We start from the raw sequence: 279464 nt of genomic DNA on the forward strand, positions 1-279464 counted from the left end.
CTTAGTAGTAAGTTAGAGGTTTGAAGTTATATTACTATATTAATATCAGTAGCTAATTCATATTCTAAAGCAATAACTTACTAACCAATACCAGGCTAATACTATGAAGCAAAGAGGAAGAACATGTTGAGTTTTACACAAAAATATGGAAATGTATCCCCATCATCCTGTATCCACATCCGCAGCCGGTTAGCCACAGAATAAGCAAAAATAAGCAAAAACAATCACAGCAACAATAATAAATCTGTATGTTCCTTGATTCACGATGAGGTTCTACCCTGATAAACCCATCATAAGTTGAAAATATTGAATGTCAAAATACATTTAATACACCTAATCTACCAAACATCATAGCTTAGCCCAACTTAACTTAAACATGCTCTGAGCACTTGCGTTGGTCTACAGTTAGGCAACAGCATCTAACACAAAGCCCATTTTACCATAAAGGGTTGAATACCTTCTGTAATTTATTGGATACTGGACTGAAAATGACAAATAAACGGTTTTATGGTGCAGGATGGTTGTAAGTGTATTGGTTGTCTGCCCTTGTGTTTGGGTAGCTGTCTGGGAGCCTTGGTTCACTGCTGCTGCCCAGCATCGTGAGGGAATACCGTTGGCATATCGCTAGCCCAGGAAAAGATCAAAACTCAAAATCTCAAGTATGGTTTCTATTAAATGTGTATGGTTCTCGCCCCATCGTACAGGCGAAAACCTGTGAGTCAAGCCATTGCTTCGTTGAAGGCCATCTGTACAGGTGCTGAGTCCTTAGAGTCTTTTTAAGTTGTTAATATAAGTGTATGAACTAAATAAACCTCCGTGTTGTAGATGAAGAGTGTGAAATGTAGAGAGTAAGCAGCCTTGGTAGTTGGTGGACATGAGAATCAAAGCCAAACCTAGGTGATTCCAAAGCCTGAACCATTAACCTCTACAGCTATGTCACCTCTCACGGGGAACTCTTTGAGACAGCCTGCGGCTGTGGTGGTAATAATCCTTGTCATTTACAAACTGCCTCACGGTTCACAAAGTGCTTTCAGATCTGTTGGTTTAGTTGTCTTATTCTTTATATGAAGGCTAGAAGGTCAGATAAAATCATGTCCCCACTTTCCAGTGAGTTCATGAAAGACCAGAAAAGTCATCTGACTTTTCTGGAATTTTTTTTTTTTTAAGATTGTATTTATTTATTTGACGGGCAGAGATCACAAGAAGGCAGAGAGAGAGGAGGAAGCAGGCTCCCCGCCGAGCAGAGAGCCCAATGGGGGGCTCCATTCCAGGACCCTGAGATCATGACCTGAGCCAAAGGCAGAGGCTTAACCCACTGAGCCACCCAGGTGCCCCTTACTTTCCCAGAATTATTCATGGGAACTGCACAATTAAGGAAGTCCCCCAAGACCACTTCCTTTTTATTTTTTAGATTTTATATATTTATTTTTCAGAGAGAGAGCAGCAGGCAGAGGGAGCAGTCTCTCCACTGAGCAAGGAGACCAATGTGGGACTCGATCCCAGGACCCTGGGATCATGACCTGAGCTGAAGGTAGATGCTTAACCCCCTGAGCCACCCACGTGTCCCCCCAAAACCACTTCTGATGGCAACTGCAAGATCAGTGGTCTCAGGTTTGACAGTTCCCTGGAAGGACTCATGGAATTCACCAGAGGCTGTTTTATTTCTGGTTATGGTTTGTTCCAACAAAAGGATACACAGTAGAGTCAGCTAAGACAAGAGGTGCCTGGGACAGAGTCCAGGAGAAGTCCACGAATGAACTGGAGTTGAGTGCCAGAGTGGCTGACCTTTTAAGTTTTATCTTAAGAGCTGAGTGCCTTTGATCTAAAGAGGAAAAAGAACCCCCAGAAATCTGCTAAAGACTCAGTGGATTTTTCATGTAGGTTTGGAGCTGCTTTATGGAAAACATAAATGGTTTCCTCACTTTCAGTCAAGACCAGAGAGAGGAAAGATGAAGAAGTTAGGAATTGAGTCTGTGAAGGTCCCAGGCAGCGGTGCTCTCAAAACCTGACAGCACGCCCTCAGCCCAGATGCTAGTACCGAGGGGTCAGGTGCTAGTGGCTTTGCCTTTTCAATCTTCCGTTTCTCTTGACAATGACTTCTCAGAGAGGTCTTTCTGCAGGAGTGTCAGCAGTTGCAAACAAAGAACAGAGATGAGAGAGAAGACTTTATTTTCTTCCTTGCTCGCCACGAGACACGGAGGGTGGACATAGGAGAGGACTGAATTAAACGACCATGGCACACAGATGAACAGCATCTGTTTCAATAGTTGCCCTTGGGATTCTGTAAACACAATGAATCCTGGGTCAAGCAGAGTGCGGCTTTTTTGGAACCCGATGAATGGATCCTTATCGGCAGCCTAGGAACGGAATGGGAATGGTGATGAGTGTGAAAAAGGCGACACAGTTGGATGGAGGGAGAAACTAACTTTGCTGTCCTCTGGAACAATCCAGAAAATGTCTGGAATTCGTACAGAACGATGGGGTTGGGCGGGGGAGCACAAAGGGCCAGAGAGCTCTTCTTGCTCGACTTGGCTTTTAGCAGAGTCTGTGGAATGCGTTTGGGGTATTGGAGAGATTCTTGAGGTACTTCTGATAAAGTCAGGCAGGGTTTTTCATAGCTCTGCATGCCTTCCAGATGCTAATGACCGCTGGATGCCACGTGCATACAGGCCATTTTAAATGGGGTTTCCTTTCCCCTTGGTCTCTGGGGGTGTTTGGAAGCGGGTACCCTGTCAAGGAGTATGCTCCGGGGGCGCCTGGGTGGCTCAGTGGGTTAAAGCCTCTGCCTTCAGCTCAGGTCATGATCCCAGGGTTCTGGGATCGAGCCCCGCATCGGGCTCTCTGCTCAGCAGTGAGCCTGCTTCCTCCTCTCTCTCTGCCTGTTTCTCTGCCTACTTGTGATCTCTGTCTGTCAAATAAATAAATAAAATCTTTAAAAAAAAAAAAAAGTATGCTCCGGGGGTAAGGGGAAGCACTAAATCTGCAACCTCTTTTCTACTCTGGGGGCACCGAGGTTAATCCCCAGGCTCCATTTACGTCCCTGACACCAGCCAGACCCGGAGAGAGGTTCCAGTCTTCTGTGGCATGACTACGGGCTTTCAGCTGGAGGCTGAGCTAGGTCCAAGAAGCCTTTGTCGTTCCAATGACCTCTGCCTCTTTTATCCTTCCCATTCCTCGGGGGTCTGCCCACAATCTGCTCAGTCTCTCAACAGCCTCAGAAGCAGCCAGCAGAGAAAACCGGCAAAGTTTCAGTCGTGCGTGGAGGAACTCAGCCAAGTACACAGCCTGGAGAGTACTAAGCATGCCTATGTGTGTTCTAGAACTCACCCCCCACCCCGGCCTGCCCTCATCTGGCTTCCCCGAGCACCCCTCTTCCTGAGTTTTCCTCAGTGTCAGCTTTCACTGCAGAGGGGAGGTGAACCCCGGAAAACAGAGCCTTCTGACCCCAGTAGCATATATTGTCTGGGATAGTGAGAAATGGGAACATGGGGAGGTGTTTTAAATGCCATGATAGCAACAACCACTCTGACCAGGAGGGGTGGTTCTCAGTCCTGGAAGCATGTTACTATCAGCAGCTTAAACACCAAACAAAAAACTATGCCAGGATCTAATCCCCAAGACTCAGATTTAATCAGTCTGGGGTGGGGTGTTGGCAGGGGTAAGTTACTGAACCACATTAAATTGCCACGGGGGATTCTAATCCGTAGCCAAGGCCAACAGCCTCTGATGTAGACCTAGACCACTATCAGATCAGATTTTACAGTCATAGAAAGCAGTGCACTGAAGTGATAGCCATTCCTGTTTTCCCACTTGTGCTTGGGGAAAGAATGAGGGAGACGTGTTTGGGAAGACTGTACCTGCTGGGGAGGTAGAAGGGGCTTATGCCACTGTCTGCCCAAAGCTCTACAGGAAGGAGTTGACTCATGTATTTAAATGATTCAACATGTAACAATTCTTTTCTTTTTTTAAAGATTGTATTTATTTATTGACAGAGAGAGAGAGATCACAAGTGGGCAGAGAGACAGGCAGGAAGCAGGCTCCCTGTTGAGCAGAGAGCCCGATGCGGGGCTCGATCCCAGGACCCTGGGATCAGGACCTGAGCCTAAGGCAGAGGCTTTAACCCACTGAGCCACCCAGGTGCCCCACAATTCTTTTTTTTTTTTAATTGAAAGTTTCACTGAGATCATTATGGGTTCCCATGCAGTTGTAAGAAATGAAGCAGGGCGATTCCATGAAACCTTTACCTAGTTTTCCTCCAAGAGAACATCTTGCAACACTATAGTACCTAAAACCACCATCAGGATATCAGTGTAGATACACCGATCTATAATCTGTACACCAATCTGTAATCTGCCACTCTTATTCACATCTCCCCAGGTTTCCTTGTACTGTGTGTGTCAGCTGTATCCAACTGTATCACATGTAAATTCATGTGTCTGACCACAGTCAACGAGCAAAACCCTTCTACTCCCAGAAGGATCCCCATGTAGCCCCCTTTGACGATCCCATCCACACCCCCGCAGCCCTTTCTACTCCTCACTCCTGGTAACCGCTAGTCTGTTCTCCATTTCTAAAACTTTGTCATTTCAAGATCATCTATAAATGGAGTCATCCATTATGTAACCTCTTGGCATTGACTCTTCTCATCAGTGTAATTCCCTGGAGTCATCCAAGTTGTCACATGTGTCAATAGTCAGTGTTCCATGGTACACGCACGCCACAGTGCATTTGATGAGGGAGCAGGAGGCTGGCTGAGGACAAAGCAAAAGCTGGCACCTTGCACCCCCTCTCCACCCACTGCCCTTGGTAATATGTGTGACATTCCTCAGGCACCCCTGACTGCCCTAAAAGAAAAACAAATAGTTATCTTGCAGAGATCACAATCCTGCAAGGCAGGAGTCTCCCTTGGTTTTACAAATGTCCTTGAGATTTATAGCAAAGAAGTTACCTTATCAATAGCCCAATTTCCAGAGGCCCACAACTCAGTTCCTCAAGCCCTAATGTCACCCTCCCCTCCATAAACAAAACTGAAGGAGGCTGAGGTAGAAGGAAAAGTAAATAAAGTTAAATTTCTTCTAAACCTAAATCTCACTAACAAGGACGCTTGATAGCAGGAATGTAACATTCCACCAGGAGACTCCCAATTGTCTTTATGTTAGTGCCTCATTAGAGGGAAAGCGGCCTTGGCTTGATAGTAACCAGGCCTTCAACATCCTGACAGTCTTCTTTACCCCAATAGCCCTTCTGAACACCCCTTTGTCCTCACCTACCCAACTCCTGTGTATATAACCAGCCACTCCTCACATCCCCCGGGCAGCAGCTCTTTCTGCCCATGGGTCCTGTCCCCGTGCTTTAATAAACCACCATTTTGCACCAAAGATGTCTCAAGAATTCTTTCTTGGTCATTGGCTCCAGACCTCAGTCCACCGAACCTCACCTAGGTTCAAGAACTTCATCACATTGAGCTCTTCACCCACTGAGGAATCTCTGGACTCCTTCCACATCTTAGTTCTTACGAACAGGGCTGCTAGGAGCATTCGGTTTTTTGCGAGCATTAAGTTTTCATGTATTTGGAATAAATACTCGAGAGTACAAGTGCTGCAGGGGTGCCTGGGTGGCTCAGGTTAAGCTGCTGTTAAGTAGGTTAAGCTGCTGCCTTCGGCTCAGGTCATGATCCCAGGGTTCTGGGATTGAGTCCTGCATCAGGCTCCTTACCCAGCAGGGAGCCTGCTTCTCTCTCCGCCTCTGCCTGCCACTCTGCCCGCTTGTGTGATATATCTCTCTCTCTCACACACACACACACACAAATAAATAAATGAATAAAATCTTAAAAAAAAGTACAATTCCTGGATCATAAGTTTCAGTGTCATAAGACATCACTAAATTATTTTCCAGTGTAGCTGTTTTATATTCCCACCAGCAAAGGAGCCCAATTATACCACATCCTTGTCGAAATTTTCATTCTTCTTTATTTTAGCCACTCTGAGAGTTGTCTAAGGACATTGAGCTGCAGTTTTAATTTTTATTTTTCTTATGTCTAATGACATTGGATACTTTTTTTTTTTTTTAAGATTTCATTTATTTATTTGACAGAGATCACAAGTAGGCAGAGAGGCGGGCAGAGAGAGAGAGAGGAGGAAGCAGGCTCCCCACGGAGCAGAGAGCCCAATGCGGGGCTCGATCCCAGGACCCTGAGATCATGACCTGAGCCAAAGGCAGAGGTTTAAGCCACTGAGCCACCCAGGCGCCCCCACTGGATACCTTTTCATGTGTTACTGTCATCTGAAATGGCAGCAAAAGATCTGTCATGCCTTTTGTGTATTTTCTAACTGGACTGGTTATTGCTTTTACTGTTGACTTTTCAGAGTGCTTTATGTATTCTAGATACTAGTCCTTTGTTGAGTTCAAGTAACTTCTAGCATGTTACTCATGAAATACATGATAACTTTTTCACTGCAAAAGTAATACAACAGAACAGCAGCTATCAGAAAAATAGGGAACTCCTTTTCAAGCCCCACTATCTGATCTCATTTATGCTCCCCAAAGTAACCATTTTTAACAATTTTAGCTCAGATTTCTTTTTAAACTCCACGTGTGCAAAATGGCCTTGATTGCTATCTATTTTTCTGCAACTTGCTGTTTTGACCTAATGTCTTGCCATGGCTGTAAACACATAGTTATGTTACTGTTTCTCCAATCATTCAGCTTTTCCACTCTCTTGTAATCCAGAAGAAACAACAACTCCACCCACAACTCCAGAAATCTGAAAGTTTAGAACACTGATTCCACCAGCGTTTGAAACCTTAGATTGGAACAGAAATTGGAGAGCATTCACATGAGGACTGCTGAGACAGGAAATGGGAAGGAAGAGCCTTGCACCACCTATTTTGGGACAAGGGACTCAATTTCCATCAATGGGCCTGTCATGGCTAACTGGGAAATTCCTCATCTCTCGCAACTGCTTGTTTCTTCCTCATTAAAACCACAAGCCTGGACACAAAGCTTTCTCAGTGCCTTGCCAGCTTTAACATGTCATCATTCAGTTCTCCATCAGGGGAACTGGGGTCTAGAATCCAACACACAATACTGATGCCTATTTTTTTCCCCTACCTATCCACAAGAGAAAACAACTCCAGGATGCCCCAAAACTGAGCCATTTCTTCTCACTGCCTGGGAAACATGTATTTCCAAGTGAAAAGAGAAGACCTACACAGTCTGTAATACAAGTGAAACTTAAGGAGAAAGACTTTTTGTTCTCTGAGTTGTTCCACTATTGTAGGGAATAGAGCAACATGATCATGACCATCTTTACTATTTGTCTTTCTAAAAGAGGTTAAAAAAAATCTTAAAGAAGTGGAATAAAGAATATGTGTATTGGGGGGAAAGCTTTACTTTCTTTTTCTTTTTCTTTTTTTTTAATTTATTTTTAATTTATTTTCAGCATAACAGTATTCATTATTTTTGCACCACACCCAGTGCTCCATGCAATCCGTGCCCTCTCTAATACCCACCACCTGCCACCCCAACCTCCCACCTCCCACCCCTTCAAAACCCTCAGATTGTTTTTCAGAGTCCATAGTCTCTCATGGTTCACCTCCCCTTCCAATTTCCCCCAACTCCCTTCTCCTCTCTATCTCCCCATGTCCTCCATGCTATTTGTTATGCTCCACAAATAAGTGAAACCATATGATAATTGACTCTGCTTAACTTATTTCACTCAGCATGGATGGGATTGGAAAACCTTTACTTTCTAAAAGCTGTATCAGCAGCCTGGATTAAATACACACACACACCCTTGTGTGTTATATTTATTAACTTAACAAATACTACTAAGTGTTTGTGATGTGTCAGGAACTCCACCAGGCATTTGGATATAATGGTGACCATATATAGAGGGTCCTAAAATCTTCAGCATTGGGAAATGGTCCGAACACTGGGCACTCTTTTTTTTTTTTTTAAGATATTATTTATTTACTTATCAGAGAGAGAGAGAGCACACAAGCAGGGGAAACGGCAGGCTAAAGGAGGGCTCCCCACTAAACAAGGAGCCCAATGCAGGACTCAATCCCAACACCCCAGGATCATGACCTGAGCTGAAGATAGATGCTTAATTGACTGAGCAACCCAGGTGTCTCATACTGGGCATTCTTGCTCTTGGAGCTAAATAATGCCTTCAGAAAACTTCTACCAAACAGGACAAGATGGACTCATAAGAAAAAAGTAGAGTGTTCACAAAAGAAGGTACGAGCAAACAGGTGTGATATTTCAAAGCTGTCCTCCTGAGCTAACAGCATGGAGGCGAGAGGGATAAGCCAGGGCAGCAGAGGCAAAAACATCAAAGCAGTCTGCAGCTGAGAGCTGGACACTCTGGCACTCATCTCAGTAATGTCCTTTTTTTGTCCAACAGTTTGTCGTTTGGTGAGCTGACCATCACAGCGTCCATGATGGGTTGATCTGACCTTGGCTGACAACGTCTGGTTTCAGTGATGTAATGAGGACAACTGCAAATGCCTGTCACCCACAAAAATAGTTTTAAAGACAAGCTGACAGGGCGCCTGGGTGGCTCAGTTGATTAAATGACTGCCTTTGGCTCAGGTCATGATCCCAGGTGCTGGGATCCAGTCCCACATCAGGCTCCTTGCTCCCACAGGAAGCCTGCTTCTCCTTCTGCCTCTGCCTGCTGCTCTCCCTGCTTGTTCTCTCTTTCTCTCTCTGTGTCAAATAAATAAAACCTTAAAAAAAAAAAAAAAAGGAAAGAAAAGACAACTTGAGGCAAGAGTTGCTGATGTCCTACGAAAATGTGAAAAAAAAAAGCTCTCCTTTTTAATGTTGTTCCAAAATACTAGATACCACGCTTATACAGTCTTATACAATGAACATATACATGTTGAGATGGCTTGGTATTTCCTCCTTCCATGTGAAGCATGCCACTTTCATCCCTCAGGGAGAGTTACTGGCAAACATCACATCTATTTTTAACTAAAGGCAAACTGTGGCAGAACTCAAACCAGATGCTTGGCTGCATACTGACCGTCAGTGTTCTAGTTGCTTAATGTACAACTTTTTGCCATACTAAAGTCCTCAGAACCTACTTGCTCTGCCTGCCTGCCCTCCGGCTATCGGGCCTGGGTTTGGCTGTGCTGGATGTTTTTTTTAATTACATAATTCCCAACCCAAGCCCTGAAGAAGTCAATGGTTAGTCAGTAACCAGCCACTCTGAGAAGCTGATAGAGAAAAAGTGTTGCTCAAGGCAGTGAGAGAACTTTTGTGCAGAAACAACTGGATCAGAACATTTATTTGTTAAAAGGGTTTGGGAACTGGGTGCATGGACACAGCAAACACAGTGTGTCTTTAAGAAGGGGGATACGAGGGACGCCTGGGTGGCTCAGTTGGTTGGACAACTGCCTTCGGCTCAGGTCATGATCCCGGAGTCCCGGGATCGAGTCCCGCATCAGGCTCCCAGCTCCATGGGGAGTCTGCTTCGCTCTCTGACCTTCTCCTCGCTCATGCTCTCTCTCACTGTTTCTCTCTCAAATAAATAAATAAAATCTTTAAGAAAAAAAAAAAGAAGAAGGGGGATACGAGGGCTCTAAAACATCCATGGGCTAACTTTTTAACTGAGGTACCAGCTCATTTGGAAAATTCTGGATACAGAAAAAGCACTCTTATTCATGATTTCCATTTCCATGGAAATCCGTTTCCATTTCCTATTCATCCATTTCCTATTCATGATTTCCATTTCCATTTGGATGGAAATTTCCATTTCCAACCAAGTCAATCCACCATGATTTCCATGTCCAGCATGTGGAATAATCTCATATTTTTAATTTAGGGTTTACCAACAGTGGCTCCTCCACTGGCTCAGAATAAAAAGGGAAATGATCACATAGGATGATTCTGAAGAATTTTTGTTGCTGTTGTTTCCTAGAAAGTAATTCAACAGCATTCATTCAGTATCCAATTTATACTTCCCACACCTCTTCTCCATTCTCATTTGTTAAAAGCATATCTGTTCTTCAAAGCCTGGCCCAGATGCCACCCTTTTGTTTTTTCCTTTCCCATGGCACATAGATGATTTTGTGTTATATAGGTAGATTTTTTTCTTTTTTTAATTTTACCTGCTGCAAAATAAATTCTGTAAGGTATCATCTGTCTCATTCACGACTACAGTCTCAGGGCCTAGAGGAGGGGTTCAGAAAATCATTATTTCCCCACTTGCTGGTCATTCTCACTAAACTCACACAGGCACACCTTGTTTAGAGTTGACCCACAGATTGCTGAATCATTAAAGCCCTGCTCAAGCAATCCAGAAAATTCTCCAAACTGAAGTGGATATACCCCAGGTGGAATCAGGTTGGTTTCCTAGGGTAAGGAAATAGGATGGTTAATTTTATGTGTTGGCATCGCTAGACTACGGTGCCCAAGTGTTTGGTCAAATGCTGGTCTAGATGTTGCTCGGAGGGCATTTTTGAGATGTGATTAACATTTAAATCAGTGAACTATGAATAAAGCAGATTATCCTCCATTCCATGGTAAAGGTGGGCCTCATCCAATCAGTTGAAGGCCTTATAAAAAAAAAAAAAAGAACTGAGAAAGAATTCTGCCTCCACACTGCCTTTAGTTCAAGACTGCAACATCACCTCTTCCCTGGGTCTCCAGCCTAACAGCCTCCTGCCCTATGAAATTCAGGCCTCCTCAACTGCATGGCCTGAAGCTATGTCAGGATTCAAAAGTATTAAATCTGGCTACATGATGATATTTTGTTAAAATGAGGACATTTTTATTTTTCAGCTAGAAACGTGACAGTGTAGGAACTCCTCAAGATTTATATGCAATGTTGTACCTCAGAAGAGGCTCCTGGAGATAGTAGGAGAGACGTTTCTCTAGGCTACGTCATATTTATGATCTTAGTTATGCATCAATCAGGTCAAAGAACATACTCTTTTTGAGACTATTTCCCACTGAGACTATTTCTTAAGGAAAATGAGCTCCAAACATTAACTGTCAGTTTTGTCCCAAATGTATTATGCTTCCATTTTAAGGAATAAGTTCTTCCTCTAGAAAACACTTAGGAAAATGTGGTAGAGTGAGAAAAGCTTGAGTTGTGATGTCAGAGCAATCTGGATTGAAGTTCCAGCTCACCCTTTACCTGCCCTGTAATCTTGGGCACAAAGTCTAACCTCTGTGAATCTAGGTACCCTCAAGATGATCAAACTCTCAGTCTCATTCTTTTAGACTGAGATAATACTATGTGTAGTTCAGCTTATACACAGAATGGTCCTCTCACTTCAACAAGACCCAGTCATGGTCTAGCCTTCCATGTCTCTTCATTTTTTTCTCCATTGCATTTATTATTGACTTACATTATTGTCTGTTTCTTTGACTACATCAGATGAAAAATGGTGCAGCCACTTTGGAAACAATTTGGCACGTCCACAAATAGTTAAACATAGAATCACCTCATGACACAGAAATTCTCCTCCTAGGTATATGCCAAAGAGAAATCAAAACACGTGTCCATATAAACACTTATACATGAATGTCCACTGTAGCATTACTCATGATCTCAGGATCTTGGGATCGAGCCCCGCATCAGGCTCTCTGCTCGGCCTGACTTTCTGCCTACTTGTGATCTCCTTCTCTGTCAAATAAATAAATACAATCTTTTAAAAAAATGAACAAAATATGGGTACATTCTATAATATGAATTAACCTTGAAAACATTATGCCACATTTACTAGAAAAAGTAAAATCGAAGACACTGACAACACCAAATGAGGGTGAGAATGTGGAGAAATAGGAAGTTTCATTCATTTGCTGGCGGGAATGCAAAATGTTACAGCCTTTTTGGAAGACAGTCAGGTAGTTTCCTACAAAACTAAATATCCTCTTATCATATGATCCAGCAATCATGCTCCTTGGTGTTTACCCAAAGGAGTCACAGACATGTCCATACAGACACCTGCACATGATTGTGTCTAGCAGTTTTACTCAGAATTTCCAGGACTTGGACGCAACCTAGATGCTCTTCAATGGTGAATGGATAAATAAACTGTGGTACACCCAGACAATGAAATATCATTCAGCCATTAAAAGAAATGAGCTATCAAGTCACAAGGAGACATGAGGGAAAATTAAATGTATATCACTGGGACATGTGGGTAGCTCAGTGGGTTAAACATCGGACTCTTAATTTTGCCTCAGGCCATGATCTCAGGGTCGTGAGACTGAACCCCGCATTGGGCTCAATGCTCAGTACTGAGTCTGCTTGGAATTCTTCCTCCCTCTCCTTTTGCCTCTCCCCCTGATGGAGCTCTCTTTTTAAATAAATAAGTAAAATCTTTAAAAAAATGTATATTACTACATGGAAAAAAAATCAATCTGAAAAACCTATAGGCTATAGGATTCCAATTATCTGACACTCTTGAAAAAGCAAAACTACAAAGAAAATAAAAAGATAAATGGTTGTCAGTAGTTAGGTTGGAGAGAGGGATGAATGGGAGAACACAAAGGATTTCTAGGGGACTGATGCTTCGTATGATACTGTACTGATGGATATATGTCATCATCCATTTGTCCAAACCCATAGAATGTACATCAAGAGAAAACCCTAATTGTAAACTATGAAATTTGGCATGAAAATAAGGTGTCGATGTAGGTTCATCAGTTATGACAAATGTTCCACTCTGGTGGCAGATGTTGGTGGCAGTGAAGGCTATGTAGGTAGGTACAGGGCATATATGGGAAATCTCTGTAATTCCCTTTCAATTTTTCCATGAACTAAATCGTCTCTAAAAAATAAAGATTTGGGGGCACCAGGGTGGCTCAGTGGGTTAAAGCCTTTGCCTTCAGCTCAGGTCATGATCCCAGGATCCTGGGATCGAGCACCACATCGGGCTCTCCACTCCACGGGGAGCCAGCTTCCCCTCGTCTCTCCCTGCCTGCCTCTCTGCCTACTTATGATCTCTGTCTGTCAAATAAATAAATAAAATCTTAAAAAAAATAAAGATTTTCAAAAAACTTCGGCTAAGAGAAATAAACCAACCACAAAAGACCACATATTTTATAATTCTAATTATCCAAAAAGTCCAGAATGGGAAAATCCATAGAGACATGAAGTAGATTAGTGGTTGCTTAGATCTTGGGAGGAATGAGTGATGGCAGCAGGCAGGGAGGTAACTAAAGGGTTTGGGGTTTAGGGGTTCCTGGGTGGCTCAGTTGGTTAAGTATACAACTCTTGATTTTGATCTCAGGGTCGAAGGACTGAGCCCTATGTCAGGCTCTGCGCTGGGCATGGAGCCTGCTTAAGATTCTCTCTCTCTCCCTCCCTCTGCCCCTCTCCAACACTGCTCACTCTCTCTCTCATAAATAAATGAATGAGTGAATGAATGAATGAATAAAGGGTTGGGGTTTCATTTTAAAATAATGAACATATTCTAAAATTGGCTATGATGATGGTTACGCATATCTGTGAATATATTACAAACCACTGAATGATAAGCTTTCAACTAGAGAACTATATGTTACATGAATTGAATCTGAATAAAGCTGTTAAAGAAAACTGAATATCCTCTTGCTGATTTAATTGCAATAAAATGTGAAACAAGGTTAAAATGTACATTCTCCTTTCTGTAGGACTTAGGATTTGGTTACTTTTAAAGAAGACTGATTAAACTTTCTAAAATTTCTTATGATTTAATGGATCAGATAAGTTGTTTCTTCCATAAAATAGTTAAGGTCACAAAGATATAAATGTAAGTGTTTGACTAAATTAAATCGTAATAATTATTATATTTTAAAAGGATTGTGTCTTATATATGTGCTGCCGAAGCGAGCACATAAAAGGATTGTGTCTTATAAACATCAGACAATAGTGCAGATAATTTTGACTTAAATGTTTCACTTACTGAAAACTTTTAAATACCATCCATCTAAATGTTAAGACCAACTGCAATTCTATTACTCTACATCGTCCCAACTCAAATATGTTACCAAGATCCTTAGAGCTTGGACTAATACGAAATTAACTTACAGATAAACTTTAGTTATCTGAAATCTTTGGTTACTTCTTTTTTTTTTTTTTTTAAAGATTTTATTTATTTATTTGACAGAGAGAAATCACAAGCAGTCGGAGAGGCAGGCAGAGAGAGAGAGAGGAGGAAGCAGGCTCCCTGCTGAGCAGAGAGCCCCATGCGGGACTCGATCCCAGGACCCTGAGATCATGACCTGAGCCGAAGGCAGCGGCTTAACCCACTGAGCCACCCAGGCGCCCTCTTTGGTTACTTCTAAAGAGATTAAAAGTTATAAACCTAAAAAGTACAAAAGCAGTACACAAAAGTAATTTATATTTGGTCTTGGTAAAGGTGTGATTAAGATGACGAACCAAAGGATATAAAAATATAGATTCAAAGGGGTACATGCACCCTGATGTTTATAGCAGCATTATCAACAATAACCAAATTATGGAAAAGATACCAAATGTCCATCAACTGATGAATGCATAAAGAAGATGTGGTATAGATTTATAGTGGAATATAATAGCCATCAAAAAAGAGAATATATATATATATATATATATCTCAGAATATAATAGCCATCAAAAAAGAGAAATCTTGCCATTTGCAATGATGTGGATGGAGCTAGAGTGTATTATGTAAGTTAAATAAGTCAGAGAAAGACAAATAACTTATGATCTCAGTCATACATAGAATTTAAGAAAGAAAACGGATGAACACATGGGAAGAGGGAAAAGAAGAAAAGGAGAGAGGGAAACAAACCATAAGAGACTCTTGATGGTAGAAAACAAACTGAGGGTTGCTGGAGGGAGGTGGGTGGGGGATGGGCTAGATGGGGGATGGGCAGTAAGGAGGGCACTTGTGATGAGCACCGGGTGTTAACATGTAAGTGATGAATCACTGACTCCTAGTCCAGAAACCAATAGCGCACTGTATGTTCACTATCTAAAATTAAAATAAAAAATAAATAAAAACATGGTATTGTGCATTCCCAATCTCATATAAGTCAAAGACACAGTTAATATATCTGGACACCAAAATTAAAGCTTTAAAATATTCATCTTGTTTATATGTATTTGTGTATGTTTAAACCCGCATGGAGAGTTATATTAGAAATGTGAAAACAGAATCTTATGAATAATAAAGAGGAAAAAAACAACAGCTGAAGGGGAAATGCTTCCTGAATATTTAGTCTGTTCTTTAAGAAAAAAAAAAAAATACGTCTTCTTTTGTGGCTTTTATGAAGAACAAAACTTTCTTTATCTCATAGAGAGAGAACTTCTGGAGAGGCTTCTAAATCTTTGTGGTTTCCTGCTGATTTCTTGATTCACTTTTTTTTTAAAGATTTTATTTATTTGTTTGAGAGAGAAAGAGAGAGAGAGAGAGAGAGAGACTGCGCGCGTGCACGCGCAGGAGTGGGGGGAGGGACGGAGGGAGAGGGAGAAGTAGGCTCCCCGCCGAGCAAGGAGCCTGATGCAGGCCTGGATCCCAAGACCCTGGAATCATGACCTGAGCTAAAGGCAGATGCTTAACCAACTGAGCCACCCAGGCACCCTTTGATTCACTTTTTGACTACAAAATCTCATTTCTGAAAAAAGGTTAAAAGTCTATCAATTGGGGGAGCCTGGGTGGCTCAGACAGTTAAGTGTCTGCCTTCAGTTCAGGTCATGACCCCAGGGTCCTGGGATCCACACCAGAGTCTGGCTCCCTGCTCAGTGGGGAAGGCTGCTTCTCCCCCTCCCTCTGCCCCTCCTCCCTACCACCCCTACTCCACTTCTGTGCACTCTCTCTTTCTCTTACTCTCTCTCTCCCTCAAATAAAAAAATAAGATCTTTTTTTTTTTTTTAAAATCTATCAATTGTTACTTTACTTCTGTGACTCAACTGTTCTTTCTGATTATTTGTATGGGTAAAACTAATGATTATTTTCTTTAGAAACCAATAACTTACCTGCTATGAAATGTTCTGATAATTATTTTTGATACTGATTTTCCCAAATCTTGGCTCCAAATATTGCATAATGAAAATGCTAAGATATTATTTTGTCTAAGGATGTCTTTTGGGGTAAAGAGAACTCCACTGTGCTAACTCATGGCGTTCCTAGTTCTCATATTCTGACCTTGGAACAGATATACGTCATTTATTTAAGGGGAAAAATGCTTCATAAAAAAAAAAAAGGTCTTGGGACGCCTGGGTGGCTCAGTTGGTTAAGTGGCTGCCTTCGGCTCAGGTCATGATCCCAGCGTCCTGGGATCGAGTCCCACATCGGGCTCCTTGCTTGGCGGGGAGCCTGCTTCTCCCTCTGCCTCTGCCTGCCACTCTGTCTGCCTGTGCTTGCTCTCGCTTCTGTCTCTATGACAAATAAATAAATAAAATCTTAAAAAAAAAAATTAAAAAAAAAAAATTTTAAAAAAAAGGTCTTGGTCTGGGTTCATCACTCTGGATCTTGAATAAAAATGTTATTTTGTCTACTTTGGGGGTTTCCCAGGAGGCTTCTAGGACATGCCAAAAATTTGTTCCCAGAATTTATAAAAATGAATACTACTACAAATGATTAAGAATATGTGTTGTATGTGAATTGTGGATCATGCAGAGCTATATTTAAAATTATCTCTATATGATAGTGATAGCCATCCTGTTGTCAATCTCATATTATGGGAAAAAAAACCTCTCAAATAAAAAACACGTGACCTTTGTAGGTTAATTATATGCAGGTAAATTATTATGAATGTAATATTTCCATAGAGAAAGCTGCCTGGATCATAGGAAACAAACTGAGGGTTGCTGGAGGGGAGGGAGGTGGAAGGATGGGGTAACTGGGTGATGGGCATTAAGGAGGGCATGTGATGTTATGAGCTCTGGGTGTTACGTACAACTGATGAATCACTGAACTCTACCTCTGAAACTAATCATATACTATGTGTTCATTGAAAAAAAGAAGAGAGAAAGCTGACTGAAGCCATTTAAAAAATCGGATCTATGAACTTGATCCCCGTAAGACCACCATGTTGAACAATATGGATCCGAAGTGATGAGCCTAGACCAAGACCCTTTTTATAAAGTTTTTAAAATTTCATTTTAATTTTTAAATATTTTATTTATTTATTTATTATTGGACAGCGAGAGAAAGCACATGTGGGGTGGTGGGAGGGGCTGAGGGAGAGGGACAAGCGGACTCCATTATTTTTATTTATTTATTTATTTCAGCCTAACAGTATTCATTGTTTTTGCATCACACCCAGTGCTCCATGCAATCCGTGCCCTCTCCAATACCCACCACCTGGTTCCCCCAACCTCCCACCCCCCACTTTAAAATCCTCAGATTGTTTTTTAGAGTCCATAGTCTCTCATGGTTCACCTCCCCTTCCAATTTCCCTCAACTCCCTTCTCTTCTCCATCTCCCCTTGTCCTCCATGCTATTTGTTATGCTCCACAAATAAGTGAAACCATATGATAATTGACTCTCTCTGCTTGACTTATTTCACTCAGCATAATCTCTACCAGTCCCGTCCATGTTGCTACAAAAGTTGGGTATTCGTCCTTTCTGATGGAGGCATAATATTCCATAGTGTATATGGACCACATCTTCCTTATCCATTCGTCCGTTGAAGGGCATCTTGGTTCTTTCCACAGTTTGGCGACCATGGTCATTGCTGCTATAAACATTGGGGTACAGATGGCCCTTCTTTTCACTACATCTGTATTTTGGGGGTAAATACCCAGGAGTGCAATTTCAGGGTCATAGGGAAGCTCTATTTTTAATTTCTTGAGGAATCTCCACACTGTTCTCCAAAGTGGCTGCACCAACTTGCATTCCCACCAACAGTGTAAGAGGATTCCCCTTTCTCCACATCCTCTCCAACACATGTTGTTTCCTGTCTTGCTAATTTTGGCCATTCTAACTGGTGTAAGGTGGTATCTCAATGTGGTTTTAATTTGAATCTCCCTGATGGCTAGTGATGATGAACATTTTTTCATGTGTCTGATAGCCATTTGTATGTCTTCATTGGAGAAGTGTCTGTTCATGTCTTAAGTACAGACCCCGATGCAGGACTCAATCCCAGGACCCCGGGAACATGACCTGAGCCAAAGTCAGATACTTAACCGACTAAGCCACTCAGATGCCCCAAGACACCGCCCCCTTTTAAAATAAAGCTTTCTGTTCTTTAAATAAATTATATGTATATATTTGTTTCAAGGTCTGAATATGAGAATACAGAATACCATGAGTTAGCCCAGAGGAACTCTCTTTGCCCCAAATGTTCGGCTTCATTGCTGACCAGACAACTTTTCCAGTGACAGGTGAGGCTGTTCGATGTATCACCCACCAGGAGTGGACCTTATTTTATGTTATCAGATCTCTCTCCAAATACCAAAAGCTCCAGACAAACAAGCATTCCAACGTCAGCGAGACAGAATTGGAAAATATTCATTTGTTTTAAAATCATAAGCATACATGACCACAAGGCAGTTTTACCTTCTTTTGGAGACCACATCTATTTCTGCTTCCACCATCAACACACGCTAAAACGCTACTTCCTCTGTTTTCAGCAGATGAAGATTTTTCAAGTTCATATTCATGTGTATTCAAAGCCTTTGCATAAAAAAAGATGTGGGAACCTTTTCTCACAACAGTGTTGTGCGGTTAGTGAATTCCACTAAACACAAGAAAGAAAGGGAGCAAGTTTGAATAACTTGCCAGAAACAGTTTCAAAGACAAACAAAGGATTTCTATCTCTCAGTTCCTCTCAGCACCCAGAGCAATAAGACTTCATTTCTAGCCTGTTGTTTTCTTTCTCTTGTTGTTTGCATTTAAAATACATGTTCGGACAGTAAAGTTCAGAAGACTATTACCATTTCCATTTGCTATGTACCTCCCTTCTATTCATTTCCAGGTTTGTAGAAGCATTATGAAACAAAATCAGGAGAATGTCTTCTCTGCCTTACCATGCCCCAGGATTTTGGTTTGTTGATTTGAACATCAACTACAGAAGGTTTTCTGTTTAGAATACACTTTATCAGGGCACCTGGGTGGCTCAGTGGGTTAAAGCCGCTGCCTTCGGCTCAGGTCATGATCCCAGGGTCCTGGGATTGAGCCCCGCATCCTGTTCTCTGCTCAGCAGGGAGCCTGCTTCCTTCTCTCTCTGCCTACTTGTAATCTCTGCCTGTCAAATAAATAAATAAAATCTTAAAAAAAAAAAAACACACTTTATCTTTCCCAAGTTATATAAATGCTAAATTAGATGGTCTACATTCTATCATTTAAAAAATCGCCCTATCAAATTGTTGCATGACTAAAAGCAAGGTACTCAACAATATTTATATTGTTATATAATGTATGTGTTGGTATGTGCATGTTTTTAACTAGGAAAAAACCTGGAAGGATAGAGAAGAGTTATGAGTAGTTATCTCAAAGGAGGGTACTAAAATTTGAGGCTAAGTGTAAAAGAAAATTTCTTTTTCAATTCCATAGTAAAGGGTGCCTGGGTTAAGTGTCTGCCTTTGGCTCAGGTCCCGATTCCAGAGTCTTGGGGATCCAGCCCTGCATCAGGCTCCCTGCTCAGCGGGGAGTCTGGTTCTCCCTCTGCTGTTCCCCCAGCTGGTGCTCTCTCACTCTCTCAAGTAAATAAATAATATCTTTTAAAAAAAAAAATATTTTGTTTATTTATTTGACAGACAGAGATCACAAGTAGGCAGAGAGGCAGGCAGAGAGAGAGAGAGAGAGAGAGAGAGGAGGAGGAATCAGGCTCCCCACTGAGCAGAGAACCGGATGGGGGGCTCAATCCCCGCACACTGGGATCATGGCCTGAGCCGAAGGTAGAGGCTTTAACCCACTGAGGCACCCAGGTGCCCCAATAAATAAAATCTTTTAAAAAAATGTAAAATCCAAATACAGTCTGTAGTTTATTTAATTGCATTAATGCTAACTTCTTAGTTTTGATTAAGTATACCATATATAAGATGTTTGAAGCCAGAGGCAGGATAGAGGGGAATTCTCTGCCACTCTTATGTAAACATAAACTTATTTCAGGGGGACCCTGGCTGGCTCAGTTTGAAGAGCAAGCAACTTTCGATCTTCAGGTTGTGAGTTCAAGTCCCACGCTGGGTATAGTGAGGACTTAAATAAGTAAGTAAATAAATAAATGAACAAACTTATTTCAAATTAAAGACTTTTAAGAAAGAGAGAAAATGAGAAGCTTGTAAAAAATACACATTTATGGATCCTACCTCATACTTAATGAATCTGATCAAGGATGGAAATGAGCCTGTTGTCTATGCTCCCAGGTAATTCTGCTGCACATCAGAGTTTAAGAACCCTTTCTCCATGGACTTTGAAAATTGTTTTAAATACTAAGAACCATGTTTGGAAAAAAAAAAAAAAAAGAAAAAGAATGTATTTCTGCATTACTTGCATACATAAAAAGACTTGCAGAACAGCCTAGTTCAGTGGTTCTCAACTTTGTCTAGATATAAGAATCGCCTAAAGAGTTTTAAAAAAAAATGCAATGACCAGTCACACCCAAAATCAATTGCACCAGAATCTCTAGGAGGGAACCCAGGCATGAGTAGTTTTAGGAATTCCCCAGGTGATTCTAATAGGTAATCAAGGGTAATTACCACTGACTTAGACATTTAAACCCAAAGGGCCAAAGGACAAAGGCAAGAAGAAAAGCTAGCCCCCATAGTTGGCGGGGCTTATCGTAAAAAGATGGGAGACATTTTACTGCATTTGCACTTACAAAAATTCCCCCAATTCTGTTTCTTGTGCATTTCTTGTTATTCAGAAAAAAATATATTGAAGAAAAAGAATGAATCCTTGTTCATCATACAAAGAAAGTGCTCTCATTTCCTGTACGACTCTCCACTCTGTTTTAGGCTGAGGACAAACACTACCAGCCTTCTAAAGGTTGGCTAGTGGAGGCACCTGCTCAGTTCTTCTTGAAAAAGAAAATTGCTCAACCCACATATGTACGTGGTTGTGGCAGAAGCGCCCGTGAATTAGCTGGATCCAACATGACACCCATCCCAGCCAGCTGACCGTACCAGGAATGTATCTGACCCAGGGGAGTTCTGAGAAAGCTTCCCTAGGATTTGGAGCATGTGAGAGAAAACAGAATTATTCTTTTTTGGGGGGCCTGAACCATCAAATATTAAACTTGCTCAAGTAAACTGAATACTTTCTTTTTTCTCAGTAATAACTAGAGAAGTATAATAATGCACCCAGGCTCCCATTGACGTATGAAGATCAGAGAACTATAAAGCATATATCACATAAATTCATTGTAAACAGAGATTCCCCTCTGGGCAAGAGAGTGGAAGGTGGGGGCAGGGAGAATAAATTTCTTTTTTTTTTTTTCACATTTAGTATATATATTTCAATGTTGTTTAGAAAATTTTCAAAGACATTGGATCAATTTGTTGTCTGAATAATTAAAACTGCATGAGGGAGTTTTGATTCTTGTACTTTGATCCTTATACTTTCTGGAATTGCATTGGAAGCTTTGGAATGTTCCCCACAAGAAGGCATCATGTGATATGATCCATTATACTTTCACTTCTCCCAGGCTGGCTGATTCACAGAAATCTTTTTCTTGAATTCATTGAAATTGAGAGTTGATGAAAGGAAGCTCAGAGGGAAAGGAGACATTAAAGTTGAGGTGCTTTACACCTGGCTGGCCCAGTTGGAAGAGCACACGACCTTGATCTTAGGGTTGTGAGTTTCAGCCCCAAGCTGAGTATAGAGATTAGTAAGTAAATAAGTAAATAAACTTCAGTAAAATAAAATAAAATAAAGCCAGTGGTGTTTTAGGCAGATTTTCTCAACCCATGATCCAATGATCTCCAAGAATGGTTATGGATTCATGGAGACCATACACCTGGAAGGGAATAAGTGTCTCTTTATTTTAGAACTTTAGAGCGAAACAAAAGTAATCACTTAACAAATAAAAGCAATCATGGTCTTTTACTCATTAAAAGAAAAAAGATTTATAGATGTGGAAAAGTTCACACACCAAACAAGTCTTTTTTTCATTTTGCAGATACCTGCCAGAAAGGAAATAATTTCACCATAGTCATCAAGATACACCATCTTCCTCAAGCTCTAGAAGGATCTTTCGTTTAGAAAGAGGACCTCAGCAAAAACCATTTTTGACAACAAGGATGATATTTTTCCTTTTAATCAAGCAAGCAGTACTTGACAAAGTTTTGATTTATGACACTATAGAAAAATAGTGTCAAAATATAAATAGTCTTTCAAATGATGGAGAGGATACTTTGGAACTCCAATTGGATTTCTCCAAACAGTGGACCCCAACTCCCTTTTATCTTCCTGAATCTTAAAAAAGAGGACCTGGGATCCATAATGCCAATCAAAGGGATGTGACAGGTGCATGTACTCAATGGAGGGGTTTAAGATTATCATCTGAAATTGCCATGTGGAGGCTTATGGCCATGTCATGGCTCGCATCAAAGATCTGTCAAAGGACCATGCCAGAGGACCAAGCAGTGGGTGTCAGCACATCCCGGTGTGCCTTTTGGCTTTAAAGAGTTCACAGAAGGATAGCAGTGAGGGAAAAAAAAGGACAACAGCATTGGGTGAGTGGATATTAGAAGATGGGGAAGGGAGAGGCGGCCATATCACGTGATGCCTCCTGTGAACACAGAGCACACTGTGCAATCACAGTGCTTACCCCTCAGTGGGACACTCACTCTGTTCTTAGGCCAAATTGCCCAATCAGAGATTTCAACATTTTATTTTGTTTTGACCTCATCAGTGAGGATAGGATGCTGGCTATGATGGCAAGGGTACCAGGTCCCTGGCGTCTGGAAACACCACTCATTCTCCCTTCCTCTCCCTTCCTTCTGAGTTTTTGGCAAGCTACAGGGCATCCCAGACTACCACAGGAGGGCAAAGAAGTTCTGTCTGGGGACAAAAACAGAAGGTACCAGGATGGAGGACTGTCAGGGTGCAGGTATTCCAAAGTATGGGGCCAATATGCGACATGGTTTTGAGTTTGTCTGCTTCTGCCCCTCCTAGCTCCATGAGCCATATTTCTCAATAAATAAGGAGGGATACACCAAAGAGTCTCAGAGCATGCATAGTGGACAGGCAGCCCAATCTGGGCAATTAATTATTAGATATTCAGATGCTCAGGCCCAACCCAAAGCTACTGAACTGGATTCTCTGGGGTTGGGGCCCAGGACTCTGTGTTTTAATATGCCCCAGATGATTTTTAGGCATGCCAGGGTTTGGGGAAGCCCTGTTCTAGGCAACCCTCTGCAGGTAGGTCTTCTGAGCAGGGAAGATGCCACTGTGTCAGTGGGCAGCGGGAGTGTGATGTGGGTGTTGCTCAAACGGTCACAGCCCTACAACTAAGGGCACCAAAGGCATGATCTCATTGGACCTAGACCAACGGGGAAAAATCCATTAGCTTTTCTTGAACTTGCCTATACTACATTCATGCCAACGAGTTTGCAAAACATAACACACCCCCACTGTGACTAATTGTTTTGAAAATTGTAGGCAAGAGGAGAGGTTGAGTAGTTCAGAGAATTAAGGCACAGCAAGTAGTTTAGGAAGTCTGAAACATTTTTCTAGTCTTCCCACCGACTTTCTGAATATGCTGACAGTCGGGACTGGGTATTACTCGTGCTTTTATTACCAGCAATGGGTTCAGTGCTCTCGTTCACTAGAGCTGCTCACGATTGCTTAAAAAAATAATGTAATAAATGAGCAAATAAATGCATAAATGGAATTAAATGAAACTTTCATCTTTACCTTCATGTGTTAGTTTCATATTGCTACAAAAACACCACCCAGGTGCTCCTCATGTCACCATTTTTAAAACACTGCCTCCTACACCCCCTCCCTCCATTAGTGTCAGACAGCACCTGAGTTCCTAACCTTTCCTCCTCTTTCCTTGTCCTGACTCCCAATCAAAACACCACAGGAAGGGGCTCCTGGGTGGCTCAGTAGGTTAAAGCCTCTGCCTTCAGCTCAGGTCATTATCTCAGGGTCCTGGGATTGAGCCCCACATCGGACTCTCTGCTCAGCGGGGAGCCTGCTTCCTCCTCTCTCTGCATGCCTCTCTGCCTACTGGTGATCTCTGTCTGTCAAATAAATAAAATATTAAAAAAAAAAACAAACACAGGAAGAGTTAGTAATTACTGATTGCTTTACTTCTATGCTATTTTCACATAAACCATCTCATCGAATTGGAGGATCTCAATGAAGTAGTTGTATTCTCATTTTAGAGGAAGAAGAGACTTAGAAAGTTTACCCCATTCAAGAGCATAAACAGTAGAGCTTAGACTCCATCACAAGGCCCTCTTTTTAATCATTCCAAACCCTACCTCCATGTGGCACTTCATTTTCATGTTACCTCCACTCCAAGAAATAAACCGCAAAGCTAATTCAAGTTCAGATCTTCATACAGCAAAGCTATGTGTACACTTGCTGATCTGTGAAGAAGTGTGTATGAGTCAGGGTTCTCCAGAGAAACAGAACCAATAGGAGATAGATAGTTACAGATACACAAGAGAAGACTCATTATAGGGACTGGCTCAAGCTGTCTTGGAGATACACAATATGCATGAAAAAAAAAATCAGCAAACCAGGGAATCAGGAATGCCAGTGGTGTCATTCAGTCCAAATCCAAAGACCTGAGATTCGTGGGGGCTGATGACATAAATCACAGACAGAGTCTAAATGCCCACACTCTGGGAGAACCAGGAGCACCAATGTCTGAGGGCAGAAGGTGAATGTCCCAGCTCAAGCAAAATGAGCAAAATCTTTCCTCCACCATTTTGTTCTATTCAGGCCCTCACTTGGACGGGGCCTGACCACACTGGTGAAGGTTCTCTTGGCTCAGTCTACCCATTCAAATGCTAAACTCTTCCAGAAACAGCCTCTCAGACACACCCAGATACAACGCTTCGCCACTTGGGCCTCAACACAGTCCCCTCAGCATAGGAGACTGTGACAGGAACTTTTATAACAAGATTTCAAGCTCTCAAGAACCCCAATGGTGACGATCCTGTCCTCTTGTGACAGACCAGGGGAGGAAATCAAAACACCTAGTTTCGCTCGGTACACAAATACTTATAAAACCTGGCAGAGTTGCAGTTTAGGAGAAAAGCACTGGAGAATTCTTTTTCATCCTTTCTGAGCCAGAAAAACAAAGCACTAGTTGGATGAAGTAGTTAGGGAAAAGTCTCGGGAAGGTCTCAAGAAACGGGTTATTGCTGGAGACGCAATATTTGAAAATGGCCTCTCACTTCTAGATTGAAAGTATGTCCCTAGCAGGATCATATCTAAATTGGCCAAAATGTACCCTCGGTGTGGGAGCCCACAAATGGAAAGGAGAACTATAGAACTATTGCATAATGAGTTGTTTTGCCCCTCTTCTGCATGTTTAACTGTTCCTGTCTAGTTCTATTAATCCAGTGACTCATTATTTGTAAATATAGATAGACTATCTGGCTATTTACAGACAGCATGCTAGGAACAGAGGTAAAAAGAAGCAATACAAGGGTCAAGCACAGGCTGAGACACACTCACCAGCAGCCAATTACGACATGACACGATCTCGTAAGGATACAGTCTCCTTTTTATTCTCATCCTGGATGAGACCTTGATCAAGAAACCCCAAGGAAAACACGGATTAACCTCTGAATATCTTCTTTGTTTGGAGGCCAAGTCTTGGCCCCAAGGGATTCATTTTTCACAACTGTCCCATGGAGGGCAGGGCAGCTCATGTCCCCTAGGGTTCCTCATGTTCCATTCGTGAAAAGGAACAACTACGCTCCCAGAGAACAGGAACAGACTGTGGCACCAGCACTCTGCTCCTGCCTACCAGCAAAGACTGCTGACCCTGAGACTCTCCACGAGCTTTCTGGAAACAAGAGCCAGCAACTCTAACTTTCCTGATACTTAACCTGTAATTGAATAAATAATAATTATATTTGTATATTACATATTATTTATTGTTAATATTATCATTACACTTACTCTAATATTTTTATATATAATATTTAATATTATACCATATAATTAATTAATATAACAATATATAATATTTATATATAAATATATCTAATATTTATTCATATAACCACATATACAATTTGCTATGAGTTATAATCCCACGGCTATGGTTTTTGCGAGTTAATTCTTTTTGTATTTTTAAATTTTTAAATTTCTTTTCTTTTTGCATTAGCCACACTGACCCTGTGAAAATGATAACATGGATGACATTCTATCATCAATCTCTTCTCTTTCAGCATTGACTGACTTCTAAGAAACCAAGAGTACATAGGATGCTACTGGATGCATTTTTTGTTAACTCCCACTTCTAGGCTCCAGCCCTCCTAGAATGTGTTTACTCAGGATGCCTTATGTGGTTCTGGAATTTGGTTTTCGGTTTTTTTGTTTGTTTTCGATTTTTTTAAAAAAAGATTTTATTTATTTATTTGACAGAGAGGCAGGCGGTGGGGGCAACGGGGGCGGGGAGCAGGCTCCCCACTGAGCAAGGAGCCTGATATGGGGCTCCATCCCAGGATCTTGAGATCATGACCTGAGCCGAAGGCAGAGGCTTAACCTACTGAGCTTCCCAGGTGCCCCTGTTTTTCATTTTTTTTTTTTAGAAAAGATTTGATGTATTTATTTGACAGAAACAGACACGGCAGGAGAGGAAACATAAGCAAGGGGAGTGGGAGAGAGTGAAGCAGGCTTCCCACTGAGCAGGGAGCCCGACACAAGGCTCAATCCCAGGACCCCAGGATCATGACCTGAGCTGAAGGCAGACACTTAACTGACTGAGCTACCCAAGTGCCCCTGGTTTTGGAATTTATATTGCTAATTTCAAGCCCCTATTTCATAAACTTCCTGTCCTGTTCACCTCTCTTTTCAGAACTTAGCTCACTAACATGTAAGGAACCTGCTACAGAGTAGAGTCATGTCTTATTCTTATCTACATTCCTTGTGTCTACATCCCCGCCTGGCAATAATAATAAACGACACCATGAACGACATCAATAATAATAACATTATCATAATAATGTCCATTTAGATAGTATTTACAATGTGTTAAGCAATTATTATACAATTTATATAAATTAATTCATTTCCTCTCACAACTAGACGAAGCAAGCACTATTATGACATTTTACAAATGAGGAAATGAAATCTGTTGAGCTTCATGAATGAAAGAATGGAATTCTTGTAATGTAATTAAATGGACTACCCTGAGACAAGTCTTACAACAGTGGGAATATGGGTTCTGAAAAGGTACTTGGGAGTGGGGGGCAAATGGGAGAGGATACGTCTTAAACCCCTTCCGTGATGCAGCGCTCAATCTATATAGTTTTTCAGCGCTCAACCCTATCCCTCTTTATGGTCTTGCTTCAAACAACTCTGATCCATCATTTCTCTGATTTTGAAGAGTAAACACATTTGCCCAGCTCAGAGAGGTTATGTGGAAGGGTTACAGCTCTGCATACCAAGGATCCTAAGGGAGATAGGAGAGATGAATAGAGGAAGCCAACCTAACCAGCTCTTGGAGTCTGTGGGGTCATGCTGGGCCAGGTGACTCTTTTTGTCCTAGGAGTTTGCTACTTAGCAAATGACCACAAACCTAGCAGCTTAAAACAACATTTATATATTATCTCACAGTTTCTGTGAGTCAGGAGCCTAGGAATGGCTTATCTGGATCTCATAAGGCTAGAGTTAGAGTGTGGGGCAGCCTGCATTCCCATCTGGAGGCCTGACCGGGGAAGGCTCCACCTCCTGGCTCACATCAGGTGGCCGGCAGAATTCAGCGCCCGACAGCTGCAGGCCCAAGGACCCCGGCTGCTTGACGGCTGTTGGCAGACAGCTGCCCTCAGCTGCCCACACATGGGCCACCCCCTTACCTCTTCAAAGTCAGTTAGGAGGTTTCTAGAGTGAGGATGCCAGCAAGACGGAATCTTGTATATCCTACCCTAATCCCCACAGGGACATTCCATTACCTTTGCTAGAGGTTATAGGCCCAACCACATGCGAGCTGAGGACATGAGCTCCAGAAGATGGGTTTGCTGGGGACCACGTCAGCCCATCTGCCACAGGAGCCTCTTGGAGGGAACCCCATGTTAAGTGCACCCAGTGTGTAAGCGGGTGAGATAACAGGCCCCAGCCTACCTGCTCTAGAGACATCTTGAGCCTAAAAGTGTCCCCTCCTTGACTAATGTCTCCCCATGAATGAATGACTGAATGGCTCTGGTTTCACGCCTGTTGTAAAAAAAAGGGAAAAAAACTTGACAGGCGGGCATGAGGCTAGGAGACAGGCTTGCCTTTATTGTGATGGGTAAAGCCTGGCTCTTCACTACTACTCACTCCTAGTTAACTCATCTGTTTTCTATGACAGAAGGTCATGGCGAGGAATTGTTTAGAAAATTGAGCCAGTAGATAAGGGAGGAGGGAAAAAAAACCTTGCGTGAGGACATCTTTTTCGGTGGACAGAAACCCAATCTGCTCTCAGATGGGCCTGATGCCCAGGTGCCCGGGTTGCTGTGGCTGGCTCTGCTCTTCAGAAATTTTAGAAATGTGGGGTACCTGAGTGGCTCAGTGGGTTAAACATCTGCCTTTGGCTCAGGTCATGATCTCAGGGTCCTGGGATTGAGACCAGTGTGGGGATCACTGTTCAGCAGACAGTCTGTTTCTCCCTCTCCTCCCTGCTCGTGCTCTCTCTTGCTGTCTCCTTCTCTCCCCCCTCTCTCAAATAAATAAAATCTTAAAGACAAAAACAAAAACAACTTTGGAGGTGTTACAAAAATGTTAACAAGGGTGATCTCCTTTCTTTCCAAAGTACTTTTTATATCATAAAGTCTCAAGAATAATTTTCTTTGAATCTCCATCTCCAGGTAGCAACACCCGGCATAAAGAGAAAAGAAGGGTGCCTGGGTGGCTCAGTGGGTTAAGCCTCTGCCTTTGGCTCAGGTCATGATCTCAGGGTCCTGCTCAGCAGGGAGTCTGCTTCCAGCACCCCCCCGTCTCTCTGCCTGCCTCTCTGCCTACTTGTGATCTCTCTCTGTGTCAAATAATAACATTAATTAATTAATTAAATTAAATCTTTGGGATGCCTGGGTGTCTCAGTCGGTTAAGCTTCTGCCTTCAGCTCAGGTAATGCAGGGTCCTGGGACTGAGTCCTACACTGGGTTCCCCCTGCTTGGGTGTGCTCTCTCTCTCCCTCTCTGACAAATAAATAAACAAAATATTTTTTAAAAAAGAGAGAGAGAGAGAAAAGAAGAGGAAAGACAGATTGAAATGACAAGGGAATTTTTTCTCTCTGCCTGCCTCTCTGTCTACTTGTGATCTCTCTCCAATAAACAAATAAAAAAAAAAAGCACGCAAACACGAGACACAGCTCGGTTGACAAACTAGACACAGTCTGATGTTCAAAAGCCCTGGCTGTCAGCGTGTCCGTGTGCAAGTGTGTGTGCATGGGAGAAGATATGGCAATCAGGAAAGGCATGTCCAGCAACACTTTCCATAAATTGCAGAATTATGAAGGAGAGGGATGAGGAGCTCATTAAGAAGGAAAACACTGGATTGTTCCCGCACAGCAACCCAAGGTGCTTGAGGCCAAACACAGAGAACAGAGCTCCGCAGATTTTCTACACTCCAAGTGCACAGCAACTTGCAAACTGGATAAAGGATCTCTTCAAAGGCGGAGCCTTCACAAAAACCTATGAATCAGAACACATTGTATAATAAGAGATAGGCTCCTCCATCAGGCCAGGAAACACTCTCAGAGGGAGGGACTGATTCCCAAAGAGAAACAGTGGCCACAGAAAACAAAAAACAGTGAGTAACCCCTGTGGCCTTCCCACCCATGATGCGAAGCTGCTGTTTAGCACCCGGGGTGGGGTGGGGTTGGGAGTTCTAACGTGCAATCCCTACCCTCTGAGTCCCTGGCACACTAAATTAGGAAGAGGCTCCTGGGATTGACTGATGCACTGTTTATCTGCAGCTCTGAGGGTATTTTTTTTTTTTAATCTTGTTCCTTTTCCTTAATCTTCTTCCTTTTTCTCCTGTCCCTACCGGGTGACTGAGGATGAGCTAAACTGCTTATTTCTTTTATATATATATATATGTGTATATATATATATTTTTTCTTTTTTCTTTCTTTCTTTTCAGTGTAACAGTATTCATTGTTTATTTCTAACATGCTCCCATATACTCCTGGATGAACTGGTTGGACGGAAGGCCTCAAAACACCTGCCTGGGTCAAACACTCAAACATCTTCCTCTCCCAGCTAACCGAGTAGGGAGCCCAGAAGCATTGAGAACCTCCTCGAGGGCTGGGCTTCTTTGGCCAACGTTCGGGATTACAGATGATATTCAAAGAAGTCGTGTTTGAAATTTATTTGAATGCACGGGGCTAGGAGAACTTTTCTCAAGAAATGGAATGTACCACGGCCAAGATGTCACAGACCTAACTGGGGACAGTCCGAATTCCAGAGGCGAGCTGCAAAGGTTACACGGTCCCCAAGAGAATGTCCCCTTAACTCTAGATTTTGAGTCTGAGATTTCCCAAAGCCTTTGAGATTTCTGGCTGTGCCGCATTCTTTGGGTACACCATGAGCAGAAAGAATATATAATGAGCTCAATGGGCTTAAATATTAACTGGTCCTTGACCAGAGCTTCGTGCATGCTCTAGATGCTCGGAAAGGCACAAAAGTGAGGAGGGGAGACGAGGGTCAGCTTCAGCTGACACAAAGGAGGGGGAGGAAAAAGCAGGGAAGAGGGAAGAACACAGAGATGGTATACGGCTGTCACCTTGGGACTTAGGCACAGGACAGACCTATAGCAAAGTGGAAATGCTCTTTTCGTGCTTAAGAAATGCAAGGGAGGGAAAGGTCAACGCAGGGAAAAACATGCTTATTTGGGACTCGAGTGGGGTAGGAGACAGATTTCTGTCGTGGCATGTAAGATAATCCAATTTACCAATCTCTTGCCAGGATTACATAAAACGTCCCGAAAATCTGTGCTCCCAGCGGAAAGAATGACCAAGTCTTTCTGGACACCCACCCACCCACCTTTTATTTTCTTGGCACAGAAGAATTTGGATGGGCAGATTTAGGAGATGGTAAATGAAAGAACATATGTATGAAGGTGGACAGTCCTAACTCTCACACACACCAGCCTGTGGGTGACACACCGGTCACTGCCGGGGGACAATGCACTATTTAGCACGTATCCCCTTTATTCAGATGGGACGCACGCATTCTATACAACAGTTCACTGTGGCTGCTGTCACTAAGTGCCCCAGACTGGGGGTGGGGGCAGGGCTTCCATGACAGAAATTTCTGGAAGCTCAAAGTCCAAAGTCAGATGTCTGCAAGCTCGGTTTCTTGCCTCTCTCCTTGGCCTGCTGGTGAACCCCTTCCCTGTCCTAATCCTTTCTTAGAAGACACAACTTCTATTAGAGTAGGACCCACCCTGATGACCTCACTTTACCTAAATGAACTTTGCAAAGACCTATCTCCACGTACAGTCACGACATGAGGTACTGGGTGGGGGTGTTCAGCCCAAGATGGCCTGTAGGGAGATGGAGACCAGGATGGATTTTGAGTTTTGAAAACCTGAAAGGTGCTTCTACCCCTTCAGATTCCTTCCATTATCTGCAGAAAACCCCCACAGCCGAGAATTCTGTAAATGCCTGAAGGTTCCCAGTCTCCCCTGAGGCCAGGAGTGACTTCCAAGGTTGAGAACCTACTGTCAGGTTAGGAACTGCCCTCTAGGTCCAGTGTGGCAGCTCAGGGATCATCGGAGGGGTTCCAGACCGGTGTCTCCTTCCCTCTGTTCTATGTCAAACTGCCCTTTCTCAGCGGAATTTTTCCGACATAGGATCTTTGCTAAGAAACACAAAGTCTTCATAAATTTTGTCCCAGTTTTCTAAAATGTGATGCCCAAGTCATTGGTGATACGTGAGACAGTATTACCTGCCACACAAAAGCACAGTATTAAGTTACTTCTAATCAAATAGTGAAAAAGTTCCTTTTGATCACTTTACAGTTCTTTGGGTTAAATACAAAAGAAAGTATCAGGTCAGGGCTGATAGAGCTTTAACACTTGACAATAGTCTTTCTTTCAGACAAAGAGAGCCGACTGGCAAAAATAACCAGGCCAAACTTAATACTACTGTTTAGTCTCCATTATGTTTATATTTACACTTAAATTCTATCACCAGGGAGGTGATAAGTGTCCATTTACCTTTTGAAATTGAGCTGTATTAAAAAAAATTGAGTTAGTTTAAAGAAAACATTAGGGAATAATGATAGGTGATATTTGAACACAGAAAAAAACGCACAGGCAAATTGCAAGTGACTGAAATTTGGACAAACCTGCTCTATCTCATTTAATCCTTCCAACAAATCTATAAGGTAGGTTTTATTGAACACATGGGATTTTTTTCCATTAAGTGTTTCTTTTATTCCAATCAGCATCATATCAGTTTCAGGTGTACAATATAGTGATTCAACACTTCCCTACATCCCCCCCTCCGGGCTCATCACCAGCACATGCCATCCCCATCACCTGTTTCCCCCATTCCCCACCCACCTCCGTTCTGGTAACTATCGGTTTGTTCTCCACAGTTAAGAATCTGTTTCTTGCTTGGTCTCACTCTCTCTCTCATTTCTTTCTCTTTGCTAGTTTGTTTTATTTCTTAAATTCCATGGGTGAAATCATATGGTATTTGTCTTTCTCTGACTGAATTATTTTGCTTAGTGTTATACGCGCTAGCTCTATCCCTGTCATTGCAAACGGCAAGATTTCATTCTTCTTGATGGCTGAGTTGTATTCCATTATATATATACATATATATATATATATATATATATATATAGAGAGAGAGAGAGAGAGAGAGAGAGATCACATCTTCATTATCCATTCATCTGCTGATGGACCCTTAGCTGCTCCCATATCTTGGCTACTGTAAATAATATTGCTATAAACATAGAGGTGCACTTTATTTCTTTGAATTCATGTTCTTATATTCTTTGGGCATATACCTCGTAGTATATTGCTGGATCATGAGGTAGTTTTACTTTTTTTTTTAAACTCTTTTTTATTTATTTTTTTAACTTTTTTTTTTAAAAGATCTTATTTTTAAGTATTCTCTATACCCAGTGTGGGGCTTGAACATACAGCCCTGAGATCAAGATGTATATTACGCTGACTGAGCCAGCCAGACAGCCCTGTATTTTTAACTTTTTGAGGAAGCACCATACTATTTTCCACAGTAGCTTTGTCAGTTTTCCTTCCTACCAACAGTGCATGAGTGTTCCTTTTTCTCCACATCCTTGCTAACACCCATTGTTTCTTATTTTGTTGACTTTAGTCATTCTGACAAGTGTGAGGTGATATTTCATTGTAGTTTTGATTTGCATTTCCCTGATGGTCACATGGAGCATCTTTTCATGTGTCCATTGGCCATCTGGATGTCTTCTCTAGAGAAATGTCTCTTCATGTTTTCTGTCCAATTTTTAATTGGATTATTTGTTTTGGGGGATGTTGAGTTGTAGAAGTTCTTTATATACTTTGGATACTAACCCTCTATCACATATGTCATTTGCAAATATCCTCTCCCATTTGGTAAGCTGCCTGTTAGTTTTGTTGATGAACCCATGCTAACAAAGAAGAAACTGAGGCTCCAGAGTTGTTTGTTCAAGATCACCCATCTTGATATTTGCAGAACCAGAATTCACAGGTTGGTATATTTGGCTGCAAAGCTTATGCTCATAACTACAAAACAATACCACTTGTTCATCAGGCCTGTAGCAGCTTTTTGAATGAAAGAAGGTAAGTGCTTGAAGGGAAACACCTCACATATGGGAATGTGATTAAGGAGGACTAACACAGATTGGGGGAAAAAGTCCTTTCTTTAGTCAATCAGTAGACTTATAGTGAGTGTCTGCTCTCTGCCAGCCAATATGCTTGGTACCTCATTACAATTTTTCTGGGAGTAACCAAAGACATTAGTTCCCAGACAAGAAAAACAAAAATCAAACAAAGCAAAACAGAACACAAAACCAGGGAGGTTTCTTTTTCCATAGAGATCACCAAGTGCCTTGAGAATGAAGTAACTATCCAGGGGTCACCAAGACCTGCCTGCATAAAAGCATACTGACCTTTTCCTCTGGATCAGGGTGGAAATATTAACGATCTTCTTTACACAACAAAGTAGCACCATGACTATTTTTCAGGCATGGGACTTTAAAGAAAAAGGGAGGAGGTTTGCTCATATCCAATCTCTGAGTTTCTGACTGTGGGTTTCTTAGTCTTGGCAGCGGTTCCCAGTAATTTTGCCAGAAAAGTCATTGCGGTCTTTTAAAGACTTTACCTAGGAGGACTGCCAACACAGAAAATTCAAACTGCAAAGGGGACCAGAATCCAACTCTCTTCTGCTTCTCCCACCCCCACCACATAGTGTCATCTATTATAAAAAGAGGTGATCTAAGAACTTAAACCTGCTTATTAGCAACTGACCCCATGGGGATGTACAATTCCTAAGTTCCCAGAGGACCAGAACAGCAGCAGGAGGAAGGGATTCAAATGCTTCTCTGCAAACTTAGGCTCTTAAGGGGGGACCCTCCATCAGTAGCCATGGCCATGAGGCACCCACAGAAGCTCTGCATTAGCAACCCCGAATGGCTCCCTCTGATGCCAGGAATCTGAGAGACCTTCTCCCTTGTCAGCTGGATTGAAGAAAGAGTTTGCTCTTGAACAGAAGCCCACTGTGTGTGGCCATTTGGAGAGATTCCCTCTACTTCTTTCTTCTATGTGAAGGGTTCCCAACTTTTTTGGGAAGCACCTGAAGACTTGTGGTGAAATAGTCTTTGAAAGTCGGTCTCTATCCTGCATTATATGGGTCCTGACTGCCACTCTTCAGGGGCAGAATTTCCTCTGCCTAAGCTGACATGATTTTTCGGGTTTCTACCACACCACACTGTCCACTCAGTTGATAGATCCACACAGTTTAGCCATAAAAAGCTATTTTAATTTTTTTATATTTTTATTTATTTATTTTTAAGATTTTGTTTATTTATTGACCGAGAGAGACACAGCAAGAGAGGGAACACAAGCAGGGGGAGTGGGAGAGGGGGAAGCAGACTCCCCGGTGAGCAGGAAGCCCAATGTGGGGCCTGATCCCAGGACTCTGAGATCATGACCTAAGCCGAAGGCTTAATGCTTAAAATGATTGAGCCACGCAGGTGTCCCAGTAGCTATTTTTAGTATCCTCCAAAAAATGTTGGGAACTGGGTGCCTGGGTGGTTCAGTTGGTTAGGTAACTGCCTTCAGTTCAGGTCATGATCCTGGAGTCCCAGGATGGAGTCCCAGGATTGAGTCCGCATTGGGCTCCCCACTCAGCAGGGAGTCTGGTTCTCCTGCTGACTCTCCCCCCTCTCATGTTCTCTCTCTCTCTCTCTCATTCTCTCTCAAAAAAAGTGTTGGGAACCACCATATGATCACATTTATGATTGAGGTAACACAGAATGACAAAACATGAAATAAGGCATTCTTCTAAATGATTTTGACATGTATTAATCCCAAAGTCACTGCATATGTCTTTAAAAAATAAAACATATAGGTCTGGGCCAGATGATTTATTCAGTCTGATGAACAAATAGATTCTCAGAAAAATGTCTCCCCAAGGAATCTCTAGTCTACAGATTGAAAACCATTCCATTTACGTTATGAACTCCTTCCTATGTTTTGTTCAGCTTCATATAACCTGATGGCTAAGCTGGGGCTAGCTCACAGCAGGTGCTTAGATAGGAAGCAGGTATTTGGGGGTGTTTTGTTTTAGCTAGTGCTGGTGACCTTCACTGAGCACTTACCACATGCCAGGCTCTGTTCTAGGCTCTGTACATGTACTAATTCATGTAACCCACAAACCCCTGGGGGGTAGATGTTATCACAGACGACAGAATGGAGGCTCAGAGGTCTTCAGTAATTTACTCAAGGTCACACTCTAAATAATTATAAAAACCAGGATGCAAAAAAAAAACCAGGATGCAAAGTAAGATTTTTTCATTTTTCATGCCTTTAAACAAACTTCATGGAGTCCACACAGATAGGGATTTAAGGGGACCTTGGGCACTTGCTGACCAACCATGGTAGCAGAACGGTCTTCAGGCATGTCCCCCTCATGAGAAGAGGAATGAGTACCCTTCAGGAAGAAGTCTCCAGGCTACTAAGAATCAGTTTCACAAACTCGGATCAAGGTGTGATCCGACCTGATGTATTTCATACAGTAAGTGCTCACTTTATTTCTAAGGGGTTATAAGAATGGGTGATTTAGTAAAGGAATATCCATTCCTGGAGGAAGGCTTTAAGTAACATCAATTACTTTTCTGGCTGAGAGGTTTGTGGCTAAACTGTAAGCCCTTCCATGAAAGAAAGGTTATATCAGGGCTTTAGTTCTAGTGGTGGGAGAAAAGAGACAGAGACAGAGGCAGAAAGAGGCAGGGAGGCAGGGGCTGACTCCATACAACTATCCTGACTCCTATGTCTGCTCAGTTCTGTGCATAGAGAGTGCAGGTCGGGGAGGGGGGTGCATAGTGGGGAGCTGCAAAGAGAAACAGGGCTGTGTCCTGCCATCTAGGAGCTTGGGATGGATTGGAGCAGATGAAATGAGCACATCAGTCAACACAGTACAAGCCAAAATGTGACCTGTCCTTAAAAAAACAAAAACAAAACAAAACAGAACAGAACACAGACAAAGATTCGAACCCAGTGTTCTGGGAGCCCAAACAAGGACCAGATGACTTCCAGCAAGGGGAAGCAGGAAATGCCAACTTCTGAACTAGCTGTGTTTTGATTAACAGAGATTAGAGGGAAGAAATTTGTGCAGAAGGGAAACTCTCTGGAGATGCGGCAGGGGAGGGCAGAGGGAAGAGAACTGGCAGTTCATTCTGGTTGATTAAGCAGTAGTTACACACTGGCCAACTCCAGGCTGGCTAATCTTTATTTGGCGAGTACATTACTGTATAAAGAAAGAAAGAAAGAAAAGAAAGAGAGAAAGAAAGAAAGAAAGAAAGAAAGAAAGGGAAAGAAAAGTTTTATGAGAATGCCCTGAGCAAAGACACAGGCTTTGTGTATCAGTCTTTACGGTCCTGTCCTCCACTGCCTGGCTTTCCCACCTGTTAACATACTCATGTTACCTGCTGTCTCTGCGTCTTTAGGATGGGGACCTCTGCACTCAAGCAAGGGGTGTCTTGGGGCCTGTCAGGGAGCTCGGGAATAGGCAGGCATTTTTAACCTGGAAAGAAGGCAGGGAAGGAGTCAGGGTGGGGATGGTGTGTATGGAGGGAGGCTGAATGTGATAGGGGAAAAAAATGCACCTTTATTTTCATTGATCTTTCACTGAAATTTAGCATTTCCTTCCATCATGAATGTGGGGAAAACAACAAGAACAACAACAAAAACCCATAAGATTATTAGCAGTATATGTTACTCCTTCACCATTAACACTCACAGATTATTTCTTTTCACCTGAATGTTGCAGACATCTTAAACTATGATTTATGCTCACTGGTGGCTCATCGATACTTTGAAATTATGGTAGTTAGGGGGCGCCTGGGTGGCTCAGTGGGTTAAAGCCGCTGCCTTCAGCTCAGGTCATGATCCCAGGGTTCTGGGATCGAGCCCCGCATCGGGCTCTCTGCTCAGTGGGGTGCCTGCTTCCTCCTCTCTCTCTCTGCCTGCCTCTCTGCCTACTTGTGATCTCTGTCTGTCAAATAAATAAATAAAATCTAAAAAAAAAAAAAGAAATTATGGTAGTTAGGAGATTTATGCTAGATCTTGTTAGGTCATAAGAAAGAACATATACTACTCTATCACAAACTGCACAGGTATTTTGCTACCATTTCCACAGAATCAGTTTCCTTTGTTCTCCTATGTGTTTTGTTTTATGTGTTTAAGAACGTTACTCTGTGAAGGAGTCCATAGTTTTTACCAGACCACCAAAAGACCCGTTACACAAAACAGGTTAAATACCTTTGCTGAAGGTAGCTTGAGACCATACAGAAGAGAGATTTAAATATCTACTGTAGCACTGTGAATTTAATCTTATAGATAAATGGGAGCCACTGAAGGGTTTTTTTTGTTTTTGCTTTTGTTTTAAGATTTTATTTATATGATAGAGAGAGACACAGAGAGAGAGGAAACACAAGCAGGGGAGAGGGAGAAGCAGGCTTGCCACCAAGCAGGGAGCCCAATGTGGGACTCTATCCCAGGAGCCCAGGATCATGACCTGAGCTGAAGGCAGACGCTCAATGACTGAGCCACTGAGGCACTCAAAGGGTTTTGTTTTTAATGTCAATGATTACTTTATGGAGAAGTGAATAATAATCTGATTATAGCATAACTATTTTATTCTACAGTTTTTTAATCAGTTGTGTTGAGATATAATTAAGTGCATCCCTTTAAAGTACACAGTTCAGTGAGTTTTGAAGTGTGTGTGTGTGTGAGATACACACATGTAAGTACTACTGCAATCAAGATGCAATTTGGGTAGTAGAGGGGCACCTGGGTCGTTCAGTGGGTTAAAGCCTCTGCATTCAGCTCAGGTCATGATCCCAGGGTCCTGGGATCAAGCCCCGCATCAGGCTCTGTGCACAGTGGGGAGCCTGCTTCCCTTCCTCTCTCTCTCTGCCTGCCTCTCTGCCTATTTGTGATCTCTCTGTCAAATAAATAAATAAAATCTTTTAAAAAAAATTTGGGTAGTAGAAAATTCCAAAATCGCACATCCTATTTTCCCATCCGCAAAAGAGCCCTACTCTGGGCTAACAGGTGCACCAGCATTTCACTGAGGGTCCCAGGACCTGAGCTCAGATGAGGGAGAATGGTTCCCAACAAAGTTTAGGTAGACAAAGGGATGGCATATCGAAAATCAGGGACTTGGGCACAGATGTGAGCCATACATGAACAGTCTAATAGGAGTCTTCAAATATCTGCCTGTGCAATCATTTATGTCACCAGCCTCAAGGTCACAACTTCTTACTCGTCAAGAAAGGGCCAGAATCTCATCATCCATTCTTATTGGCCGATGGCAAGCACACTGCTAACCATATTGGCATGGGGAGGAACGATATTTGTTCTATGAGCCACAACTTAAGCTGTACGTTGTTGAAACTTCTAAAAACTACAGACAAAAACTTTTAACAGTTTTACCCTGAGACTCTGGGAACTCATCTCAGTTTGGTTGGTCAGGTCCTACAAATATTTACCAATATGGCTTAAGAAAAAAAAAAAAACATGAAACTATTTGCATAAAGAGTCGTCACTTTAGCTGTAATAGTGTAACTAATAGTGTGAATAATTCAGTCTTTTCCCTCTAAAAAACTCACTGTGGAACAGCCCTTCTAATCTTCCTAAAGCATTTGGAAGTTATTGTTGAAACCCTCCAAACATATCTTTAGGGTGTGAAATAAAAGTGACCATTTTCTAGGAGGATACATGTGGAAGCTTTTCTCTGGCCATTATACAAGTCTTTGGTCACGTGCTTCCTTGTAGTCTAAGGAAGGCAAGCAGATTACACTCAATACATACATTTCTTCCTATATAAAATTTCCATGAGAATGTTCATAAAACTTCCATTGCACAATAATGATGACCCGAGAGATAAGTAATGTAATGCTGTAAGTGACTTTCTTCTCAATGTAGGTGGCTCATCTTCTACTTTAATAATGATAGCTCTCATTTATTGAATGTTGGCTGCAGTCCAACAATGTGCAAGACACTCTATTTCTATTTATGTTCTCATTTCATACCCTGGCAATCCTAAAAGCAGTCTTAATGTCCCTATTTTTTTACAGGGGAGAAAACGGAGACGCATAGAGCCTTAAGCAGGAGATCTGCCTTCTGAGATTGCCCTCCTTCCACTTGCTTATGTGACTCGACAATAAAATCGCTAGCTCTCTCATTACTAGAGCTTGTTCATTGTGATTCAAAATCTCCTTTTACAACATCTGGATTGAAAAGTCTGGATGAAAAAAAAAAAGAAAAGTCTGGATGAAGAACATGGATTCTATTTTGCAAGGGAGAATCTCGTCTTTTGGAATCTTGTCTTTTGGTGAGGGGTTAAATCTTTAATGAGGGGATAAAACCCCACCACCAAGATCCCCAGGACTGCAGGGGTCCCCTTTCTTCCTTCCAAGACCTTTACTGAGAGCTCCTTCACTTCTTACTCTAGACTGAATGTTTGTGCCCTCCCCACCGACCCCAGAACTCCTGGGTTGAAACCCTAATCCTCAATCTGATTTGGAGACGGGGTCTTTGTGAGGGTGGAACCCTTTGTTGGGATCAGGGACCTTTTAAGGACAGACATGAGAAAACTAGCTTCCTCTCTGCTGTCCCTGCTATGTGAAGATACAAAGAGGAGATGGTCATCTACAAACCAGAAAGAACGTCCGCACCAGAACTCCAGATCTACCAGTGCCTTGATCTTGGACTTCTCAGTCTCCACAACTGTGAAAAATAACTATTTGTTCTTCGAACCACTCTTTGAATGGTTATAGCAGCCTGAGCTAAGAAACTTCTTTAACTCCCAGGGACTGCCATACAAATGCATTTACAGCCGCACCTGATCCCCGCCGCGGCCCAACTCTTATTAAGCTATGCTCATTAGTTTTCCTTCTTAAGAGCAAGTTTTCTAGGTAATTTAACAAGAATGGCCGATATTTGGTCATAGGATCACTGCAGGGTCTGCTTTAGCTCTGGTTGATTAGGGCACCAAACAAGCACTTTCGTGAGATGTGATTTTTTTTTAAACAAAAAAGCAAGGTTTGTCTCCCACTGTCTCTTTAAATGTATTTTGTTTCCCCTCCTCCTTAACAAAATCCAGCCTGTTCTATGACTTTCCTGCTCCCTCTTAGGAAATAGGCTGTCCTGGGTCCCTTTAGGTCACAAAGCAATTTTCGTTTGATAATGAGCTGGCTGAGTCCCATGCAATATGCAGAACTTTCTGTGATTCATTGGTTCTTTTCACAGTCTGAGCAAGGGTAAGCTGTCAAGGAGTGGAAGTGGGCATTTCTTCGTCTCTCCACCTGCTAAACAAGACTCCTAGACCCCTGGGGTTGGAGGGAAGAAGGCAAAGGAGTACAGAGAGTTCTTTCTTGACTGAAGTCATCCTGAAAGGCTTTGCACGGTCTGGCAAGATGGACGCCTACAAATGATCCTTCTATGAAGACTATCGTGAGTGCTTTCAAAGTGCCCTTGATGGGTTCCTCCCCCCCACCCCCCCACCCCTGCCCCACACTCTGCTGGACAAACCAGTTCTCCAGTGGTTCCTTGAGCAGTCTGCATTTTGATTGGCCTCATTAGCCCCGTGGCTACCTGGTAGCTATCCTATCTCAGCACCTCAGTCCAAATCTCCCATTTTTTTTTTTTTTTAAAGATTTTATTTATTTATTTGACAGAGAGAGATCACAAGCAGACAGAGAGGCAGGCAGAGAGGGAGAGAGAGGGAAGCAGGCTCCCTGCTGAGCAGAGAGCCCAATGTGGGACTCGATCCCAGGACCCCGAGATCATGACCTGAGCCGAAGGCAGCGGCTTAATCCACTGAGCTACTCAGGCGCCCCAAATCTCCCATTTAACAACACACAACAGGGCGCCTGGGTCTCTCAGTTGGTTGAGCGACTGCCTTGGGCTCAGGTCATGATCCTGGAGTCCCGGGATCAAGTCCCACATCAGGCTCCCTGCTCGGCGGGGAGTCTGCATCTCCTGCTGACTTCTCTACTCTCATGCTCTCTCTCTCTAAAATAAATAAATAAAATCTTTAAAAAAAAAAAAAAAAAACCCAGCCCACAACATTAATCCTATAGTATGGCCCTCTGGTGGGTCTGAGGGCAGAATGACATCCCTTTCAGCCAGCAGAGCTATACGTAAAAAATGCTGATTGGACCCTGTGGCAGTATCTGAAAATTTTCTTATGATTACTACTTCTCATTCAAAGCTTTGCCTTGACTTCAGTTTGAAACGGATTATATGGGTTATTTGAAATTGGTCATACTATTCTCGGCCACAGACATTCCTTCTCTTTTCTATTTGTTCCACAGTTCTGTGCTTTTCAATACATAGGCACTCTCAACTCTCATCATCCTGGGCCTAGCCTTGAAATCAATTCTGTCTCTCCTCGCGGATGGAAATTTTCACATGAGCTCCTCAGATTTTATGTTTTTTCTATGTAAAAATACAGAAGAGAGCATAAACTCCAATTCCCAATCCCCAGAAGAAATGCATTCCCACTGGAGATCATGCACTGTTCCTAGCCAGTACCACCTGTGCACTTTCGAGATTTATTGGGGCTATTATGTTTTTAACAAGAGCAGCATATGAATTCCTAAATGCTCCAATCCATTCTCCTGTTTCTTACCCTACCCTCAAAATCATGTCAGGGACCACTGTGGCCAGTGCATCAGCAGGGCAATGGCTGAGGGGAGGAGGGGGTGACAGCTGTGACACAAAATTTAGGGAGGTGCTCCCTTTGCTGTTCTGCAAGCTCCCTGCACCCTAGGGGCCTCACTCACCTTCCTCTAGTCCTGTTTCTGTGTTCTTGACCTGTATTTATTCAATAATACTCCCGAGTACCTACTGTAGGCCAAACACAGTTGCTGATGAGACAGAAAGAGAACAAGGACATGCAGAGCAAGGCAAGGAGTGTCATTTAAAATAGTGTCCTCAGGGGGCACCTGGGTGGCTCAGTCAGTTGAGTCTCTCACTCGTGCTTTTGGCTCAGGTCATGATCTCATGAGTCGTTGTATTAATTTAAGAAAAAAAATGAGTAATCAGGGAGATCCTTACTGACAAGGTGGCATTTGAGCGAGGACTTGAAGGAGGCAACATGTTTTTGAACCTTTGATGAATATTTTATGACTCTGGTGCCAACAGTTTATGATGAATTGATTTTCCATAAATATCTGGCCTCTCTTGACAAATGTGAAGAGCTTGCAACATGGAGTCACATTCCCAGGAGACAGAAACTACATGGAGCAAAGAGGCGCTGGCCACTTTAAACCAAGCCAAGGTCTTCCTATTGGGCAAGAGCTCTGCGGTTCTCTGCGTCTCCACGCACCTGCCTTGCTCAATTTGTATCACCTATCTGTCCCTGTAAACAGTTGAGATTGCAAACTTTGGCTGGAATCCTGCAGGGAGACCTCAAAGGCTGCCACCCTCCCTCTACTCAGTAACTCAGAGGCTGGGTGACTGTTGCAATAAGTCAGCTCACCAGATGACAGTGAAGTCATTTCCACTAGGGAGGCAAGGAAGGCCTTGAAGCTGGACTCCAGAGACGAATGCTGTTTACCTAGCTGCTAAAAGGGGTAGGGGGGTAGGGGAGGGGGCAGGACACAGATACCCTGGGGCTGCTCTCTTGCACAATGACAGATATTCCCAGAACTGTGTTAAAACCCTGCAATTCTGGGACGCCTGGGTGGCTCAGTTGGTTAAGCAGCTGCTTTCTGCTCAGGTCATGATCCCAGGGTCCTGGGATCGAGTCCCACATCGGGCTCCTTGCTCGGCAGAGAGCCTGCTTCTCCCTCTGCCTCTGCCTCCCTCTCTGTCTGCCTGTGCTCACTCGCTCTCTCTCCCTCTGTCTCTGACAAATAAATAAAATCTTAAAAAAAAAACCAAACCTGCAATTCTTATCCAGACATGTTCTAACTTTCCACTAGTCCCTTTTTTTTTTTTTGAGCAAAAGAAAAAAAATAATAAATAAATAAAATCTGGGGTATGCCAGGCATCATTTTCTGCACCAGTAGAGTTTCAAGACAACAAGCAGTCACAGGTCTTAGGGACCTCACCTACCTGCTGGCTTATGTCAACAACAGGAATTTTCCACCTTGGGGAGAGGCCCAAACCATTCACTGAAACTACCTGAGGAAGAAATCCAAGGTGGAAGATAGCGGCAGCAGAAGTGAGGTGATGAGAGAGCGCCATTCCCAATATGCCAGGGGAGGCAAAGGCACATTGTCATGGCAACAAGCTCTCCTGATTTCTACAGTTTAGATGTATTTTGGTTTCTGCAACCCTCTGCCTAAATCATAAAAAGATTTTATTATTATTTTTATTTTTCAATTGTTTATTTATTTATTTGACAGACAGATCACAAGTAGGCAGAGAGGCAGGCAGAGAGAGGAGGAAGCAGGCTCCCTGCTGAGCAGAGAGCCCGATGTGGAGCTCGATCCCAGGACCCTGGGATCATGACCTGAGCTGAAGGCAGAGGCTTTAACCCACTGAGCCACCCAGGCGCCCCCATAACAAGATTTTAAACTGAAGCCAAGTAGGTGAGAATGAATTAAGATTTCTCAACGTCAGGGTGCCTGAGTGGCTTCGTTGGTTGAATGTCCAGCTCGTGGTTTCGGCTTAGGTCATGAGACCAAGCCCTGGTATGGGCTCAGCACTCAAAGACCAAGTCTGCTTGAGATTCTCTCTCTCTGTGTCCCCACTCATGCTCTTTCTCTCAAACAAATAAATCTTCAAAAAAGGAAAAGAATTCTCAACTTCACCTTATGTAAAAATCCCAACTTTGAAATTGCGTGAAACCAGTTTTGCTATAAAATGAACCGAGCTGGAGCACGATGACTTTGAAGCAGATATGCCATGAATGTTTGACAAAGAATATAGGAATCTGGATATATTTCCACCCACTGACTCTTTGCACTGGATTTAAAACCCTCAAACCCTTCCTAGTGTATGGAGTACATTGTGTCTCTGCATTATTTCATAATCAGCTGAAAAAAAAAGAAAAAGAGTAGAGCATATTTTCAATCTTAACTCTGAGTGATGTATAGGAAAGTTGAACTTTGATGTTAGTAGAAATGAATACCGTGGATTAAAATATGAGAACTATTTTTAAAACACGTTTGGAAACAAGTACTGGGCTATTCCTATAACTTGAATGCTAACCCCACATGAATTGGAGGGAAATTTATTTTAGGGAGACTCCGAGAACATTTGTGAACTGGGGGAAATTTCTCTTTGGTATGCAATATCTCTTTATTTTCCTTCACCTTTGGCACGTTCTCTTCCCTGCTCACCACATACTTCCTGTGATCACAGTCTCCCACACTTCCAACTCCCTGTATCAAAATATGGGCCAATAGGAAGACACAGGAAACTTCTTGATCTTTTTTAAAAAGTTCTGGTTCTAGGGGCACCTGGGTGGCTCAGTGGGTTAAAGCCTCTGTCTTCGGCTCAGGTCATGATCCCAGGGTCCTGGGATCAAGCCCCACATCGGGCTCTCTGCTCAGCGGGGAGCCTGCTTCCCCCTCTCCCTCTGCCTGCCTCTCTGCCTGCTTGTGACCTCTCTGTCAAATAAATAAATAACACTTTTTTAAAAATAAATAAAAAATAAAATATCGCTTAAGATGCAGTAAAGCCATTTAACAACAACAACAAAAAATTAAGATTGAGGAAATAACTCTGGGGAAGGGTCTCCTTCCGATGCCCTCGGAATCGCAACGATGACAATGGGGAATTCTGCTTCTGTCGCGGTTCGCCCTGCACACCGGTTTTCCTTCCATGAATCATGACTAAGGGACAGCAATGTCTTAGGATGGTCCAAAGACAGACGACCCAGGCCAGCCCCTGGCCCAAGGCTGTGCATTACATGAGAAATGATGACCTTTTCTCCACCTTCCATGTCCCTTCCATCCTCCTTCCTTCCTGCAAGAGAAGCTTCTCTCCTCCTGCTCCTGGATCCATCCATCTCCTTTCTTTAAGTCTCTCCTTTGACTACCTTCCCCACCTCCCATCCCTTCCTTTCTGACCCCAAACCTGCGCATCTCTCCCCTATTCTGAAAAATGCTTCTTTACAATACGCCGTCACCTCCAGATACTACTATCAATGTTCGGTCCCTACCCATCACCTTGAACCAACACCCTGCAGCTTCTCAAAAACCATTGTGCATGTGGATCACCTGGGCAATGATGTTAGTACACAGATTCTGAGTCATTAAGGCCCGAGAATCTGCATTTCTACTGAGGCCCCAGGGGACACAGCCATGCTAGAAGACTCCCCAGTACCTTCACTCAATGGTTCCCTCATTCCCTATCGGGGGATGTCCATTGTTTCTACCTCACTAAAATGGTTCTTAAACATGGCCACTGATCTTCTTATCCCCAAATCCAATCTTTGTCCTCAACTTCTTATCACCATTGGTCACCTACTGCATGTCTCTTGACATTTTCTTCTCTTGGGTTGGCTGACACCACATTTCTGGGGCTCTTCTTCCCCAGACAACCCCAGTTTCCTTTGACTGTGCCTTTTCCTCCTCTTGCCACCTGAAGGAACCACCGAGGTGATGACCCTCAAATTCAGTATTAATTCTTTAACTTATCTTCCTCTCTGTCCTTTCCCTCAGGAATTATCCAATTTCATGGCTTCTTCCCAATGGGACCTTTTCTCCAGTGTACATTCCACTAGTTATTTCCATCTGGACAAGCTGCTCACACCTGGAACTCAAGTGTGAAAGCAACCTAAGACCTAACTAATTTCTTTGCCCACCTCTTATTACTATGAATGGTGTCATCATGACTATCTTGAGCTATCCTTAGCTTCTTCTGTCCCTTCCCATCCCATCACTAAATTCTGAGAAGGACAGGAAAGGGGCCTTGTAGGATTCAGTGGCCAGGGAGTTGGTTCTACTGTGAGATTTGCTGAACAAGTATCCAGCTACAGTCTAGTGACGCTTGTACTACACTTTTACTACAATCTAGTGCTGATATTCTCAATATCCCTCAGCTAACCCACTGGCTTAACCTCCTGCCTATTCTTCACCTCCCCCTTCTCTTCTTCCTCTCTCAATTTTCATATGCATCTACACATCCCAGTTCTTTTGATTCCTTTCTTATCTCCTTTCTTCATGTTTTTCTCATTCTCTCCCTCTCTCTCTCTCTCTCTCTCTCTTTTTTTTAGATTTTTATTTATTTATGACAGAGAGAGATAGTGATAGAGGGAACACAAGCATGGGGGAGTTGGAGAGGGAGAAGCAGGCTCTCAGCTGAGCAAGGAGCCCGACATGGGGCTCAATCCAGGACGCTGAGACCATGAGCTGAGCTGAAGGCAGATGCTTAACCACTGAGCCACCCAGGCACCCCTCCCTCTCTTTTTTTAAAAGATTTTATTTATTCATTTGAGAGCAAGAGAGCATGTGCACAAGCAGGCAGAGGGTTAGAGGCAGAGGGAGAAACGGACTCTCATGCTAAGCAGGGGGCCTGATGTGGGGCTTGATTCCAGGACACTGAGATCATGACCTGAGCCAAAGACAGATAGCTAACCAACTGAGCCACCCAAACGCCCCTCTCCTTCTCTTTCAAGGGTGACCAAGCATGCTTTTTAAGAAGAATCTCATTTCCTTTCTCTATTAGCATTCATTTATGGAGCAACGCCGAGCCCCTCCTATCCATCTCTCATTTATCTATCTCATATTATATTCCGTTGCCATGCCATTCTTGTCACCCTGCCTAATCTTAAAGAAGTCCCAAGAGAATGAAGTCCATTCCTATGCTATTCATTATTTTATCTTGTATCTTGCCCCAGAAAGAGACAAATATATACAAAACAAGGAATCTACCCTCAAGTTCTCCATAATTCAGTAAGGGAGAAACATATACAAATCATTATAATATAAAGTAGGGTGTAGTCACGAGTTCCCATTTTCTAAAAAGATTTGATCAGTACCTAGCTCCTGGGTAAATAAAGAGTGTGTGATAGAATAAAATAAGTTAGTAAACAGTGTTCAGACAGAAGGCTCTCCTTTTCCCTGGGGACTTGTGGTTGACATGATTGACAACAAGAGTCTTGAAATCCAAGCAAAAAAGATTCTCCAAACATATCCTTCCCAGAGGCCCAAGTGAAAGGAGATTCTAGTACAGTCCCCAGGCTAAAACCAGATCTGAGATGCTTAGAAACGAAATATTTTTTTTTGAAAAATTTTATTTGTCAGAGAGAGAGGAAGAGAGCAGAAGCAGGGAGAGCAACAGAGGCAGAGGGAGAAGCAGACTCCATGCGGAGCAGGGAGCCCGACATGGGACTCAATCCCAGGACCCCAAGATCACGAACAGAGCTGAAGGCAGATGCTTTACCGACTGAGCCTTGGAGCTCAGCCCCTGGCAGCAAGTCTTAAGGGCTCTCTGACAAGAGCAGAAACAGTATCCCCAGAAGGTTTGTCTTTTACAAGCTGGTTCAGAGAAGGAAACTTCTCTATGGCTTAGAAGAAAGGGAAGTGAATTTTTTTTTCCTTTGGCCTCAAGAAAACAAACAATGTAGGTCTTACAATTTTTCATGTTCGAAGTCCTTATCACAAAACAGAAGAAAAACTGGGCATGATCTTCTGGCTGCTAAGGGAATAGAGTATATGGCTGGCATCCTCAAAAGTTTTGCAAGGCTGCTCTAGGGTATAATAAAAATAGCAAGCAAGTGTTCTAGAGGGGTTAGTGTGGAATGCAGCTCCTGGAATGCAAAACGTGAATAGGATAAGGGTAGCATTACCCATGGACAGGCAGCTTCCAAATGTGTTTGTTATACTTGTCTGTTACCACCAATATGGGAGCCAAATTAAGATTGTCATCAGTTAGATATTGGAAGTCAGACGAAATAAAAGTGCTATGGCAACTGGCTAGCTATTTGCAAAATATGAAAAATAAAGTTAAATCATTCCTTAAAGGTCTAAGAAAAAATATATCAGGTCTATTTAAATATTTGTGTAAAATATAACATAAAAGTCCTAGAAAAATCATGAAATAGGTGGATAATTTTATACTCGTAGGGGAAATAAAGATCTTTGCAGCATAATAGCAGACAGAACCATGAAACATTAGATCAGGGCACCTGGGTGGCTCAGTGGGTTAAGCCTCTGCCTTCAGCTCGGGTCATGATCCCAGGGTCCTGGGATCGAGCCCTGCATCGGGCTCTCTGCTCCGTGGGGAGCCTGCTTCCTCCTCTCTCTCTGCCTGCCTCTCTGCCTACTTGTGATCTGTCTGTCAAATAAATAAATAAATAATCTTTAAAAAATAAATAAATAAAAATAGATTTAAAAAAAAACTCTAAAATTTCTTAGCCAACAGATTGCTAAAAATATTTAAGAATCAGTAGGAGAAGAATAAATGAAACAAGTGGGATTGGGAGGGAAACAAACCATAAGTGACTCTTAATCTCACAAAACAAACTGAAGGTTGCTGGGGGAGGGGAGTTGGGAGAAGGGGGGTGGGATTATGGACATTGGGGAGGGTATGTGCTTTGGTGAGTGCCGTGAAGTGTGTAAACCTGGCGATTCACAGATCTGTACCCCTGGGGATAAAAATATATGTTTATAAAAAATAAAAAATTAAAAAAAAAAAAAAGAATCACCTTATCCACTGATAAGCATACATCTAGGAAAATGAGCCCACATACAGAATTAGTTGGCAACACAGTTACTACCATGTTTGGGAGAGGCCTTTGGTAATCTGTACCACAAAGCCTTCAAAAGGGACATACTCCATGACCCAACAATCCTACTTCTAGGAATGTATCCTAAAAAATTATTAGACAAAATATGCATCAATATATATGCCAAACATTTATTGCAAAAAACTGAAATAATCTAATAAGCTAGATAATCTTCTGTTCAATCACAGAAGAGTTCATATTTTGATCCAATCATATAGTAGAATATCATTTTGCCATGAAAAAGTCAGCAACTGGAGATTTCTCGTTTCTGTAGAAAGTTATTTAAGATAGGCTAAGTGAAAAAAATCCCATGATACAACTTGCATGATAATTTAAAAAAAAAGGCACATATGGTGAGTGCTATGAAATGTGTAAGCATGATGATTCACAGACCTGTGCCCCTGGGGCAAACAATACATTATATGTTAATAAAAATAATTTTTTTAAAAAGTACATCACTCTACATAATAGATTGTATGATAACTCCTTTTAAAGTTTTACATAGACATCTGTATCTATATATGTTTGTGGACACATACATATGTATGTACTGATACATATTCATACACAGGTATTAATATATACATATGCATGGGAAGAGAGAGAGAATGCCACATAGTAGCTAAGTGCCCCACTGGGGTTGAACTGGCTTTGGACCTGGTGACAGTGGATTAGATTAACACCAAGGCCAAGGCCTTTGAGAGTTTGGCTCCTTCCTGGTGGTTTACTTCACCCTTTCACCTGCCACTGCACCTCTGTACCCACGTGCAGGGGTCTTACTTCACCTCGAACTCCAATGTGAAACTTAGTCCTTCACCGTAACTCCAGTCCCCGTAAGCCTTTACTGAGTTTTTGCTGGCTTTATTCAAGGCTTCAGAGGTACTGTGGTGAGCCCCTAGATTCCCTCAGCCTTTTTCCTGCCTGATTCCCAGGAAGGCTTGGTGTGAGCCCACATCCAGCCCTGAGAGGAAGGGAACAGAATAAGACGTTTTCATCGTGAAATATGTGTATGCTTATGTATGTGTATGCATGTATACATATATGTGTGTATACAATATACAGTGTATTACATATTACATACTATATATGTTATAATGCAGATGTGATATATCCTGGCTCCCTGAATAATGAAAAATCTAGGGAGATATTCTTCAGAACTTAACAGTGGGTATCTCTACATAGTGGAAACTCCAATGACTTTTACATGATTCTTCATACTTTTCTAAATGTTTTGAAATTTTTACAAGTGTGTACTATTGTTATAATAAAAGAAGAAAGTGAAATTGTGTGGGTTTTTTTTTTTTAAATTTTCAAGGATAGAGGCATAAAACTGATAACAAAGCAATATTCCTCTGGGCCTGTTCACACATGATCTGCAGAATCCAGCCCCTTCAAGTTCATCCCACACTGAGGAGTCTGCAGGGGGTGTCCTGCGTGTACCCTGAAACCACCGTCTCAGCCACCATGGGGTCTCCCATTTGCCACCTCCCCTGTGGCAATATCCCCTGCCAGTACGCCAGCAGGAAGCCGTCCTCACGTGGTCCTCAGAGATCTCTGCCCTATTGCTGGTGGGTTCCTGACAGCATCTCAGCCAAGGGACTGAAGGTCTCACGAGGCCACCATCCCCTATCTTTGCCCAAACTGACCTTCCTCTATTGACTTTCCCTTTGCACGGAGGACTCTGCTACCTTCCAGAGCTGGGAGTGACCTCTTTTCCCCTCTTTCTACCTCTGATAGAAAGGAAATAAAAAATAAATAAACAGGGCTTCATGTTCAACCCAGTCCTGCAATGTTCCCTCCTCCTCATGTCAAAGAGAACAAAAGATCCCTGTATTCGGCCTTCCTGGAAATCTCAATGCTGGCCTTTAGGAGGCCACCTGCCGGAGCTAAGGAACTGGCAGGTCACCCACACAGAAAGGAAAGAGGCATGTCTGACTCCCAGGCTGCTTTTTGGGTGGAATGGTGAGGGGACAGACAGAGGTACCCCAAGTAAGTACCCCAAACAGACTTATGACAACTGTCCTGATGGGTCCTGTCCCTAGAACCCTGTGGAAGGATCAACTCCTTACAGCTGGCCCCGTGGAGGCTTCCCAGGCAGAGGAGCACTGCCAAGGTCATAAATGATGGCCTCCTCTCATGGCATCCTCATGACCTAACCTCTGGATGGTGAATGCGGACATCTAGGCTACAGTCTCAAGCCAGTGTAATTAAAAAACCACAGGATATATGTGTCACCAAAACAAAGCATAGAGGTGCCTGAGTGGCTCAGTCAGTTAAGCGTTTGCCTTGGGCTCAGATCATGATCCCAGGGTCCTGGGATGGAGTCCCACATCAGGCTCCCTGCTCAATGGAGAGTTTGCTTCTCCTTCTGCCCCTCCCCTTGCTTGTGCTCTCTTACTCTCTCTCAAATAAATTAATAAAATCTTAAAAAAAAAAGAAAAGAAAAGCATACAACACTAGTACCTACTGCAAATCAGCCAGCCACAGGCTGGATCTGGCTGGCAGCTGTGTTTTGTTTGAACCACTCATTATTGACCTGCTTGGGTTCAAAAAAAATTTTTTTACACTAGTGACCAATATTTAAAAATCAGGAGAATTACAGAGAAATGAAAACACAGTTCCCCTCTAACATTTGTGCATGAATATTCACAGCAGCTTTGTCATTGCCCAAACCGAAACAACCCGGAAGTCCATCACCAAGTGAACAGATACGCAAATTGTGGCATATTCATCCCAGAAAGCACTATTTGACAATTAAAAAAAAAGAATTATATACACATTATGATTAACTTTCTAGGTCATTATGCTAAGTGCAAGAGGCCAGAAAACAAAAGCATACACTGCATGATTCCATCTGTATAATGTTCAAGGATATGCAAACCAGTATGCATTGACAGAAAGCAGATCAGTGGCTCAGGGATGGAGAGGTGGCAGGAAAGGACCACAGAGCTGCGCAAGAAAACATTTGGGGCCATGGAAATATTCTGTTTCTTACTTGTGACGATGGTTGCATACACACACAGCCAAACTCATGGAGGGGTGGAGTGTGCAAATCTTGATCTGGGGAATATAAGTTTGAGTCCCACGTTGGTGTAGAGATTACTTAGAAATAAAATCTTTGGACACCTAGGTGGCTTAGTGAGTTAAGCATCTGCCTTCGGCTCAGGTCAGGATCCCAGGGTTCTGAGACTGAGTCCCACATTGGACTCCCTGCTCAGTGGAGAACCTGCTTCCCCCTCTCCATCTGCCGCTCCCCATGCATTATGCACACTCTCTCTCTGACAGATAAATACATAAAATCTTTTAAAAAAATCTTTTAAAAACCCTCATCAATTGAACACTTAAATAAATGCACTTTATTATACATAAAGAATACCCCAATAAAATAGAAAAATTGAAAATTAGGAACATTTATATATGACTTGAGACATTTAGCTTTTCCTGAAAATCCAAATGTCTGGCATCATTTGATCTGGATTTTCATGTGCCCTCAAATCACAGGAAATGGGACACACACCCTCCTTCTGCTTTGCTGCAGGCTTCCCACTCACTATTCTTTACCCAACACTCACAACGTGCTCCGTGTCATTCACTTAACACTTGTCCATCTACTGAGAACCTAGTGTAGGCAGACCTAGTACAGTACCTCATTCTAGGTACTGGAGATAAAGCAGGGACTCAACAGGCAAAAATGCCTAACCATCACGAGGTTTTGTGCGGTTTCTGTTTAGTGGGGTTGGAAAGAGACAGATATCACACAATGTAATAAGTAAAATATATAGTTTATTGGATGAGATAAGTACCAAGTAAAAAAGTCCAGGAAGAAGTAGAGAGCAATCCAGGGCTAATATGTTACCTATGGAGCCAGGGAAGCCCTCAGTCAGAGGAGACTTTTGGGAAGAAACCTGAACGGGGGGCGGGGGGAGGGAGGTGAGCCGTGTGCACATCCTGGGGAACAGTGCTCTAGCCAGAGGCAACAGCTCCACCCGGAAAAAAGGTAGGGGAGAAAGATTCGGATTCCCTGCCCAGGGGAGCTTACCCCATGTCTTCAACAAAAAGCAACTCTGGTTCGGAGCAGAAAACATAAAATAAGAGATCAGAGAGATACTATGGAAGAGGTAGGATAGGGTCTCCCAGATTACTGACAGAAAAATCTGTCATTTATTGGGTGAGACGGGACGCCTTTGTAGAGTTTTGTCAGTGATAAAAAGGCTGCAGTTACTGCAGTTATTATGGGAGAGCTAAGAAGGAAGGGAAATATTCTTTATAACCGTGTCATCACCACGGTGCCTGTGGCCATCTGAATTTGCAATTCCTGGCATGCGGTTTTTCTTATTATCATAATACATAACAAAATAACCTGGCTTCCTCCATCTGGATAGGCAAAATCAGTCACGTTGACTAATTTAGGAATATGCCACCTTGGGTGGGCTACTCTCTGTAACCTTTGGGGTTTCTCCCACATTACTGGTTCTCCCATTGAGACTTATGCTACGCCCTTCCCTCCCTTTGCCGTCCCTCAAGGCTCTTCTGCGATCCCCTTTGCCTCTGGAGATGCCCTCCAGGCATGTCATCTATGTCCTCGGTCTGGACAGGGCTTACTCCAGAATGCTTATTGCTGTATCAAGACTTACGATCCCTTGACAAGGAATTTACAACATTCTGCAATTTACTCGACAACCATACCTCACAGGTAAACTCTGTAAATGGAGACCATATTCGAAATGAACTTTGAGATTCCAGAAAGCAGATCTGTTGCAGGGACACAAGAACCCTTGGCTCGGTGGTCCCAAACAGACCAGGTTTAGCTACCGGCCAGTGACAAAAGCCAACAGCAGAGAGACAAAGTGGTAGAGAAACGAGAAACAGATTTATTTCAGTGAGGCCAGCCCCAGAAAGACAGTGGACTAACATCTCAAAGACTATCTCCCAAGTGCTGGAAATACTACCAGATTTTTGCTCACGCTGCTTCAAAGAATTAAGAGGTGGACCAGACAGAGTGGTGGGCAGTAAAGCGAGATTTATTGAGCAATACCAACGTGAGAGTACAAAGCCCTAAAGAGATAGGGGACCAAAGAGGGTTGCCCAGGGAGTGTCTAAGTATAGGGGTTTTTATGCGCTTGTTGGCTGCAGTTTTAATCTGATTAACCTTCCCTGCGCCTGTCATCCAATCAGGTTTTTGTTACATGCAAAAGGCTGGAGGGCTCCTTCCAGGGTGGTGTAAAATCCTTTTAAGGGTGGTTTTTTCTTGGGGTGGGGTCAGGATGGGGGTGGGGGCTTGTCCCTGCTTGCCTGCCTTCTAATTATCCTTCATAAGATCATGCAGGTCGGCAGAGAAGGTGAAGCTGATCACTGTCTTTTTTTTTTTTTTCTGGCTTAACAGAATTGTTTATGCACCACACCCAGTGCTCCATGCCATACTGTCCCCTCCCTAATACCCACCACCTGGCTCCACCAACTTCCTACCCCCCCACCCCTTCAAAACCCTCAGATTGTTTTTCAGAGTCCATAGTCTCTCATGGTTCATCTCCCCTTCCAATTTCCCTCCACTCCCTTCTCCTCTCCATCTCCCTATGTCCTCAGTGTTATTTGTTATGCTCCACAAATAAGTGAAACCATATGATAATTGACTTTCTCTGCTTGACTTATTTCACTCAGCATAATCGCTTCCAGTCCCGTCCCTGTTGCTACAAAAGTTGGGTATTCACCCTTTCTGATGGAGGCATAATACTCCACAGTGTATATGGACCACATCTTCCTTATCCATTCGTCCGTTGAAGGGCATCTTGGTTCTTTCCACAGTGTGGCGACCGTGGCCATTGCTGCTATGAACATTGGGGTACAGACGGCCCTTCTTTTCACTACATCTGTATCTTTGGGGTAAATACCCAGTAGTGCAGTTGATCACTGTCTTGGTGTCAGTCACATGGGGTCTTGCTGGCTCAAGGCAGTACTTACTCCTTCAAGGGTTAGTTTGCCTTCCCAGCAGCAGATGCTTTGCCCTCACATCTTCTACCTGAGCCAAGAGACAAGCTGGAAAAAGAACCCAACTAGAAAGCTTGAGATCAAAATGGAGGCAGCTAGAGACCTTTTCAGTTTCACTTCTAAACCCAAACAAACTTTCCTGAAATTGTTTCACCAATCAGGAAAAAAGTCAATATTCACTCAGGAGGTAAGACTTTGCCCTATGATTTGGGGGGGGGGAATATGGCCAAAAGTAATCTGGCAGAATGCAATTTGAAAAGGCAAATTAGACCCAGTTAAGTCAGCCAATATAAGTTGTCCCCTAAATTAATATCTCCAGTCATAACGACATCTCCAATATATATGAATATTTGGTGGGACCAGCTGACAGGGATCTATAGATCCACCTTGGTAATAGAACTTGGCAGAGCTCACAGTTGCTTCAAAATATCTGGACCCTGGGGGTGTGTGAAACCGAGTTAAAAGATTATGGCTAGAAGACAGCAGACACACTTCTTCCTACTCCTTCTTCTAGGTATACAGCTAGATCCCTGTGAAGAAGGACAGTTGGAAGAAAGACAGGCAGGGACATGGGTCTCCCACCCTAAGAGCAAGCCACCCTTAAAAGGATTTTACACCATCCTGGAATGATGCTTCCACCCTTTCCCACATAATAGGTAGGTGTAGGAGGGCTAATCATATTAAAACAACGTGTCAGCAAGCCCATAAAGGTCTCTAGACTTAGAAACTACCATAGCAAACCTTTTGGGTCCCCTCCCTCTTCCTGAGCTTTCTACTCTCACTCAAAAAGTTTTACTGTCACTCAATAAACTTTGCTTTGCTGCCCACCATTCTTCATCCGGTCTACTTCTTTATTCTTCAAAGGAGTGTGACCAAGAAAGGCACCGAAAGAAAAGGAATCCTATATCTATACATTGCATATAAAACAAACAGAAGAATACTTGGAAGGAGGGGCGCATGGGCGGCTCAGTTGCTTAAGTGTCTGCCTTCAGCTCAGGTGATGAGCCGAGGGTCCTGGGATGGAGCCCCACATTGCCAGGCTCCCCACTCAGTAGGGAGTTTGCTTCTCCCTCTCCCTCTGCCTCACCCCCTACTCATGCTCTCCTTCACCCTCTCTCAAATAAATAAAATCTCAAGAAAAAAGAAGAGCTGAAAAGATTGAGAGAAGAAGACAGATCCACTAGAGACCTAGAAACCTTAGAAACAACACGGAAGTCAACTCTCTAGATTTTCTTTTTGGCCTTTCATATTCTGGACTGGGTACTGGAGAAGCCTGGAAACAGAAACAGGCACAAATGCCCCCCCAAAAAAAGAAAAGAAAAGAAAGCCTAGAAAAATCTTCTTTACCCCAGCCAAAGAATCAAGAAAGCGCCAGGCCAGCAAGACGGAAATATTTTTTTTAATATTTATTTATTTGACAGAGAGAGAGATATCACAAGTAGGCAGACACAGGCAGAGACAGAGAAAGAAGCAGGTTCTCTGCTGAGCAGAGAGCCCGATTCGGGGCTCGATCCCAGGGCCCCGAGATCATGACCTGAGCTGAAGGCAGAGGCTTTAACCCACTGAGCCACCCAGGTGCCCCAAGATGGAAAATTTTTGACAGCCACCCAACTCCAGCCAAATACCATGAAAAAAAACTAAAGTTCCACCCTACTCTTGTCAGCAAAGACCAGGTGGGGAGTCTAACACTTCCATCCTCACCCAGCTGTAATAAGGTGCCCTCTACTTCTGAGGATTTCACAAGAGACTGAATTGAGAACCTAGATCTCCAACCCTATCCAGAACTTCCTCCCTTTGCCCAACTGGTGTGATGTCAGGGGAGGCTTGCCAAAGCAGAAGACTTAAGATCCAGATTCTCATAATATCCAAAATGTCCAAAACACCCAGTAAAAAAATGACTCTTCCTACCCAAATAAGGAAAATCTCAACTTTAATGGGAAAGAGCAGTAAACACATGCCAAGACTGACACGACACCAATGTTGTTTGAATTATATGACAAGAATTTTAAAACAGCTTTCATAACGTTGTATTGATGAGATTTACAAACATAGTTGAAACAAATAGAAAAAAGAGAAAGTCTTGTGGGGGGGGAGATATAAAAAAGAATCAAAGAGGGGTGCCTGTGTGGCTCACTGGGTTAAAGCCTCTGCCTTTGGTTCAGGTCATGGTCTCAGGGTCCTGGGATGGAGCCCCGCATCGATCCAGCTTTCTGCGCAGCAGGGAGCCTGCTTCCTCCTCTCTCTCTGCCTGACTCTGCCTACTTGTGATCTCTGTCTGTCAAATAAATAAATAAAATCTTTAAAAAAAAGAAACAAAGAGATTTTTAAAATTTCTTTTCAGTATAACAGAATTCATTGTTTATGCACCACACCTAGTGCTCCATGCAATACTGTCCCCTCCCTAATACTCACCACCTGGCTCCCCCAACCTCCCACTCCTCCCCCCCTTCAAAACCCTCAGATTGTTTTTCAGAGTCCATAGTCTCTCATGGTTCATCTCCCCTTCCAATTTCCCTCCACCCCCTTCTCCTCTCCATCTCCCTATGTCCTCCATGTTATTTGTTATGCTCCACAAATAAGTGAAACCATATGATAATTGACTCTCTCTACTTGACTTATTTCACTCAGCATAATCTCTACCAGTCCAGTCCATGTTGATACAAAAGTTGGGTATTCATCCTTTCTGATGGAGGCATAATACTCCATAGTGTATATGGATCACATCTTCCTTATCCATTCATCCCTTAAAGAGCATCTTGGTTCTTTCCACAGTTTGGCAACCGTGACTATTGCTGCTATAAACATTGGGGTACAAATGGCCCTTCTTTTCACTACATCTGTATCTTTGGGGTAAATACCCAGGAGTGCAATTGCAGGGTCATAGGGAAGCTCTATTTTTAATTTCTTGAGAAATCTCCACACTGTTCTCCAAAGTGGTTGCACCAACTTGCATTCCCACCAACAGTGTAAGAGGGTTTCCCTTTCTCCACATCCTCTCCAACACACGTTGTTTCCTGTCTTGCTAATTTTGGCTATTCTAACTGGTGTAAGGTGGTATCTCAATGTGGTTTTAATTTGAATCTCCCCTATGGCTAGTGATGATGAACATTTTTTCATGTGTCTGTTAGCCATTTGCATGTCTTCATTGGAGAAGTGTCTGTTCATATCTTCTGCCCGTTTTTTGACATGATTATCTGTTTTGTGTGTGTTGAGTTTGAGAAGTTCTCGATAGATCCTGGATATCAACCTTTTGTCTGTACTGGCATTTGCAAATATCTTCTCCCATTCTGTGGGTTGCCTCTTTGTTTTGCTGACTGTTTCCTTTGCTATGCAGAAGCTTTTGATCTTAATGAAGTCCCAAAAGTTCATATTCGCTTTTGTTTCCTTTGCCTTTGGAGACATATCTTGAAAGAAGTTGCTGTGGCTGATATCAAAGAGGTTACTGCCTATGTTCTCCTCTAGGATTCTGATGGATTCCTGTCTCAAATTGAAGTTCTTTTATCCATTTTGAGTTTATCTTTGTGTACGATGTAAGAGATTGGTTGAGTTTCATTCTTCTACATATAGCTGTCCAATTTTCCCAGCACCATTTATTGAAGAGACTGTCTTTTTTCCACTGTATATTTTTTCCTGCTTTGTCGAAGATTACTTGACCATAGAGTTGAGGGTCCATATCTGGGCTCTCTACTCTGTTCCACTGGTCTGTGTGTCTGTTTTTATGCCAGTACCATGCTGTCTTGGTGATCACAGCTTTGTAGTAAAGCTTGAAATCAAGTAACATGATGCCCCCAGTTTCATTTTTCTTTTTCAACATTTCCTTAGCAATTCGGAGTCTCTTCAGATTCCATACAAATTTTAGGATTATTTGTTCCAGCTAGAACCAAAGAGATATTTAAAATATAATCACTAGAATTAAATACTCAATATATGGGCTCAATGGCACAATGAAGAGGAAAGAGGAAAGAATTAGTAAACTTAAAGATAGAACAATGGAATTACTCAGTGCTATGCAGAGAGAAAACAAAAAGAAAAAGGGAAAAGAAAAGAATAGAGCCTCAGGGACCCATGTGACCACAACAAAATTGCTAACATTTGTGTCACTGGAGTCCTAGAAGGTGAGGAAAGAAAGGATGGGAACAAAAAAGTATTTGAAGAAATAATGGCTGAAAATTTTCCCAAATTTGGCAAGAGAGGTTGGCATCCACATGGACCATTCAAGAAGCTACATGAATTCCAAATAGGATAAACCTAAAGAAAACCCCAACAAGACATCATATTCAAACTTCTAAAACCCAAGGACAAGGCGAAATCTTGAAATCAACCAGAAAGAAACAAGGGCTCACCAAAAAAAGAAACACAATTTGACTGATAGGAGATTTTGCAACAGAACCAAGGAGGCCCGAAGGAAGTGGCTAATGTTTCTCAAGTGCTAAAAGACTGTCAACCCAGAATCTTCTACTCAGAAAAATATCCTTCAGCAATGATAGGGAAATCAAGAGATTCTCAAATGAAGGAAAACGAGGAGGATTTGTTACCAACAAAACTACCCTTAACAAATGTCTACAGGAGGTTCTTGATACAGAAAGGAAAAGGGGAGAAGAAGGAATCTCGGAATATCAGGAAGGAAGAGCAATACAAAGGGTACAAATATGGGTACATACAATAGACACTCCTTCTCTTGAGCTCCCTAATTATGTTCAACCACTGAAGCAAAAATTATGACAGTGCGTGATATGGTTTTCACTGTTTATAGAGGAAATACTTATGGCGATTATATTATAAATGGAAGAAACTAGAACTACACTTCACTAGAACCAGTAAAATGCTGATACCAGTAGACTCTGATCATTTATGCACCTATAATGTCAACCGTGAAAAAAGCTATAATATAAATATGCACCAAAAAATGCCAGATAAATCAAAATGGAATTCCAAAAATGTTCAAATAATCTGCAGAAAGGCAGAAAAAAGAAGACAGGGAAATGGGAAAAAAAATACAAAAAACACAACGGCTTGTGACCTAGCATACCAATACATTTTGCAGAATGTTTATGTATTGACTGGGTACTAGCCCATATTCCTTAGAATCCTATTATTTTGTGCCCTAAACTTTCATTTGTTCAAATGAATGCTTACATTCTCTGATACACCCAGAATGGGTAAAGTCCCATTTCCCCCCCCAAAATTTTCCATTCCTTTGCCTCATTACATGCTTGAAAAAGTTCTTCAAAGACACATGGCTTAGAAACTAGAGCAGTAATTAGACTGGGAGGGCTTACAGTTAACTAAAGCTATAATATTCAGCACCTCCTCAAATCAAGGCTTTCCAAACATTTCAGAATGAAATGAAGCCTGTTCCCCCCACCCTACCTCTGCCCTTTAACCAAATGTGAAGATGTTACAATGTTACCAGGAAGAGGTTCTTTGTGGTTGGGAAGGAATGAAAGAATCTGACCTAAATCCATCCGCAGCACAAAATTTTTCTTTCCTTTTCTTCTGTCATCCCTGAGGTTTATGAGCTAAATCTTGAAGACTCGTTTCCCACAAAAGGGAATTATATCTATCTTGAGAATTAAACAAGTTTGGTAAATGTGAATGTGTTTAACATAGATCTGAGTCAACAGTGGGCATTAATATTAGTTTGCATTTTGAGGCATCTGGGTGGCTTGGTCAGTTAAGCCTCTCACTCTGGTTTTGACTCAGGTCATGACCTCGGGGTTGTGAGATCGAAACTCACTTCAGGCTCACACTCAGCACAGTGCCTACTTAAGATTCTCTCTCTCCCTCTCCCTCTGCCCCTCCTCCCTACTCTCTCACACTCTCTGAAAATAAGTAAATAAATCTTTCAAAAAATATATTAGTTTGGGAACCTGGGTGGCTCAGTGGGTCAAGCAGCTGCCTTTGGCTCTGGTCATGAATGATCCCTGGGTCCTGGGATCAAGATCTGCTTCAGGCTCCCTGCTCGGCAGGGAGTCTGCTTCTCCCTCCACCCCTCCCCCAACTCATGTCTGTCTCTCTCTCACTCAAATAAAAAAATAAAATCTTTAAACAAATATATAAAAATATATTTATTTAAATATGTTTAAATAAATATAATTATCAGTTATTTATATTTACCAAATAATGATTAATAATTTAAATAATTTGGGGCGCCTGGGTGGCTCAGTGGGTTAAAGCCTCTGCCTTCAGCTCAGGTCATGATCCCAGGGTTCTGGGATTGAGCCCCACATCGGGCTCTCTGCTCAGCAGGGAGCCTGCTTCCTCTTCTCTCTGCCTGTCTCTCTGCCTAGTTGTGATCTCTGTCTGTTAAGTAAATAAATAAAATCTTTAAAAAAATTTTTAAATAATTTAACAATATTAAATATATTTAATTATTATTAAATTATTAATCAATAATGTCATTGAATAAATATTATTAGTATAATATTATTAATAATATTAATTTAATGGTTAATAACATCAATGATATTATAATTATATTAATATTATTTATTTAATAATATTATTATTGGGTATTATTAATTATTGATGGTACATGTTTAATAATTTAATATTTTAGTGATATTAAATATAGTTAATAATTAAATGTATTTAAATAAATATATTTATATAGATATATATTTATTTATATGTGAATATATTTATGATGAATTCATAATAAATAAATTATTTATAATATATTTACTACATTACATTATTATTTATATATAAATATATATTTCTATTAGGCAGACAAATCTAGGAATATTTAAAGTGAACATGATTATATTTTTATATTTTCTTTTTAATTTTTTTATGAACCTTAGTATAATCCTGATACATAGATCTCTCGGAAAAGAAACTAGCATACACTGTTTAGTCATGCGGATATGGTCACTCATCTGTAAGGTGACCATTTAATCTATGATCCTATCTGGAACAATTCTGAGAATGAAAGAGGACACTATTAATATATTTCTTCAGAACATCAGGACTGTCATGGAAAAATCAGACCCAAAGGAAATTGAACTGTCACCCAAGAGCTAAATCACAAAGGCATCAGAGTAGCTGAGACAAAGAGCCCAAAATGAAGACTCTCCAGATTCACTCAAGGTCATGCATTTATGGGAAAACCCCATTGTTTTTCAGCAGAGCCCGTTTACTCTTTGGAATGTGATCAGTTAGTTTTGAATAATTAAGAGATAATTTTAAATAAAATGTATTTACCATGAAAAACAGTAATGTACAATACTGGGATTTGGAGAACAGCCCTAAAATGCCAGTCTTCTCCTTGAGTTTTGAAATAAGATTACAAACAACAATCACCAGATAGGAGATCCCCAAATCCCTTTCATCACTGATAAAAGTGAAGCTGGAAAAGGGAGCATGTATCTGTGCAGGAGCAAGCTTCCTGATCTTAGAAGTGGATCAGGCTGTCCTCTGCACAGGAAAGAGGAAGACACGTGTTCTCTTTTGGCAATTCACCCTCAGGAGGAAGGGAAAAAGGACACTGCGCTATCATGCCCATTTTCTCCTTCCAAACTCATGGGTCTGATAAATGAAGGAGTGGAGAGGTACCTAATAAATATCCTTCACATGGAAGGAAACATCAGGGGCATTTTCCAAACATACTCTCTCTTTTGGGGTTTTATTACCATGAATCCTAGGGTACAGCCACCCCCTCAGGGGAAAATACCAACAGTCTGCCCATGGAGTCCCACAAGTGGTAAATGAGCACCTCAATCCCAAAGGGATTGATATGATATTTGTGAAGAGCATGCTGGGACCACCTACGGGCAGTTTTGATTTTGCCTCCAGAAGGCTCATAAATGCGTCAGAACAATACATTTGGTATATTGGGGCTGAGACCACTTTCCACCCAATTACACCAGTTAACTCCCTGTTCTGTTTCTCATCACAAATTCTGAGCAGCCTTACTGTCCAGCACAGCTTGTTAGCAGTTCACAACAACAGCAGATGACATTAGTACGGTCCAACAGAAAATGGTCACCACAGTCACATGAATATAAACTCCCTTCCATGACTTTCAGTGTTAAAGTTCAAAGACAGTAGGGATGCCTGGGGGACTTCGTTGGTTGAGCTCTGCCTTTGGCTCAGGTCATGATCCCAGGGTCCTGGAATCGAGCCATGTGTCAGGAGTCCGCTTCTCCCTCTACCCCCCCAACTCAGGATCTTTCCCTCACTCTCTCTCAAATAAATAAATCTTTTTTTTTAAGATTTTTTAAAAAAATTTATTCATTTGAGAGAAAAAGAGCACAAGCAGGGGGAAAGGCAGAAGCAGACTCCCCACTGAACTGGGAGCCCAATATGGGGCTCTCTCCCAGGACCCTGAGATCATGACCTGAGCCAAAGGCAGACATGTAGCAGACTGAACCACCCAGGCGCCCCCTAAAATCTTCCAAAGAAAAAGTTCAAAGACATTAATGTTCACAGTGCACACTCCCAATTTCTTATTTTGTTCAGTTTAGATAGATTTCCCTTCTTCCGTAAAGTGAGGGCTCTTCCAGCAGCTAATCTTAGACTGTTTCCTACCAAATAATGTAGATCATAAGACTTGGTACCACTTAATGCTAAATCTTTCACAAACCACCCACAAAAAGAGTCCAGTTAATTATTAGCAGGACACACAAGATTACCATAGCACTGGCCCCACATCTACCAAATTTAGAAAATGACTCAATCTCTAGTCCCTAGGGCAGTTAGCCCAGAGCCAAATTATGTTCCCTGAACTCTCAATATTTTGCTTAAACCAAAAAGAGCTGGCAAGGATCACCACAGAAATTCAGGGGCCTTGAAAGGAGGAGTAGATCTCCTTGGGTTGAGCTGTACCAGAATTTATGCCCCTTGTCTAAAAGATGTGCCCTGTGATCTTCAAATCAATTGGGAAATATCTCTTGGCAAGAGATTAATTTTGCAACTACGAATTTTCTAGATGGGGAGAAAAAATCTGCTGATGCAAACCATCTTCTGACAAAGACGAGCACTTAAGATATTGCTGCTTTGAGGAAAGCCTAGAAATTTGACCCAGTGGTGTCCCCAGTCTTATTTAAGGTACCTTTCTTTCCCATCAAGTATGTTAAAAACTTTGTTTGTCATTTCTCCTGTGAACTTCATGTTTCGGAGTGTTAAAGGTTATTTTGAAAAGAAGCAACATCTTGACTGAAGTACAGATATAAAATTAACAGGTCTTAAAGATCTTATTTAACTCCTGGATTAAATTGAAGGACCAGGCATCTGGTTCAAATGAGAAGTCAAAGGAGCTCGAATGTTTATGGAGTCGGGAATGTTGACACGAACGCACAGATGCAAAACTGGGTTCGGCACAGGATAAGGGGTAAGGGTAATTATTTCCATGAGGAGAGACAAGAACTGTGGCATGGTTTGCATAGTTTGGACTGTCCATTTTTCCTCAGTAGCATGTCAACATTGAATTGAATGTTGGCCCCAGCCAGTTATTGGGCATTCACATTTACAGATGAGCAGAATTTTTCTGTCTTTGGCCTTTAAGAAGCTATTTGTCCTACCTCCTGCTGCCTGATCAGATCATTAGTCCTAAGAACTCTGCTTTCTAATCTGAGGTGTATTAGGATCCCATGGTGAGGAGTGGGTCTAGAATCTGAAGCACGAGGCCTGTTAATCTGAGGGTGGCTCCTTCATGGATACTTCCTTGGTCCAGGAGGCGGGACGGAGTTGAGGCAACTCCGCTAGAACTCCCTGCAAAGGTCTGGGATACTTGGGACTCTCCACGGCATACATGCACACCCCCGCGCAACTCCGCGGCAGTGCACTTCAAATCAGCAGCAGAACGCCGCTTTCAAAGTATGGCCAAAGAATCTCTTTTCCTCAAACTGGACCACTGCCTCAGCAACTCCAGCTCTGAATCCCTCTGCAACCTACTGAAATCGCAAGAAAGCGCAGGAGGCAGAACACGGATGCCTGTGTAATCACAGGACCAGCTGCAGCCTGCAGAGTGAAGCCACCATGTGGAGATAGGACCCTCCCTGAGGATCGCAGGGCCAGGGTCTTCTTGCCCACCAGCACCCTCATGGCTGTCTGCTGAGGTCGTGCTGAGCTCTCCTCTGCACCAGACAACCACTGGCCTGTGTCTAGAGCCTCCTGGACGGACAGCAGGAACCTGCAAGTTCAAAATACACCAGGGAAAAGAAGGCTGACCCGAGTCTAGCATTAAAAGTTAGTTGTACAGTTGTTCAAATACACTGTGGCAAACCCCCATGGTGAAAAATGTCCGTGATCTGCCTTCACCTAAAGTGTCCATCTAAGACAGCCACTTGGCTCCCCAGATTAGTTCTACTTCTTAGCTCCTCTTCCAGGTCTGCAAACACTTGACTGCATGGGGCTTGCCCTCTCCAAACTGCAGTCCCATGAGGACCAGGCAAGAAAGAGGTGAGTCTCTGCAGGCCTGCTCGAACCACACCGCTTCATGGGGGCCAGATGCAAGACCAGAAGCATCGGGGCTGAAAGCTAGGTCTTCATATCCTTCATGGGATGTATAAGAACGGGCAAGAATTATGACCAAACACAGAGTAATCAGCTGATGATGCATTTCTGTTTTATGTATCACCAAGATTAAAAAAAAAAAATGCAGTCCAGTAAGCCATTCATGTCATCAAGTGTAAGATCCATCCTAATTAGAAGAAGTTGTAAATTAGAAAGAGGAAAAAAGCAAGTCTTAGAATCAATGAAAGGTAATAGTAATAATGGCTATAAGATTTGGGGTGGCTACTATGTGCCAGGCACTGTTTATACTCTTATATTTTCTTGTTTAATCCCCGTAAGAGCCTTGTGGAGGCAGACAGTCTTACTGCTGTTAGCCCCTTTTTACAGAAGGAAATGCAACAGAGTGGGATTAGTAACTTGCCCCAGGCTCTGTGGGCTTTGGAGAGTGGGGTGGGGCCAACTGTTTGAGTCTATGCTTTTGGCATCATTACAGCTCATCTGGAAAGTACAGAAAATATACAGAAGCAGGAAACAAAAATTACTTGTTATCCTACCACTGAAAAACAACATCACAGGGCTCCTGGGTGGCTCAGTCGGTCAAGCGTCTGCCTTCGGCTCAGGTCATGAACTCAGGGTCCTGGGACTGAGCCCCACATTGGCCTCTTTGCTCAGCGGGGAGCCTCCTTGTCCCTCTCCCTTTGCCACTCACCCCAGCTCACGCTCATGCGCACTCTCTCTCCCTCTCTCTCAAATAAGTAAATAAAATATTTTTTAAAAAGTGAAAAACAACATCACAGATTTAATACTGTTCCTTCTGGTAATAAGAATGACAATACATTTTCAATGAGATTTTTTTTTAATCATTGGTATTTTTTGAAGCAATAGTTTTTATAGGAACCAAATAGAACTGTTAATACATATAAATGAAATTTCTGTCCAACATTTTTGAACAGTCCTATGATGAGTCTTCTCAACCACCCACTTGCAGTTGGGAATCCCAGCCAGTTTTTCCCTTGCTTTTGCCCCATAATGGGTGATTCCATGCCTTCCTCCACACGGATTGCCCCATTTCCACATGGTGCTTCCGAAGGTCACGCATTCATGTGTTTCTCACATCAGTACCAAGGTCATGGACACTGTAATGCAATTCTGCTGAATTCTTGAAGGAAAAGATCCCAGACCCATTGTGACCCCATATGGCAGGCAACTGTATGTCATCACAAAAGCAGATTTCTGGGCAGCCAGTCTGCAGAGGACAAGGCTCTCCCATGGCCTTGGAGCTCTTGTACCACTGGTAATTGCTGGAATGAGCATCTCCACATAACAGAGTCTACCCTAGAGGGTGTCTGACACTTGAAAATGCAAGTGTGGCTTGAAATCTCATGCAAAAGAGAGATGAAGACCTTGCCTGTTGCTATGACATCAGCCACCCACACACCCAGCAAAGCTGGAAAATGGAATGCAGACTACCTGTATTTTACAGGAATAAATCGAGAGCATTGTGCTGGGATTTTTTTCCCTTTAAGTCCACATAGAAGAAAATGGGTGTAGTGCCTTACCCTGTCACGGCCTCCAAAGACCCATGTGTGATTGGAAATGGTTTTGTATAGAAATAATCTTGCTGTTGGTATAGGTTTTCTCAAACTGGGAGGTGGGGGGGAGGGACTTAGCAGCAGTCCTAAGGGCTTGAGTGCTTTGTGAAGAAGTCTAAATGGTGAGTTTCCATTTTAAAGATGGTATAAAAAATCCTTTATTGGCTATAAAGAGATCATCCATTTGCAGTGATAATTCATATCTGAAAAACTTCTTTTGGAGAAGACTTTTGTTCCTTTTTTTTCAGACTTCTTTTTTTTTCTTTGTTCATGTGTTTGTTTCTTAAATTCCATACGTGAGTCAAATCATATGGTATTAGTCTTTCTCTGGCTGGCTTATTTTACTTAGTATTATATCCTTTAATTCCATCTATGTTATTGCAAACAGCAAGATGTCATTCTTTTTATGGCTGAATAATATTTCCCTGTGTATATATATAGTTAGTACGTCTTCTTTATCCATTCATCAGTTGATGGAGCCTTGGGCTGCTTCCATAATTTGGCTATTGTCAATAATGCTGCAATAACTACAGCAGTGCATATAGCTTTTCAAATTAGTGTTTCTGTATTCTTTGGTTAAAGACTCAATAGTGTGATTATTGGATTGTAGGGTAGCTCTATTTTTAACTTCTTTTTTAAAAATATTTTATTTATTTATTTATTTATTTGACAGATCACAAGTAGGCAGAGAGGCAGGCAGAGAGAGGGGAAGGAAAGCAGGCTCCCTGCTGAGCAGAGAGCCTGATGCAGGGCTCGATCCCAGGACCCTGAGATCATGACCCAGGCCGAAGGCAGAGGCTTTAACCCACTGAGCTACCCAGGCCCCCTCTATTTTTAACTTCTTGAGGTACCTCCATACTGTTTCCCAGAGTGGCTGTGCCAGTCTGCACTCCCACCCACAGTGCATGAGGGTTCCTTGTCCTCCACATCCTTGCCAACACTTGTTTCTTAAGCTTTGGAGGTGATATCTCTCTGTAGTTTTGATTTGCATTTTCTGGATGATGAATGATGGTTGACCATTTTGTTGTGTCTGTTGGCCATCGATACGTCTTCTTTGGAGAAACATCTGTTTGTGTCTTCTGCACATTTTTAAAGGATTATTTGTAGATTTGGAATATGGAGTTGTATAAGTTCTTCATATATTTTGCATACTAAGAGCTTCTCTTCCTTCCTTCCTTTCCTTCTTTCTTCTGATTTTATTTATTTACTTGAGAGAGAGAGAGAGAGAGAGAGACAGAGCACAAGAAGGGGGAGCTGCAAGCAGAGGGAGAAGCAGGCTCCCCACTGAACAAGGAGCCGGATATGGGACTTGATCCCAAGACCATGACCTGAGCCGAAGGCAGATGCTTAACCGACTGAGCCACCCAGGCGTCCCAGGACTTGTTTTGTAAGATAGTGTTTTTCCCACTGAAATAAGTAGGCATATTCTTGGGATTTTATGAGAATTCTTTCCCCTTAAAAAGATTAATATAATTCTTAAATTTGAGAAATATCAATTTAGTACATTAAAACATTTTTTTAATTACAAGATCTAAGTATAATTTGGGATTAGTCTCCCTTTATCTCAGTTTCTCCACAAAATGAGTGGGAAATCATTCTCTTTAAATGATATGTAAAATCAGGGGAAATGAATAGGTTACTGCTCTTTTCTGTGGAAAGGTATGGATTTAACATAGGGTATCAATTGTTTTAGGCTTAAAAGTAGTTCTTGAGCAGCAATTAACAGTACCACAGAGAAGCAAACAATTTGTTCTTACCCAGAAGGTTTGTGGGGAAAGGGAGACAGGGAACTCAGAGCCCATGGGTCAGCTCCTCTACAGAGGTAGAACATTCTGGGCTCCATCAGCACTGGAGGTCTTGCCGGCGAGCAGCAGTGGGGCTTCTGTTTCTGCTGGCTGAGCAGAGTAAAGCTCTAAGGTGAGGACTGGTGCAAGGAACAGGTAAACGTGTACATAAAAGTACGGAACACGGTGTCGGGCACAAAGCAGAGGCTCCCTATGTGTTCACACTGAATCCTCAATTCAAATTGGGGAGATTTACACAGAGCACTTGTCTTGACAAGATGGTTGCTTTGAATTATATTCTGGATAAGCTTTTCTATTACTAAGAACCTACCTTGGGTAGAGTCAAACAAACGTGGGTTCACATATGACAAGCCTACAGTGGATCTCTACCATATGCCAGATACAGGTGCTAGGTGATTTTCCAGATAAAACCCCAGTCCCTCCCCAATCCTTCAGTGTTCTAGGGTCAACTTGTCCAATAACTCCCAAATGAATAACTACAGTCCCACCTCATGCTACTCTAGAAACACAAAGCCCAAAGTTTTTGGAAGGAAACTCCCATTCTCCTAGCACTTTCCGTCCAGTTGCCTTTATGCTGAAATGAAGACCCAGCCTCTTCTACATCATTCCTCAAAGCATTCCGCCAATCGGGCTGTTGTCCCCATAAATTGAATTCAGCTGCTTCTCTAGAAAACTGCCTCTGCATTAGGACTTTTATCTCAAAGTCCAAGAGCATTTTTCCATTTTTTAAAAAAAGATTTTATTTATTTATTTGACAGAGATCACAAGTAGGCAGAGAGGCAGGCAGAGAGGGGAAGGGAAGCAGGCTCCCTGCTGAGCAGAGAGCCCGACTCGGGGCTCCATCCCAGGACCCAGGACTCTGGGATCATGACCTGAGCTGGAGGCAGAGGCTTTAACTCACTGAGCCACCCAGGTGCCCTGCATTTTTCCTTTTAACTTGACCTTTAATTTCTGTCCCCAAGGAAGCCACCCTGCTTAGAAAGAGAGAAACCCTTGCTCAGGCCAAACTCTGTACTGTTGACTCCACCTAGATCCAGAATACCAGTCTCACAGACTTATTCTGATGCTTATCAATGCCTAAGTAGAAGTTAAGGATCATCAGAAAAGAGGAAGTTGCCTCACATTTCAGATTTCACAAAGTCTTTCTACTCTAAGGTCTTATCGCAGGTGTTTCAATTTGGAAAATGAAGTATTATCTGGGTAAGTGCTGCATCAATACTAATATTGGCAGCCTACAGAGGGTCCCTGATGCACTCAAACACAAAGGAGGAAAATAAATTAACAAAGATTTAGTCATTATTCCTGGGAATATGACCACAGAATTATAATTAAACCTTCTTGTAAGCAAGTCTTTTAATATTATTTGTCAAAACCATACAGTAAGTGGTTAAATTTTGACAGTCAAGTAAGTACACCCATACTGAAGGAATGCAAAACAATGCAGGCCTGCTGTCATGTGAATATGTGCTTTTGGCTTGCTTTTGGATTGGGTTTAGCCTCTTGTGAGGTGGGTCCTTTGGTTGATGCTGGCTTTTCATGGGAGATCTCAGTTCCTCTTCACAGGGCTGCTCAAGTGTCTTCACGGCATGGTTTCATCCAGACTAATTCAAAAGATCAAGCTTGAAGCTATAATTGTTAGCTAGGATGCAGCGGGAAGTTACTCAAATAAGAGGGCTGAAAGCTATCTGCAGAAAGGAGGGCAAGGGACAAAAGCAGGGAAGGAATGTGTTTTGGTTTGGAGAACCAGCAGTTCCGGCCAAGGAGATACCCAGCTAGCTAGCTAGGTGTTTCACCTGATAACCCCTCATGGGAGCCAGTTTGAGCTGGACTGGAGCTGAGGATCCAGGCAGAAGCCCCCCTGAATTGTTCTGAAGTTAACTTTATCTCATTATAATACTAAGATCGCCTCCTCTGGGCAGAGTTTTTCCCATTTTTTGAACATACGATATGTACTTATCTGTGGGCAGGCTAATCGTGCACAATTGAACCAAAGAGCCTATGCGAGCTTCCTGCCCCAGCCCAATGCACTGAATAAATCTTCCTGTCCTAACCTCATGAGGAGACAAGTGTTCTGAGAGTTGGCTGCCTGTCTCCTTACCTGTAACAAGCTAATACAAAATTCTCTGCTTTCAACACTTCTTGGATTTTGTTCAATATGATGGGGACAAACCCCTTGAGTTCAGTTAGCCTCTGAAGTCATACACTTTCACTTATATCATGTTCTGTTGATTTTATTCAGATCAGGTCTGATTTTAAGATGGGAGTAAACTACAGAAGGGTGGGAATGCCTGGGGTTAGATCACTGAGAGCCTTTATAGACACACTGGCCAGCCATCATAGTTCCCCACTGACTTTGAGAAGGTCCCATAGTTCCCAGAGACTAAAGGTGTCAGTCTTTGCACTGACACCCTTATCTATACAATGGGAATTCATAATAGTCTCCCAACTCCTGAAGGTGCTTGAAAATTATATAATATATGTCAAGTGCTTTTCACTTAGTAAGAACCCAGTATGCATGAGCCATAATCACAACAACAATGTTATCAACATTGTTAGATGATGGCTGTGATACTGTGATTGTTAATAAGAAATATAAATTTGGTCTTCCACTCCTACACACAACTTCTAAAACTTTTGTCATTTCCTAAATAATCAGAGAAATTAGAGCACCTTTGTTCTTTGGTACTACTTCCCAAAACAGCTCCAGAGCATAAAGGTAAAAGGAGTGTCTTTTGTTATTTACAAGTATCCCCTATCAACCCCTCTGAGTTTAGAGTTCCTGGAGTGGATTTTGGAAAGCCCTCAGATAACAAGAATGGGGGCTGGTTTCCAGGGAAACCAACTTTGTGACTAGAGAGTTTGAACTTTCAACCTGCCCTCTAATCACGGAGTGGGAGGGTCTGGAGGTTGACTTAGTCACCAAAGGACAATGATTTAATCAATCATGCTTAAATAAAGAAACCTTCATAAAAAAAAAACCCCTGAAGTATGAAACCTGGAGTTCAGAGAGCTTCTGGGTTGGTGAAGACGTGGAGGTGTTGGGAGGGTGGTATGACTGAGGGGATATGGGGCTCTGCCTCCTTCCCCCATAGCTGGCCCTTGCATGCATCTCTCCTACATTCATCTGTTCCTGAGTTGTATTCTTTGATAGTAAACCAGTAACTCACTAAGTAAAACTGTTTTTTTGTTTTGTTTTGTTTTGTTTTGTTTTTCTGAATTCTGTGAGCCATTCTAGCAAATTATCGAACCTGAGGAGGAGGCTGTGGGAACTTCCAATTTATAGCTCGTCCATCCAAAGCAAGGTGACAAAGCAGCCTTGCAGCTGGGGTCTGAAGGGGGGGGGCAGTCTTGTGGGGTGGATCTCTAACTTGCAGGATCTGACCCTACCTCCATGCAGACAGTGTCAGAATGGAGTTAAATTGTAGGATGCCAGCTGGTGTTGGAGAACTGGTCAGTGTGAGAAAAAACTCCGTAAGTTCAGTGACTAGAAGTGAGGTATTCAGAGTACTGAGTGTGAGAAGGGAAACAACAGTTTTTTCCTTTTATGGCTAATAACCTCCCCCACACAAACACTGGATCTCTCAGTCCAGTTCACAGTCAAGTCCACCTTGCCTTGGTAGGCACGTAGAAGGGTGGTAGAGAGCCACTCATTCCTTGATAGATTAACAGAATGTTAGAGCCTCCCATCTCTCACACGCTGCTCCCTGCCCTACAGATCGCGTGCTTGAGCTGTCTTTATTGAACGTCCCACATTTTGATGTACATGCTCTTTGTACATACATGCTCTTCCCTCTGCCTGGAACATTTTCTGTCTCTCTGAAACATCATATAATATCAACTTCTCCTTCTTTTCTCAATAAATATATTGATTTGTTTTCCTATGCATTCTCTTTTCTCTTCCTTTCCCCAGTATTTTCTTTCATTCATTCTATTCTATTCAGCTTTCATTCATTCTATTCTATTCAACATTCTATTCAACTATTCAACAAATAGTTATCGAATGTCACTCATGTACTGGGAAGAAGATTGGTCAACAAGATAAAGTGCCTATCTTCCTGTAACTTACAGTTTGGTGAGGAGGAAGATAAGAAGCATCCTCCCCTCAAAATAAATACAGAAACATGTATCATGTGATGATGAAGGCTATGAAGAAATACCTGGGGAGGTAAAGAGATAAACAGTTGTGGATACATGGAGCTGTTTTAAAGTCAGAGTAACTTAAATAATTTAAATACATTTATCTTCCTTGTAGCCTGTGAAAACCTCAGCATCAGATATTAAATTATTTACCTCTGTATCGCCAGTACTTAATGTGCCTGGATCCAAGCAGATATTTCGTAAATATTTGTTGAATTAAAAAAAAGAAAAAAGAAATAAATGTATGAATGAATGAATGAATGAATGTTAGATTCCACTATAAACTCCAGATGAGCAAGTTACTGCCCAGAGAGGTTTGATTTTTTTTTTCCCAAGAAGAAACAGAGAGCAAGAAATAGAAATCTTAACTCCAAGAATGCTTGCTTCAAGGACAATGCTGTTTTTACTGTGTCATATTATGCATGCCTAAAACATCTTTGTTTTAATAATGCCCCATCTGTTCCTCTTTCAGTGTTGACTAGACTCGGCTACTCGAATGGAATTCTGAGAGCTTGTTTTTCCAGTTTTTTACTTAGTCTTCATGGAAACCACCACTGTTTACCCTTGAATAGACAAAAGGCTTCTCCAAAGTCCTAACAGTATATTTGTCCACCTGGTCAAGCTTGGTTGGTTATAAGCCACACAGAATTGAAATGCACAGGAGATTGGGAAGCAAGAAAGAGTACTCACTCAGATCCCATAAGATTCTTTTATAGAGGAAAAATAAACCTGGGACAATTCTCAAACTTTTTGGCTCAAAGAAATGGTCTTAGGGGTGCCTGGGTGGCTCAGTCGCTAAACGTCTGCCTTCAGCTCAGTTCATGATTCCAGGGTCCTGGGATAGAGTGTCCCACGTCAGGCTCCCTGCCTAGCAGGAAGCCTTCTTCTCCCTCTCCCATTCCCCCTGCTTGTGTTCCCTCTCTTGCTGTGTCTCTCTCTGTCAAATAAATAGATAAAATCTTAAAAAAAAAAAAAAAGGAAAAGAAAACTGTCTTAAAAATTATTGAACACCTGGGGTGCCTCAGTCAGTTAAGAAGCCAACTCGATTTCAGTTTGGGTCATAATCTCAGGGTTGTGAAAACGGAGCCCCGGGTGGGACTCCGTGCTGAGTGTGGAGCCTGCTTAAGACTCTCTCTCTCTAACTCCCTTTGCCCCTCTCCTACTCAAAAAAAACTGAATGCCCCAAACAGGTTTTGTGTATATAAATTGTATCTATTGATATTTGTTGTATAGAAGTTAAAACAGTGATTTTAAAAACATGTATTAACTTATTTTAAAATAACAGTAAAATGCATTACATGTTAACATCAACAGCATTTTTCTGAAAACTGCGCTTTTTAAAACAAAAAATACATAATGAGGAGAGTGGCATTGTTTTATATTTTGAAAATCTTTTTTTTTTTAAGATTTTATTTATTTATTTGACAGACAGAGATCACAAGTAGGCAGAAAGGCAGGCAGAGAGAGAGGAGGAAGCAGGCTCCCTGCTGAGCAGAGAGCCCGACGCGGGACTCGATCCCAGGACCCTGAGATCATGACCTGAGCCGAAGGCAGCAGCCTAACCCACTGAGCCACCCAGGCGCCCTGAAAATCTCTTTAATGTCTGGCTTAATAGAAGAAAGCTGGGTCCTCCTGTCTGCTTCTGCATTCAGTTTGTTGTGAGATCACTCATCAACTGACCTCTGGAAAACTACTGCACATCCATGGGAGAATGAATATGAAATAATCAAATAACATTCTGTGCTTATTGCACCAAGAACGAGTATTCTTGGTAGTATGTGGAATTTTCCTGTTCATTAGATATCACTATAGCTAAAAGTCCCTTAAAGTCATCCAAACACAGTTCTTCAAACTATGAAGATACTTACTTTATACCATGAAAGAAACAAATTTTTTTTCTAGAAAAAGCTAAAGCCTATGGGGGGAAAAACACATAAAGGAAAAAGTAAACCTGAAATAAAGACTTGAAAATCAGTGAACATTAAGGCAACTGACTTTTGCTCAACACATTGATGGCAATTAAATTCACCATTTCATCCATTCAGGCTGGAAACCTATGAGCCACTGGACTTCTTCCTTTTCTTTATCATACTTCCCACCTGTCAGCCAGTGCTACTGATGAACCCCAAAAGGTACCTCAAACATGTTGACCTTTCTCTATCCTCATCAATTCCATGTTAACTAATCTGGACCCTTGCAATTTTTTCTAACTGTCCTAACCATCCACCCATCCATCCATGCACCCATCCACCCATCATTCATTTAATATTTATGGGTACCTTCTAAGTAGCAGGAACTTTTCTTTTTTTTTTTTTCTTCTTAAAGCTTGTTTTTATTTATTTTTTGTCAGAGAGAGAGAGAGAGAATGAATGCCCAAGCAGGGGGAGAGGCAGGCAGAGGGAGAAGCAGGCTTCCCGCTAAGCAAGAAGCCGACTGGGCCTCAATCCCAGGATCCTGGGATCATGACCTGAGCTGAAGGAAGCCAGTTAACTGACCGAGCCACCCAGGCATCCCAGGCATGAATTTTCCAACATAGTTGAAGACAGTGCAGTAAAACAAGACAGATAAAAATCCCGGCCTTTATGGAACTTTCATTTAGTGGAGGGGAAAGAAACAAAAAATCCATTTACACAGGTATGTCAAACAGATGATTGGTGTAGTATCAGAGTCTCAAGGGAGAGGTCAGAATACTTAGTACTTTCCAATCTTCTGGTAATCCCAGGAAGAAGGCCAGCACTCATCTGCTCCCAGGGCCTTTGCACATACTGTTTGTTCCCTCTGCCTATGACCCTCTCTGCATTTTTCGAGCCTGATACTGTTTCACATTTCTCCCTCTACATCACCTCCCTAGAGAGGCCATCCCTGACCACTTGGTTTAAATTAGGTCCTTTCTATAATTTCCACTCAATAACCTGTCTGTCTGTTTTCCTTCTTGGTACACACCACTTGAAAATACATACAGCTTACCTATTTACTATTTCTGCCAACACTAAACTGCAATTCCACCTTTGTTTTGCTTAACAATGAGTTACATCATACTTGTATCACATACATACATGTATCACATCATACATATGGGTGTTAGTTGGGTTTCCTCCAGAGAACAGAATCAACAGGAGATTATATATCACATATATGAGATTTATTGCAGGGAATTTCTTTATATAAGACATGTTGCAAGCAGCAGATATATAAGTAGACTATTACAAAATAGCAAAACAACTATGATGCCCTAAGGGATATAGTCAGGGCCATGGTATCCTGAAGCGGGACCAACAAAGTCACATACACGAAAGCCTCAATGGTAGTTCTTAGTTATTAGCTATGAGATTAGTAAAGAGACCCAACAGTCAGAGGAATCTGGAATTCATTTATTCCTAAAGTTAGCTAGACACTTCCAACTTGCTCTGGAACATTTCCCAGGTTAATTTTGATTCATAGTGTTTTCTGGTTTCACTCACACTATGGATCAGTGAAAGAGTCCACAGGTGTGGAGGCCCTATCTTCCTTAGCCTACAGTATTAACCATTTGGATCACAGCCACCGAAAAGACAGATCCTACAGTCAGACACCTGTACTTAGAGAAAGCATGGACTCTTACTCTTTTTAAGTTGGTATTTAAATTCCAGTTAGTTAACAGCATGGAACCTTTCCTGGAGACAAGTGTTAGTGATTGTCAAATACAGCGAATACCACTGATGTGTTCTCTGTCACCACTTATCGAAAGAAAAGGAAAAATAAACATTTTTAGACTTACGTGATCTTAATGCAAGTTATGAAAGTAGAATTAAAAGGATCATGCAGCTTTGTGTAATACAATGAACTATGCATTTTCCTTTCCTTTCTTTTTCTTTTCTTTTTTTTTTTTTTTTTTTTTTTTTTTTTTTTGAGAGGTGGGAAGGGCAGAGGGAGAGGAAGAGAGAGAATCCACATCCATCATGGAACCTGACACAGGGCTTGTTCTCATCTCATGACACTGAGATCATGGCCTGAACAAAAATCAAGAGTCAGATGCTTAACCAACTGAGCCACCTGGGTGCCCATAAATAGAGCATTTTCCTTAAACACAAGATAAATGTATGGCTTCTCTCACACTGTAAAATATTAAAAAATACATAAAGATGAAAAATACAACATAAAACTTGGATCTTTCATTTCCACCCCTATACTTCCACTTTCTTCTCCAGAGTTATGCGTCCTTTCAGTTCTATTTGTATACATTTGAAAACAAATGTTTACATGTATATAGATTTCAAAATATCAATGGGATCATGTACAGGTATTGTTTCAAGATTTGCTTTAGTCACTTATTAATATCTTGAAGACTTCTGCAAATCCATACACACAGATCTCCCTTATTTTAGTGACTGCCTAATATCCCACGATGAGTAATATTCTATAATTTATTTAACCACTCTCCTGCTTAGAAGCATTTAGGTTGTTTGGCTGTCTCCTTATTCTACATTGTACACTCCATCAGTTAGGATACATTTGGCTGAAGGTAATAGAAACTCTGACTCAAACCGCTTTATAACAGTAAAGAAGTTCTTAGCTCACAGAACCAGAATTTGAGACACAAAGCAGGCTTTCTTGCTGATGCATTGGCTCAACAAAGCCATCGTGGAGCCGGTGCTTTCCATCTCTCTACCCTGCCATTCTCGGCATCGATTTCATCCCACCTCTGCACATAAAATGACTGACAGAATTACATACTTCCTTATTTGCATAGCCAAATGGAGTTAAGAGATTAGCTGCCCTTAGTTCTTAAGAATGAAAAAGAACTTTCCCAGAAATCGGCTCTAAAGATACCTCACATCTGATTGGCTAAGTGTGGGTCACCCGCCCATTTCTAAGCCAATCAAGGGCAAGGGAGTGGGAATTACTCTTAGACCATTCAGTCACCCTAATTGACCCGTAGTCACTTCCCCAAATTTCTCTGTAGCTTTCCATAGTAGAGAGATGGAACGGATACTGCAAAAACTGAATCAAAATGTCCAAGTTTCCAGGGTGCCTTGGGTGGCTCAGTGGGTTAAGCTGCTGCCTTTGGCTCAGGTCATGATCTCAGGGTCCTGGGATCGAGTTCCGCATCGGGCTTTCTGCTCAGCAGGGAGCCTGCTTCCTCCTCTCTCTGCCTGCTTCTCTGCCTACTTGTGATCTCTCTCTCTGTCAAATAAATAAATAAAATCTTAAAAAAAAAAGTCCCAGTTTCCAAACTGTTACCTATACAGTTTGAACTATACATCTTTGAGAACCTGTGCAATTAGAACTTCTTTAGGATAGAATCCTATAAGTACAGTTAGTGACTCAGGAAGTATGCACATTTAATGTGTTAATAGATTCAGCCAAATTGCTCCCCCCCAAAGAAGAAAAAAAAAATCAACTCTGTTCTAAAGGATAAAAGGATATGTCTTATCCTTTAGACATAAAGGCATTTGCCAAAGCGGTCTTTCTTGAGTTTTGTGTGGAAAGGAAAGACACCTAGTTTTGTGTGGAAAGGAAAGATATCTAGAGATGTCTTTCTCACCTCAAGATCATAAAATTTATTCTCTCTGATCTCTTATTTTTGTAAATAACATTAATATATCTTCTAATATGGAACCATCCTTACACTCCTGAGATAAACTCTACTTGCTAATACACTGGTGCATTTCATTTGCTAATACTTCATTTGCGCTTTTTACAGCTGGGTATCCGATTAAAGTTGGCTTATAGTTTTGTTTGGTTTTGTCTGGCTTATAGTTTTGTTTGGTTTTGTTTGGTATTGTTTGGTCAGCCCAACAGAATGAAGTAGGGAACTTCTCATCCATGTCTGGGTCACTTTCTAGAACCTGAATGATCTATTCTTGAATGTTTGGGATAATTTGTCCACAGAATAAAGTGGCTTGGTGATACTTTCGTGGATAAATGTTTGGCTCTAGAAATTTTTTTCCTATTTTCCCCATAAATACTGGTCTATTTCGATTTTCTATTTTTTCTACCATACCTATTGTTTTCTGTAAAGACACACATTTAAAATTATAATGTCATTAAAATTATGCAATATCCTCATAATATGGAAAGTATCCTTCATCTATATAGCAAAGTCCCATACTTTATTTCTATGCTTTTTCCTTTTCTCTTTATCAGATTTTTCAAAATCGGGTTCTTCTTCAATTATTTTTCTTTCTTTTCTCATTTGCTTACTTATTAAAACACAAAAACAAAACAAAGCTTTAGCTGTTTTCCCCCAAGAAACAGCCGGGTCTGGTTTTACCTGACCACTTTACCCAATAAATGTGAATGTATCACCAATAATATGAAGACTATGCCTGTTAACTTACAAATATTGTCCCTGAGAGGTGGGGAGTTAAAATATGTATAAGGATTACAGTATTTCTGATAATCTATTTTCTTCATCTTTTGTAAATTAAGCTTTGAATTTCTGAAGCACATAATTTAAACCCCTATCACCTACAATGAACTAAATTCAAGATATCAAAATGTGTATAAAAAATGTATTTTCCTGGGTGTCTGCGTGGCTCAGTCAATGAAGCGTCCAAATGTTGATTTCGGCTGAGGTCATGATCTCAGGGTCATGAGATCAAGTCCTCCATGAAGCTCCAGGCTAAGCATGCAACCTGCTTGGAGTTCGTTTTCCCTCTCCCATTGTCCCTCTCTCTGTGCTCTCTCTCTCTCTCTCTAAAATAAATAAATAAACCTTTAAATTAAAAAAAATCCTCTTCAAAAAAGAAGGAAAGGAAAAGAATATGCTAGAACTCATTAAACAGAAGTATAGGATGAGATCATCAACTCAAAAAGGCGAAGCTGAGGAAATAACTTTCATCTGTAAGCACTCAAGGGTCTGGAATCTGTTCTCGCACAACACATATCCCTCACCTCATGTGACCAGTGCGTTTTTCCCATTCAAAGAAAGCCTTCATTCCCCACATGAATTTAGACTTCAATGTCTCTCAACAAGTCACAGAGGCACAATTTGACAGAATCTTCTCATACCTCCCCAAATGCTTCAATTTACATGCTACTCCTGCAGAAGTCTGGTCATCTGACTATATTTATCTGAGAAGGGGTAACAGGTTGTGTTCCAAGGAGGTCTTTGAATAAATATATAAAATGCAGTAATACTTGTTAATATCTACTAAAGACTTCTTATTTAACTATTTTAATCAATTCTTTACTTAAATCTTTCTTCAAAGACTTTATTTTTTAGAGCCTTCCTCCCTCTGGCAAGCCCCTCTTTTCCTTCTCTCCCATCTTCCCTCCCCTGAGGTAGACATCAGGACTTCAGGGCTGTGCTAAACTTAGTTATAAGCAAACTTATAACTTATATATATAAGTTTGCTTATAACTTAGTTATAAGCAAACTCTTCATCTAGATCTTCTTATGAACATTTAATCTTCACTTCTGTCAATTCTTCTATTGAACTTATTGACTGAGTTTTCAAGTTTTCTATGATTATGTTCCTGACTTCTAAGAATGGTTTCTATTCATAATTGCATATCTTATTATATATGAAATACATATATGTATATATGTATATGTGTGTATGTATACATGTGTGCATATATTGTATGTGTATATGTGTGTGTACATATTATATACGAAATACATATATGTATATGTGTGTGTATGTATATACATATAGGAATGTATGTATGTAAGAGGAATACAGATATATGTATATATATGTATATATATGTATATATATACATATATATACATATATCTGTATTCCTCTTACACAAAGATATTCATTAGAACTATCTTAGAATCTTCTCTCCAAGTGTTGGTTTTTCATTGGGGCTAATGCTTTTGTTTCCCAGTATTACTCAAATGGTGATTCTTGGTTTTGTGCTTAACTCTGTATCTGAGGTTCTGTGTATACATGTCTGTGCATTTGGCTTCTGTTTCCTACATCTTGCCTCCAGGGATTGTGGGGTGGGGCAGGACATGTGGCTGGAGATGTCCCAACACATGTCTTCTGTGTGAGAGTCCTCTTGTGAGTCAGCAGCTGTGTGGGGCACTGCTCTCCTGTTTCAGACCTAGGGTCCATCATGGGGGTCAAGAGCTGTTGCCACTGCTTTGGTAAGTGGGGAAAGGGGGAGAGGCCAACCTTCGCAGCTGTTCTGCACACAAGATTCCCTAATTAATAACCATGACCTCCTTTGACTCCATTGCCTCTGCTGAATGGGCTTGCAGGTTCCTGGAACTATAATTAGGTCCCAGAAAATGAATTATAATAGACTTCCTCTAAACCACAATTATTCTTCTAGAATATTTACATATAGAATAAAATAAAGCACATTTATATCAGTATTATTATGATTTGGTCTCCATTAAGGGATCTAAGAGAGATTTCTTGAAGACTATTTAAAAATGCTTTTGAATTTTATGATTTGCATAAGCTACTTTAAGAGAATTCTAAAGAAATATGAAATTCTTACTTTTTAAAAAGCAACACTACCCATTATTCACATGCCTGGTGGTATTTATTGATCACAGAGAGGGTAGAGTCTTGAATAAAGCAAAGAGATAAGCAAAAGCAAAAGCAAAGTCAGACCTCATTTTAAGAATCTTTTAGTGGGAAATTATTACCATCACCAACAAAAGGGAAAACCAAGCACCTCCTTCTACAAAACAGCTCTTAAATGTCTCTATATAGTTTGGGGAGATTAAATGAGAGAGATAGAGGGGGGAAAAAAGACAAAAGCTCAATATAATTAATGTTTTTAAAGACACCCAGACCATTTAGATGATATATTTTTTTTTAATTTCTTAAATTTTGGAGAACAAATCTTTTTATTGTTATGTAAACTGCTTTGTGTTTGTTAGAGCTAGAATATTATTTTTAGGTGGGGTTGCTGGTTATCCTATATACATAGGACATGCCCCATACTTAATTATGTCGTCCTGTGTCCTATATTTGTCATGATACCTCAAGTGCCCTGTATTCAGCTTTATTTAAGAAATTACAAAATTCTGGGGTGCCTGGGTGGCTCAGTGGGTTAAGCCGCTGCCTTCGGCTCAGGTCATGATCTCAGGGTCATGGGATCGAGTCCCGCATCGGGCTCTCTGCTCGGAAGGGAGTCTGATTCCTCCTCTCTCTCTCTGCCTGCCTCTCTGCCTGCTTGTGATCTCTCTCTGTCAAATAAATAAATAAAATCTTAAAAAAAAAAAAAAAAAAGAAATTACAAAATTCTGCAGTTAGAGCTATTTTTCTGCCCCAGTGATTGGTGCTTCCATCACTCCCATGGCAAGACCAGCTGAAAAACCATACCTTTGCAAACATGTGAACAATTTCTTACTGTCTCTCCTGCAGCTTTGGCTTCAGGGAGACCAACCAGGGAACCCCCGGAATTAAAAGTATTTATTTTTCATACTCAAGGAAAGACTTCCCAAACTGTGAACAAGTAAGCACTGTTAATTCAAGTTAACTTTGTATCAATACACATGCTCAGAAAACCAGCAAAACAGCCAGAGCCTCCCTCCTTTGGCCCTGCTTCTGGAAAGCAGCCAGTTAACAACAACCTGATTCCAAGAGTCTAAAAAATTAGCAAATCAAGAGCAGCCCCAAGCTCCTGAAAGCCATTCAGTGATAACCGTGCCCTCCATCCACCATTCCCCTCCACCCCCTTCCTTCATTCCAAAAGTCCACCATCTGTAACAGCCCAAGTTTCCCAACTAGAGCCATTCAGAAAGGACCTCACTCCAGGAGCCATGCTCCAGAAGGTCATGGTTAGCTGGTCAACAACAGCCTTCCTCCAATGACCACACTAATGCAACTGAACATCCTTCCATCTCTACACACTCCTGCTTCTGAAAGCCCACCAATCCCTGAAAGCCAAGCTTCTCAAAACCTTATGCAAGATCAACTTGGGCTTTCTCAAGCAAACAGTATCTTCACAAGCACAGCTGACATTTGAACAATCTAGGCACTGACCCTGCAGTTAAAAATCTGTATATAACTTTTGACTCCCTAAAAAATATAATGGCTAATAGTCCACTGTTGACAAGAAGCTTTACTGTTAACATAAACAGAGTGGGTGGGGGGATGGGGTAGCTAGCTGGGTGATGGGCAGTAAGGAGGGCACATGATGCAATGAGCACTGGATATTATAAGAATCACTGACCTCTACCTCTGAAACCAATAGTACATTATATGTTACCTGAATTTAAATTAAAAGGCATTAGTTGATTAGCATATATTTTTATGTTATACATACTATATGCTATAATCTTACAATAAAATAAGTTAGAGAAAAAAATAAGAAAACTATAAAGTTTTATAGTTAAGAAAACTATTAAAAATTATTTTATATTAAAATAGTTTTAATATAAAACTATTAAGAAAACTATTAAGACAACTAAAGCCAGCATGTGGCTAGTTCAATCGGAAGAAGGTGTGGCTCTTGATCTTGGGGTTGTGAGTTCAAGCTCCAGGTTGGGTGTAGAGATTACTTAAAAATAAAATCTTAAAAAGAAAGAAAGAAAACCACAAGGAAGAGATAATACACTTATAGTACACTACATTATTGATCTTTAAAAATTTGCGTGTAAATGGACACATACAGTTCCAACTCATGTTGTTCAAAGGTTAACCGTATAGATCTCCCTTGTAGGCAAACAGCAAGTTTACCTTTTCTTCATTAGAGGTCAGTAAGTTCAATTTATTGTTAGTTGGCAAGCTTGCAACCCTTCAGCTCTGTTTACAGGTCATAAGAGTTCAGACTTTTGAGTGACCGATGGCATTGATACAGCTATAGGTTCAACAAATTCAACCATCAAATTTTGCAGCGGTTTATAATAGCAAATTGGTGATGTGTCATTTTCATGTATTTGAAACTCCAAATGCCAAAACACAAACTTTTTATGATGAGTTTATGAACAACAGATGCTTATTAAATGGGAAAGTAAAAGTCCTTTGAAGCTTTTTATATAATATTCAACTGTTCATTCAATATAAAAACTGTCAGATATAAAGCAGCATATACTGAATATAAGACATGAATGATTTCCTCAATTTGTACCAAAGAAAATGATAAGATGATTTTTTTTTTTTTACTTAGTGGAATTTAGGTGAGGATAAAATAATCAGTCATGACAGAGGTTGTAATGACCTTCCACAGTCTATATCCTCAGACATTCAGCTTGAATGAGTCTTTAAATGTACTGCTATCAGAAGTATTTTCTGATTTCAAAACGGTGAGCAAATATTCAACTGCCAGGACAAAATCTATAGCAATACTAAAAAGTGTAATGATCACATTCATTACTATAGGTTACCAAAGATCTAAATGCCTCAACTTTTTGCAGCACAGTCAGGAATGCAAATAACTAAGATCTGAAAGCGCTTTCCTTTCGCTTGCGCAGTATTTCCCTTGAGCAAGAGGCTTGCTTATAAGGCCTTTGTCAATAAAGCCCCTTCTAGAGGAGACTTAGAAACATTAGAAAATTTTAACAGGGACTCCCTTATAAGCCGGGAGTTAATGAGATACATTGTATTGCTTTTGATGTAGACCCTGCAGTTGTCTGGGCAAAGGTGCAGAAAAAGTTTATTCAGAGTTGAAGCAAAGCATAGACCAATTCCATAGAAAGCATTGGCTGTCCTGCCCGTATTCTGAATAATGCTGCTCTCACAGCACGCGATGTTCTTTCTAATGACACTATCACGGCACTACTGGGAAAATGTTTTCTTTTTTTTTTTTTTTTTAAAGATTTTATTTATTTGACAGAGAGAAATTACAAGTACACTGAGAGGCAGGCAGAGAGAGAGAGAGAGAAGGAAGCAGGCTCCCCGCTGAGCAGAGAGCCCGATGCGGGACTCGATCCCAAGACCCTGAGATCATGACCTGAGCCGAAGGCAGCGGCTTAACCCACTGAGCCACCCAGGCGCCCCTGGGAAAATGTTTTCTGACCTCAGCATTTATACTAATGCTTTTAGCAGCATTATACTTTTTGTACCGAGCAATTAAAGACATAACTTTGTTGGCATTATTTAAATCTCTCAAAACAGCTCCTGGCTCTCTAACACACGCATTTGAAGGAATTCTCCGTTTATCATGTAGAGCATAACATCATACCTTAATTATGAAGACGAGGACCTGTCAATTGTGGTTGAGCTTTAATACAGTAGGTTCACCCCCGCCCCCCATCCCCAGGGGTCACACGGCAAGAACTCCAGTCTGAAACCGCAAATAGTACCCGATCCTATGTTTTTCCTATACCTACATAGGTACGATGAAGTTTAATTTATAAGCGAGGCACGGGAAGAGAGTAACGATAACTAGTAATAAAATAGAACAATGATAGCAATACACTATAACAAAAGTTACAGGAATGCGGTCTCCGTCTCTCAAAACATCTTATTGAACTGTACTCACCCTTCCTGTGAGGATGCGAGATGACAAAATGTCCGCGGGGTAAGATGACGTGAGGGGAATGACGCAGACGCTGTGACGTCAGGGACGCGGCGTTAGGCTCCTGGTGACCTTCTGACCTCCCGCCAGGAGGACCTTCTGCTTCCGGTGGGGGTTGACTGCCCGGAAGTAAAACTGTGAAAAGCCAAATCCCGGATCAGGGGCGGGGGAACTAGCATCATTTATCCAGTGAAAGCTACCAATTTCTTGTTTATAGCCCTCAATCACCTTAATTAGACGATTATGCCAAGTGAAAGAGCAACGGTGTTTTCAGCGTAGTCCATTGTTTAAAGGAACTTGCTGGGTGTCTTAGGAAAGAATCGATGACAAATGTATCCCTTTCATTACCAAGGCTGTTCATGAAAAGGGCAACATGACTTCTGAACAGGAAGAGGAATTCCACCTTGAAGCAGAAAATTATGAGGGCCCTTGTTCTAACTTGGTTTTGAAGTCGGTTTTATCCTTTGAAGAATTTGATTCTTTTACTGGGTATTAGGAAATGTTCTTTCTCCCCAGCATGGGAATATGAGGAATCATGTGTATTGTCAAAGAAGGAGGAAATAAAAATGGACAACAATCCTCTTTTACATCAAGGGACAGTGTTTTAAAAAGTTATTGATCAAGGGGCGCCTGAGTGGTTCAGTGGGTTAAGTGTCTGCCTTGGGCTGGGGTCATAATCCCAGGGTCCAGGGATAGAGTCCCACATCGGGCTCCCTGCTCAGCAGGAGAAAGCCTGCTTCTCCCTCTCCCTCTGCCTGTTGCACTCTGCCTGCTTCTTTGCAATTTCTCTCTCTGTCAAATAAATAAAATCTTTAAAAACAAATAGTTACTAATCAAGAGATGCGGCATAATCTTAATATAAAAAAAATTATGGGGGCACCTGGCAGTTTAGTCAGTGGAGCATGAGTTCAAGACCCAAATCCAATGCAGAGCTTACTAGAAAAAAATAAATGGATATAAATATAAATAAAAGCAAATTATTCCATGAAAGATGGCATGTGCTTCAACAAATGAAAGCTGAAGAGCAATTATCAGAATTTTAGCTTTATGCTGGTATATATTTAGCATACTGGCTTATAATGCTAATATTGAGTATGACAAAAGAATAAAGCTGAATATGACCACCACTGTATATGGGATGTTACGATGTAAATGGAATATAGACTGTAACCACAGGAATTTTGTTTTTGTTTTAAGGTATTATTTATTTATTTATCTGAAAGAGAGAGAGAGAGGGAACACACAAATGAGGGGGAGGGGCAGAGGGAGTGGGAGTAGCAGGCTACCCACAAAGCAGGGAGCCAGACATGGAACTCCATCCCAAGACCCTAGGATCATGACCTGAGCTGAAGGCAGACACTTAACCCACTGAGCCACCCTGGTGCCCCTAACCACAGGAATTTTATAAACAAATTTGGCAAAGCAAGGAAATATTAAGAAGAGGGACGCCTGGGTGGCTCAGTGGGTTAAAGACTCTGCCTTCGGCTCAGGTCATGATCCCAGGGTCCTGGGATGGAGCCCTGCATCCTGGTGCTCTGCTCAGCAGGGATCCTGCTTCCACCTCTCAGTGTCTCTGCCTACTTGTGATCTCTGCCTGTCAAATAAATAAAATTAAAAAAAAAAAAAAAGAAGAGCCAAGTATCGGGGAAATAAAATTAAAGAAGGTGGTGTGTAATTTTGATGCTTGTCATTTATTTCAGATAAATAAAAAATATAGTAAGGTGTGTCCCATGCAACATTTTTCATTTCTCTCTCTCTCTCTCTATATATATATATATCCATCTAGACATAAATCAAATTTAAATGGTCATCCTGAGTTTTTATTTGCTAAATTTGAAACCCTATATTTAGATACATTTAAATTTTCAGTTTTATTTTTATGTATAGTATTCATACAGTTTATAACAAATTGTAGCACTTCGTATACCAATGTGTACATTGTACTTTTGCCCATTTTTGAAGACTTGAGAACATTGCTTATCTTTTTATTGATTATATAGGTTTGTTGTTATTTTAATCTTTGTCCTTATGCAATACCATTAGCCACATTATTATATTTTTCATAAAAAGATATATTTTATAAGAGCTTGAACACACTATGTTAACATGCTATGTATTCTAGATATAACTCCATGCATTTTAGATACACTGATAAACAGATATACAACCACAATCATAGTCAATTTTAGAACATTTTCAGCATTTCAAAAGAAACATTTACCCTTTAGCTATTCCTTTGGCCCCCTCCTTCTCCCTCTACCCCTCCATCGCCTTCAACTACCAACCACAGCCAGCCCTGGGCACCACTAATCTATTTCCTGTCTCTATAAATTTTCAAATTCTGGACATTTTATATAAGTGGGATTATATGTGATCTTTTGTAACTAGATTCTTTCACTTAGCATGATATTTTTAAGGTCATCCATTCTGTGGCAAGTATTAGTACTTTATTCCTTTGTATGGTCAAATAATATTCCATTGTATGGATAGATTACATTTTATCCATTCACCAGTTGACGGATACTTGGGTTGTTTCCATTTAGGTTGTTACTCAGGACTGGAATTTCTGGGTCAGCTGAACAGTGCATGTCCTTCTCTCTTTCCCTGAGGAACCTTAACTGGTGAAAGGAAAGGAAGCAGGAAGGTCATCTCTAGTGCTGGCCCAAGGAAAGAGTCACGGTGATGAAGGCTGGTTGGAAAGCAGGCAGGCAGAGACAAGGGGCACCCACCCTAAAAGGAAACCACCCTTTAAAGGATTTCACACCACTCTGGAAGGAGCCCTCCAGCCTTTCCCAGCTGATAGATAGGTGACAAAAACCCGAGTGGAAGACAGGCACAGGGAGAGTTAACAAGATTAAAACAGCCCGCCAACAAGCCCATAAAAACCCCCAGACTTAGAAATTCCATTGGCAAGCCTCTTGGGTCCCCTCCCTCCTTGAAAGCCTTGTACTATCACGTTGCCATCACTCAATAAACCTTGCTTTGCTCCCCACTCTGTCTAGTCCACCTCTTCATTCTTGGAAGCAGCATGACCAAGAACCGTGGGCACCGTTGGAGAAAAAAATCCTGTTAACAACGGTTTGCCTGCTTGTTCATCACAGGTCTATCCCTGCCTCTGCAGTATCAAACAGCTTTCCCTCTGCTTAACACATATCCTCAGGGGCAGACAGACCCAAGAGCAAACAAAGAAATTGTCTTAGAATCTTTTTTTTTTTTTAAAGATTTTTCTATTTATTTGAGGGGGGAGGAGCAGCGGGAGAAGCAGCAGCAGACTCCCTGATGAGCAAGGAGCCCGATGTGGGACTCGATGCCATGACCCTGGGATTGTGACCTTATCCGAAGGCAGCTGCTTAACCAACTGAGCCACCCAGGTGCCCTGCTCTTAGAATCTTGGTGAGCACTGAGAAATGTACAGAATTGTCGAAACACTATATTATACATTGTATATATGAATATAACTCTGTATGTCCATTATACTTGAATTTAAAAAGGAAAGAATGAAATGTCCTAGTCAACCCAGCAACCAAAAAATAAAGAGCCACAGAAACACCCAGAATCAGATTAGCTTCTGCTACACTGATTTCCAGAGGAGACAGAAGTTAGCTTTAATCAAAAACAAAACAAGGGGCGCTTGGGTGGCTCAGTGGGTTAAGCCGCTGCCTTCGGCTCAGGTCATGATCTCAGGGTCCTGGGATCGAGTCCCACATTGGGCTCTCTGCTCAGCAGGGAGCCTGCTTCCTCTTCTCTCTCTGCCTGCCTCTCTGCCTACTTGTGATCTCTGTCTGTCAAATAAATAAATAAAATCTTTAAAAAAAAAAAACCTAATAATAATAATAAATAAGCACTCACTTGATCACTCTCTGGGTCGAACAAGCATGATTTTGAAGCTAAGTTATTCAGTGAAAACATAAAAGGGAGAAAACATGAAATTGAGAATCTAATTAATGGTGTGGTGGCCAAGCAGAAGAAATATCTCAAAATGAAGAACAAACGTTTTGGTTTACATGAACTCAAGTCATCACCTTGAAAAGATTTAGCAAGGGCACCTGTGTGGCTCAGTCAGTTGAGCGACTGCCTTCTTCTCAGGTCACGATTCTGGAGTCCCATGATCAAGTCCCACACCCGGCTTCCTGCTTAGCAGGGTTCCACTTCTCCCTCTGACCTTCTGCTTCTCGTGGTTACTTTCTCTCATTCTCTCCTCTATCTCAAATAAATAAATAAAATGTTTTTTAAAAAAAGGTTCAGCATGTTCCAGGCACGGTTAGAGAAATAGTATGTCTATTCCTAGATATCTTTGGGTTAGTTTTCTGAGTTGCAAGGATAAAGAGAAATTTTACATGCTTCCGGACAAAAGACAGAGTATCCGATCAGCCCTAGACTAGGACTCCATGGCAACAACAGAAGGCAGGAGACCATGGAATAATATTGAGCATTGAAAGTGTAAGGGCGGGATGCCTGGGTGGCTCAGTTGGTTGGACGACTGCCTTCAGCTCAGGTCATGATCCCGGAGTCCCAGGATCGAATCTCACATTGGGTTCCCAGCTCCATGGGGAGTCTGCTTCTCCCTCTGACCTTCTCCTCGCTCATGCTCTCTCTCACTGTCTCTCTCTCTCAAATAAATAAATAAAATCTTTAAAAAAAAAAAAAAGAAAGAAAGAAAGTGTAAGGGCCTACTTAGCCAGAGCGAGCCATTTTGTTGTTTATGCAGTAAACTTGGATTGAACCTGCCCCTTCCCCCCAAGAGAAAAGCGCTTAGAAACAGAACTGGTGAAATATGACTGACCAGCCCCTGATAACGGAGCCCACATACAAGGACGTGTCTGGCCAGGTATGGAAACGTCCAATCAGTGAAAGTGCACGTATTACCCGCCAAGGAGTGTGAGCCCCACCTATCAGGCGCCAGACAAAGGCACCAATTCCAGCCAAGGTCATAGGCTGAATTAAATGACTATCATGGGGTGAATTGTAATTCAATTGGCCACCTGTGTGTGGCCAGGCTCAACCACATGGCCTTCACTCTATAAAAGTTAGTCTGTGAGGCTGGGAGGGGTCGCCTCGCCCTGGCCGGTCAGTTTGATTCTCGATGCTTGGCGCGAAATAAAGCTTTGCTTGACCTTCGCTTTGTATCAGTCATGTCCTTTTGTCTACAGACCCTTTCAAAAGAAAGGAACAGGGGCGCCTGGGTGGCTCAGTCCGTTAAGTGTCTGCCTTCAGCTCAGCTCATGATCTCGGGGTCCTGGGATCGAGGCTCACATGGGGCTCCCTTCTCAGTGGGGAGCCTGCTTTGCTTCTCCCCTCTCCCCCAGGCTTGTGCTCATTCTCTCTCTCTCTCTCTCTTTCTCTGAAATAAATAAAATCTTTAAAAATAAATAGTCTGCTCTTAGCTGAGATGCCCTTTGCCTCCCAGAATGACAAGAAAAATACTGATAAATATGTGTTGGTTTAGATGATATATCCCACACATGTCCTAGCTGAGGAACAGACAAAGAGCATTTCAAGCTAAGGGAAGCTCAAGAGAAGATACATGAGTGATAAACATTGCACTTTAAAGCACAGGTTGTTAAATTTTTTTTTTTTAAAGATTTTATTTATTTGAGAGAGAGCATGAGCAGGGGGAGGGGCAGAAGGAGAAGGAGAAGCAGACTCCCCACCCCACAACCTGTGCTGAGCAAAGAGCCCCACGTGGGGCTTGATCCCAGGATCTTGGATTGATGACCCCAGCCAAAGGCGGACGCTTAGTGAACTGAGCCACCCAAGTGCCCCAAAGTACACATTGTCGGAGCTAAATTTGCTGCTGGGGAGAGCTTGGGAACATGCAATCCAAGTGTCAAAGAGTCTCAGAATGAAGACACACATGGCCAGAGGATCTCAATCAGCAGCAATCGGGAGAGAGTGGGACACAGGAAAGGATTAGCATTTGAAAGCTCCTCGCCTGCCAGCAAAACCATTGGGAGGATTAGTCAAAGGACTGCTGAATCCCGCAGCTTGTTCTCATAGAACCCAAGAAAAATATTTTGCTATGAGCAGGAGGAAGTAGAAAAAACCTCCAGATGAATGGAAAAGTGAGAACTTCTAAAGCGGAGAACCCTTCCCTGGAAGAATGTGGGAAGAGTCTCCATTCTACGCCCAAGGGCTGGGTTTGCTGACCCGGAGCTTCTAAACCAGCCCAGGACAGCCCAGATTCTTAGCGGCTTCCCGCTCAAGTGTATGAGAAAAACTGGCTGGAGGGGCAGGCGCGCCATTTGGAGTCAGACAAAACGGTCGGGATCATAAATCTGCCACTTTGCAGCTTGCTGGGAGCCTTTGATGTCCTTATCTGTGAAATGTGATTGAGAAACACACCCTCACCCTCCCAGGGCTGCTGTGGATGGGAGGAACGCCACTGTGAATCCCAGTGCCCCAAGAAGTAGTGATACTGACTTTTATTTTTGGTTTTATTATTTCCTGGGATTACCCCAGCCTACAGATGCTCTGGAGTCTGGGGGTCCAGGGCACCCCCCCACTCCTGCCGCTGCTTAGCCAGGGGCTTTGGTTCCAGGACCGCAAGCTCTGTTTTAGCTCGCTTCTGTGTATGATTTTGCTCAGCAACCCCAAACCACCCTCTCATGCTGAGACCCAAGGCTTTCAACTCCTGCCTTGGAGGTAGACTGGACTTTCTGGATCTCTGTTTGATTGAATCTCTAAAATATCTTTTTTTTTTTTTTTTAGATTTTATTTATTTAATTGAGAGAAAGGGGGAGAGAGAGAGCATAAGCAGGAGGAGCAGCAGAGGGAAAAGCAAGCTCTCTATTGAGCAGAGAGCATTATGTGGGGCTCCATCCCAGGACCCTGGGATCAGGATCTGAGCAGAGGGCAGACGCTTAACTGCCTGAACCACCCACTTGCCCCTCTTTGAAATATCTTTAGAGGGCGCCAGAGTGGTTCAGCGGGTTAAGCCTCTGTCTTCAGCTCAGGTCATGATCTCAGGGTCCTGGGATTGAGCCTCTCAACGGGCTCTCTGCTTGGCGGGGAGCCTGCTTCCTCCTGTCTCTCTGCCTGCCTCTCTGCCTGCTTGTGATCTCTGTCAAATAAATAAAATCTTAAAAAAATGTATCTTTAGATGAATTTCTTCATCAGTGTATTTGCCTTTTGTAGAGTGAAGGTAAAGAGAGTAAAAAAGCTTATTTTGTGGTTCTTCTGGAAAAACTATGTGGAAATTACTCTATAAAATAAAAGAGCTCTGTTTCCAGCCATTTTGGCCTTTGAAGTTTAAAAACATGAAGTTGGGTTCGATCTTCCCAGACTAACAGCGAAACCTGTAAATTAAGGGCAAATTATTTTCTCCCTGTTGAGATCACGGCAAATTCCTGCCAGTGTTTGGGATGGGTCAAGAAAGAGCACACCAGAATCCAAAGTGGTTTAACTGCATTGATCTTAAACTATCGTAAATGGAAAAGAAAAGAAAAAAAAAGTGGAGGGTCTTGCAAATAATGGCCGAATAAAATATGCAGACAAGTTTCTATCTTGAAGAAGAGGCAAAGCAAAATAAATAGAACTAGATTTTCATGCAGCATTAAAACCAACTTTAATGACTCACATAGATATATATATTTTTTAATTTAGTTATTTAGGGACCCCTGAGTGGCTCAGTTGGTTAAGCCACTGCCTTCAGCTCCGGTTCTGATCCCAGGGTCCTCTGATGGAGTTCCATATCAGGCTCCTTGCTCAGCGGGGAGCCTACTTCTCTCTCTGCCTCTGCCTGCCACTCTGCCTGCTTGTGTTCTCTCTCTCTCTCTCTGACAAATAAATAAATAAATAAAATCTTTTTTTAAAATTTAAGTTATTTATTTTAGAGAGAGAGAGAGAGAAAGGGAGAGGGTGGGGGATGGGGAGGGGGTGAAGAAGAGATCATCTCAAGCAGACTCCCCAGCATATGTAGAGCACAGCACGGAGCTGGATGGCATGACCCAGAGACCATGACCTGAGCCGAAATCGAGAGTCAGGCGCCCAAGGGACCAAGCCCCCTAGGCACCCCCGTATGTACACTTTAAATATATTACAGTGGTATTCATCAATTATATCTCAGTAAAATTTAAAAAAATAGTTATCAATAAAATGGAAAAAGCAAATTAAGTGAATCTGTACTTTCTTATCTGGGTCAATCACCCAGAATAGGCTGTCCCCATAAAGCATTTTTCATTCCTTCAGCGGGCGCACGGATTTTCCCTCACCCTAAGCTCAATCACATTTCCCTTCAGGCTCTATTCTACTGATAACAGCAATGCAATTCAGTTTGATAAGAGAATTAATAGAAGGCAGGGCAGTTGCACTCATTCTCTTCCCCTAAGCAACTCCCCCAAACCAAACAAGTTTATCTCCCCAAGATATGTTTCTTCCTGACTTCTCTGTGTTAAATACATCAGGTCCCTCCTCCCCGGAGCCTGGTAGAGAGTTCCGTCACCTCTCATTACTTGGCTTCCTCAAGCCAGTCCAGGACCAAGTCCTGAGGATTCAGCCTGAGCAATGGCTCCTCTGTCCCTAGCCTCCTGTCTATTTCCAGGGCCAACTCCTGGTCCAGACCTCCCTGGCCAGAGCTCCTGCAGGGTCCTCTAAAATGGCCTTCCTGTCTTCTTTGCTTCTTTCCTTCCCCCAACTCACCACACCAAGAACCCAGTCAAAGGTCCTACTACCCATCTCTGATCACATAACTATTCTTTTCGGATCACTTCTCCATTGCTTTGAGAATGAAGCCCCAAGTCCTCAGCCTTTGTCTTCAGCTCCTCCACTCCCGCCCTGCCCTGTAGTCCAGTTGGGTCCAGGATTCTCCTAAATGGTAAAGTAAATGTATGCAACTCAGAAGGCTGTGAGCCTTGGCTACTGTGAGACTTCTCTTCTCCCTAATAGATTACCTTCTGTGTCTACCTATAAAAATCCTACCCATCCTTGGCACAGAAGACCTCCCCCTTCTCAGTCTCCACATGCTTGGTTTGTGTCTGTCATGACATCATCCTTATCAGTTTGATATTTTTTGTGAGTGTGTAAGTGTGTCAGGATGGGAACTGTGTTCTGTCAGGATTTCCTGCAACTTCTCACACAACATCTGGCACCCAAGAGGGGCCAAGAGATGTCCATTGAATAAGCGAACCCATGAATTCGTTGGTTGAGTTGGGTTTTGCCAAAGCAGATGTTCCTTCTGCCATTTATGTAATCATGTTTAGTTTCTTAATAGAGTTCCCTGATATCTGGGCAAAGTTTATTGCATCATAAAGTTTTTAATTATATGTAGCAAGGCTTTTTAATAGGTTGGTGGGAGCGATCTTTTTTTTTTTTTTTTTTCTATTGGTGGCAATCCAAACTGCCAACTTGGGGGCTGCCTATAATACCGATGTCCTCTTGGCCAGGAGATGATCAGAATGGTGTGTGTACCCGTTAGCCCAGGATCAGCCCAGGATCAGGTTGGTGCTTGTGGCTGTCAGGCTGTGTTCTGCAGAGAAGGTGTTTGATGGGGAAGACAGAGCCCTTCCCAAAATATGACACCATTGACAACATGGGGCAGGTGCCACCGGTGTCCTTCCATCATGTCCAGAAATAGCAGATGTTTCTTTGCATTGCACTGTCCTTATTTCTACACACGAACGGGACGGATACCTACGGATTCTTCCATTCATGGAACTCACTCGTCCCTTCAGTCCTCCAGTCCCTCTGGCCAAGGAAAGAACTCTTTCCACCTCGCCGGTGCTTCACCCTCACTGGTTAATACGTTGCTGCCCAGCCTGGGAGGAGGTCTCCCTTGTTTGCTGCCCTCGTTGCTGGGGCAATAGCACTGTGTCCAAGGACAGAGAGAAAGAACTCAGAGGGATTGTCTTATCTTGTTTTTTGATGATACGATGCCTCTCAGAGTGGAACTGTAGCTTTTAAATGCACAGGCAGTCCACGGCTCACCGTCTGTTGCCTTTGTCCACACCACTGCTTGAAGGGGGTCATCAGGGACATGACTGTGATGGGGGTAACACTGAGGAACAGCTCTAACTCTGCTGGAGACTGAGCACAATTGAATAGCCACTTGTCCTCTGATGAGTAGGCTTAAGGTACTCCTGAGCTGACTCCCTAGTGGGCATTGTCACAACGCCCATGTCACCCACTCATGCCTTTGGTTCTTAATACAACATGCTTCCCAGAATTGAGTCCTTTCTCTCCAGCTTAATAAAATCGGATATGGCATGGGACAAAAAAAAAAAAAAAAAAAAGACTCCCACAAACAAGTGCCATGGATTCCATTTAGGGTGTCCGGAAGCATAGCCACCAGAGAACAAAGGGAGTCTTTGCTTTTTTTTTAAGTCCTGCAGATTAAAAAGACTTTTTTTTTAAGTCCTGTGGATTAAAACAAGACAGAACCAAAAATTAGCAGTGAGTTCTCTCCCCAGATCAAACAAAACCACTAGTAGAATTCCAAGATATAAAGTAAAATTTCAAAGCCAAGCTGGTTGGGTTGCCGGAGAAATTTGGTGTTATTTTGTTTTGAAAGATTTTATTTATTTATTTATTTATTTATTTATTTGAGAGAGAGAGAGAGAGAGAGAGAGAGAGCGCACGCACACGAGTGCATGAGGGGGAAGGGCAGGGGGGAGAGGGTGAAACAGACTCCCCACTGATCAGGGAGACTGACTTAGGACTCAATTCCAGCACCCTAGGATCATGACCTGAGCAGTAGGCAGATACTTGACCAACAGAGCCACCCAGGCACCCCAGAGTTGGGTGGGGTGTGTGTGTGTGTGTGTGTGTGTGTGTGTGTGTTAGTTACAGGGGGAAGGAAAGATGTGCTTAATCCCAGACCACCAACCTATCCTTCACCCCTCATTAAATCTTTGTTTATCATTAAATTAAGTCTGGGGAGGGGCTTAGTTGGTTGAACATCCAACTCTTGATTTCAGCTTGGGTCATGATCTCAGGGTCGTGAGATCAAGCCCCACATTGGGCTCCTCACTCTGCATTGCGTCTACTTGGGGTTCTCTCTCTCTCTCTGCCCCTCCCCCCACTCACACACTCAATCCAACCATCCATCAATCTTTAAATCAAATCTTTAAAAATAAATTAATTAAGTCTAGGGGAAAATCAGCTCAGGATGAAAAAAAATTCCTTTAATTGAAAGAGGGGGAAACCAAGGCCAGAAGAACTTAGAAGTCTAATAACCCAGAACCAACTGCTAGCAGAGCAAAGCCAGAACCCAGCTCCTGAGTGTTCTTTCCGTTCCTTCCAGAACAGATCTACGTTTGGCATAAGCTGGGAAGGAAAGTCAAAGAGGCACAGGGTGAACTTCAGAATAGTTGCTAAGAAATGGTGAGAAACACTGGCCTCACCTTCAGCTCAGTGGCTCCTTCTTGGCAAAGAGAGTCAGTTGGTACAAGAGGGTATTCTGCAGCTCTCACGCTCCTGTTTTCCACGTCTGTGGCCTGGCTGGCTTCTAGAGCTTCCCCTCTTTGTGCAGCGAGTGAGTCAGGAAACCAAGGGACAAGAACATTCCAGCATGGGCTGTCAGGATGAAAGGAGATTATCTTTTCCATCAAATCGATATTTACATCTCAAATGGAAACAACCCTAAGAGACCACTCCTAACAACGAAGAACATTCTAACCATCACCCTGTTACGGTTCTGCAACCGCACTCCAGGCCAACATCCCTCTCTGGCATCTGGCCTCCCATGGGCTCTGGGAGCAAGATGAAGAGGAAGGGGAGAGGGAAAAAAAAAAATAATGGCACAGCAGCTGTTGTCACCAAGGGCGAGGAGAGCACATGGAAGGCAGCAAACTGCTGCCTCAAAGGCTCATTGAACAGCAGTTGGCACATAGACACACAAAGGTTCAGAATCCAGAATAATAAAGAGTCATTCTGAATCATTCCACAATGTTGGCATTAGAGGGAGAATCAGGAGACTCCGTTTTATTTTATTTTTATTTTTATTGTTTTTAAAAAATTTTATTTCTTTATTTGACAGAGAGAGAGCGAGAGGTCACAAGCAGGGGGAACAGCAGGGAGAGGGAGAGGGTGAAGCAGACTCCCCGCTGAGCAGGGAGCCCCATGTGGGACTTGATCCCAGGACCCTCAGATCATGATCCAAGCTGAAGGCAGGTACTTAGCTGACTGAGCTACTCAGGTGCCCAAGTGCTTACAACTTTAAACCATACTTTTCCCCCAGTTTTTTGTCATCAAAGTTCTAAAAAAGCCCCAGGGCATCCCATAACATTTATTCCTCTTCTACCTGAGAAAAATTGGAAGGGTTCTATGTGTCACACGTATTTATAGGAAAGTACTTAACCACCGTTGTGTTTGTGAATGATGATGATACGCATTTGGAACCTCCAACAAGTGCCTGTTGCCTGCCTGGCAAGGACCAAGAATGGCTATTTTATGAGCTGCCATATTGCAAAATGCCCCTTTCCAGAAGGAAGCGAAAGTGCATCTCTCAGCCCCACAGCTTGCGGGAGCTCCCCTGATCCCTAAATGACACCGTCCTCTATTCTTTCTTTCTTTTTTTTTTTTTTTTTAAGATTTTATTTATTTACTTGACAGAGAGAGAGAGAGAGATCACAAGTAGGCAGAGAGGCAGGCAGAGAGAGAGAGGAGGAAGCGGGCTGGGGTCCAGGGCTTTGCAAGTCAATGAATCTGATCCTAGCTTGGAGAAAATCCCCTTCGATTCAGCATTCCGTTCAACAGCCAAGATCTTACCCCACATTGAAAGCTGTGTTATTTTATTTATTTATTTTTTTAATAGAGCAAGTGAATTTCAACTCTTGGTCAACATCCTACCAGACTTTTAGTTTTTATGGGAGGGAGCTCCTTCCCATCTCAGGACGGTAGAAGAACTGAAGAAAGTAAATACGGATGGACCAAGTATCTCCAGGCTACTGTTCATCTCGGTTGTCACTGATAGGCTTATTCCTTAAATCTGTATAGTCTGGGGAAAGATCCTGCTTTGTGCCAAGGCTCAAGACACTAGTTCCTCGAGTCTGGCCTTTTTAGGTGCACTATAGACCTACTCTTTTTTGAAATAGTAATAGGGAATGAGCACAGGTCCTACTAAAAGAAACCACATCCTTTTTTTTTTTTTTTTTTTTTGATGGGAAGATATTTGCAAGTGACATATCTTTATTTAATTTTTTGTTCACTTATTATTAACATATAATGTATTATTTGTTTCAGGGGTACAGGTCTGTGATTCATCAGTTATACAGAATTCACAGCCCTCACCATAGCACATACCCTCCCTAATGCCCGTCACCCCACCACCCTGTCCCCCACCACAACAACCCTCAGTTTGTCTCCTGAGATTAAGAGTCTCTTATGGTTTGTCTCGCTCTGTGGTTTCATCTTGTTTCATTTTCCCCTTTCTTCCCCTATGATCCTCTGCCTTCTTTCTCAAATTCCATATATCAGTGAGATCATATGATAAAAGTCTTTCTCTGATTCACTTATTTCGCTTAGCATAATAAACTCTCTAGTTCACCCACATCATTGCAAATGGCAAGATTTCATTTTTTGATGTCTGCATAATTCCATTGTGTGTTTATATGTATCACATCTCCTTTATCCATTCATCTGTTGATGGACATCTGGGCTCTTTCCATAGTTTGGTTATTGTGGACATTGCTGCTGTAAACATTGGGGTGCAGGTGTCCTTTTGGATCATTACGTTTGTATCTTTGGGGTAAACAGCCAGGAGAGCAATTGCTGGGTCATAGGGTAGCTCTATTTTCAGCCTTTTGAGGAACATCCACGAAGAAGAATCGTGTCCTTCCCACTCAGCTACCAGCCACAAAGAACTTCTCAAGAGCCTGCCTCTCCAACATCCCCAACCCCTGAACACCCACCATCATCTCTTCCATCAGTTTAGGCTTTAGCGGAAGAAAAAGGCCAGGAGGAGAGGTTATCTGGAAGCCACTTCTTTAGCCCCTGAGGCAAGAGTTTCAAAGGCAGCTACTTTCTTGGAATAAGGGAGGGAAAATATAATCAGAAACAAACAAAAACCCAATTCCTGGCATTCTTTCTGATTTCTCTAAAGTAGCATAAGCAAGATACAAATTAATATTCTTTAAAAAAAATTGTCTTGTTACAACTCAGTACAAGAGTAAGCTGGGGCCCACTGAATAAGGCTCTGCCTTAGGGGCCGGGCAGCCCTCAGGAGTCTTTTATCTGCTAGTAGATCAAATACAAATTCCTGTGGCAGAGCTGACCTGGCAAGAGCTGCCAGAAAGTGAAAGTGAAACATGATGGAATCCCAGAGATGGAGAGATTCCCTCCCCAGGGCACCTTCTGGAAGACATGATCCTTGACCAAAGGAGTATCACCTTGGAGAGGAGCTGCTATTTCTTCCAGAAGGCAGGGTCCTGGGGCACGGTGCATTTCAGGCCAGAGACAGAAGAACAAAGCCAGTGAGGCAGGAAAGTGTGATTTGGCCAAAGCTCAGGGAGGCCCAAGATCTGAATAGAAGACTCCTTGTGTGGGTGAGGGGCCATTGTGATCACAACAGGAGCTGGGATGTGTTTCCTTCCCTTCCTTCCTTCTTTCTTTCCTTCCGTCCGTCCTTCCTTCCTTCCTTCCTTTTAAAGATTTTATTTATTCAACAGAGAGAGAGAATGCATACAAGCAAAGGAGAGCCACAGAGTTAGAGGGAGAAGCAGTCTCCCCACTGAACAGGGAGCCCAATATGGGTCTCGATCCCAGGACCCCGAGATTGTGACCTGAGCCGAAGGCAGACATGTTTCTAACAGACTTAACTTCAGACCTGGTTTGGGAAAGAATATTCCCAAAGAACATTGAACACTCCCAGTGAACATTTCCAAGAGTGTGTTGACCAACCCACGATGGCATGTAAAGACTCCCAACTCCTCTGCCTTATTTTCTCTAGACTGGGGTGTAGATGGGATAGGGCAGCTGCTAGGACAGCAGTATCTGCCAACACCTGATGAGCTCTGAACAGAGATGCCTGACACCAACCTCTTAGTGGCTCTTGTCTGTCCTCTTTAGAATACGAGGGCTCTTGATATCTTTTGTTCTCAGCCTTAAGACTCAGTTTGATTCTGGAAGGATGGATAAAGACCCACTTGCCTCCTATTACAAGAATTACAAGGCTGTAATTCTGGTGGAAGAATTTTGCCATGGGCTTGATGGAAGATATTTTTTTTTTTTTAAAGATTTTGTTTATTTATTTGACAGAGAGAAATCACAAGTAGATGGAGAGGCAGGCAGAGAGAGAGAGGGAAGCAGGCTCCCTGCTGAGCAGAGAGCCCGATGCGGGACTCGATCCCAGGACCCTGAGATCATGACCTGAGCCGAAGGCAGCGGCTTAACCCACTGAGCCACCCAGGCGCCCGATGGAAGATATTTAGATCTTGGTGCTTTCTTTGGAAAACACCCATGAGTCTATTTGTAAAGTCCTCTGTCTTTGAAGCGATGGAGTGTTTTCCAAGTTTCATCAGGAAAAGAAGAGAAAGAAAAATCACTAGTTTTTCACTGATTAAAATGGTATTATCAGGGGTAAAAAGGTGATGATGATTTTAGTTGCTGTGATCTTTCCGTCATTCCTACATTCATAAATTCAACACATCTCTTGAGCTCCTGTGTAGTGGAAGTCTGTTGATTTTCTGCCTAGCATGTAGTCTCCTCTTCCTTCTTTCTTCTCAACAGAATTCTAATTGTCTTTGGTGACCTCAACCCCCACACCAATACGTTTGATTTGGTGGAACTTGTTCCAGCCTTGACTCCAGAGGCAAACACATGACTCAGGCCAGGGCAGAGATCATACCCTAGCAAATGGGTCAGGGATGGTCATATGATGCAATCAAAGTCCATGTACCTGGGTCTCTTAACAGCTACAGAGAAACTATGAAGAAATAACCCTTTATCCTTCCAAAATTGAAACTGAAGTCATAAGCCTGGAGACATTAACACCACAAGAGAGGACTCGAGAGTTAAAAAAAAAATAGAGAGAGCAAGACAGAGTCCTAAAAATCAGTTTGGATCCCTTGATATACCCTTGCCTTGATATACCCTTGCCTGGACCTCACAGTTCCATGACCTTGTTTTGTTCAAGCCAGTGTGGGTTACATTTAGGCAGTTGCATTTGAAGAAGTATGATTTATTTATATATTTATTCATTTATTATTAGTTTTTCTATTTTTTTGTGTTTGAACGAATCTTAATGGAAACAACCTAGAATCCTGATCTGGTGCCATAGGGTCTCACTATAAACACAGCCCTAAAAATTATAACCCTAAATAAGAATAAATTACAGCCTGGTCCCAGCCTTTGCTGTGACATGATAACTCATTGCATCTACTTGGGAAAAAGAAGACTGGTTCCCTGGCCCATCCAAACTGAGGTCCTCAACAGTGTTTTTCTGTTGTTTGGTTTTTTTGTTTTTTTTTTTAAACTATAACGTCACAACAGGTTGACGGATTTCAGACAGGAAAGTCATAGGGTCACCATTGCGTGGGGCACCTTGTTGATTTTCTGTCCTTACTCAATAGTTTTTCTCTTTTGCCAGAGGGCCAAGGTGTCCTGAGCAGAACCATCTGTTTTGGTTTTTCCATTACCTACCAGTGTGTCCTTGGACAAAATATTTCATCTCCATTTTGCCTAAATATCCTCAACTCTGAAATGGTGTGGTGAGACACAATATTCCTGCCTTAACTTCAAAGATTTCTCTGAAGTGAAAATTATATGTCTGTATCTGCAAACATGATTTAAAAATTGTAAAGCGTAATAAAAACAAAAAGGTGAAAATGTATACTCACATAGTCCAGGCAAAACTTGTTTTTATTTTGAATTAGTTGAACGACCTTAGACACTTTGGTACGTCAGCAAATGTTTAACAGGGTCTCTCAGGGAAGACTACTACCCTGATTTACAGTATTGACAGCTGCCCACGGTGTGAACACTCCCACTTTGTTCGGTTTTCATCCACCAATTAGCTTGCAACATTCCAGAGTCTCAGCTCCCATGTGTGGACCTGTACCGGCATGACATTGTTCAGGAATACTGGTCAACCTTAGCCTCATCTGCCTCGGTTTCATTTATACTAAGACCTGTTTGGATAAATGCTCACCGAAGTACATTTCATCTTCATGATGGCATGATCTCATTATTTTATATTTATCCGTTAGATAAATCTTGCAAAAATTTACAATGGTATGGCTTTTCCTGAAAGGTGCATTGTGAGGGGCACCTGGGTGGCTCAGTTGGTTGAGCCTCTGCCTTCAGCTCCTGTCATGATCTCAGGGTCCTGGGATTAAGCCCATCGGGCTCTCTGCTCAGCAGGGAGACTGCTTCCCTTCCTCTCTCTGCCTGTCTCTCTGCCTACTTGTGATCTCTGTCTGTCAGATAAACAAATAAAATCTTAAAAAAAAAACAAAAACAAAGGAAGTTGCACTGTGGTGATCTATAATTATAATGACACTTTTTATCTTAGCTATGGCATGCCTACGAGGGCCCTTGACATTGAAGGCTCATCAATCCTCAATTGCACTAATTTCTAATTCTATAATATTTTGACCACTCTTGTGCAAGGAATTTTTCTGGTTGCACTTTTGGGTAAACAGTATACATATCACTATAGTGTATGGATATATAAATATAAATATTTTATTTATTTACTTTAAAACATTGCTTTTTGAGATTTTATTCATTTGGCAGAATAGAAGCAGGGGGAGCAGCAGGCAGAGGGAGAAGGAGAAGCAGGAAGAGGGAGAGGGAGAAGCAGACTCCCCTCTGAGCAGGGAGCCTGAGGTGGGGCTCGACCCCAGGACCCTGAGGTCATGACCTGAGCTGAAGGCAGAGGCTTAACTGACTGAGCCACCCAGGCACCTGAAATACAACTATTTTAAACAATCAGTTCTGGAGTTTGTATAAGGATGTCCCTCAGACCACTGATTTAGGATGAAATCAGTGTTCAGAACCACGTTCAGTAGATCTAAGTCTCTGCACTTCCTTTATGACTTTTTGTGAATTCCTTGAAAAACAAACAAAATGCCCCCCATGAAGCAACTGTGAGGCATGTTTTCAAAGCTATCACATCGTCTCCCATCTTCACTACCCAAAAAACCTTGGTGATGAAAACAACATCAGGAAAGCATTGACTTTCCTGTGGAGCAGCAGAATTCTAAATTGACCATGATTAGATCATTCATTTTCTCAAGAACACGTGGGCTTTCCCCGGGCTCTCTCACTTATGATAAGTAATCTCTGCGAGCTTCAAGCTTCTGGAAGTGCCAGAGGCTTCCCGTGAACGCATCTGACCAATGAACAGGGCGGAAACACTAAAATGAAAAGGGATGACATCAGGGGACCCAGTCCCACCGGGGAGGGGTACTTTTCAGCCTGCGCAGCTGGCCCTGACCTTGTGCTGTTATGTCATTTCCCGGAGTGGGGGTGCTGAGCTAGCTTGTTGGTTTTGTAAAAACAGAATGTGTCAACTGATGTTTGTGAAATGACATTCTGCACACGGTTATTCATCGGAGTTGTTTGTAATGGTACAGGTCTGCAAATCATGTCAAAGTCCATCAACGATGAGCTAAACTATGGTACATTCATACAGTGGAAAACCATGACCCCACCAGTAGAAAAGAAAGAAGGAAGTGTTGGCATTCTGATATGGAAAGCTTTCCTCGTAAGTGCACAGCCTGGACTTCAGAACATTACCCTGCATCTAAACAATAAAAATAAATAGGCAAACACAGAGAGTGGTAATAGAGGTTACTTCTAGAGAGGGAAAGAGAGAGCCTGGGTCCAAGAATGGGAAGGATGCTCTGTACCATATGCTTTTTATGTTGTTTCTGTTTTCTAAGACCGTATGTGTCACCCATTGCAACACGCACACACTCACACACTCACACACACACATTCCCATCCTCTCCGCACACCTCTATTTTTTTTTTTTTTAAGATACTGGAGCTTTCAGAGAAAGAAAAATACCCTATGATTTCATTCATATGTGGGATTTAAAACCCAAAACAGATGGGACACCTGGGTGGCTCAGTTGGTTAAGCCGCCGCCTTCGGCTCAGGTCATAATCCCGGGATCCTGGGATCGAGTCCCACATCAGGTTCCTTGCTCGGTGGGGAGCCTGCTTCTTTCTCTGCCTCTGCCTGCCACTCTGCCTGCTTGTGCTCTCTCTCTCTATCTGACAAATAAATACGTAAAAATCTTAAAACAAAACAAAACAGATGAACCCAGGGGAAGGGAAGGAAGATAAGATAAAGCAGAGAGGGAGGCAAACAAAGCAGGAGAGATTCTTAACTCTCGGGAACAAACTGAAGGGTACTGGAGGGGAAGTGGGTGGGGGGATTCGGTAATTGGGTGATGGGCGTTAAGGAGGGCATGTGATGTAATGAGCGCTGGGTGTTATAGGCAACAGACAAAATCACTATACTCCTGAAACTAATATTCCACTATATGTGAACTAGATTGAATTTAAATTAAATCTGGAACAAAAGAAAAAAAAATGTATTGTACCTTTCCTTGGGGAACACCCATGAGTCTATCTGTAAACTTCTGTCTTTGAAGTGATTTTTTAAATTTTAATTCAAGAAGAGGGGCATCTGGCTGGCTTAGTCAGTAGAATATCTGACTCTTGACCTTGGGGTTGTGAGTTTTAGCCCCAGTTTAAGTTAAGTCTAGAAATTATTTAAAAATAAAATCTTTTTAAAAATTCAAGTATAAAAATAAATACTAATAAAAATAATTTAAAAATTTTAAAAAATCAGTATAATTAACAGTTCACTATATATAGCTCAAATATAACTAATAAACATGGTTTCTGGTGTACAATACAATGATTCAACAATTCTATACATTTCTCAGGGCTCATCATGGTGAGTGTAACTTTTTTTTAAAACCCACTCCTTGGGGTGTCTGGGTGGCTCAGTGGGTTAAGGTCATGGTCTCAGGGTCCTGGGATCGAGCCCTGCATTGGGTTCTCTGCTCAGCGGGGAGCCTGCTTCATCCTCAGCCCCACTTGCCTCTCTGCCTGCTAGTGATCTCTGTCTGCCAAATAAATAAATAAAATCTTTAAAAAAATAAAAAATAAAATAAAACCCACTCCTTCATTGTCCTTTCCCCAGAAATAATCTCTCCACTGTCTGCCATAAGTATACTCTCTTTTGCTTGTTTTAAGTTTTTACTTAAATTCTAGTTAGTTGACATACTGGTTTCAGGAGAATTCATCACTTTCATCCAAGACCCAGTGCTCATCTTGAGTGCCCTCCTTCATGTCCATTTCTCATCTAGCCCATCCCTTAGCCACCTCCCTATATCAACCCTCAGTTTGTTCTCTACAGTCAAGAGTCTCTTTTGGTTTGCCTCCCTCTCTTTTTATGTTTTTCTCCCTTCCCCAATGTTCATCTCTTCTGTTTCATGATAAGGATGCTCTTATTCCCCTTCCCCTCTTTCATGATGGGGCATTTTGTAAGTTTCACCAGTAGAAATAATTGGAATTATGGAAAAATGTACATAATATCATTTTAACCATCCCAAATGTACAATTCAATGACACCAGGTACACCCTTCACAATGTTGTATACCCATCACCACGATCTACACCCAAATCACTTTCAGGACTCCCAATTCTAGACACACGAAACACTAACTTCCCCTCCAGTCTCCAGTCTATGAATTGGCCTAGTCTAGGTACCTTATGTAACAGTGGAATCATACAGTATTTGTTTCTGTAGCTGGCTTCTCTCACTATTCCATATCCCCCTTTAATTTTTTTAAAAATTTTTACTTATGTATTATTTTCTCCTATACACTTTTTAAAGGACACATCTCCGAACTGGATCCTTAAAACTGTGAAAGTCTGAAGTGTCCTTCATGTTGTTAGGAACACAGAGAACAGACCTTGTGAAATAGGTGGACATGCCTGGGACAAGGGAGCTCGGGTTTCCGATGTTTCCTGGAAACCACTTTGTAACTTTTAAAAGGTAAACGCCCTCCCCGCCTCCAAAATGAACTGAAATGGCCACTACTGCCCACGCTCTTAGGCTCACCTAAACGAGGTTTTTTAACTGGGACTTCCAGGGACCTTGGTGAGGTGGAGGTCTAGGAACCTTTTCTGAAACTGTATGCCAATTTGTGATGTGCTGGCCCTGAACTTGAGCATTCCAAAGTGCTCTGTGAAGTCAGTAAGAAAAAAAAAGGCTGAAGCCCCATTGCTAAATGGAATCACTAATGCTGTCCCCTCCCATGAAACACACCTAAAAGCTATTCCTCCATCAGCTGGTTTGTCTAAGGACATGATTGATGAAGCTACACCAAAAGATAGCCACTGAAGTGGGCCCAGTCAAAGAAGACTATGGCTTTTATAAAAACAGGATCCTTGGGGTGCCTGGGTGGCTCAGTGGGTTAAAGCCTCTGCCTTCCGCTCAGGTCATGATCCCAGGGTCCTGGGATTGAGCCCCGCATCAGGCTCTCTGCTCAGCAGGGAGCCTGCCCCCGCCCCCAGTCTAAGCCCCCCCACCCCTGTCTAAAAAATAAATATTTATTTATTTGACAGACAGAGATCACAAGTAGGCAGAGAGGCAGGCAGAGAAAGGGGAAGCAGGCTCCCCTCTGAGCAGAGAGCCTGTCGTGGGGCTTGATTCCAGAACCCTGAGATCATGACCTGAGTCGAAGGCAGAGGCTTTGACCCACTGAGCCACCCAGGTGCCCCAAATTTGGTAAGTTTCTAAACCATGCTTAACAGTTCTAAATATGGGGACCAATTGGTGTTCCAGATGGATTATAAAAGAGTCTTATCCATACCTAAAGGATAAGGGCAAAAAGATTTGGGCAAAATATTGAACTTTCAGTTGACCCTGGGATGTGGTCAATCTACTTTACACACAGAATGGACCTGGCTTTCTGGGAGCAAGAGGGAAGACTGGTAGAATGACCCCCACAGACATCCTCATCTTGGCTCCCAGAACCTACGGATGTAGGATCTCATGCCAAGAGACTTTACAGATGGAGGGGTATAGCATAAAGACAGAGATGATTTCTAGTTGCTTGAATCCTTCCAAGAAGCAAAGCAAAGCAAAGAACAAGTTGGAGTGCAGACATCAGGACTCAGCCCACCATTGCTGGCTTGAAGATGGACAAGGGGGTCCTGAGAGAGGAATGCAGGCAGTCTCCAGAAGCTAGGGAAGAATGCCCAATAAAACAGGACAGAGGACTCACAGAAAGGAAACACAGGCCTGCCAACATCTTGATTTTAAAGCTGTTGAAACAGACTTCTGACCCATGGAGCTCTAGAAAAATAAATCTGTGTTGCTTTAAGCCACTAAGTCTGTGGAAAAATGGCATTAAAGCAGCAGTAGAAAACCAACACATGGCCTAATTCATGAGGTAATTTTCCAGAAGTTAGTACCTCCAAACAACCTAGAACAATGGAGTAAGCGCTCAATAAATGGTTAACATCCTCCTTAAAGATGTAATAAAGATATGAATAATTCTACAAGATGGCGTCAACAACAAAGCAATGACCTACACGGAACCATCTTCAAAGGACTTGACTTTCTGCTTAAATTTCTGGAGATCATCAATTCCAAGACTATGACAGGTATTCCTAAAATGACTGCCTGCAGTAGGAGCAGCAAACTCAAATACGTAAGCGGTCTTCACAGGTAACATCAATAGGGCAAACCAGCAAGCTGGGCCAAATGGGAGGTGGCCCCACTGGAAGGGGCAGGTCTGAGCCCAGCTCACTGACACCAATGAAAATGCAATGCGGTGACTTCATATTTTTAAGAAGCTAGAAATCTACACTTTGTTCTATGAAATTTCTTTTTAAATGTTGGGAACCAATTCCCATTGAAACATGGACAGACCCACGCCTAATTTTCAGGCCAAACTACTCACATTGGTCAATCACACGGGGGCAAGAGCTCCTCGGCTTCATACCCTTTGGGCATATAGTGAACGTATGTGAAGCATGAAAAGGTAAGCTGCATTGAATCCTTTTTTTTTTTTGGCTCTCTCACCACCTCACCTCATAAAAAGTATCTTTTGCAGTATTGGTACCCCACCAAAGTCTAAGAAAGTATGAATTAAATGAAATTCTGATCATGTTAAACAGAAAGACAACTTGGAATTGTATTCAAATCCAGTTTTATTAAAATTATTTGGCAATGTTAGTGGCAGTACAAAGTCTTTGACTAGGATCCTGGACACGTTAGACATGAATTTGTGTTTTTGCTTTGGCCTGATTTAGGGGCACAGGGACTTTCCTAAAATCTTCTGGCCTCCCTTTCATTACCAAACGGCAAAGTGCCTTGAGTTTCTCTGTCTACCATATCCTGCTACTTCATGGACAGGAATTTGTCAAGTAAGAATGAAAAAATAAAATCCATAGATGCAAAAAATTCTCTGCAAATATTAAGAACATATAAAGAATACAAAAGACGCCTACATTTAGTCCTCTAAGGAACAAGGCAAGCATCTGATGTCTGTGGTTTCTGGTTTTTATTTATTGCTAATTACAATTCAGAGACCAAAGGGTTTCCAAAAGCTGTAAAAACCTTCATTGAATTGATGATAGTCATTGACATCCCTCCCCAATATGGTTCCACTGAATTCAGAGGATAAAACCAGGAGAGCACTTGCATTGGCCTTTAAAATTACGAGCCTGTTTTATCTTTAATGGGGTTTTTCTTCTGCAGTAGCTTGGGGCACTATCTGCTTGCTCAATGCTTGACAATTAGCATCTGCCTTGCAGGAGATCTAAGTATTGGCTTCATAAAGTGTATTACTGGACAGCAGCTGCTGGAGGCATCCCTGTCCAGGGTAAAACTTTTAGCAGACCTTAAGCTTAAAACCTTAGAGGATGTGGTACTCCTTAGTTGTTCTCCAGGGATCCCGAAGCTGTCTGCAAGAGACAAAGAAAGTTGTGTCAGAATCTTTACATGAGAACTTTCAGCCCGTTTCTAAGGAGTCCTTGCCTTTTTAGAGGTATATGAAAACCTGGCTTTGGCAGGGAAGCCCTGGTGTTTTGTTCCTGTGATAAGACTATCTCTTGGGTATCAGAATGCAGACAATGAGGCTGGGCAATCACCTGAGAAAATTCTGCTCTCGCTTCCCTTTGAGGCAGTACTTTAAGATTTGTTTAGGATCATTTTTCAAGATTTGTTTAGGATCAGTATCGGTTTTCAAGCATTGTCTATTTCTGGACAGTCTCTTATGAATTTGAAACTGTTTCCCAGAATGGCCAAAGTATTTCGGCAGCAGGTTGAAGACTGGCCATACCAGACCACTGTTGGCGGCCTGATTATTTTTAGGAGGAAACGTGGGGAACAAATTACCAGAGTCTCCTCTCACTGATTTGTGGTCTACAGAGTATCACTACTCCAAGAAAAAGCAACTTGGCAATCAAAACGGGTATGTGTTTGCATCATCAGAATAGGGCCTTGACTTTGGGAAAGTTAACTATGGGAGTGATTTGTGTTGTCCTAGTTCACAGGCAGGCCTGTGATCATTAAGTCACAGCAGGAGCAGTTAACATCAAATAATAGTTTTTATTCTTATTTCTCTAAGAAATGAGGAAACATTTTCTTCAGGAATGAGCATACATTTTTAAGTTCCTCCATGCGTAACTCTTTGCATAGAATTTATGTTGTTAAAGCATATATAAATGGAAAAAAATAAAGAATATATAAATGGAAAATATCCTCTCCCAAGTTAAAGAAAAAGAATTAGGATACGAGGACCCTCTCCCCCACGTTAAGGTCCATCCCACTCTTCATTTCAACCATACTTAACCACGAGACATTTGGATAGTATCTGGAACAACAAAAAAAGCTATGTGTACAGTGTCATGTCACTGACCCACAAAGCACTTAATCCTAGGAGAGAGAACTTCTACTTACAAATGGAGTCCTGATTCCAAATTTGCTGTGGAATGTCATGGTGACTTTGTTTTTATGTCCTGTTCTTTGATCAAAGGCATGGCACGTATCGAACGGTGGACTGTACAAGTGAAGGCTCACAGCAGGTTCCGTGTGGCTAATGTTCTCGACTCGATGTAAGCCAATGGAATCTACACAAGACCCCAGAAGGAGAAGCGGATGAAGGAGCTTAGACGACTGACAGGTGCCGATAAAAGTTTTGTTAACCACCTGAGAGCATAAATTAATCTGCTATAGAGAGCAGTTACTTCAAAGGGACTTTCCAGTTAAAGACCATAAGTGCTGTGCCCTCTACTCTCTTCTGAAAGAAACCCCCCTACAATTGTATTAGAACAATTTTCAAAGGGCATCAGTCCACCAAGACCAAAACACCACCACCACCAATGGAGAAAGAGCCAACATCAATAAAAGTTTAAGAGCCTGAAAGTAGATGAACCACTTGGCCAAGGACAGAAAGCTAATCCTGAGCTATCCGTGGGAAAAGCCAAAAATTAACCTGACCACTATCTTGATATCACATCTTTATCTGTGTACAACAGCTCAGGGACTGGCAACATAGGTGCTTCTAGAAACGGGGATGAAGATGGGGAGAAAAATCCAGGAACTGGTTCAAGGCCTATTCAGGAACTGGTTAAAAGCTCAAATCCCTTTTACTTCTTTCCCTCATTTCCCTTGAGTGTAAGTCTGAGATCTATACTCTAGATAAAGAGCTGAATACATGAACTCAGGACTGGCAGATACCAGGTAAAAAACAAGTGACTTTAACAGGTGATCATTTACCTACTGAATGGTAAAATCCCTGCTTTCTTCCCCACTTAGCTGCCAGAATGCTGCCAGACAGGATTCCTCCTTGTCCCCTACCAGACAGGAGATGGGAAGCACCTTCTCAGGGAATCTGATCGGCTCCAGAACAAAGCTTTTTAAGATGTCTCCATCAGTTGTTCCTCAAGGAGAAAGGTCTGCCAGATTACTCTAGAGGGAGTCTAGTTGACACACACCACCCATGTTAACTTTTTTTTTTGTCCTCAGTTTTCAAGTATTAGCATACAGCCAAGGCCACCAGACAACTGAGCAAGGCTAGTAGCAGCACCACGCCCCCTCAAAATACAGACCCCTGAATCAGACACTGCTCAGGAGAAGACTTCAAAAAAAAGCAACTTTATGATTAATATCCTCAGAGAAGAGATGAGAAAACAGGCTCCTTGTTAAAGGAGCTCTCAGAAAATAGAAAGGAATATCTGAGAAATAAAAACCTAAATGGAAAGGCTTAAAGAAAAACTGAGCAAGCTGGAAAAGACTCCGAGAACAAAGGGACAAAACAGAAAACCGGAAAGAAAAAAAAAAATCAGACGACTTGTTCAGAAGGTTTCATATCTGAGCAATGAGAGGTTCAGAAACAGAACCAAAACACCAAACCCCCACAAAACCCCAAAGAAATAACTTGAGAATATTTTCTTGAATAGAAGGATGCAGATTTCCAGAATGAAAGGACCCACAGACTACCCAACACAATGAATGAAAGTCATGAATCAAGAGAGAGGACTGTAATACTGGGGATAGGAAAAGGTACCAAAAGGTTAACTGACATTCCAAAGTTTCTAGAAAGAAAACAAAATTTCACAGAAAGAATCAAGAAACAGAATGGCACCAGGCTTTCAAAAAGAAGACTGGAAATGATAAGTCAAGGGATTACCTTCATAGCTCGGAGAGAAGACCCTAGGTCCTAATTCCACATCCAGCTAACTTGTCAACCATGTTAAGAGGATGGAATAGACATTTTTAGATACATGAGGTCTCAAAACATACTTTCCATGAACCCTTTCTCATAGAGCTAATGAAGATATCCTTCACCAAAATAAGAGCATGAGCCAAGAATGAAGCAGACAAGAGATCAGGAAAAAAAGGGGACCAGCAATGAGAGGGAGCAAAGGGAAAGCCTGCATGGTGGGAGAGGACCTCAGGAATGGCGGGTGAGCCTTGGGTGAGTGACTGACCAATTCACACTCAAGCGAAGGCCCCTGGAGGAGAGGAAGGAAGGGGCGGGGAGGGGAAGGAGGGAAGAAAGGGAAGGGAAGGAGGGAAGACCAAATACTCAAAACCATGTTGAGAAAAAATTTCTAGTTAGGAGAGAGTTTGAGGAATAGTCAAGGAAGGAATTGTGTTAATTAATGTAGTCAAGGGAGGCACCAAATTCTGATTTACGTTTCATGATCTGGCTCCGTGAGCAAGACAACGGCAAAGCCTAGAAGGCGAAGACTGTAGTTCTATCCCAGCTATAGTCAGACCACCTTCCAACCACTCACAGCTTCTGGGATCTTTAGACATTTTCCTCATTTCCCCAAATGGGACGTAATTCTCAAAGGCAGATTCTTTGGTTCTATAGCTTACTGCTCATAACAGCCTGGTTTAGGCACAATTCCGAACCCAGGTTCCACATTCTGAAGAGATGGTCGCCCTTATATAAACTGGTTGTTTCTCCAATTGCAAGCTGCACAATCCTGCAGGCATAGACCCCACATAGCCACCATCCTTTAGAGAAGCCCCTGAAACTCCTGCCTGATACCTAGTGTTAATAATCCCAGCATCCATCCATCCTACATGCTACCTTCTCTCCATCCATCCGTCCACCCATCCATCCATCCTTCCATCCAGTCACACATCCATCCATCTTTGCCTCCTTTCCTTTATGCCTATGGTGTACCATCTCTCACAAAAACCTTGGACCTTTCTTGGAGATACTTATGGATGCTGGTTTGGTCCAGGCATGTCTACCATTTGCCTTTACATTATTTAATTTGATCTCCTTGCCCCAATTTCCCTTTTCCTCCACCCTATGTTGCACACCACTATGGAATCCATCAAGATACTCCCAATAAAATTCTATGGACTTAAGCCAGCTCTTACTTTCAGCTGGTTTGGGAGGCCCAGGCCTTGATCTCACTCTACTCTCCTACCACTCCTATCCAAGCCCATTCTCCCTTCTTCTGTCTAGTGAGACCCATCCAGAACGTTTCATTCTTTGCAAAGATTGTGCCTTCCCTTCCTGCATGCTTTTCCCTTTATTGAAACATCATTCCCAGCATCAGTACCTATCTGTACTCCTCCTGCATCTGAAAAAATCAAAGGCTGATCTTTGAGGCTTTTGATCTTATGGGCTACAAAAATATTTAGTTTATTCCCCCCCCTGCCCCCATATTTTACCCACTGGCAAAATTTCCCATAGAAATCAGAATTTCCGGGACGCCTGGGTGGCTCAGTTGGTTAAGCAGCTGCCTTCGGCACAGGTCATGATCCCAGCGTCCTGGGATCGAGTCCCACATCGGGCTCCTTGCTCAGCAGGGAGCCTGCTTCTCCCTCTGCCTCTGCCTGCCATTCTGTCTGCCTGTGCTCGCTCTCTCCCCCTCTCTCTCTCTCTGATAAATAAATAAAATCTTAAAAAAAAAAAAAAAAGAAATCAGAATTTCCCACTTTGGTGGAAAGAATTTGAACTATGTGGCTGGAACGGAGTGGCCGTCACTAACCCCCTTGGACAGTGTGGCCTGCATACACCAGTACCCCACAGCCTTACTCCTGGCCTGTATTGCACCTGCTTGGCTCCTGGAGGTTTTGCACTGAAGACCCCTGAATAAAGCTTACCTCCTCTTTAAGACCAAATCTAGTTTCATTAAGACTCTAGAACTCTAGCTGAAATCCTTTCTGGCCTTATTGGGCAACAAAGTTTTTCTAGGAAATTTGGTGTGCCTTATATATACAGCAACCCTCAAATAAAATTTAGCTTCCTGCCACATAAGAAATGAACACCTCTCTGCTTTGTGAATGGGGGAGGAACTTCACATACTATCTGACCTTTGTAATTGGCTTACATTCTTTTCTTTTCTTAAGATTTATTCGTTTGGCAGAGAAAAGAGAGAGTGTGCATGCACAAGCAGAGGAAGCAGGGAGGGAGATGGAAAGGCAGGCTCCCCACTGAGCAGAAATCCTGATGTAAGGCTCAATCTCCGGACCCTGAGATCATGACCTGAGCTGAAGGCAGACACAAAACTGACTGAGCCATGCAGGGGCCCCAGTGGCTTACATTCTTAAACCAATGAATAAACTGAGGCCAAGTATCACAACTAATATGGGACTTTAAGATACAAGAGGAAAGTTGCATAGCCAGGAAAAAAGTCTCTATGGTATTTTATTTTACATCAGTAGGATGGCATTCCAATTAAGAGTATGAACTTGGGAATCAAATGGCTTGAGTTCAAATGCTGCCCGGCACATAAAAGCTGACAGATCTCAGACGAGTTATTTATTGTTCCTATATGTTGACAATCTCATCCATAAATGGGAATCGAAAATAATCTCCCGTCATTTTTTGCAGGCTTTGTGGAAAGTTACTATCCCCTTTAGAAATACAGATGTTAATCACAGACTCTTCTGAAAAGCATATGGCTCTCCCAGATGGCATTTAGGAGGAAGAACGAATTCTTGGTAGGAGATCTATAAATCATTACTAAATAATGCGCTTTGTAAAGATTCCCTTGAGAACATGTTTTTAGGGTATGCTGTATGCATATTACAAAAACAGGGACCAAAAAAACCAACAAAACAAAACAAAACAAAAAAAACACAAGAACAGGGACAAGCCAGCATTCCTAATCATTTCTGGAACATTTTCTAACACAGAGACTAGTATTTCCAACCTGGCTTCACTCCCTAAGAATCACCTTTTTGGGTTCCTGGCTGGCTTAGTTGGTAGAGCATGAGACTCTTGACCTCGGGGTTGTGGGGTTCAAGCCCCATAAAATCTTTAAAAAAAAAAAAAAGAAGAAGAAGAAGAAGAATCTACTTTTGTACATTCATATTCAATGCTAACTGTCCTCAGACTTGGCAGGAAATAACTTGTCAGTGGGTGCCAATCTATAGGCTCCGGCTTGTACTTTTGAGTAAGTGATCCTAATTCAGATGCAAAGCTTTAAAAAACAAACAAACCAACAAAACTACTGCTGGGGCACCTGGGTGGCTCAGTGTGTTAAAGCCTCTGCCTTCAGCTCAGGTCATGATCATGATCCCAGGGTTCTGGGATCGAGCCCCCATTGGGCTTTCTGCTCAGTGGGGAGCCTGCTTCCCACCCCCTTCTCTGTCTCTCTGCCTGTTTGTGATCTCTGTCAAATAAATAAATAAAATCTTAAAAAAAAAAAACCTACTGCTTTTAGATCATTTTCTAAGTATCTGGAACCATGACTCCATGAACCCAATTCTGCAGTGTTTCAGAAGGGAGTTGAAGGCTTTTCCCCCTTCCTCTTTGAAAAAGGTAATCGGTTGTTACCATTGATGTAGGCACACTGGTTTTCTCTCAAGATTCTTTCAGACTTCTTGATCATCTCGTTGGATTTTTTGTCAGGCCAGGCAAATAAGGTCTCCTTCAGGTTTCCCTGCAGCATCTTCAGAAAGCAGTGGGAGTCAGTGTGATCATGGATACTGCTACACATAGACAAGAAAACAATGGAACTCAGTGGACAGTCCAGCACCTCGGGCCACCTAACACTCTGCCCAGAGCTTACCGCTGCAGCATACTGTCAAGAGCACAGGTCACAAACCATTTCAGCTGGCTTTGCAAATATCATCAATTTGTAATTAACAGCATTCAGGGCAACATATCAGGTCTTCCATATCAGTGCATAAATGCAGGGCAATTTGGATGTATAACCGAAGTACAGAACACTCTGTTTTTAAAAAGCGGGTTTGTAATACTACTTTGATAACAGAAACACAAAACCAGCCACCTTTTCTCTTCTGCAAGGCACAGCTTTCAAGAACTCAATTAAGCTGAGCCACAACTCAATTATGAAACTTCTAAGAAATTGGAGAAAGGATAAAGATAATGATCTCTCATAATTGCATCAGACTGGGGCAACTGGGTGGCTCAGTGGGTTAAAGCCTCTGCCTTCAGCTCAGGTCATGATCTCAGGGTCCTGGGATCGAGTCCCACATCGGGCTCTCTGCTCAGCAGGGAGCCTGCTTCCCTCTCTCTCTCTGCCTACCTTTCCATCTATTTGTGATTTCTCTCTGTCAAATAAATACATAAAGTCTTAAAAAAAAAAAAAAGCTTCTGCCTTCAGCTCAGGTCATGATCCCAGGGTCCTGGGATCGAGCCCCGGGCTCTCTGCTCAGCAGGGAGCCTGCTTCCCTTCCTCTCTCTCTGCCTGCCTCTCTGCCCACTTGTGATCTCTGTCTGTCAAATAAATAAATAAAATCTTAAAAAAAAATTGCATCAGACTGGTAAGATCACTTAACATAGAGTGTTTTTTTGCACCCCCCCCACTCCACCCCAGGACTTTTCTGTTATCTTCTCCCTTTGGGGGACAAAAGGCATGTGTATGGGTATTAACACCCAGAGATTTCACTGTAATCATCCAATATTTTGTAGATTCAGAGCCACCTGTGATTAGTTCCCAACAATAGAGGGAGAAAGAAAGTATCCTGCATCTGCAGAAAGCATTTATTCATGGAAACTTAAGAGTAATAAAAGGATGAACCTGTATGTTATTAGCCGTTATCTTCTATGTTGAATGCGTAAAACCATAAGAACTCATCTCCTAAATCCATAAAGGCTAGTCCTTTTTTTTTTTTTTTAAGATTTTATTTATTTATTTGAGAGAGTGGGAGAAAGCACGAGAGGGGAGAAGGTCAGAGGGAGAAGCAGACTCCCCATGGAGCTAGAAGCCCAGTGCGGGACTATGGAGAGTCCGGGATCATAACCTGAGCAGAAGCAAGTCGCTTAACCAACTGAGCCACCCAGGCGCCCAAGCCTAGTCCTACTCTTGAAATAATCTGCTTTCAAAAAATATGGAGAGAATGAATGCAAACAAGGCCATTCCCTATGAGAAAAGTCCTCTATAGACCTAACTCCCCCTAAATCTCATCAATGCAGGTCTCCTCTCTTCCATCAAAAACGGGTCTGCAAGTATTGTTTTTACCATTCTCAAAGGCCCAAGAAGGATCTGTTTACGGCGTTAACAATACTCACAAGTGTATACACTAAGGACAAATTAAGAAACCAAGTTTCAAAGAATTGGTGTTAGTTTAAGCTGCCTAGCCCTCTACATAAAAAAGCTAAAAAGAATGAAAAAGGTTAAAGACAGTAAACAATTAACTTGAAGTAACAAGAGATTCTCTGAATTTGTGAATTGCTTTTCTAGGTCCAAATGTGGACACTGGGTCTTTGGTCCTGAAATTGTTTACGGACTTCAAAGCACCACCAAGGTCAAGTTTTAGCAAAATTCCATATACATTTAACTCCACAGAAGACACAGAGAGAGATATTAAGTTAAACTGGTTACTTACCTCCTTTGATTTACTACTCATTTGGAGGGCTGGTTTTGATATATGTGGTTTATGCCTAAACCCCTTCTGTTAATTCCCAGGAGAATTTTTGTTGGGACATTTTGAACAAACAACTGTAAGGTGAGATTTCTTAATGCTCCCAAACTTGTGGCCATTCTGGCGCTGTCCTTTTCTTGGGCTGGAACAGATCTACTAAGGATTTGCAAATGACTAGCTGTATTACCTGCCATGTCCTTCACCCCAGCATAGAATCATTAGATTGAATTTTCCATTTCCTTCATCCACAAGATTTCGAGTATACCTGAAAGGAAGGTATTCAGAAGTTTGAATCTGGTCGATGAAATGTGCATTGGGAAAAAGAAGTACGTCACAAAGTATGGCTCACTGACAGGTTAACATTTCTACCTCTACACGACTTATAAATGTGGTTCTACATTAGAAAAATACAGGACAAATGAAAACAAGTCATTTTTCCACAGTTCACTTTGGACATTTTTGTAGTTTGTATTACCATGTTTGTAACTGCTCTGTTTTAATTCATTGCACCAAAAAGATAAAAGGAAAAAAAAAATAAAGCAAATTCCTTAATTTTCCTCCTGACAGCCTCAAACCAATAAAAACAGTAAGTTTCTTAAAGAAGTATTTACAAGGTGCATTTACTAGGCAAGAATGTTGCTATTATCTTTTTTTTCCCCCTCCCTGTAGCTAAACCATAACGTTAGAAACAAGGTTTCATTAAATAGCTGTTTCTGGCATTCTCCTTACCACATTCAAAAGGACTCATAATGAAAATTCCTCCACAAATAGGGTGGGGACTGACTTAAGTACACAACAAATGAAATTCCATAAGGAAGTAAGTAACACTCTAAAGCCTTTTCCAGGAGAAATCAGTAACTGGCCACAAAAAAAATCCCAGATATAAACTACCACAAGCACACCATCAGAAAAACAAAACAAACAAACCACTTCTAAAGTTTCTCTTGGTTAAAGAGGTATACCATCCACACCACCTAATTAGCCAAGTCTGATAATTATGACATTTACTTAGATTTTTTTAAGACAAGGAATCTTTATCCCATAGTTGGGGGAGTGTTTGATCACAGGATCATCTGTTCATATACGTTCTGAATGCCCATTCCTCCCCTTTCCTCCCCAAGCAGGAGGCCAGGTGCTGGCTGGGCAGGGTCAGCAAGGGAGAGTGGATTAGTAAAATGCTTTTTAGATGTCAGTCATCCTTATTGGGTAGCCCCTGATGACCTAGCAAGGGGCTGTGCACACAGCCTTTAATTCCCAATAAACTCCGCTCTGGTGTCAGGATACTCATTCTCCCTCTACCAGTCTTGGGGTCACCTCCACCATTGCCTCTCTGGGGCTATTTCCAGAGAATTTGCCATCTGCCTCACACTAGAACATATTCCATTTTGGTTTTTCCTTCTTCCAAGACTTTATATTTATTTATTTACTTGTTAGAGAGAAAGAGAGAGAGAGCGCGCGCCCCCGAGCTCCTTCGCACAAGCAGACAGAGTGGCAGGCAGAGGCAGAGACAGAAGCAGGCTCCCCACTGAGCAAGGAACCCGATGTAGGACTTGATCCCAGGACCCCGGGATCACAACTCGAGCCAAAGACAGCGGCTTAACCAACTGAGCCACCCAGGTGTCCCCCGTCTTGCTTTTTCTGCACTGGTTTTCCCAAGGTCAGAGATCAGAATCCTTCGCAGTGCTGGGACATCTATTCTGTGTGGGAAAAAAAAAATTCTACCAAAGTGATTTGCGTTCTCCTACATCTCTCCCTCCATGCTGCCCCACGTGCCCACCCAGGACTCCATCATCTTCCTTAGTTGCACCTCTGGATACCTGTGCAACAGATCAACACGAATGTCTGCATTTCAGCTGATCCTGAGCCTGTTAGTCAAGAGGAATTCAAAGCCCCTGGAAATGCCCTTGTTCTAAAGATTAAGAGCCCAAGCCTACTGCCGTTGGTTAATTTCACTTGGTCAGTATCTAGACTTAGAGCAAACTACCATGACACCAGGGATCTGCGGAAAGTTTAGTGGTCCTTTAGAGTGAGGGCTCGGAATAATGATGCAAATTTGAATCTCGGAGCTACCTGATCTAAGTCTGACCCAGTGCAGGTGCTCCAACCTTTTTATTGCCTACCTTCCTCATCTGTAAAACAGGGATTTTACCTATCTCACAGAGCTATCATGAGATAAATGAGTTAATACACCAGGAAAGTGATGGGAAGGGGACCTGTGCCAGAGTAAGACCTCATTTAGAGTTCACAGCAAAATTAGAAAGTGGACTCTTGCAGCCTTATTGGCAGCCACAGAAAGATAGGAACCAAAGGAATTTCCTGGAGCCACTTCCAAGTGCAAAATGGGATCTTAAGCAAGCTTCGCTTTATTTCAAATCCTAAAATGCAGAAAAAACAGCCGCTGCCTACAAACATACTACCTATGTTTAGGTAAGGTAACTAAAAGGAACTGCTCCCAAGGAAAACAATTTCGGTTGATTCTTATCTTTCAGATATTTTCCTCTGCCCAGCCTCAGCCCAACCACAAAGGCTGAATCGCTAGCAGCCCTTGGGAAAGAAACCCTCACCATTCAGGGCGGGGGGTGGGGAGGTGGGGATGGGATCAGGTTTTATTTCTGGCTCTGGAGGATTGGTAGAGATTCATTTTTATTTATATCACCAAGCCAGAGCTGCAAAGGACCATCTCACTCTAGCACAAGTGGGAAGCAGGGGTCTTTACAATTTACACTCCAGAGCCTCAGAACTAAGAACAGGAGAGGGCGTATTGCTTGGGGGCTCAAAGGGAAGCAGTCCTTGCATTCATAACCCTGATAGTGGGTTGAAAATAACCCCGCAGTCCGGCAAGTTAAATGGGTTTGGGAGGTGCAGCAGGAGCTGAAAAACAGCAGCACACAACCCCACGACCCTCTTTTATAGTGGCAAGAACGCCTGCTGGCAGGTGCCCGGCTCCGGGCGGCCAACTGATGGAGAACTGGCTCGGGGGAATGTGTCCTCCACCCTCACCCCCTTTCTCGGGACGGCTGATGGAATTCTCTCCGGGGAGTACGCTCCATCTGTCCCCCAGGGGCGGCGGGCAGCGTACAGCCTGAGCGCTGGGGGCCACCGGGGTTTCCCTGCACCGCTGCGCCTAGGGCAGACGCCCCAGCGGGAAGGAAGAGCACAGCTCTCGAGTAGAGGTTCGGAAGCGTCCAGGTGGACCGGCGAGAAGAGAACAAAACAGTCTGCAGCCGTGCGGTGGCCTCCGCATCCGGGCAGCCCCGCGGCTGGAGGGCGAGAAGGCGCAGCACTGGGGTGCTGGCGAGGCGCGTTGGCGGCGGGCGCAGGGCAGCCCCCTCCTCCCCCACTGCCCGCTCCTGCTCCGACTCGCAGCCCGCGCCGCCGGGCTTCGGAGACCCGCGCCCCAGCTCCCGCGGTCAAGGTTAGGGCGCGCGCACCTGTACTGGTCGAACTTGGCGTACGCTGCCCACTCGGCGGGGTCGCTCTCGTAGGCTTCCATGACCGCCTGCACCTCCTCCACGTTGACCTCCTCGCCGGCGAAGAGCTGGTGCAGGAGGCGGATCAGATCCTCCAGGCTCCGCGGCTTGAGCACCTCGGTCTGCTCCATCCCTCGCGGAGCGGGCGGCGCGCGCGGCTCTCAGCGGGCTGCGTGCGGTGCGGGAGCTGAGCGCAGGGGAGCTGGGGGCGAAGGAGCTTAGCCGCGGGCTGGACAGCTGCACGCACACACACACAACCCCCAAACGCGAGCGTCCGAGACTAAGGAGCTCCCCGACCCCGCAGCAGGGAAGAGGATCCGGGATCGCGAAGAAACGCGCCGCAGACCCGAACCAGGACCGAGTCTGCTGGGTTCGGCGGTCCGGGCCCTTTTTAAGCTCTCGGAGTCGGCGGGACTGTACCAACGGCCCTCGGAGGGTGGGGAGAGGCGGGGAGCGACCCGGGGACTGTGGCGGGGGCGGCGGGAGCGTGCGGACAAGGTCCACGCGCGCCGCCCCGAACCCCCCGCCCGCGGCACCGCGGCGCTCCCGGGGGCCCCTGACTCCGCGTCCCCGCCTGCTCGGTGGGCTGCGCGCCGTCCTCCGCCCGCTTCGGCGCGGCGCGTTGTGTCCGCCCATCCCGGCCCCTCCGCCCGCGCCCCCCGCCCCCCGCCGCCGGGCTGCGCGACGCGAGGGCGTAGACCGAAGGGGGTCGGGGGAAGGCTGGGGGGCTGGGGGAACGCTGACGAGCTGGGAAGGGGACCCACCCTTCCAAACAGGGCTGAGGAATTGTGAATTGCTTGCGAAGGTTGACGACAGAGTCCACTCCCTGGCTGAAGAGCTCCTGTGTTGTCGACTTAAAAGTCTCCATAACATGCTCCAGGCTGGGTGGAAAAGCAAAACAAAAAGAACTGGAAGTCTTTCTTGGGGGGGGGGGGGGGGGAGACTCCAAACCTAAATGTATTGTACTGAAAATGCTTGTTCACAAAGGACACTTGGGTCTTGAGCAAGTCTAGGGAGACGACGGAAGGCCAGGGACCCCTCTTTGATTTTAAAATCAAACAATTCCTTTAAAATCTCTTCGGTGCAAAGACCGGATGGATCACTGATGGCGCCTAAAGCAGTTAATTTAAAGGGTTCTAACTGGACTACTAAGATCAAATCGAAGCGTGCACTTGAACGAGCCTACTGTTTCGGGAAACGTGTTTCTGTGCTGTGCAGGGCGCTCAGCACGCATTCCGAACGACACGACTTGAGTGTGAATGAAAATAAGTGTGAGGGGGACAGATTCATTCCTTATTATAAACGGACCCAGGGAATAATTCGGATTTAAGGCCTAAATTTCTGCAAGACTGGTCTTTCCCTGCCCCCACCCCACCCCCATTTTGCTTCACTGTACGTGTGTTTCTATACATAAATTTACTTGTGGCATGTAGTAAGTGCCCTAAAGTTATATTTTAAATATCAGTGTTTAAACTGATTACACTGTAAATATTAATATTGTTAGGGGGTAAAAATGACGGACGGTTGGATCGCCATTGTTCAGAAAGAAGTGGAAAGCACCTCAGAAGCCTATTTCTTTGTGATACAGGTTGCTGAGAGGTGGTTAATTGATCTGGGGCAGACTACTTTGTACATGCTTTTTATTGTTTACTCTAATTTTTTTTGGTGGGGTTTCTGTTGTCTCTTAATTACTTCGTTTTAGCTATCCTAATCTGCTTTCTTTCACTGGCTCTTCTTCTTGACCCTCAAAGAATTCAAGAATCTTATCTAATAATAGCCGTATTCACGCATTCATATTCATTGCCTCTCTTCTCTACATCTTCCCACAAACACAATTTCATTGGTTGTTTCTATGTGGATGTCACCCAGTTCTCCCTAATTTTATATACCGAGACCAGTTCTATTTAACATCGTTTGGCACCTGAAACGCAACATATTTGAAACTCCTTTCAAGCCAGCCATGCTTTTTAACTCCTGGAGATTCTATTTCTTCTGCAGTGAGGCTACCTAGGCTCAAAAACCACATCCATCATGGTCAGCCCCTTTCCTTGCTTCATTCTCAAACCCTTCTACCAAATGTCACATTTTATACCTCCGTATCTTTTATGATTTCCTGCCTTTCTATTCCTATTGTTACTACACATGCTTCAGCCTCTATGTTGGCTAGATTGTTGCAGATCTCCTAAACAGCATTCCTTGGTTCCAGCAAACTCCTCTCCTCTCCCTCTGCCGTTGGGATAAATTCTGTATTCACAGCCACTTAGATTCTTATCCTAAGGCAACAGCTCATGATGTCATTTCCCAGCCCCATATTTTCAGTAACTCTTATTTCTAATACACAAGTTTGTCAGTGTGGCATTCAAAGTTCTCCACCTTTTGCCATTATTTACTTTTTTTTTTTTTTAACAAGTAGATCTTTCAGCAAAATGGAAGTCGCAACTATCTTGTGTTTACTCAATCCATTCTTTTGATTAAGCTTCTTCTCCTGACTAGATTCTAGAAGGTCTTAGCTCAAATGCTTTTTTCTCTAGTGAACTATATTTCCCCCTGAACTGGGGTGATAACCAGTATCCTTCTTAGGGCACTAACTACATCAGAGCATGTAATAGTTGCTTATGGGAGTCATAATGTGAAACACAGAACCTTTAGGACAGTGTCTGCTTACATTCTATTTTTGTATCCCCTTCAGTGCCAAGCACACAGTGCCCTGTGTATGCTTGAAGGGCAAAGTTAGGAAAAACAGAAGTAATTGTCTAGAGTAATTCGATTGCTTGGTGTTCTTTAGGGATCCTGGGGTAGTGAATTCAAATCCAGCAGACTTCTCTCAATTTTTTTTGGTTTCTGTGCAAAGGACACCTGAATTCTTCCCGGAACAGTTACACTGCTGAAAAGGAGGAGGAGGCGCGGGAGGAAGAGGAAGAAATTAGAATAAGAGGAAAATAACTGGCATCATAGGCTCTATTAACAAAAAGGAGAATACCTAGACCCAAGGAAGTAGTATTTCCACTGTACTCAGCATTGCCCAGGGCAATGATTATCACATTTTCAGACACTGACGTAGGGTAGATATCCACAGAAGGGAATAAGAGTTACTAAAGGTCTGGAAATAATGGTCTCTCCATCCATTCAACATTTTATTTTTTTTTAAAGATTTTATTTATTTATTTGACAGAGAGAGAGAGATCACAAGTAGGCAGAGAGGTAGGCAGAGAGAGAGAGGGAAGCAGGCTCCCCGATGAGCAGAGCCCGATATGGGGCTCAATCCCAGGGCCCCGAGATCACCACCTGAGCCGAAGGCAGAGGTTTAACCCACTGAGCCACCCAGGTGCCCCATTCAACACATTTTAAAGAAGCACGTGCTATATGCTAGGCACTCTTCACAAAATGAAGGCTCTGCCCTTATAGGGCTTATGCTCTGGAGTGGGGTAGAGGAAGATAGACACACCAGCGAATATGACAGTATGTGCGGAGAAATGGGCACATAATGTACACAAATGTGTAATAGAGACAAAAACAGCAGGAGAAGCGGGATAGAGAGGGTGGTGAGATCTGTCATTTTACAGGTGTTCAGGGGAACACTTCCCTGATGAAGTGGTATTTCAGCAGGGACTGAAGGGAAGTTAGTGAGATTTGTAGCCGTCTGGGGGAAGTTTACAGGTAAACAGTTAAAAGCAAAAGCCCAGGGAGGAAATATTAAGTGTTTGATGAACACAGATAGGGGCAGCAGTGAGTGGAAGTAGGGATTACAAATCAAATAGGCCCTCACAGAACAATGTAAATCACTGAGGGAGTTTGGACCGAGAGCAAGCAGATCAAGGGAAGCCAATTATTTGGCTATTAACAACCATCTGAGTGAGAGATAACAGTGGCTTTGGCCAGAGTACTGGCAGAAGAGAGGACAAATGGCTGCTTTTGTAACAGGTTTTGAAGGTAAAGCTGTTAGGATTTGCAGATTTGGAAGTGGGTTGTTAGAGAGGGATCAAGAATGAGCCACAGCGGGGTGCCTGGGGAAGGGGGGAGCTCAGTAGGTTAAGTGTCTGCCTTTGGCTCAGGTCTTGATCCTGGAGTTCCAGGATGGAGCCCTGAGCTGAGCCACTGTGTTGGGCTCACTGCTCATCAGGAAGTCTGCTTCTCCCTCTCCCTTGCCACCCCCCCGTTCTCCCTCTTGCTCACTCTCTTCTCTCTCAAATAAATAAAATCCTTAAAAAAAAAAAAAAGAGTCACAATGACTGTAACAGATTTGTCACTGACTAAGAAGATTTAGGGTGACTGGGGTGGGAATGAGGAAAAAGATAAGCTTTAAAGGTCTATGTAGTAGAACTAAACTGCAAAAAGTTGGAAGAGGCAGGAGGAAGAGAAGACAGCTTTGTAAGGAACAGAGCCGTCTCAAAACGGTAGGGCCTTCTTTATGGTGACTGCTCTGAGCAGTCAACATACACTGGCCATGTATCCGCTGTGAGGACACAGACAGAATTGCAGATTTGTAAGGACTCTTGTAACCTACTCAAACATACATGGTTTATTTTTCATTAACATTGTGTAAGAAAACAGGTACATCTAGTATCTGGTACCAAACCTTTTTCCTTTCTATTATTTCTAAAAACTCAAGTTAAAAACACCCAAGATTTCAGAGGTGGCTCAGTGGGCTATTCCTCTGCCTTCAGCTCAGGTCATGATCTCAGAGTCCTGGGATAGAGCCCCGCACTGGGCTCTCTGCTCAGTGGGGAGCCTGCTTCCCTCCCTCCCTCTCTGCCTGCCTCTCTGCCTACTTGTGATGTCTGTCAAATAAATAAATCTTAAAAAAAAAAAAACACTCAAGATTTCAGTTTAAATCTAAAAACCTGCCTAATGAGAACCAAAGTGCTGAGAATAGGGATCTTGTCTTATATACCAAAGCTGAGGGCATATAGGCACTTAGTGAGTGAATAAATGGAAGGTGCAAATAAGAGCTGTTTCAAGACTTTCGATAGATTTTGCTTAACTGCCCCTTGAAAATGTGGTGCCCATTCATATTTCATGCACCAACAATATGACGGGACTTCCCTCCCCACAACTTTGCCAATACTGACAGTCATCGTGCTTTCTACAACTGCTAATGTGGTGACAATTAGCATCTCACAGTTATTTGGGTAAGTAAGGGGGTTCTGCATTTTTTGTGTTTTAGTAGGCATCTGCATTATAAATTTTTAAAAAATTTTAATTTCTGTAGAGCTAACAGTGGTATGATAGTTTCTGGTGTATGATACAGTGATTGAACAATTCCATGCGTCACCTGGTGCTCATCACAAGGGCTTTCCTTAATCCCCATCACGACTTCACCCATCACCCCCACACTTTTCCTTCTATAAACTGCGTTTTAATATTTTTTGCTCATTTTTCTGGTTTTTTTCTTCTCCAACTGGTATGAGTTCCTCATACACACTAGAAGTTAAGAGCATACATATGTTGCAAATATTCTGCTTTATCTTAAGCCATATAAAAATTTAAGATTTATTTTCTTTTTTCTTTTTTTTTTTTTATAAAGGAATATTCTTTTTTTTTTTTTTTTAAAGATTTTATTTATTAATTTGACAGAGAGAAATCACAAGTAGACGGAGAGGCAGCCAGAGAGAGAGAGAGAGGGAAGCAGGCTCTCCGCTGAGCAGAGAGCCCGATGCGGGACTCGATCCCAGGACTCTGAGATCATGACCTGAGCCGAAGGCAGCGGCTTAACCCACTGAGCCACCCAGGTGCCCTAAGATTTATTTTCTTTAATGTTGCTTTGCCACGTTAAATATTTTGCAGGTTGCATTTAAAAAGTTCATTTAATGTATAATGAATTACTACGAATGTATTAAGAAAATGTACTAAATATTACGTGTGGGTAGCAAATAAAAAACCAAAAGGATCCTATTTTCAGGCACATTACAATCATGGAAAGTTATTATATGCACGTTTATTTTATTTTAAAGGTTTTATTTGAGAGAGGGAATGAGGGAAAGAGAGAGAGAGAGAGCATGAGAAGAGGGAGGGTCAGAGGGAGAAGCAGACTCCCTGCTGAGCAGGGACCATGATGCGGACTCTATTCCAGGACTCCCGGATCATGACCTGACCTGAAGGCAGTCACTTAACCAACTGAGCCACCTAGGCTCAGGAACGTTTATGATAAACTATGCAGTAGGGCTGTGATACGCACATTTATCTACAATGCAGTAGGGCTGTGATAGTGGAAGTTCACTGTGAGTGGTCTTATGAAGCAGAGAGTATCCTGAATGATTTATACAGGCTTTAAGTAAAGTTAAAATCAGAATTAGGCAGAGAGGTAAGATGTGAAGCGGGGGGAGTTCTAGGTACACTTCCAGAAGTCAGCTGCATGAGCAGGTGTCAGGAAAAGGCACATTCACGGAACAGTGCATTATCTGGCGTGGGCTGGCTAATGTTGTAGAGAAAGAGTAAGACTACACCTGCTGAATTGTTTTGAATCCTTTCCTTCCATTATGTGGCCTGTAGCTGCCTTCGCCAGTGCCAGAAGCTTGCCCAGGATAGTATAAACCTTGGAAAATGAAGCAGAAGCTGCAGGAAGGGAGATTTTCATTTTCATACCCCTTGCACACCACAGACCAGCCCATTTTGGGTTACGCACAGATGAATCAGGTTGACTAAAGCCATATAATCTTAGGCATGGTCAGCACTTTCAGTTTTCTAATCTGAGTAAATTATGTATTTAAGGTCCCTTGAGGGTAAAACGTCTAGGAAATCATAGATGCCACACAGTATCAAATCTTATTTGGGTCACTAATAAACATTTTTAGCTTACCTTATACCCTAAGTATGGGGAAATGCTGATGAGATCCTTGGCATGGATAGTCAGAGGCGGAAGCACTGTACTCCATTATTATCTATGTTCCGTGGGCTCTGGGTCACTGTTGCACAGTAGGATAAAGAACAACATAGCAGACATCGATTTTCTCATAAACACGGAAAACTTAAAATATAACTGGAAGGTTCAGTGCCCTCCAACCTCCAGGTTCAATTACAATTAAGACAGGTTAAACCAGATAGCTGCAAAAATATTTGTGAAGTGTATTTTAGTTTCTAGTCACTTAATAACTTGTGAGATCCAGGCTTAAAAGTAAAAGTTGCAAAGTCAGCACGGAATGATAAAATCCTTTGGGTAAGGATTTAAGAGATAATAGTGTAAATAATGTTTGAAAAAAAAATGTAAAGTCCTATATATTCTTCAAGGTTATCAGAGACGAAAACAGGTAAAGTATGGCGGCTCCTGGCTCAGTTGGTTAAGCGTCTGCCTTCAGCTCAGGTCATGATCCCAGGGCCCTGGGGTCGAGCCCTGCATCAGGCTCCCTACTCAATGTGGAGTCTGCTTCTCCCTCTGCCTTTGCTGCTCCCTCTGTTCATGCTCTCAATCTCTCTCAAATAAAATCTTCAACACAAACAAAAAGGTATGTATATTTAGCTAACCTGAGATTTTCTTCACTGTAAACTGAATTGTTCCCTAGCATACCCTAAGGCTAATACAGGGCAGATCATTAACCATAAAGTACATTGTGGGATTAAAGGGACAAAAGTGTAGTTCAAAGGTTTTTGACAAAATCATGTATTCCTATTATCTTTGAAAATAAACACTCAGAATTCTTGTATACATCTTAGATCCTGCTTGGACATTTCATTCAATTTATTGGAATGCTTTTTGAAATACCGTATTACCATTACAATACAGAATGGTATAATACAGACTCGCACTTCAATTACCAGTCTAACAGCATCAGAAAAAATGGGACTTTGAGTCATAGCATGAAATATATATAGAATCTAAGGCTCTCCAATTATTCAAGTGTTTTCAACTTAAAAAACATTGTAAAAAACTCAAAAGATGTTGCTAGGTTTACTGAGTGCTTCTGACAGTGTAAAAATAAGACATAAAATAACACCAGTTACAACCATTAGGACTCACAATCATTTAAACAAAAGGACTGAAAAGAGTTGTATGACTTAATTGTCCAGAATTTGTAAAATTCCTTGTTTCCCAATAAAATATTCTAAAGCACGCATATTATCTAAAGCAGCTTTCCAGTGTATCAACATGCGTGCTCTCTTGGTTAGTTGTTTGCTAAAAATTAGCAGGAATCGCTTTTTTCCTCCACTATCATCTGGCAAAGATATAAAACCAAACTCCTTAACTCTGTCTGCCAGCTAGGCTACCCCCTACTGGACTGTGTAAGACATAAACCCAGCAGGACGATGGAACTATTTCCTAACTGTACATGAGAAAAGGCATATCCATGCCTCAAACTGAACTTCCTGAATACACAGAAAGAATCCTTCAGAAAACTGACTTTCACAGTGGGGAAAAAAAGCAGCAGAGTGTTCTTTCTACAAGTAAACAATTTCAGTCACTGAGAACTGGTAGAAAAGAAGCCTTTCTAAGAAGTCTTAGTCTCCTTTTTCAACTAGTTGGTGGCCAACCTGGAACAGTTGTAGTTCGTGGGTATATTGTAAAGCCAAACTTTTATGATTTGTGTATTAATACAAATCATATTTTTGTGAGTCCATCTACTCTATGGATTTCTTTATGCATAAACACGATTCATAGTAGATACATGCTGTGTAAAGCACATACACAAGTCTCTTGTCACAAGTATCAACTTTTTCCAGAGCTGTTCGCTTTGCAAAGATTCATTTGGGTAGGAAGAACTTTTTCTCTGTACTTCATCCCCAGGCCTGAGATTTGCAGTAATGCAGGACCAGTTTACCATCACTGCCAAAACACTACAAAAAGAAAAAAAAAAAAAAAGGCAATACATTAAACTCCATTTAATTATTATTCCTAGATGAGACTAAGGAAAAGAATGTCACATATATCATAAAATATCCTCCACCATGTAAGTTACCTATAAGACTATTTAACAGATCCAGATTACTCTCTGATTCAGATCAGTAATCATAAATGTTTAATAAAACCTAGCATTTTAGGCATGGGTGGGCTTGCATATTATTTTGTTCCTTTCCTACATCTCTGAAGATAAGGTATGTACTGTTTTCTAGTAGTGGTGCTTAGTGTGTACACTACAGCCATTATACGGCCATTAAACTCTAAGAATGTTGAGTACAGTCATTCTTATTATGTAGCTTTCCTTTTCAATGTCTTCGGAGGCAGATCTGGATTACTGTACTTCAAAACCATTGTCTGTTGGTATTACTTATTTCTTAATTCTTCCACCACTATAGTCTGAGATCCACCTATGTTCTAAGTGTTGGATGTAACAAAGTAATCTCTCCTTTCATGACAGCTAAGAATGGCATATCATCTCTTAAAATGTTGTCAGTTCATGATCACATAATACACACAGATGTGCATACTTCATTAGGAATCAAAGCACTGATGTTTATTACCTCATAGAGGGTTCCAACTTCCTGGTCTGGGGAGGGGGCAAAGGACTGATTGACATAAATAAACTGCAAGAAAGAAAAAGAGGATTCATTTTTAATGGTATTCTGATTAGTTTGCACTTTTCTGGGTTCAGTCAGCTATTTCAGAATTGTTTTCAGAATTGTAAAAAACTTCCCTAGACTCCTTCTAATTCCAGTAACTTAACTTAACTAATGAGATCTCTCAAAGATCAATCACCTCTTTTCTCTGGAGGACTAAAAGTAACAGAATTTCTGGTCCTAGAATAGTGGTTCCCAACTTTTTATAACTAAGAAACTTTTAAATATTGTCTTTACAAATAGCATTTGAAGGTTCATTCAAGAAAGTAATTACTAGAAAAACTCATTTTCCCACTTATAATTAAAGACAGAATTTCTTCTGATAAAATGCTATCCATAGCCCCAAATCAAGAAATCTAATATTTGAGCTGTATGTGTACTTTGCTGGGGTGGGGGGGAGGGAGATGACAAACATGGTTGGAGATATATACCTTGTTATCACCCGGGAAAACTCTCAAAGGTACAGCACTTCAGATGGAGTACCACTACTATTAAGTCACTTTCAGCCATGTGAGGATAAAAAAAAGTAACATAATTGAAGTAAAAAAGTAACATAGCTTTGTTCTTTAAAGGATTCACTCTTCAATGATTCAGTTTGATCTATTTTCACGAAAACATTTCTAGTACTTAAAACATTTCTGGGAGCACCTGGGTGCCTCAGTCTGTTATGTGTCTGCCTACAGCTCAGGTTTGGGATCCAGCCGTGCATCAGGCTCCCTGCTCAGCCGGAAGTCTGTTTCTCCCTCTCAAATAAATAAATTAAAATCTTTAAAAAAAAAAAACCAGTAACAAAACAAAAAAAATTTTTGAAGACCCTAAAATGAAAGGCCACAGTGTCAAACTGGCTTTTGATAATTTTCTTTTTTAGAAAACAAAACACATTATTTGCAGGTAACATACTCAATTTTCCTTTGTAATCAAATTCTAAGGCTAAAACTTCCTGGGCTTAACATAGTCTTTTTTTTTTTTTTTTTTTTAATTTATTTATTCGACAGAGATTACAAGTAGACAGAGAGGCAGGCACAGAGAGTGGGGGAAGCAGGCTCCCCACTGAGCGGAGAACCAGATGCGGGGCTGGATCCCAGGACCCTGAGATCATGACCTGAGCTGAGCTGAACGCAGGGCTTTAACCCACTGAGCCACCCAGGCGCCCCTTAACATAGTCTTTAAAGAAAAAAAAAAACAGCACTGGAATAGTTGCTTGAGAGATACTACGTGGGTTACCAGCCATAACAAGAATAAATATAGCTTCCATGTCTCCCCAAGGCAATACAGTGTAATTGAGAAGAGAAACTCTCTAAGAGATAGATCTAGGTTTGAATTTTGGCTCCAAATACAAATAACATTTCTCACCCTATTTCCTTATTTGTAGATGTGGAAAATAACAATACCTGTGCTTCATGGGGCTGCTAGGAAAGATAAAATGAGATAGGACACATCATGGATCAGTGCCTGGTGTATGTACTCAATAGACACTAGTTATGATGATTAAATTATTTCAAAATAGTCCACGTGTCATTATCAACTCATGGTTAAGACTAATGTTCTAACATAAAAACTCAAGAACTTAACACAAATCAGTGTGCATTTTAATGTGAATTTCCTATAATACATACATAATAATTTGTGTTTAGTTCCTGGCAGTTTTGACTGGACAAAGATTTTAGTCTTGGTACATTTTAAATTAGAAGAACGGCTCTCGATGACTGTTTATTTTAGCAAATAGTCACTGAGTGTTTCCTATGTGCTGGAAACTGCACAAAGTGTGGAACTATGAAGATTATTATGATCTCCTCCCTCAATGAGTTGTTGATCTAATAGAGAGGCAGATACACAAATATAAAAGAATACAGATGGGGAAAGTGCCTGTGACAAGGTATACAGTACACAGAGATGTGGCATCAGTTCAGCCTAGCAGAAAGGTCAGGGAAGTTTCCTGAAAGAGATACTCGAGAAATAAACAGGATTTACTAGGTGAAGAGAATAAGGGCTTTGGAGGCAAATGGGCAAAAGTAAGGACTGTGAGGGTTGAGGGGACAGTAGAGTAGATGTAGTAGAGAAATACAGGAACTCAACATGGTTTGTATAACAGGAGTTAGCAATTGAAAGCAATTAATAAAGAAAAGCAATACACCTAATTTAAAATTCCATGAAAGTAAAATGTTCATGATGTAATCTTTTGCTAAATACTACAACGTGGGAAGATAAAATTATTTTCAAAAATAATTTTATTTTTAAATTGCTAGACTTCACTCTCATCATTATGGAACTGTCTGTAGTAGCTTCCTCAGGAAGGGTTCATGGGAACAATTCCAAGTTCTTGCACATTGCTAACAGTTTATGTCTATTGAAAGTCAGTTTTGGGGGTGCCTGCGTGGCTCTGTCAGTAAAGCATCCAACTCTTGGTTTTGGCTCAGGTCATGATCTCAGGATCTTGCTATCAGCTGAGTCAGGCTCTGTGCTCCAACATAGAGTCACCTTGAAATTCTCTCCTTCTCCATCCCCTTGGGCTTCTCCCCAGCTTGCATGCACTCGGTCATGCGTGCCCCACCACCGACAAAAAAAAAAAAAAAAAAAAAAAAAAACAAATAAATAAAGCCAGCTTTGTTGTATAGAAAATTCTTATCTCAATTTCTTTCTTTATAACTTTGCTATCAACATTTGATGATAATTTTCTTTCAAAGTCATGTTCTCTTTTTTTCCCTATGTGTCTAAAGGAGTTTTTTTTTTTTTTAAATTTCAACCCTAGTTAATCTCACCAGAATACTTCTTGGTGCTTGTTATTTTTTGTTGATATGGTCAGATAATTTTTCACTATGTAGTTCCAATTCTTATTAAGAAATTTCCCTTAATACTTTTAAATATTCATTTTGTTCTTTTGCCTTTTCAGGGACTCCTGTTATCCATATGTTCACTGTCCTTTATCCAAACTCAATTACTTGCCTCCTTTTCTGAAATATTTTTTACTTTTTCTTTCCTTTTTTTTATAAGATTTTATTTATTTATTTGACAGACAGAGATCTCAAGTAGGGGGAGAAGCAGGCAGAGACAGAGATGGAAGAAGCAGGCTCCCTGCTAAGCAGAGAGCCCAATGCGGGGCTTGATCCTAGGACCCTGGAATCACAACCCAAATCGAAGGCAGAGGCTTTAACCCACTGAGCCACTCAGGCACCCCTACCTTTCTTTCTGATTAAAAAAATTGGCCTTTATTGGACTCCTGGGTGGCTCAGTCAATTAAGCATCTAACTTTTCATTTCGTCTCAGTGACATGAGATCAAGCCCTGAGTCAGGCTCTGCACTAGGCCTGGAGACTACTTAAGATTCTCTCCCTTTCCCTTTTGCCCCTCTCCTAGAAAAAAAACAACAACCACCACAAAACAGGTTTTTTTGCCTCCTATTTTTTCCAAGGCATTATTGGTTATTTGCTCTTATGTTTCTCCTACTTAAATCTTCATTTCCAGAATAATTTTTTAAATTTATAATTCTTTTCCTGAGCTGTGTCACTTCAACTGAGTTTTCCTAATGCTGATTTCTGATGTTCTGTCACATCTTTTTTAATTTTTCTTAATGTCTTTTAGCTTGTTTTGGAATATTAAGTTAGTTATTGACCTATATCACAGGCACATCTTTTTGGCATGCTTTCATTGTCTTCAGGAATGTTATTTTTCTTTCTTATAACATTGTATGGGATTTAACCTTGATACTTCTCCGTTGCCCCCCAACCTTGTTTTTTTTTTTTAAAGATTTACTTATTTACTCTCTTGAGAGAGAGAGCAAGAGTGGGAGGGTGTGAGGGATAGGAAGAAAGAATCTCAAGCAGACTCTGTGCCAAGGGCAGAGCCTGACATACGGCTCTATCACAGGGCTCTCAGACTGGGACCCAAGCAGAAACCAAGAGTCAGCTACTTAACCAACTGCACCACCCTGGTGCCCCTCATTGCTTATTTTTATATGTAGTTTCTTCAACTTTAGCTTTCTACTCTTTCTCTCCACTTTGACCTGGCATTTCTATTTCCTTCTTCTTTCATGTGACTAACGTGCTCAATTTTGTTTCACTTCTAGAAGTTCCTCCTCAGTGTGGGGACTTGTCCCGTGATGGAGCCCTACTGAGTCTGTTTGGAGAGCTTTCTGGGGCTAGACTGCCCCAGCCCCTTCAGCCCTCCTTGGGGCAGAAGCACTGTAATCACCTGCTACTGCAGAGGAACAAATCCTCTCAATTTCGGCTACCATACTTACCGCCTGCTCTACTTCCCAGTGAATACACGCTGGCTATTTTTAGGCTCTCCTTCTCTCAGTGCTGCCAGCTGCTGAACCTGTCGCTTCTTTCAGCACATTTGGTGATGCCATGCATTTTAGGGTTCATGAGGATACTCCCTCAACTAGGTTTGTTATAAATACTCATGAACTGTTCTTTGGTTTTGCTATCTAATCAACAGCATTTTTTGTGGTGATGTGAAGATCCAATTTCTGACACCACTATCTTCATTGAATCCCTAGCATTGTATTTTCCTTAACATCCATTTTGCTTAAAATACTGTGGAGTACAGCTAAATGAAAGTCAGATATGAGTTCTACTTCAGTCAAGGGAAGCGACAAAATGATTCTACTTTTGTTTGTTTCCTATTGCTTCCATGGAAAGAACTAATCAGACTCACTACAAAGGTTTGAAGTTGAACCATATGAAACTGCTATTTTTACCTGTTATAATGGTTGACTGATGGCAGTTTTACATGGTTCAAGCTAATACACATTGGTATCAAGCAAGTGTTTTCAGATTACTGATTACAGGCAACACAAAGAGCCAAGACTCTAACATGGGACACGGCATCATTTCACCTTCTACTCAGAAATTTCTGATAGTAATGCTTTAATTATTTGGCAGTTTTCTATTATTTCCAGTTTTCTATTTCACCAACTCTTTGGGCTGTATCCTTTGTACAGACAGCTTCTGCTCATTTCTCCCAAGTCTGTGTCCTCAGTCCCCTAATGTTTCCATTTAGTCTTGGATGCTAGTAAAGTCCTCTGCTCCTGTGATTTTAGCTACCATAAGCATGTCGATGACATTATAACCTGCCACGTATCCTTGGCATTTCTTTAAATTCTATACGGCAATCTTGTAAAACACGCTCTTCTCACTCTAAATGATCGCAAAAGTAACTTCCTCTGGAAGATTCTTTGGCTCTATGCTATTCCTGCCTCAAACACCTTCTATTTATTGACCTACCCTGCACTTACTTTTGTACCTATAACCTTCACGAGAGTTACTTACAGCCAAACTCTTAGGTCAGTTTCTTCCCCGTCAATAACAAAAAGAAAGAAATTCCAACACATACCACTTTAATAAATTAATTCACTCATTTTATGTATCCTTAAGTTCATAAACAACTATAACACTAACACTAATGCATACAAATCTTAATTCGTATTTTAAAAACACTTACTGATTCTTCATTTACCAACTACTTCTTATACTACCTGCGTTAGTATAGACCACAATTGTGATCTGCAGATAAAGGTGTCTGATATGTTACTTATAATGTGACAAAAAACAACAACAAATACATGTAGCCATTTAAAATTCTGTAGTGAGATACCAAGTCAAAAACCAGTGGCATTTAAAATATTATCCTCACAACTGCCACCACAAGTGTTTACCATGTACTGTATTATGAAATAGGTTATCTTCCTTAGTTCTTCCATGACATCGCAAAAAATATACTGCTTACCTCAAGAAGATTGGGAAGGAACACTGATAGTAAAAAACAAATTTTAAAAAACCCAGAACTTTTCTGTACTAATATTCTAAGAGAGCTCTTTCTGCATGAGCTTTCAGTGACTGAGGAAAAAAAAAAAACCCAACACAGTAGGTTAAAAAGCAGTCTGCACTGTAAAAGCAAATCAAAAATTGTTTCATTTCTGAGTTCCCCAGAGAATTCGATGAAGTACAGAAATTCCATCAACAAAAGAAATACAGACATTACTAAAGGAACATATGTGGCTCCATATTCATTTCTGTGTTATTCACAGTTGCCTAGGAACTACTGTGAATTTATGTAGGGAAATGACCACTGTTACTTTCATACCAACTGTTCAGAAGCCACAAGCTTAAGGAACTTTTTGATGAAGTCAATGAGTCCTTGAATGGTTCGGGTTCGCTCTACAGCCCACTTCTTTGTTTTCATTATGGGGGTGTCTCCCACAGCTTTCAACAGGACATCAACTGTCAAAAAAAAAAAAAACACTGGGAATTACACTGAGCCATCCAAAGTAATGTGATATAAAAGACTTCGGAAAACTTAAACCTTTAATTGACATACAGTTTATGTATTTATGATACTTGAGGCATGTCTAAGATGTACAAATGTTAGGTAATATTCTTTTTCATCATGCTTTTGTGGATTTTTTCCCCTTGACCCTACAGTCCCATAAAGACCTCCATGAAACTGACCTTTAAAATGCATTTGCATGTAACAGGCAATTCCAAAGAGAAGATATGAAGATAGAAGAGGAAAAGATAGTACAAAAGAAAATAAGAAAAAATATGTAAGATAATGTTATGTCCTTTTTCAACGGCCAAACTAGTAAAGTTATAATAACAACAATGTAGACAGTATTACTGTTGGGAAAGTAAAATTGTACACCCTTTCTGGGGAATATTATGGTAATAGATATCCAAATACTTCAAGATATACTTTGACTCAGTAACACTTCTAGGAATCTAGTCTAAGAAAAATATGAGATGTGAAAAGAGTCACTTAAAAGGATTTCACCTTTGTTGAAGACTTTATTTTTACAGAAAAAAACAAAAAACAAAAAAACAACCTTGGTAAACCTAAATACCCAGCAAGGATATTTAGAAGATTGGTTAAATAAAGGATATTATATTCTATGATAGAATTTATGTAACACAGTAGAGCACAAAATTCTAAATTCCCTGGGATCAAAATCCTGCTTCTGTCACTTAGTAGGTTATATATCAGGACAAGCTTTTAATCACCCTGTACCAGTTTCTCCATTTGTAAAATGAGGATATCATCTACCTCACAAGGTTGTGAGGATTAAATTAGTTAATACACGAAAAGTACTTAGAACAGTATCAGCTCATAACTCATACTTACTGAACCCTTAGATTATTAAGCTGCCACTAGAGAAACATTATAAAAACATACTTAACAATGTGACAAAGTTATCAAAATGTACTAAATACAAAACAGTATGTATGATAGGATATCAATTTCATTAAAACCACCACAAACACATATTCACAGAAATGAGGACTAGGGACCAAAATGCTACTTCTCAGTAGTGACATTAGAGACGATCACTTGATTTTATTTGTGCTTTTTGTAACCACCAAGTTTTCTACAATAAACTTAATAAACTAATAAAAAGTATTAAAAAGGAAATACAACTAGGAGCCAAAAGACTTCAGATAGAGAAATCAAGTTTCAATATCTAGACAGGGATGCCTGGGTGGTTCGGGTGGTTATGGGGTCTGTCTTTGGCTCAGGTCATGATTCCAGAGTCCTGGAATAGAGTCCCCCATTGGGCTCCCCGCTCTGCGGGGAGCCTGCTTCTCCCTCTGCCTGCTGCTTCCCTGCTTGTGCACACGCTCTCTCTGACAAATAAATAAAATCTTAAAAAAAAAAAAAAATCCAGATATCTACAATTAAGAGTTAACACTGAAAGCAAAATAGTGTACTGCTGCCCCCTACAGTCAACTCTATCCTACTACATCGTCCTTGTCTCATTCCTTGGTCTTCAACATTTGAAGATACCCACCAGGTCTCTGCAGTTTATTCAAGGTTTGCCCCTAGAATGAATGAACCCAGAACACAGGACACATACAATTTATCTTCCAGCTAAAGTTTATTTTCATTTCTCCATTTAATAATTATAACTTTAGTTAGTTAAATATAAATGAATTGGGAGATAACAGAGAAGATTTTGGTTGACTCAGCTTCCACACACCTCCCTTAACCCTTGGGACCTACCGATAACTCAACTATAACTGGGTATTTCAGTAAAGTGAGGCAGAAAATATTGTGAGTTATATATACTACTGAAGGAAGAAGAGCGGGAAGGCAAGAAGCTAGGGAAGTTACTTACAGTAGTTATAGCTGTAACTTTTTTTCTTTTTTTAAATTCTAAAGGTGATTTGCTTGGAGTTCTCAACCATAGCTATATATTAGAATCAAGATTTACAAGAATACAGGAATCCACAACAATTAATTTAGAATCTTCTGGAAGTAGTGCACTGGTAAGTTCAAAAGCTCTCCCAAGTAATCCTAATTAGTACCTAAGGACCAACAACCTTGGTCAGCTTCAAGAATCTGTATTCTTCTGTAGCTTAAACTAAAGGTGGAGCATATGAAATACTGAAGCTTCTTCCATCAGAAGAGATCCTCAAAAAAGGACAGCTTCAGGGTATACATTCAACAGCTAGAAACAGCTAGAAACTCCTCATCACAGAGGCGAACTCAAATGCTCCCAAGAGCCAGAAAATGAAAATACCATTTCTCAATGGTGGTTTAAAGAAAAACTATGCAGACCGAAGAAAACACGCCCATATAACCTGAGGCCGTATCTGGGTTATGGGCCACTAATTTTTTCCCCTCTGTTTTCCTCAGGTATATTCAGGGTCAAGTAGTAAGCTTTTGACTGAGGCTGTCAAAGCTCACTCTAGGCCCCTCCCCCCCAACAAACAAACAAAAAAACCCTCAACAATAAAAAAACCTTTGAAGTTTGTTTCTGCTTATAGTAAAATGAGAAAAAAAAAAAGAATCATGGCATTCTTCTAAAAGACTCTACTGCTTCTTTACAGAAATCATCACAGGTTTCTGTTACTCTACTAGGGCATCGTGTGGAAATAACAGAGTGTGTTTCCCCCCAAATGTAGAGCCGGTCTGACTTCAAACGGAGCGGGTACCAGGAGACCATTCTCCAAAAGCAGCAGAAACTGATGTTCTATCCAAAGGCTGTGAGATCACGGACTAGAAGACATGCCATACCTAGATTTTAAAACTCAGGACTGATAAAAACTGAGGCCTAGGGTCAACCAATCCGAACTGTAATCGCTGATGCGAGGATTTTTTTCAGAGGCAACTCTACAGAGGATGCTCAAGGCCAAGTGACTTCCTTAGGATTTTCCATCAACGGCGAACTAATTCCCAAGCAATGAAGGGTTTGAGGACTAATTTAAGCAATGAAATGACTCGCTTATAAAGGTTCCAAACCTTTGGGGGTGATTTGGGGTGGGGCGGAGGAGGAGGAGATCCTATGCCTTTGGTTTTTCTCTTGACACTCTTCAAACTTGATAAAATTTGTTTTTGGTACAAAGTCTGAATTCACAGGCACTTGATATAAGGCGTTTCTTCTAATCCAGACTTGCCACCGACCATCCCTAACTTAACCTTAAGCCATTCATCAAGTCATTACGTCCCCTGTTAAGCACCTGGAGCTACCCGAGATCCCACTCAGCCCCCACCTCCAACCGGCCCGCAGCCTGGCCAATTCAAAGGAGGAGTGGAACGCAGTACAGGAAGTACTGCGGCGGTCAAGGACCCCACACCACACCGCGAGGGCGCGTCCGGAGCCCGCCCTCCCCAGAGCTACCCAACGCAAAGGTCCCGAAAGCCGAAAACCACACTTCCTCTCTCCTCACTGGTCAAAAGCCACCACTGGGCCCAGCCTCCTCGAAAGTTTGCTCCTTTATTGGCCGCCAGGAACCCAGTCGGACGCAATCTAAACCTCCCGCCTCTGCCTGGAGAGAAACTGCTCTCAAAATTACTTTTTTTCTTGGTGTCGCCGGCAGGTTCCTCTGTCCCCGGGGAGACCGCAGCGGAAGAAGGGGGCTCCGGAGTGGCTGTCTCTGGGGAGACCTCCGTAGGTCCTTCGCCTTCAGCAGCGGTTGAGGGAGGAAGCTGCAGCGCCGACTCCGATTCCTCAGCCATCTTGCTCAGTAGAAGGCGAGGGCGGAAGTGGTGGCTCAGCGTATTCAGGGGGCGGAGTTTACAGCAGGGGGCGTCACTGAAGAGGCTCCGGTGTGGTGGCCGGGGGAACTCAACCCAACGGTGAAAGTTGGAGTTGTCAGTTGGTCCTCTACGTGGAACATGCCACAGAGCGCTGACTACTAATCCCGCAACTACGCTTTTGCATGGCAACAATCCTCCGGAAGGAGTCTGCGAACCATGTACCCGCGCACCTCGTAGTGCGCAGGCGCCTCTCTGACTAGCGGGCTCGGTACCGGAGATGTTTCCGCTTCCCTTCGCGTCGGCCCCGCCCAGGCCCCGCCCAGGCCCCGCCCCGCGGCTCGGGAGCGCGCGCGCGCGCGTGCGGGAGGGGGCGGGTGGGGAAGGATCGCCGGTGAGATCCTGAGGCGAGGCTCGCGCGCCCGCCCCCGCCCTGGCCCCCAGCGCCCACCCGGTCCGCCCGGCTCAGCCATGATCAAGGCGATCCTCATCTTCAACAACCACGGGAAGCCGCGGCTCTCCAAGTTCTACCAGCCCTACGTGAGTATCCCGCCGCCGCCGATCCGCGCGAGGGGGAGTCGTTGGCGGCTGGCAGCGCCCTCAGGGCGACCCCCTGAGGCGCGCCGCGGCCCTTCGCGCGCCCTCGGCCGCCTCGCGCTCCCGGGCTGTCAGCCTCCCGCCCCGGGCGAGCGAGGTGCCCACCTCCCGCCGCGCTCCTGTCCTCCGACGTGGCTCTACCCGGGCGGCTCCTCCGCCGGTCTGTGGGCTGGGCGGCTTCCCCGAGGCGCGGGCGAGGCCCTGGGGACTTCCCGGGGCCGGGGGCTGTCGGCGACCGGGCGGCCGCAGCCCACCTGCACCCGCGAACCCACCCGGCGCTCCGGCCTGTCCGCAGCCCGAGCTCGGGGCGCGCTGAGGGGCCGGAGCTGGCGGCCCCACCTCCCTGACTCGCAGCCTCTCCCGGCCGACTTCTCTCTCCCCTCGCATGGACAGATGGGCTCCTGTTTTTCCCGGTAATCCCCTCGTCGCGCAGGAACTTGGGGCTTCCTGCGTTTGCCTGAGCGCTCGCTCTGGACCGTCTCCCCTGGGTGCTCGGTCCAGCTCTCGGCCGCCCGGTGTGACTTTCAGGTGCCTCCTTATTAGAGAAAAAAAAGTGAGGACCGAACATTTTTTTTTTTTTTTAATGGAGCTTTTCCCCTAGTGGCCGTGAAGGAGGTCCTGCAGTAGCCGGCGACGTTTGACCCGTCACAGCTGTGACGGTCCGTAACCTGAAAGTTCCATTTGCAGCTGCTGGTTTGGCATTTCACTCCCTAAGGGGATGGGGTCTCGTCTGTAGCTTTTCTTCTACTTAGGAAGAATGGTCATATTCGTTAAAACTCTCCGTGCAGTGTAAATGGTGTTGCAGAAAATGCAGGAGGTTTTAAGGGGGGTGGGGTGGGTAATGAGGGCCTGTTTGAGGGCAGAATTCACCGCTAGGTAAAACGTAAAATGGAGCTGTCGGTGTGAGGATTCCTGTAGAGATATTAACTATTGGGTCGTGTGGGGGCATTCTGCTTAGAGTCAGAAATGAACTTTCAATTAAATACTGAAATGGTGCCAAGGCTAGCACTTCTGTGCAGATAAACCCCAGATGGAAATGATGCCTGCCGTTGAAAATGAAATGTGAAAATGTCACTTGGCTTAAAATGATAATGCAGTCTGTGGAGGTGTTAGCCGAAGTGAGAAATCTTGAGCTTATTCCTCATTTCCTTAAGTAGTTTTGCTTCTGTGGGTGATAAGGAATATTTTCCTCTGTCCCCATTTGGTTTTGGTGTGGTGTAATTCAAATACTAACGCTGTTGTTTCTGAGTTCGGTATGATTTTTTTTTTTGAAGATTTTATTTATTTATTTGACAGAGAGAGACAGTGAGAGAGGGAAAGCAAGCAGGAGGAGTGGGAGGGGGAGAAGCAGGTTCTTGCTGATCAGGGAGCTCGATGCGGGGCTAGATCCCAGGATGCTGGGATCATGACCTGAGCCGAAGGCAGACGCTTAACAACTAAGCCACCTCGATATGATTTTTTTTTTTTATTATAATGAGGCGCCCCTCGATAAGATTTTTTTTTTTTAACCCAGAATAAAATCGTAGTTGGTTCTGCTGAGTGGGGGAAAAATGCCCTTAACTGTACGCTGTTACCCATTTTCCTAAAATGCAGTATTGGTGTTTACTGAAGGAATCTTTTTTCTTAACTCTATTCCCTGGGTCATCCATTTGCAGGGTAGGAAAGGTGTTTTGTGTTACTGAAACAAATCAAAGATGTGTTTTTTCATAGCTACACTTAGTATCAGTACTCAAAATATTAAGTTTCCTGGCTACTTCATGGTATCAGTGTAGCCCACTCATGTAGTTTGGAATTTAAGCATCAACAGAAAGATGTATTTAATTTGGGAATCCAGGAATACATCTTTCTCCTGTCCGAAAAATGGGAGAAGTGCCTTTTACCTTTACTTGGGGGTAGCAGTGAAGGTGACTGTGGGAGGAGGCAGTCCTGGCATCAGTGGCAATTCTGGTATCATTTTTGGCCGTTGCATTAGTGACGGTGAGCTAAGAGGTGTAAAAAGAAGAACCTAGTGTTCACTGGACATGTAGAAGTGGGAATGCCAGGAACTGTTTCTATTAATTATTAGTTTTTCCTAAATTGGGATTAGCCAACTATATATTTGTTTTTCTTGGTCAAGAATAATGTAACATAACTGATTTGAGGGGAGAAATCTTTTCCACTCCTTTACGCCATCTAGCCAGTTTGTCAGCATATATTCGTTTCATGCCTACCATGTCCAGGCAGGGTTTTAAAATCTGGAAATGAACAAACATAACTAAACTAATGCTCTTTTGGCAGGGGTGGGGGGATGATCAAAGCTAGTAAGAAGTAGAATACGTATACTATGTCAGATAGTAGTAAGTGCTGTGAAAAAAATAAAGTGGAGTAGGGGGATGCCAGTTTAAAATAGGATAGTCAAGTAAGTCCTCACCGAGAAGGTGACATTCGAACAAAGTCTTGAAGTAGGTAAGAAAGCCAGACTTGCAGGTATCTGAGGGTAGGTCATTCCAGGCAGAGGGAGCAATAGATGCAAAGGCCCTGAGGATGGAATGGCTATTTGAAGATTCTGTCCTTTTTGAACAACACCAAGAAATAGCATGGCCAGAGCAAACTATGTAAGGAAAGAGTATTTGGAAAAGAGGTCTGTTTGTATAGGGCTCTTCTCACTGCCTGGAATGTCCTTCCCTTGTATTGCCAAATGTCCAGATTTGACCTCTTGTTCCACATTTAACTCAAACATCACTTAAGCACTTCCTGAAGCTTTTTATCTTGCTGGATCTTGGTTCTTAGGATATTATTTTTATCGTTATTTATGGTACAGTATTCGGTTGCACAGCCTATAATTCCTTGGGGCATCCTATAGATTCCTTGAGAGACGGTATCAGGTTTTAGATTTATTTGTGTCACCCCTAGCAACCAACATTGAATTTTGAATATAGAAGCTCTCAAAAGTCTTTGCGTAATGTATTCATTCGATTCTCCTAGCCTAATACGGAGTTTGGATTAGAAGTGACTTCTAAGGCTCCTTCCACCTTTTAAAATTTTGTCCTTCATTAACTGGATGTTTTAAGAATTCATGCCTTCAGGATAAAAGCAATGGTGGAATAGTTGTTACTTCGCAGCTGTTTCTGTTTTAAGTAGAAGTTTCTAAGAAGTTTGTATTCTCAAGACTGACAGTTTTGAGTGTAATTTATTAAGCAGCCCCCAGGAGTGTGGTCCTTGTAAGATGCCAGAGATTTGATTCCAACAATAATGGTTTAGCAGTGAGCAGTTTGAAAATTGTTGAACCATTTGCCAGCCGTTTCCCTTATTGCATTGGATTTCCATTCCTCATTTATCCTTCCTCTTTTTAAAAAAAAGTTTATTTATTTTTTAGTAATCTCTATACCCAACTCATGACTCATGACCTGGAGATCAAAAATCACATGATCTTCCAACTGAGCCAGCCAGACGCCCTTATTCTTCCTTTTGACACAACAATTTATATGTTCATCTTTACCCTTTGGTAGTGCAGATTTCCGTTTCCTGCTGTAATAGATTTTTAAGGTTTAATTGTGCCTGCCAGCTGCTGTGAGGTTTGATATATACGAAGTCACACATCTCTTTTGCTAAACTGAAATTTTTGGTTCATTCCGCTAGAGTCAGATACTAAGAATTCAAGGGTGGACTCAGAATATTGTCACCTCTTGTTTTTGCCCTCTATTTCCTTGAGCTATGACTACAGAAGTTTGAATGTTTTCCTTGGTTTAATTGTTTCTTTAATTGATGGTTAGCCCCAGCAACTTGGCAACAATTAACTTTAGTTTTTTAGTATTTGCTTGGCAATATTTGTGTATTGCCATGAAGAACTAATGAGACATGTAGTTAATAAGCCAGATTTATTTTTACATAGCCATCAAACAAAACCCTTGGGTTTTGATTTCTATGTTATTAATTAAGCATGACGTATCACTATAAATAAAGTGAGCATGTTTTTCTTTTATATAAATTATAGTAGTTGTTTCCACAGATACAAAAGATTGTGCACATATAAAATGCACTGTTCATACGTGAATTACAAACTGTTACAAATATGAGTTGTCTCAGTTTTCTTATAAACTAAATCTGATTATTATTGTCAATTAAATGCATGCCCTAGAACGGACCTAGGATTGTTCTTTCCCTTTTTGAATTTGCTGACATAAAAAGCAAAAATTTATAAATATGTATTTTTTTTTCTTTTTAAATTTCTAAGAAAGATACATCCATGTTTACCAATATCTTTTCTTAGTGACTCTTAAGACAGACAGTGTGGCAGATGGGATAGTTAAATTTCTTTTCATGACCAAAATATCATTATCAACAGTTCTAAGGATTAAGGTGCTAACACATGGTAACATATACTATTTGAGCTGTCTTGTTAAGAAGAGAATTCCAAATGATTTGATTTCTTTCCATATTAATTAGGATGCTGTTGACTACATAAATAGGGTTTTATTTAGCCTGACTTAAATTTGCTTGAAAAGAACTGTATTAGGATACATAGGAAGTGCAGAATAGTAGATTCCAAAATTATTTCATTCAGCAAATTAATGACTTCATCACAGCTTCAGTTTCTTTCTCTTTTTCTTCCTTGCTTTTCACGAAGTTGATATTCAGAGGCTTTCTTCCTCATTGAAATCAGTGGTAACCAATTCAGTCTTTAAGCAGAGTGTGATCTGTTCCTGCTAGGTTATGTCTTCCCCTTCAGTCTGGTTAGCTCTGCCTAAGATAAATAACAGCTTACAGTAATCAGTATCCACCCTTGGAACTGAGGGTGGACTCATGAATGAATTTACTATTCTGTTGGAAACGTGTAAGAGAGGAGTGGATGTTGGGTAGGTAAACAGGTGTCACTATTCCCTCTTGAGTCATGCACATTTCTTTTGAATAGATACTATTATTTCTTCTCTCATAATTCTACATTGATTCTGAGGTGATTAATACCAGGAAAAACATATTGATAATACGTGGTTCTGAACATGTACCACAAATATTAAAAAACTGAAGTTTATTGTTGCCATGTTACGGGGCTAATCATCGATTAAAGGTATTCCTTAAAGCATCATTGAAAAATTCAAATTCTAATATCATTATTTTCCTTGTAAGGAAAATTATGTATCCTTGAAGTCTTGTTTTTAAAAAATTGATATTAAAGCTGCTGACAATTGTAAAGAAGGAAATAAAATGTTCAGAATTATAGTGATTTTTTATATTAATGGAAAGGTTGTAAATAAGACAATATTAGAGGTCATTCCTCTGCCTTTCAAAGAAGTAGAAGGTCTTGTATAGGGTGGCTGTATTATGTTTCTTTAGTAAAGTTGTTAACTGTTAAATTACTTAATTTTTAAATACATTTCCTTTTTTGTGATTATGTGGAAAATATTAAAGTGTTAAGATCACTAAGGTCATCTTGATTTCAGTATTCATAGTTAACTATTAACATTTACTTTAATTCCTTCCATAAGGTCCCAGTGAAGAATATACACCTTTTAGACACTAATAACATAAAATGAATGCATTGAAAATGTTGGTGGATTTATAGAATATTTGTGGCTTTCAGTTAACGAAATATGTTAATATCTGGCAATTCTGTTGTTAAAATGTTTTAAAATACATTAATGTAAATAGCGTTTAGTCATTTGCATTTATTGTTTTCTCTGTGTATGTCTGTCTCTTTACGAAATTGGACTTACATGTGTGACCTGAGTGTATGAGGGCCCTTCCATTTTCTCATCCCGAAGGGAAATCTTTGCTAATTTTCTTTGGAAAGTCAAAGAATTCTTTCTTGTCTTTAGCACTTGGACTTGTCTTTGTGCTTGTGAATTGTGGATTTCTTTTTCTTTTTTTTTTTTTAATTTAATTTTATTTTTTCAGTGTTCCAAGATTCATTGGGAATTGTGGATTTCTTCACTGTTCATGCTAAACCAAGGTGATTCTGAGTTGTTGTCCCCCTAGAGGAGCCAGTCTTCTTCCAGCTTCTTGTCACATAAAACTCTCATATTGGGACAAATTACACTTGTTCTTTCCTTGCCCATTCTGCTTTATCAGCCTTCCCCTTCCCAAATCCTTTGAACTGAAGTATAGATAAACAAATTTTTTTACAGAGAGATCAGGCAGTGCTCAGAAGGATATTGCAGTATGGGAGGAGTAAAGGCCAGCATTCTAGCTAATGGGTGGTAAGTTCTGCAGACTTCAAAGGAAGGCACTTCTAGACGGCTTTGAGAGGAGGAGTGGTCTTTTTGGATACTCCCCGACCTGTCCATTGTCCTCTCCTTTCCCTTGTGCCCTGCCCTTATTTCTTCCACAAATATTTGTTGTTTGTGTGTCCCTGTTCAAAGCACAGGTAATTTGATGACCAAGACAAGTATCACCCCTGCACTGTGAGTTTTACATTCTGGTGATAGGTTATAGATAATAAACAAGGCATGTAAAATTGTGTTTAGCTTGAAGAAAAATGAAATGGTGGAAGGGGATAAAAAGTGGTGGGGGAGGGACTATTCGATGAGATCCTCAAGGAGAGCCTCTTTCAGGACATTTAAGAAAAGAACTGAATGAGGTAAGGCATGTGTTTGAGAACAACTGAGGAAAGAATATTTCAGGCAGAAAATGGTGCAGGATCCCTCAAAAGGGACCAAAGTAGGTGTTGAGGAATACCAAGAAGGCAAGCTGAGTGATTGCAGGGAAGTGTGGCAAAAGATGAGGCTGGAGAGAAGGACCGGGACAGCCCCGTTTTCATCTCTCTCAGTCTGATGACATCATCCCCAACATGCTCTTCACAAGAAAGGTATTTTGCCCTGAATCCTACTTGTAGTTTGCGCAATTGGACAGTGCCTCTGGCCTTTACAGGCTAGGCAGTAAGGCTTTCTTCTGCTCAGTCATTTTCTGCTCCACCCCAGTCATCCTTAGGCTCGAGAGAGGTGGGAGTGCTAGCCCAACAAATGAAGGTCAAAGTGACTGCTCCAATTCTGTGCAGCCTAGTACTAATGAGACCTGTGATCAAGCTGGTTCCATTTCCTAAATCACCTGTGAAGTCATGGAGAAAAGCATTTATTTTTCTCAGACATCTCACAACCTTAATTATAGGTGAGCACTGTTTATGTGAAGCCCTGTAGACCACCTCTATTACTGTGCTGAGAAGCGTTTACATCTTTCCTGCCTTGTTTTTGAAGCCTGGTGTAATTCAAGAATCACCGGCTGTCAGTCATTGTTCTCTTTGTCATCCAGGAGGAAAGGGCTCTTTTTCAATGTGCCAGACCCTTTGAATTGTTTTGATTTCTTTGTGCCATATAATTAAATGCGTAACATTGCCAGTTCATCCCACCACAGATATATTCTGCTATTTCCTGTCATGAATATATCTTAGCGTGACAGTTCTGAGCTTTTTAAGGTGGAGAAATACACATAAAATGGACTGTTTTAAGCATACAGTTCTGTGGCACTATGTATGTTCACGTTGTTGTACAACTGACACCACTATCCATATCTGGAAGTTCTTCATCTTTACGAATTGAAACTTTGTACACATTAAACACTGACTCTTATTCTCGCCTTCTACCAGACACTGGCAACCACCATTCTATTTTTTGTCTCAATTCGACTACTTTAGGAACCTCATAGAAGAGGAATCATATGGTATTTGTCCTATTGTGACTGGCTTATTTCACTTAGTAGAATGTCTTCAAGATTCACTGATGTTGTAGCATGTATCAAAATATCCTTTTTAAGACTGGATGATCCATTATATGTTACGCGTATGCTACATGGTTTACTTGGATTGCTTCAACTTTATGGCTGTTGTGAATAATCCTGCTACGAACATGGGTCATCAGGTATACATGGGAACATGTGTGTACAAATACCTGTTTGAGTCCCTGCTTTCACTTCTTTTTCTACCCAGAGTGGAGTTGCTGGATCATGTGGTAATTCTATGTTTAATTTTTTTGAGAATTTGCTATATACCATTTTCCATGGTAGCGGTGCCATTTTCCATTCCCACCAGCAATGCACAAGGGTTCTAATTTTCCTACATCCTTGCTGATACTTGTTATTTTCAGTTTTTTTATTATTGCTGTCAAAACGGCTATGAAGTAGTAGCTCATTGTGATTTTGTTTTACATTTGTGTAATGACAGGGATGTTGGCATCTTGTCATGTGCTTACTGATTATATATCTTTGAGGAAGTATATATTAAATCCTTTATTCATTTTTTAACCTGCTTGTTTTATTGTTGTTGTTGAGTTGTGGAAGTTCTTTATGTAGTCTAGATATCATTCCCTTATCAGATACATGATCTGCAAATATTTTCTCCCAATCCATGGGCTGTCTTTTCACCTAAGCAATGGCATCTTTTTTCAAAAGATAATGTCAGTTGATGCATAAAAGCTTTTAATTTTGGTAAGGCCCAGCTTATCTTTTTTTTTGGTTTCCTGTGCTTTTGGTGTCATATCTGGAAAATAATTTATAGTGATTGCATAATAGTTCATTGTATAATGTATCATAATTTATCTAGCTAACCTACCACTGTGGAGTTTTATTTTGAATAAGCAATTTTTTTTATGAAGGCTAAATAAGAAAATACTTACAGATAATACAGACTAATAACAAAATTAATAATAACAGTTACCTTTATTATTACTACTACTTGCTACTTCCTACTGTTGGTTGGAAGATTATGTAGCTAAGGAACTGTAGAATATTCCAGAGATCGCAGATATTTTTTGCATTTCTGCAGTATAAATTATCTCTTTGTAGGCTTTGTGTTGGAATGAACTTCTTTCTTTCTTTCTTTTTTTTTTAATAAAAGATTTTTATTTATTTATTTGACAGACAAAGATCACAAGCAGGCAGAGAGGCTGCCAGAAAGAGAGGAAGGGAAGCAGACTCCCTGCCAAGCAGAGAGCCGGATGCAGGGCTTGAACCCAGGACCCTGGGAACATGACCTGAGCTGAAGGCAGAGGCTTTAACCCACTGAGCCACCCAGGTGCCCCAAGGAATGAACTTCTTTCTTTTTTTTTTTAAAAGATTTTATTTATTTATTTGACAGAGAGAAATCACAAGTAGGCAGAGAGGCAGGCAGAGAGAGAGAGAGAGAGGAGGAAGCAGGCTCCCTGCCGAGCAGAGAGCCCGATGCGGGACTTGATCCCAGGACCCTGAGATCATGACCTGAGCCGAAGGCAGCGGCTTAACTCACTGAGCCACCCAGGCGCCCATGAACTTCTTTCTTAATACAGAGTACTAAATCATCCAAAATTCTCCCAGAGGAGCAGTTTCATAAGGAGACTTTTAAGGAGAAAGTTAGTTATAATACTTGCCCTGGCTTTTTTTTTTTAAAAGAATGACCTAGTCTTTAAAAGTTACAATTCATATGTTATAAAATTCACCCATTGAAAGTATATACAGTTTAGTACAGTTGATTGTATTCACAGTTGTGCATATGACCATCACCGTAATCTAAATTTAAAACATTTTCATCAAAACAGTTGAAACCTAGTACCTATTAACAGTCACTCCCCAGATCCCACTGCCCCTTTTCCTTGGCAACCACTAATCCATTTTCTGTGTCTAGAGGTTTTTCTATTCTAGATGCCTCATATAAATGAAATCATAAAATATGTAGTCTTTTGTAACTTGCTTTTTTCACTTACAATGGTGCTTTTAAGATTCACTATGTTATATATCGGTACATATATGTTATGTATCAGTATGGCATTCCTTTTAATGGCCAAATAATATCCCTTTGTATAGATAGACCACCTTTTTTTTTTCTTTTCAGCATAACAGAATTCATTGTTTTTGCACCACACCCAGTGCTCCATGCAATACATGCCCTCCTTAATACACACCACCTGGCTCCCCCAACCTCCCACCCCCCGCCCCTTCAAAACCCTCAGATTGTTTTTCAGAGTCCATAGTCTCTCATGGTTCATCTCCCCTTCCAATTTCCCTCCACTCCCTTCTCCTCTCCATCTCCCTATGTCCTCAGTGTTATTTGTTATGCTCCACAAATAAGTGAAACCATATGATAATTGACTCTCTCTGCTTGACTTATTTCACTCAGCATAATCTCTTCCAGTCCCGTCCATGTTGCTACAAAAGTTGGGTATTCATCCTTTCTGATGGAGGCATAGTACCCCATAGTGTATATGGACCACATCTTCCTTATCCATTCGTCCGTTGAAGGGCATCTTGGTTCTTTCCCCAGTTTGGCAACCGTGGCCATTGCTGCTATAAACATTGGGGTACAGATGGCCCTTCTTTTCACGACATCTGTATCTTTGGGGTAAATACCCAATAGTGCAATTTCAGGGTCATAGGGAAGCTCTATTTTTAATTTCTTAAGGAATCTCCACACTGTTCTCCAAAGTGGCTGCACCAACTTGCATTCCCACCAACAGTGTAAGAGGATTCCCCTTTCTCCACACCCTCTCCAACACATGTTGTTTCCTGTCTTGCTAATTTTGGCCATTCTAACTGGTGTAAGGTGGTATCTCAATGTGGTTTTAATTTGAATCTCCCTGAGGGCTAGTGATGATGAACATTTTTTCATGTGTCTGATAGCCATTTATATGTCTTCATTGGAGAAGTATCTGTTCATGTCTTCTGCCCATTTTTTGCCATGGTTATCTGTTTTGTGTGTGTTGAGTTTGAGAAGTTCTTTATAGATCCTGGATATCAACCTTTTGTCTATACTGTCATTTGCAAATATCTTCTCCCATTCCGTGGGTTGCCTCTTTGTTTTGTTGACTGTTTCCTTTGCTGTGCAGAAGCTTTTGATCTTGATGAAGTCTCAAAAGTTCATTTTCGCTTTTGTTTCCTTTGCCTTTGGAGACACATCTTGAAAGAAGTTGCTGTGACTGATATCGAAGAGGACCACCTTTTATTTCTTTGTTATGTGATGGATGTTTGGGTTGTTTCCATCTTTGACTACTATGAATAATGCTATGAACATTACATTCATATACAAATATTTGTGTAAACGTTTGTTTTCATTTCTCTTGGGCATATATCTAGGTATGGAATTGTTATGATAATTCTATCTTTAGTTGTTTGAAGAACTGCCGGAGTGTTTTCCAAATTGTACTATTTCACATTCTCATCAGAAGCATATGACAGTCCCAGTTTCCCTATATCCTCATTAACTAACTCTTATCTTGTTATTGTTCTTTTTTGATTCTGACCATACTGGTGGATGTAAAGTGGCATCTATCTGTTGTGATTTTGATTTGTATTTTCTTAATGACAAATGATGTTGAGCATCTTTTCATGTTATTATTGACTATTTGCATATCTTCCTTGAAAAAAAGTCTTTTCAAATCCTTTGTCCATTTATAAGTTGGGTTGTATTTTTATTACTAAGTTGTAAGAGTCCTTTATGCATTCTGGATGCAAGTGCCTTATCAGGTATATGATTTGCTTATATTTCTTTCTATTCTGGTTGTTGGTTGTTGCCATTTTCCTGCTGATATCATTTGTAGCACTTAATAACTTATTAATCTTATTATAATTAAAAAGATTTTTAATTTTGGTGTCCACTTTATCTGTTTTTCTTGTTTGTGCTTTTGGTCTTATATCTAAGAAGGGTTTGTCTAATCCAAGGTCATGAAGATTAAGGAAACCTGTGTTTCCTTCCAAGAGTTTTGTAATTTTAGTTCTTACATTCAGGTCTATGATCTACTTTGAGTTAGTTTTATATATGACCTGAGGTGGGGATCTAACTTGGTCCTTTTGCGTGTGGCTGTCTAGTTTTCCCAGCACCATTTGTTGAAAAGACGACTGTTTTTTTGTTTGTTTGTTTTGTTTTGTCTTAAAGATTTTACCTATTTATTAGAGAGAGAGGGAGAGAGAGAGAACATAAGCACGGGGAAGGGAGAGGGACAAGCAGACTCCTTGCTGAGCAGGAAGCCCAATGTGGGACATGATGACCCGAGCCAAAGGCAGACATCTAAACCACTAAGCCACCCAGGTTCCTCAAAAGACGGCTGTTCTTTTATTCATTAAATTGTCTTGGTCTCTTCCTCTAACTATCCCCCCACCTTCCAATTTTACCTTGTTCTTGAATTCTCAAACCTTTCAGCTGTCACTGTGGTTAAATTATCTCTTTAAATATTTCAAACTCAGTCTGTCACCTCAGCTATGTGTTCAAAAAAAAAAAAAAAGGGTCTTTGCTACTAAAACTGGGAGATAGTATAGTGAATGGTAGTTGTAGAGTGTTAATAATAGCTATCATTTATTGAGCACTTTATTGGGCTAAGCGGCTTTAATACATTTTTATACATTGTAAGGGAAGATACCAGAGGGTTTTTCTCTAAAGAAATTTAATGAAGGATCTGGGCAAGTACTAATACTTTTCCCTCCATGTTTGGGATTTAAGGTAGCCGCATTCTCATTGCTTGTCCATTATGCACTTGGGCTTAAGTGAGGCCTACTTACATAGCACCAAGGCTTTGTGCAGACTTCCTGCTGGCAAAAAACCCACACTCACTGAATTTTCTTTCCTGGGACCTTTTCTTTTTCATTATTTTGAAATGTTAGGTTTTTCTGAGGCTTAACCTTCATACCTCTCTTGCTTTTAATGAAAAGTGAACTTTGTTTCTCATATATACACCTTGCTCTCCTGATCCCATGGTTTTGCCTGTTTTGTTTTTTTTTCAGCTTTGAATGCCATGCAACTTCATATTCTCTCTTCATTGAATTTCTAAATTCTACTTATTCTATAAGTCTCTTTCTAGATTGACATCTGTCTCTTCTTCGAAGATGATGTTCTTGCTGCTGAAAATCATTTTTCTGCTTCACCTCTTGTAGTGTGCTATTTGTATCATGCTTATGTCAGGAATTGCTTTCTAACTTTTATTACAACGACATCTATTTCTCTTTGGGAATATTAAAAAAGGCAAGACACAGAACACTGAATAAAAGTTTGAAATGGTTATATTCATTTTATTTTTTGTTTTAAACTCTCAGAGAAAAAGATCTCTTTTTCTTTCATCTTGGTAATCCTTGATATTCTAGCAGCTAGCAGAGTCTGAATGCATTTTAAGAAAAAAATTCTCTGAGTGTGTATGGGAGGAGGGATGAGGATTATGACGTATTTACTATTTGACTAGAGGATGTTTTGGTTTTAAAGTTGTCTTTATGACATACGTATAAGAACAGGAAATGAGCATAGGAAGAGAGAAAAGTTTTGTTAGTGGGTTGCTGAGTCTTTAAAATGAATTTTCACTAATGCATTGAGAGAAGTGTTTATTTATTTTTAAGAGAAGTAACTAAAACAACAAATGTTGTTGCCTTTATATAACTCTAGTTGTCTTTAGACTGATGTAATCTAGGAGTTGTGACCAGCTGAAATTTATCTGTTGACTTCTGTGATGAAGCTATAGTATTAGGAAATCTGATCTGCCTGAAGCAAGCTCTAGGCTTCTTTACGAAAGCCATTAAATTAAATTGATTAATAAAGAAAGGGAAATTGTCTTATGTCAGCAGAGATTTGATTTGTTTAATCTCAAACTTTGGATGTTTGATTAAAATCTTAAGGCATTCTTCCTGATACTGATTTTCTTAGATGAGTATTGCTGACATTTTAAGAAAGGTGGGTGCTTATGAGAGGCAGTCTTAGAAGTTTATATGAGAAATTATTTTCACTGATAAAATAATAAAACATAGTTATGGTTTAGCTTATATAATCTGTAATTTGTTTATAAACAATAACAGTGCAAAAAGGATAATTTTTCTTAAAAGAAAACTCCTTACAAGATTTTACACCTGTCATTAGAATTTTAGAGCTGCTTTTATAGACAGTCCCAGAGACAGATGTTTTAAGTAAGTCATTGTTAATCCATGTTTATTATGTGCCAGGTATTGTTTTTAAGAGCTTTATGGTTTTTTTTTTTTTTAGATTTTATTTATTTATTTGACAGAGAGAGATATCAGAAGTAGGCAGAGAGAGAGAGGGAAGCAGGCTCCCCACTGAGCAGAGAGCGCCTTGTGGGGCTCTATCCCAGGACCCTGAGATCATGACCTGAGCTGAAGGCAGAGGCTTAACCCACTGAGCCACCCATGCGCCCCAGAGATTTATGAATTTTAACTTAATCCTCGCAACAACTGTGCGAGGTAAATATTGTTATATTATTCATACTATAAATGTTCTGATATTCAGTCACAGAGAGGTTAAGTAAACTTGTTCAAAGTCACACAGTTAATAAAGAGCATGTCCAGGAATAGACCCATATAGTCTGGTTGCAGATTTTATACTCTCCTCCCTTCCTTCTTTATTTTTACTTTGTTTAACAAAGTTTTACAGACACATAGGTTAAAGGATCTAATAGTTCTTCTGTAAGGCTTATTATGAAAAATAACATTCTTTCATTTCTCCCTTCCCACAGGTAGATACTTTTAGCTGATTATTCAGTATTCACATGTCTCTAAATGTGTTTGTTTTGCTGTCGTATTTTTTCAGTTGCAGGCATGATTTGTTTACTTCTGCTATTGACAATGCTTCTTTAGCTCCTTACTGTGTCCCACCCAACATCTGCATCCTTCCCAGTCTTCTCACTGTTATTTCATAATACTGGTTAGAGCAGTATCTGGTGTTTTCATTAATTTCCTGTGTAAATGCTTTTCTCACCTGAACCATGTTATAAATTGTGCTTAGTTTTTTTCTCTCCTGAGAGTTCATTTTCCTTGGAAATAAACAATCGCCTTTTTCTTTGATCTAGTTTTTTATTTACTTACCACTAACTGACATCTTTGTCATTCATCACAATCATATGCTTCTTTCTCAGTGTCATGTTCCTGAAGAAATCTCTTCTGGAATCTTTTGACTAGGCCCAGTCTAGACCTGTTGGATGGCAAATATCTCTGTTATCTTTGGAATATCTTTAGCCTGTTTTTATGTTGGACCTCCTATTGCTTGATTGTGTGGTTTGTTACCTTACCCTGGAGAACACTTCTCCAGTAACATCTTAAGAAAGGCCGTAAGGAGATAAATTATTTGAGACCTTGCTTGTCTGTGAAGAGTCTTATTGTAACTTCACATTGTCTTGTCTATAGAATTCTAGGTTGGAAATAATTTACCCTCAGAATTTTGATGGCATTGCTCTATTGTCTTTTAGTTTCCAGTATTGCTTTCAAAAAGCTTGAGGCAATTTTGATTATTTTTTCTTTGTGTATGGTCTGTTTTTACTGTCAAGAAAGTATGTAGACTCTTGTTTTTCCGAGATTTCTAAAGTTTCATAGACCCTTTGCTCTGAGGCTGTTTTATCAGTTCTGAGTACTTGATGAGCTCTTTTTTTCTGGACATTCTTTTTCTCTCTGCTTTAAAAATTCCTCCATTTCCACTGTTCTCCTTTTGAATCTCTTTTTATTCAGCATTCCTCTTGACTGTTCTATTTTTCTTATTCCTCCTCTTCTGTTTTCTGTCATTTTGCCCTTTGACTATTTTGTGGTTGACTTCTCAACTTTATTTTCCAGTGTTTCCCTGAGTTAAAAAAAATTTCTGTTTAAATTCTTAATTTCCATGAGCTCCCTTTAAAATATCTTGATATTGTTATCTTATAGTATGCTGTTCTTATTTTATAGTTGCAATTTCTTTATTACTTCTCTGATACTAATGATAAATATTAAAAAAATTTTCTGTGCCATACTTGGTTTGTTTTCTCTAAGTTATTTTCATCCATATTTTGTCTTTATGTGAGAGCTGTCTTCAGATGTCCAGTAATCCTTGATTGACTGCTTCTGTCTAAGGTTAGGATTCTTAAAGCTAATTAGAAGCTCTGAATCCATGATCGGGGATTGCCTATGTGAGCTGTACTTGAGATTATCAGACTAGGCAGTTTAGCTGGTGTGAAAATGGCAATTGCTGTTAACAATCCCCCAAATCTTAGTGGCGTGACACAATAAAAGTTTATTTTTCACATGAAGTCCAATATTGGTGATTCTGATGAGCTAGAACCTTCTTTGTGTGCATTTGTTTTTTCTTGAGGGTGAGGTCAAAGGCACTTCTGCATCTAGTTAACATAGGAGATCAGGCAGCATTTTTATATTTTTAACCAGCTCATCTGGGAGGAAAAAGCTATAATTTGTAGCCTTTGCTACGTGGTGTCAGTACTCCCATGATGGCCAGTAGTCACGCTCTCAACATGATGTCACAGAATGCAGAATTGGGAAGAGATAAGCCCAGTTGTCTTCCAGTTGTGTCAGTTGAAGCATTACGTTGCAACTACTAACCACATTCCATTGGCCAGAGCCTGTTTGTGTTGGTCTACATTAATTCAAGGAAAAAATGAAAAATATTGTTGAATTGTGTGTCTGGGAAGTAAAGGAACTACATTCTGGTGAACAGATAACAGATTCTGCCATTGTGGGAACTCCCAACGTCATTATCTTTAGATCTAAGTAGAGTTCCTGGAGAAGTTTGTGCCAGGTTCCTGCCTAGAGGGCGAAGAAGACCTGGTTTAGGCATTCTGGGAACTGATTGAAAAAAGGACTAGCAACAGGTATGGGTACTTTTTCCTAAATATTCTGTTTTTAGTACACTGTCTGTATTTGCTTTTTATTGCTGCTCTGACAAATGACCAAAAGCTCAGTGGCTTAAAACAGTACAAACTTGTTATCATACAGCTCTGTGAGTTACAAGTCTGATAAGGGATTTACTGGGCTCAAATATACATATTATTAAAGCTGCATTCCTTTCTGAAGGCTCTAGGAGAGAATCCATTTCCGTGCCTTTTCCAGCTCCCAGAGGCTGCCTGCATTCTTTGGCTCTTGGCCCTCTTCCTCCATCATCTAACCAACTGAATGGCGTCTCTTTTGATTATTCTCTGGTCACATCGTCCTCTGACCACGGCCCAGGAAAGACTGCCTGATTTTAAGGAGCCACATGATTAATTAGGGTCTATGAGATAATCTGGGATAATCTTTCGAACTCGAGGTCATTACTTTAATCACCCCTGTAGAGTCCTCTTTGTCATGTAAGGGGATATATTCATAGGTTCCAGGGATTAGGATGTCATTTTTAGTGAGCCAGTACCCCTTGCCCTCCAAAAGACCCCAAATTTTATCTACTCCTTGAAATAAGTTTAGAGACTTTTCTTGGGGATGACAGAGGGAATTTAGTGGCTAAATTCTACCTCAGAAACAGTCCTCCTTATTTTACATTCCTCTTTTCCAGAAGTACCTACAAGTACTAATTCTTGAGCATTTGGCCATTTTGTGATGCAGATTGGGTTAGTTCTTGGGTTTCCCTGTCACCGATTTGGAATTAGGTTTTCTGAGATTCACTTGATACTTGACCACTCATTCTAGCCACTTACTAAATTTTGTTACCCTGTCTTCTTTCTCATTTTCCTCATCCTCATGGTTTATGCCCTTAAAAAAAGGGGGAGGGGTTGATACTGTTTTAGCTGGGTTTGAGAAGGCCACAAAAATAGATATTTTTGTACATTTAACCTATTGTCTTAATTAGAACAGAGCTCATACCTTTAACTACTACACCATACTGTCTTTACTTTACTGCCTCCCTTTTTTGGTGTGTGTCATGTAATCCTGATGTTTGAAAATATGAATGAATGTGGATCCCTTCTTCTACATTTGAAGTTCATTTATTCAGTGTATTTACATTGATGACTCTATGCCAGCCACTGTGTTCAGCATTTCACATTTAAAGATTTAGAGGGGGTTGGAGTCTGATAGAACTCAGATATCTACAAAGGAAATTTGAGCACACTGTTAAAAGTATATGTTAGGATTAAAAACAGTATCGTGGAAGCACTGAGGAAGAAGGAAATAATTTTTTCCTGGGAAAGTACAAAAACACTTGACAAACCATCATGTTTGATCTGAGGCTTAAAAGGCTGTTGCTAGAGAATGGGATGAGAGAGTAGGAGAATAGGAAGGAAGCGCATGGTGAGAAGTTCAGTGCAGTTGAAGTGGATTATGTAGAAGAGAAGAGATAGATGATGAAAACTCATAGGTAGGTCAGGAATCGGCTTTGGAATGTTTTGTTTATGGCCTGGAGGGAGTTTGGATGTTAGGTCAGATGGAATCTAGGGAACTAAGAAAGGAAGTAACAAATACTGTTACTTAGGAAGGAATTCTGGTCCCATGGGTGAGATGGTTTGGAGTGGAGAGACAGGTGGCAGAGTTAATGTTAGGTGGTTCTTACAGTATTCTGGGTAAGAATAAGAATCTGAGTTGAGATAGTATCTGAATCCAGGTTTACTGTTGTTTCTGCAGTTGAATTAACAGGACTTGGTGACCCAATAGACATGGAAAGTGAAAGGAAAGAAATCATCAAGATTTTTGGCTTAAGAGATAGGATGAATGGTAATGCTGTTAAATGAGATTAGAAATACAGTAATAAAAATGGGTTTTGTTAAGAGGTACGAACTTCTAGTTAGAGTAAATATGTCACAGAGATGAAAGTACAGCCTACAGAATGTGGTCAGTGACATTGTAGTGATGTTGAATGGTGACAGATGGTGACTATAATTACTGTGTTGACTGTTGAGCAATGTATAGAATTGCCATATCACTTTTTGTACACCTGAAACTAATGTAACATATGTCAATTGTACTTGAATTTAAAAAAGAAAGAAAAACAGGTTTTTCTTTTGAAATAGTTTTTATTTTTTTATTTTTTATTTTTTTAGAAAAACAGGCTTGAGAAGAAATGTGATGTTTTTAGTCTTTCACATGTAAGTTTTTATATGACTTTATGGATTATAACTGGAGATATCTGTAAGCTGAAAATATCTGTCACCAGTTCAGAAAAGAAGATAGAATTCTGTTAAGCACTAGGGATATAGGAGAATGAAAGATTAGGAAGATAGCATGGTGGAAGCCACCAGAGGAAGTAAGGTCATCCAAGGGACATTGTTTAGCTCTAAATGAAGACTGGAAGGAGGTGGTAGAGATAGATGATCAAGTAAACCTAAGAAAGGAAGAGGGCAGCCTTCTTATACAGTGCTCTTTCTTTCTTTATTATACAGTGCTTTTTCTTCTTCCCTCACTATTTTGCATATTTTTATGAAATATTGAATAGATGAAAAATAAATGTATATATTGAATATCTGCAAGATAGGGGAACTAATACTTTAATTGCTGCATGTTCACTATCCCTTTTCTTTTTTTTTTTTTTTTTTTTTAAAGATTTTATTTATTTATTTGACAGAGAGAAATCACAAGCAGGCAGAGAGGCAGGCAGAGAGAGAGGAGGAAGCAGGCTCCCTGCTGAGCAGAGAGCCCGATGCTGGCCTCGATCCCAGGACCCTGAGATCATGACCTGAGCCGAAGGCAGCGGCTTAACCCACTGAGCCACCCAGGCGCCCTTCACTATCCCTTTTCAAACAAAAATTAACAGTACCCTTGAAGTCTTTCTGCATCTCTCATCTTGTATCCTTTCCTCTGTGTATTTAAGAGATAACCATCATGTTGAATTTTTAAAAACCATTTTCATTTTTGTTTTACTACGTTTTTGTCTTCAAGCAGTTCACTGTTTAATTTTACATATTTTTGAACTTTTAAAAAGTAAAGTCATAGTATTTATATTCTTCTGTGACTTGATTTAAGAAAAATTCAACATTTCTTAGATTGTTACTGGTGTATTATATAGTTATAGTCATTCATTTTCATTGCTGTGTGATATTCCATGCAAGAATATAACAGTTTATTTATACATTTTGCATTGATGGACATTTTACATTGTAATTTGTTGTTGTTGTTGTTGTTACGAACTTTAGTGCTGCTATAAGCAATCTTGTAAACATTTTTTTGCATTTCTTTAGTGTGTAACTAGGAGTTGAATGAATGCCTTTGTCCTTGGGTATATTCATGTTACTAGGTGATGCTGGTCTGTTTCCAGAAGTGGTTGTACCAATTTCAGTTCTTACAGTATGGGTGCTTTGTTGCTCTTTATTCTTGCCAATACTTGATATTGTTAGACATATTTATATATCTTCATTGATAGTATGGGTACTTAATGTTGTTATTGTAGTTTTTAACTAGTAGGGTTTTTTCCTTTTTTTATTTTTCTCTTTCTCCTGTATGAAGTTGAAATCTTTTATAGTTTATTTACCATTCCAATTTCCTTTTCTTGATGATTTCTTATGGTCTCTTTTGCCAAGTCCTTTCTATTTTGAGATTTTATCTTTTTCTTACTGATGTCTTCTGAGTTTTTTTTATATGCTGGGTATTATTCCTTTGCCAGTTTTGATGTACCGCAACTATATTCTTTGTGATTGTGGCTCCCCTTCCTTTTTCTGGAGTCTTTTGAGCATTAGGAATGCTTGCTTTTGATATGATCAAATTTGCCTGTCATTTTCTTTATGGTTAGCTTTATTTTGTGTCTTAAGAGTCTAGCACTATTACAAGGTCACAAAGATTTTTCTTATTATACTTTTAAAGCTTTATAATTTGAGCATTGACATTCATTTTTAACTAACCTGGGAGTGATTTTTTAGTATAATGTCAGAGGTCTAAGTTCATTGTAGTAAAATGAAAACAACAATTTTTATTCCGGCACCATTCATGGAAATGTCCTTTCTTTCTCTATTGTTCTGTAATGCCTATTCAGTGTTTTAAATTTAATTAACTTATATTTCTGTGGATGTGTTTATGGTTCAGTTCCATTAGTCAGTTTCCCTAATTCTACATCAGTTTCATGTTATCTTAATTACTGTGGCTTTATCATAATTCTTACCTGCTCAAACAGGCTTACAGTCTACTCGAGAGTGTCTTGTCATTCTTGTCTTCTGATTTAATATATATGTTTTGGAATCTGATTCAGGTTATTAAGTTTTTCTCTCTCTGTTGGGATTTTGGTTAGAATTACCTTGATCCTTTGGAGCATTTTGGGAAGATTGAGAATCTTCATACTGTTGAGTCGTTCAGGCTATAATCACTACATTTTTCCATTTACTGAGCTCTTCTATAATTTTTTCAGTAAAATTTTGTATTTTCTCCACAGAAGTCTTGCACGTTTTTGTTTGACTTATTCCTAGGCACTGCATGTTTTTTGATGGTATTGTATTCGGTATCTTTTTAAAATTATATCTTCCATCTGACAGTTGGAGAAGTTTGGAATTGCAACAGTTTTGTGTGCTGGCTCTGTCTTGTTATAGCTTTTAATTTTAACACTTTTGTGTGAATTATATTAGATTTTCCATGTGAAAAATCTTGTGGTCTGTGAATGACAGTTTTATTTCTTTCAATTCTTTTATCTTTTATTTCTTTTTCTTGTTTTTCTTATACTGATGATGGCTGATACGGCACTGAATAGGAAAACCATTATCAGTTAACCTGTCTTGTTTCTGATCTTAAAGGAAGATAGTGCTTCAACATTTTGTTTGTGCTTATGTTTGCAAAAGGTATTTTTTGGATACTCTTAATTAGAGGAAGTTCTCTTTTTTTAAATTTGCCAAGAGCTTTTTTTTAAATTCAAGAATTGATGTTCAGTTTTATCAGATGCCTTTTCCACATCTGTTGAAGTGACCTATGTTTTCTCCCTCAATCTGTTAATGTAGAGAATTACATCAATCTGTTTATAAATAATAAATCAACCAGACATTACTAGAATAAACCCATTTGGGTCATGATGTATTAATTTTTTAAAATATTAATTTTTGTATGTATGCTTTTTGGTGAGACTGGTCTGCAGTGTTCATTTCTCATACATTCCTTGTTTGATTTTGTGTCAATGTTAGCTTCATAAAATGAATTGAGGATGTTAATTCTTTATCTGTGCTTTGGAAGAGTTGTGTAAGATTAGAATGATCTGTTTCTTAAATCATTGGTCATGGCTGGTGTTAAAGCCATCAGGGCTTGATTTATTTTTGGTAGAGAGATTTAAAATTATTATTTATCCTCTTTATGATAATAGGATTTTTAAAGTTTTTCCTTTTCTCCTTGGGACCATTTTATTATTATTATTTTTTTAAGGAATTTGCCACTTCATCTTGGATTTTTTTTTTTAACGACTTTATTTATTTATTTGACAGACAGAGATCACAAGTAGGCAGAGAGGCAGGCAAAGAGAGAGAGAGGAGGAGGAAGCGGGCTCCCTGCTATGCAGAGATCCCGATGCGGGGCTTGATCCCGGGACCCTGGGATCATGACCTGAGCCAAAGGCAGAAGCTTTAATCCCCTGAGCCACTGAGGCACCCCACTTCATCTTGGATTTTTAAACTTACTTATTATTATTACTTATTATGCTTAATATGTTCATCATATTAACCTGTTATCTATTAAATCTCTGCGACATCTGTGACTAGATTTCCCTTTGGATTGTTCATTGGTAGTGTACAGCAGATTTTTGAGTGTTGATTTTGTATCTTGAACTTTGGTAGATTTGTTTATAAACTTTAACAGTTTTTTTCTGGGTTCTTTAGACTTTTTTTGGATATATGATCAATGTGTCATAGATGCCATCTGTGAATACAGATAGTTTTACTTCTTTTTTTAAAGGTTTTGTTTTTGTTTTTGTTTTTTAAAGATTTTATTTATTTGATAGACAGAGATCACAAGCAGGCAGAGGCAGGCAGAGAGAGAGTAAGGGAAGCAGGCTCCCCACCAAACAGAGAGCCCGATGCAGGGCTCGATCCCAGCACCCTGGGACCATGACCTGAGCCGAAGGCAGAGGCTTTAACCCACTGAGCCACTCAGGTGCCCCCAGATAGTTTTACTTCTTAACAATTTGAATGCCTGTTTGAAATTTTAAAAAACCTGTCCTTTTAATTATTGATTCTTTTACCTAATTGCAATGTGATTAGAGAATATAGTCTTATGAAATCAGTACTTTGAAATTTGCTAATCATTCCCCTGATATTCTTCACAGTTTTATTTTTATTACATATATGTGTATCAAATACTACTTACTTTTACATATTTTTAAAAAGATTTTATTTATTACTTTTACATATTTTTGAAATTTATATTGTTGAATGATTACATGTCATTTTGCTGACTTGCTTTTTTCCCCCTGCTATAGACTGAGATGTCTTCCTATCCCCCCCCAATTCATATGTTGAAACCCTAACCCCCAGTTTGATGGTATTTGGTATTGGGACTTTGGAAGATATTTAGGTGTTTTCTCAGGTGATGATACCATTTGCGCTCCCACTTGGTGGGATGAGTTTGGCTCCACATCTTTGTCTACAATGTGGTATTGTAAGACTTTTACACTTTGCTAATGTGATGCATGTGGTGTTATTTCATTGTGACTTTAATTTGTATTTCACTTCATTGCCAGTGAGGGATAACATCTTTTTTTAAGCTGGGGAGGGACAGCAGAAGTGAAAGAATCTTAAGCAGGCTCCAGGCTCAGTATGGACCCTGAAGTGGGGCTCTATCTCATGACCCTGAGATCATAACCAGAGCCAAAACCGACTCAGAGGCTTAACTAACTGAGCCACCCCAGGCCTTCCATGTCTTTTCATTTGTTTATTGACCATCATATTTCCTTTCCTGTGAAATTCCTATTTGTGATTTTGCCCAGTTTCCTATTGAAGTGTTTGAGAAGCTGACTCTTTTTTACTAGCATGTGAATTGCTTGGGGAATTTAATACTTACTGAGCAAACTTTTGGTTTTACGCTATGCTTATATGACTAATATGGATGGACTTATCTCAGTTTGCATTTAAACTTAATTGGAAGCTCTAAACTTCTATATTTTCCTTCTAATAAAATACAGATTAGCTACATGAATTATTTATAACTTTACCTCTCTGTTTCAGGTTACTCATTTGTAAAACACTCACCTTTGAGTTGTTACTATCTAGTGTCCCTTTTACTAGTAGTCTTTAATTCATCTAATATTTTTCTTCCTGGATTTTGAAATTGGGAAGTGTTAGTTTTATTTTAGTAGCAAACTAAAATGTTGGTTTTGTTTTGTTTTTGCTTTTTTTTTTACATTGAAAAGTGTTGGGTTTTGTTTCTGTGAGATGTAGTATGTTAGCTCTCCAAGGACCTCCCTCATAGATTAATTTCCCTGATAGTTAATACTGCCTTCTACTTTTAAAATTCTTAAAATGCTGTTAAACCTAGAAATTTAATCCTAACATATATAAATTATTCTTTCTCAGAGTGAAGATACACAACAGCAAATCATCAGGGAGACATTCCATTTGGTATCTAAGAGAGATGAAAATGTTTGTAATTTCCTAGAAGGAGGATTGTAAGTAAAGCATTTCATGGACATTTCTAATCTTTGACTATATGATTAAAATATATACTGTTTAGTTATTGGTTACGGTAAAAATTTCCTAATTTTGATTAATTGGATAAAGAGATTAATTATCACCTTGTTAGCTATAAGTCTAACTTAAAGAATTTTTTAAAGATATGTAGTCCTTTTTTTTCCTTAAAAATGTTACAGTACATGTTACAGTAAATGTTAAATGTACTATATTCATGTGGCAAAAATTCAAACGTTACAGAGACGTGTAAAATTAATCATAAACCAAGTCTCCCTTTCCTAACTTTAATCTTTCTCACTTTCTTGTGTATCCTTCTAGAAAATTAATTTTTCATTGACCAACATATAAAGATACAACCTTAAAAAATTTTTATTTACAGGATCACACTAGGTATGCTGCTTTGCATGTTGCTCATTTTCACTTAATATTTTTAGAAGTTTTGCATATAAACACATTTAGAGCTACGTCATTCTTTTTAATGACTAGAGGGTATTCCTTGGAGTGAATAGACCTGTTCATAACAACTTACAAATTCTTTTATTATAAGCAGACTGAAATCTGCTTTTCAAATAAATATCTGTGTGCATGTATATATATCTATATATAGGTATATCTGCATATAGGTAGAATTCAGCTAAAGAGTTTACTATTTTTAAAATGAATAAATAAAAATCAGTTATAATTAGCTTGCCAGCTATTATAAATAAATACTTTTAAATTAGTGGGTTCCATGAAAGCAGTTTTATAAATGTTCCTGCTCATGTTAATATAATCAATTTCTTTTTTTTTTTTTAAAGATTTTATTTATTTATTTGACAGACAGAGGTCACAAGTAGGCAGAGAGGCAGGCAGAGAGAGAGGAGGAAGCAGGCTCCCTGCCGAGCAGAGAGCCTGATGCAGGGCTCCATCCCAGCACCCCGGGATCATGACCTGAGCCGAAGGCAGAGGCTTTAACCCACTGAGCCACTCAGGCGCTCCTATAATCAATTTCTTAATAAGATATTTCTTCATTGACAAGTCAAGAACTGAACTTTAGCTGAGCCCCATTATGAAAAATTATATATTAGAGAGACCTATACTTTTCTATTTTTTAATGTGTATGATATTTATTTTGAAAAGTAGGTTGGATAATAAAAAATCCATTCTTACTTGACCATACATCACTGTTTATCACATAGAAAGTTTACTTGCATTTCTTAAAGGGTTAGATCGTGCTGTGGTTCAATCTACACATACACACTTAAAATTTATAAATTTTGCTATTGCCTCCAGACCTCCCAGTTTAATCGTTGAGACAGGTGTGCCTGCTTTGTGTTTTTTGTGCTTTATGTCTGCCACACTTCTGCAGGAGTTGAGTGGTCTCTGCCATTACCACTTTTCTTCATCTCAGCATTTTATTCTCTTTCAGGGACTTGTCACCCAGCACAGGGCACCGAAGGTGATGGGCATGAAAGAACCTGGCTCTTCCCAGGCAGGGCACTGTGCGATCTAGAAATCAGGGCTCAAGTCTGTGATCCTTCTTTTCCAGGCTTACAAAAAGTCGGAGGCAAACATTACATCAGAGATGAGGCTACACAGCTGATTCAGGCCTAGTTTTGTGACTAACAAATCTGGTTTTCTTGATCAGGTCACTTCTTGTACCCCGGTTCTCCCCCCCCCCCCTGTAATATGAGATATTTAAAGTAAGGGCGGGTTTTAAAATTCTGTGGTTTTATATGGTATGTTGCCTTGCATACAAGAATTTGAATCAGTATTTATCAGTGTTGCACTCTAGTTTGAAGATAAAATTACATTTTAAAAGGTAAAGTATGTACTTGTGCTATGTATTAAGTCTTTGCTTTCTTTTAATGGCATGGATTGTCATTTTGAAACTACAGTTCTCAATAGTTTGCTCTTCTTTTATGGTAGAGCTGAACAAAAGTTTAAGATAATCACTAAATTGCTGATTCAGGATGAACTGAATCCTGCTGTGAGTGTTCTTTTTGTGTCTTCTCAGGAACAGTTGCCATCATAGTCTATAAAAATCATCTCAGAGATTCTTTAAATTGCACATACATATTTTTAATCGAATATCTTTTCTAGAAATTTGTCTAGCATAGTAGTCATTCTTAATTCTTGTCAAAAATCACTTCCACTTTTGCTATAAGAAGCCATGTAAGAAGTGGGTACTTACAGAAGTTGTTTCTCTGGCCTTGTGAATTCAGTGTTAGTTATTTATTTTTTTTTTAAAGATTTTATTTATTTATTCGACAGAGGGAGACCACAAGTAGGCAGAGAGGCAGGTAGAGAGAGAGAGGAGGAAGGAGGCTCCCCTCCAAGGAGAGAGCCCGATGTGGGTCTCAATCTCAGGACCCTGGGATCATGACCTGAGCCACCCAGGCGCCCCTTCAGTGTTAGTTTTACAGAGTTAAGAAATAGGTGCTAATGGGGCGCCTGGGTGGCTCAGTGGGTTAAGCCGCTGCCTTCGGCTCAGGTCATGATCTCTCAGGGTCCTGGGATCGAGTCCCGCATCGGACTCTCTGCTCAGCAGGGAGCCTGCTTCCCTCTCTTTCTCTCTGCCTGCCTCTCCGTCTACTTGTGATTTCTCTCTGTCAAATAAATAAATAAAATCTTTAAAAAAAAAAAAAAAGAAATAGGTGCTATTTTCCTGTGTCTTGTTTGAGTCTTCCCTTAGCTTTGATTACATTTGGCCTTGATTTTATTTTATATTAGGTTTAAAGGTCTTTTGAGAAGGTAAACTAATTACTGTAAATGTAACTATGAAATAGCTAAACTAGAAAAACATAAGGTGTTTGGAATGAGTCCTAAATTACTATTTTTAAAATGCTGACATTCCAGTCAGTGTAAATAAAAATGTTTGATGAAAGAATTGAATATTTCTTACCTAAGTTTTTTGCATTTATATTTCAAAATAAAATGTATTTTTGGAGGAGATTTTGAAGGTAAATTTCTCTAAAACTTAAGTAATATTATTTTTTCCTCCCCAGTTAATAGTCAGCTGTAAGCTGTATAACTTACTGTGACTTACAGAGTTAAATCTAATAAGCATTTTAAAATGCCCTGTGACCTGGTTCCTGCCTACTTCTGTTTGTTTACTAATCTTTTCTTTTCCGTGCACCCTCTTTCTCTTCCTTGAACATATATATTTTTTTCTTGATGGCCTGGCCTTTTTATTAGCTGTCACCTTTGCCTGAAATGCTCTTCTCTAAATTTTTTCATGGCTAATTCCTTATCATTAGCTCTCAGTCTAAATGTCACTCCTAAGATTTCATCTTAGGTAGCAGATCCGACAGTACAGAATCATCCTGTTTGGAATCACCATGTAGTGCCTTCTACTCTGACCATTTTTTCTTATTTATTTGTTACTGTTCCTTTATCCACTGTCAGTAGCTGGCAGATGGTAGGTACTCAGTGGATGGTTTAATGAACGGATGAACTAATATTAAGCACCAGTTTCTTTTGTTATCTCTGAAGAAAACAGCCATGTTAATTCACTTAAGTCTCTAAGTTCACTTGAATGTTACAGCTTTACATGCTATGTTCAGGCATCTTATAAAAGGTTTTAAACAAATTGCCAGTTTGTTTGAGCTAATGAAAATGTGTTTCATTTTATTCCTATAACATTCCAATTTTTGTTTTGTCGTTTAGGTTAATTGGAGGATCTGATAACAAACTGATTTATAGACATTATGCAACATTATATTTTGTCTTCTGTGTGGATTCTTCAGAAAGTGAACTTGGCATTTTAGATCTAATTCAAGTAAGTTAACACTCTCTTAATAACAGTTGTGGCGTTTATATATTTTAAAACTTGTATGTTCTTAACTTTCTAAAACGATGTTCTGTTTGGTAAGAAAGAATTTGTTCCATAGTAGAGATTGGATGAGTAAAACAAGGTCTAGAGATGCTGAAACACATTGGCAATTTTAATCTGATTAAGACTAATCACAGCAAATTTCATCATGCCCTTTCTTCCTGTTCATGTAAGTCACGCAAGAAGTCTCAGATTGATGGATCTCTTACCATGTGTGTCCAGATCTGATCCCCAAACCTACCCCTCCCTGCCTCCTGAAAATCTACCATTATGTCCCTGGAACTCAGGGTCAGTCATAATCAAATTCCTCTTTATCTTCAGCCTCTTTATTTATTTTGCCTTTACTTTTTTGCTTTAAATTGAATTGGGCTTCCCTACTGACACTATCTGTAACTGTCTCAAGTAGTAGCGGTTATCCTGCTTTCTTTGTAGTGCTGAGCCCATGAGGTGTTTTCTTCACTTCTCGTTGCTTTTTCCAGACCATTCTCTTGTCAAAAATGCCCCCAAACTTTATTTCTTGTGTTTAAACTTATACACCTTCTACCCACCCTGTTTCAGTAATCTCTCATCCCCACCTCATATTCATTGGGGATTTTATCAAAAACTTTCAAAGGTCTGAGATTTACCTTTCTTGCAAGTTACTTGTACATTAACTACCACAGTGTTATGTCATGGATGCTGGCAGAAGACAGGAGACTTCTGGGTCGGAATCAAAGGACTTATTCTGAATAGCACAAGCAGCAGACATGGTAACAGCATTTGCTTACTTCACTGGTTCTCCAGGTCCCAATTTCCACAGTCACCAAAGGGTGTGACTTGAAGAGGACCAGGAGAACCTGTACCCACAGTGAATTGAGTTATAGGAGAGGAACTACAGTCTTTTATATTGGACACAAATCATGTCTGCTCATGTCCTAGAGGAAGAGTGTATCTTCCATGGGTATAGATAAACCTGCCATTTGCTTTGAAGAGAGATACTCTCTATTTTTCAGGGCTGTTTGCTTATTTATATAAGCTTGCTTGCAGAGAAAGTCTGCAATGATGGCAGTCATTGTACCTGTGCTCACTTATGTGCAGAAATGTCAGAGTGATAAAGAATTGTCTCCTGTCAGATTGTGGTCTTAGTTCACTGGCATTCACTCCAGTACTGCTTGGGTTCTAATTCGTGGTGATTTGACTATTCAATTTTCCTGGGGATAATTCTTCCAGTACTTTGGTGTCTTCAGACCTGGAATTCCTCTTCATTGAATTTTTGCCCTCTGCCCCACCTTGCTACTCATTTCCAGACCTTGTTTTTATCCAAAGTGCCATCCCTCCATAGTCTCAGTTGCAGTTTCCTTTCTGTCTACCACCTCTGATCTTTTTGTATCACAATTTCTGTTACTCCGCTAATTTCCTGGGCCTGTTGGGACCTTCAGTCTTCTAAATAAAGCATTTTTCCACTCTCCCTTGTCCTCCTGATGTCTTACTTTCCTTACCCAGTCTAAATCCCATCATCAGTCATGGTAATCATAGTCTTGTATATATTCAGCACTTTCCTTGTACCCATACTTCTAAATGTAGTTAAAGAAAAAAAAAAAGTAACTATACTATAGGTCTCACCTTGTATTTATGATCTCTAAACTCGGTGAGTCCTTAGTGCTACCCAGTAATCCTATTTCCCTGGTCCATCTCCGTTCCAGACTCCTAGACAACAGCTGAGATATGTTCTCCTTTCTCAAACCTCTGGTGCTTCTAGCATCTTGCTTCCTTCTTCGATGGGAGAATAGAAGCCAGCAGAAGAGAACATCACCCATTTATATGCTAGTCTTTTCCTCATGGCTCTGACACTTCTCCCTCTTTCTTCTATATCCTTTTTTCCCCTCCTTTTCTGGTCATTCCTCTAGCTGTTCTATGTTCTCCCATTAAAAGGAGAAGTCCTGTCCTTACTTCCCTCTCCAGCCTGTGGCTCATTTCTTTCCCATCCTTTATGTTAAAATGCCTTAAAAAAGTTGTCTGTGCACACTTGTCTCAAATATTTCTTCTCCCCTTTGCTCTTAAACACACTCGATTCAGGTTTTCTGCTCTGTTGTTGCTGAATCCAAAGATTCTCATCAGTCCTTCTTTTTTTTAAGACTTTTTATTCATCTCTTCATGAAAATACTTTTTTCCTCTGGCTTCTAGGATGTCGTACTTGCCAGGTTTTTGTGGACCTCTTCAGTTGCTTAATTTCAGTGTCATGGTCTCTCTTATCTCTTCTTCAGCAGCCTAGAGGAGACAGAGGATCTGACCTCATACTACTCTCTGCATGGCCGTAACCATGTTAGTCCAAGCCACCACCAGCTTTCCCCTGGACTATTATTACAGCAGTTTCCTGACTGTTCTCCCTCCTTCCACTACCTTTTTCCCCTCTCATCTCTGCCTAGTAAAAAAGCCAGCGATAGTGATGAAATAGGTCATAGCTCACTTTCTGAATTCATCAGTGGCTTCCGCTCTCACTCAAAGGAAAAGCCAGCTTCCTTACACATGACCCATGAGGCCCCACAAAGCTCTGAGTCCCCTGCAGTTTCTCAAATACACCAGGCATTCTTAGCTCCCCGGTGGTCTAGTGGCTAGGATTCAAATACACCAGGCATTCTTCTCCCTCAGAGAAGAATGTATTGTATTTGTTGGTCTTTGTATCTAGATCGTTCTTCGATTTGCTATTCCCATCGTTCTCTAGCTCCATCGTTCTTTCAGGTTTTGACCCAGATGTCACCTTTCAATATGGTTTTCTTTGGTCCTTTCTAAAAATTTTCCCTCTCTCACATTTTCTAACTCCTCTCTTGCTTTTTAGTACTTTAGTACTTTTCCTGAGTACATATCACCATCTAACATACTATATATTTGATTTAATTTGTCTTGTTCATTGGCATTTTCCCTTAACAAGAATGTAAGCTCAGTGAGGGCCAGGTTTTTTTTATTTTGTTCACTGGTTTATCCCCAGGGCATAGAATGGCAACTGGCATGTAGTAGGTCCTCAACATACAGTTGTTGAATGAATGTATTTAGTGCCTGATATTTAGCGTTCTATGTAAACAACTGACAACAAAACCCAAAGACTGAGTAGAAGCAGGAGAGTCAGTTAGAAAAATAAAATACAGTTGCTACATGCTAGTAATATTTTGTTTTGTGTTTTTATCTGAGCACTAGTTACATTGGTGAAAATCTGGAAGCTCTGTATACAGTTGAGATTTCTGTGCTTTCTGTTTGTGGTATTTCCATAAGAAATTAACACATTTAATTCTGACACAATAAGCAAATGTAACTGCTATAAGTGATTGTATTGGGTTAAGATTATCATGAGGGAATGCTGTGCGCTTGTTTCTTTTCTCTTTCTTGACCCCAGACAGGGCAAAAACAGGCATATGGTGTAGGCACATTGTAGCAGATTGGAGAAAGCTGCACATAAAAAGGAAATTTTTTGTGCCAAACAAGTTTCATGGTTTTGAAATCAGCAAGAAGGGGGCATGCCTTGAGATGTAGTTAGTGTGATGGAGTAAATGAGGAATTAACCAAAGCACAAAACTTTGGTAGTAATTCTGAGTACCAAAGCATAGAAATAGTAAAAGTGGCTAGAAATGGAAAAAAAAAAAAAAAGACAATGAAAAAATGAAATGAAAAAAGATGACACGTGATAAATGGAACTATTAATATGCCAGAATACTCTCAATCTATAATTCTTAACCTGGGTTTTGAGAAAGAGGTAGGTATCTGAGCTACCTGAAACCACAGAGTATAACTAGATAAAGAAGATATAGTATACACACACACACAGACACACATGAATTTTACTCAGCCATCAAAAATGAAATCTGGCCATTTGCAACGATGTGGATGGAACTAGAAGGTATTAGGCTAAGTGAAATAAGTCAGTCAGAGAAGGACAATTATCATATGATCTCACTGACATGTGGAATTTAAGAAACAAAACAGAGTATCATAGGGAAAAGAAGGGAAAAATAAAACAAGACAAAACCAGAGAGGGAGACAAACCATAAGAGACTCTTAATCATAGGAAACAGAGTTGCTAGAGGGGAGGAAGGTTGGGGGGATAGGGTCACTGGGTGATACCCATTAAGGAGGGCATGTGATGTAATGAGCAATGGGTGTTATATAAGACCAATGAATCACTGACCTCTACCTCTGAAACTAGTAATACAGTCTTCATTAATTGATGAATTTAAATTTAAAGAACAAATGAAAAAAAAATAAAAAAGGGAGAAATTCTTTACAAAAAGCTGGATCTTTATTCAGGTACTTCTGAGTCCTTAATTATTAAAACATTCCTAAAAGAGAGTCACATGACTAGATATCTACATACACGAACCCCATGAATAAATTTAAAAAAAAAAAAAAAAAAAAAAAAAGAAACCACAAAGTAATCATAGCAGACATTCTTACTGTTTTCCATTGTTTAATTGGTGGTGAGAAAATAATACCATTAAGATAAATATATATGTATGTGTATGTGTGTGTATATGTAAAAAGATAAATGTGTGTATTATATGGTAGAAGAGAAATTTTTATACTGTTTAAACCTGTAAAGGCAGACATCAAAGAAATTTCAAGTTTGAGATGAATATGCCTCACGATCCCTTGGATAGATACTCTTCCTGGGGCCTCCTTGAGAACCACTGCTAAGTTGTGCTTCGTTTTCCCAAAGGCTTTTCTAATGAAAAAAGAAAAGCAAACCTTTAAGTATGGATTAGTGATAGGGTTTATCAGAACCCTATATAGTATCCATTTATCTTTGTTCATTAACACACTTCTTGGTTTATCCCATAAAGTAGTAGTTAATTCACTGCAGTATTATTTCATAGAAGCTATGTGTTTTTTAGAAAATGATTTTTAATATGAAACTGCTTTCAGTTTCCCTCTCAGTTATCCACAGCTGAAGGGAGTGGTGGGCATTCACACTACATTCCAAAACACTGAATTTTTCTGAGCTAGCTGCTAATGTTACAGGAGGAAAAAAAGAAAGACAGTCTGTTTAAAATGCCTATCTGTATCGAAGAGAAAGATTTCATTGAAGAAAGACTAAAACAAATGTGGATTTTCCTAGAGACTAATTGGCTGTATCTTATGCTTGTATCCTGGGATTTAAGCTATCGTCTTTGATTATTTTTTGATGCTGTGGGTCATCTTAATTGTTGCAATAGCATGATTGTTATATCTCAGAAGAGAATTGTGTGGGTAGTTGTTAGAGAACAAATATCTTACATTGTATCTGAAGTAAATTTTATCATGTGTTTGTGGAAAGTGGAAAATAGGTCTTGTGTTTTGTAAAATATTTTAGCCGTTGCTGTTCAAATGTTGATCATTAGTCTTGATATTAGGTAAGACACAGAAAAGAGGGTTTCGGGAGAATTGTGTCATCTTCCATTACTGATGTAGGCCAGAACTATTTTTATAACAGGATGCAGTTGAGTTATCATATGTTGATAGATGATGTCTTTAAAACAAGTTATGTAATTTACCTTACAGGGACTAATTCTATCACTACCACAAACAGGTTGGAAGTTCTGTAGTTGCTCTCTTTCCCTGTGATCACCATGGATCATTAAATCATTACAAGGGAGTGCTGAGCATGTGTGAGTCAGTCACTCTAAAAATATTGGTCAAATGAAGAAAGATGGAAGGGACTAGCTCACTGTTTCTGCTTTGGTTTCATGAAATAGCTAATCAGAGCTAATTTAGAATTGATTTTCTTGCTTTGTCCATCTTTTTAGCTTTGAGGAAGACAAGTATAATGTAAAAAGTAGAAACAGAAAATTATAAAGCAAGAGAGTTTAGATCAAAACCTCTTGGTCTTGCATTTCTTCCAAGAATGGATCAAGAAAACTTAAACATCAATATATAAATAATAAACATATGTGAAGTTTTGCTTTTTTTTAAATGTTGAAATGATGCCGTTCAAATGATCATTGGAAACATGATTTTATGTGTTTATGTGTTTATATGCAAAGGGTTTGTGTTTCTAAGGTATGCATATGTTGTCCCAGATTTGACTTTATCTCTTGTGTGAAATCTGAGAGAAGGCATCATTAGTAAATTCCATGTGAAATTTATACCCCTCTGTCACCAAAGTGAGTAATCAGCTTCTGTTTTCTTTTGTTTCTTTTTTTAGTTCTTTGTAAGTAAGTTGGAAAAAAGGTGATCTTTTTTGTTTCTGATATGTACTATTTTAGTGTGGTATCAACAACCATGTAAGTGCATTTCAGAGCTGGAGGCTGGCTTTTTTTAGTCTTTCTGTTGTAGCATGTCTTCATTGGAAGTGTTAAAATATTTACAGAGTGAGAATGAGAAGTTCATTAAATATTAACGTTGGTTGTTTGAGTTATTTATAAGGAGTCATATTGTCCTCAATTAATTTATTATGCCAAGCTAATAATAAAGAGAGGCTTAGAAGTTCACTAGATAATTCCAAATTCTGTTACAGTTTTCTGTACCACATGTAACAATTACATCAGCATGAGTCTTGTTCAGTTGTGGTCAGGAACAAAATGGAGAACTAACAACTGAACTTCTCTTTAGGTTTAAAAAGATGTTTGACCGTGGCCTTACCATATGGAGTTAAACTAGAGCTCCATGTATAGCATCTGTTGTTACCACAGTCCTGAGCCTTAGACTGGTTTTTATGAAATTATTTTACTTAATGGTTGTGAATGCCAATTTAGTATGATATTGAGCATCTCATTTAATCTCAATAGACCTTTTTTTTTCACCTGAATAAAGTATGCCTATTTTAATATGCTGCCTATAAAACCTCATGGGGTTGTTCGAAAGATCAGTGAATCAAGCAAGCTAGTTGTGGTTAAAGCCATTCAGCCTCTGCTTTGTACTGGCTGTGTAACTTTGGGCAAGTTATTTTATGTCTTTGTCTCTCATTTTCCTCACTTGTAAAATGGGAGTGTCGGTAATAATACCAGTTCATAGAGTAGGTGCAAGCATTAAATACAATACTGTACATAGAGCTCATGGCTAAATGACTGACATGTAGTTGTCAGTCAGTGGTTTTTTGTTAACATTATCATTAATAATATATTTATAAGAAAGGCATATAAAGTATTATTTCATTAGTATGCAAATTGAATAGGATAAAGAAGTCCTTTTATCTTTTTTTTTTTCATTTTTATGAGAATTTGTTAATCTTTTTATCCTCTATGTTGTGTAATAGCTTGGGATGAATTTTATATGGTGATAGAGTTATCTGCTAAGAAGCTGACCTGATTGGAGGACCTTTTAAGCCAAGAATTCTTAACTGAGAAAAGATCCTGTGATTCTGTTTATTGCATAGGAAATGATGCTGGGTGGGTGCTACTGGACAGGGAATGGTGTGCTGGTGAAGGCCTCACTGCCTTCCACCATATGTCATTGTTCTCTTTTGTTATAAGGGTAGGCTTGAAAGTGTCTTGTTAAGTAGTACACTGCTTAAACTTTGGGCTATATAGGTTTTATTTATTTATTTATAATTTTATTTTATTTTTTCAGTGTTCCAAGATTCATTGTGCACCACACCCAGTGCTCTATGCAATCCGTGCCCTCCTTAGTACCCACCAGCATGCTCACCCAACCCCCTACCCGCTCCCTTCCAAAACCCTCAGTTTGTTTCTCAGAGTCCACAGTCTCTCGTGGTTTGTCTCCCCCTCCAATTTCCCCCAACTCACTTCTTCCTATCTCCCAGTGTCCTCCGTGTTATTCCTTATGCTCCACAAGTAAGTGAAACCATATGATAATTGACTTTCTCTGCTTGGCTTATTTCAGTCAGCATTATCTCCTCCATTCCTGTCCAGGTTGATACAGAAGTTGGGTAGTCATCCATTTTGATGGAGGCATAATATTCCATTGTATATATGGATCACATCTTTATCCATTCATCCATTGAAGGACACCTTGGCTCCTTCCACAGTTTGGCGACTGTGGCCATTGCTGCTATGAACATTGGGGTACATATGGCCCTTCTTTTCACTACATCTGTATCTTTGGGGTAAATACCCAGTAGTGCAATTGCAGGGTCATAGGGAAGCTCTATTTTTAATTTCTTAAGGAATCTCCACTGTTTTACGAAGTGGCTGCACCAACTTGCATTCCCACCAACAGTGTAAGAGGGTTGCCTTTTCTCCACATCCTCTCCAACACTTGTTCTTTCTTTTGTTGTTAATTTTGGCCATTCTAACTGGTATATGTGGTTTTGATTTGAATTTCCCTGATGGTTGATGATGATGAACATTTTTTTCTTGTGCATGTTAGCCATTTTTATGTCTTCTTTGAAGAAGTGTCTGTTCATGTCTTCTGCCCATTTTTTGTTGTGATTATCTGTTTTTTTGGGTTGTTGAGTTTGAGGAGTTCTTTATAGGTCTTGGATATCAGCCCTTTGTCTGTAGTGTCATTTGCGAATATCTTCTCCCATTCCCTCCCAAACAAAGGGTTGCCTCTTTGTTTTGTTGACTGTTTCCTTTGCTGTACAGAAGCTTTTTATCTTAAGTCCCAAAAGTTCATTTTTGCTTTTGTTTCCTTTGCCTTCGGAGACATGTATTGAAGTAGCTGTGGCTGATGTTGAAGAGGTTACTGCCTATGTTCTCCTCTAGGATTTTGATGGATTCCTGCCACATGTTGAGGTCTTTTATCCATTTCGAGTTTATCTTTGTGTATAGTGTAAGAGAATGGTTGAGTTTCACTCTTCTACACATAGCTGTTCAATTTTTCCAGGACCATTTATTGAAGAGACTGTCTTTTTTCCACTGGATATTTTTTCCTGTTTTGTCGAAGATTATTTGACCATCGAGTCGCAGGTCCATATCTGGGCTCTCTACTCTGTTTCACTGGTCTGTGGGTCTTTTTTGTGCCAGTACCATGCTATCTTGGTGATCACAGCTTTGTAGTAAAGCTGGAAATCAGGCAACGTGATGCCCCCAGCTGTTTTTCTTTTTCAACATTTCCTCAGCAATTTGGAGTCTTTTCTGGTTTCATACAAATTTTATGGTTGTTTAAGCGTTCCAGCTCTTTGAAAAATGCCAGGGGAATTTTTATAAGGATGGCATTGAAAGTATAGATTGCTCTGGGCAGTATAGACATTTTAACAATGTTTATTTTTCTGATCCATGAGCATGGAATGCTTTTCCATCTTTTTGTGTCTTTTTCAATTTCTTTCATGAATGTTCTGTAGTTTCTTGAGTACAGATCCTTTACCTCTTTGGTTAGGTTTATTCCAAGGTATCTTACGGTTCTTGGTGCTATAGTAAATGGAATTGATTCTCTAATTTACCTTTCACTATTTTCATTGTTAGTGTATAAGAAAGCAACTGATTTCTGTGCATTGACTTTGTATCCTGCCGCATTACTGAATTGCTGTATGAGTTCTAGTGGTTTGGGGGTGGAGTCTTTTGGGTTTTCCATATAAAGTATCATGTCATCTGCAAAGGGAGAGAGTTTGACTTCTTCTTTGCCAGTTTGAGTATCTTTTATTTCTTTTTGTTGTCTGAGTGTTGTTGCTTGGAATTCTGGTACTATGTTGAACAATAGTGGTGAGAGTGGACATCCTTGTTGTGTTCCCAATCTCAAAGGGAAGGCTGTCAGTTTTCCCCATTGAGAATGATATTTGCTGTGGGTTTTTCATAGATTTTATGAAGTTGAGGAATGTTCCCTCTATCCCTATACTTTGAAGAGTTTTAATCAGGAATGAATGCTATGTTTTGTCAAATGCTTTTTCTGCATCATTTGAGAGGATTGTGTGGTTCTTCTCTCTTCTCTTACTGATTTGTTCTGTCAAGTTGATTTGTATATGTTGAACCACCCTTGCATCCCAAGGATAAATCTCACCTGATCATGGTGGATAATACTTTTTTTTTAAGGTTTTATTTATTTATTTGACAGACAGTGATCACAAGTAGGCAGAGAGGCAGTCCTAGAGAGAGGAAGGGACGCAGCCTCCCTGCTGAGCAGAGAGCCTGATGCAGGACTCAATTCCAGGTCCCTGGGATCATGACCTGAGCCAGAGGATTTAACCCACTGAGCCACCCAGGCGCTCTGGATAATACTTTTAGTGTACCGTTGGATCCTATTAGCTAGGAACTTGTTGAGAATCTTGGCATCCATATTCATCAGGGATACTGGTCTGAAATTCTTTTTAATGTGGTCTTTGCCTGGTTTGGGGATCAGGGTTAGTGCTGGATTCATAGAGTCTGGAAGTTTTCCTTCTGTTTCTATTTTCTGAAACAGCTTCAGGAGAATAGGTATTATTTCTTCTTTGAATGTTTGGTAGAATTGCCCAGGAAATCCATCAGGGCTCTTGTTTTTTTGCGGGGGGTGGGGGGGTGGGGGGAGGGAGGCTTTTGATCACAGCTTCAATCTCATTACTAGATAATGGTCTATTCAAGTTGTCAATTTCTTCCTGTTTCAGTCTTGGAAGTATATAGGTTTCTAGGAATGTATCCGTTTCATCTAGGTTGCTTAACTTATTGGCATATATCTGTTGATCATAATTTCTGATGATTGTTTATTTCCTTGGTGTTGGTCGTGATCTCTCCCCTTTCACCCATAATTTTATTGATTTGGGTCCTTTCTCTTTTCTTTTGGATTAGTTTGGCCAGTGGTTTATCTTATCTTATTAATTCTTTCAAAGAACCAGCTTCTAGTTTCATTGATGTTATTTTTTTTAAGATTTTATTTATTTGACAGAGAGAGATCAGAAGTAGGCAGAGAGGCAGCCAGAGAGAGAGAGAGGAGGAAGCAGGTTACCCTCCAAGCAGAGATCCTGATGCATGACTCGATCCCAGGATCCTGAGATCATGACCTGAGCCGAAGGCAGAGGCTTAATCCACTGAGCCACCCAGGCACCCTTATTGATTTTTTTTTTTTAAGATTTTATATATTTATTTGTCAGAGAGAGTGAGCACAGGCAGACAGAGTGGCAGGCAGAGGCAGAGGGAGAAGCAGGCTCCCTGATGAGCAAGGAGCCAGATGTGGGACTTGATCCCAGGATGCTGGGATCATGACCTGAGCCAAAGGCAGCCACTTACCCAACTGAGCTACCCAGGCATCCCTCATTGATGTTATTTTTAAGAATTATCTGGGAAGACCAACAGACTGGCACTTGGGAACCATGGGGAATAAACCCCTAGTCCCAGGGGAGGGTGAGTTCTGGTACAGTTCCTCTTGCTGGAGAAAGAAGGTGCCCTGGCCCAGTTGGCTTATTTTCCAGGCACTCCAGAGTGAATGCTCAGCATCATTTTAGGAGGATTTTACCTGCTATACCATACTGTTACCAGAGTATTAAAACTTTCTTTTTTTAGTAAGATTCACTTTAAAAAAAAAAAAAAGATTCACTTCTTATATATATGTGGGAAACCAAAAAATATTTCTACAAACAATTTGAGTCAGACACTTAAGAGTGATTCATCATTCCTGAAACTCTTTTCCTGTTTTATTTTTGTTGAGAAGTCTTTTTTCCAGTAAGTGAAAATGTAGTATTCACTTTTCTCTTGATTACATTTCTACTTCTTGATAAATCCTGGTATTGAATTCGATGAGCCTATTCTAATTTACATGTTTGTTCACATCTCAGCTGCCTTCTTGGGAGGCATCACAGAGCCAAGTTTGTGTTTGGAGTCAGATGGCATGGGTTTGAATACTGGCTCTGTCATCTGATAGTTACTTTGAGCACATTACTTACTCGTATCCATTCCCAATTCTCTTGTCTGTAGGTACCAATACACATAGCTACCCTATCAACATTGTCTTAAGAATTAGAGCTAATGTATATAGTTAGCATAGGGCCTAGAATATAGTAGACATAGTATTTAATTCAGAGAGGTGAAATGAAGGAAGTATTTTGGAACTCAGGTACTTAAAGTCAGAATTTTGGAGGGGGAAGTAACTTAAAATTTATTCCCCCCCCCCCTTTTTTAAAGATTTTATTTATTTATTTTTAGAGCATGCAGTGCACATGCTTGTGAGAATTGGAGGGAATGGGCGGAGGGAGAGAGAAAATCTTAAGCAGACTCCATGCTGAGTGTGGAGCCCAATGTGGATCCCCATCCCACAACCCTGAGATCATGACCTGAGCTGAAACCAAGAAACAGATGCACCTGAGCCACCCACGTGCCTCTATTGTTTCTTCTTCTAAAGCAGGTTTGAGAGGAAAAACTCAACTTATGTTGGTGTTTTTCTTTGATTTAAGGTGAATTCCTTATTTCCCATAATGGAATGATAAGTTTTGAGGGAGGAATTGGGCATAAAGGAGGAGAGGGCCTTTTAGCTTGTTTTTTCAGATTTTCTTTTTCCTTAAAATTGTTTAAAACTTATATGGAAATTATTTCAGACTTAAAAAAGAGCAGCAAATACAATACAAAGGATTCTTGCATTTCATGCCTTCTCCCACATTCCCTAAATTTAACTTATGTAGCCACAGTACACGTGATTAAAATCAGGAAATCAGCATTGATAGAATATTATTATCTAATCTACAGATCTTACTCAAAATTTGCCAGTGGTCCATTGATGTCATTTTTCTTGTTTAGGGTTTAATTCTGATTACATATTGCATTTAGTTTTCATGTCTCCTGAGTCTCCTTTACTCTCTAATAGTTCATCTTTGTCTTTCATGCTTTCCATGTCCTTCAAATTGTGATACTTTGAAGAGTACTAGCAGGTTATTTTGTAGAACTTTCCTCTGTTTGGGTGTACCACAGAAGTGCTTTTATGACCTTCACAGGGCATCATATCAGGGATCTCATTTTGTCTTGTTACTTGTGATGTTTATTCTGATCCTTTGTGTAAGACAGTGCCTGCCAGGTTTCTGTACTCTAAACTTCCATGGTCTGTTTTTACTTTAAAGTATCTCATGGGGAATAATTTTGAGGCCATGTAAGTGTTTTTTTCTAGTCATAGCTTTGGTCATTAATTTTAGCATCTCTCGATGATTCTTGCCTGAAGGAATGACTATTGTGGTGTTTGCCCAATGGTGATTTTTCCATTACACTCTCTGTATTGATTGGCTGAAATTATGTAAGGAAAATCTTTGTACGTTTTGCACTTAATTTTCTTTTGTTTTAACAGTGCTCAAAATATTAATTGTACCATATACATTGAAGAAGACACTTGAAATATAATTTTTAACAATTTGTGTCAGTACAAGTTTTTAAAAGCTCACATGTAGCTTTTGTGCACAAAAATAATTTGGAGGCTACTTTCATTTTCAAAATTCATATTTGATGTAGCAGCCTTGTACATTCAAAATCCTGGTTCTTCCTTAGACTTCTAAATTCAACATATAAAAAATACTAAGTCCGTTTAGTGGATTGTCTCCAAAGTAATTAAATTTCCTATAGTGCAAGTAGTTTCTGCTTTGCACAATTACGATTTTCATGTGGGTGGTAGAAGTATGGAAAGTTAAAATTTTTGCTTTATATTATTCTGTATTTTCCCAAGTTTCTAAATACCCACTTCTTACTACATTAAAAATCAAGTACTATTCTTTTGTTGGAGGCAGTATGCCTAGTGAATAAGAATTTGGGTTCTGCAAAGAGACTTTGTCCTACCTCACTGTTTTAGTAGTTAGTTGACTTTTTGCCTTTCATCACCCTTCTGCAAGTGGTTGATAATAAAAGTACCTGTCTTGTGAGATTATCATGAAGGATTAAATAAAATAATATATTTAATGGGGCACCTGGGTGGCTCAGTGGGTTAAAGCCTCTGCCTTTGGCTCGGGTTATTATCCCAGGGTCCTGGGATCGAGCCCTGCATCGGGCTCTCTGCTCGGCAGGGAGCCTGCTTCCTCCTCTTCCTCTGTCTGCTTCTCCGCTCCTTGTGATCTCTGTCAAATAAATAAATAAAAATATTTTAAAAAATAAATAAAATAACATAATATAATATATTTAAAGCACTTGGAACAATAGCAGTGCTATAATAATATATACTCAATAGATTCTGGTATCATTAACTATTTATTTATTTATTTATTTTAAGATTTTATTTATTTGACAGACAGAGATTACAAGTAGGCAGAGAGGCAGGCAGAGGGCGGGGGAAAGCAGGCTCTCTGATGAGCAGAGAGCCCGATGTGGGGCTCGATCCCAGAACCCTGAGATCATGACCTGAGCTGAAGGCAGAAGCTTAACCCACTGAGCCACCCAGGCGCCCCCATCATTAATCTTTAAAAAAAAAAAAAAAAGAAAGAAAGAAATCACATAAAAATAATTATTGATGTGAGCTCTTTCTGAATCATTTTGACATGTAATAGAAGACAGATTGTCCTCTCATCAACTTTTAGTTTCTTCATGCTGAAGTTGAAAGTTTAATGTGTGTAACGTACCTGTTTGTTTTTCCCAAGACTGTTACCATTGAGTTACTAGTTTCCAGGTCAGGTTTTGTGGAAATTTGGTCTGGAACCCAGTCATACTCTGATCATCTTCAAAGGTAGCTGATCTGATTTTAAGTTTAGTCTGCCTTCCCTAGCTCTTCTAGTACATTTTTAGTGGTATTTTTTGAGTCTTGGCATGAGCTAAACCAGCATCTCTCTAGGACATCTTGCTGCTGACTAAAAACAATTTTTTTTTTTTAAAGATCTCTTGGTGTACTACTAACATTTTTAAATTTATGCCTTCTATTTTTGGGCTTATAATTTTTTCTGTCTTAAAATATGTCAATTGAAGGGATTCCTGGGTGGCTCAGTTAAGCATCTGCCTTCGGCTCAGGTCATGATCCTAGAGTTCTGGGATCAAGTCCCGTATCAGGCTCCTTGCTTGGTGGGGAGCCTGCTTTTCTTTCTACCTACAACTCCCCCTGCTTGTGCTCTCTTTCTCTCTAACAAGTAAATAAATAAATAAAATCTTTTAAAAAATCAATTTAACTTATATGTATTTCATTTAATGTTACAGATCTCCTCTTAAAATTTAATAGAAATCCCCAAACCCAGAAAAAAATTATATTTTTACCTAGAAACTCTAAAGGGGGGGGGGTGGGTCTGCCATATAAATGATACTGTTTAAGGATATTTTGTGGCATCTCTTTTACCTAGTGCATATTTTTATTTCTCCATAGGTATATATAATAATGCAAGCCAACATATTAGGAGGAGACATTGTTTTAAGGCCTTTATGTGTATTAATTTAATCAGTAAACAACTCTATGTCAAAGATACCATTATTATTATGCCCAAATGAAGAAACTGAGGCTTAGAGTAAAACAACGTGCCCTAGATTTCATAGAGGCTAAGCTGGAATTTTAATAGAGACATGCTTACTAAAGCCTGTGCCCTTAAGTATTAAGCACTGTTAAATACTAAGCTGTTTCATGACAAATTCCTGTTACCTTGGTGGCCCAGATGCACAGATCTGTAATTAAAGGCAACAGAAGAAAGTTTTGTTGTTAGAAAGGCACTGGGAAAGGAGATTTTTTTTTTTTAAAGATTTTATTTATTTATTTGACAGACAGAGATCACAAGTAGGCAGAGAGGCAGACAGAGAGAGAGAGGAGGAAGCAGGCTCTCATTGAGCAGAGAGCCCGATGTGGGGCTCGATCCCAGGACCCTGAGATCATAACCTGCGCTGAAGGCAAAGGCTTAACCCTCTGAGCCACCCAGGCACCCCCGGAAGGGAGATTGTTTATATGCGGTTGTGGCTTTTTTTTGGGTGGGGGCGAAGATAGCTCTTTTTATTTCTTTTTGGAAAACTAGTTAATTACTGAAATAAAGGAAAACTTAAAATGTGATTTTCTTAGTAAATTTATTTTTCCCATTAACCCTTGAATTTCTGAAGTCCAGAGGTTAATCAGTTGCTCCTTAGTAGATAACTGTTATATTGAAATTGACTTTAAATTTTCAAAGATTTATTTATTTTAGAGAGAGTGTATATGTGCTCATGAGCAGGGAGTGGGGGCAGAGAGAGAGAATCTCAAGCAGATTTCCTGCTGAGCTCGGAGCCCAAGGTGGGGTTGGATCTCAGGACCCTGAGATCCTTCCTTGAGTGAAATCAAGAGTCAGACACCTAACACCTGAGCTACCCAGGTGCCCCTGAACTTTCTATCATTTTTATTTTTTTATTTTTTTAAGATTTTATTTATTTATTTGACAGAGAGAGATCACAGTAGGAGAGAGGAAGGGAAGAGATCACAGAGAGAGAGGAAGGGAAGCAGGCCCCCTGCTGAGCAGAGAGCCCGATATGGGACTCGATCCCAGGACCCTGAGATCATGACCTGAGCCGAAGGCAGTGGCTTAACCCACTGAGCTACCCAGGAGCCCTCTATCATTTTTTTTTTATTTTTTATTAAAAGATTTTATTTATTCATTTGACACAGAGAGATCACAAGTAGGCAGAGAGGCAGGCAGAGAGAGAGAGAGGAGGAAGCAGGCTCCCCGCGGAGCAGAGAACCCGATGCGGGACTTGATCCCAGGACCCTGAGATCATGACCTGAGCCGAAGGCAGCGGCTTAACCCACTGAGCCACCCAGGCGCCCGCCCTCTATCATTTTTAAACTGAAACATAAGAGAGTACTATTTACCATGTCACTCACCTTTAGTGCTTTGCTCTTTTTATTTTTCTTTTTGTGAAATATAATGTAACAGCAACTTCATTATTAACTTTTGTTTTTGCTAGAACCCCATAGGTCCTTTAATTTGGTTTTCTTAATTTCTTTAGTTTTTTTTTGTTGTGGCCTTGTCCATATGCATATCAGTATGTTTATCTATCTACAAGGCTCTGGATTTCTAATTACATTAAGAATTTTTGCTAAATCGAAAGAAAACTAGTAGGAACTTTTTTTTTTTTAAAGATTTATTTTTTATTTTTTAAGGAAACTCTACACCAAACATGGGACTTGAACTAACAACCCTGAGATCAGGAGTTGCTCTGTCACTGAGCTAGTCAGGCCCCCAGGGGAACTGTTTTTGCAGAGGGGTTTTTTTTTTTTTTTTAGACCAAACTTAGCATTTGAATGTTTTAAATCTTAAGAATTCCTTTAAAAAAAAATCTTAGGAATTCTTTTCCTTAATTAAGAACATGTAATTATGACATTTTGCTGCAGGACTCCCCCCCTTTTTTAAGTATTTACGTTTTCCAAAGGTGGTATTGTTCTGGTTTAAATATAGGCAACATTTGAATTCATATATATCTATATCTATATATCTATAGGTATATAGATATATATGTAGATTTATTATTTTTTTAAGGTTTTATTTATTTATTTGACAGACAGAGATCACAAGTAGGCAGAGAGGGAAGCAGAGAGAAAGGGGGAAGCAGGCTCCCCACTGAGGAGAGCCCGATTCAGGGCTCGATCCCAGGACCCTGAGATCATGACCTGAGCCAAAGGCAGAGGCTTTAACCCACTGAGCCACCCAGGTGCCCCTATATGTAGATTTAGATTAATATATTCGTTTTAGAATTTAATTTCTATTTGAAGATTTCTTTATTTTAGAGAGAGAGTATGCCCATGTGTGTTAGTAGGTGAGGGGCAGAGGGAGAGAATCTTTGAATCAAACTACCTACTGAGCATGAGATCATGCCCTGAGCTGAAAGCAGGAGTTGGACACTTAACCAACTGAGCCACCCAGGTGCCCCCCTTTCTGTATTAATGAGCACATCATGAGGGCCCGGCAACTTCGGCAGGTTACCTTGCTTTTCAGTGTTTATCAGTGTTTATCAGAAGAATTAGAATTTTCTATTTCTATTTTAATTTTGTAATCCTTGCATTTAAAAAAAATAATTATTTATTTGACAGAGGGAGACACAGCGAGAGAGGGAACACAGGCAGGGGGAGTGGGAGAGGGAGAGGGAGAGGGAGAAGCAGGCTTCCCACTGAGCAGGGAGCCCAACACAGGGCTTGATCCCAGGACCCTGGGATCATGACCTGAGCCAAAGGCAGATGCTTAACCAACTGAGCCACTCAGGTGCCCAATACTTGCATGTTTTTGAACAGCCAAATGAACAGTACTGGTTCCCTTTTATTAGATGTGTTTTGGGCGCTTTAACTAATTTTTTTTTTTTTTAATTTTGAGAGAGAGAAGCATGTAGGTGCACACACAAATGAGCTGAGGGACTCAACTTGGGGTTCAATCCCAGGACTTTATCCCTGGCCCCTATCCCAGAACCCTGAGATCATGACCTGAGTGAAGGCAGATGCTTAACTGATGCCACTCAGGCGCCCCTAAATTATTTAACTAAATCTCTAAGATAATCCAGAAAGGTAGGTATTTTTATCACTATTTTATAGTTCTGAGATCTAGAGGAGTTAATGATGCTCAAGCTCATGTAGCTAGGTAGCAGCAGAGTAGGAATTCGAAGCTAGGTCTTTCTGGTTTCCTCACTACTAGACCATACTTTGTCTTTGGCAGCCCATTTTTTTTTTTTTTTTTGCCACTCCATGGTTCACCAGTGGTATGCTTAAAGCTACGGAGGGAATTTCTTTTTCACTTTGCCCAGCATCATGTGCACATTGATTCACTGGATTCCACTGATCTTTTATAACTATTCATAAATGACAGGAAATTATTTAGACAGCATTTTCACCAAGACAGTCATCTTCTGATGGTTAAAAAGAATGTATAACTATCATACATGGATAATCAAACCAGTGGGTTTGGAAGAAGTAACTGTGGAAAAGTACAGGCATACTAGAAACTTTATTCTGATGAGTAAGTCTAATTATTTATTTATTTTTTTATTTTAAATAGGCTCCATGCCCACGTGGGGCTTGAACTCATGACCCTGAGGTTAAGAGTCACATGCCGTACCAACTGAGCCAGCCAAGCACCCCTAATCATGATTTTAAATTAAAGAAGACCAACTCACGCCATATTTCTACTAGATTCAGTTCAAACATGAGAAATAAAACAAAGCTTTTGTTTTTTTCTGGGAGAATATCTTCCTAGCATTGCTGTAGGCAAAGATTTTGTAAATTGAACATTTAAAAAAAATATTAACCTTAAAGAAAAGTGGTGTTAATTGGAAAATACTGAAAATTAAAACTTCCAAGAATATTGCTAGGAGAATAAAAAGGTACGCCACAAAACAGGAGAAGATAGGTGTAATACATGTAGATGTCTAGAGTATGTAAAGAAGTTCTAGATACAAGAAGGAAGGGACAGACTGGTCCAAAAATGAACAGAAGTCTTGAATGGACATCCTGAAGAAAGCTATCCAAATAGCTGATAAACTTGAAACAGTGCTCAGTTTTATTAGCCATCAGGGACAATCAAATTGATATTATAATGACATACTACCACACACACATAAGAATGGTTAAAATGAAAAGATTGACAACATAAAGTGCTAACAAAGATGCATAATTTTTGGAATTCTCATATACTGCTGTTTGGAGTATGAAGTCTTTTTTTTTTAAATTAATTATTTATTTGTCAGAGAGGGAGAGAACGCGAGAGTGAGTGCGTGCGTGCAAGCTGGCAGAGTCGTAGGCAGAGGCTAAGAGAGAAGCAGGCTCCCTGCTGAGCAAGGAGCCGGATGCAGGACTCAATCCCAGGACTCTGGGATCTCGACCTGAGCTGAAGGCAGCGGCTTAACCGACTGAGCCACCCAAGCATCCCTGGAGTATGAAGTTTTATAATTACTTTGAAAATCTGTTGGTAGGGCACCTGGGTGGCTCAGTTGGTTGGGTGTCTGACTCTTGGTTTTGGCTCAGCTCATGATCTCAGGGTCGTAGGATCCTGGATCGAGCCCTCTGTCCTCCAGCTCCCTGCTCAGTGGGGAGTCTGCTTGAGGACTCTCTTCCTCTGCCCCTCTCCCAATTTGCTTGTTCTCTCTCTAAGGTAAATAAATAAATCTTTTAAAAAAAAGAAAAGAATATCTGTTTGGTGCTATCTGCTGAAGCTGAATATTTGCTCCTCTGTCACCCCACAGTTCTCCTCTGCATGCATTGGGTAGGTATGTGTGCATACATTCAGTAATAGACATGGATGCAAGTATGCTTAGCAGTGCTAATGACCTTGTGCTGGAAACAACCCAAACTCGACAGGTAAATACATTGTGGTATATTCATAACAATTGCATACTGTAAATGAGAATGAATCAGCTTTCATATTATGTAATAAATGAATCTCACAAAAATAATGATGACTAAAAGATGCAACTCACAAAAGATTATATTCTGTGTGATTTCATTTAATATAGTTCAGAAATCGGTAGAACATGCTTATAGTGGAGAGCAGGGTAGTGGTTACCTGTGATGGTGATGGTGGCTGGTGGAGTATGAGGGGCTTTTCGTGTGCTGGTGCTATTCTGACACTTGATTTGGGTGTTGGTTACACAGATGTACTTACTTTGTGAATTCATCAGATTATACTTTGTTGTGATTTGTGTACTTCTCTGTATGTAGGTTATACTTCAGTAAAAATTTTCTGAAGGGGGGGCAGAACTTAAATGGCTTTTCTTCCCATATGTTATTTAACTGTGATGTTACAAATTGGAAATCAGACCATGTCCAACTTAAACAAGTATTTTGTTCGTTTTCAGTGAGAAAGGTTTTTTCTTCTTCTCACATTCTTACTTTCCCTCAGAAGTTAACATTTGTTAAGCTTGTTCAACTCTGTGCTCAAACAGCATTATCCCATTCAGTGCTTATAACAAGAGTCTGTTTTAACAAGAAGGAAATGATCTGAATTAGTTTTAAGTAGACTGAGTGGAATCATTCCAGTGTGCACACGTCATCAAGGCCTTGAGGAGAAATAGATAAAGTTGGGAATTTGAGTGGCTGTTACTTACTTTCCACCTACCTCAGAATTGAACTAAACTAGAAACTCCCTTGAGGCTGACTTGTGTGTGCTCCACAGTTGGTCATCTGAAGAATTGCCTTCTCTTGAATGAAATCACTGAGTAAAACTGTATATTTTTGGTTACTTACAGACCTTTAATTTCTCCTAGTGACTTTGCTCTAAGCCAGGGAGCAGCAGATGACAGCAGGTCAAATCCAGCCTGCTACACCTTTTTGTTAAGTTTTATTGGAGCAGAGATATGCACCTTGTTTATTATGTATCTATCTGCTTTTTGTTGCCCTCAAAACTAACATATTTACTATCTGACCCTTTGCAGAGGAAACTTGCCAACCCCTGGTCTAAGGCAATACTGATTATGGCTATATAGTGTTGATGTTGTTTCCTCCATCTTACACTTCTGCACTGGTGGAAGGAACCTTGGTCTGGGGGGGTCTGTATAAATTGGCCTGAGGTAGGACCAGTTTAGCAAGAAGCCTGCTGTTTCCATTTTACTCTTGGTCCTTTGGGGTCACCTGTGAATAGAGTAAGCGTACACTTCAGTTTGCTAGGAAAAGCCCTGCTTTGCATCTTTTGTTCCAGGCTGTTACGAAATTATGATACCATTGCATACTATTATAATAATTACACAATCTTAGCTGCTCCCTTTTACTCTTCATGCCCCAGTTTGTCTGATAAATTGTGTGGTCATTCTGTCTGTGACAGTTAAATTTGAGAAGGGTGGTGGGCATAGAAGAGATAGTGACAACCTATGCAAGGTAGAATTTAAGAGATTAAGTTTTGAAAGCTTATGTCAGGGGTCTTCAAGATGATCTCACTGAGCCATTAGGATTCACAGGGCTCAGAAGTTGCTGTGCTCATAGTTTGGGTTTATTACAGTGATAATAAACGGTAAGATAATCCAAAGCCCATCAGGGGTTGTCTGGAGAAAACCAAAGGCAGGCTTCAAGGTGTCCCTGCCCAGTGGAGTCACACAAGATGTGTTTAATTCCCCCAGAAATGACATGTGGTAAGGTGTACAGTGTGCTCACAATCAGGGACCCTCCCCCAGCCTGTGTCCTCAGGATTTTTGTTGGTGGTCAGTCATATAGGCAGTGGTGTATGTCACCATTGTGACTGACCTTGCTTGCTTACTTCAGCTTTAGAATCTCAGAGAAAAGGAGATGTTCATCCTAAATCACACTGTTAGCATAAACTCTCTGCTCAGACTAGTATTTGGTGCCGCCCAAGGACTCAGGCATGCCAAACACTCTTATCAGACAGAACTTTGCAAGGGTTCCAAGCTCAATTCCCAGGAGCTTGGTTCTCAGGAGTGAGCCCAGGGCTCATCTATGAACAGGCCATCTGGGGGGAAGGTATAGGTTTTGAGCATCCTGTGCCTGCTGAGTTAACCCTTTCTCACATAAGGCCCTGCATGGTATTGAAGCCAGAGTTTGAACCCAGATAAGGCTGATTCCAAAGTCTTTGCTCTTTCCATAAATAATTTTGAGTGATCTTTTATGCTGAATTGCTAATTAAAAGCATTAGATGTGGTAGATACTTGGACTGCATGCATCTATACTGATAAATATTTTCAATAAGCTTTTTTTTCCTCCTCACATGAAGATAAGGAGCCTGTTTGAGTATTTTTCAGTGTTTTTTAAAGTAATGGTGCTAAGAATTTCTAGTTCTTAGTTACTTTCAGCAAAGTTTATTTTGTTTTGTGTGTTAATGTACCGAAATGTAATAATCATGAAGAATAATTACTCCTGTTATACTTAATACAATATCTGATTTAAAACAGAAATAGGAAAAAAAAGAATGGTTTTCATAATATCAAAATATTGTGAAAAAATAAAAAAAAACAGAAATATGATAATAGATTAGAAAAGTGTTAGTTCACAGTTAAGAATTGTTTCCTTTCTAGATGATAGGTTTGAATGAATTTATACAGTTCTCAAGAGCATTTAACCTTTTTTTTTCTTTTCTTTTTCTTCAGGTATTTGTGGAAACATTAGACAAGTGTTTTGAAAATGTCTGTGAACTGGATTTAATTTTCCATGTAGACAAGGTACTTTCTATATTGTCAAATCTTCTAACCTTTTTATCTGAGAAAAAATGGTAATTTATATTTCTCAAGGTAAAAATGGATTTAGCAAATAATACTATTTTTATTCCTTTATTTATTTAGTATAAGTCATAAATTATTTTTGCTATGAGCCAGGCACTGTGCCTGGTGAAGATTCAGACCCTGCCCAAAAGAGCCACATCTCGAGGATGAAACAGTGACATTAATAAGGAGCAGTGTGTTCAGTGTTCATGGGAACAGAGCTGACCTACCTGCTTTTGCCTGGGAGAGTGTGAATGGAGGAAATTACATTGAGGTTGAATTTTGTAAGGATTGTAGGTATTTCACTGTCGGAAATGGAGGATGACTCTAGAGGCAGTGAAAGAAAATACAGGTTTTGGAGGGGGAATTGGTATTGATCAGGTGGCTTAGTTTTAAAGTGCCTTTAGTGGGACAGGTTTTGTTTTGTTTAGATGTTATTTATTTATTTTAGAGGGGGAAAGAGAACACGTGTGAGCGAGCAGTGAGCACATGCACACTGTCTTGGGGAGGGAGAGGGACAAGCAGACTCCACACTGAGTGTGGAGCCTGACGCAGGGCTCGATCTCAAGACCCTGAGATCATGACCTGAACTGAAAACAAGAGTCAGACCCTCAACCAACCAAGTCACCCAGGCACCCAGCACCATGAATTTGGGGCTTTGTTCTGAAGCACTTTAATATTTTAAATCAAGTGTTTATTGGCATTTATTGTTGCTTTGTTGAACATCGGTGGGGTGTTTGTTTGTTTGTTTGTTTTTGTTTTTTGCCAGATAGGTTTTTTTTCCTACATTATGAAGATTGGATTGGTAGGTAGGAGATTAAAGACAAGGGAATCAATTAGAAGTCTTTTGCAGTAGTCCAGAAAGAAGTGAACTAAAGCATTATAGTAGTGATGAAAAAAAGTGACTTGACAGGATGTAGTGGTCTGCTGAAAGCTGGAGGTGAGAGGAGGGAAGGGTGACTGAACTTTCTAGCCAGTATTACTGGGTACTGGTGAAAAGGAATTTTGGAAGAAGAGCGTCCACATATGCAGATTTTCTTCTGTATTAAGTTTATGTAATGTAATGGATTGTTTTGGAATGATTAAGCCATTGAATAAAGTAGTCAAATAATATGCTGAAAATTTTAGTAGAAAATGTGATTTTTAAAAATCAGCTTTAATTTACACATGTTAATTATATATGTAAATATACATAAGTATAATTTACACACGTTAGAATTCAGCAGTTGTGAGCATACCGTTATAACTAAGTCTTGGCAGATGCATAGAGTTGATGTAACTGCTAACACGGTCAAGATGCAGTGCAAGGAAGGAATGCATTTTATTATTTGTGAACCATCAAAACAATGTCTTTATTATTAGCCAATCCTCTCGATCATAGTTCTCATTTACTAAATGATTTGATTTTGTGTCAACTCATTTTGGACAGAGAACTTAAATTTGATATTTTTAAGAATCGATTTTGAGTTTTCTACTGCTTTTCTCACATTATCGTGTCTTACACTTTTTCACACTGTTATTTTTAGGCATTAGGGTTTGCAGTATTCAAAGTTAGGTTTTGGTACAGGATTAAAATACTTTAAAAAGGTCTTTTTAGAATGACTGTTCATGGGCACCTGGGTGGCTTAGTCAGTTAAGCATCTGTCTTCGGCTCACGTCATGATCTCTAGGTCCTGGGATGGAGCCCCACGTCCAGCTCCCTGCTCACTGGGGAGCTTGCTTCTCCCTTCCCGTTCTCCCTCTGCCTCTTCCCCTGCTTGTGATTGCTTGCACTCTCTCTCAAATAAATAAAATCTTAAAGATAAAACAAAATAAATAAAAAAATAAAAAGACTGTTCACGGTACCCGGGTGGCTCAGTCAGTTAAGCATATGCCTTCGGGTCAGGTCACGATCTCGGGGTCCTGGGATCAAGTCCCTTGCAGGGAGCCTGCTTCTCCCTCTGCCCCTCTGTCTCCCCAGCTTGTACTTGCTCTCTCTCTCTCTCAAATAAATAAAATCTTTAAGAGAAATGAAATGATCGTTAGAGATCATTAGCTTATGCAATCAAGCAATTTCTTAAGAAGATTGAGGAATCACTGGTAAATGTTGTAGTAAGAGTGAAGTTTTCACATTTTTCCTAGAGAATAAAAGATTTCCTCAGTAGAGAAATTAAGCTCCACTCATCTACAGCTTTCATACATGACACAGTGTTTTTAAAACTTCCTTTTAGAAAACTTCATTTTAGAAAAATAAAAAAATGCACATAAGTGGAAAATAAATGAAAGTAATCTCAATTGTAAGATGGCCTAATGTTAGTGGAAAAACTGAGGCATATTAAAAATTTCTAAGTTTAGGGCGCCTGGGTGGCTCAGTGGGTTAAGCCGCTGCCTTCGGCTCAGGTCATGATCTCAGGGTCCTGGGATCGAGTCCCGCATCGGGCTCTCTGCTCAGCGGGGAGCCTGCTTCCTCCTCCTCTCTCTCTCTCTGCCTGCCTCTCTGCCTACTTGTGATCTCTCTCTGTCAAATAAATAAATAAAATCTTTAAAAAAAAAAAAAAAAAAAAAAAAAAAAAAAATTTCTAAGTTTATTTGAACAAAAATTGATTCATATTGGGCAACGCAAAACCATGGACAGTTAGGAATCCTTCCCAACAGGAGCTGGGGAGAGGCTTTTATAGAAAAGAGGCAGAAGCAAAGAAAGGGATTATCTGATTGATTATAACTCAAGCGGTTGTATTATTTGGGAGAGCTGAATTGACTATGATTGGTTGTCTTTAGGTTTTGACTTCTACCCTTGAGTCCTTTATAGGCATATGTTTTGGTTTGCTTACTTAGGGTGCTGGAGTGTTAGAACCACCGCAGTCTAATTGTTTAAATAACACTAGTGTTAACATTTTAGAGTATGTGTATTTCTAGATTTTTTTGTACAAGTACGTGCAGAAACAAGTCTTCAAGAGAAATGGGACCATATAGTATGTAGTATGTATAGTCTGTTCCTTTCACACAATAGTGTCTGTTTTAAAACCTGCAAAAACTAACCATATCTCTTCTTTGTGGGCTAAGTACTTGTTTTTTTTTTTTTTTCCTTCAGTGCAATGAGACAAAAAGCTTTAGGATAGCAGGAGTCAGAGACCAGTCAAATAGACCTTTCCTATGCCTACATGCTCTGTCCAGAACAACTCTAGTCTTATTTTAAGCCCTTCTAGAAAAGTAGGATTATTTTCAACTCTTAAGCAGCTCTGGATCTTACAACAGTCAGGAATCATTACTGGCTCAGCTCATTTTTTCTTAGGGTCTGCTGCAGAATTTTGCCAACAACCCTCAGCCTGCTTTAGGACTTGATTAATCCAAAAGTCACCCTGAAGTAGTGGGACAGTCTCCCTGTGTAAAATGGGTTTGGATGTGGAGACTGAAGATCGTGCACATACACTGAGAAAATCTGACCTGAAGGGTTTCTCACTCACATAACAAGGTTTCATAAGTAGTAGTAAAGTCATATTTATTTGATTAAGAGAGCAAGGAAAGAGATCATAGTCATTAATAAAATTATAAACAGTAAAACATCTGACTTAAAAGATGGTGGATATATAAATAAAATTTGATCAACCTCATGGTAAAGTGAAAGTACCAATTTCAGTTATATCTGTTATTATTCAGGGCCCTAAGTATGAATTGAATGAAGCGATCTATTTTAAGACAGAAATGATGGATTTAAAAGATACAGTTTACATAGGAAAGACAGGATCAATTCTAGATTATTTCTCTTTACTGTCAGTTTTCCTAACAGATCAATCAGTTCCCTAATACCCACCAAAAATGATTATTGTTCTTTTTGATTTTGTCTTGTTTGAGTTCCCTGTGACATAGGAATTTTAACATACTTGATTTATTTTAGTCCACTGAAGATATTACTCTTTTGGATGCTCACATTTTCCTGTATTTATTCAAGGGAGAGCCCCTACACATTGTCTTCTGAGTCCTTCTGCCATTCCCTCACCTCCATGGACTTGATAGCTGTTCCTGTTCTGGTACAACTAGATGTTGCAGAACCCCTGTCTTCATTTCCTACTCTAGGCATGTTATCAGCTGTTCCTTCTAGGAGCCCTGATTCCTTTTAGTTGGAAATGGTATATGGAAACCATAGTATGGAGGTGCTCATAGTTATGAGGCTGGTCATTTTTTCCTAGGCGTTTTCTATGGACAGAACATCTTCCATGTTTCCTTTCCAGCCCTGAGTCAGGTATTTCTTTTCTTTTCTTTTCTTTTCTTTTTTTTAATTTGACAGAGATCACAAGTAGGCAGAGAAGCAGGCAGAGAGAGAGAGGAAGAAGCAAGCTCCCTGCTGAGCAGAGAGCCCGATGCAGGGCTCAATCCCAGAACCCTGGGATCACGACCTGAGCCGAAGGCAGAGGCTTTAATCCACTGAGCCACCCAGGCGCCCTGAGTCAGCTATTTGTTTAAGGAACCCTGGTTCTTTCTAGTGGACAATGATGTTTAGAAATGACAATCTCATTACCATATTTACTCATTGCTACCAGAGTAGTAGTCTTCCTGGTTCTCTGAGCCAAGCTGGGAAATAGATGTAGGGGTGTGTGTGTGTGTGTGTGCGCACCACGCACCCCCTAATCTCTTTCTATATCTTGTATATATTTCAAAAATCATTGAGTTCTGCATAGTACCTTGGAGTGTAGTGCAACACTACAGAATGTATTCTAGCCTTCTCCTTTCCTATATTTGCAACTTGCTACTCTGACAGTAAATGATTATTCTGATTATTCTCACTCTTTTTGTTCTCATTATTCCTGATGCATTTATTTATTTGCTCAGTTCGTCCTTTCTTTAACCAGACTCCTAGTTGGGCCATTGGAAAGCTTAATTCCAGACATGCTCATGTCTCAGACATGCCAGCACCAGCCAAAAGCTTGGCCCCAGACACACCAGACCCTGTCCCCCTTGACTGAGCAAGTTGTTAGAAAGTCAGTTCTGATCAAAATTTACAATGAGTAAAATATTAAACAAAAACCATTACAGATGATTTGAAAAACAACTCAGTAGGATTTCTCAAAGACAAAAAAATGTCAAAATGGAAAATTCCAGTTTATGAATATATATAAAAATATAGGTTACACATATCTGAATAGAAGGAAAGATAGAACCTGTTGTCCATAATGGAGCATAAAAAGACAAGCAAGGGGCACCTGGGTGGCTCAGTGGGTTAAGCCTCTGCCTTCGGCTCAGGTCGTGATAATCAGGGTCCTGGGTTTGAGACCCGCATCAGGCTCTCTGCTCATTGGAGAGCCTGCTTCCCCTCCGCTCCCTCTGCCTGCCTCTCTGCCTACTTGTGATCTCTCTGTTTGTCAAATAAATAAATAAAATCTTTTAAAAATTAAAAAAAAAAAGACAAGCAAGATTGAAAATATGGAAGATGGTTTACAGGTCAGGAAAGATACAGCAAGAAAGGCCTAATAAACATTTATTCTTAGTTTCAGAAGAAGAGAGAAAGAACAAGGCTTATTTATAATATCTGGGTATCTAATAGCTGGGAATTTGCCAGAATTAAAGAAAGATACTAATATACAGATACAAGAATCATAAGCAGAATAAATAAAAATAAATCTACATTTAGACTCAGGATAGTACAATTGAAGAGCAGAGAAAGAGCTCTTAAAATACCATTTTTAAAAAAAATTTTTTTTTAAAGTTATTTAACAGACAGAGATCACAAGTAGGCAGAAAGGCAGGCAGAGAGGGGGGAAGCAGGCTCCCCGCTGAGCAGAGCGCCCAATGCGGAGCTCGATCCCAGGACCCTGGGACCATGACCTGAGCTGAAGGCAGAGGCTTAACCCACTGAGCCACCCAGGCACCCCAAAATACCATTTTTGATATGCCAGTTTTATTTCTGGATGCAGAAATAAAAGAAACATTACCTTCGCAAGAGCAGTGATAAAATTGGGAAATGATTTCTCAACAGCAACCACAGAAATTAGAAGACCTAGTTTTGAAAGAAAATAACTGTCCAACTGTAATTCTCAAGTCAAAAAAAGTACATTACAACAATTGTCAAAGAAAAATAATGGGAGAATTTGCTACCAGCAGGCCTTTACTAAAGGAAATTCTAAAAGAAGGTACATTACACAGAAGGAAATGTGAGATATAAGAAGTGATGAGTTAAAGAAGGGAGAACAAAGAAAGATGTAAATTAGTGGGTAAGGATGAAAGAACATTGACTGTTAAAGCACTTGTGGGATTAATATGAAAAGAATTTGTAGCATTAAAATACAGGTCACCAGTAACACATAAAGCAGGAACGGAAAAATCAGATCTTTTAATGAGCAACTCTGACTTTTATAATAAGCAGCTTTAAAAAAAAATTTCTTGATACTCAGCCCAGATTATAGAATAGAAAGTAGAACAGCTTTCTAGTTTTTAAATCAGACTTGACTATTTTGAATTTTCAGGTTTTGAGACATTCTTATTCAGTGCTCTTATAAAATGCACTGTGTGCCAAAATAGATATACTCTTACTTATTGCTTTGAATTACTTTATCCCTGTTGCTTTTCATTGGTCAGCAATTAGCAAATGTCTTCATTATTATTAATATGTTATATACTTTCCCTTTCTATTTTTGTCTTAAAAATTATATCAGAATTTTGATAAACTAACAAAATACACTCCCAATTCCTTTCAGAATTATTTTCAAAATTGTTATACTTTAGGATTTTCTTTAATGATATATATATATTATTGATATATAGATATATTATAATGGCATGATTTTGATAACATACTAGGAAAGAAACCAGTAATTTGGGAGGGATAGTACTCTTTAGCAGCAGAACCTGCTCAACTGACTCAGTCTTAAGATAATATTAACCAGAAGACTCTAAAACTGATTATTTTCTTAGCAAACACTTTAAGATGAATAATATTATCAACTCAAAGTTTTTATTTGTGCGACACTTTGATATGTCAGATATCCTTTTGGAGAATAATTATAACAAAATTTAAAAACATTTTTAGATTTAATGAAATTGTATCTTTTGAGAGGATCTATTTCTGAAGCTAAGCTTTTTTCTCTTTAATGTTAGCACTGACACCAGTAAACCCCCCAGTCATTTTTTTACTTAAGTTTCTTCATTATAGCTTTTATTTTATTTAGCAACCTGTGTGGGGCTTAAAATGATGAGAAAATACCGTATGTCACAGACTCTTAAGATTACAACTTTCTCTCACATTATAACACTTTTGAGATTGGGATTCATGTTACATTCTATAGCTTGTCATAATTTGATTTGCAGTATTTTTCCTTTTTAGTAGTATGTAAAATAGTAGTTTCTTTTTTTAAAATTTAAAGATTTTATTTATTTATTTGACAGAGAGAGAAAGAGACAGACACATTACAAGTAGGCAGAGAGAGAGGGGTAAGCAGGCTCCCTGCTCAGCAGAGAGCCTGATGCAGGGCTCCATCCTAGGACCCTGAGATCATGACCTGAGCTGAAGGCAGAGGCTTAACCCTCTGAGCCACCCAGGTGCCCCCAAATAATAGTTTCTTAAATAATCAGTTGTAGCTTAGACTTGAAGAGTATAATACCAAAATGTGAAGAAAGTTCTTTTTATAGCAATTAGAATTATAACTACAGGTATTAATAGATTACTTGAGGTACATTGTTTAGAATTTTTATTAGAAAATATATATATATTAAAATTTTATTATCAAATTAGTAACAACAACATGACCAACAGAAGTATATAAATTGAACTTCTCTAACATAATTTAAAATAGTTGATCATTGGGGGAACTGGATGGCTCAGTCACTTGAAGTGTCCAGCTCTTGATTTCAGCTGAGCTCATGATCTCAGGGTCATGAGATGGAGCCCCACATGGGGAGCCATGCTCAGCAGGGAATCTGCTTGAGATTCTCTCCATCTCCCTCTATCTCTCCCCTCACTCTCGCTCACTCACTTTCTCTCTCAAATAAATCTAAAAAACATGCACACAGAAAAACAGCCAGCAAGAACCTGTGTTGAAAAAAATAAAATAATTGATCACTTCATCATAAATGGCTATTGTTAATAATTTAAAAATGGTATCTTGGGCGCTTGGGTGGTACAGTCAGTTGAGCGTCTCACTCTTGGTTTCTCCTGGGATAGTGATCTCAGGGTTGTGGGATCAAGCCCTGCCTGGGGCCCTGCAGTCAGCACGGAGTCCGCTTGGGATTTCTCTTCCTCCTCCTCTCCCGTTCCTGCATGTACTCACACACACACACTCACTCTATCCCTAAGATGGATAAATAAATCTTTTTAAAAAATCATGTCTTATGGTATCTTTCTGCAAGGAGAGGTAAAGGAGGTGTTCCTTCCAAAACACATTTTACAAAATACTTAGTGCTTAACACTCTGCAGGGTTATATGAAGAATATGCCCTTATCCCAATTCTCAAGTAGTTTGTAGTTATTTTAGGAGGATATGTGATATCTGACTGTCTGTTTATATCTCTGACAGACATACAACCATTAAAGAACATTGTACTGTTATCCATAGTAAAATATTTTATTATTTTTAAATTACAATAATAATATTTATCTTTCTGTAGAAACAAAGAAGTCAAACAATACTAAAGGCTATATGATTAAACATTGAAGTTCTTCTTACCTTGTCCCCCTCCTTATATAAACTCAGCCCCATCCTACACTGTTTCCCTGAAGTAATTTCTTTTAATAATTTGGCTAGGTAGGCTTCTAGACTATTTTCCTATATATTTTCAAAGATATACATAGTTCTCTCTTGGTTTAGTGATTGATAGAGTTTTGTTTGTTTTTAAAGATTTTTAAAAATTTATTTGAGAGAATGAGAGAGGGAACACAAGCAGGTGGAGTGGGACAGGGAGAAGCAGGCTCCCAATGCGGGGCTCGAACCCAGGAATCCTGACCTGAGCAGAAGGCAGATGCTTAATGACTGAACCACGGGGTGCCCCAGTTTTTTATTTTTTTTATTTGTTTTTATTTTGTACAGTGTGCTATGCCTGGCTTTGTTAACTTCATCTGTCTTTAGGTGAACCATATCAATACATGCATATCAGCTTTATTCTTAGGTGGAGAATTAAACAGAATGATATGCCACATATTACTTGACCACCCCATAGTCAGATATTAAGATAGTGAAAGTAAGAATACTTGGTGCAGAGGATTTCATTTCTAACATAAGTTATAGCAAAGTTAACTTTTATGCTCTGCAAACAAGTGACTGTAGAAAGGAATCTGTATAATTTGACTTTTTTTCCTTTCTTTGTCCCTTTTTATATTTGCTTCAGTCTAGTAGAGGGCTTGTTATTGTTAAAAAGTGAAATGTGTTTGATTTAGTCTTCATTTTACTTTCCAATGGTTACGTACGCTTTACTCAAACCAGGCTGCTGCTGTCCAGTAAGCCCTTTAAGTAAGTATTTAACAAACATGTGTGATGAGCACTGGGGAATGTCTGGAAGGTTTGAATCACTATATTGCACACCTGAAACTAATACTACACTGTATGTTAACTAATGGGAATTTAAATAAAAGCTTTAAAAAAAAATTTAATAAACATGTTTTACAAATGGAATACTAAAAATTGCTTTAAAAAAACCCATATGGTTTGTTCTTTAACTTTTGAATTTTGAGATAATTGAGATAAATAATTTTGAAGAAAAAATTGTATATAATATTTATTAGATACCCACAATGTACAATATATTTTATAAATAATAATAATATAGAGACCAGGTGCCTGGGTGGCTCAGTGGGTTAAAGCCTCTGCCTCTGGCTCAGGTCATGATCCCACGGTCTTGGGATCGAGTTCCGCATCCGGCTCTCTGCTCAGCGGGGAGCCTGCTTCCTCCTCTCTCTCTGCCTGCTTCTCTGCCTACTTGTGATTTCTGTCTGTTAAATAAATAAAAATAAAATCTTTAAAAAATAATAATAATAGGCCATTTAATCTTAAATAAGTTAGAGTAGCATTAAGCAAAAGTCTCCAAGTTCTGCACTGACTTATCTTTGAGATAGAATTTTTACTATTTATTTTTATTTCTTAAAGATTTTATTTATTTATTTGTCAGAGAGAGAGAGAACACAGGCAGGCAGAGGGAGAAGCAGGCTCCTCTTGAGCAAGGAGCCTGATGTGGGACTCAATCCCAGGATGTTAGGATCATGACCTGAGCCGAAGGCAGCCGCCTAACCCACTGAGCCACCCAGGCATCCCAGAATTTTTACTATTTAAATGCATGAAAGTGCAGCACTTTGGAATACAGTATGGATGTTCCTCAAGACATTAAAAAAGAACTACCCTACAATACAGCAATTGCACCACTAGGTATTTACCCAAAGGATACAAAAATACTGATTCAGAGGGGCACATGCACCGCACTGTTTATAGCAGCATTATCAGCAATAGCCAAATTATGTAGAGTCCGTGTCCATCGACTGATGAATGGGTAAAGAAGATGTGGTGTAGATATAATGGAATACTGCTCAGCCATCAAAGAGAATGAAAGCTTGCCACTTGCAACAATGTGGATGCAGCTAGGAAGTATTATGTTCATCGAAGTTAAGTCAGAGAAAGAAACATACCATATGATTTCACTTAACATATGGAATTTAAGAAACAAACCGGTGGACATAGGGGAAGGAAAAAGGGAGGCAAACCGTAAGAGACTCTTGACTGTAGAGAACAGACAGTGGCTGGAAGGGGAGGTGGGTGGGGGATGGGCTAGGTGGCTGATTGGCATTAAGGGGGACACTTGTGATAAGCACTGGGTGTTATATTTAAGTGTTGAATTACAAAATTCTGCTCCCAAAACAAGTATTACGCTTTATGTTAACTAACTAGAATTTAAATAAAAACTTAAATTTAAAAAATTTTTAAATATTTTAAATAAAAAAATTTAAATAAAATAATAAAATAAATAAATGTATGGAGGGCGCCTGGTTGACTCAGTCAGTGAAGCGTCGGCCTTCAGCTCAGGTCATGATCTCAGGGTCCTGGCATGGAGTCCCATGTTGGGCTCCCTGCTCAGCAGGGAGTCTCCTTCTCCCTCTCTTTCTGCCCCTCCTGCTTGTGCACATGTGGTCTCTCTCTCTCTCTCAAATAAATAAAATCTTTAGGAAAAAAAATGCATGGAAAAAATGGCATGCTTGTCTTATCACTAACAAATATTCAACACCTTTGTGCTGCCTCTTAAACAGCTTCAGTATATGCATGACTATAGCCTTTAAATTATTCCTCTGAATTACTGCATGGTCACTCTTTTATTTTTACCAAGGGTTTGTTTTTTTTTTAAATATATAAACATGCTAAAAGTTTTCAAAACATAAACAAAAATGATGAAGTGAAAGACCCATCTTTGTTCTCCCTCAGTCCTCCAGTTAGAATGGCCAAAATCTGGAACACTTGACAACACCTAGTGCTGGCAAGGAACTCTGATTCATTGCTGGTGGGAATGCAAAATGGTGCAGCCACTTTGGAAGACATTGTGGTGGTTTCTGACAAAACTAAACATGTTCTTATGATATAAGCCAGCAATCATGCTCTTTGGTGTTTATCCAAAGGAGTTGAAAATAAGTCTACCAAAAAAACCTGCACACATGTTTATAGCAGCCTTTTCCATAATTGGACATACTTGGAGACAAACAAGATGTCCTTCAGTAGGTAAATGACTAAAAAGTATTTGTCTTTCCAGGAACTTTCTGGGTATATCTGAGTGTGTACGTATATGTAATTTTTTTTTTTTTTGTAAACCTCAGTGGGACCATATTATAGATATTATTCTGTCCCATTCACTTTTCATCTAATAATCTATATTACTGAGGAATCTCTAGATGTCTCATTTTTTAAAAAAGATTTTATTTATTTATTTGACAGACAGAGATCACAGGTAGACGGGTGTGGTGGGGGACGAGGAGCAGAGAGCCCGATGTGGGGCACCATCCCAGGACCCTGGGATCATGACCCGAGCCAAAGGCAGAGGCTTTAACCCACCAAGCCACCCAGGTGCCCCTTGATGTCTCGTTTTTAAGTGTGTGGTAATTATCAGTGTACATCTAAGAAACACACTTTTTCTTTTTTTAAAGATTTATTTATTTGGGGTAGGGGCAGAGGGAGCGAGAGAGAGGGAGAGAAGCAGACTCCCTGCTGAATGCTGAGCAAGGTGCCCTAGAGTCTTGACTATGAAGAACAAGCTGATGGTCCCCAAAGCAGGGGTGGGTGGGAGGGAGAGGTGAAACAGGTAATAGGGATTGAGGAGTACACTTGTGATGAGCACCAGCTGTTTTAAGTAAATGTTGAATCACCATACTGTATACCTGAAACTAATATTATACCATATACTAACTGGAATTTGAGTAGAAACGTAAAACAAATAGTGTGGATTCACCATTTTACAGTTCTGTGGTTTTGTTTCTTTACTCTTACCAACAAAGTTTCATTGATCATTCTTGTACATAGACCAGGCACCAGTATCCTTTATTATTTTCTTAATTCACATCCTTATTTTCTACTGCCTCTTTCAGTCCATTCTTTATTCTCTTGCAGAACTGTGACTTTATGTGTATGTTACATGATCTCATTTGTATAAATTAGACATACCTTTACACACACATAACAAGTATATGCCTAAGAAGTTTTTGTGAACGATATGCAGGTTTCCCTTGTTGTCTAAAACGTAGAGTGTTCCTTTGAAACATTTTGTAAGCCAAAGTGGTTTAAAGCAAAGAAGCAATTACCCTTTCACAGAAGGGAAAATTCTCTTTGGATTTCTTTCAGTTAGCAAAATCAGGTATGAATGTAGGCCTTTTTAAAAAGTGAAGGGTGTACGGGGAACTTTGGGAAAGTGGGGGAAACCTGTTCAAGATAGAATGAACTGTGATTATCTTTGAATAGAGAGACCTAGAAGAAGTATGGAGTTGCGTAGATCGGACATATATAGTTAAAAACAAACAAAAAAGCAAAAATACATTAATAATGTGGTATTTGCTAGTTTTTTAAAAAAATTAAATACCTATGAAAATTCAAGAAAAAGCCCATTCAACCTTTATCTTAGGTGAACATCAAAGCAATTTAGTAGATGAATTATATTTTAAGCATAATGTTACCCTTTTATTTCCATTAAAATCTGCTTTAAGTAAGAGATGCTTGAGTGGCTCAGTTGGTTAAGTGTCCGATTTCTGATTTCAGCTCAGGTCCTGATCTCAGAGTTGTGAGATCCAGCCCCACGTTGGGCTCCTTGCTGGGTGTGGAGCCTGCTTGAGATTCTCTCTCTCCCTTTCCCCATCCCTCTCTTGTGCACTCTTTCTCTCTCTCTCTCTTTTTTTAAAAGATTTTATTTATTTATCTGACAGACAGAGATCACAAGTAGGCAGAGAGGCAGGCAGAGAGAGAGGAAGGGAAGCATGCTCCCCGCTGAGCAGAGAGCCCGACTCGGGGCTTGGTCCCAGGACGCTGGGATCATGACCTGAGCCGAAGGTAGAGGCCTTAACCCACTGAGCCACCCAGGTGCCCCTGCACTCTCTCTCTTTATTTTATTTTTTTATTTTTTAAAGATTTTATTTATTTATTTGACAGAGAGAAATCACAAGTAGTCAGAGAGGCAGGCAGAGAGAGAGAGAGGGAAGCAGGCTCCCCGCTGAGCAGAGAGCCCGATGCGGGACTCGATCAGGACCCTGAGATCATGACCTGAGCCGAAGGCAGCGGCTTAACCCACTGAGCCACCCAGGCGCCCTCTCTCTCTTTAAAAAAGAAAAAAAAAATCTGTTTTGGGTAAAATTTATAAAACAAAATGCTAGAATATGTCAGCCTATGTGTTAGGGCTAAGCTAAAAGCAAAGCTTTTATCATCTTCTTTCTCTTACTAAGTCTGCTAAAAATTCCTCCCAGTTATTAGAATATGAAGTTTTCTTTCACTAGATAGCTTCTAAATGGTCCCTCCATACCTTATTTGAATACCATGACCTTAATAATGTTGGATTCATCTCCCAATTGATAATTCTCATTCCTATATTGTTGATCTCTGGAATTTCTACCTCGTCACCTAGGATATATCCTTTTGGCATTTATTATATATTTTATTTTTAATAAATATATATTATATTTCTAATAAATGAGATTATGCTTAAGGATTTAGCTCACAGGCTAAATACAAATGAGATTTGTATTTTTTATCTTCTTGAGATTTCTGAATTTGCTTTCATAGGAGTTATTTTTACTTTGAGGACAAAATTACATCTTAGTCCTTATTAAGTTGACATATGTTCCTAGTATTTCTTGAGTATGACCCACATTTGCAGGCTACTCATATTTTAATACCTCTAACCTTTGTAAACATTTCTATAATACTGAAATCTATGGCTTCCACTAAAACACTAAACATGTGTTTCTGAGATTTCTGGAAAGGCAGTAGTAAATGTATAAGCCTGAACAAGGTGGGGTTGGTAGAGTTGCTGCACTTTTTGTTTGTTTGTTTTAATTTTTATTGTGTTATGTTAGTCACCCTAAAATACATCATTAGTTTTTGATGCAGTGCTCCAAGATTCACTGGAGTTGCTGTACTTTTATCAGCATTACAAATTGTGCTTTCTCGTGAGAATTTGTTTTAAAAAGAAGAGGGTAGGGGCGCCTGGGTGGCTCAATGGGTTAAGCCTCTGCCTTTGGCTCAGGTCATGATCCCAGCATCCTGGATCAAGCCCCACAATAGGCTCTCTGCTCAGTGGGGAGCCTGCTTCCCCCTCTCTCTCTGCCTGCTTCTCTGCCTACTTGTGATCTCTGTCAGATAAATAAATAAAATCTTAAAAAAAGAAAAAGAGGGAAAGTTCTGATAAAACAGAAGTCTTAATGTCGCTGGCCGTGGGCTTTCTTTCTTAACACTTTTCCTCCATATGATTGAAACCTGTTAGCTGTTGTAGGGTAATTATATTTTATCATCCAATCACCTTCTTGACCTTTAATTGAATCTTCATAGATTATGACTAAAAATTAATTTACTGTATCGATTTGATGTATTAGTTTAACAGAAGAAAGCAAAGAATGAGACTTGGGTCACTCAGACTTAGGTTTGAATTGTTCGTTTGCTACATATTTGTTTGTGTCTTGAGTAAGCTGGTTTATTTTCTTAACTGTTACAAAGGTTAATGTGAGAATTAAATAAAAGTGGTTTTTAGTCACAAAAGGGATAGCAGTTGGGAGTGATGATATTCAGCACTAGTTTTTTTTTTTTAGCACTAGTTTTTTTTTTTTAAGATTTTTTAAATTTAATTTTTAAATTTTTTAATAAACATATAATGTGTTTTTATCCCCAGGGGTACAGGTATGTGAATCGCCAGGTTTACACACTTCACAGCACTCATAGCACATACCCTCCCCAATGTCCATATCCCCACCATCCTCTCTCATCCCCCCTCCCCCCAGCAACACTCAGTCTGTTTTTTTAGATTGAGTCTTTTATGGTTTGTCTCCCTCCCAATCCCATCTTCTTTCATTTTTTCTTTTCCTACTCCCCAAGCCCCCCACATTGCCTCTCCACTTCCTCATATCAGGGAGATCATATGATAGTTGTCTTTCTCCGATTGACTTATTTCACTAAGCATAATATCCTCTAGTTCCAACCACGTCGTCGCAAATGGCAAGATTTCATTTCTTTTGATGGCTGCATAGTATTCCATTGTGTATATATACCACATCTTCTTGATCCATTCATCTGTTGATGGACATCTAGGTTCTTTCCATAGTTTGGCTATTGTGGACTAGCACTAGTTTTTAAAACAATTGTGGTTTCTGGTTTTGTTTGCTAGGAAGAGTAATTTCTATAATTCTTTCTTCAAGAGTTATATGTGAGGTGTCCATCTTTCCAAAATGAAAATTAGTAAATGATGTTAGGATTTAAAAATCATGTATACATTTGCATGCAGTCTTATAAAGGAATGGAAATCGAATTTGGTAATTACCTATTTAGCCAAAAACAGTTTTTGCTTAAAATAAAATTACTGGGGGCATCTGGGTGGCTCAGTAGGTTAAGCTACTTTATTACCTACTTTTTGATTTTGACTCAGGTCATGATCTCAGGGTCCTGGGATGGAGCCCTGTGTCTGGCTCTGCCCTCAGGAAGGAGTCTCCTTGGAATTCTTTCTCTCTGCTCCTAACCCCATGTTCGTGCGCACCCTCTCTCTCTAAAACAAATAAAATAAAATTACTTCATAGTTTCTTTTAGGCTCAATGCTACATACTTTGCATCAATTTTTTTTTTAAGATTTTATTTATTTATTTGTCAGAGATAGAGGGAGAGAGCGAGCGAGCACAGGCAGACAGAGAGGCAGGCAGAGGCAGAGGGAGAAGCAGGCTCCCTGCCGAGCAAGGAGCCCGATATGGGACTCGATCCCAGGACGCTGGGATCATGACCTGAGCCGAAGGCAGCTGCTTAACCAACTGAGCCACCCAGGCATCCCTGCATCAATTTTTTTAATCCTTATGATGACTGGATGAGGTGTCTATACTACTTTTATCTCTATTTCACAGATAAGGTAACAGTTGTATGGCTGCTGAAGGGCATACAACTAACGCTTGGTAGAGTCAGTATTCATACCTAATTTCAGAGTCTCCATTCTTTATACCACCATGTTGTTTTTTAAAAATTATAACAAAGTATGCTATTCTGTGATACCCTAGTTCACCTTTGAGTTGGTGATTTTTGATTCAGTAACTACCTGTGAAAAAACACCTGGATTATATTTCTTCTCCCCAGTGGAAGATGCTGTTTTTAGTCACTGTAAGATTGTATATTTGATGATAAAAAAATCTAAGTATTACATATATGGAGGTATTTGGGACAAAAACATTTTTAAAATACCCACAATAATAAGAAATTTTGCTTTATTTCAATCAGGAGCTTGTTGCAGTGTCACATAGCTTCATTAAGTGCCTTGAGTATAGAACAGCTTAATAATTATTGGCCAAGAATCTGGCATAAAAGGCCATTGTAGATACTTTTTTAACGTTAAACTGGTTACAGCAATAGTTGGTGTTTATTGCTCATTTACTTTGTTTTCAGCACTTCCAGGGATGACCTCATTTAATCCTTTCAACAGTCTAGGAAGGAGACACTATTAATATCTGTTTTAGAACCCATTAAACTAAGACTTAAAGAGGTTCTGTAACTGTCTCAGGCTGCATAGTAGTAGCAAACATGGATTGTAAGCCCTCCAAACTATTTTTATTTTACACTTCATACTTATGAAGTAGTCACAGCAGTGTTTGAAACAAAAGCTGCTGGAATGATGAAACATTTTTGTACTGAATTTTCTTTATAGTATGTTATTTTTCCCTTTAGGTTCACAATATTCTTGCAGAAATGGTGATGGGGGGAATGGTACTGGAGACCAACATGAATGAGATTGTTACTCAAATTGATGCACAAAATAAGCTGGAGAAATCTGAGGTAAGAATGGAAAGCTCTCTAGTTGATGGAGGTAGTAAGCATGATCATAAATTATGCATGATGTGTAGCTTTCACTGTTTGTCCTTCAGTATCACCCTTAAATACAGCTGATAGGCTTATTCAGTTTTTAAAAAAATTGAATATATGTATCTTAGTATGTTAAATGTTCTGTGACTACTAACTACCTGATAGTTTCATGTTCTCTTTTTTTTTTTTTTTTTTTTTTTTTTTTTTTTTTTTTTTTTTTTTTTTTTTTTTTTTTAAAGATTTTATTTATTTATTTGACAGACAGAGATCATGTTCTCTTTTTTTAACCACGGTTATAACTGCCTTGGGTAATAAACACAATTCCAGATTCTTAATAGCTTAAAAAAGAAACTATGTGTTTGAATAATGAAATCAGTATTTGCTCTACAAAACCTTAGTAATCATCAAGGAAATCTTAGACCTGATATTTTAAAGATATATAATTTTGGTGTCACAGAACTATTTCTGGAAAAGGAAAGGAGAGGAAATGGAATTCTCATGAGGAAGTAGTGTTCTACCTCGTGCTTCGCAAGCCTGAGTGAACACTGAAAAAAGAAATTCATTGCTTTAATCTTTTAATTCTGGATCCTTCCAGAAGTCACTGACAAGCTGGCTACATATCACATATTTTATACAATGATACATGTGTTCATGGCTTTTTCTGTATTCTATAGGAGGAAGATTTGGTTAGTTACACGTGCTTAGCTTTGTGCTGTTAGATGAGGTGTGTGAGGATCAACCAGCACCTGAGCATTGTGTAAAACCCTACCTTAGAATTTTCGTGACTCTTTCCTCAGTATTAGGCTGAGTATCAATAACAAGTATTGTAATTGAGCCACTGTAGTTCTTGTTACTCTAGCAGAAGTTTAGAAAGATGAATGGTTTTGACATGTCATTCAGCACTATACTTGTTACCTTTCATAGTTATAGTCATAACTAAGACTAGAAAAATAAATTTTATTTATAATGATTAATACCAGCTCAGGTGCTTGGTTGATTTACAGTGATTATTACTATAAAAGCAGCAAGGTATTAAAAATATGCTAGTGTTAATTTATAGCAGGTGAGTTCTAAAGAATTTTTATCTTGTTGGCATTTTAAAGAATCAGTTTAACATAATGCTATCTTCATTGGAATTGAATGAAACACAGGAAGATGGCTAAATCCAAAACCTGAGGGTTAGAAACAGTTGAAGCTTTGTAGAAAAACATTTTCCAGTGTTCTCTTTTAAAGTGAAATAGTCCTGCATTTCTCTATAACTCAATTTACCATCCCTGTGAGTTGCCTAAAGGAGAGACTTAAAATGATGACTCTTAAATAACTACTAATATTTGGTGTGTCCTACAGCCAATTTTTAAAATACTGGGTTTTGAAAAGGGAAAACAAACGAGATTAATACAGAAAGTTTTGTTTTAGGACAAGGAAAAGAACTCACAATATTATTTAGTATAGTTGGTTTGTCTTATCTTATTTAGTATAATAAAAGATTTACTATAACCTCTGAGCTATTAAAGTCATAAGTGATAACTTGAAGTTTTATGTAATTTGTGCAAATTTGCTTTACAAAAACCTATGGATATAGATTCTAAATGCCAAGAGACAGACAGTGACACAATCCTTTAATAATCAGTCAGAAATGAATGGATATGTGGGAATTTGTGACTTCTGTGTAATCATCTGTAAAAAATATATTGACCTTTTGTCTGGAATGTTCATATTCCAGGTTTTTAACTTCTTTTCATTGGTGGTGTCCTCTTTTTTATTTTTTTCTTTTTTGTCCTTGGTTTGCTATTAACATACTGACAAAAGTTACGAAGGACCTATAATAATTGCATAATGGATATTTGCTTTCTGATTGTCCAGTAACACTTGGCTAATGAGGCAATTTTTCCTTATCTGTAAAATAGAGCAGTAAAATACAAAATTTTACATTTTCAATGGAAATAGTTTTAAGAATACTGTAACTTAAAAAAATCTCCTCACAGAAACAATTATGTTTAAAATGTTTTTAATACTGGTGGAAAAGGTACTGATATTTTTCATCCACTGATCTTTTAATTTGTATAGTTAGCTGTTACCTACTACAAATTAATTTTTCTCCTCTAGTAGGAAATATATTTTAAGTCTGGGAATAGACCACAACATTATGTTTTTTTTAAATCAGGTGCTTCTCTATATGTGATGTCTGCTACTATTTTAGTTATAAAATAGAATTTTGAGTCAAAGTGAGGCCATTTAGTCGTGATCACTATTTTAAAAAATTATGCCAAAAATAATGTTGGCTTTGTGCTATTCTTCAGTAATTTTTGTAATATGTTTGGAAGACTACCACCTTTTTTCCAGATACATTGGAATGTTAAGAGTTTTCAGTATGGATCCCATTTCCCTTTTACTTAAACTAGATATGTATATACCAAATATATAACTGCAGAATAATCCAAAATTATTTGAGAACACACTATAAGCTTTAATTAATCTGAGTCTTCCTTAAACTTTAGTTAAAATTTATTATGCAAGCAAAAACTTGTCAAGAAATAATTAAAATTTAGAATATCATGGTTGATGAAAAGACCTGATTATCATTCTTTTAAGATTAATTTAAATGGTATTGAGAATAGCATTTATTTTTTAAAAATCAGCCTGAGTATAATTAAGATACAACTTTAAAGACACAACATGGATATACCTAGGTGACTTTACTTTGTCAGAAATTAAAGATTTTATTATTTTGGTTTAAAGGTAGTATATTTCTGGTGACAGTGGAAAGTGGACCAGTTTAATTCCTAATAACCTAGACAGGTAGAAGCAAAGATCTCCCAGATCTTTAAAGAGAGGAGAAACTAAGATATGCTCTGAATGTATTTTCATCTATCCTGATTTGACAGAAAAATGGTTTACTATGACACTGGGGTCTGGGGAAAGGAGGGTTTAAGATGGGGGGTTGGTGGGATTTGGGGGAAGTTTAAGAGGCACTCAGGAATCTTCCTAGGAATAAAAGGACTCCCTGGGGGTGGAGGTAGAGGGGTGGGGTTGGGGAGACTTGTTAGGTTTTATGTATTTCATGTTATGAATAAATGGGTCTGAATATAGTCACTACTTTTTTAAAGTCAGTCTTCTTTTTTTCCGAACATCCTGATCTTTCTAGCTCTTTCCATTCTTCTCTCTTACAGACCTTTATCTTTCAATCTCCCAGACAGGACAGGTAGACAAGGTATTGCTGACTTTGAGAAAACTGTACTTTAACAAAGGGAAAGCAAAATGATGTCAAAGGCAATTAATTATTTAGGCCAGACTCAAAAATTCTTTGTGTTAATGAACCCATGTAGTCCCTGTAGCCTATTTTTCATTCTAGTTTCTCCTTGTAGTTTCTTCATCTTTTATTGGACTTACTGTATTTTACTAGTGTTTCATTGATGTCATATTTGTTCTGTTTTGTCTGCCTGCATTGTAAAAGGAAAGTTTTTTTGTTCTTTTTTTTAAAACATTGTCATTTAATTGACATATTACATTTGTAGAAATGACAGTTTACTTTGTATATAAAGATGTAGAGTGTATTTCAAAAGTAATATGGTGGAATTAATTTAACTCTCACAGAGAGGCCCCCCCCCAATCTTTCTAAATTAGGATTCTAACATAAAATTGCCTGCTGGGGTTTGGAAGCTGTGAATTTGAAAACCAAAAGCTGAACCTTTAGAGTTTTGCATACAAAGTGAAAAGCAATGAAGGTTTAGAATAGTGACTTTTAAATAGTACTTTTCCCCACATAATGGTTTTCAGTTCCAAAGTCTTAACATAATGGTTTTCAGTTCCGTATTAAAAGTGGCCAAGAAAAAGTATAAGATAACAAATCTTCCAAAATTGAATTAAAGGTTCTAAAAATTAAATGTTCTAAAAATTGGAATTAAATATTTTGACCAAAATAAAATGGATTTCCAGGGAAGCAACCTTCTGACATCTAAACACTGTAATAATTAAGACTCAGTAAAATATTGTTATTGGACATTTTTACAAAGCATATTGCCTCATTTTGAAAATGTTTTTAATAGACTCATAGCTTTATAAAACTAAATTTTCTCTGGCATTTCCTATGCATTTTTTTCACACCCTAAGTTAACTGTGTAAATTGTTTTTATTTTTTTAATTTCAATCTAAATGCTAACGAACAGCTTTTTTTGTTGTTGTTGAAAGCCATACAAAGATGAAAAATGAAAAAGTTCATAGGCCTCCATTTAAAAATTTCAAAATGAAAATACTTTATTGAGTCCCAAAGAGGGAAAAAAAAAATCTGTAAATTCAACAAGTTAGATTATCCACTTTACTAATTAGAAAAGTGCCACTGAGAATTTGGCATTGCTTTTTTAGCCATTTAAGTATTACTTTCTGGATGTGTTTGAGAAGTGGCAACATACAGGTGGCTTTTTAATTTCTTATCCCAAGATGGTAGGCACTATCGTGAAGCCGGGAATACCACTTTTGGTCCTTAGATCTCTGTAACTTTATCCCCAGAATAGAAAATACATAATTGTCTCCTTTATTCCACTGACCCAAATCACTGCCAATTTCTGTGTTCTGGTCTTTAGTTTATGTTAAATTGTCATTTTTTAGCAAAGAACCATTTGGGTCTTTAACTTCCATCACTAGAACTAGTAATTAGCTTTCTTTCTTTTTTTTTTTTTAAATCAATATCTATTTTCAAAGAGCTTAGAGAACAAGAAAAGTGGCCCTAATACAATGATGCTGGCCAGTCAGCTTGTGAATTGGTTCAGCTTTTTACCTTGACATTCAGTTCACTCTGTTCTTCTCCAGAATTATGGTGAGGACCCCTGCATTCATGTGTAATGATTGGAATTAGTTACGTTAAATCCATGAATTGGGCATTATTAGTCTGCTATATTTATTTTGCACAGGCAAGTGCTGTACTGGAAATTAAAACTATAACTGAAGATTATATTAACTGGATTGTATAATTTGGAAGGTTTTAAAATTTTTAAATATTCTAATTTTGATAAAAATTTTTATAAAATGTTACAGTTGTTCCTAGAGGGTTGTCACGAGCATTTCTAACCCGTTTGTTTATAATTGGAGTATTAAAGCACTGCCCTTAAAGAGCAAGCCTTTTACAGATTCCGAGATTAAAAGTTACTCTGCCTTGCATTCAGAAGTTAAAATAATTGAATTTACTGTTTTGCTCAAAACATGCATTCAGAAACTGCCATTATTTTGTTAATGATTTTGAGTCTGAAACCATTTAATACTGTGTTTATTAATGTTGATGTTCTTTCACTTTGCTGTTAGGTCAAGATTATGAATGTGCATAGCAACTTCCAGCAGGAGGGGTGGGTAGAGGTTTTAGTATGTACAGACCATTCCCACTACCATCTTACTCTGTATTTCAAGCTTGAAAAAATATTTTAAGATGGTAGGATGGTATTTTATGTCTTAGATGAAATAAATATCTAGATTCTTTCCTTTTTCCTTCAAGAAAGTTAATTGCTTATTGCATGAGGAAAAGGGAGCCTTCCGATTCTTCGTAATATATTTTAGTAGTGCTGCTTTTTCACTTTTGCTTGCACATATTTTGTTTATTTTTGGGTCTGGCAATTTAAAAACAAAATCAAAAACAAATCATATCCATCCATTACTATCTTTGTGATTCAAGTGCTTGAAATTTCCGAGAGTATGTCTGTATAAGTCTTCTATCTGTTTGGCCTCATTTTGGTATACTTGCAGACTTCATTTTGTTTTCTTTCTCTTAATTCTGTTAATTTATTTAATTTCATGGGAGAGAAAACATGGCCATTCTTTTATATACTGTACTTCATTCTTTCATCCAATTCATACTCTTAACTGCTTTGGATTCATATATTTATTTTTGTTAGTGGAGTTGCTGCAGTTTGGTGGTGCTCGAGTATAATAACATAGATGGAAACAAGTTATTTCTCCAGTAGGGTTTCATTCTTTTTATTTCTGCTTTGTGTCAACTGTGTAATCTTAAATCTTTAAGAGCTTTGTTGTACTGTCAGAAATATCTTAATTTTACATTTTAAATTGTACATACGACTAACAAGTCAGGTAAGCTTAATTTCTGTAAATTTTAGTGTTCAAAAAAAATGAATTAGTAAAAGTTATCTTGTTGCTTTGAATATATCTTACTGAAAAAAATCATAACTAAGACAAAAATTACTTTATACTTCTCTCTTGGCACACTGACCTCCTAATGGCAAATTACCTCTTTTACATTTTATTCTTTCATAAAAATGTTTCAGACTTCATTTTCATGAAAGTCTAAAAATGAAATTTGTTTTATAGCAGTTCTGGTGTTGACTACTTGAGACATCTTTTATTTTTAAGCCACAAGTTTTTATATATAGATAGCTCAGTTTAGCATCTACTTACTGATCAACAGTTCTTTTTATATTTTTTATATTTTATAGTCTGCAAAATCTGATTTCTTAAAATGTTAGTTTAATTAAAAATTGAAGTTGCACATTACAATTTTTTTATTCCCTACCATTTAAATTCATGACATATTACACAAAAGTATTGAACATGCTTGAGAAATAATTTGATTCTCTTAATTCATTTGCGTGTTCTGAATAGTTGCCATCCTTTGCATGTGTATGGCTTGCTGCTTATGTTTAGAGGAATTGTAGTTTGTTGTACTTAGAAACTTCTTTTTGTTTTACATTATAAGAACTTGGCACATATATGCTATTTAAATCAATTGCTATATTGACTTTATGTATTCTCATTAGCAGCCAACAGTCGACACCATCTTTGGTCACAAAGAAACGGCTTAATCTAAAGAAATTTTACAGGATGCATTTTTGTTTTCATTTTCTTTGCTCAAGTTAAGTTAGCTGTTCATGGTACAGGGTCTTATGGAAAAGAAAGCTTGTCAATGACATTTAATACTTAAAAAATTATTTTTACTGTTTATAAAAGTAAAATCATAGCATCCAGTAAAACATACACACCTATCTACCTTCTCTCTCTCTGTCTCTATCTCAATAATAAAAATCCTCTGATCATTCATGCCTGTTAAAATATTTGTACTCAAATATCTTATTAGTAGTTTTTTTAGATAGTCTACTCACACCCAAATAAAAATAGTGGCAAATTGGTTTTTTAATTAGAAAAATTACAAAATCCTTTTACCTGGAAAACTGATACTAGCTCCAGGATATCTATAAGTTTGTAAAATAATTTATTCTTTGGCCAACAACATACTTTTGGGTAAAAGGAAGAGAGCCTTGACAAGATAGTAAACTTCTTTGAACTGGATCCTTCTTTGATCCTAAACCATTCCAAATTTTGGTAGCTGGACTACATTGAACTTGAAATAATCAGATTAAAGACCCTTTTCATTATGAGTCATGTTACTCTAAACAATATTTATTCGTATCTCCAACATCTTTGGGGGGTATAAAAACAACTGCATTGCTTCAGGTAGGTATAAATGTAGGGGTCAGTCAAAAACAACTTACTTCCATTAAATCATAAAAATTGAATGCTCCAGCCCTACTCATTCTTTAATTGGATATGGAGTGTTTCATTTATATCATTGCCTGTGTGGACCATAGCTATTATTAATACTATTTTACTGATTTTTTCTATTATTTCCAATTCTGAGTTGATAATCCGTGGCTTTTATTTCATTGCTTAACAATGTTTGTATCCTTTATTCAGCAAATAGTTTACACTGGCCTATTTTGTATCAGTCAAGATTTTTCTCAGGTAACAGCTTTATTATTATTATTATTTTGATTAACAAAAGAGGTAGGATTACATAAGAGAAAAAAACCCTAAAATTTCAAAAGGGACATTAAAACTAGTAATTCTAATTACACAGACGTTGTCTCATATATGGAAGATTTGTTTTTGTTACCTAATTGTCTGCTTTTGTCAAGATGATGTATGCCACTGAATTCAGATGTATGTTGCCTTGATTGTGTCACCTGAATAAAAATTGATGAAATCTAAATCTAACTTAAACCATAAAAGTATCAAGACTGTTGAAGCTATTTGAAAAAGATGATATATATGCATTTTTCTTCTAAGCATATTTTCTTTCAAAATTATTTCACAAATTATAAATTTCCCTAAGGTAAAAGTGAAATACTGTACACTAATGCTACTAGATGTTTTTAAATTCATTTATTTACATAAATAATACCTTTTGCATTTATGCTGTTCTTTCTCCAAATTTGTATATTGTAAACTGAACCTATGTTGTTGGATCTACTTTATGTGACAAAGTATTTTTAATCATTGTATTTTTTTCTAACTCATCAAAGGTTGGAAAAGTCTTCCGGTTGCAGTTTCATTTTTAGGCAGAACTGTTCTCTTTAGACTGAGGCTTTACTTTAAAAGCCTGATTTTTTTTTTTCTTCAGTGTTCTAGAACTTCCATAGAAAAATTGAGAAGAGCCTCCGCAATTAAAATAATTTTTAAAAAAAATTTGTTCTTTTGAAATGCTTTAAGGGTTTGGCCCTAAGTAAAGAAACTAGACAAGTATGATCTGTTACTTTAAGTTTTTATTTTATACCACATTTTGATGATAAATGCTGTTTTAAAAGCAAAGCAAAACAAAACAAACCCCAAATCTATCATGATTATTGCAAGAGATGTTTAAAAGGAAACTGATGTAAAATATGCTTCATGCTTATATCATAAGTCAGTAAGCCACGGTGCAGGGGAAGACCTGGTTTTTGTCATTTGAATAGTGGATGTGATGTCTAAGTAGTGCAGGCTAATTTGTATCGAAATTTTTACGTTCTTATCATTGCATGTATTCACTGTATTTTTTAATGTGTCAACTGTTTTCTCTTTATAGATTAGAGTTTCAAAGTAACCATCCCATACCAATTCAAACTACCATCTGGTCTCTAAGCTTGTTATATGAATCTTTTATCATTGTCCTCCATTTTTAGTGTTTTTTGATGAGCTACACCTGAGTTGTACATTTTCTTTTTCTTTTATTTGCTTCTGTATACAGGCTGGCTTAGCGGGAGCTCCAGCCCGTGCTGTATCAGCTGTAAAGAATATGAATCTTCCTGAGATCCCAAGAAATATTAACATTGGTGACATCAGTATAAAAGTGCCAAACCTGCCCTCTTTTAAATAAAAAATTAAAAAGGCCACTCCCAGGTAAAATCCAGGGGGAAAAGTCATCTAAGTTTACCATGCAGTTGTTTACCAAAAAATAGAGGAGGAGAGTCTTAACTTTTGCTCTTGGATTTAAGTCAAGGTACTGTATAAAAGTTGTGTAAAATCGGTATGGAAGTTCAATGTTGCTTTTCTTGCTCAGTGATTTTGAAGAAATTGAGTAGTTCCAGTGTGATGTTTCTCTTTCTTTTATAAACTGCATTCCTGTGCCCACCTACGGCATGCCTCTGTGTATTGGCTACTACAGTATTTCAAAAAGTGTTTGAGACGTTTCTTTAAATTATGTACAATCCAAAATGTTGGTGTTTTGTATGGATCACAAGTGCAGCATTCCATAATTCTTTCTGTTATTTGTCACAATGGTTATTTAAAGAACCAAGTATGTATTGCATGAAAACATTATGACCTTTTCCTCTTAGTTTAAATAAACTCCAAGGTAACTGGACTTCTAAAGCACCTTTCTGTTTGCCTGATATCTACTTTAGCAATAATTTTTTTACAACCCTCTAACTCAACAAAGTAAATAAAAGTATATTTTATCACTGTTAAACAGCTGTTGGTGTTGATTTATTTAATTCATACCTTTTTAATATTCAAAAACTCACTAATTATTCTAAAAATCAGTTATTTCACAAGTCAAGAGGTATGTATGGGGTAATACGTTGTGTAGTTGGAGATGACAAATCTTTTTCTAAAATCCATATTGAGAAATCACAAAACCTACTTTATACAGATAGGTGTAAATTTTTCATCTGGTCCCTTCTTGCTGAGTTGATGAAAAATAATTTTGGCAAATACCTAGTTACTTTTGAACACAAAACCCTATGGGGCTCCACCTGACTATTCTATCCCAAAATTGAAGCTAAAGCATTTTCTTAAGTTTTAACACTCTCCTATTCTGATTTCCCATTATTGTCCCACATTTTCTTATTTGGTCTTATCTTCTGAACCATGAATGGAGTTCCTCTTCCAGTTAGACCAAAGTGGTATTTTGTTATTGTTGTTTTACAGCTTTAGTCCTCCCCACGTGTTCTATTTGGCACATTTCCTTAGATTTGTGACATGTATGAATTTTACTTCATGAGCTCTGGGATGTAAGAAAAGTCACTTTATTTTTTCTAAATAATATTTATCTAATGCTGAGTTTCTTTTGAGGCCATCGATATTCAGTCTGCGATTGTTTAGGATTTCTATCAGTTCAGAGATGTGTGAAAGTTCTGCAAAGCAGAACATTCAGGTGGTCAACCTGAATTTATAATTTGATCTGGTCTTCGATCATTTGATAAATATGTTTTAAATGCCTACTGTGCCATCTCTCAGGGAGCTATAAACAGTACCCCACATAGTGCCTGGCAGGATCTCCCCCTGCCCTTTTTCTTTTCCCTTTGTTTTGGGGGAAAAATTGTGAGAGATTAAGTTCAGGCTTGATTAGGATGTGCCAAAATTAGGTAAAATTAGGTAAACTTCTGGGCCAGCTACTAGTTTTACCTCAGGAAATAATCAAAAGGATTTCATCTCCCATTGTATTCTAGTAAGAAAAACAAAACATTGTACAAATGGTGAGAAGAGGCAAGTCATCTTACTTATTTCTTACTAACCAAGGAATAGGTAGAGATGCTTAATTTTATGAGTAGTCAGAAATGCAAGTTAAAAGGACAATTAGATTTTACTTTCACTCATCATATAAGAAAAATTAGGACAGGTGACAACATCCAATGCTGAAGAGGTTATGAGGAATGAGAACTGTCATTGCTGGTGGGAATGTAATATATTGTTAACATTTTTTTTGTAAGCATATGCCAAGCTTTGTGAAAAAAAGTTTTTTTTAAGATTGATTTATTCTTGAGGGAGAGAGAGCACATGAGTGCAGGGAGGAGTAGGGAAGGGGGGAGAGGAAAAGGGAAAGAGTCCCAAGCAGATTTTGCACTGAGCATGGACCCCAGTAGGGCTTCGATCTCATGACCTATGAGGTCATGACCTGAGTCGGAAAGCAACCAACTGAGACACTGAGACACCCCGACTTTGTGAAAATTTTTAAAAATAAAAATACACATTTTACATATACCCATGACCCACTCTCGGGACTCTAGTCTTCTAGCATCCTTGGTTTCTGTATACACGAAGGTATTTATTGCATCAGTTTTTTATAAAGCAAAAAATTATAAACTGAAGATACCTTCAATACCTACCAGTAAGGAACTGGTAAAACTGTGGTAACTATCATACTAATCATAGCAAAAGACTGGAATGGCCCAGATGTCCTTTGGAAGGAGATTGGTTGGAAAGCTAGTTTACATCCACAATATGGAATCTTATGGAATTATCCAAATGAGAAACAGCTGTGTACATTGCTACAGATTGATTCCCTAGAATACACTGTTAAGTGAAAACAGCAAGATGGAAAAACATACATACGGTATTATATTAGTAGTTGAGGTTTTCTCTAGAGAAATAGCCAATAGGATGACTGTATATTCATAGATCTTCCTCAATAAGCCAGTCAGGAGCTGACAATATCCTAAGTCAGAAATGCATTTGTTAAACCTAACCTACTGAACATCAAAGCTTAGCCTACCCTACCTTAAACGTGCTCAACGTCATATTAGTTATGTTAGTTCAAAGTTGGGCAAAATTAGATCACACAAAGCTAATTTTATAATAAACTGTTGAATGTCTCATGTAGTTTCTTGAACACTGAGTGTGAAAGACAGGATGGTTATATGGATAGAACGGTCCTAAATGTGTTGGTTTACTTTGGTGATTGCATGGCCGACTGGGAGCTTGGGCTCACTGCTGCCTACCCAGATACACAAGAGAGTATTGTACTGCATATTGCTAGCTAGGGGAAAGATAAACATTCAAAACTGGAAGTACAGTTGCTACTGAATGCATACTGCTTTCACACCATCATAAAGTTGAAAATTTGTAAGTTGTACCATTGTACATCGGAAACTTACTGTATAGTAAGATTAACAGCCTTTAAATCAATAGGCTGAGTAAAGGGGATTGTTCTTCCTAATGCAGGTGGGCCTTGTCCAGCCCGTTGAAGGCCTAAATAGAATAAAGGGGCAGATTCACATCCAAATAAGAGAGATTTCCTTCTACCTGTCTTCAAATTGGAATATCAGCTTTTTCCTGCCTTCAGAAAAACTGACACATCAATTTATCCCGGGTCTTAGGCCTGCCAACCTTTAGACTGGAATTACACCATTCGGCTCTCCTGGCTCTCAGGCCCCTAGACTTGGACTGGAACTTCATCTTCGGCTCTCTTAAATCTCAGATTGCTGACTCACTCTGTGGATCTTGGGGCTTGTCAGCCTTCGTAATCATGTGGGCCAATTGCTTTTAATAAATCTCCTTAAATAAAATCATGGTGTTGGTGATATTTTTAAAATAACACGAGAGATTTCTTATAGAAGTCAGTTCGATTCTGAAGGGAGGAAAAAGCCAGTGTCCCAGTTTGAAGACATGCAGGAGGAATTCTCTCTTACTTGGGTGAGGGTCAGCCTTTTTATTTGATTTGTGTCTTTGACTGATTGGGTGAGGCCCACCCACACTGGGGAGAGCTCTCTGCTTTACTCAGTATACTGACTTAAATGTTCATTTCAACTAAAAACCCTCACAGGAACATCCACGATGTTTAAGCAAATGTCTGGGCACCCCTGAGAGGGAGGAAACAGGGCAGAAATTTGGGAATAGAAACTAGACTTCTCAGAAGGTTCTTGGGTGCATCCTTTAGGACTGAAGCACGCATTCCCTCAGCTGCTGGCAGAGTTGGTGGCTGAGCACACTCAGCGGAGTTGCTATTTGAATATCCATCAACTGAAGACTGTTCATTCACCTAAGTCCCGACTCTTTTCCAAACACATCCTACATCCAGGTTATAAAAGCCCAGCCCCCTCGCCTAAGGCGGGACAACTCTGAAAGGTCATCCCAGCTCCAGTGCTACCCATGAGGACAGCTGAGGCCTTTGTCGTGACTGCACTGCTACTTTTTTTTTTGTCTGCCTCATCGTACTGCCAACAGACACAGGTTTTGAGTCCGATGGCATACCATGGTGGATGTCTTGCATGCCAATCTCTGTCTCAGTCTGTCTGTCCAGGGAAGCCCATCTAAGGCAGCAATAGCCAAGAATGGTCTCAGGAAGCAGATTCTGCCATGAGACTTTGGAGCCAGATCATGCACTGGTAGGTTGCCAATGGAGGATCCCGTTACCGGTGGAACACGGAGCATGGACCACCACCGTGGCAATGTAATGTTGAAACTTTCATCGATGCTTAACTGGAATGGGATACTGGGAATGCTCTGGTAGGGTCAATGTCTGAGGCCTCGGAGAAGTTCAAGAGAAGTAGAATTACAAAGAGTATGGAATTGGATGTTGGTTGTTGGGGGCAGTCAGTGCATTCGAGAAATGCTGAAGGTGATTAATCGCCAATTAAAGGCTATGTATGAAAAGCCAGAGGGCCTCCTTGACAGCCTATAAAGCCTCTCATCTCATGCAGCTGGAAGATGGAAGGTGCTGAGGACCATGGCAGATTGGCATTTAAGATTGGCAGAGCTCAAGAGAAGATTGGATTCCAGCACCATCATATCTGCTAAGCCAAGGTCAGAGACACAGTAGGAAAGAAGGAGGACCTGAAACTTGAGATGAGGACATCTGGGTTCATGCACCCAAAACTCTTGGATTTGGACCTGCAGAAGTAGCCCCCTTCTTCCTGTTAAGTTTCCACTCACTGCCTTCGTTTCCCTTGTTGAAGACGATGCGTTAACTTCTGCATCCCAGGATAACATGTACCCACTCAGGATTGCCTCACCTGCTCTACACTAAGCCAATAACTAGAGTGAAGAAGACCCAACGCACGACTCAGTCAGGTGCTGGGCCTGCCAGAGTTGCCGTAGAACCTCACCCAAATAAACTCAAGAGGAGCCGAGAGAGTACATATGAGCCTGGATGCTGAGGATTCTGGGTCAAGGGGGAAAGAACATAAAGTTGGATGAGAGAGAGTTTATTTATATGTAAGTACTTTCCAATGATAAAAGATTTTCCAATGATAAAAGGGAGACAGCACTGATACACAGCTAGGGTAGTTCTTAGAAGCCTTAGCCACTTAGCTTGGCCCAGCTAAGTATCACAGAACTTCCAAGGCAGACATGGGGAAGGAGGGATCCAAGAAGCTCAAGGGCATGTGTACATTAGACTCAATAATACTGTGTAATATAAGACAACACAGAGATTCCTTCATATATCCAAGCAGCAAGGAATGTTCTATTTAAAGGAACGGCATCATTTAGAAGCTCAGTACAGGCTGTCTTCTGAAAGCCAGGGCTGGTGGTAGGAAATAGCTGTTACAGAGTTGAGCCCTGGTAACAATGAGGATGATGAGATCCTGCATTAATAGATCCATATTATGGCACTTAACTGTCAGGAGCAATCTGGTTAAATTATCTTAATGAACTACAAGGCCAGGGTAGCTGACAGCCAAAGGTCCTGATTTGCAGAGAGCAGTTCCATCTGTCTGCAGAGATGGTTAAGGGAACACAGCTTCAGTAGGTACAAGATAGATGGTTGGCTTGTAAGGGCCAATCTATATAGTCAAAAGAAATTTTTTAAAATGGATGATCAGGAGGCCAAGAGCACCCACCACAATAAAAAGCCATGAACCGGGGCACCTGGGTGGCTCAGTGGGTTAAGCCTTTGCCTTCGGCTCAGGTTATGATCTCAGGGTCCTGGGATTGAGCGCCATATCGGGCTCTCTGCTCAGCAAGGAGTCTGCTTCTCCTTCTCTTTCTCTGCCTCTCTGCCTACTTGTGATCTCTCTGTCAAATAAATAAATAAAATCTTTAAAAAAAAAAAAAAAAAAAGGCCATGAACTCTTATCCAGATTCGACCCTGAGCCAGTTCTCAGACCCAGATCTCACTCATTGACAAATACCAAATCTCCAGGAGGGAGGGACCTGCTTACCATGGCATGTGCCTATGGTATGCTTCCCCAAAGGGACTTAGTGGTAACCATACATTGGGAAATGGAAAAATACCCAATATTCTGAGTAGTATCAGGCACAGTTTCCAAAGTGACAATGATATCTAGGAATCAGACACCATGTGCCCTTGCCCGCATTACAGCAGGGTCGTATGGGGCTAGATAATAAATTCAGTCCTGGCCCAGGTCTAGCTCCTCATCCACGGGGTTCAAAGACCCACCTGGCAGTCATTTTCCCCATCCCTGAATATATCTAACTGGCATCGACTCAGTGTTTGGGGAAAAAATACTGCAAGTGGTTCCTTAGTCTGTGGAATAAGAGCTACTATAGAAAGGAAGTCTCCAGGGAAGCCTTGAAATTGCCTCTATACTCTCAGCCAAGATAGGAAGTAAATCACAATATTACATCTTGGGTAGATGAGAAAGTTTAGGCACCACACTTGAAGACCCTAAATGGTGCAAGAATGGTGGTCTCCATTGCGTATCCCCTGAATCGTCTAGTCTGTTCTCTACAAATGGATCTTGGAGGATGATCTACAACTTGACCCAAGTTGTAGCTCCCATTGTAGCTGCTGTGCCTGATGTGGTATCCTTGTTTGGGAAGGTTAACAAGGCCCACTGATCTGGTAAATGCCTTTTTTTTCCACCCCTGTTAGGAGGGACAGAAAGTTGATGTTATGGGGGCATAACAGCGTACCATGAATGTTGTTAGCTCAGCTGCCCTCAATAATAATACAGTCACGAAGGGTCTGGATCATCAGCTGACCTAATACCACATTGGTTCATATACCGATAACATGGTGTTACTTGAGCTGGATGAACAGGGAGTTGCAAGCACATCAAAGGCCTTGAAGATACGTGCCCTGGATGGTGATAGATGTGGCCTATGAAGAATCAGGGGCCCACCATAATCAGGAACATTTTTAGGGATCCAGTGAGTTAGGATATTTCCGGATATCCCTTTCAAAGTCCATAAGTACTTCACAACTCCCCCATTCTACCAACCAGAGAGATTGGTAGACCTTTCAGCCTGTGGAGGAAGCATATTTCACACTGGGAATATTGTTCTGTCCAGTTACACAAAGAGCTAGCTTTGAGTGAGGCCCAGAACAGAAGAGGGATCTGCCATAGCTCCAGGTTGCAGTACAAGTGAACTTTCCTCTTGGACCACACTGCCTGACAGACCCAATGATATAGGAGGTGTCAGTGATGGAGAAAGATGGCTTGTGAGTCTGTGACATGACCCAGCTAGAGAATTACAACATAAACTTCCTGATAACAATGAGGATGATAAGATCCTGCAATAAAATCCCATACCTTGTCCGGCAACCATACCTTGTCTCCTGCAGTGCAAAATTACACATCTGTTCAAACACAGTTCTTTTTTTTTTTTTTAAGATTTTATTTATTTGACAGAGAGAGATCACAAGTAGGCAGAGAGGCAGGCAGAGAGAGAGGAAGGGAAGCAGGCCCCCTGCTGAGCAGAGAGCCACAGGACTCCATCCCGGACCCTGAGATCATGACCTGAGCCGAAGGCAGAGGCTTAACCCACTGAGCCACCCAGGCGCCCCTGAAACACAGTTCTTGAATGCTACTGGGCCCTGGTTGAGATAAGCATCTGATCTAGGAAATGATCATACATCCAGATTGGAAGTAGGATCTGCCAGACCCACAGATTCATTAAATTAGGTGGGTCTGGCAACGACGTGTAGGAAGATGCAAGTGGTCCATGGGAAAGGATGGGGCCAGACGGCAGAGAGGAGCTGCACAAGCCCTCGCCCCAATTTCATTTTCTGCTATTGACCAGTGCTTCTCCTTTAGCTCCCCGGAAAGATAATGGTGAAGAGAAATCTTTCCCGTGCACAGAGCTTTGGGTTGTATACATGGACATCCATTGTGTGAAAAGTGGCCTAAGGATTCATAGGCAGTAGCTGATGGTTTGACTGATTAGCCAAAGGCCTGAAAAGATAAAGCTTGGAAGATGAAGGATGAGGACATTTGGGGAAAAGCCATGTGACTAGATCCATAGGAATGAGCATGAAAACATGAAGACTGTAGATCGTGCGTTATCTATCAGAGATCATCCATCACAGAAGAGACACTCTACTACCAAACAGAATGACTCAGCAGAGTGTCAGTGTGTTTCTGATCCTGGCCACTACAGTGTTGGTACCATGGAAGTTTGAACAGAGTAGTGGGAAGGCGGAGGTTCTCACCAAGGCTGATTTAGCTACCTTTTGTGTCAGGTGTTCTGCCATTAACAGACCAACACTGAGCCCCTGATAACTGCACCTTCCTTTGTGGAAACCAGGTAGCCACTTGGTGGCAAGTGACTTGTGACCCCTTCCATCTTGGAAAACAGAGTGAATTAATGCTGACTAGAATTATCACATATTCTGAGTATGAGTTTACCTTTCTCAGCCCCATGGCCTCAACCAACATCACTATCTAAGGACTCACAAGGGGTTTGGTTGATCCATTACTTTGGATTCCACATATACAAGAATCCACCATACAGCAAAGGAGGCAATGAGATGGACCGATCCTGTCATTTGCTGTCAAACTCAGAAGCTACTGGACTGATAGAATGATGGAATAGCGCTTTTTTTTTTTCCTAAAGGCACACCTGTGGCAACAAGGTTGGACATGATAACCCCGCAAAGACAGGACAATGTCCTTCAGGATGTAACGTATACTCTAAATCAACAATCATTATATGGTAACTCTGCTCTCAATAGGTGTACTGCATGGGTCCAGGTACCAAGGGGTAGAAGTAAGCATAGCATTCCCAGTGACCCACCAGGGGGATTTCTGCTTCCTCTTCTCACAACTCTAGGCTCTATGGACATAGAGGTCTTGTTGGTTCCCAAAAAGGAAACCCTTCTGCAAGAGTCTTTTAAGCTTTAATCTATAGCTGCCTCCAATCATTCCTCATATCCTCATATTAAACAACCAGTGGGCAAAGAAAAGAGTCCCATGTCCACAGCTCATTAACATCTGACCAAAAAAGCCTTTCGGAGCACCAGAAGTAAGAGCTGTCATACCTCATCTAGTGAAAACCACGGCTGTTTTGGGAGACTGTCCGCTTTCATTAGGACCCTGCTGCTGGCTTTCCAGCTGCTGACAGCATGGCTCACTCAATGCAACTCCAAAACTAGATGTGAAAATATATTATGGGGAGGGATGTGGAGACAGAGGGGGAGATATCAAATGGAAGAGAGAAATTGATTATTGCAGGTGAAGAAGAGGTAAGGGTAGCTATTAGGCCCCCGCCCATGCAGTAACATAGAATTTGGATATTATTTCTGTGTCAGCACTACCTTTAATAGGTTGCTCCCTAAAAATTGATGGGGGGAGATGTCAGCATCCTGGATGGGTAGGATGTTCCTCCTCATTCTCCTGCTCCCCCCTCCAGCCCCCCACCCCAACACTTTTTTAAACAACAAATTAGAAATTTAAACATGAACAAAAGTGCCTCACTGGGTGCTACTGGACCCAGCACCCTACACCAAGGGATGACTTGTACCCACCCATGCTTCCATAAATGGACCAACACCTGGAAAATGCTGTGGATCCAAGGTGGTCCTGTGGACCCCTGTTTACCCCAGTAAGGGGGGGGGGAACCAAACCTGGAGTGTGCTAGCCTATTCAGATGCACAGGGGCCAGAAACATTTTGTAGAACTCCGGCCTGCTTGTGGGGAGGTTCCAGCACACCTTTGGAACGGGAAGGATGAGTTTGTACACACTGGAGAGGGAGAAGCTACACCATAGCCCTCGCCACCCAGGGTGACAGTGCATGGGGCTAAGCTGTCACGTGTGGCAGCCTCTCCTGTGGAGGAGAAGACAGAAAGCTGTGAGTGAGTGTCCCACTGCCCCAGTTTTGCAGGTCATGGCCTAAGAAACCCATTTCCCTCCAGTAGCACCCAGAGGCAGGACATCCACATGTGGGGGGAGGGAGGAGAGATGGAAGGAACCAGGTAAGAGTATCAAAGGACACTGAAGGGACACGGTTCCTACTGACTGCTTCTGGACTTCACCAGGAAGTTGGTGAAGCAACCTTTGGAGCATCCTGCTTACCCCCTCCACCCCAGTGCTACATCCACACCTCCCCCCGACTCTGTGGCTAGATCCTTGTTAGTGCTCCTAAGTCAGGGGGCGTGAAAACAGGTCCAGTATTCACAGTGCTCTCAGGAAAAAATGGATCTGTGGTCAAGAGAGGCACCACAAACTGGAACTGTAAAGTCATCTTCCGGAAAACAAAAGAGCGGTTTCCTACAGCGGGCTTGGTGAGTGACAAGCATCAGAAAAGATGGAAAAGCTTAAGAATTCTGCCACAAGAGGGAGCAGGGATAGTGGAGCCAGGTCAAACCATTCAAAAGCTGAGGAAAACCCAGTTTTAGCCAGGCCAATGATCACTACCCCATCTGAAATTCGCGATAAAGATTTAGGAAGGTGTGTGCTTCAAAGGGGAAAACAGCAATGTAAGGAACATGAAAAATCAAGAAAATATGTCACCCCAAGGAGATATAAATAATTTCCCAACAACTTAGTGTATAGCTGCAGCAGATTGTGATTTGACGGGTAAAGAAAGAATTCAGGGTGGTTGTTTGGAAGAAATCCAGTGAACTACAAGAAAACTCAGTTCAATGATAATGGGGGGTGGGGGAAACCCAGCTAAACACCTGAACAACTAAACCGACCTCTCACCGAAGAGAGAAATTATAGGAAAGAACCAAACAAAGTCTGGAGCTGGAAAATTCAATGAATGAGATGATGAATATGGTACCATCTGCAGCAGAGGCATGCTGGAAGGTAGAATGAGTGAGTTAGAATACAGAAATTTAGAAACAACTCATCAGTGAACAAAGGAAAAGGAATAAAAGGAATAAAACAAAATAAAATAAAAGGAATAAAAAAGAACAAAGCCTGAGTGATCTATGGGACTCAATCAAAAAGACAAATATGAGAATAACTGGGATGCCAGAAGAAGAGAGGAAGGAGAAAAAGTGTTTATATAAAGAGATAATAAGGACACCCGGGTGTGTTGGTTAAGTGTCTGCTTTCGGCTCAGGTCATGATCCCAGGGTCCTGAGATCGAGTCCTGTATTGGGCTCCCTGCTCAGTGGGGAGCCTGTTTCTCCCACTCCCTCTGCCTGCCTCTCCCCCTGTTGTGCTTTCCCTCTTCCTCTCTCTGACAAATAAATAAAATCCTTAAAAAAAATTTTTTTTAAAGAAATGATAGCTGAAAACTTTCTAAACCTGGGGAAAGACTCAAATTCATGAACCTAATAGATCACCAATTTACATAACAGTAACTAATTAGACATCCATCCATGAACAAAAGATAGGCATAAACAGAGGGAAAAATAAACAATGGTATACAAAACAACCAAAAAGCAATAGATAAGATGGCAATAGTAAGTACCTCAGCAGGGAGCCTGCTTCCCCGCCTTGCTCTCTGCCTGCCTCTCTGCCTACTTGTGATCTCTGTCTGTCAAATTAAAAAAAAAAAAAAAAAAAAAGGGAAAATTTAAAATGTCTTAAAACAAATGGAAATGGAAACACAACATACCCAAATCTATGGGATGCTGCAAAAGCAGTTCAAAGAAGGAAGTTCACAGTGTGAAATGCATCCATTGAAAAATTAGAAAGGTTTCAAACAACCTAATTTACATCGCAATGAGCTAGAAAAAGAAGAATTAAGCCCAAAATTAGTAGAAAGAAGGAAATAATGAAGACCAGAGAAGGAAGGGCCTGGGTGGTTCAGCTGGTTAAGCTCTGCCTTCAGCTCAGTTCATGATTCCAGGGTCGTGGGATGGAGCCGAGTCAGGCTCCCTTTTTTTTTAAAAAAGATTTTAAAATCTTTAAAATGGGAAGAAATAAGTGAAGTAGAGGAAAGAAAAAACAATAGGGAAGACCAACAAAACTGAGTTGGATTTTTGAAGAGATAAAATGTCCAAACTTTTAGTTAGAGTAACCAAGGAAAAACAGAACACTCAAATCAGAAACAAAAGAGGACACATTACAACTGAACTGCAAAAACATCCAGAATCATAGTGATGAGGGAGCAGGAGGCTGGCTGAGGACAAAGCAAAAGCTGGTGCCTTGCACCCCCTCTCCACCTGCTCCCCTCCATATGTGTAGCATTCCTCAGGCACCCCTGACCGCCATAAAACGATAAATAATTAACTTGCAGGGATCGCAATCCTGCAGAACAGGAATCTCCCTTGCTCTACAGATGTCCTAGAGACCTAAACAGGGAGGTTACCTAATCAATAGCACAAATTTCCAGAGGCAAATAACTCTTGGTTCCTGAAGCCCTAATGTCTCCCTCCCACCATAAACTGGAGAAGGCTGAGGTAGAAGGGAATGTAAATGATAGCAGGATCATAATACCCCACCAAGAGTCTCCCAATTATCTTGATGTTAATGCCTGACCTAAAGACGACATTGATCAGGCCATAAGGGCAAGGCCTCCCCCCGGCACCTTGTAGGCCCTCCTTAACATGTGAAAACTCTGTTGAAACCTCCCATCCCCTCACCTTCCTCCAACCGCAAGGTATATAACATGCCTACCCTCACAACCCGGGGCAGCAGCTCTTCCTGCCCACGGGTCCTGTCCCCGTGCTTTAATAAGCCACCGTTTGCACCAGCGACGTCTTAAGAATTCTTTCTTTAGTCGTCAGCTCCGAACCTCACCCCACCGAACCTGACTTAGGTTCTGGGACTTCATCAATAGGAGACTCCTATCAACAATTATATGCCAAGAAGTAAGACAACCTAGATAAATTCCTAGAAACACACAACACTGAATCAGGAAGAAATAGAAAATATGAACTGACCAATAAGTAAAAGAGATAGAATAAGTAATCAAAAACTTCCCAATGCAAAGGACTAGACAGCTTTCCTGGGTAATAGCAGCAAATAGTTGAAGAAGGATGAATGCCTGTCCTTCTTGAAATCTTTCCAAAAACTGAAGAGGAGGGGACATTTATAAACCTGTTAGGCAAGGCCGGCATTATCCTGGTTATCAAACTCAGATAAGGATACCACCAGAAAAGAGAACTGTAGGAACCATAGATCAGTATCCCTGATGAACACAGATGCAAAAATTCTCAACAAAATGTTAGCAAACTGAATCCAGGAACATTATACATCGTGATTGAGTGGGATTTGTCCATAGGATGTGAGGAGGGTTCAACATACCCAAATCCATAAGTGATTTACACCACATTAATAGAATGAAAGATGAAAATCCCATGATCATCTCAATAGATGCAGAAAAAGCATTTGACAAAATACAATATTCTTTCACAATAAAAACCCTCAATAGATTGGGTATAGAAATAACATACATAAAAGCCATGTATGACGAAGAAACCCTTACAGTCAATGGAGAAAAATCAAAAGCTTGTTCCCTAAGATCTAGAACTAGGCAAGGATGCCCACTCTCACCATTCTTATTCAGTATGGTACCGGAAGTTCTAGCTAGAGTAACTAGGCAAGACCAAATAAATAATTTAATAAATAAAAGCCATCCAAACTGAAAAGGAAGAAGTAAAATTGCTGTCATTTGCAGACAACATGATTTTACACTGAAAAAATCCCAAAGACTCAACCAAAAAACTACTGGCCCTAATTAACAAATTTAGTAAGGTTGAAGGATATAAAATCAACATATAGAAATCCGTCGGACTGATTTGTAGCAACTGAGACATCTGGAAAAGCAAAGAAAAAGATCCCATTCTCTCAAAACCAATGAAATACCTAAGAATAAATTTAACTAAGGAAGTGAAAGAACTAAACAATGAAAACTGTAGGACTTTGCTGAAAGAAATCAAAAAAGACTCAAACAAATGGAAAGACATTTTGTGTTCACAGATTGTAAGAATTAATATAGTTAACATGTCCAAACTACTCAAAGCCCCATTACCCATACTACGCTACTGTTTATTTTCCTCTTTGCTAGAGTATTGTGCTCTTTCACTTACTTTTTTGTAAGTTATTAGCATCTTTTCATTTCATTTTGAGGAACATCTTCTTGTGAGAAATTTGCTGACGGTCTAGTGGAGGGGTTTCTTTGTAGGTTCCTTTTTTTTTTTTAACCTCTAGCTACCTTTATGATTCTTTATCGTTGATTTTTCAATTAGCAATAATCGTGCCTTGGATAAACTCTATTGACTATGATACTGCCATTGTCATGTGTCTTGGAGAAGGTCTTTTTGCACTGAGATAAGCTGTTCTATTAGGTTATTAGACTTGTATGTCCAATTCCTTCCCCGGGGTTGGGAAGTTCTCTTGCTGTTATTTCTCTAAATATACTTTCTGCTCCCTTTCCCCTCTCTTCTCCATCTGGTAGACCATTATTGTTATATTTGTATTTTTTATTATATCTGATAGTTCTCAGAGGGTATCTTCACTTTTTTAAACTCTTAGTTCTCTCTCTCTTATTGTATTTGAATTGTTTCTAAATTCTTATCCTCCAGATCACTAATTTTTTCTTCAATCTGATCTGCCGTTTCTTAAGCTCCAACGCATTCTTCACTGGATTCGTTGAATTCTTCAGCTCCAGAATTTCTCTCTGGTTCTTTTCCAGTTTTCGATTTCTCTGTTTTCAATTTCTGTTTCAATTTTCCAGTTTTCAATTTCAACTCCTCTAAAAAACTCACTGACTTTATTCCTGAGTTATTTCATTGCCTTTTTGACTTTTCTTATGAGTTGTTGAATCTCTTCATAAGCTACTTGAATCCTTTAACAGATCACAGTATTCTGTCTTTGGGTTTGGAAGCTGGGGAATTATCATTTTCTTTTTGTGATACCATACTACCGTGATTTTTTGTAGTGTCATCTGATGACTTGTGCCTCTGCTGTCTCTCCTGAAATAGCACACACCTGTTTTGGTTCACCTTGACATTACGATTGAACAGAAGAGCAGTTAGAAACTTTTGTCTTCCACAAGGTGGCAGTATAACTCAAGTTTTTGATATCTTTACCTGAACTGGCTGTGGGGCGGCACTGAGAAGGGCACATTTTAAAAAGCTGGTATTAAAAAAAAAAAAAAAAAAAAAAAAAAAGCTGGTATAGAGAAAAGTGGTTGGGGGGGTGGAAGGGTGTGGACTTAGCATCTGGAGCTTAGTGGGTGCCCAATCCTGAAGGGGGGATCCTCTTGGGGGGTACTCCCAGAGTTTTATGGGCAGACATTCTGCAGAAATCTTGAAGCAGACAGTGGGTATCTCCTTCTTTCAAAGTCTTAGTTAATCTTGTCTGTGTCTTTCCCTTCTCTCTCCTCTCCTTCCCCGTGTAATGGAGGTCCATCCTCAGAAATCCATACTGCTGGAAAGAAAGCGGTTCCTCCATCTGTGACCCGCTGAGCCCCGTGGTCAATCAGCCACACCTGTTTTCTACCTCCTGTGTGGGAGGTCACTGTTGCTGCTGCTGGAATAAACCCAGGGCCCTGCAGTGTCACTCTGGGGAATGGGACCGACTCCTTGAGATCCTCCTTCTCCTCTGTCTCCGAACTCATCTCTGTCCTGCTCCGACGGCTTGCCTGCTTCTCCATCAGGCTGGCTAGACCTCCACAAACGTTCTACGTCCCTTGCATGTCTGCGCTGTTTGGTACTCTCCATTTGTTGCTTCCCACCTTGCTTCCCCCTTATTGTGTCAAGCGAGGCTGCGGCAGACTCACTGACTCCCTTAAATCCACAGTACCCTTTAGGTTTCAACGCTCCTACTTTCTAAATCACAGTTGGTAGAGATCTGGGTGCTCTGGTGTCAAGTGCAGAGATACTCCTGTTTCATTATGAGTTGAATGACCAGTTAGTTGCAAAGAAAAGGGGAAAGGAAAAAGGAATACATCATCCCACCCAAAGCCATCTAGAGATTCAATACAATCCCTGGCAAAACTCCAATGGCATTCTTCACAGAAAGAGAAAAAAAAAATCCTAAAATCTGTATAGAACCACAAAAGGCCCAAGTATCCGAAGCGATCATGAGAAAGAAAACAAAGCCCGAGGTATCACACTTTCAGGTTTCAAATTATACTATGAAGCTATAGTAATTAAAACAGTATGGTACAGGCATAAAAGTAGATACATGGGCCAATGGAACAGCATAGAGAGCTCAGAATTAAACCCTTGCATATATAGTCAGCTAATATTTGACTAGGAGCCAAGAGCACATAATGGGGTTATGTTCTTCAACGTTTTCAACAAATGGTTACCATTTTCAACAAATGGTTACCATTTTCAACAAATGGTTACCATTTTCAACAAATGGTGCTGGGAAAACTGAATAAACACATGCCAAAAAATGAATTTGGCCCTGGAACTTACACCACTCACATAAATCAACTTGAAGTGACTCTGGAAACAGTATGGAACTTCCTCAAAATTTTAAAATAGAACTTTCTTATGACACAGCCATTGCAGTACAAGGTATTTACCCAAAGGATACAAAAAGACTAATTCAAAGGGATACATGCATCCCATTGTTTATAGAAGCATTGTCTACTATAGCCAAATTATGGAAACAGCCCGAGTGTCCATCAACTGATGAATGGATAGAGAAGATGTGGTCTATGTATACAATGGAATATTTCTCAGCCATCAAAGAGAATGAAATCTTGCCATTTGCAGAGTATATTATGCGAGAGTGTATTATGCTAAGTAAAATAAGTCAGTCAGAGAAAGACAATACTATATGATTTCACTCATATGTGGAATTTAAGAAACTAAACAAATGAGCCAAGGGGCGGGGGGAAGAGCAGCAAATCGAGAAACAGACTCTTAACTACAGCGAACAGACTGATGGCTACCAGGGGAGAGGTGGGGGGGGAATGGGTGAAACCGGTGATGGGGATTGTGGAGGGCACTTGCGATGAGCACCCGGTATTGTATGGAAGTGCCAATCACTATATTGTACACCTGAAACTAATACTACACTGCATGTAGATTAACTGGAATTACATTAAAACTTAAAAAATCAAGTGGATCATAAACTTAAACGTGTGACCTGATACCATAAAATTCCTACAGGAGAACAGAGGGATGAACTCCTTGACATGTATTGGCAATTATTTGGGGGATATGATGCTGAAAGCGCAAATAACAAAGGCAAAAATCAACAAGTAGGACTATGTGAAACTTAAAAGTGTCTCCATAGCAAAAGAAGCAGTCAACAAAATGAAAAAGTCAACCTACAGAGTAAGAGAAAATATTTGCAAACCATATGTCAGACAAGGGGTTAATATTCAAAACGTAAAGAACTCACAACTCAATAGCAAAAAAAAAAAAAAGATTTCAAAAGGGGCATTGGAACTAAATAGACATTTTTCTAAGGAAGACAGCCAAAAGGCCAACATGAAAAGATGCTCAATGTTACTAATCATCAGGGAAATGCAAATCAAAACCACAATGCAGAGTCACCTTACACTTGTTAAAATGACAATCATCAAAGTTGGGTCCATGGTCAAAGGAGCGAGACTGATACAAAGCGAAGGTCAAACAAAGCTTTATTTCTCGCCAAGCATCAAGAATCAAACTGACCGGCTAGGGCCGTCTCTTGCAAGGAGGTAACCTCTCTCTGCCTTACAGACTAGCTTTTAAGGGCAAAGGCCATGTGGTTGGGCCTGGCCATGCATAGGTGGCCAATAAGATTGTAACACACAGAGAAAGCTGCACAATCATGCTAGGTCACACATAAGTGATCAACTGAATCAATTGAATTACAGTTTACCCTATAGTAGATATTTGAACTGGCCTATCACCTTGGTCAGAATTGGCACCCAAAAGGCGGGGCCCATACTCCTTGGTAGCTAGGGAGACAGTACGGATGTCTCCACCTGGCCTGACCCACCCTTGTATTTGGGCTTTGTTACCTGGGACTGGTTTCCAGGACTTGTTTTTAAGTAAGTCCCCTAGTGGGGAGGGGGGACAGGGACAGTTTAGGTTTTACTGTATAAACAACAAAGTCATTCAAGGTCGTAGTTTAACCGGATGGAATCGCTCTGGCTAAATAGGCCCTCACATTCCTCCCTTTTCTTAGGAGATTAGTCAAATCCTTGACTTTTACACAGTTCTATGCCCCCCTTTTAACGGCTGCCAGACTGTTTTAATCACTCCAGTGTGATTTACCCAGAAACAGCATTCCTCTCCTAGGGCTACACAGAGCCCCCTGTTTTTAGCAATAGTATGTCAAGCCCTAATTGTCTATATTTGCCACCGATATTTTAACAATAGAAGCAATAATGAATTCAAGGAACTCACTGTTTCTGAGTCTTAGCTTTAGTCCACCATCCGCGGGGTCCATCAGCAGCGGTATCCATCTCTGGGGGGCGTCTTTGTCTTGGGCTTGTCTGACGTGACCTACGCGAATCCAGGCCCCGACGCCCTCAACTTCCACCGCTGTGATCGCTCTGGCTAAATAGGCCCTTAAAATCAAGGCGACAAGTGCTGCTGAGGAGGTAGAGAAAAAGGAATGTGTGTATTGTTGGTGGGACTATACAATTGTCCTGTCACTACAGAAAACAAATGCTATGCATTAAGACAGAGGTGGCAACCGCCAGGGCAATCATATTGCGTTAGGTAAATGCATGAAGTCAACAAGTACACCTTAACTTTGCACAATAACATCGGTCAAATATATTTCGATTTTTTTTTTTTTTAAATGGATAGGGCCAGAAAAAGGAAAAAGAAACTCACAGACCCCTCCCATGTCCATCACCCATTATTGTAACCGACCAATGTCTTCCCTTGGAGCCCGTTACTTACACTTTGGGCAGGGCTCGAAAGAATCACGTGCGCTGCAGGTTCCAGAATGATGAACTGCACGGCCTCTAGAGTCAAATCGTCCAATTTCTAATCCCTGAGCGGCCCCTTGTTAATCCAAATGCTCCCTCCCTCTAAGCCCTAGTTTTCCCGTGTGTAAGTGGGAATACCAATGGGACTTACCTCACTGAATTACTGTTACTATATGAATTAATCTATGAGATGTGCCTAACACCATGCCAAACCCAAGGTCAGCATTTAATGAAATCATCACTTTTTTTTTTTTTTTTTAAATTTATGTGCCTTTGCTCCAGAGGGAACTACATACAAATACGGAAAGAGCCTGACTGGTTAGTAAGGAATGTTTTTTGCTTGCAAGGGTTTGCTCTGCTTGGAACATTGCCCTTCTGGAACCCTCCTCTCACACAACCCTCCTTCACTCTTCAGGCTCCTGAGTTTTGTTTGGCTAAGACCTCCTCTCACCACTACCCCAACCTACCCCACCCCCGCCCACCCTGGGCTGGGGGAGGGACTACACAGGGCAACAGAGAAATGAAGATCAGAGCCCTTTCCACTGTAAAGCTGCCCTCCATTCAGAAGGCAGGAATTCTAATTATTACGTTGAAAACCTACAAAGATACTTTGTAATGTATCTTCCACTTCCTGGAGTTTATTTATAGGTGCTTTCATGTTCCTGTGAACCTAGAAGAGATAATAATACCCAAACCACAAAACCATTCCTTCTGCAATTAACAATACATGTGACTTTTCTTTTCCAAACACACCCCCCACCACCACCAAATATGGAGGCTAAAATAGGTTATTTTCACACTCTACCCTTGGATACTAAGGGAACCATCACCCACCCATACCCCTGTCTGCTGGGCCTGTGAATGTGGCCCGGGCCTCCCTCAGAAAGTTGTCCTGTGTTGGCCCTAATTAGATGTCATTTCCTAAATACATGGTATATTTTATACCAGTTATTTGTAGAAACAGCAGATGCTGGTTATGGACTATTCCTTAAGCGGCTTTCTACTGCCCTACGAGGCAACATATAGGATAAGGGACACTGGTGAAAAAAGCGTGTGTGAAGAAAGCTCCGAAGCAACTTTATTTTGTTTTTGAAGATTTTATTTATTTATTTAACACACAGAGAGAGATCACAAGGAGATGGAGCAGCAGGCAGAAAAGGGGGTAAGCAGTCTCCCTGTTGAGCAGGGAGCCCGATGTGGGGCTCCTTCCCAGAACCCTGGGATCATGACCGGAGCTGAAGGCAGAGGCTTAACCCACTGAGCCACCTAGGTGCCCCCAAAGCAGTAGATTTTAGACGACTAGAGGAGGCTATGGAAATTTGAAACAATCTGCCGGTCTCGTGAGTTAGTTCCCTGAAAACAGCGGCCTGAGAGAAAGCCGCGGCATGTGGAGGGGATCTCTCCCAGGCTTGCACCAGTCACCGCTCTCAGATTCATTAATACACTTTGAAAAAAACGCAGCTGTCACTTATCAGGAGCTGCCACGGTCTGAATGTTTGTGTCCTCCCCAAAGTCACGTGTTGAAACCTAATGCCCCGCCCCACGGTGAGGTCGTGAGAGGCCCTGAGGGTCCAGCCCTCCTGAATGCGATTCCTGCTTTTATACAAGAGCTTCGTATAAGTGCTTTTTATCTTGCGAGCCTCGGCCTCCCATGGGAGGCCGCGAGAAATCTGGAGCCCAGAAGAGGGCCCCCACGTGCCTGCATGGACCAGCACCCCAGCCTTGGACTTCCAGCCACCAGAACTGGGAGAAAGGAACTTTGGCTGTTCCAGCAGCCTGAACGGACTCCAACACAAACCTAACCCGCATGAGCTTGTGACTGTGACTGTGCTAGGTAGGAAAAGCCTGATTCTGGACCCCAGGACATAGTAAGGGAGGACAAGCTGGAGACACCGACCCAGTCAGTCTGGATACAGCTGATGAAGAGAAGCAGCAGCTAGAGCTTGGCTGGTCCACCCTGCCCTGGTGACATTTGCGGCTGGATAATCCCTCGCGTCCTAGGATGTCCCTCTTGCCTGTACATGGTCGTCCTGGCAGCAGCCCGTGTCCCAGCTGTAATAGCAAAAAGGTTTCCAGATACTGCTTAACATCCCCTGGGCTGCAAAGTCACCCTCAGGTGAGAACCAGCGAAGCAGAGAATTCAGTTTCGGAGAAAAACTTCACACTGTCTGTTAATGTGTTTAGGCTTCTGGTGGCAGTGCCACAACTGTGAGCCACTAAGAAGCATTTGTCCCCTATGGTCAAGAGTTTGATGTTTAGGGGCACCTGGGTGGTGCAGTCGGTTCAGTGTCTGACTCTTGGATTTGGCTCAGGTTGTGAGATTGAGCCCTGCATAGGGTTCGGCACTGAGCGTGGAGTCTGCTTGGGTTTCTCTCTGCACCCTCCCCTCCTAACCCCCTCCTGCACGCTCGTTCCCTTTGTCTGTCTCTCAAATAAAGAAATAAGTCTTTAGGGATCCCTGGCGGCTCAATCAGTTAAGCAGCTGCCCTCGACTTGGGTCGTGATCCCTCCTACAGTTCTGGGATCCAGCCCTGTCTCAGGCTCCCTGCCCAGCAGGGAGACTACCTTTCCTTCTGTCTGTCCACCGCTTCATGCTCCCTCTCCCTCTTTCTCTCTCAAATAAATAAATATAACCTTTAAAAAAGAGTTTGGCATTTAAATCCCACCTCAATTGGGTCCCTATCGGTCCACCTTTGGGCCTAGACTCTTCCCTTAGCTCTACTGTTTTTCAAGATACTCATTAGGAGACTATATGAAATCAATTCAGTGGGTCCTAACCAGAATTTTTTTTAAAAAGATTTTGTTTATTTGTCAGAGAGAGAAAGAGTGAACACAGCCCAAGGAAAGGCAAGCAGAGGTGGAACCAGACTACCTGCTGAGCAGAGAGCACGATGCGGAACTCTATCCCAGGACCCTGGGATCACGACCTGAGCCGATGGCAGAGGCTTAACCCACTGAGCCACCCAGACATCCTGGCATTTTTTTTTTTTTTTAAAGAAAGAATGGGATAGAATAAAACATTACAAAAAATAACCACAGTGGGGCGCCAGGGTGGCTCAGTGGGTTAAGCCTCTGCCTTCAGCTCAGGTCATGATCCCAGGGTCCTGGGATTGAGCCCTGCATCAGGCTCTCTGCTCAGCAGGGAGCTTGCTTCCCCCTCTCTCTCTGCCTGCCTCTCTGCCTACGTGTGATCTCTGCCTGTCAAATAAATAAATAAAATCTTAAAAAAAAACTAACCGCAGTATACTTTGTAAATTAATTGACTTGCAAAACTTTCAATTATGTATTCCTGTACATATAACTATGTGCATTTGTTCATACTGGATATTGAGGTAAACTGTTTTTCTCGCCAAGAGTTGACAAGCAAAAGAGTTTGAGAATCCCTGTTCTATTTTAACATAGCCTATGAACGTTTACGTCAATGTATTCATTTCTCATCACTGCTATCACAAATGACCACGAACTTCGTGACTTAAAACATACCACTTTATTGTCTTACAGTTCCAGAGGTCAGAAATCCAAAATCTGTTTCACTGCCCTGGAGTCAGTGTGGACAGGGGCAGCCCTCTATCCTATAGCTAACTGCAAGGACCTGAGTTCTGCCAACAACCCATGAACTTACAAGAAGATTGTAAGCCTCAGAGGAGACAACAGATGAGATGTTGATTACGACCTGGGGAGACTCTGAACGGGAGACTTGGTCAAGACGTGCCTGGACTCCAGACCCTTAGAAACTGTGTGTTCATAAATCGGTATTGTCTTTAGTGCCTAAGACTGTGGTAACTTGTTATTGTAGCCATGGGAAACTAAGCCAGGCATTCAAGGGAATCACGAGCGCAAAAATCCTAAACTCTGTCGATGTCGTACCTGGATGGTAATAGTGAAAGTGATTTTGTGCAATGCCACGGAGGCATCTCAGATGTATTTTTGCTAAGTGACATAAGCCAGACCCAAAAGGATGCATACTGTGTGAGTCCACTTGTATGACATTTTGGAGAAGATAGAACTATAGGGATGAAGACTAGGTCGGTGGTTGACCAAGGTTGGGGGGGCAGTCGACAGCACAGGGCAATGGGACAACATCTGGGGGGCCAGCGAATGGTTCCGTATGATGACCGTGGTGGTAGACGCAGATCTCTATACATTTCTCAAAGGCTGGAACTGTACATCACAGACTATGACTTCTCCTCTGTACAAATTTAAACGTCGGGTTTAAAATTAAGCAACTTGGAAAGAATTACAGACTCCTGATTTAGAGCTCCTTGCCCTAATGGTTCACCAAAGCTGGCCAGGAGGGGAGGCTGAAGTCGAGAGCTCACTGGCCCAATACTGCAGCCATCATCATCAGGCTTAGCCTCTGTAGAGAAGGTGGCTCCCTAGGCTTGTCCTTTGAACCCTTCTGTCCCTCAGGCACCTCTCTAAAGTTGAAAAATATTTTAAAACACATTTTAAAAATCCAAAAGCATGGCATTAAAAGTATAGATTGCTCTGGGCAGTATAGACATTTTAACAATGGTTATTCTTCCGATCTAAGAGCATGGAATGGTCTTCCATCTTTTTGTGTCTTCTTCAATTTCTTTCATGAGTGTTCTGTAGTTCCTCAAGTACACATCCTTTACCTCTTTGGTTAGGTTTATTCCCAGGTATCTTATGGTTCTTGGTGCTATAGTAAATGGAATCGATTCTCTAATTTCCCTTTCTGTATTTGTATTGTTAGTGTATAAGAAAGCCACTGATTTCTGCACATTGACTTTGTATCCTGCCACGTTGCTGAATTGCTGTATGAGTTCTAGTAGTTTCGGGGTGGAGTCTTTTGGGTTTTCCATATAAAGAATCATGTCATCTGTAAATAGAGAGAGTTTGGCTTCTTCATTGCCAATTTGGATACCTTTTATTTCTCTTTGTTGTCTGATTGCTGTTGCTAGGATTTCTAATACTATGTTAACAAGAGTGGTGAAAGTGGGCATCCTTGTCTTGTTCCTGATCTCAACGGGAAGGCTGCAAGCTTTTTCCCATTGAGGATGATATTTGCTGTGGGTCTTTCATAGATAGATTTTATAAAGTTCAGGAATGTTCCCTCTATCCCTATACTTTGAAGCATTTTAATCAGGAACGGATGCTGGATTCTGTCGAATGCTTTTTCTGCATCAATTGAGAGGACCATGTGGTTCTTCTCTCTTCTCATATTAATTTATTCTATCACATTGATTGATTTGTGAATGTTGAACCATCCTTGTAGCCCAGGGATGAATCCCACCTGGTCATGGTGGATAATCTTTTTAATGTGCTGTTGGATCCTGTTTGCTAGGATCTTGTTGAGAATCTTAGCATCCATATTCATCAGTGATATTGGTCTGAAATTCTCCTTTTTGGTAGGGTCTTTGCCTGGTTTGGGGATCAGGGTAATGCTGGCTTCATAGAAAGAGTCTGGAAGTTTTCCTTCTGCTTCAATTTTTTGAAACAGCTTCAGAATAGGTGTTATTTCTTCTTTGAAAGTTTGGTAGAATTCCCCAGGGAATCCATCAGGTCCTGGGCTCTTGTGTTTTGGGAAGTTTTTGATCACTGCTTCTCGTTACTAGATATCGGTCTATTCAGGTTGTCAATTTCTTCCTGGTTCAATTTTGGGAGTTTATAGTTTTCCAGGAATGCATCCATTTCATCTAGGTTGCTAAGCTTATTGGCATATAACTGTTGATAATAACTTCTGATGATTGTTTTTACTTCCTTGGTGTTAGTTGTGATCTCTCCCTTTTCATTCATAATTTTATGAATTTGTGCTTTCTCTCTTTTCTTTTGGATTAGTGTGGCCAAAAGAAAAGAGTGGTTTATCGATCTTATTGATTCTTTAAAAAAAACAGCTTCTAGTTTCATTGATACGTTCTACTGTATCTCTGGTTTCTACCTCATTGATCTCAGCTCTAATCTTGATGATTTCCCTTCTAAATGTCTATACTGCCTAGAGGAATCTATACTTTTAATGCCATTCCGATCAAAATTCCACTGGTATTCTTCAAAGAGCTGGAGCAAATAATCCAAAAATTTGTATGGAATCAGAAGACCCTGAATCGCTAAGGAAATGTTGAAAAACAAAAATAAAACTGGGGGCATCACGTTACCTGATTTCAAGCTTTATTACAAAGCTGTGATCACCAAGACAGCATGGTACTGGCATAAAAACAGACACATAGACCAGTGGAACAGAGTAGAGAGCCCAGATATGGACCCTCAACTCTATGGTCAATTAATCTTCGACAAAACAGGAAAAAATATACAGTGGAAAAAAGACAGTCTCTTCAATAAATGGTGCTGGGAAAACTGGACAGCTATATGTAGAAGAATGACTTACACCGTACACAAAGATCAACTCAAAATGGATAAAAGACCTCAATGTGAGACAGGAATCCATCAGAATCCTAGAGGAGAACATAGGCAGTAACCTCTTCGATATCAGCCACAGCAACTTCTTTCAAGATATGTCTCCAAAGGCAAAGGTAACAAAAGTGAAAATAAACTTTTGGGACTTCACCAAAATCAAAAGCTTCTGCACAGCAAAGGAAACAGTAAAAAAAAACACAACAACAACAACAACAACAAAACAACAACAAAGAGGCAACCCACGGAATGGGAGAAGATATTTGCAAATGACAGTACAGACAAAAGGTTGATATCCAGGATCTATAATGAACTCCTCAAACTCAACACACAGAACAGACAATCATATCAAAAAATGGGCAGAAGATATGAATGGGCACTTCTCCAATGAAGACATACAAATGGCTATCAGACACATGAAAAAATGTTCATCATCACTAGCCCTCAGGGAGATTCAAATTAAAACCATGTTGAGATATCACCTTACACCAGTTAGAATGGCCAAAATTAACAAGACAGGAAACAACGTGTGTTGGAGAGGATGTGGAGAAAGGGATACCCTCTTACACTGTTGGTGGGAATGCAAGTTGGTGCAGCCTCTTTGGAGAACAGTGTGGAGATTCCTCAAGAAATTAAAAATAGAACTTCTCTATTACCCTGCAATTGCACTCCTGGGTATTTACCCAAAGATACAGATGTCGTGAAAAGAAGGGCCATCTGTACCCCAATGGTTATAGCAGCAGTGGCCACGGTCGCCAAACTATGGAAAGAGCGAAGATGCCCTTCAATGGACGAATGGACAAGGAATATGTGGTCCATACACACTATGGAATATTATGCCTCCATCAGAAAGGATGAATACCCAACTTTTGTAGCAACATGGATGGGACTGGAAGAGATTATGCTGAGTGAAATAAGTCAAGTAGAGAGAGTCAATTATCATATGGTTTCACTTATTTGTGGAGCATAACAAATAGCATGGAGGACATGGGGAGTTAGAGAGGAGAAGGGAGTTGGGGTAAATTGGAAGGGGAGGTGAATCATGAGAGACTATGGACTCTGAAAAACAATCTGAGGGGTTTGAAGTGGCGGGGGGGGCGGTGGGAGGTTGGGCTACCAGGTGCTGGGTATTATAGAGGGCACGGATTGCATGGAGCACGGGGTGTGGTGAAAAAATAATGCATACTGTTATGCTGAAAATAAATAAATTAATTTAAAAAAGAAATACACAATAAAGATGTACGCAAGGAAAAAAAAATCCAAAAGCATGTAGTATGATTTTCTTCCCATCCCCCATACGTCCATTTGTCCTTCCTGCAATTCTTGTCTCGGGATACACACGTATAGAGATGCTTGTAATGCTGTCCACCACATACAGACTACTGTACTTGACGGGTGGAATTTATGGGGGCTTTTTTTTTTTTCAAGATTTTATTTATTTATTTGACAGAGAGAGATCACAAGCAGGCAGAGAGGCAGGCAGAGAGAGAGGAGGAAGCAGGCTCCCTGCTGAGCAGAGAGCCTGATGTGGGGCTCGATCCGAGGACCCTGAGATCATGACCTGAGCCGAAGGCAGCGGCCCAACCACTGAGCCACCCAGGCGCCCCTTATGGGGGCTTTCTAAGCTGCTTGAGTTATTTGTAATAATCATGTTATTTCAGTATTTCCAAGCATTGAGGTCACTAGGTTTTTCAGTGAGGGAGCTGGGGAGACAAGTGCCAGTCATCAGGAACTTCCTATCTTGATAATATTCTAGGTATGATAGGGACCAACACACTGTTTCATTTCTTAAGGATTGGCAGGATAGGAGCACCTGGATGGCTCAGTCAGTTAAGCATCTGCCTTCAGCTCAGGTCACGATCTCCGGGTCCCAGGATCCAGTCCTGCATTGGGCTCCATGTTCAGCAGGGAGTCTGCTTCTCACGCTCCCTTTGTTTCCACTCGTGCTCTCTCTCTCTCTAATAAATGAATAAAATCTTAAAAAAAAAAAAAGAAAAAGCACATTCTTAATTTTTTTCCCTGCATTTTTTTGTTTGTTTTTGTTTTTGTTTTTTGTTTTTTTGGTGAGAACTCTCTCCCCGCACCCAAGATCTTGACTGACTGTGTGATTTTGCTGATAAGATACATAACCATCTTTTACAGCTGCTGCGGGGAGTAAGAACATTGTGTGGTTCCCGCCACGATCCAGCAGCAGAAGTTGGTTCCTTGCAGCCAAGAAAGCAGGTTTTTGCAAGCCTTGAATCTACTGCAGAGTAGAGCTCTACCCCGTGGGAGAAATGGGCGTGGCTTTCTGACCTTTCAGGTGGAAGGAACTGCAGGGTGGTCTTGCCTATGAATGAATGGAACGGGGACAGGACTTATGAAGCATCCCTCCACTTTTTTTTCTCCCTATCTCTCAAAGCAGAAAAGGTGGCCAGGTCTCTCAATTCATAAAATTCTAGGTTAACTGGAAGTGGATTCTAAAACTGTAAAATTCTAGCACGGGAAGGAATTTCCAAAATCCCCAAGTCCTACTCCATCAGGCTGGAAACAAAGTTTCCGCACGCTCCGTTTTAAGAAACCCACATAAACCCAGTTCTGCTTAGAAAACAACTAAATCAGCAAGTGGGTATTAATTTGACAAAATGAGCCAGGGCCATTATTCCTTGAAATGTGCTCCCCAGATGCTTTGAAAGTGTGATCCAACGTATAAGAATGGAATTCAATCACACGACCTTTAGGAATCCCTCTAAATTTAGCAGATCCACATCCCTAGAATGTCTGTGTGCAAGGCTTTGTGCGAGGCACCCTGGGCATGGTCCAAACGGACCCCAGCTCCACCGCGAAGTGATATATGACCTTGAAGAAAACCTCCTTTATCCTGGAAACTGACGCCCCGCAGGAAACAGTCAAAACAGGCTGTAATGGTTTCCAGAAATCATCAGAGTCCAGCTACAAGCAACAAAAACCGTGGTCACTCCCATTTCCCGGTGCCTCCGTCCTCCTTCTCATTTCTCTCTATCCGTCATTGCTTCCCTGCGTGCCAGGCCCAGAGCCCACGAGCATCTGATTACAGCAAGTCAGGTGTTCACTCGCAGGGATGGGAACGTGTCCCTGCCCTCCCAGGTCATGCACGTTCACACTCAGAGGCGGTAATCCCAAGCCCGGGTGTGAATGGAGATACAAAGTGCACTGTGTTCCTGGCAGGCCCTGTGTCCCCATATGTCCCTTGGTAAACTCTGCCACTTCTGGGAAGACTGTTGCTGCCTATGGTTCAGCCTCGCCTACTCCCTCCCCTTCCTGTCAGTCAGACCTGCCTGGCCACAGGGAGAACTCCCCAGCGGCGTTTGCTAGAAAGGGTCAGCGCACAGCCAACATTTATGGGTCTGGCCCATATCCACATGCCCTCAGCCCAAGAGAAACCTTGACCGACTTGAGCGGAAGTTAATGGAACACAAACTAACCATCCTAACATTTCGTAAGTGGGAAGGGCTCTCAGAAAATGAAATGAAAATGTAAACTGAATTAAAATGTCCAGATTGAGACTTAAAAAAAAAAAATTGTGAGAACATTGACATCCCAAGTGAAAGCATCGCGATTTGTTCCAGTTTTTAATTTTTAAAAAAAGATTTTATTTATTGATTTGAGAGAGAGAGAAAGAGAGAGCATGAGCAGGGGAAGTGACCAAGAGAGGGAGACAAGCAGACTGCCCGCTGAGCAGGGAGCCCCATATGGGGCTCCATTCCAGGACCCCGGGATCATGATCTGAGCCAAAGGCAAATGCTTAACCAACTGAGCCATCCAAGTGCCCCTGTTCCAGTTCTTTTAGAAGGAGCCCACAATGTGAGAGATGCTCACATACAAATATTCTGAGCAACCTGCAAACTCGAGTGGGAGAAAGAGGAGCAGAAGATGTGAATTGTCAGCCTGAGTATTTCATGGCTGTCCGTGAGCCAGGACTGATGGGAATCTTTAATCCAAGGTTAGTCTCCTGAGCTGGTTCTTCAAACAACAGCTTAATATGAGTCATTTTGCTCTGAAGTTTCCATCGCTTTCTAAAACTTCTCTTGCAAATGACATAATCTTATCTTTGCAAATAGACCGCAAGTTGCAGGAAATCAGAGGTTGAGTGTGACTTCTGCACCCTCTGTCAGCACCTAGTCTGCCTGAGCCGTTGGTAGTAGGTTCACAATACAGAACTGGGCTGGTTACTCACAGAGCTAAAACCGCCCCAAGTGAAAACCCTCTCCATCCCCTCCTATTTTTTTTTAAAAAAGATTTTATTTATTTATTTGACAGACAGAGATCACAAGCAGGCAGAGAGGCAGGCAGAGGGAGAGAGGGGGAGGCAGGCTCCTGCTGAACAGAGAGCCTGATGTGAGCCTCAATCCCAGGACCCTGAGATCATGACCTGAGCCAAAGGCAGAGGCTTAAACCCACTGAGCCACCCAGGCGCCCTCCATCCCTCCTGTTAAAACAGGCACATTCCTTCACTCTCCAGAAAAGATGCTTCTCTCCCCCTTTTTGTGCATCCAAGGAAGTGAGAGACCGTGAGCACCCCCCGATCTTCCAATCAGGCCTAATGGTCTGCTTGTGTGCCATGGTACGGTCAAACCGACTGGAAGGTGGCTCATGCAACAGAAAGGTATTGTCTTACAATTCTGAGGCTAGATGTCCGAGACCCAGGTGTTCCCTCTGAAGGTGCTTTTCGGGAAGGACTGATTCCAGGCCTCTCCCCTAGCTCCTGGTCATTTGCTGATAATCTTTGGTGTTCATTGGCTCGTCACTTGATCGGAGATTGTCACCCTGATCCCTGTCTTCATGTTTGCACGGTGTTCTTCCTGGGAGAGGTCTGGGTGCAAATGCCCGCTTTTTTATAAGCACAAGAGTCATTTGGATGGGAGGGGCCCCTCCAGTATGACCCTGTCTTAAGTACATCCACAGTGGCAATCCTCTTCCAGATAAGGTCACATCTGAGGTTCTAGGAGCCATGATTTCAACATATGAGTTGGAGGGAGGGACAGACAATCCTACCGTAACATCATCTACCAACTTGGCCAAACAGGAGGTCTCCAGGGTGCCCTCCAGTCCCCTCATCCATGCTGATTTGTCCATTCATGTGACAGAGCACTTGGTAAATATTTTGAATGTTACGTTGCTCCCATGAAGTTCATTCAGTGCCGACAGGTTGACTGATTCCCGAGAGGCATATACATAGAACATTTTTGTTCCACATTTGGATAATAGCAGGAACGCTACAGAGTTATATGTTAGTGGTTCTGTGTCAGCTGCATGCTTAGAAACTCCACCTCCATATTTTACCAGCTGGTGAAGCAGGGGCACCCAATGGATCTACCCAATGGAGTCTCCAGTGTCTGAGGAAAACCAGACCCTTGGAAGCTACTGACATCCAGCCGCGGGAGTTTCTGAATCCATGATCTGTTGGGATGAGTCATGGTGGAATGATGATGTCTTTAATGGTAGAAGGAAGACCAGCAAGGGGCTGAAGACCTATCTTGCAGACCAGAGACGTCCTTGGTAACTCTCCAAACCTTGACCACACTGAGGATCCCAACTACAGAGCCATATGTAGGGTTCTCCTTTCCTCCTATGCAAAGTCAGGATATATACACTCTGGTACACCATTCCTCAACACATTTTTTCTCCTCCTGTTTATCCAGGATTTTCCCTTCCTTCGTGGCCACATTTACAACCAGCTGTCACAAAGCGTGGCACAGATCATTTTTCATCGCTCTTTTTCTTCTGCCAAAACAGAATAACCATGCCAATGTTTGACTATCACTTTGCAAATTTAACAATCACTGGAGTTGGCTGTATGCTGCCTGGTGGACAAAACACCATCTGTGAGGATGGGAGGAGGAGGTACAGGGCAGAAGGGAGGAGTACCCTTGGGCATTTTCAGTCCGGGCCATCAGCAATCTTTTAGGCCATCCGTTTTCAGTTGTCTCCTTTCCAAGTACAACAACTGCAGTTTCCTTCCGTCTACTCCTTTTTTAAAAAAAATCTGTTTTGAATAAAGAGCGCTATGCTATACAACAAACAAGTTCGAATATGTCCGATAGAGGCAAACACCCTCATTCTCGGAGCTTAGAACTGCACAGTCCGAGGAGTTTGGGCCTTACTGGGGCGCCCACAGTTGTCTCCCGTTCCCGAGGTCAGCCTGGATTTAAGTGGCCCCTGTCTCAGCCTGAAGCTCTTGCCCCCGCACACCCAATGTTCCATTCCAACGAAGCTGGTCCTCCTCTTACTTTATTTCTCCCGCTCCTTGGGATTTAAAAAAAAAAAAAAAAAAAAAAAAGTCCTTTCAAAATAAAGTCCCTGTTCGCAGAATCCTGAAAGGAGCTGTGGCCCCAGGAGAAGAGAGCATGTAGAGCCCCCAGTCAGGAGACATCTGAGTGTGAACATCTGGACAGCTGTCTCGGGCTCAGTGCAAAAGACGGCCTCAGGTTTTGGCAAGCTCTCTTCATCTTGTGTTACCTCTGCAGAGCCCCATGCTGCTGTCTGTGCTGAGGCTTCTGTTTCCGTCCTGTTGGAGGGTTGGAGGGCAAAGCGGAAGGAGACAGGGAAATAGCAAGAGCTTATGGCTTCCGTAGCTGGAGGCTGTCCTCATGAGGGCTGCCCTCTTTCTCTTGGGTCCCAGCTCCTTTCGGCTGAAGGTTGCCAGAGGCTCTGACCAACGCCAGCTGTCCCGGTGCCTCAGGGGCTCATGGTATCTGGGGTGGGCTGAGGGTAGTTCTGTAGTGTAACAACATTGGACACCCAAACGCTGATCCTACTCTCCGTTCCAATACACCATGACAAGGTGAAATAAAATGGAGTCACTTATGTTAGGGGGTTTAAAACAGAGCCAGGAGGCTGCTAAAGACATGAGCCTTCCACATGCTTTCATGGGGTGGAACCGTGAACTTTTGAACTGGGCCAAACCACAAATACCCCAAGGACTCTGCAAGAACACCTGCTACTTGCTGCAGAAGCAGACTTTCGTGTGGTGAGAGCCTGAGCAATCGATTCTGCTTGGCCACGATGAGTTTTCTTCTGCTAACACCAATCAGAATTCTTTGTAAACAACTATACAAGCATTCCTTTTTCTGTCTTTAAAAACCACTGACTCTTGCTCCCCTGGGGGACACTATCTGGGTTGCTGCCCAAGTCTGTGGACCCTGAATTGCAATTCTTTGATCTCAAACAAACGCGTTTGCTTTATTTTTGCCTCCTGGCTATTTGAGGTTGACGGAACCCTAGCCCAATTCCAAGGTCAGCTACTCCAGCACTTCTCCTTTCAGAGGGAGAGGCTCCCAGGGTCTCAAAGAGGGAGAAAAGATACCCTTCATCTCTAGCAGGTGATTTAGCTACGTTATCGTTTATGTTGGTGCCCACCGACTGCTGAACTATGAATGACTCTCGAAAGTAAGCCCCATTGCCAAGAGGCCAAGAGGCTCGGTGCATCACATCGGTCTGGGAATAATCTGTTTGGAATTGCGAACTGTACTACTTGGTACAATAGACTTCAGTTTTCATTTGGCCCAGCTCCACCCAAGCCCCAAGGAATTCTCCAAGAGCTCTCTTGGAGGTGCGTCGGAGGTCGGATGTCTGGCTGAACAAAGGGAGCAATACTTCTCTCTCGGACACCAAAGACCAGATGGAGGTTGGGGACACAGAGCCGTTCCTTGATCTCTATCTTCTTGAGTTCCCCATCTTCAAAGAAGAAACACAAGCATGCTTAGTAGTTTCAGCATTCTGAGTTGGGAAGAAAATGATGTAAGTTCTTCCCTGAATTTTTAAAAAAATTTTTTTTATATTTTTTATAAACATATATTTTTATCCCCAGGGGTACAGGTCTGTGAATCGCCAGGTTTACACACTTCACAGCACTCACCAAAGCACATACCTTCCCCAATGTCCATAACCCCACCCCCCTTCTTCCAACCCACCTCCCCCCAGCAACCCTCAGTTTGTTTTGTGAGATTAAGAGTCACTTATGGGGATGCCTGGGTGGCTCAGCTGGTTAAGCGGCTGCCTTCGGCTCGGGTCATGATCCCAGCATCCTGGGATCGAGTCCCACATCGGGCTCCTTGCTCAGCAGGGAGCCTGCTTCTCCCTCTGCCTCTCCAGGCCTCTCTGCCTGTGCTCGCTCGCTCTCTCTCTTCCTCTATCCCTGACAAATAAATAAATAAAATCTTAAAAAAAAAATTAAAAAAAAAAAAGAGTCACTTATGGTTTGTCTCCCTCCCAATCCCATCTTGTTTCATTTATTCTTCTCCTACTCTCTTAAGCCCCCATGTTGCATCACTACTTCCTTATATCAGCTTCCCTGAATTTTTAATTGTTCAGTCAGAGGGAAAGGGAAGGGCTTAGTACAGATTTGCAGGCATTAAACCTCTGATTGCAAGGGAGAGTAGCGAAGGGGCAAGATCAGAATGTAGATGTTCCCCTAACGGGTGGTGGTGGAGGGTTCTTTCTGTACAGCAACCGTCTCAAGGTTTTGGACTAGCCATAGCATTTGCACATGACTGGCTGTTTTGCTGTATGGGAAAATTTGGTCCGGACACATATTGTCCCAACCTAAGAAACAAATAACCTTAGCCTGGATTCTTCAAAGAGCAGAGCCTGAAGCAGAAGCTTAGGTGCTATAGCTTTATTAGAGGGGGCAAGCAAAAGTGTGGAGAAAGAGCTAAGATGGAGAGATAGGAGAACCAACATGTCTTCTGAGAGAAGGACAGAATGATTTATATTTGGGTTGTCAAATAAGACCTTGCCCACCTCTCCCCATTCTGACTTGTATTAGTGTGGGCAAGGAGTGGTCCCATGCCTCATCGGCTCTGAGGAAGTTGAGGTCCAGGCCAAGGGGTTCACATTACAAGAGGCAAGACCTGTCAGGCTGTTGGAGGCTCCATGGAGCTGGTCATTGCGGTGGAGTCTGGATGGGAACAAGTGACTTCTGACTCCACTGTCTTCTCAGGCTCAAGACCAAGAGTGGGATTTGACCTCACACTCCAGGTGGCTCCTACTTCCTAAGTCCTTGTCCCTCTCACACCTTTTCATCTTCTCATCTCTTTCCCTTCCTCCCTGGTTTGGACTAACCCATCAGCGTAGTAGACACTGATATATACCATGGAGAGATTCCCTCTTCAAGGCATGATTTGCTGATCAGTTGTGGGAAGTGCAATCGGCAGACAGCCTCCAGCCGTCAGCTTCTTCAGGCTCTGCCTCAGTTGCAGAGTTGCTTTGCCTGAAGTCACGCCCACCTTGGGGCAGTCTGTGTCAGTCGACTGAACGTTGGGCTAGCCATTGATTTCAGGGATGTATAAAGTTCTAGACATTTGTTTTGGGTCAGCTCCAGAGCTCCCCCACCGGGTTGGCCTGTGTCACGGTTTGACTTCTCCCTCTGCCAATCCTTCCCCCACCCCCCATCACAGGAGTTGATTCCTAACAGCGATCTTACGCCCAAAACATCATCTCACTATCAGCCCTTGGAGAACCACCTTACCACAGTCAGCTGACAGTATTCCATGTCCAGCATGTGTCAAGTATGTGTGATGAGTAGGAAAAGTTAGGCCATTCAAGAATGTACACCTTGTCTTCTACATCCTACCCCCGGCCCCCGACTAGCCTCAGGGGACCAAGTCCTGAATCTATTCCAGGAGCTGTGATGTCAGCAGCAGCAGTAAATTTCTGATTCATGTTGTTAACACCACATGAAGATACCTGGGGCCAGAGAACCCTGGACAGAAAGCCCTGGAATTTCTGCTACTAAGTGCACAAAGCAGTGTTTTGGGAACGTTACTATACATGTGACCTCATGATATATCCGAAGGCTAAGACATCGAGATACATTTATGTTCAGTATTTGGTGGTAATAGACTGCCTGAGCCCTTGAGTTTGCTCTCTAGGTTCCTTACCACTGCCCTTGCCTCCATGTTGATTGGTCCCCAGGGGAGGCAGAGAGCCCTATATCCTTCTTTTCTGCCCCCTCTGTGCTCTTTCAGTGTGGCCCCTTTTACCATTACAGTAGCATTCTGTTTGCTCACATTGGAAATGATGGGTTGGTATCATAGGGGACATGCCCTGTGCAGCCACACAGCCTCTGCGGTGTTCCATGAACGAGACTCACGCAGAACGCGCAGGATATGCTTATCTACTCTTCTACCCACGCACTCTGGCACACACCCCCTAGGAGGTTCGTCCTTCTTTTCATCAAGTTGTACCTGGAACCTCTTCGCCAGTCTTCCCTCCCAGTGAAAATGATATATACTTCTTAGTGAGACGTGGAAAAGTCAGTTGAGAACAGAGCCTCCGTTGGAACCATCATCCCTCGATTTCCATGTTACTTGATCCAGACATAATGTAAAGGATGCATAGAGCTGACAGGAAACTCCCTGTTTGCTCCATATTGTAGCTCAGGCCCGATGTGGTAAGAATACTGTCAGTACCAGAAATTCCTTCCATATGCTGTTCTAACGGTTGATTCATTTTGCAGAGTTGGGAATTTGTTGGGAGACTATGGACTTAACTCTGTGAATTCACAACGAACTAGATTCAGGAGATCCAAAGGAAGTCAAAGGACAGGTATAGTAGGTCAGGTAGGTGCTTGAGGCAGAAACACTTGGGACTCACCAACTATCCATGACTTCCTGCACTTCCCAGTGTTCCTTGCAGTTAAGTCAGGGCGTGTGACTAGGTCTGGCCAACCGCCCACTGGGGGGATATCCTGTATGGCACTTCCTCCTGGGTTTTCCCTATCATGTCTTTCTCCTCCTCTAGAATGTTCAACTGGTGAACCAACAAAACCGAAAAGACCACTCAAGCCACAATAGACATCTTTCCTCTTCCTGTATTCCTTGGTTCCAAGGAACCTTGCTTGGTTCCTAGATCCTCCCTGGGCTTTCTCTTCTCCCTGCCCATCTGCCCCCTTCCTCAAATTACATCTTTCCCTGGTAATGAGGCTAGGAGCAGCATCTGACAGATATATATATATGTGAATAATAGGGAACTCAGGGTCATCCCAACTACTGTGGAATTTGTTGCCTGGGTCTCTGGGAGGCCCACGGTGTCACAGAGAAAACCCATCATGCATTTTTTTTATTGTTAATTCTGCAACTAGTCCCTTAACTAGGAATCATGTAACTTTAATTTTTCTCTCGGAGAAAGCCCATGTGGTTGGATTTTGTACGGTACTCGGTCTTTGTTCTCCATCATCTATAATTAATGATTGAAAAATTTTCATTTCAACAATTTTACACACAGATTTTTTTCTCTTTTTTTTTCAAGTTAGTCAAGATTTATTTCCACTTTGTGATATTTGTTACAACAGAAAAATCCTCAGTCCCTTCTAAATCAAGATCAAAATAAATATACAAGAAGGCACTGTATTATACACGTCTCATCAAGAACCTTATTGTTTTATCCACCAACTCTGAAAAATTAGCTTTCCACCCTCTTCTACTTGTATACCAGACTGAGATTTTGCCATAACCCTGCCGAAGGAGAAGACCTTTTCATGTGACATTTGAACAAATAGGAGCCTCTGAGCCCAACCATAGATTTTCAGTTTTATAGAAAATATGGATCTAAGTCTCTGCTTTGTTTTCAGCCATGAATTCCCTCATGGCTCCTGGTGTGTCCTTTTGGCTGCTGCTGCCATTGTTGACTTCACAACAAGAACATCAGGATTCCAAGGACACTGTGTCTCCTTGATCTCTCTGGGACCCTGCTCTGGGCCGCTGTCCTGATGGCATCTGTATCAGTCATTGTCCTCTCCTCTCATCCTATCCTCCACCCTTTTCCCAGATGTTGATGTATTAATTCTTGCCAGATCCTTGCTATTATTGCTCTTCGGGGCCCTTTCAGAATAAGGAACGGGCAAGTTTACAATTTAAACCGTATGGGCTTGAATTTTCAAGTTGTGATCTTAAACCTTTTGGTGATTACTCTTGTCCAAATCAGCTTCCTGCCCTCATGAAAAAAAAAAAGTTGTCTCCAAAGAACATTTGGCCATCGAGTAGCTATTGCTGCAAAAGAACATATTGTTGGTGATTTAAGTGTAAAGGAACCAGAAACATATGGATTGCATTTCCTTCTAAATGAGCATGGTCTTCAGAATCAGAGAATGGATGAATGATTTGGCAATATCCACTGTAGAGGTGGTCAGTATTTAAGAGCTTGACAGGTAAGACAGCACACCAGGCTGGCTTTCAGGATTTCCCGTCGTTGAGGGGCAGAGAGCAGCTATACTTGGTTCTGTTGGGGCCCCTCCCCAGCTGTGAGGCCTGTCGTACGGTGCAACTATTGGCTATGGTTGGGAAACCACCACTGTCCAAAAGCATTACTGATTGAGTAACAGGCCATCATTCACTCATAATAAGTGGTTCATAAATGCAAGACATAACACTAATGGGGGTATTATACACTCGAAGCTACCGGAATATATTAGCTACCAACACACTCTTTGTAAACAGATCTGGTTTCAGATCCAAGCTAAATGGCCTTGGGCAAATCCCTTTGCTTTTCTGGGACTATGTCCTCATCAGGATGAACATTAAATAAGACAATGTACATAAGGTGCCAGTGTCAGACCCTGGAACCTTCATTACTATGCAGATTTACTTGACTCCTCAATAGAGAGAAGAATGAGTTTTTGTCACTGTAGCAGAAAGAATGTTGATAGCCTTTCTTGTATCAGACCGGATCTGACCAGGTATGTGTGTCTAAGTTTTACATAATGTGCAGAGATTGGCCAGTGATCTGATTCAACAATTATCTATGGACCATCTTTGTATTTCAAATGTTTGGTGGATTAGTGAAAATCTGCATTGAAATTTGAAATTACTATAAAAATTCCTGAGTAGCCCTCAAGTGCTGGATGGCAAGCTAGCAGCGATGGGGAATACAGACTTTGGGTTGGGCCAGGCAAGACCTGTAGTCAGTAGTAGAATTCAAGAAAGTACTGTAATAACAGAAACATTATGTTATGAATACCTCTTGATGAAAATCTTCCTTCTACTTCTACACCTGTGTGGGGTTGGCAGTCTTCTTAGAATCGGGTCCCTCTGTGTCCCTCTGTCATTCTTTTTTTTTTAAGCTTTTATTTATTTGTTTGACAAAGAAAGACATAGGGAGAGAGGGAACACAATGAGGGGTTGTGGGAGAGGGAGAGGCAGGCTTCCTGCTGAGCAGGGAGCCCGATGTGGGGCTCCATCCCAGGACCCTGGGATCATGACCTGAGCCAAAGGCAGATGCTTAATGACTGACCCCCCCCAGGTTCCCCTTCCTTTATCATTCTAAAAGAAGCCTGGGTCCCCAAGAAGAAGGACCATACAGAGCTGGCCCAAGTGCATTCTCACATCCATGTTTCCTTGGATACGTTGGTAACCTACGTTCCTCTTTCCTAGCCACTGCAGACTTGACATGTGTAACAGGCAATCTGCTAGTCCTTTATGCTACCAAGCCAGGTTCCCTCCCCTTCTCCTGCCTTCCTTCTCTTTTTCATTATGCAACCCTCTCCCGCTGACTCAAGTATCTTGCCTTGGAACTATCTTGGGCTCAGTCTTCTACTTCATCTCCCATATACTAAATTGCAACATTTTGTGGACTTAAAAATATTTTTAATTGAGATACAATATACTTTTTACGCTCTGTCAATACCAGATGTGAATCCAGTGGTTTCTAGGAGAGTCACAGACATGGGAGGCCATCACCACAGTCAATTTTAGGACATTCTCCTCACCTCCAAAACAAACTCTGTCCTTTATAGCTCTCACCCCTGTGCTCTTCCATTGCCCACCCCCAACTCCAGCCTTAAGCAAACACTACATTGGCGCTCTGTAGATTTGCCTATTCTGGAATTTCACATGAGTATAATCAAACAATATGTGTTTTTGGTGACTAGCTTCTTTCATTTGGCCTAATGTAGCATATATCAATACTTCACTCCTTTTTTAATGGCCAAATATTTCATTGTATGGGTATACCATATTTTATTTCTCTATTCATGGACCATTCATGGTTAATGGACCTCTGGCTTGTTTCCACTTTTTGGCTGACATGGGGAATGCTGTTACCTTTGTGTGCAAGTCTTTGTATGAACATACATTTTCGTTTTTATTAGACATATATCTAGGAGTAGAATTTCTGGGTCATATAGTCACTCTAAATTTAATCATTTGAGGAACTTCCAGACAGTTTTCCAAAGTGGCTGTACTGTTTTGCATTCCCAACAGCAGTATATACAGGGTTTCGACTTCTCTACATCCTCTCCAACACTTGTAGTTGTCTGCCATTTTGATTCTAGCTATCCTGTTCACTTTTGAAAAATTATTTTTCTCTGAAAGAAAAAGGCGGAGTCTCCCTTACCTAGAACTTTTTGTCCTTTCCCAACGTGGCCACCCTGTTTTAGCATTTCATCACCTCCTACAGAGTCCTGGAGTCTAAACTGTTTTTGATTTCTCCCCTTTCTAAATCATACCACCCAGCCCTGCCAAACCCTATGAGATAGGCGAAACTATGAAATGTGAAATGTGCATCCGTCTCTGTTTAATCTTCTTCAGATCCCTTCAGTGGCTTCTCAATTTCTATCACACCAACTCTGAACTCTCTTGGCTTCCCAGGGAGCCCTGGAAAATCCAGCCTCACCCATCCCCCTCGCAACAATCCTCCTTCTTTCTGACCAAAGATTCAGGCGGCTCTGAGCCGGTCGTCACAAGAGCAGCTCCTGCTCTGTTGTGGCCCCTCAGCTTCAGATTTTTGCTGTGAACACCCCTTCTTTCCTTCCTCTTGACCAACCAATACCACAGCTTCCAAGAAGACTTCTCTGACTCTTTACCCCTCCCATCCCCTGTCCAAGAGGTAGATGTAGCCAATCATGTGTCCAGGACATTGGCCAATCTTGTACTTTCTCCCTGGAATGGAAATCTGAGCCAAGGGATACCAGGATTGAAAACCAGTGACAGTGGTCTCCTCAAAAGGCTCTTGTTTCATTCCTGTGATAGCAAACCATGATTTGGCCTTGATGTCCTGTTTCTTCCATGACCTGATTCTTCTCTTGAACCTATAAGCTATCCCTTTAAACTACCAATACAATCTTTTCATTTGTTTATTTGCTTCTCTTAGTGAAAGTCAGCCTTTACTGCTGAACCTTGGTCATCCTAACAGGTACACGGAGCACCGTGTAAAAGATTCTACAGCACTTGCTGGGTACCAAGCACTGTGCAAAACATTTCACCTAGGTTCAATCCATCATCATGGTCGCCCTCTGAAGGAAGTAGCATTTTGTCTCCCTTTTAGGAATGAGGAAACTGTATCTTTGAGGAGGTGAGAAACCTATGACACAGCTGATTAATGGAGGCACAAGGTTGATGCTCAGTTCCTGAGTGTGGGCCTTCTGCTAATAACACTGTTGGGCTTCCTTGACATCTGTCTGGCTGCCAGTGAGGGCTTTTCTCCCCTGAGTGCCTTGTATGTTCTTTGGTATTGAGGAGAGTTCACACTTCTCTGATGGTACTTAATTACATTCCACCTTCCTCTGGAGCCCTTTGTGTACATGCCTAGACTTGCTTAGCCCAGAATCTATTATACGGAAGAGGTAATCAATAAGTAATTCTGCATGGATAAGTAAACGTGTAGTTGGATCTAAAGAAGACAAAATGAAACTTCCAATTCTAATTGAAGAAATAAACCGTGCCAGCAGGGAGGGCAAGCAGATGGACCTCACCCTGGCAAGATGGCGGCAGGCATCCTTTTCCCATGAACACACTTATAACTTCTTCTTTATGTTATGTTAAGTTTATGCTAAGTTAACATTATGTTAAGTTATGTTATTACAAACTACTGATCTCCTTTCCAGTGCTCTACACACAAACCTTTAATAGTGGATTGTGGTTTTGGTCACCAAGGTTACTTTCATTAAATTCAGTAGTTAGCAAAGAGTCGTGGCAAAAATTCTCCCAAGTTATATCATTGGCCAGTGGAGCAAACTACCCTTTACCAGGATCTCACTGCTGATGTATTTTCTCCTTGGTGTTTTTTTAAGATTCCGATTTCTTTTTTCCTTTTCATCTTACTTCTCCAAGACTTTCATTATGGCACAACTGGTCCAGTTGCCTCTCTCCTTGTAATCTTAGGGCTGTGTATTGGAAGGAGTTGGAGGAGAAATGGTTTTCCATTTCATTACCAGTAGTGGTAACTACTGGTCAGGGTGAGGATGGCAGGAGAGGAGCAACCATGCTGGGGTGGGCGGATGCCGGGTTGGCTGGCTGGCCTTGGGTAGAATTAGGCAGTGTGGCACAGGCCAGCATAAATGACGTCAGTAATAACATTCTCCTGTTCCCACAAACCAGATGAGTTGCCTCATTGAGGCAATTTTTCAAAACCTCCCTAGGAAAGATGCAAAAATCTAACTTTTCCTCTTAAATATCTCCAACTGCCACAATTTACTCTGTAGGGATCAGTGCTTTAAGATTTTTTTTTTCCCCGCCGTAAGGGACTTGGAACACATTTGTATGTTTCCGATCCCCTTTGCAAATAGAAAATGTGTTAAGCTGCCCCCTGCCCCCCCGTTAGATGAACCATGTGATGGAAAACCCTGGAGAACTCTGCAGATATGAGATCAGTTGCAGATCATCGATAAGGAGAATGAAAGAATTGAGGATCGCGGGGAGCTTCCTCCATTTCAAAAAGTGAATATGTTCAGTATTTATATTTCACTGAAATGTTCTCTCCCAACATTCATAAATGAGAATGCTTCTCTTTCAAAATTTTATTTATTTATTTATTTGAAAGAGAGAGAGAGAGGGAGGGAGGGAGGGAGAGTGGGTAAGCAGGGGGAGGAGCAGTGGGAGGGGGAGAGAGAAAGAACCTCAGGCAGAGTCCACACTGGGCCCCGGCTTGACTGACTGCACCCCCCTGAGATCACAACCTGAGCCAAAACCAAGAGTCAGAGGCTTAACTGACTGAGCTGCCCAGGCGCCCCACAAGCCCGGTGGTCCTTAGGAGAGCCAGGCTCAATGATGGAGACACCATGGACTCCCAGGCACGCCGACCTGGTCTTCAACCCTCGCTCTGCCGGTTCTCTGCTCTGTGCTTCTGAGCAGGTTGCTGAAGCTCTTGGAGCCTGGGTTTCCATGTTTATAGGATGGAGATACAAACAACTGCCCACAGGGCCACACGGAGTGAATGAGAGCCATGCCTATAATGGACGTGTTCCCAGGAGTAGCTCACAGTAGCCACTCACCCCATGAGAGCAGCATCTGTGCTCTCCTACCCGTGCGCTGGCCCGATGGCCAGCCTCTGCTGCCTGATCTGTGAACTGGAACCCGACAGTTACTCTGTCCCATTCAAAGAGACGGTGAAGGACGTTAAAAGAATCAGTAGAAAGGCTTCTGTGACAAAGAACGTCTTCTCTAAAGAAGATAGAGTTCTCTACTGTAAAGTGTGCCTGGCACCACCAAAGCACCCCCAACCGTCTCCTGGGTAAGATCGGAGCGACCTGCAACCTCTGAACAGTACTGCAGACTAAGTAAGTACCTCAAGGCAAGTGGAGGCTGCCCAGCGTGCAGGCATTTGGTGACCTCCATTCAGTTCTTACAAGTTCAGTGCTTGCGAACGAAAGCCCTTTGGAAACTCAGGAAAAGCCGACTTGAGTCCCAGAAAGAAAAAGAACATTTGAAGCAACGGTGAGTTTATATCGTCCTGAAAATAAAAATGTCAGCATCGAATGGACCTTACTAGCTGAACAGAAGCCCTTTAATAGCCTGGAGTATAAAGCCACAACCTGCCGTATAGTGAGTTATCAAGCTGGGAAACTGGTTACAGCACGAGAAGTCATAGACCTTTGGTTTTTATCTTGGAAGACAGACTTTATTTGGATTTGAATATTTAAAGTTATATGCAATGATTGCATTTCCCCCAGCCCTCTGGGTTTTGGAAATGACTCCTGGCCTTAGAAATAACATTTTGGAAGCTGACTCAATGCTAGTGGATGTCACTTCCACGAAAAGAGAGTTGGAACGGAGAGGAAAAAGCAGAGCTGTTTAAGGTTGGTCATCAAATTGGTCTTTAAACGCTAACTTTTAATTTATCATGTATTGCCAGGGAAAGAGTGACTTCACCTAAACAAATTTTGTATGCAAAAAGGAAAATAGTTTTGTTTTGTTTTTAAGCTTCACGATTTCTGTGAGGAAATCAGGACATCTTTCAGCCTCCTTAAGCAGCACGGACAACATACAAGCCAACCTTTGTCGACTTTGCCGTGGATGGTAATGATAGACCCTGACGATCAGTATCTGGAAGACGGAGAAGCGATACGTCAGGAAAAGCGTAGGATCGGGAAAGCTTGGGCAAATCTCTTCATCTGGAACTCGATCTTTTCATATTTAAAATTAGGGGTTGATGGGTAAGGTTCTTCAAGAACCAAAATTCTTTCCTTCTGAGGTCAGTTATGGGCTTGGGCTCTGAAGCCATTTGCTGTAGCTAAACCATGTCTTCATCTTACTTAACCCCTGAGCAGCATTTAACACAAGCCCCTGAAGGCACCATGTTCAGGTGGGTCCCAGGGCTCTACTCCTCTGATTTTCCACTTACTTCACTGGGCTACACTCTACTGTGTCCTTCAGGGAACGCTCCTCATCTTCCCAAAGACTAAAAGTTGGAATGCACCGTCTCCCATCCATGTGTACGTCTTTCCTGGTTTATTTCACCCTGTTCTATGGCTAAAGCCATAAAAATATCCCAGCAATTGAGCACTCCTATGTTTCTAGGTATCGTCCCAGTATCTCCCCTGAATTTCGGAAAACCTACGCAGTGTCTCCACTTGAGCATCTAATGGGTGTGTTCTACACAGATTTCCCTCCACATGCCTCATCCTTGGCTAGAATTCTGGATGTCCGTAAATGGCACTTCTCCGTATCCCGTTTGTCAGTCAAAGCTTCGGAGTCAGTCTTGCCTCCTCTCTTCTGCTCACATGCCCTGGCTTAGCAGATCTTTTTACCTCCACTTTCAAAATGTATCTTGGATCCAACCGGTTCTCATACCTTCAACTGATACCATCCTAACTAGAGATGCCATTGTGTGCTGCCTTGAGACAATCTCTTAACTGCAATGATCCTGTTGAAATACAGCCCGAGTCTGTCCTTCCCCGGCTCACAACCTTCCAATGCCTTCTTGGCATGGAGAAGAGACTCGGAAGTCTTCATCTTACCCTGGGTGACCAAGGCCCTGGCGGTGCTTTGCTCCATCCCCACCACTCCCTGGACTTCTGCCCCCCTTGCCTCCTTGCTCTTTCCTAAATTCAGTGAGCACGGTCCTGCCTCAGGGTCCTCGCTCCTCCTTCTGCCTATAACGCCCCCCCCCCAGATCTGTGTATGATTTTTTTCCCTAAACTTGCTTCAAATGTCACTTCTCCAGAGAGTTCTTCTCTAGCCATTCTTTTCTAGTCTGCAATTGCTGCTACCTAGCTGTCCCCATTCTCTTCCTTTACTGGCTTCACACTTACTTAAAACCTTTATTTCTACCCAATATTAAGGATCTGTTTTCCTGTTGATTATCTGTCTCCCTTGACTGGAAGGTCATCTTAAATAAATAAATTTTATTTATAATAAACCTTATTTATTATAAATAAATAAATTTTATTTATTTTTGTTTGACAGAGATCACAAGTAGGCAGAGAGACAGGCAGAAAGAGAGGAGGAAGCAGGCTCCCTGCAGAGCTGAAAGCCCAATGTGGCACTCGATCCCAGGACCCACATATCATGACCTGAGCCGAAGGCAGAGGCTTAACCCACTGAGCCACCCAGGCGCCCCGAGACTTGGGCTGTTTTGTTCACTGCTGCACCCCTGGCAGCTACAACAGTGACTGGCATTTAGTAGGAGCCCAATACCTTTTTGTCAAATGACTTATGAAAGTGTTGGACGGTTGGCATCTGATTTAATTTGTCCCAGAATTACGAGCACAATGTTTGATAGCCTTACTTCTCAGTGTGCTAGCTTCTACTTCCACTCCTGCTTTTTTATAATCTGCTGCTCCTCGTGAACGGTGATTATAACCCACAAAAATTTCCAGGGTTCCCAGGGGAAGCTAGATAAACTTGTTATGACACTGAGATTCATTTTATGTATCGTGCTGCATTAATAGGCCCCTTCTGTGGCAGTGTAGAAAAAAGGCACCTGAATGGGAGGGAGAAGAGTGGATGTCTTGTTACTATGACTTGCCCAAGAACCTACAGTGTGATAAGGGTGGGTCACGGGGCTTCCCATCCCCCCTTTCTATCCTGAGGTCCTGGAGATATCTTCATGTGGCTGTTGAAGAGCACTGGGCATAAATTTGTGACACCTATTTCTATCACTAATGGGAAGATTTTTTTTTCTTGCTTTTGGGTTTGGGGCTGAGTGAAAGATACGTTTGGTTGAAGTGAGGTAGGAGTGGATTGGAATTCAGGCATCTTATATTCCTTTATTAATTTGATAAAATATTTGTTGGATGTATACTATGTCCAGCACATACTAAGAACTCTAAATACAGTGGTGGAGAAGATAGTCTTTATCTTTGCCTTCATAGAGGAAACAGTCCAGTGGATAAGACGGGCCTCAAATAAGCAATCGTGTGCCAGGAGACCAGTTAGGAGTCTGCCAGCAAGGCTCCGCGTCAGGAATCACGTTAGCCTGACCCGGAAGTATACAGAGCTACAGAGGTGAAGGAAAATTAGAGAGGTGTTTTGGAGACAAAACGGATAAACCTTGGCAATCTATTAGATGTAAGGAGTGCAGAAAGGGAAACGTGGGTAACACTCCAAATCTGGTGCTTGATCGGATGTGAGAAATAAGGACGAGGAAGGAAACACGGCTAACTCCCAACTTTCTGGCTTGAACAACTGGAGTGGAAGGGGGGCTGCCAATTCCCAAGACAGGAAACCCCGGAAAAGGAGCCGACGTGGGCACCACAGGTCAGGAGAGAGAATGAGGAGCCTGCGAGACGGGGAAAATGCCAAGGAGCAGGTGGGCTTGGTCAGCCTATGGGATCTGCAGACCTAGGGGACAGCGTCCCCATCACTCAGGGAAAGCACGTGCAGTTGGAAGTGGATAGGGTCCAAGGCCAAGCCTTGAGGAATTCTTATCTTTCATATCCGGGCAGTAGAGAATATTTAGCAAAGGTATCTGAAAAGATGGACCAAGGAGAGCTGGGACGCAGAGGTCCAGCAGGAGAGAGTGGTTCAGTTGTGATGGACGCTGAGCGCGGGAGAGAGGCCAAGTAGGGCAAGGACTTCAGATTCACCCCTGCGCGCAGAACAGCGCCGTTCTAGATGCTAACGGTTGCCATCTCAGTCGGGGCAATCCGAAGACTTGAGTGTCAGGTGAGAAAAAACAGCAAAAGCATATCATGTATGCTGTTTCCCTGTTTACTTGAGCTGGTTTGGATGGAGTTTCAAAAGGCTTTTTTACCTGAAGCCAAATTTTTCCTTTTTAAAAAAGGAACCCCTCCCGGAGCACCTGGGTGGCTCAGTGGCTTAAGCCTCTGCCTTTGGCTTGGGTCATGATCTCAGAGTCCTGGGGTCGAGCCCCATGTTAGATTTTGTTAAGATTTTGTTTATGTATTTGAGAGAGCAAGAGGGAGAGAGCATGAGCAGGGCAGGGGCAGGAGGGGGGATCCAGCAGATGCCACCTTGAGCGTGGGGCCCATCACAGGACTCGACCCCAGGACCCTGAGATCGGTTCGTGATCTGACCTGAAAGCAAGAGTCAGACACTTGAACCGACTGCGCCACCGGGCATCCCCAAAGCACCTAATTTTTTAAAGAAGCATAAAGAAGGAGATTGAGGGGCCCAGGAAGCCAAGGGAATACCTTTTTTTGTTTTAAGTGCGGGCGGGAGCATGTTTGAATGGGAAGAGACACGATGAGCCGTGAGGGAGAGGGAAGAGAGTGGGAGCACATGTGAGAAAGAACGAAATAAGAAGAGCACAAGATTTCGAAGAAAATACGAAAGAATAACAATCGGAGCCTGAGCGCATCGACTGACTCTAATTCGGAAGCAAATGTCATTTGTTTCGTCCTGGGGGAAGGGGGCAAACACGGGTGTGGGCTCAGGGAAGTCCGGCTGGTACGGAGAATTGAAGTGGTTCCCAGCGGGTAACTTTCATTTTCTCTGCAGAGTAGGAGGTGAGAGGGAGGAGAAGGTGAAGGGTGAGGACAGTGGAGAGTGCGTGAAGACAGTCCCACCAGACAGCGAAAAAGCAAGACGCAGAAAATGACAGGATTGAGGATCCAGCCAAGGCGGGTCACCAGGAATGTGGAGTGTTGCCAGCCTGCCCAGTCACGGGGCCTCCTGCTGGTGTCCTGGGGCAGCGGGCAGAGATTCAGGATGCTCTGTGGACTCGCCAAGTGGTATGAGGAACACACAGGGGAGCTCAGGGGTGTATAGAGCGTGACGGGCAGTCGAAGAAATACCCCCACCGCCCGCATACCAGGAATGATTTGTATTTGCTTTTTCACACTTCTATTTCACTTTTACAATACAACAAAATAAGACAAAAATTCGTAACAGATCTTCATTGTTCACATACCCAGCATCCATCCGCCTTCCTCCAGAAAAATTCCCCCAGGTTTTTATTTGATGATTCTCCCTGACATCGCCTTCGCCCATAGGATCTGGCTGGGACCCCAGGATCTGAGCACAGGCCCTGGGACCCATCCTGGCCTGTCAGAGGTCTGCATCTCCCTGGCCCGTGTCACAGGTTCTCATGTTGGCCCATGTCCTCAGCTGGCCTGGTGAGAGTGAATTTCAGGCTCTTTAAGGAGGCCCTTCTGGGGAAGGTAAGGTTGAGACTCTTGCTGGCTATCTTGCCGCCATGAGGAAAAGCCAACTGAGAGCTGATGAAGGAGCAAAAGTTACTGAGGATGAAGAGAGCGAAATCTTGTCCTAATGACTCAGAGCCCTGGACCTAGCAATCCCCAAGTGATACCGTGAACTCTGCAGGTCTGCACACCAGTAAGTTTCCCTGTTTACTTGAGCTGGTTTGGATGGAGTTTTCAAAAGGCTTTTTACCTGAAGCCAAATTTTTCATTTTTAAAAAAGGAACCCCTCCTGGGGCACCTGGGTGGCTCAGTGGCTTAAGCCTCTGCCTTCGGCTCGGGTCATGATCTCAGAGTCCTGGGGTCGAGCCCCATGTCAGGCTCTCTGCTCAGTGGGGAGCCTGCTTCCTCCTCTCTCTCTGCCTGCCTCTCTGCCTACTTGTGATCTCTGTCTGTCAAATAAATAAATAAATTTTCTTTTTAAAAAAGGAACCCTCCCCCTTCTCCCTCAGTCATTTCAGTTTGGGAGAAGTCTTTCTACCCAAGAAGGAGGCATCCTTGGGGACAGTTGTGTCGCCTTGTAGGTCTCTGAATGCAAATTCAAGGGAAGGCTATACAGATAAAAAATGGTCGATAGCAATTGCTTTAGAGTGATGGTAAGTTAAAATGAAAAAAGGTAGGATTTAAATTGTATATAAAATGTAGTCACAGTGCCATTTTTATAAAAGATGACATAAATACAACAGTCTTACGGTGATTGTTTTGGGTTACCAAGCTATAGTTGATTTTACCACTCCTGATTTTTCAGCTTTTTCTGCCTTTTTTTAATGAGCATGCGTCACTTATATGTATTTATTTACTTTTGAAATTAAGTATTTTTAAATCAAACAATACTAAAATTGAGTAATTTTAAATCAAACAATACTAAAAACGTTTATAATAAAAATCAACATTCTCCTGCCACACCCTTTTCCACCCACACCCCCAAATCTGCTTTAACTGTTTCTTCCATTTTTCTAAATACTGTGCATAGATAGCCATTTTCTGATAGTCCGTTTTAGAAAGTACCTTTTGACCTTCTGTTACATCAGTGTCACTAACCCATTCATTAGTTCACTTAGCAAACGCTTGTTGAACCTGTTACGCGACAGACACTTGTTTAGGGACTTGGAAACTCATTAGCAAACGAAACAGAGAAGGATCCTTGCCCTCATGGAACCTAGAGTCCGGCAGCCTGAAGATAGCCCACCAACAACAGATAAAAGAAATTAAAAAAACAAACAAACAAACAAACAAAACTATGTACCGTCTTGGGAGGTGGTAAGTGCTTGGAGAAAAAGAAAATTGGTAGAGCAGGCTAAAGGGGTTTAGAAATATTACATAGTTGTAGCTTTTAAAAGGTGGTCAGGGTAGGCCTTTTTAAGAAATTGGTTTTTGGGGGCATCTGGGTGGTGCAGTTGGCTAAGCATCTGCCTTCAGCTCAAGTCATAATACCAGGGTCCTGGGATCGAGCCCTGCTCAGCGAGGAGTCTGCTTCTCCCTCCAACCCTCCCCCCAACTCATGCACATGCTTTCTTTCTCAAATAAATAAATAAAATCTTTTAAAAATTGGTTTTTTAACAAAAAGAAAACCTGGTGGGAATGAGGGAGTTAGGCATATGGGTATCTGGTCTATTTTTATCTACATTACTTCTGACATCAAATGTGCCCTCACACCAATCAGTTCTCCAACCCTCGGGACACCAACTGGGTGTCCTACAATTCTGTTCAATTCTGACACTAACTGCCCAGATTTAGCACAGACGCTGCAGATTAAGGACTCAGCCCCAGCCTCAGTAAGAGGGCCCTGTTTCAGGAACCACTTATGGGTCCTGGGCCTTCTGTACCTCGAACGGCCAGCTGTAACTCAGAGTTTCCCATAATCCCCTCCTCATGTTTAATTATTTGCTAGAATGGCTCACAGAACTCTGGGAAAGCAGTTTATTTGCTATTACAAGCTTATTATAAAGGGTGCAAATGAACAACCAGAAAGGGTCTGAGTACTTGTCATGGAGTTGGGGAGCAGCACCCTCCTGGCATGTGCATACATTCACCAACCAGGAAGCTCTCCCAATCCCATCATTTAGGGTTTTTAAAAAAAAATTTTATGAACATATAATGTATTTTTATCTCCAGGGGTACAGGTCTGTGAATCGCCAGGTTTACACACTTCACAGCACTCACCATAGCACATACCCTCCCCAATTTCCGTAACTCTACCCCCCCAAACCCCTCCCCCCAGCAACCCTCAGTTTGTTTTGTGAGATTAAGAGTCACTTATGGTTTGTCTCCCTCCCAATCCCATCTTCTTTCATTCATTCTTCTTCTACCCCCTTAACCCCCCATGTTGCATCTCCACTTCCTCATATCAGGGAGATCATATGATAGTTGTCTTTCTCCGATTGACTTATTTCGCTAAGCATGATACCCTCTAGTTCCATCCACGTCCTCGCAAATGGCAAGATTTCATTTCTTTTGATGGCTGCATAGTATTCTATTGTGTATATATACATCTTCTTTATCCATTCATCTGTTGATGGACATCTAGGTTCTTTCCATGGTTTGGCTATTGTAAACATTGCTGCTATAAACATTTGGGTGCACGTGCCCCTTTGGATCACTACATTTGTATCTTTAGGGTAAATACCCAGTAGTGCAATTGCTGGGTCGTAGGGTAGTTCTATTTTCAACATTTTGAGGAACCTCCAAGCTGTTTTCCAGAGTGGTTGCACCAGCTTGCATTCCCACCAACAGTGTAGGAGGGTTCCCCTTTCTCCGCATCCTCGCCAGCATCTGTCATTTCCTGACTTGTTGATTTTAGCCATTCTGACTGGTGTGAGGTGGTGTCTCATTGTAGTTTTGATTTGTATTTCCCTGATGCCGAGTAATGTGGAGCACTTTTTCGTGTGTCTGTTTGCCATCTGGATGTCTTCTTTGCAAAAATGCCTGTTCGTGTCTTCTGCCCATTTCTTGATTGGATTATTTTTTCTTTGGGTGTTGAGTTTGCTAAGTTCTTTATAGATTTTGGACACTAGCCCTTTATCTGATATGTCATTTGCAAATATCTTCTCTTATTCTGTCAGTTGTCTTTTGGTTTTGTTAACTGTTTTCCTTTGCTGTGCAAAAGCTTTTGATCTTGATGAAATCCCAATAGTTCATTTTTGTCCTTGCTTCCCTTGCCTAGGAAGTTCCTATAAAGACGTTGCTGCAGCTGAGGTCAAAAAGGTTGCTGCCTGTGTTCTCCTCAAGGATTTTGATGGATTCCTTTCTCACATTGAGGTCCTTTATCCATTTTGAGTCTATTTTTGTGTGTGGTGTAAGGAAATTTCATTTTTCTGCATGTGGCTGTCCAATTTTCCCAACACCATTTATTGAAGAGGCTGTCCTTTTTCCATTGGACATTCTTTCCTGCTTTGTCGAAGATTAGTTGACCATAAAGTTGAGGGTCTATTTCTGGGCTCTCTATTCTGTTCCATTGATCTATGTATCTGTTTTTGTGCCAGTACCATGCTGTCTTGATGATGACAGCTTTATAATAGAGCTTGAAGTCCGGAATTGTGATGCCACCAACTTTGGCTTTCTTTTTCAACATTCCTCTGTCTATTCGAGGTCTTTTCTGGTTCCATATAAATTTTAGGGTTATTTGTTCCATTTCTTTGAAAAAAAAATGAATGGTATTTTGATAGGAATTGCATTAAATATGTAGATTGCTTTAGGTAGCATAGACATTTTCACATTATTTGTTCTTCCGATCCAGGAGCATGGAACATTTTTCCATTTCTTTGTATCTTCGTCAATTTCTTTCATGAGTACTTTATAGTTTTCTGAGTATAGATTCTTAGCCTCTTTGGTTAGGTTTACTCCTAGGTATCTTATAGTTTTGGGTGCAATTGTAAATGGGATTGACTCCTTAATTTCTCTTTCTTCTGTCTTGTTGGTGGTGTAGAGAAATGCAACTGATTTCTGTGCATTGATTTTATATCCTGACACTTTACTGAATTCCTGTATAAGTTCTAGCAGTTTTGGAGTGGAGTCTTTTGAGTTTTCCACATATAGTATCATATCATCTGTGAAGAGTGATAGTTTGACTTCTTCTTTGCTGATTTAGATGCCTTTAATTTCCTTTTGTTATCTGATTGCTGAGGCTAGGACTTCTAGTACTATGTTGAATATCAGTGGTGATAATGGACATCCCTGCCATGTTCCTGACTTTAGCAGAAAAGCTTTCAGTTTTTCTCCATTGAGAATGATATTTGCGGTGGGTTTTTCATAGATGGCTTTGATAATATTGAGGTATGTGCCCTCTATCCCTACACTTTGAAGAGTTTTGATCAGGAAGGGATGCTGTATTTTGTCAAATGCTTTTTCAGCATCTATTGAGAGTATCAAATGGTTCTTGTTCTTTCTTCTATTAATGTATTGTATCACATTGATTGATTTGTGGATGTTGAACCAACCTTGCAGCACTGGAATAAATCCCACTTGGTCGTGGTGAATAATCCTTTTAATGTACTGTTGAATCCTATTGGCTAGTATTTTGGTGAAAATTTTCGCATCTGTGTTCATCAAGGATATTGGTCTGTAGTTCTCTTTTTTGATGGGATCCTTGTCTGGTTTGGGGATCAAGGTGATGCTGGACTCATAGAATGAGTTTGGAAGTTTTCCTTCCGTTTCTATTTTTTGGAACAGTTTCAGGAGAATAGGAATTAGTTCTTCTTTAAACAATTCATAGAATTCCCCTGGGAAGCCGTCTGGCCCTGGACTTTTTGTTTGTTTGGAGATTTTTGATGACTGTTTCAATCTCCTTACTGGTTATGGGTCTGTCCAGGTTTTCTCTTTCTTCCTGCTTGAGTTGTGGTAGTTTTTATGTCTCTAGAAATGCATCCATTTCTTCCAGATTGTCAAATTTGTTTGCATAGAATTGCTCATAGTATGTTCTTATCATTGTTTGTATTTCTTTGGTGTTAGTTTTGACCTCCCCTCTTTCATTCATGATTTTATTTATTTGGGTCCTTTCTCTTTTCTTTTTGATAAGTCTGGCCAGGGGTTAATCAATCTTATTAATTCTTTCAAAGAATCAGCTCCTAGTTTCATTGATTTGTTCTATTTTTTTTTTTTTTTTGGTTTCTATTTCATTGATCTATTTGGTTTCTATTTCATTGATCTATTTCATTGCTCTGATCTTTATTATTTCTCTTCTCTGCTGGGTTTAGGGTTTCTTTCTTGTTCTTTTTCCAGTTCCTTTAGGTGTAGGGTTAGGTTGTGTACTTGAGACCTTTCTTGTTTCTTGAGAAAGGCTTGTACCTCTATGTATTTTCCTCTCAGGACTGCCTTTGCTGTGTCCCACAAATTTTGAACTGTTGTGTTTTCATTATCATTTGTTTCCATGAATTTTTTCAATTCTTCTTTAATTTCCTGGTTGACCCATTCATTCTTTAGAAGGATGCTGTTTAGTGTCCCATGAATTTGGTTTCTTACCAAATTTCCTCTTGTGAATGAGTTTTAGCTTTAGAGCATTGTGGTCTGAAAATATGCAGGGAATGATCCCAATCTTTTGATACTGGTTGAGACCTGATTTAGGACCGAGGATATGATCTATTCTGGAGAATGTTCCATGTGCACCAGAGAAGAATGTGTATTCTGTTGCTTTGGGATGAAATTTTCTGAATATATCTGTGATGTCCATCTGGTCCAGTGTGTCATTTAAGGCCTTTATTTCCTTGTTGATCTTTTGCTTGGATGATCTGTCCATATCAGTGAGGGGAGTGTTAAAGTCCCCTACTATTATTGTATTATTGTTGATGTGTTTCTTTGATTTTGTTATTAATTGGTTTATATAGTTGGCTGCTCCCACATTAGGGGCATAGATATTTAAAATTGTTAGATCTTCTTGTTGGACAGATCCTTTGAGTATGATACAGTGTCCTTCCTCATCTCTTATTATAGTCTTTGGCTTAAAATCTAATTGATCTGATGTAATGATTGCCACCCCTGCTTTCTTCTGATGTCCATTAGCATGGTAAATTGTTTTCCACCCCCTCACTTTAAATCTGGAGGTGTCTTAGGAACTGAAATGAGTTTCTTGTAGGCAGCATATAGATGAGTTTTGTTTTTTTATCCATTCTGATACCCTGTGTCTTTTGACAGGGGTATTTAGCCCATTAACATTCAGGGTAACTATTGAGAGATATGAATTTAGTGCCATTGTATTGCCTGTAAGGTGACTGTTACTGTATATTGTCTCTGTTTCTTTCTGATCTACTGCTTTTAGGCTCTCTCTTTGCTTAGAGGACCCCTTTCAATATTTCCTGTAGAGCTGGTTTGATATTTGCAAATTCTTTCAGTTTTTGTTTGTCCTGGAAGCTTTATACCTCTCCTTCTATTTTCAATGATAGCCTAGCTGGATATAGTATTCTTGGCTGCATGTTTTTCTCATTTAGTGCTCTGAATATATCATGGCAGTTCTTTCTGGCCTGCCAGGTCTCTGTGGATAAGTCTGCTGCCAATGTAATATTTTTACCATTGTATGTTACAGACTTCTTTTCCCGGGCTGCTTTCAGGATTTTCTGTCACTAAGACTTGTAAATTTTACTAATAGGTGATGGGGCGTGGACCTATTCTTCTTGATTTAGAGGGGGGTTCTCTGTGCCTCCTGGATTTTGATGCTTGTTCCCTTTGCCATATTAGGAAAATTCTCTCCAATAATTCTCTCCAATATACCTTCTGCTCCTCTCTCTCTTTCTTCTTCTTCTGGAATCCCAATTTTTCTAATGTTGTTTTGTCTTATGGTGTCACTTATCTCTTGAATTCTCCCCTTGTGGTCCAGTAGCTTTTTGTCCCTCTTTCACTCAGCTTCTTTATTCTCTGTCATTTGGTCTTCTATGTCACTAATTCTTTCTTCTGCCTCCTTTATCCTAGCAGTGAGAGCCTCCATTTTTTATTGCACCCCATTAATAGCTTTTTTTATTTCAATGTGGTTATATTTTAGTTCTTTTATTTCTCCAGAAAGGGCTTTTATATCTCCTGAGAGGGTTTCTCTAATATCTTCCATGCCTTTTTTGAGCCCAGCTAGAACCTTGAGAATCATCATTCTGAACTCTACATCTGACATATTACCAATGTCTGTATTGATTATGCCCCTAGCCTTCGGTACTGCCTCTTGTTCTTTTTTTTTTTTTTTGGTTTAAATTTTCCACCTTGTCATTTTTTCCAGATAAGAATATATGAAGGAGCAAGTAAAATACTAAAAGGGTGGCAAAGACCCCAGGAAAATACACTTTAACCAATTCAGAAGAGACCCCAAATCGTGGGGGAGAGAAAGGGGATGAATAGAGGTTCAGAAAAAAAAAAGAAATAATTAAAAAAAGAAAACGAATAAAGAATAAATATAAAAAAGAAAAATATATATATATTAGATAAACTAGTTAAAAACGTTAAAAAAGAAAAGGATAAAAGTTTAAAATATTTAGCAGAAGAAGAAAAATAAAAAAATTGAAAAAATAATTAAATTAACTGCAAGACTAATGAATCATGGGGAGAAAGACAAGAGTTCAGAGCTTTGCTTTCTCCTCCTCTGGAATTCCGGGGCTCTCCTTGTATTGAACCTGCACTCCTTGGTAGGTGAACTTGGTTTTGGCTGGATTTCTTGTTGATCTTCTGGGGGAAGGGCCTGGTGTAGTGATTCTCAAGTGTCTTTGCCCCAGGCGGAACTGCACCCACCCTTACCAGGGGCCGGGCTGAGTAATCCGCTCGGGTTTGCTTTCAGGAGCTTTTGTTCCCTGAGCGCTTTCTGTAGAGTTCCAGAGGACGGGAATACAAATGGCGGCCTCCTGGTCTCCAACCTGGAGGAGCTGAGAGCCCGGGGCCCCACTCCTCAGTGCGCCCTCAGAGAATAGCGCCCAATAACTCCCGTTTCCCTGGCCTCTGGCAGTGCTCCGAATTCACACAGGCTGTGGCCGGTTCAAGGTAACCCCGAGCTGGGAGCTCACTGTCGGCTCTGTCTCTGTAGCCGGCTTCCCCATTCTAATACCTGCAAGCTCTGTGACACTCAGACACCCCCGATCCTTCTGTGACCCTGCGGGACCTGGGGCCACGCTGACCCCGCATGGGCTTCACCTTGGTTTAGCCTCTGGAGCGATGTTCCTCAGTGGAACAGACTTTTAAAAGTCCTGATTTTGTGCTCCATTGCTCTGCCGCTTGCCGGGAGCTGGCCCCTCTCCCCGCGGTCTCTCTTCCCGTCGCTTTGGATTCACTTCTCCGCCAGTCCTACCTTTCAGAAAGTGGTTGATTTTCCGTTTCTAAAATTGCTGTTTCTCTTCTCTTCGATCTCTTGTTGGATTTGTAGGTGTTTGCAATGGTTTGATAAGCTATCTAGCTGAACTCCTGCTACCTGACGTAGCCTCAGCCTGCTACTTCTCCGCCATCTTGACTCCTCCCTGTCCACTTAGGAGGTTTTAATGGAGGTTCCATTATGTCATCACAACTGGTTAAATCATTGGCCTAGTCTCTAGCCCCTCTGCCCTCCTCAGAGGTTGAGGGATGGGACTGAAAGTCTAACCCACTAATCATGTGGCTGGTTCCTCTGGCAACCAGCCTTCACCTCAAAGCCATGGGAGAGGAGGGGCCAGTCACCAGGCATCTCATTAACATACAAAACATGCTCTTATCTTTGCAGAGATTCCAAGGGGGTTAGGAGCTGGGTGCCAGGAACCAGGGACAAAGACCAAATATATATTTATCAAGGGACATCTGGGGTAAGGATGAAGCAGGCTAGTTGAAAGGAACAGCAGGTGCAAAGGCCCTGAGGTAGAAGCAGATCTGTCATGTTAGAGGAAGGGCAAGGTTAGTACAGCAGTGAGAGAGAGATTGAGGAGGACACAGGTGGAGAGGAGGTCACAGAGGTGAGAGAGGGACTTAGTGGGTGACGAGAAGCTTTTACTGAGGACAGAAGAGCGTCGTTACAAAGTATGAACCAGAGGGACAGGATCTAACTTTGGATTTCAAAGAATCACTCTAGGACCTGAGGGAGTAGCACCCTCAGGGAATAGTAGGGAGGAGCACCAAAGTGAGGAGACCAGTTAGGAGGCTATTCCAGTAACCCAGAGAGACACAGAGAGATGGTAGCTTCACTAGAGTGGCAGCAATTAAAGTGGTGAAAAGTAGTTGCATTGGGAAAGTATCCTGCAAATAGAGTCAACAGGATTTCCTAAAAAAAAATCAGTGTCAAGTGACGGAGACAGAGGGGTCAAGGAGGACTCCCAAGTTTGCAGACTGTTAAGCGGAAGGGAGAGACTGCCATGTGCCCAAATGAGAGGACCATCTGGTGTTGGGCTGGGTGTGTCGCCTTCCTTCCTTCCTGGGGCTGACCCTCGCCCTCTGCTGGGTGCAGTTCAGCTCTTCCAAAGCACAAACCTCCAGTTCTGTATCTGTATGTGCCCAGATGGAGTGGGAGCAGAGGCAAGGGAACAAAAGGATGGGGGACTGGTTGCAGTGTTCCTTGTGTGCTCAACCAAGCCCCCTGTTTTTATTCCCACATGTTGCTTCCGTCCAGGAAAACAGCTCCAAGTCCTAAGCCTTCCTGGGCTTCTGTGGACGTGGGTTCCCTTGCTTCGTATTGCTCTTGAACTCGGCAGACACCTGTGTTTTAACTGGCTTAGGTTTTTGAAGTGTTCCAAAAATGTGTTGAAATTTCTTATTCATCCTTGCTGGTTTTCATCCTTCTACGTGTGTGTGCTCACGCGCGGGCGCGCAGAGCGCGTGGATGAGCACACATGCATACTCATGTGCCTTCATCCTACTTGTGCGGGCTCATTCCCACTCATGCGTGCTCATGCGTGCCCTTGCCCATGTGTTTGGAGAACAAGAGGGTATAAGGCTCGTGATCAGTCTGAGATGTTGAACTGGAAATATGCACGGGGGCAGGTGGGGGGAACCCTTTTTAAAAAATCTACATGATTTTGTATCATCTCATTTCTCTCAAATCTCACCTTGATATGTTAATTATCAGTAGTAATACATGACCTTCAAGAGATCTCACAACCCACTGAGACCTGACGGATCAAAACTCTGGTTTTCGGCATGATAATGGAATTGAGAAACTCCCATTTCTAGGACTCTGTCGTTTCCAGGCAAGCCCTTTAATGGAGAGGCCAAGCTCTGGCTTGGTGTTTCAAAATAAAACATGGCATAGTTAAGAAAGGGGTAAGAAGGGGGTAATCGTAGTAAGTTCTGAGAATGTATTATTCAGAATAGATAATGTAAAACAGTATCTTCCAATGTATTGCATTCCTGCAAAAGTAACTGGAACCATACTCCTGTGAGATATAATGAATTATAAGAAACTGAAAATATCTTCCTGTTTTGGTTCCCCAAATCCTTATTCTTCATGGATTTAATTATTATGAAAGACCATCTGTACAGATGCTCCTGGCTTTTCTGTTTTTCAGCTCTCAATCCAGTACTTGGCATCTCTGATCAATTGGTACAAACATCCCACTCAGTTCCATTCACAAAAGGTTTATTCTGAGCACCTTTGGAAATTGCTCATTTCACTGTAGTTTGGCAAAGGGAATAAAATCTCGAGTTCTGCCAGAACTGTTTAATCTTCCAAAGGGCACACTTATGTCTTCATCTGATAGTGAACTTTAATTTTTCAGGAAAAGTAAAGAGTGTATTTTAGTATTTCCTCAGTGGAAAAAAGGGTTAGCACATGATCTTATATTTAAATAAAAGCAATGAGTTGGTCCATATATATGAGTGTGCAATGGTCTTATAGGTTGCTTAAATTCCATTTACATTTCAGAATCATTTGTTAGTGACACCTACTTGCTTATTGGGAATATGTTTGTACATTTGGTTTCAATACCAATAAGAAGAAAATTTGCTCTCTCTTCCATACTAAGGTTTTCTTCTCAAATGTCTAGCGGTCCTTGGAGAGCTTGCTGCCTGATGGTTTTCATTGTCAGGTGACAATGAGGGCTGAGCCATCCTTTCTGAATATTGGGACTCCCAAAATCCATCTCTGGAGATCTGTCTTCTAAAGCCATTCAGTTCCTCTAGAGAAAAGTCCTTTGATCTCCTTCTTCCTGGAGATAAATTGGCCCAAGTGACAGAGTAGCCTGAAAGGAAAAAGAAACTCAGCTCACTGCCTATTCCCTTCAGTACATTTTCAGCCTGAAGTTGGGGTAGGGTGTGGGGAGTAGGTGAGGGAAAGCAGAACAGAGGAGCCGCCAATTTCTCGTTGTGAGTTCCTTTAGAAAGACCTATCAACCAGTTTGACCAGGCTGAACCTTCAACTTCTCTTCCACTATCTGATTCCCCCATAAAGAACCAAATCATTTGGCATCCACACTCTTCAAATAGCTAGAGTTCATGCAAATAGCCGACATCTGTTATTGGCTCGGCATCATTTTAAGGCTTTTATTACCCCGGAGGAAAGGCCATGGGAGGACCTTGATCTTGGCCTTCCAGCCCCCAGAACTGTGAGAAATAAATTCCTGTTGTTGGAGCCACCCCGTCTGCGGTATTTTGTTGTACCAGCCTGAGAGGAGTTAGACACTAGCCTAATGTCTACTTAGCTGGAAAGCCATGGTTTGAGGATTGAAACCCCATCGACTCTAACTTCAGCCCCTGCTCCCTTAACTACTGTGCAATGTGTGCCTCTTTGATGTGTAAATAAAGCATTAGGGCTTGGCTACATAAATGTGCAAAGGAATGGAAAGAGCTCAGTTTGGAAAAGAATCCAATGAGTATAAGGGAAACAAACAAATTTCAGCCTTACTAGTAATGTTGAGTAAAATAGTAAAATTGAGTAAAATAGTAGTGGCAGGACAGGGCCAAAAAAAAGATAAATAAAAAAATAAGCAAACAAACAAATAAATAAAATAGCAGTGTCACCCCCTCCCCAATAAATAAATAAATAAAAGATGAGGGAGTTCTCATTTTACCGGGAGGGAGTTCATCTCCTTAACCATTAGAGGTTCTTTTTTTTTTGGTAAAATGAGTGGTGATAATGGTGTTAATGTGATAAATTTGCAATTTGGTAGCCCTGTAAATAAATCTAAGCGGGCTTCTATTCTGCTGCTGTTTTCCAAAGCTCTTTGACTGTTTATTGACTTCAGAGGTCTGCTCTGATGGGCCTGTGTCCATACCTGGTGGTAAATATTTTGAATTCCAACCCCAGCTGGAAAGTAATTTGGTATTATTTACTTAGAAGCATACAAATGGTCACATGGTGGTACTCTGTAATTCTACTCCTCTCATTCCCTAGGAAGTAATACAGTTTTCAAGTGGAGATATATTCCCATTTAACACCCACCCCTTAGCTTTAACTGTAATAGCAAACATTTAGAAATAATGTAAATGTGTAA

General features: G+C 41.0%; 3 protein-coding genes and 1 long non-coding RNA gene across 9 annotated transcripts; 1 reads left to right on the plus strand and 3 right to left on the minus strand.

The window, feature by feature from the left end:
* Positions 1-25641: 25641 nt before the first annotated feature.
* On the minus strand, positions 25642-85875 carry LOC116585958. Its single transcript, XR_004283819.1, has 3 exons — positions 85847-85875; positions 37223-37320; positions 25642-25951 (listed from the first exon to the last, which is right to left on the minus strand). It is a non-coding gene; the product is annotated as an uncharacterized LOC116585958 (long non-coding RNA).
* A 23105-nt stretch (positions 85876-108980) lies between these two features.
* On the minus strand, positions 108981-122005 carry CDO1 (cysteine dioxygenase type 1). 2 transcript variants are annotated; one of them, XM_032335396.1, is made up of 5 exons: positions 121590-122003; positions 118346-118423; positions 116105-116259; positions 110752-110921; positions 108981-109754 (listed from the first exon to the last, which is right to left on the minus strand). In XM_032335396.1, the coding sequence occupies exons 1-5, from the start codon at positions 121757-121759 to the stop codon at positions 109725-109727; spliced, it is 603 nt and encodes a 200-aa protein (XP_032191287.1). In that variant the 5' UTR covers positions 121760-122003; the 3' UTR covers positions 108981-109724. The 2 variants fall into 2 exon arrangements, with proteins under 2 accessions (XP_032191287.1, XP_032191288.1); XM_032335397.1 differs by lacking the exon at positions 118346-118423 and having other exon boundaries at positions 121590-122005.
* Positions 122006-129265: 7260 nt separating this feature from the next.
* ATG12 (autophagy related 12) lies at positions 129266-141358 on the minus strand. Of its 2 annotated transcripts, XM_032335402.1 has the most exons (4): positions 140905-141358; positions 137198-137334; positions 131019-131081; positions 129266-130394 (listed from the first exon to the last, which is right to left on the minus strand). In XM_032335402.1, exons 1-4 carry the CDS (start codon positions 141065-141067, stop codon positions 130335-130337), a joined length of 423 nt encoding a protein of 140 aa, XP_032191293.1. In that variant the 5' UTR covers positions 141068-141358; the 3' UTR covers positions 129266-130334. The 2 variants fall into 2 exon arrangements, with proteins under 2 accessions (XP_032191293.1, XP_032191294.1); XM_032335403.1 differs by lacking the exons at positions 129266-130394; positions 137198-137334 and having other exon boundaries at positions 131020-131081; positions 140905-141175.
* A 71-nt stretch (positions 141359-141429) lies between these two features.
* AP3S1 (adaptor related protein complex 3 subunit sigma 1) lies at positions 141430-219683 on the plus strand. 4 transcript variants are annotated; one of them, XM_032335400.1, is made up of 7 exons: positions 141431-141625; positions 165754-165845; positions 169516-169627; positions 192400-192471; positions 209831-209938; positions 213136-213176; positions 218964-219108. In XM_032335400.1, exons 1-6 carry the CDS (start codon positions 141557-141559, stop codon positions 213169-213171), a joined length of 489 nt encoding a protein of 162 aa, XP_032191291.1. In that variant the 5' UTR covers positions 141431-141556; the 3' UTR covers positions 213172-213176; positions 218964-219108. The 4 variants fall into 4 exon arrangements, with proteins under 4 accessions (XP_032191292.1, XP_032191291.1, XP_032191290.1 ...); XM_032335401.1 differs by lacking the exon at positions 192400-192471 and having other exon boundaries at positions 141430-141625; XM_032335398.1 differs by lacking the exon at positions 213136-213176 and having other exon boundaries at positions 141432-141625; positions 218964-219683.
* Positions 219684-279464: the final 59781 nt, after the last annotated feature.

The sequence above is a fragment of the Mustela erminea genome, chromosome 3 (genome assembly GCF_009829155.1).
Source record: "Mustela erminea isolate mMusErm1 chromosome 3, mMusErm1.Pri, whole genome shotgun sequence".
Taxonomy (NCBI): Eukaryota; Metazoa; Chordata; class Mammalia; order Carnivora; family Mustelidae; genus Mustela; species Mustela erminea.

Coding starts and splice junctions, on each gene's coding strand:
- CDO1 (XM_032335396.1), bottom strand. CDS start 121,759: ATGGAGCAGACCGAGGTGCTCAAGCCGCGGAGCCTGGAGGATCTGATC. Junction 118,424..121,589: donor GCCAAGTTCGACCAGTACAG/GTGCGCGCGCCC, acceptor CCTTCCTTTCAG/GTATACTCGAAATCTTGTGG. Junction 109,755..110,751: donor TTGGAATCAGGACTCCATTT/GTAAGTAGAAGT, acceptor TGTCTCTTGCAG/ACAGCTTCGGGATCCCTGGA.
- AP3S1 (XM_032335398.1), top strand. CDS start 141,557: ATGATCAAGGCGATCCTCATCTTCAACAACCACGGGAAGCCGCGGCTC. Junction 141,626..165,753: donor CCAAGTTCTACCAGCCCTAC/GTGAGTATCCCG, acceptor ATTCTTTCTCAG/AGTGAAGATACACAACAGCA. Junction 209,939..218,963: donor ATAAGCTGGAGAAATCTGAG/GTAAGAATGGAA, acceptor TTCTGTATACAG/GCTGGCTTAGCGGGAGCTCC.
- ATG12 (XM_032335402.1), bottom strand. CDS start 141,067: ATGGCTGAGGAATCGGAGTCGGCGCTGCAGCTTCCTCCCTCAACCGCT. Junction 137,335..140,904: donor CGGCGACACCAAGAAAAAAA/GTAATTTTGAGA, acceptor TTTTTTTGACAG/TTGATGTCCTGTTGAAAGCT. Junction 131,082..137,197: donor TTGTGGCTTCTGAACAGTTG/GTATGAAAGTAA, acceptor TCTTTCTTGCAG/TTTATTTATGTCAATCAGTC.